The following is a 224,755-nucleotide window of genomic DNA, read 5'->3' as shown; positions in this document are numbered from 1 at the left end:
ACGGAACAGTGGAGATTTCAGGAGATTTCAGGACCCTCTGCTTTGGAGGCTGAAAAACATGCAGCTTTGTGCACTAAAATACTCTTTGGGATTTAGTTCCAAAGCACACCATTGTCACAGTAAGGCTAAACAAGTAAATAGCATTACACATATTTCATATGCTTAAGGAAAAAGTATTTATCTGTGAAATACTTGCACACTGTGTCCCACAGAGCCGTTCTAACTTTGCGTATATTAAAACTGTTAGAAAACAAGACCTTCTGGCCTTACTGTTTGCATGGGGCATGTTTCTCTGTCCCCTCCCTGAGAAGAGCAGGCATTAAGTATTAGAGTGTGTTCTAATACCTTGTTCCCTTTGCCCAAAAAAAGCAGCCTTTAGCAAAGGAAAAGGTTGAACAGACAGTACCAGACACAATGGATCAACAGTGATTATCTACTCCCCCGCCCATCCTGATCTTTGAGTAACAACAGATGCATCCATTCTGAAACGGGGTGACCAGGCAGTAACCTATGATGCTCACTACCACACATTGGTGGCTTTTGGAAGTCTGTGCTGGAGCAGCAATCCCAGCACTGCCCTGTTCCCAAACAACCCTGTATCCTCACTTACTGAGGAGGTGTGAGAAGTCTTCAGCAAGGCTGACATTCACATTCGTAACATACTGTAATGCAACCCATCTTCTAATATCTTTTCAATGGACATAAACGGTTTTATTAATGCTTTCAGAACCATTTCTGCCAGACAGTGGAACAAAACTGAACCAGAACACGAGGATCTTTTGACACATGGGAAGTACAGCTGAAATCTAGAACAGCTTTAAATCACTTGGTCTGTCAACTGAAGTGAAATCAGGATTTGGGAATTTGTGCTGACACTAAAGGAACATCCTTTCTGAGACAGACAGCAGGGGATGGTGTCTTTAAGGGGCCTTGACACTGCTCCTGGGAAGGGAAAGACAACCACAGAAACTGTCTGTCCAGGCAGGGTAACAGCATGCAAGTCCGACGTGTTGGAAGATTCCTCATAAGGAATCTGCTGTTTCGGGATTCACAGTGAGTTTTCCAGGTGGATGTGGGGATACTCTACTTACAGTGAGACAAAACACTGGAAAGCACACCAAAGGAACAGCTGGCAAACAGGACATCAGAGTTAAGTTATCAAGAGGGATGTGAACAGGCTGAGGAACAGGTGACACACTGGTACAATCTGTTCACAATGCCCAAGTTGGCATAAGCTCCTTTAAGCACATCTCGACAAGTGAAAACCCCAAATATGCACAAGTTGAAGTGAGTGCTATCACTCCAAGTTTTTAATAAGTCAACAGCACTGGAAATACTTCAGAGTCACAGTGCTCTCCTTCCTCCCTGCCCTGGGAAAGCAGGTATAGACAACACAGGTCAGAACTCAGGGACAATAATGGTACCCACAGCAGATCAAACCGACCCTTGGCAGAAGACATTAGAAAGGTTCAACTCAGTAAGATGTTAATAGATTCTAAGACTTTTAGGAAAACTATGCAGGCAGCTTCAGTAACAAACCTTGGCAAGGGACAAGAAATACATGACAAAATAGGACATGAATCTTAAGGTATCTAATCTATTCTTTTAACATAAAAAGAACCCCTGAGACCTCAGCCTTAAGCTTTCAGAACTAAGTCAGCTCGCAGGTACAATGAGAAGAAAACCTGCACGTCTGTCATTTGACAAGACTTGAAAGCAGGTTTTGTTTTGTTCTGTTGTAAATCTGAACAGTGATAGTTCGAGCTGCTTCTGTTGAAATTTTAATGAAAAAAAAAAGAGAATGTAAGGTGTTTTTTTCCTCTTTAAATATTTAGTGACACTATCAATATGAAGACAGTTTGAAAGGCTCTTTAGGTTCTCTATTATTCAACTATGTTTACAGTTACATGGTGAAAACCGGCAAGATTCCTTTCCCAACCTCAGCTTGAAATCTGCCAAAACGTAGCATGGAATGGAGGGAGCTTAAATAACATAAAATAACACACATCACACTAGGGAGGCATGGATAATTTAGATACTGCTTTATTTGAAGACAAATACAGTGCTAAAGAAATTGGGATAACAGGTTGGAAATAGCTACAAGAAATCTTCAAGTACCGCAAGGAGAGATGTTCATCTTCTTCTCCTGTCAGGAATGTTCAGTTGCGAGATGAGTTGTAGAAACTGAAAATTTTAGTCACACTTGCAACTAATTTTCCCCCTGGAAAAGGAAACTGAAACACTCTTGATCTTCCTGGGCTCCAGGCAGCTGAACAATTAACGAATTGCTCTTTCTGAGGCTGCCATTTCAGACCATTTTTCTCTCAGTAGGTCCGAGAGGACACAGACTGGGGGCCTGGGTGACACTCACAATGACCAGCCAGGTGTTTGCATCTCCTGTTAAGCAGTAAAACGAAGGGATTTTTGTAATAAGGCTTACAGATCATCATAAACACAACAGCAGTACTTTTCTTAAGAATAGCCAGTTATTTCATTATTTCAGATTAATGCACAGTGATATCTTTGCACTTAACATTCTTCAAAACATACAAATATTATAGTGAGAAAAGGACTCCAGAAAAAGCAAAAAGCCAAGGCTATCAGCTAACAAAGAGGCCTGCACTGCATCTCTTCACATTTCATAGAATATCCTGAGTTGGAAGGGACCCACAAAGATCATTGAAGTCCAACTCCTGGCCCTACACATGATCACCCCAAGAATCAGACCACATTCCCAAGAGTTCCTAACACCTCAGGTTTCAGTCTGTAAAGTTTGAAGACCCATGTTTTATAAATTCTTATCTTGTCCAGTTCAGAGTCACAGCTACACACTTACATTCAAAAAAGGTTTTCCAACCTAATCAGAATTCTTCTCCAACTGTCCTGTCAACCTCTGCAGCGTATTAAAGGATTATAAGGAAGTCATCACAAATCATTGAGATTACTACAAGAGGCAATAACCACCCATCTTGGATTTAAGGATTTATATGAATTTCCTCGACCAACTTTAAGAATTTAAATACTTACTTTTTCCTGATATTAAAATGAATTTTGCTGAGATTAAATCCAGATCTGTGGAGGTAGTATTAAAAGTTTAAACTACTTATTAAGAGATTAATAAAGGCCCTTCTCTCCAAAGTTATTAGTCTAATTCCAACCAGGACAGGATTATCAGGAATTACTGTCATCAGGAATCAATGCTTTTTAAACAACAGTGCCATGGCATTTCCTTTTGGAAGTAGATATATACCATCAGCAGAGGCCCAGAACAAAGTGGTGGGAGATGAGGAGAGTCCTCCTGCCAGGTCCTCCTGCTGCTCCTGCAGCTGGAACCTTGCCCTCCCTGTGGTACACTGAGCCAAAGAGCACGGCCTCCAGTTCTCCAGAACTGCTGTTTCCATAAACACTTACCATTTTTATTTAGGTTTCAGTTTTTTAAGATGTGAACTTCACTGATCCAAACATGGAATTGAGTCGTATGGGCTCCCTGGAGACATCTAGAAGTGTTTAAAATGTCCCATGATTATGACAAACTTCTCACAAGTAAATGCTAACCAGTTCCTTGTGCAGTATTCACTGTTGCTTACGATCTTTCTATAGGATGATCCTTTTACCCAGCTATTGCATGATCAACAGAAAGGTCATAACATTTTTTTTTTTCAAAAGAGAAGCTGAGCTACCAAAACAGTTGTGTTATCTCCAACCAATTGCATTTAATGAACATTCTCTTAATTTTTTTTGAACCAAAATGTAAATAGAGCATGTTATTCTGGATCACTGTGGTAGCTGTCTTTAAACAGACATAATATCTCGGCAGAGGAAGGCTAATTCCTCTCAAAACCAGAATTAATTTGGTTGGAGAATCTATAAACATTATCTCATGCTTCTTTTTAGTCATGTTCCCTACAGCTTTGGTAACAGCTTTGGTATCTTCAGTGCCCTTTCTGTAGATGTCAAAAGGAGCAAAACTTTGGATTTAAATATTAATTTTTCTTCAACCAAACATTTGTTAATTCTTTAGTCTGGTAGCTGAAACCAGGACATAGACAATTCAGAATTTTAAACAAAATATACAACCAGAAAAAAACATGAAACAACTGCAACCAAAGTTTAAAAAAGTGCTTATTTCTAGCTCTGATTGTTCCACATATATTTATACAATTATTTTGGAGACATCTAAGCATGTGAAGGTGATAAAAAAGTAAAACAAGGAAATACAAAGCAGGAGACACAGAAGTCAAGATTTTATAAGGAATGACAAGACAGTAGGGTTACTCTCGGGCATGGGGGGAGGGGGCAAGACACACTGATTCCTTTTATCAGCATCCAGCATTTATGCTGCAACACAGCACTCTAAAAGTAACAGCTCAGCCTATGAGGTTAATACTAAGTGACTTGGCATTTTCTTCTGCAGAACATTTATCCTGAGAACTGAAAAACCCGTAAAACATCCCAGAAGTCAGAATATATAGAGAGCTGAGCAGAGCCAGCTGTCCTCATTCCTGGAGTCCATTTGATTTTCTTTTTTCCTCCAGGAAAAAAAAGTTTATTTTATTCTGATATATTGCTTTACTGGTACAGCCAAGGCTCACTGTTCTCCCTTGGTGAAAATCCAAGAGATTGTTTGGATAAAGGCTATAAGAATAACTGTCCCATATTCGTCTGTACAAAATGAGCAAGATTTTAGAAAAATGGAGGCTCCAACATAATTTTCTGGAAATGAACAGGCCTCCAACTGAGGTATGAACACTTCTTTTTTTTTTAACCTCCCACCAGCCACCAACAGCATTATTTACTTTTCAGAAACAAGGAACCTGCTGTTCCTTGACCTCTCATTAAGAAAGTGGTCTCTGACCACAGCAGCATGGTCTTTAAACAAATCGCATTCCATTTTTGGAATTACACCATTTTATGATAATAGTCTCACTTATCACTTACAAGGCACAATTACTGTCCTACCCATACAGCCAGGTAGTAATGAAGTTGTTTGTTTTAACAAATACATGCAAATTGCAATCTACAGGCTCACTTAGTAAATTGTAATGATGAGACAGATAAGATACAAAACCATGTAATTCCGAATTCCTAAATGGTTTTAACAATTTGCAACAAAACCCAGATATTTAGCTCTAAAAGTTCACAAAACCTAACTTAAAAATAATGCAATTTACCACACAGAAATGGTTTTCTTCCTCAGAAGGTGAGTAGCAATGAAATGAAAGAAAGGCACAATTTCTGATCGACATAAGGAAACAAACATGTTCAACAGCACTGTTTCCTGCATTTCCCTGTATTCCATATCCAAATCTTTAATAAGAAACCAGTGCCATCTGAGCTTTTTCTCCTCCAGACACCCAGGGGACATGGACAGCTCAGCCTCTACTGCACTGCTGATTATCCAGTAAGACTAGAGTGGCCCCTCCTATAAAGTGCCCTATGACTACAGACACCACACACTGAGGTAACAGGTCATCTTGGAGTCAGAGGTCAGCACAGATAATACAGGTCTAATAATATCATCTTCTCACAGTGCCTCTGAATCAACAAAATTCAGACAGTTTCAAGAACAGAAATATGCAGCTGTTACCTTTTAAATAACAGACACACCACTACTTGGTGTTCTCATTCAGATTTCCCACAAGCATATGAGGGAAAAAATGGGTTCATGCTGCTTCAGCCTTTGAATTTAAATAGTTACAGTGAATCTCAAGACAGGCCAATATGGATCTTCGGAGAGTGCTGCCTGCATGCCCAGCTGAGGCACGTACATCACTCCCACAGAGCCACACACATGAGATTCAGAGGGAAGAAAGCACAGAAATCACGACCTCCTTGAAGTCATCTAATTCTGCTTACAGATAAACATATTGCATATATAAACAATGAACACAGGCACAAATGGTTAAGAAAGTAATTAAAAGGAAGCCTAAAGGAATAATGAAGTAATTTAACATTTAAAATTGCTTTAAATAGCTCACCTTGCTTCAGAACTAAAATGCTGGCAAAGTCTTTGTGAAGTAGATTTTATAAATTCTACCATTTCGACAAGAGACTTTGTCATTAATGCTTAGTACATACAAATAAATTATTCATTAGTAGAACTCAAATTTGCATTTTATTATACTCCGTAAAATATACAGGATTCTTGAAGTACTGAAAGAGTGCAGGTAAATACAGTATTCAAGCAGCCACTATTTCTATGTACATGCTCATTAATTCTTCAAAAACCCCACAAAATTATCAAATAGATCAAAATATTGTCCCGTGTTTCCACACTATGTTCAGAAAAGCAGCTGTAATTTACAAACGTTTCCAGTTTCACAATACAAAAAAAAAGGATAAAAATAAATGAAATTGGAATCGGTTTGTAGTAATTTATTTGTACTTTGCCAGGACATGCAAGGATTCCTTGCATGTACATAAACAAATTCACTTGAAAAGTAACAGTTATAGTTAAAGCAGAGCCAAATAAAGTAAATATTCATATTTAACAGACAAAACTTCAGCTTACTTATGTCAGTTTTTCATTCTTCAGGCAATTAAAAAAAAAACCAACAGAGTAGTCTGTTATAAATTAAAAAAAATATTTGGGCAAGTCTGAACTACGTTACAGGGACCTGTTTCTGCTGTTTATTTTCTAAATTGAGCACAACAAAGATACACAGCTCTTCCCACAGACCAGACACTGTACTTTTTTCTCTAATAGGGAAATATACTTTTAAATTCACCTCCCCCCCACTTTGTAACTCTGGGATTAAAAAAAAAAAAAAGGTGATAGGGATATACAATTTTAATCTTACATACAAATTTATGATGTAAGGAAGTGGATAAATTATTGAAAAGAACTCTCAGTCACAAGAGGGTTATCAAGACAGTTCAATTCATTTTACGCAGTTTCATAGTTTCCAAGTTACTTGTGTATTTTTAAATTAAGAAAAATCCCAATCCAAAACCCAAGTTAAAAAATCCCTAAAACTGTGCAACAATTACTGCTTCCCTCCCACATCTCCCACCCCTTCCCTTGTTTATTACACTGTACATTTTTCACCCTGACTTCACCTTGTTAGCTGGTTTAACTTCAGTATTATAAAAGTATGACAAGATCATTTTCATTTCATCTAAACGAAAAAGAAAATAAAACTTAAAAGTACATCTGCTTTCTTTCATGGTACATTTAATAGTGTCGGAAGGCTTTCAGAGAATTAAAAAAAATAAAATTCAACATTTAAACCCAAATCTAAGCTTCTTTTCCAGAAGTAATTAACGTTTGGTTGAAACAACTTCTCAAATAACCTATTCCAGTTTTCACAAAAATTTATTTAATTAAAAAAATCTTTAAGTTATTTGGTCCTTTGGCAATTTGCAGCACAAACAATGCCTACTGTACCAAACTCATTTATTGCCTTCAAAATGGTTTTAGTTTTATTGAGAATATTTAAATCTAGCATCCTTTGTGTTGAACAATAGTGTTGTTCATTTACATCAAGTCGGGTGCCCAGTCTGCAGGAATTACTCCCGGCACCAGAAACAGAATGGTATTAATACCGTTAAATAAAACAGTTTTGACATTCTTTTTTTTTTTTTTTTGCCATGGATTCCAAGTACTTATTCAAGAATTCATGCTTCTTCTGCAAAATATGCTCTTAAAAATCTTCCTAGAGTCTCACAGATTTTTTTTTTTTATGCAACCACAATAAAAACATCTTCTCAAAGGTCCTCTTTCTATATTCAAACACCACCAGCTTTCCAACAGCACAAGTCTGACCTTCCAGCGTGAGGGTTCACTCCTCAGACCTACAATATGTAGCTTCTAGTATGTCTCAGAATCTGAGTCATTGAGCTCGTCGTCTTCTGTATATGGATAGCCACCTTCCCTGCCAATGTTGTTGAAAGTACAGTAAGAGCTGTGGTCACTCCTCATGATTGGCAAGGAATCAAAGGTGACAGTTTTTGAGGTGTTGGTGTAATGATTAATGGCATTGAAGGTAAGGGCAGGTAATGTGCTGCTTGATGAAACAGGCATCATGGTGGCCAGAATGAGAGCCAGGCAATCGGCCACATCCTTATTGGGTGCGCAGGCCAAAGCCGGTGTGTAACCTAGGAATTCAAAAAAAAGCAAAACCTTCATTTAAAATAAAGACAATGCAAAAATTTCTCCAAGATCATATATCTTTCAGCTGCAAAAGTATTTTATATTGCTTAGTTCCACACTGTTTAAAAAGTAAAAAAAATTTAATGCATTATCAATTAGGATTTTTAAACTTCTGGTTACAAAAACAAGCTTGAAGTTAATGGGCTTTGCAACAAAGATATAATTGTTTTGTTAAGCACAGTTAGATACTTTAGGCCAGCGAGAAAAGCCTGGATCTGAAAATGGTGAGGGAGTCACCTGGCTGAGGAGAGACAAGTAATGGCAGCCAACAGTGGGTGAAGGCATTCACTAAAGAGCCACTGCAGAAACCAGAGCTCATCGTGTTAAATGTTTCTTCATCCAGAAGCTTCCACCACGGCTGCTCGTCACAGACAGTTAATTTAATAATGCTGCCTTATCTCAGCAACAAGCTGGCTAAAGCAGCAGGGACAGTTAATTGAAAAGGCAGAGTATACACTGTCAATTAACCTATACTTTATTACAATATACAGTAATGTAAACTATAAAGCCAAGGCCTAACTTTATTTTGCAAGATATCAATTAAGAAATCCACAGAAGTTTGAGGAAATGCCAGCTAGGTTAGCAGACTAGGACATGCAGAGACACCTCTTGGTTGCCCAACTGGTCCAGACAAACTACTGTGACAACCCCCAAATGCAAGAGGTCTCGGGACATGGAATGACCTGCAGTCAAGTCATATATAGCTGTGACATCTCTTCTGGGTAACCATGGCTCTAATAATCCTCAATACTGCTCCTTCTGCAGCTTCCCCCATTCCCTGTACTTGCCTCTATTCGTTCAGTGTCAAGAAAAACGCTTCAAATTCTCCTCAGTGGAGATCCGTGCATTGCTTCTGTTTCAAGCTTAACCATTCAGCACAGCACCTGAGGGTAAGTTCTGGCACAGGTCTCAGGTGTATCTACAACACGAGGCACCACACTTGGTGGTGACACTGGCAGCTCTAGAAGCAGGGCAGTCACGTATGTACAACCACAGACCACAGCTTATTCTCCTGATGAGTGTGGGACAGGTTCCCTCTCCCTGGCTCCACCCAGCAGCGTGTGCCCAGATCACCCTGCAGCACCTTCCACTGTGTGCGACAGACATTCCCACAATGAGCTCAATAGGAAGACGCATGTTCAGGTATGTGTGGGAGTCTGCAGTCCTGTGCATTACCCCCAGTCCACAACTTAATAGTGTACAACATCCAAGTAAAAAGCACACAAGTAATTTTAATTAACAGATGGCTTTAAAAGCAAAGAGTATGATGGACTTCTATCCAGACCTTAGGAAGGCATGGAAAACAAGGCAATGCCTGTTTTACCAACGAATGTTTCAACTACTAAGGAATCATCTTTATTGTAGAAGTAGATCCAGGTCAGGTTTTAAGATACAGCTCGGGAGCAGTTATTGTATTATACAATTGCACATAAGTTTTAAAGAAATAGGTACATTATGGAAAATAATTGTGGCTAGAAATTCAGAAAACAGCAAGTAGGGGACAGTCTTGCAGTTGAGCTATTATTTGCTCGGGACAGACCTTGTGCTTGATGCTTGGAACAGAGCAAGACAACAGTCCCTGCCCAAAGGAGCATACAATCCAAGGAAACACAGATAATTCAAGCACAAAACGCACCAGCTGACCATGCGATAGGGCCGTACAGAAGTGCAGCGCAGCAGATGTTTTCATTGTTAGTAAGGTACCACAGCACTTAAACAGCTCAGAGTTAACAGTGACAGTCTGCAGAAGAGATACATTTTGAGAGGATTCAGAAGCAAGGGCCAGAGCTTGCCACACTTGGATGATGACTGCATTTCAGGCATGTAAGGCAGAACAGAAGGCTCAGAATTGATACCCAGATGCACACCATTTAATATCTACAATTGCTGGAGGTTGTATGAAGGTAAGATGACACAAAAAGTAAGTTTATTCCAGTTGGTCATATTAAACACCATTTCTTTCCCTAATGTAATTTGATAATAGTTTAAAGAAAAACAAGCAGTCACCTGCTACCTTTTTAGTTTCTTTTTGCTTGGCTCCCTCCCCCCCTTTTAAAGACTGCTAAGATCTTGAGTATTCATACTTACGTTCCTTCTGGAACAGAGCATCCCAGTTCATCATAAAAAGGGCCAATGTAAAGATCAAACAGAATACTTGCTTTTGTTAAAAGTTCTTTGTTCTCTAAAAACTGTGTTTATATTAATATTCAATTATAGGTCTTAAGCTCCTGGCTTTCATAAGCAGGAATGAAATATCACAATTTTATTCTTGCCTTAGACATAGCTTGGCACCACGAAAGTCTGACATCTGTGTCCTCTACCACTTTATTTTGGCCTATATTAATTTAAATTTAAAAGAACGAATTATATTTTTATGTCACTTAACTGTAAAATGATTGTTCATATGTCAGGGCAACAATAGCTATAAATACTTTAAATTTTAAGAGTATGTTGGTAAACATATCAACTCCACTGAAATACTCCTACTCAATTCTGGTACAATGTTCCCCATATTCCATACTTGTTGTACCTGCATAAGCCTTCACAAAACAACAAAATTATTATCATCATTTGTAAATGGGACAACAGAAGCAGAGTGAGCTGAGGCAGCCTCCTTGCAGAACAGAAAAAGGAGCCTGTGTGATGGACACTGAATTAAGACTAGGGCTCCCCCTGCCCAAACACAGAGCTGCCCCCTACCTACAGGAAAATCAGAGGGTTACTAATGCAGCCAGTGCAACAAGAGTTCCCAAGATAAACTCAAGGAAGTGTTACACTGGAAAAGAGATGAGAGTCTGAGGAACGAGTCATCTTGTAAGCACTTGCAGAAAAATTCCTTCCAGAAAACTGGAACTCCAATATAAACTAGAATACAATGCTTGGAAAAGAACTAGACAAAAAAAGACAACAAAAACCTCAACACCCAGAAAACCCCAAAGCAGGCCCCCCCCCTTTTTTTTTAGAAAGCTTGAAAGGCCAACAATAACTGTAATGATGAATCTAGAAAGAGAAACCTCCATACTATGGAGTCTCCAGAGAATGCCTCCTCTCACTGCTGTGGTGCACGTGCATTTGACAAATAGAAGACAGACTATACCAGGAAATATAGCTAGCCTAGAAAGTTAAATAGACTACAGAACAAAAAAAAAAATTGAGAAGTTGGTTGAGTGACCAAAAGTAAAACTTCATATGGTGTCGAATGAAAGAAAAAGCTAGTCATTTCTTTTATGACAGGTAAACTTACATAAATAATGTCAAATTCAACAGTATTTTGCAAATGCAAGTGATCTAAATTTCATCATGATTGGTGTGGAAACATGGAAAAAGAACTGAAAGATGTGAATAAGAACTGATACAGAACTGAGAATGAACCCTCAACATGACTGCTTTTGGAAAGTATACCGGACACTTAATTTGCTTTTTCAGTTGCATTTACTCTTTTAAGAACCAAGAGGATTAATTTTTTCCTGACATTAATTCTTAAACCAAAGTGATCTCATCACACTAACAAAAGCAGTGTGACTTCAAATCTAGAGTTTTAAATATCTTATAAATTATTTATAAACTGAAATGCAGATAATTGAAGAGACATGGGGTTTTTTTCAAAGCTCATATTTTTCAACAATGATTATAGCTCAGATCCAGCAGCAGAGGACTCAATTTATACAGCTGTAGATACAAATAGAGACTGCTTGTAAAAAGTTAATGCAGCTTTTACAAAAAGGGACAATTTCAAAGACAAAAAGTGGATCATCATTCCATAGCAACAAAGGTCCTGCTGCTTACATGTTCCATATATCAAGACATTCTTCCATGCAAAACAAGGAAACTCTTTAAAATTAAAACTAAATTACCATTTAATCTAATTCTATCTGAAATACCAAACTTGTGTGGCAGATCTCTGAACTTATCTGGACTATGCTAAAGTAAGAGAATGTCAGTGTTGTGATCCAAAATACTCCAGTGCCTATTTCTTCAGTCAGAAAAAGAATTCCTGGTGAATATTCTCAAGGTTGCTTAAAATTTTATAAACAAAGCAATTGCTAACAGAAAGAAAAGAACCACAGTGAAAAACCCATAACATTCAGTTACTTTAAAATTTAAAATATGAACAGAATTAAAAAGAAGATTTTTAGATTCCCAGGCTGCCAGAGAACTTTGACACAAATGTTTTTCTTCTGTTATGTCAAAGATCCAAGGGATCTTTGTCTTACAAGGGACTGGCTGGTTGCACATCAGAAGCCCACAAAGATGCAAAGTTCTCCAGTCAGCATACATGTGATAAGAAACAGAAATAAAAAAAGATATATTTTCCAATCTTTTAATTTTAGGGAGTTTTGTTTAGCAGTTACTCCTGTCCCCTAATTTAGGCAAGGAATGATCTTCAAGTCACTCATGTGACTTATGCAGTGTAATCTGAGAAACACACAGAGAAAGTCACTATGAACATTAAGAGAGGAAAAACTTTTCAAAGTGGAAATATAATTATAACTATTAATTATTTTTTTTCTGGAAAAAACCCCCAAAGGAAACAAACAAAAAATCCAACAAAAAGCAATCCACTCCCCAGTCCCAGCTACGGCTTTCATTTAAGACACATTGGGGTATGGCATAAGAGATTGAGCTCCTACACTTTTAAAAGCACAGTTTCTGAGGACCACAGATGTCTTACATGAAAACACGCAAATTAGTCAGTAGATCTAGTTTTCTTTTGTTCTTACAAGGTGTATGATCTATTCTCATGATAAAACAGTTAATTTTTCTTACTTCTATGTGCAAAAGAACTCTGAAAAGCCAGAAGCTTGAGACCAGTAACTGAAAGCTGCTAATCATACTTGATATTTGCTTTTAAAAGCTAACCCTGATATACCTAGTGTGACAAAATGAATAGCAATTCAATCCAGCTTCTTAACAGCTGAGAGTTATATTTTACATCGAACACTATTTTATTTTGACCATTTTTGGTATGCCACAGCCAGTGCATTTCTAGGTGCATCATAAAACTACATTTATAGTGCATCATAAAACTACAAATGCAAACCAAACACTTTTAGGCCATGACCCGCATAGTTCTGAAAAGTTTTCACTATCCTTATACTTCTGCTGCTTTGCAAAAATGATCCATCACCAATGCATTTTCTTCTTTGGAGGACCTACTGCAAGGTTCATATAATAACTTCCACAGAGTTATTGCTTTTCAGGGAGTTGAGTTTAGAACCACAGTTCCTTACAGGGAAACAAAGTTAAATTTTTCTTACCATTTTCATCTACAGCAAGTACACTTGCTCCCTTCCCTAAAAGCTCTTGAACTACAACCGTTAGTCCATTTCGAGCAGCAACATGCAGAGGTCTGTGAAGACAAGCAAACTCATATATAAACCTTAGAACAAGTTATTAAGTAAAATAGGTAGCTTGCATCTAGTTAGATGCAGTACTTATACTCCTGTGTTATTCACACATTATATAAATATCGTAGATATAATAATTAAGATGGGAAAAGCAGCCGATCTCTTTTCTTATTGCAAAGAAACTACAATACCAATTGTGAATTTCTTCTTTTTATGGCAGCACACAGCGAGGAAGCAGCTGCTAGCAAAGACCTGCCTGCTTATGGACTTTATTATGTTAAAATGTCAGAAACGCCTCGTGCCTTACTGTTGATAAACCCTTCACTCGACTGTTGTAACAGATATTTTCACATCTGAGAGTTACTGCATATCACTGCATCAATCACTAGAACCCTAACAGCCGGATGGTAGTCATATTTTATTGCATGTAAATGCTTACAAGAGATACAAAAGCATTTAATCAATCTGTCTTTTAGAAACCACTATATTCCACTGAGATTAGAGATTAAAAAAACATTTCACAGTATAATGCATGAAGCAAGAAAAGCAGATTACTTTTCAAAACTTCAAACTATTAACCATAAATCAATTTTGTGTTGCCTTGATCTATGAAGGCTATATTTATCTCAAATATTCTATCTCTTTCAAATGCAATTTTTTCAGAATTGGTTCCCACTGGCTTAAATAAAACCCTACCACCACTCAGCAGGAAACAGGATAAACACTCTTCCCCTCTGCTCTATATTACTCTTCATTCATTCTAAGATTCTTAAAGTTGTTCAAGTTAACTGTGAACTATATTTTGAGTTGGAAACAAGCGCCTTACCTAGAGACCAGAAATGTAAAAGATACAAATAGGAGCAGCTTTATCTATGGTGCTTACATTAAAATATTAAAAATTCAAGAATTATCACACACCATGGGCATACTGAAAAATGTACTGTAAAATAATTTTAATATAGAGACCAACAATTTTAATTCGTATCTTGCCACAAAGGAGGACTTTGTTTAAGCTGTTCAGAAAGTCAATTTAGTTATTATACATTTGTTAAAGCAGTGATATTTTAAACATGTCCTATAACCTTGCATTTTATATAAACATTTCATGGAGGTGCAAATGTGTACCTGTTTTCCCCCATGACATCTCTTGATCAGAGTCAAGGCACATGGGTGGAATTACAGAGCCTGTGGTAGCGTACTTTCCCACTTCTGTTCCCATCTCATTTTTGTTTTCCTTCTCTCAAGACATCCTTGCTTCAAGCCAGAAAGAGGCAATCAATCCCTTTCCTGCTTTCTGGTTATTTCAAGCTGCCTGAAGTGCACCATGGTGAGCAGCAAAAGCAAAGGAAGGAGTCTTACTATTTTAACTCCTTAGTTCAAGCGAATCTCAAGCAGATCTCAGGGAATAGCTGGAAGAACTGCAGGAGTTTAAATAAGACAATATTCCAGAAGGGATGTAATGCCAGAACAATACTCGAGTTGCTTACAAGTTCCAGTGTTTTCTTTTTTTTTTTTTCTAAATGATCTGTGATAGCATTATTAAAGCAGTGTAACAATTCATGTGCCTAACTTGGCTACGCTTGAGATATCAAGTATTGTCTGTAACGCAAACATATTCTCTAAAAGGAAAAACACAGAAGAGTCATTTTAATAGCCCATCCTGATTGGTATGACATTTCTAAGCTTTCCTTATGATTTGGGTTAACAAAATAGGCTTAATTCTACTTGAGAGAAGATCTTTAGGAACATTTAGGAATAGCATATTCTCCATGATATTTAATAGTAGTGTTTCATCCTCAAAACGTGAAATAGAAAGCATGCTGAAGAACAAAAGCATAGTTCAGGTAGTTGGTGTTTTTTTGTTTTAAGTAGCTATCTTTGAAGATCAAATCTTAGTTTGCCTTGAATGAGTTGTTAACTGAAGCAAATTTTAACTGAAAATTTGGATAATTTTTAAAATAGAAAAATATTGGTTCAGAGGTAATCTCAGTGGATTGCAGTAATTCCACACAGGAATCACAACAATGTTTTATTTATCATCCCTTTCACCCATCTAAAATTGGAACTTCAGGTATGAGTCAAACACCATTTCAATTCCAAGTCAATTTAACTTTTGGTACCTGATAAACAATTAAAATTCAACCAGTTTAGGAAAAAAAAATCTGAAAAAGATGCCTCTTTATGAGCAAGATATGCACCAAGAACTCATCTTTAAAATACCCTCACTGCTGATACGTACGTTTGCAAGGCTGCATTGGTGGCATTGATGAGGTTTCTATCCGTAATCTTCTCCAGTATTAACAAGGCACTAGTTTCATGACCCTTAAACACAGAACAAACAGCTGTCATATAGCAAATACTCTTCACAAATTGCTTTGAATGCTTTTTCAAAGTCACAGTATTTTCAAACAGTGCTTGATAACACAAAGTGCAGCACTGGTAAGTCAGACCACACACACCTTGCTGCAAGCCAAATGGAGTGCTGTGTTCTTAGAACTGTCTTGCAAAGTCAGATCAGCCTTAGCACTGCTAACCAGCACCTCTGGGGAAATAAAGATTTGTATTAACTAAAAGCATATTCCTTAAAATCTAAATGGTTCACATTTATGCAAAATGAAAACAGAATTTTGACCAGATATGTTCACAAGAATGTTAACTAAAAGGCTACTTCACCCATAGTAAGATTAACAAAGCTAAGAGCAGAGATATATAAAGTTTTCTCTTTACCAACTGTATTCGTCTGTCCATTTTCTGCAGCCATCATTAAAGGTGTTTTCCCAGAAGAATCTACAGCATTTACTTGAGCACTGTGACCAAGCAGAAGCTGTAGACACTCAACATGATCTGTAAAAGCTGCTGCATGCAGAGGAGTTCTACAAGAGATCAAAAGAGAGTATGGCCATGTTCAGCCATGCTTTCTACTTTATTCAAACGAACATCCTGACAGATCCTACAAATACAAAGGTCTGGGCAGTCCCTCCCACTGATCCTTTGCAATCAGTATTGCTGGAGTTGTGACTGTTGCCTTTAGAAAGTCACCTTCTAGTTTCAAATAATTCCCCCCATGTAGTTTATAATAGAGATACAATTTGATTCAGAAAAATTAAAAGATGTATAAAATGATATCCACAAAGTGATACAATTTAAAACATGCTCTAACTTGCCTGTATAATGAAAAGCTAATCCAAGTTTATTAAATCAGAACAGGATTTTTAAAAATCCAAAATTTATTTCTAGCACAGAATAAAAAAAAAACCCTTCAGAGAATAAAACTGGGGAGTGAAGAATTAACAAAAGTAGCAAATACAAAAACCCCAAATGATTGAAGAATTAAGCACAGCCGGACTATGACATTACAAACATTCTTTTGTGCATTTATACTCTTACCTTCCTTTTGAATCTGTTGAATTTACAATACCAGCACCTAGCGTATCAATTAACATTTCTGCAGCACCTTCATTGTCATTTATCCTATAATGAATTAAACAGGCTGTTATTTACAGAATGATAAATCTTTTGTTATATACAGCAATGAAATATATGAAGAATAATTTTACACTTCCTTACACAGCACAATGCAAGGGACTGAAAGAATTTCCTTCCATTTTCTGAAAAATTTCCTGTTCCAGGAGCAGCTCTACACAACTGTCATGACCTAAAGCAAATGTAAGAGTTAGGTATCACAAAAAAGGGAAAAGGTATAATGATGGATTACAACAAAAAATATATATCTAAATTAGATTAAGTAGTATTTTATTTCAAAGTTTCTAAGAAAGACCGGTTATATTCAACAGGGTTACATTAAGGAACTAAGGTATTTTTACAATCCTGAAAATCAAACTGTAAATTTTATGAAATTTAGAACGTATCTCATGATGTCTGAAAAATATCCAGAACACTTAGTTTAATTCTTTACACCTTTGAATTTCAAACTCTTCTGCACATTCATCACTTTGTCTACATGAAAACATCTCCACCATTTGAGGTTTATTTTTGTTCCACTGACTTGCTAAACCCAAAGAAAAACGAAGTCAATAGTCGTAACAAAATCTTAAAAAGAACATGTTCAACCCATCATACTAATATTTTAAAAATTCTATACCCTGCTGCTGGACAGGCAGCTAACAATGGTAACTATTTGTTTGATCTTCAATGCCTATACGTAGAATACCTTAGCTCAACATTCACTGATTTCTAAAGATTTGAATTTTCATAAGTCCTGTCAAATTTTCATCCTACGAATCAAGCATTTCTCTCTGTTCTGTTTTATTCAGAGATTGTCGCTGCTGTGAAAATGGATCAAGCTGCAAGAGTTTAATTTTATGAATGTGATAGAGATGTTATTTTAGTTCAAATTATCGCCCAGCTGCATCAGCTCAGTAGTTATTAACTTAATAATAATTGAAATAAACCCTTACTTCTTCATTTTTCTCTATCATGTCACTCAGAGGTGAAATAAATGACAACCTCTACTACGTCAGAGATGAACATACAGAACAAAATCTTTAGCAAAGGAGCTGAATGAATTTCCTACCTTTTAAGGCCTCCCTCACTCTCAGATCCATGAAAAGTATCAGTGAAGAAAAAAATAAATTCTTCTTCAATCACTTTTCTACACTTTAGCTTCTTATGCCTATCATGGTTGATATGAAGCAAGTTTAAAACCAGATTTAATCTGAAAACATTCCTCCCAAGACTCCCTGTGAAGGTTATGTTTTTGGGATATGTGGCCCATTTCTATTCAGGGATACTATGCTGAATTTCTTGAAAAACTCCTTGAGGCATAAAACTAAGAAGATCATATATAACAAAAATATAGGACAAAAATAAACATCTCTTATTATGTATTAGATGTTAATATATTCCTCTTCAAGATACCACATCTGTCATATTCTCCCATTGACTAATACAAACAGAAGGAGGACAGACTTTATATGTTGCTTTTCTACGGAGTAGTAACTTCTACCTCAGTACAAACAAACACATTTAGAGCTGTATTTTAACTTGGCTGTATGTTACCATTATAGCAGGCCCAATGCAGTGATGTGTAGCCGTGATTGTCTGCTATTGCAGGTACTGCATCCACTGATGTAGCTGACTGCAGGAGAGCTCCCAGAACACCTATATGGCCACAGGCAGCTGACAAGTGTATAGGGGTTCGTCCCCTACAGTCTCGTAGTAAGGACTTAGCACCATGTTGAAGCAATGCTTCCACACATTCCTCATGCCCGGTAACTGCCTGTAAGAGGGAGAGGAAAGAGCGAGTTGGAAAATATTCATGTATATAAGCCAAGGTGTATAATAAAAGCAAGCAAGCCTCAGGCAAATCCTTGCATTTTTAATCAATAACAAAATAAGCAAAATAAGTTATTATTCTTAAACTCGAAAGCTGCCATTCTTTTGGAAAAATAGCAATGTCTTGTAATCTTGATGACAGAATATTTTCTTGGAATAACATGGAATGAACTGCTAATCTCTAGGGCTCATTCAATTGTCTTATCTGGCAGAAACTACAAACTATTTGGAATATGGCATGCATCACCCTTTTCTTCCTCCCATGAACACTAACTCCCCACCCTCAACAAAAAGCTGTACTCTAGGACCTCTCCAATCAACACTTCACAGCTAGATTAAGACACTCTAGAATTACAAAAGAATTCTGAGGGTAGGTTGCAAACAGGCAAAAACCAGCCTTTTGAATGCAACTAAAAAGACGGTTAAAACTAAGAATGGCAAGATGAGAATAATGGAAATTGAATACCACCACATACTAAGTCTGTTCTTGAAATAAGGACGTATAAAACTCTCAAGAAAAGAGAAGGAATATTATCTTACCCCTCTATGCAATGCTGTCCTTCCCCACTTATCTTTGGCATCTACATTTGCTCCTTTGTTAAGGAGTGAATAAACGCAGTCCGTGTGCCCGTTGAGAACTGACATCATCAGAGGAGTCCTAAGCAGAGAGCAAAATACAGTGTAATCTACTTGGAAATGTAATAGACTAGTGCTCAGTTGAACTACAACAACTACTATCCTTCTGGTTAAAATTGTTAAAATTCACATCATGAATGATCTCCTCTGGCACTACCTCCACTCTGGGAATGCCAGTCATTTGGTTTATAGATTCAAGAAAATAAATTAATATCCCCTAATTGCAAAGTCCTGATTCAGTTACTAGAATCCATTTTCTCAGCATCTAGACAATAAGACACATTTTAGTTTCCTCCCAGCTGAACATTTTTCACTATCAACATTATGTTTATTGCAATACACACAGTTGTATTTGTCCAAATTCAAATATAATCTCTCTTTAAAATAATAAGTTAAAAATCACCACTGTAAAATATTTAGTTTGTCCTTTTATAAAATGCAATAATTTGTGAAGAATGGAACGTCTATCATTCAAACTCACTGTCCATTTCCATCTTGAATGTCCACTGCATTCTGTGGTTCTGCATTTCCTATCAATAGCCGCAAACATTCTGAATGACCATTTGTAGCTGTAAAACATTATAAAAATAAGGGGTTTACGTTAATTGCCTTTGAGTATATAGCTCAAACAGAGCGCTACCCTGCTCAGACTAAAGCCCATTAGCTTGAAAACTCATTGTACAGCTTTACCATTGTTGTAACTTAAAATATGAACACTAGATAATAATTTCAGAAATCAGGTATTCTCAACTGTACAGTATTAAAAGTAATTGAGTCAAGCTGTCAACTGCCAACAATTTTTTTTTACATATAAATGAGGTTGCACACATTAACCATAATTAGAATATACGCTTATATGACATCCACAAGAAGGAATAATTAAATATAGTAATTAGCATAAGTTTTGCTTGTTTTAAGGCACAGATAACCACATACTTAGCAAATGATATACAGATTTTGTTAACAAGTGTAGCAAGAGCATAGTTATAAAATAATAACTGAAATCACACTTAGAAAGGGAAGGAAATGTAATGTATAGATATAATAAACCAAGCAGCTAAAAGACATGGGGAAAAAAAGAAACAAAAAATTGAGAAATCACATTTAAATGCAGCTCATGAAAGATAAATGATTGCTTCTTGGAACAGAAATTGTTTCTGACCTACAGCTGCAGTATTCAGTCCACATAAGAACAGCAACAATTCATGCTTCTGTAGCTGACAGAAATGCTAACACAAATTAAGAAAGCTAAATCAAATAGAAGAATACAGCTCGTGCTCATGGACAACAAATTAAATGGTTAGAATGATGATATTTTTGTATATAATGCTCTTTTAACAGCAACATTTCTCTAACAGCATTACTATAAATGTCAACTTTAATAAGCCTATTTTCAGAGAGAAAAAAATAAGAATAGAGTATGAATACTAGACTCTGAGAAAGGTAGGCTTAGACATATTTTCTAGGAAATTCAGTGAGAAAAGGACTGCTATTACTTTGAAAATGTTCAGGAGTCATTTAAATCCTTAGAAAAAAATCCAAGTAAATTTTCATGTCTCTTCTCAAACTGTCAAAATTCTCCAAGACTCCAGTCATTTCTAGAAGTATTTTACTGCCAAGACAGGCAACACAATTCACCTATCTAAGTTTGGGCTGTGTGCTGACACCCACCAGCACAGCTAGCTCAGCCAGCTGAATGGACAAGGACAATGTACCCTTCCAGAGGGAAGTGTGGAACAGCACTCCTTGGGCTGAACTGATTTACTAGATTAATAGTGCTTTCTACTCAAAACTGTTTTGTTATACTTTATCATCTATTCCTAAACATTGTTTCTTAGAACATTAATTAGACTTTGAAATACAAAGATGATCCACTTCAAAAGACAAAATTTTAGAAGTCAGAACATACCTGCAGCATGTATTGGAGTTCTCTTTACAACATAATCTTTCACCAAGATGGATGCTCCCTGATTAATGAGCACATCTACACATTCCACATGTCCCTTAAAGGCAGCAAGATCCAGTGGTGTCCTTCCATTGTTATTCCTCACATCAAGGTCCAGCAGTGACTGTACCAGCACTTCCAGAGCTTGATGGTGGCCATGATAGGCCTACAAGAATAAGAAAATTCTTCAGTTTTCCCATCCTTCACATTTTTTTTCTTTCTTACCAGGACTACGTGAATGAAACCATTAAGATAGTATTTTTGTTTTAATATTTAGAAGAGGTACTGATATAGCACATAAGTAGTTACAACAGTTATGACTAATTTAAAAAATCCCATAATTTCAGCAAAAAGGTTGGTGTTTTTTTCTCTATTTTATCTATCTATCTTTTTTTGTTTTATCCTCTCAGCAGCTGCAACTACTTTCACAAAATCATCTGTCTTCAATTTGTAAAACTAACAGTACTTTGAATACTGCATGTTTCATTGCTTTATGTCATAGTTACATCATACTGAGATTATTTCAAGTGAGGAACATAAGCAAACTTAAGTAATTCCTGTTAGCTTTTTACATAAAATATTTTAAAAATCCAGTAAAAAGAATACAGTACAAATAACTTTCATTTACCAGTATTAAGGATTATTTTTTCCTTTGGTGATATATATATAGATAGATACTGCATGAGATTTACTCTATTTTCATATAGTACAGTGTGGTTTTTCAACTGCCTGAAGTTCAGTGAAAAGATGAAAGCTACATATTCAGCTGCTTACTCTGTATTTTGAGTATATTTGTATAGACAGTTTCATCACTGTCCTACACTACTCTGTGAAAATCTTTCTTCAAGTATTAAGGAAAAATATTTCTCTTACTAAACAACAAGGAGAGTAAAACAATGTGTTCATTAAAAAAAAGTCATAATTATTTACAGAGCAAGTCTTATAAAAGTTTCATTAGTATAAATTATAATATAAATCTTAATTAGAAGATTCCACATGAAAGCTGTTCCATGAAGCAAGTTTCAAGTAAAATGCAAAAATCACCCTGTATACCTCATTCAGGAATATTAGTGCATATGTTTGCATTTTTATTGTTATTAAGCTATTTTGAAAAAATTCAGAATGGATAAACCTGTGCAACCACTGTGTGCCACTAGAAGAGCTGTCATCACCAAAGAACGAAACACTTACAGCTAAATGCAGTGGACTTATAGGTGCTCTGTTGTCTGAATCATTCAGCATGTCAGTACCTGATGTTTCCATTAGCTTAGAGAGAGAAAGTCAAAGTAAGTGCAAAACCTCTCATCTTTAAAAACACTCAGCAATAATTGCTACAGTTTCCAGTATACACAGTTTGAAAAGGAAAAAAACCAGGAAAAATAATATAAAATTACTATCTCCTCATCTTCTTCAACCTTTTACAGAGTTTGAATTACAGTGACTGCAACCCTTCCCCCATATTCAGCCCCTAAGCCCAGTTGGTTAATTTTGCATAACAAAGCAATAATTAAATCAGAAACTAAGCTAAAATCATTTTTTCTGAAGCAGCCATATGAAATAATATAGATGAAATGTATACAAAGGGAAGACAAGGACAGGTGATAGCAGCAGGAAAAAATAAAAACCCAAACAACCAAGTAAGCTTTTAGATTAGGTGAAACATCAGCACGAAAACAATATGAAAGGCCAGAAGGCAGGATTGATTTCTCAGAACAGAAAAACATTTCTGAGAGAGAAAAAATGGTCTCAAAAAAGGCAAAGGCAGTATAGCATTAAAATACCTATGTATATACATTTCTGTTACTTTCAGATGTATCCAAAAGTTTTCATTCTGGGACTTATTCAAGACCATTTAATTGAGTACACAAGTAGAATTAAAACATTCAAAGTGGTTGAAGAACACAACATACATTCAAATCATGTTTTCATTATCACACTTTTATAACATGGTCATACAATTGTTTAAATAAAAAAGTACATGGCTTGAAAAATAATTTCCTATTTTAAAATTCCAAAGTGCAATTAAATCTAAATTGTAGTTGAAATTAAATAATACATTTATGCATTGAAGAAATGGTTGAATAAGTCTAAAAATAAGCATTATTTTTAAAATTACATGTTCTCTTTTGCTGTATAGCAGTACTTTAACAGTGAGAAATAATACACTTACAACATCTAGAGGTGTTTCGCTTGCAATCTGCAATTAAAAACAGTCAGAATTCATGTTTGAACACATTTGAATATAAAACTACAATTGCAATAAAAATACTGAAGCTGTATAGCACAGTGTATGAGATAACATATATATTTGTGCAAAAAGGAGTAATAAAAAACTAACTAAGGCTTTATTATCTAAAATATCTGGCCAGTAGTTACTGTAACTACATGAATTAATTTTATAAGGCACCCTTTCTTTACAGGTTTTCCCTATATTTTCATTTGCTCCTTCTAATGACCTGCATGAAATGTCTTAGAAGTTCTTGATGGTTATTTTATTTCAGCCATCAGCAAAAAAAAAAATTAGAAGTGTAGTCTAAGTTAAGACAAAACAAAACTAATATTCCACATTCTCAACCAGAGGATGTCCTCTACTCATCTGAGAATGCATTATCTTTAAAGCCAGTATCCAGCATCTTAGCTCCTCATCTTCTTCTCTTTTAGGAATACCAAATGCTTAAATATTTATGCTTACAGAGGCTGAAAAACAATATTGACCCAGCTTACAGGTGAAGAACCAAGGTGGAAGAATCCCCTGGCCTCTCCATCACACTGTGTAAGAGCAGCTGTTACAGCTTTCATCTATGATACGTTTTCTTACCAATTCAAGACACAAGCGATGACCATAAGCCGCTGAATAATGAACTGCATTGTATCCTTGTTTGTCTCGGATCCCTGGATTGGCATCATTTCTTAGCAAGTATTCCAGGCACCTATTCAAATTGACATATGCAACCATGTATCTAAATGTTGAATTTCAACTTAATGCTAAGTGATAAATTGTTCCAATTCAACTGGAAAATAGAATACAGTACACAGGGACACTGATTTAATGTACAACATTGGCTAGGACTAGAAAACAGCTAACTCATTACATCAAAAGTTAAGGTCAATCACAAAACTTCCAAAATTTGAAAGACTCCTACTCTGCAGACATCCTCCTGCATCTTCTGAATTATCTGACTTGGTTAAAACTTGTGTTTCATGGCTATTTTTCTCCTAGATGACACAATTGCAGTTACCTTTCCTAATATCAATGATTACCATTTTGTATGTTTTTCTGCATCAGTACATTCTTTCATACTTATTACAAAAGGAAGACAACCATGGTGGTATCCTGGAGTCACACACACATACACTTCCACAACCAGACACTAGTTTTTTGATTTGTTTATACAGTAAACAGACTTAGTTGTTTACATACATATCCTACCATTCCTTACTTTCATTACGCAAAGTTATACGGCAGAAATGATCAGCACAGTTTCAACCACAGACAGCCAGAAGGATGAAAAATAGGGGATTCAAGTTAGCTCACTTTCTCCCTAGTTTTCTTTTTTTAAAAGACTCCATGTGTGCACACTAAATTATTCCAATCAATAACTCTAATAATTCATAATTTTACGTTGTCTATAATTTCAGCAACATTTTACAAAGTCACTATCACGACCTCGAACTTGTTGGTGAAGCCATTTGGTTTCCTGAAGTGTACAACAAGTCAACATCCCTTCTCTCTGGGATCACTAAATACTTCTTTATCAGTTAAACAAAATGCATATGAAGATAAAAAATATATTAACCTGTCAAATCCAGCTTGGAATATTTCTTTCTTGACACAGTTTACCTAAAGGTCTCACAGATTACCATTATCAGTAGTGACAAATGGATATACTGACAACATGAGGGTTCTAGTTCCCATTTATCTCATTGAAAATTGTTTGGTAGAAAGTTCCAAGGGAATTTCAACATATTTAGTTGTATGACATGGATATACTGTGATGTCATGTGGAAAACTTTCAGGAGGAGGTGGCAGATTTAGATTTGAGAGGCAGGAATCCTAACCTGCCCCCGATCAATGACATTAAGAGTGCAAACTTGATCATTCAAAACCCCAAGAAACCCCATTCAGCCCTTGGAGAAATACAGGCAGAAATCCTACAAAACCAGCCATCTCCTGAGGAAAGACAGCATGATGCTGTAACATCGGAATTCCGAGTTCCTTCAAGGAACAGCCTGGAGTCAGCAGATGGAACAGTGCAAGTTCATCAGCTGAATGAGAACCAGTACCAGCCACGATGAAATGGAAACACATTTCAGCACAAGTAAAACAGCTGTACCAGGTCAAGGGCCTGATAACCTCATGTGCAACAACAGCTATTTGCTGAAGTAAGACCTGACATTTGCTTTGCAAACAAAGGTTGAAAGTAACAAACCAGGTGAGTGAAGATTAAAGGGGCAAAAAGCTGCAGGAAAATCTATGAACAAGGAAGTGTCTCATTACAGAGGACTCTGCCTCATTAAAAAGTCGAGACAAGCAGAAGCAATGCCAAGGTGCAGTCTGACTTTCATCATTTTGTGCCCAGCATAAAGGAGAACAGGACTTAAGCAGGTAGTGAAAAAGGTAAAAATGCCGAGTTTTAGAGAGTAACATATGTAACGTAAGATGTAAGTAACTTTACAACAAGTTCAGCATATCTAATAAAAAGCTACCTGTAAAGCACATCTATGTTTTTAAACCAATTAACTCGGGTTTTATTTGCCCAGTAAACAAATGCCTGGATTTTCTTAATGGCAACCATGCTCACATGTTTCTATTTGAAATAAAATGGGATGAGATTTCTGAGAACTCAGACACGTCAATTTGTCTCATTAAGTAAAAATTACAGTTCTTACGTTTTATTTGTCCACTCATCTAACTTTCTTCATTAATTTTAATCAGTGATTCTGTGTTAAAATTCATGGTTCATTAATAAACATTACATGTCATTGGCCTTGGCTACCTAAATTTCTACACTTGTGTACCTTCCCTATGTGTGTGCTCACAAAACCCACAATACAGTAAATATGATGCAGGAAGCTAAGTCTACTAAAAATGCTCAAGTACCCATTCTTTCAGTGCAAACCAGATAATTACTTTTGATGTTTCTTTGCATCCAAGAAAGAGATTAACTTTGCATCTTCCGTATACTTAACTGTCCTCAACAGGTTTCTTAAAAAAAAGAGATTAATCAAACTTTCTGAAAGCCCAGGTAAGTTAAATTTATTTCCCATATGCTTATTGGTGAACTGTCCATTAGAAAATTCTAACATAGAAACAGCATGGTTTTTTTCTCCTCTAAGATTCTGCTTATTTTACCTCATTCTGAAACCATGTTTTCTCTCTAATCTTGTCAAAATCAGGCTTACTGGTGTTTGTTCCAGATCAGAAGTATTTGTTAAAGATACAGAAGAAATACTTCTAAACTGGAACAGAATATAATTTTCAACAAAAACATCCTCATCTCTAAACTCCGTCTTTAAAGATGTCTGAACAAAGAATGTAAAACCACACACAACTACATTTGGAATTTCTATATAGATGGCTTCCTGACATGTTTTTTCCCAGGCTTTATATTCCAACTGAATAATCATTTTAACTTAATTCCTGTTTTGAATATGAGTTGAGCAGCACTGGTTTTCCAGCTGTTACTAATCATCTTGCTGCATCAATATAAAAAGCTTCTCCTCAGGCCATTCTGCTTTGCAGCCTGTCTTCCAGAGACCCAAATGTTAATCAGAAGGGCAATACCACGTGGGTCCCACAGACAATCCTTTGAGTTACCTCACAAAGCTCTGCAGTATTGTCATCACCATTCTCGCTTGTGCCTTTTGTAAGACAGATGGCAAAACGATGTCATCTGAAGAACCATTATAGTTTGGAGGTTTTCAGAGCAACGGGGAAGCTAAAATTAACCCTAGCTCAACTTGTAAGAGTGCAAAATTATCTCAGGAAACTCCAGCAGGAATTGAAAGTATATCTAAAAAGCAACAGTTTTATTTTGAAATCTGGCTTTACATAAAAAAGGGATGTTCTTCAAATGTAAGTTCAATGGTCACGATAATATTCTTTATTTAGCCTTCAAAACCCAATCTGTGAGTTATGTGCCACCTCATTCCTGTTGCTACCTCACCTTTTAAAAGGTGCTGTATTAAAACAAGACACTATGGCACAAAGCAGCACTTCTCCAGTGAAGGAGTCACTGTATGCATGTGAAATGCACATCATGACCAGTACACACGAGTGTGTGCACAAGCAAGTGCTGCTCTTCTCCAGTCTTCTCAAGATATGCAAGATCTGGAGCCTAAGTAACCTCATCAATTTTATGCTTTCTATACACACTTTGCATGACAGCTTTTAGGGCATTAATAAGCACATAAAATATAACCATTAGTTACAAAATAAACATATGTAAGAGATTTCTGGATTTATGAAAGATTCTGGATGCATTCCATTAGTAAAAGTGTAACTATATCACAAAAATTTACGCTCTCAAGAGATAGAGTTGTAATGCCAAACGAGACTATTTTAATCAAGTAACAAACGGAAGAAGCATCTTACATTGAAATGATGAGTTCATATATATCCTGCTGTAGGCCTACTGTGACTCACAGTCTAGCTTCACAGTGCATTCCTGACTAATTATGCAGATTTTTGGGGCAATATTAAGAACACTCCATAAAACACCATTCTTCATCAGAATTTGTTTTTAAAGCAAAATGACTCTACTGCTCAGAGCTGTCTTAATAACCCCCACAAAAGATATTTACCCAACCACTATACAGCAGATGGGATTAAAACCTCTATTCCCAATGAATTCCTGAATTAAGACATCTCCATTATAGGACATAACAAAATTATTACAATACATTTTACTACTGTTCATTTCCCCCCCCCTCTGAAATATTTGTTACATAATGTACTTTATATACAATGAACAATACATTGTCAAGTTCCATCTCTAAAAATAAAAAAAATGCATTTGGCAAATCTGAAGGCAGAGCATACACGACATTCACAGCTCAAATGTTCCTAATGAGAAAGGCTTTAGTACAAAGTATGCCACTTACTTCCCATCTGTGTCTGATGCAGCTGCATAGTGCAGAGGTGTACAACCCCTCTCATCAAGGTCATTCACACTAGCTCCAGATCCCACAAGGGCAAACAGGCACTGATAATTACAATTGGCAGCAGCATAATGGAGTGGAGTTCTTTAGTACACATTTAAATAAAAAGTACAATGGTAAATAACAGCAAAATAATATTATAGAGACAGAAAAAGCAAAATAAAGTGAAACTTAAATCCTCCTTACATTTTTAAACAAGTATTTGTGGTGAAGAATGCAATATTAAAAAATGGAGCCATTTTCTAGGGACCATTTAATAATGCAGAACAGTATCTAGGGGATTTATTTGCCAGCCAAAATATGCATAAACTTTGTATTAAAGGAAGCTTTATATGATTTTTCTTTTGTAAACTTGCAGAGGGAAATCAAGTTTACATTAGAAATATTATTTTCTGTTAAGTAATTTCAAGCCACATGGAAAAATATGGACAAATCAAAGAACTGCACAGCAACTAAGTGAATTAAAAGTAAAATAAAACAATTAACAAACAGATGTTTTTGATAAACAGATTGGAATTTTGCCTAAGAGACAAAAGCATTATTTATTTATTTTTAGCTATACTAACATAGCAGAGTCATTGAAAGAAAAAATTTAAAATATACCTTGTCTTCTCACAACAAAACCATGAAATATTAATACTGATGTATAATCTCAGAGAAAACTTTTCGCAGCTTTAAATACATAAACAATTCTCTAAATAAACTAGTTCGGCTAAAATTTCAAAAGGATCAAGATGACTCAGAACTTCACTTTTATTTTTAAAAAGAGACTGCTGCTATAAATATCTCAATTTCGAGAAGACAGTCAGGCACTTTAAAGTGTCCCACCTCTTCCATCACTCTTAATATTACTTTTTCCCGTTTCTCTCCACTTTAAACTACTTGAATATTTTCCATCTCCTGAAATAATTGCTCTATATAACATGCACGTTAAACCAAAATCCAAATCAGGAAAGAAAAACAACTTTCAATTACATAAGTTGTGACGGATAGTTGTTCCTTTCTCAGGAAATAACGGAAGTGGAATTTAAAGCAAAATGCAACTTTGGATCCATAACATTGTCCTCAATTCCTACTTCTGCTGTTCACATCCTGGAAAATCATATTTTCCATGACGTGACACGATATTTAACACAAGTACTGATCATGCCATCTGAACTTAAATAATCCTGTACTAAGAATAGAAATTAATGTCATTCCAAAAGGGTTTAGAGCTTAAAAAGGGAAACAGAAAGAGATGGATATAATGAAAGGAAAAAGGGGAAGTACTTTTAATAAAATAATGAATATTTTAATAAAAAAGGTTAGAAATAGCAACAGATTTATAGATTTGACTAATATGTTATTTGGAAAACATTACTAATGTCCTCAGATGAGAGAAACTTAAACACACAAGATCCACATTATAAGCAAAAAAAGGCACATAAAAGTTACAGTTGAATATGAAACTCAGTCTTTAAAAACATGACAAAACATCTACTTAACAAAACACAATAAACAAACTATATTTGTGATTTCTGATGTCGAAGCACAGTTTATTAGAGACATTGTATCTTAAAAAAACATTTAACCTGGAACACACAGACTTGCCCACACAGCAATATGCTACTTCTGCGATACTTTTAACAGCCCTTTACAGTATACAAATCTAGAATGTCTTACCTTCCAAATCTGTCCTTTTTGTTGAAGTCTGCACCAGTATTTAGCAGAAGATTTAGGCACTCCAAATTCCTATTAAATTAATGCACTATTATTCATGATTGCAAATTTTACTTCTTAGTATTGGCCTCTATGAATATCAGAACTGCTACACATGTACATCTCATATGTTATTTCTAATGGAACTGAACTATAATACGAAATTTTTGATAAATACATTTCTGCATGTAAAACAGATTTCATAATTGCAGGACCAAATCAGTAAAGAATATAAATTACTTCAAGACCACATATATAAATTTTATGCACATAGCATGCATAAAGCACAAAAACATGAATGTAATTCAATAAAAAATTTCAATTCTTGTAAACAAACAAACAATAACACCTGCATGTCACATGCTTTTTGCTACCAGGATTCCAGCACAGAGGCAAGTTTTTACTGCATGTTTTTTAAGGCCAAGTACAAGTTACAACGTAAATATTTTACTTTTTCGCGTAATCAATTTTCAATAAAATATGATCATCATAATAGATGTACAACACTGTTTATTGTTTAAACACTACCTTGGTAACTTTCCTAAACTGAAGATGAATGAGAGAATGTATCACACCTTATGTGTTTTCATATGAAAAGATAGCATTTTAACCTTAATCACTTGCAAAAAGGATGTATCTATCAAGTATCTTTTGACTTGGAATGATTACTTAACACTATTACTTAAACAACATTCCAACAGAAAACTGAACATATCAATATCACAGAGTTCCTGTGTCCCACATAGTGTGTCAGGAAATTTATTACCCGATTCTTCCAGGCAATTTTGAGTAGGTGCTATAGAAAATCTACAATACAATAACAGTAATCAATATGGATCACAAGTGATGAGCAAGTAGTTCTGACTACTTCATCCACCCAAACTCTAGAATTTAATTATTGCTTTTAATTTAGTTAGATTAACTTTTGTTTATGGATTTGGTAAAAACAAATTTCCCAAAGTTGCTGTTATCCACCTCATGTTCTACAGTGATTTGAGGTGGGCATGCCATTTTTCAATGCTGTAAATTCTAAAAATGATATAATCATCCATGGAAATTAAAAAAAAAAAAGTAATTTCATCCCCAAACATAAACCTAAGGTAAGGCTGATGATACCTGGACACTGTACTCCAGCAATTACTTATTGAGCTGAATAGTTAATTTATTTGTATTGATTGCAGATAGAATCCATCTTGAAATTATTTTCATCTTTACATAAATTCCAAGGGGAGCACAGAGAGGAAATACTAAAAAAAGAGCAGGAATGATCAATTGAAAAAAATAACAATAAATATCAAAGCATGAATGCTTTGTTGCATACCCTCCAGCTGCAGCTGCATGAAGACAAGTCCTGCCAAAGTCATCTGGTGTGTCAATGTCAAAACCTACAAAACAAATATTTTGTAAAATCATTATGTAACATCACCTTTCACAAAACTGCTGTCATCTACTGCTAAGAGAAATGCTTGCTAAGCAAACTTAACACCTATTTGCAAAAAAGCACTCAAGCATTAAAAATTACTTCATTTGAAACATGTCCTTGCTATTTGCAAGGTTTTGAAAAACAGGCATTTAAATAAAACAAAGGGATCAAAAAATGTAACTGCAATTTCATATCTAACCATATATTTTAACACAGAGATTAATATTTAAATCAGGTTTCAAAGCTACATTTTTGGTTTGAAAGAACTGCTATACTCTCCTAAGAGTCTTGCTCTTGTGTAATGTAACTCACTCATTCAATCTCCAGTTTTTGTACCTGGGAATGCTGGCATTTTTTTTAGCTTTTTAAAAACTGTTCAACAACAATAAATAATGAACAACACAGGATATCTTATCCAAGAGTGCTATTATTTCAAGATTGTTTTCCTACTCCATGTCCCATAAAACAGGTTTTGTAGGCACCACTATGTTCTCCTCTCATTTCAATAGGCAATGCTATATGGCAAACAATTTAAGAGTTTACTAATTTGATTTGAAAAGTAGCCTTTGATGTTTTTTCACAGGTTGCCTGTCTGCACTACTAACTACTTAAATGTCATCCAGTACTGGAACAAGGAAGAATGGTATTTCGTTAAGGTCTGTACATGAATATTAATTAATTTTAAAATTAGAGATCCTTAATTTACATAAAGGAGACTTTTCCTCCGAAAACCAAGAGGGGCACATAGTCTGCAGATATCCATCTCCCCATCAACAGCACATGCTAACATGCTGTTAGCAGTATCCAGTCTTTCCAGCCTGAAGGTTGAACATATTCATATCTGCTCCAGGCTAGATTTACATCCAAGTTTGCTCAACTCATGTAAAACTCACAGAAATCACTTGCAAGTCTTCTGCAGGGTTTCCTTTGCCATACTGAATTTCTAGTAAGGGCACAACCAGCATAACATCATGTTTGAAAGAGCCAGAATATCCCAGATTTTGAACACATCCAATCGAAATATTGTCAATTATTGGACAGTCCTTTCCTGGGTGAATCCTTGCAAGCTTGCCCAGGACAGGACAGTAAATAAAAAGCCTTACCAGTAGGTAGTTTTAGTTATATTCCTTTAGTTCTTCTCCCAGGCTTTCCTAACAAACAATATAAAGCTGGGGAAGCAACTTGTTACTTTTCCTTTTCCCCAACTCTCTCCTCCCCACTTTTCTTTTTTCAAAAAACCTTAAGTGTCTTCAGATTAATACAGAACCATTTAGTTTATTCTTATTTTTCTTTTGTTCCTGAAGCTCCCTTTGGACAAATCTCCTTTCTCAGAATTGCAATGGTTCAAAGAGCTTAGAATTCACATCGGACTCTGGCCAACAAGGGAAGTAATGACCTTACAACCTCCACAACTTCAGAGAGGAGTCAAGCAATGAAGGAAAAGAGCAGTTTGCATTGCCTATGATTAACAACACACCACCAACGCAATAGTTTCTTAATGCAGCAGTCCACAGTCTTCAGAGCTATCAGGTGCCCACTACGGGAATAGGTAGGAATAGACTGATCTGTACAAAGCTAAAAACATCATGGAAGAGAAATAGGAGGATGCTCTATGAAGTCAGAACATCATTCTCCTTGAAGTTTCATTATAGTCTGAGCCAGTCATCCCACCTCTGTAGCCAACTCAAAATGCACAAACACAACATTAAAAAACTTACAAACACATTATTACAATTTGGATTATTTTTTTTTTTTAATTACTTCTGCAAACGTTTGCATTAACTTTAACTCTGGACTGTCCATTAAAAAACAAGCACCAGGTTACTAGTAAACTATAAAGATTTTTATGTATTACTAAACTAAGATTTATTTAAAAGCTACTCTATGAAATAAAGAACGAAGTGCAAAACACATATAAGAATTTAAAAGAGTGTCTTACCTGATGAGAGGAGCTTTCTGCAGCAGTCTGAAAATCCACTTAATGCTGCCAAATGGAGAGGAAACATCCCATGTATACCCCGCCTAAGATACACCATAATCAGGTATCACAGTTTCATTACAAGTAAAATAAAACAAACATGATTGTGTGCAAAGTGGACACGCATCGTGGATTCAGCAAACCGCCTAATTAGAACACTGAGCTAAATTCCCATATTAAAGGCTTTCTTACAAGCTATCAGAATGCACTAAATCAGTACAACAGCCTATTAAAACTTTCAAAGCTTTTACTTCAAATACATAAAAGGAAAACCTATTTCTCTTTTTCTTGGTACAAACTGTGATGTACTGAGTAGCTACTTCAAAGTACAGTACAGGATAATCCTATTTCAAGTTGAAGATGATATTAAAAATCATACTAGTCTTGTTACTATAATAACTACATTTCTAAATTCTCTCAGTTTACATTCATATCAGTAAAGTTACCTACTTTGCAGTGTCAGCACCACTCGTAATCAGTGTGTTGATTAATAGCTCATGGCCATATCTAGCTGCTATGTGCAAGGGGGTATTTCCATTCTTATCTTCACAGTCTATTTCAGCTCCTATAATAAAAAGTAATTACTAAGTAAGAATATATGTAGGCATACAGACACCTTTGTTAGAAAAATAGCACTGATGATAATTTGAGGGACATTAATAACAGTCAATGAATAACTACTTTGGATTTAAACCCTACACAGCTTTCAGCTGTATTAGGTAGTTATAACAAGAAAAATAGAGAAAAGCACTGTATTATGAAACCATATGGGACAAACTTTCTACAACCCAGGAAGAGAAATCTATATATTTTCCTGCATTCTGAAAGAAAAACAGTTCTTCAGTGTAACTTATCAAAATTCATAAGCAGGTATGCCAGACCCACCATTAACTGGTCTGTTACTGGACACTGCAACTGAAAAAAAATTCCGTACATTGCTACCCATACAAGAGGACAAAAATATCTGTAATACTGGAAAGCTGATGACAGAACTACTCCCTCCCCCTTTTTACCATTTTGAATGATGGTTTGGGATCTTGAAAATCTACCGTGGATGGCTGTCATGTGCAAAGGTGTTTTCCCATCTTTACTCTGGAAAAGAAAAAAACAACCCCTGTGTTTACTTATGGCCAATAAGAGTAATCCATCAGAACTGACCAAAAAAAAAAAAGATGTTGTTTTCATTCTTGTTTCCCCTCTATTCCATCCTTTAAATTTTTAAATTGTTTCTATGCACTTCTGTCAGACAGATGCTGGCAATGACAAGTCAGCACGACAGACATAGCAGGCTTTTCACAAGAGTTGCACTTAGTCACTCTTCCAGCTGTGAGTGACAACTCAGCGATGCCCACTCACTCACACTTATGTCTTTAAGATAACTCTCAAGAGGATGATGACAGCACACAACTTTAGCAAAAAGCCTATGTCCAACTCTTCCCCTGCCCAAGTCTAAAATAAAACAATGCTTTAAGTTTGTTTCTTGAAAGAAAGTAGCTGTATTTCCTACAGTGAATTACACAGAGTAAATTAAACATTATATTAGAAGATAAAAAGCTCATGTGTTTCTTGGCAATTTCTGTAAAGGGATGTTTGTAAGCAATTTATCATAAACCACAAGTTATCCCAGGGTAAAACTATTCAACCCTAATTGGTACTATACATTTGAAATGCACATCTTAAATGTGCACTTACTCATTCACCCAGTAAAGATGTCCTTTAAGTAGGCCAACAGTAATGCATAAGGAAATTTCAATTTTTAACAGCTCAATCTCAATGCACTTACAAACTCATTTTTTCTCTTATTATTACTTTAGGATGATTTTCCCCTTGTACTTTATCACAGGTAATGGGAAAGCTTTACTGCAGAAAAAGGTTCCTACAAATGCACACAAAAAATTGCAAACATGACAAGAAAATAAAAGGACTCTTAAAATGCACACGTGTACCGCATCTTTAAATTTTAAATGTTGGCTTTGAAGAGTGTGAAATGTTCATAAAACACAAAGTTAAAAAAGACAAAGATGGTAGGGGGAAGATAAAATATGAACATATGCATTGAAATATCACAAATTGCTGTCATGTGCAGAAGGGACTTCCCACCTTTACTCTCCCATTGAAATCAAATGACAAAGCTTCTACGGATGTGTTACTGAAAGTCTGCTGGAGACCCTTTTAGGGAAAGATGGACGTGGAATTTTCAGTTTTGTCACTGCACAGAGCAGCATACACCACCTACAACAATGCTATTATGGAAAACATTGTCTTCTCAGACCTAGACTGAAAGAAATAAAACTTGATAATGAAAGTCAAGCTATCTCCACATCTTTCAGCTAGCAGATTTCTTTGACCATAAATAATCCAAAAGACAACATCCACATATCATAGCAGATGCAAATAAACACAGAAAATGGGGTCAATTGTACAATCAGTTTTACTTCTGTCATTGGAGGCCTTAAGAAAAGGCCAAATACATCATAAGTGACATCTTCCCCAAGCAATCTCTGTGCTCTGATTTTCTTTCATCTTTCTCCCTATGGTTTAGTTCTCCTCTCTTTATCCAACTATTAACATTCTCTGTGTCCAATTACTTTCCTCCTTTATAACAACTGTTACACATCTGATGTCTCTTTCTCTTACTGTTCTTCTTTAACCTGGAGAATCTATTAATTTAAAGAAAAATTATCACATAAAATAAGCTTAGTGAAGCAACAGACAGAAGAACTTCAGGGCTCAGATAAAGTAGCCTGCAGTCTCACTGGCTCAGATGGAATAAATCTGTATCTCAAAGGAAAGCTAATGAAAAGAAAGAAGATGGAGTTGGAGCTGAAAAAAAAGTAGACTCAAGTCTCAGTGAGCACATTAATAAAGTACCTTACAAGGACATAAGAATAACTTAAGGTGACAGTATCAGAAACTAAAGAGCACGGTCATCAAGTGAGAACCCTCACAAGACAACTTCAGGGAGATCTTGCAAAGAACAGCAAAATAAGCTACTAAATCATTTTCCAGTTGTAAATGAAAAACCACAGTACCATCAATAACAGATTTATAGATTTACTCTGTTCAAATTTACTTAAAAATTCACTTAACATAGATTTCTAAGACAATGGATTGGATTGTCCACAGTGCCTCTCTCATGTATAACAGTCTCACGTTCCTTTCCAGCCCAGGAATAATATAACGCACAATTGTCTATCAACATATAAACATAGAACTGGTATAAAATTAAATGAAGACGATAATTCCCATGTTGAAGCCAAACTGCTAGGTATAGGATTGCATTCAGAATTCCCCTCTAAGACATTGTCACTAGGGAAGGATATACAGAGTCAGAACCAGTAGCCAACTATTTCTTCAAGCAATGAAACAGGAAAGCGCTATTTATTGAGCAAAGCACTATTTCCTGAGATGCCAGGAGGTTGGACTGCATAAGAAGATAGGTATCTTCAAAACTTTTGCTCCAATTTCCCTTTCTTTATGCCTTTAAGGCCTTCTATCTAAATATCAATCTAACTACAGCTGTGTGATTTTATGAGGTCAGCCAGGATCACAGCACACGACAGAACAGCTATGGGCTAATGCTAACTTTTGTTGTCTTCAGTGAACCTCAATTAAACATGGTAATAGGAAAGATATCACCCAAGTCTCCTCTATCACTACAGAAAACATATACACAAAATACTTTAGGTAACTTTTTTTTGCTAAGAACAATTTGCCAAGAACAGTAGTTGTTGTCAGAAATAACACACAGCATAATGTGTCCTATCGAGTGATTACTCAGATATTAAATGTACTCAAGACTTCTGAGCTCTGCTGAGGGTCAAGGGAAATGTGGGTCTATCGCGTCGCAGCATTCTTCCAAGTGAAATCTCACCCTAGCAACAGTTCTTCTGTTCTAGTACCACCAATGCAAGTAAAAAACTTTTTCTATTTAGGTCACCAAACTTTCAAGCAGCAAAGGGGCCCATAAAACAATTAATACTGTCCCATTACATACTCATTTCAATGTGTTCTTCCATGCATGGAAATCCTGAATAGTGAGGAGAGAGGGCTGCAGTAATGAGCAATACTTAACAAGATTCACTGTTCCACAGTGGACACTGCCAAGGCTACAAAAACAAGCAGGAAATTATGTCCTCTGCCTACAGAGGTGATAAAAAGCATATAACATATTTCTACTGTTCTATTATCTTCTGCCACATAATCTGTTCTCCAGATGAGGCCAGCACTCACAGACATGCACAAGAATTTACCCTCCATCTGCCATCAAGAATGTTTCCCTTTTGCTCTCCCCACTGCCACTCACAGCAGAAAGTGCTCTAATAGTACTGTCTAGTCTGCACCTAGATTGCCACCCATATCCCGTTACCTCTAACAACACAGAAACAGTTGCACATGGGATGAAATTATTGAACCAGCTTACCCAAGCAATATAATTATGATGAAGAATAGATCTCATAACCATTTTAAGAACTACTTTGAACTTAAACATCAGTATTTGGAAATAGAACAGAACACTGGTTTCACTAAAAACTTAGTAAGAAGGCCCTAATTCCATCTCATTTTAATTCCATAATTTATTCTTATCTACCCAACATACTGGGTTTTCTTTTAAGGACTGGTTAATCCAACATTTATCTTTATAGGCCTTTCCAGGGAAGTAGAAGTTGACTTAGAAATTATTTTCTTTTGCCTCAGTTCTTGCACTTTTCAACAGTGCAAGTGATAAATTTTCATATACCAAGTAAGGCTGTTCACACCTTCAGGTGTAAATTTACAGGCCAAATTCTGTCATACTGGTATAAATACACAGAAATGCTATTAAAAGAATTACAGTGGAAACACCTTGATTAGGAAACAGGATAACTGCTGTTTTCAAGCTTAAAATCCTTACACAGTCCTACTTGCTTAATTATGCACTTAACTGTTTTGATACGTACTAAACCGTCATGGGCAGGGACACCTTCCATTAGACTAAGTAGCTCAACTCCCCATCCAACCTGGCACTGAACACTTCCAGGAATGGGGCATTCACACCTTCCCTGGGCAACCTGTTTCAGTGAATCACCACCCTTGTAGTAAACAATTTCTTCCTAATATCTAATCTAACCCTACTCTCCTTAAATTTGAAGATATTCCCCCTTGTCCTGTCATGAATTGCCCTTGTACAAAGTCCATCTCCAGTTTTCTTGTAGGCCCTAGAAGGTGCTGTAAGGTTTCCTTTGTTCTTATTTGTCTAAGTAACGTATATATATAATCACTAGTATATTTAACATTGTGGGATTATTTTCATGGCAGACCACATGTTTCTGAGAAATGATGTTTCAAGAATGTAGGACAGAAGTCAGCCAATGCTGCAACACTGAACACTCAGTCTTATCCAGTCTGGGACATTATGCGGAGCAGAAAGCTGGCAACAAAAATTAACAGACTGTGACCTGGATATTTTAGGGCAAGTGAGAAATAAACCCTGTGACACAGTTCCTTACTTCTGTGGGGCACTTTGGTCATTAATTTTTCCAAAACTGTGTTATGTACATTTGCATTAAATGAGCCACACATCTAAATATATGTAACAGTGAGCAGGAACATACATCTAAGATTTTTCCACATCAAAAAGCTTATTTTCAAACTACTCCCAAATTTTCAGTTGACTATATCTATTGTTAGCACAAAACCCATAAAAATATATTTTAGCAATAGTTAGTTGAAAATCAGGGCAAATCACTGTGAAAATCACTGCTTCCATGAAGTGAACAACAAACATCAAGATTTTTAACAGAAATGTCAGCTATTCTAACATTCACCTCCTGACCAGATTGTGTTGAAATTCAAGCATAAATCTATTAAACTTTTAAGAAACAAGAGGACAGATAATTCTCTTCCTACCACATGTAGGTGATAGTTCAGGCAATTAGACATCCTGCATAAGGAACATTTGGACTCCTCATTCCATCATCCTAGCCTAAAACCTGTCAAGACATCAGATACTGCCACTAAATGTTTCTGAACAGAGTTTAAATTTTCTTTACCCGAATAAAAATCAATGTAATACAAAATCGGAGGTCTCACATCTCTCTCCCACATCTCAAGACTTCACACTACACAGTAGAGAGACAATAAAAGATATAGGTTATAGTTTGTTTTTATGCTTGTGTGTATCAGAAATTCTGTCTACAATACTAGATTATAAGGAACATTCTGCAACCAAGTACAGATGTAAAAGGTATACTGATTCTGCTTACCAAGTTTTGCTGGAGTAATTAAAACACCAGCTGTTAAACCTTTCCATTGGCCTGATCTACTTATATTTGTATTTTTATACACCCTTCCCAAATCTGCCTGACTAATTATTCTAAGATCTTACATTATCAGCCCTTCAACTGCTCCAGTAATTAGCCTGTTCATACACATTTCTCTGAAATACCTTTGGTTTCATTCATGTTACTTATTTACAAGGAAAACATATTCTTTTGCATTTTTTCAAATTATTTGCTTTTACTTACATGGCTAGACTAGGGAAAACAAATTATACAGAATTCTGACATTTAAGTGTAATCAAGATTGAGCAGACTATCATCATCCTTCTTCTTTATCCTTTTGGGCTATTTTATACATCCCATTGAGGTTCTGAGATTCTGATCAAGTTCTTTGAAGCAACATACTGGCTCATTTTTACAACAGTACTTTTCATACAAGTACTCCATCTATCAGTGAGAACCTCTAAAATGCTACCATAACAAATATTTTTGAAAAAACTATCTCTGATAAAGATGCACTTCATCTTTAGGCATGAATGGATGGCTTTGGATACACCTACCTTTATATTTACATCTGCTCCGTTGCAGACCAAAAGCTCTAAACACAGTGCTCCATGTGTTGATGCAGCGGCAAAGTGCAAAGGTGTAAACCCTTTCTCATTTACTTGATTTACATTAGCACCACAGTCTATGAGTTCATTCACTACAACATCTTGCCCATTGTAACAAGCTACATGGAGAGGAGTATTTCCATAGGCATTTGGTTCATTCATCTATGAGAGAAAAAAAAAACTCCCAAGATTAGTTAGTAGGCAGAAAACTGTATTTAATGCAGCATTTAATTCTAACAAGGAAAGATCTCATGTCGTGAGATTATGTTTTGGAACTCTCCAAAACCAGAAATTAAAAGCAAGTTCCGAGTGTAGCACTTTGATCAAGACCTGTGTCCTGGGGAAGGGCATGATTGCCTTACAAGTGAGCCAACCTCCTGCAATTGTCTCCACACCAGTTTCCTGTGTGCAATTTAAGACACAAATGCCAAAAATGTCAACAGTGGCATACTACAAAGCATAGCACGGACCTCTATAAAAAACCTTTTGCAAGTTTTCATCAAAAACATAGGTCATAGAGACTTTTCCCAAGGGGGGGGTTGCATAGGTGTGTATAGAAATTGAATTTGTTGTTGTACACAACATGATACTGAATTCTGATTTATTTCTCAATAAAGAACTTGAGCTGCAATCTCCAGCCTTGCAAGACTAAAATGTGATTCACAATGCAGATTTCTTACACAGTTTCAGAGTTTATTGTTAAGATGCTTTCTATGTGCAGGTACTGTAGAGCCTTTTAATTTATTTTGCATTTGAATATTAATATGGCCTTACTCTGGTTTTGGAAGTTTCTCATCATTTTTAATATTCTCCAAAATTTAAGTGACGTAAGAAAGTCAGTAACATCTATATTTTACAAACTGAAGCAAAAGCATTTAATTTCCTGCACTTCAAAAAGGATTGTGTGGCAGAGCTAGGATCGGAATTCCTATTTCCTGACTTCAAGTCCAACGAATTAAGACCAAGAAATATCAAACAAACAAAAAAACTCTACTAAATACACATTTATTTTCACATTATTGTGCAAAATCTACAAGGCTCTTAAGTTACCCGGGAGAATGTGCTTTTATAACAGAAAAAGTATTTCCAGAGATCTTCATTCACATGCTTTCACTATACCATAACCTGTCTCTAAATAAACAGTGTCCTATAGTACTAACAAAAGCATTTCAAACAATAAACAAATATGTCAGTTTTATTTTTCCTTACATCAACGCCAAGATCCAGAAGGTATTTGACTACACTGATCATCCCACTAGATGCTGCAGCATGTAAGGGTGTATATGATTTCTTGTCTTTGCATGTCACTTCAGCTGTATGGGTCACGAGTAATTTCACAACTTCAATATGACCTAAAATAAAAAAGACAAATAAAATAAAGCATCATTTTTTATTAACCAGTAGAGGGTTGCAAACTTAATAATTCTATGATTGTTATAACATGATCAAGACATTATTCATTTTGACCTAACCTGGAAAACAAAGAATTATTCTTGTTTTCTAATTCTATCATAACTTATAAAAGCAACATAATCACCTCCACATACCACATCCAACAGTCATAGCATTTATACTGCAAAAATAAATTTGTATATTCAAAACACAATCTTGTCTTCTGCTTACACAGCAGGATTCTTCTGAAGACTTGAGAACTAGAGAGGCAAAGTCACTTTGTAATTATTAAACATTTACTGCAAATTTATGTTACCAACTCAAGAGATAGTGTGACTGTCAGATTTCCACTCTCACCTCAATTGCAAACATGCCCGTTAAGGTTTCTGAGTCTTAAGCAGAAACTTTGAAAGAATTATGCAAACATGAAAAGAAAAAAATATTCTACTTTGACATAAAAACATATCCCTCCCAATCCAACTTCCTTTACTTGCAAAGCGTTTAAAATCTTGAACCAAATTATACAGGACTTAGCAAAGCCCTGTTTTCAAGACTGACTCAGACAATCCAAGAAGGAACTGTAGCCTTTTGAAAGCATTAACTGCTCTCCTAAGACAATGAGAGGAGGGTAAGAGTCGAGTTGGGATCATGAGGAAAGGATGACCAGGGGGAAGTCCCAGCTGGAAAAAGGGAGGGAAGGCAGGGAGCCCACCCTGAAGTGGTGGGCAGTAGCTCTCACTGCCAGCTTTGAGCCAGGGGCCCCAACACCACACCACTGCTGCAAAGGGCAGTGAGCTTTTCACTGGCTTGTAGGGAGTTGTGACACTGCCCACTAAGAAGCCATGAAAATGAGGTAACCAAAAAAATCTGTCATTCTTGCTCCGTTGTTAATTTAACTGCCAAAAATGTCATCACTGAAAACACATGGATAATCATGACAAAGTCTGCTGAATAAAGTAGTACATAACTTTAACAGATCACGATACACTTAGTGCTTTGCTTTTGTAACTGACCCATACAGACAGATGTGTGATTCTTTGTTTTGCCTTTCAAGTTACACCCTTACCTTAGTTAAAGAAGTGACGGGGGGGGCATACTGAATTCTTATACTTATTCAGTCAGACATCTAAGTAGAAAGTATCAAGTCCAGCTTTCAGCTTAAGCGCTTCATAAAAAGTGAGGGTCTTCACTTTTTAAGAGAATTTGCAAAAGTCTGAATAGGAAGTATCTACCCAATAGAATATAGACAAAGCTATTTTTATAAACATTCAGCCACTATGATACTTATTTTATGCTGCATGTCCGACAGCACACAAAACACCATTTTACCCAGTTATACTGATCACAACCATAAGAGTTTACCCATGCAATGTGAAGTGATGCAACAGTTCACTTAACTACTTCAGTATTGTAGGAAAGAAGGGAAAGAGAAATGCAAACATGATGATACTCATCTTCTGACCCAAATAAAATGGGGACAGGAATGAAAACAAGCCCTATATGAGAGACAGAAATACAGAAGATACTGAAAGGAGTGAAAGGAATAGAGAGACTGAGTAGAACAGTGGCAGAAAGAACTTTAAAGAGAAGATAAAAACAAAAAAAAAAACAAACCCGACCTGCACTGAAAACACAAGCAGCAATCAGTGGAAGACTCTCAAACAGAAGAGCAACGTACTTGAGGTGAGAAGTGCTGCAGAGACATCCCAATTTGTTAATGAGGGTAACAAGAATGTTAGTCCATTTCAGTCACAGCATTGCAGCTGGACAGCAACGGAGCCGGGTGAAAAGCAGGAAGGAAGGGAAACAATGGATACAACCCTAGGAAGTTATTTATAGTAGAATGACGAAAAGCATAACTTTTTTATTCTGTGGTCAGTTTTACACGGTTGAAAAGCTTGAAAGGTTTTCTTCAAACAACTGGAGCAAGGCACAATGGCTCTAAATTGTAAAAGAGAATGTCACAGGTTTTTTTTCTTTTATTGAAGACTTTCAAAGTTTTTTCTACTCTGTTGTCTACAAGGATATTTAGGTTGATCAACATCAGTTAAATTACATTTTTCCTGCCCAAACACTGTGCATTGACAGAGTTTCCTGATGGTAGCCTATGAAACAGCACTGACTAAAATTGGCATAAATGTAGCTTTTCTGAAAAACAGACGACTGTTTTTCTAGACTGTGCTTGCCTCATCTAGGCAAGCACAAACAAGAAAATGTCTCTGTCCTCTCACTGATACTTGTCAGGTTTCTGCCATTTCATGCACAGATTTCATTCAACAAAATTCTGCAAATAACCACCTTGAGTAAAGTGGTTGGACAGCCTGTCACAGATGTTGCTTTGCAGATATAAGTACATGAAAAATACTAATGCAAAATATTGCAAAGCATGTTGGATCAATAATGAGGAATGCTCTTTAACTTCAGGGGTTTCAAGAACTGGTATCTGAAGGCAAGAATTTGCAGTTTCAGGGATGAAATATTCTTTTGAAATCCAACCCTCCAGGGCTGGATTCAGGTGCTCCTTGTATTAACTGTTTACTTTTTGTTTAGTATTACTGCAAAATTTTTCACCTATGATTAGACTCTCTGATTGAATACACGGTTACTCCTTTTTAAAGAACAAAATTACCTACCTCACTTTTCTTACTCAAATTGATTTTTCTCAGCACAAAAAACACATTTACAAGGCAATTTGATCTATACTGTTAATGGTTTTCTGGCAGATGCACAATAACCTCAATGCTTACAATGCAAATTTTTCCTAGAAATATATAAAACCACTAAACATAAGGTGACTTTTTTTTTTTTACTAACAAAATAGTAATCAACTGAAATATGTACATACCCATATATGCTGCCCAATGTATAGCTCGTCTGTCTTTCTTGTCAAATGCATTAATATTGGCCCCTCTAGACAACAGTAAGCTGACCATCTAAAATAAAGAAGAGAAATCTTTTATTCATAACAGGAAACTCTGCTTAGAAAAAGAAAATCATAGAAGAAATGTGTTTCTAAATACATGTGTTTCTAAAGGATTTAAATATGCTGGGTTTTGAATATTCCATAAGTTTGAAAAAACTGGCTGCCACACCCTGGCAGCAATAATGAGGCGACTGTAAGGAACACAAAACGATGTCAACAAAAACATTTCTCAGTTTAATATAGCAAAGCTGTGAAATCTTTCGAATCTTCAGGTTATTACTAAGGGATTCACTAAAGCTAATCCCCAAAAGCAAGCCAATTTCCTATGTGTCTCCAATTACTTACATGCAATTAATGGGAATTTCTCAGCAGTCATTTTTCAAAGCTTCAATATTAGGCGAGTTAGAGGTTATTACATGTATTTTCTCCACATTTCAAATGACATCACTTTCCATATGTCCACTATTTACTGAATAGAAAAATATCCTGGTTTTTCCATTTTTAATTTACCCATTACTAGTTTAACTCTACTTATCTCAGCAAATTTCCTTCTGTCATAAGAAAAGTGAAATCTGTAATAACCTTCCAACTTGATGATGTAACATTTATTTTTCACAACTGTTCTGTACAGAGATGCAAACAAAAGACAAATCCAAATACAAAATAGGACTTGGGATGAGGGAGACATGATTTTAAACTGAGAAACTAAACATCAAAAATGTGAGGGACAGAATGATGAGTGGAAAACAAATTAAGAAAATTAACTTTTACCTCGACGTGTCCACTGAAGGCTGCATGATGCAATGCAGTTCTGCCTGCTCGATCAGACACATTTACATTGCTTAGGAGAGGCACCAAAGCTTCAGCACACTTCACAGCTTTATTTGCAGCTGCTATGTGTAGTGGTGTCTGCCAGTTTTTATCACGAGCATTGACATCTGCTGAATGCTTTAACAACACCTGAACAGCATCCTGAAAGCATTTACAAAAAAAAAAATAAGCCCCTTAGTAAAGATCTGAAATGCCAGCCTTAGATTTAAGGACAGTATAGGAATATAACTCTTTACAATTTGTTCATTTATAAACATAATCGTACACTTTGAGAGTTGGACTTTATTATAAATCCAAATTTTGGGATGTTTTCATGAATGTGAGCAATATACCCCCTACAGGATTCAACCAAATCAACCATTTCCAGGTCTTTTATTCAATTCCTTACACCACCTGGCAAATTGTTTTGTCATCACACAACTGATTTCCAAAGCTCAATTAACCAACTTAGGACTTCTTTCATTGCCAAGGTTAAATGAAGTGCTATGAACTTATAATGAATTTTCATCAATCTGCCAAGTAAAAGTTCTGAACTGCCAAAGTCTAGAAATGGCAAAAAGAACAGATTATTAAACGTACATCTAGAAACCGCAGATAAAACAGAGCATGGTCACAAAAAGTTTCATCATACATTGTTGCAAAACTCCTGAAAAACGTTTTAAAATATTGCACTGAATTCCATCTCTCAAAAAGATTATTCATTTCCTTTTGTTAAAATTACAAGCTGTGAAAAATTGACAAATTACATTGTAATTCTTACAGGAAGATAATAAAAACCTATTAAAATATGTGCACCCAATTGGAATGCATAAAAAATTAAATCTGTTGGCAATATCAACATGATGATGAGTATTGCATTTTACACCAACTGTGTGACCTTCCCACAATTCACTAATTGTTTTTGGTGACTGCCAACTTAGTCACTGAGCACACAAATAATTGATTACCACTTTGAACTTAAAACGTTACCACAAGTTGTTACTAGAAATTTTGAATTACAGTGGTACAACAGCTAGGTGTTATTCTCAGCTAGGAGCAGAATGCTAAGTACCTCTTGATTCTATTTATATTATAATAAACTATATTTAAAGTGTTCAAATTTCTTGTACTGTCAATAAAAAAAGAAAATAGGAACAAACATAAAAGTGAACATACTGCATCACAGGCTTATAATTTAAATGAAAAATGGAATAACTCTTCTGTGAGAAACTGAAGCAGATATAATACTTAAAAAAACTAATTATATTTTGAGTCTTGTCTTTTTAAAACCAAATATTAAGAAATACCATAATCAGAACAAGGAAATTTCAGAACAGCTATTACCCCTTTTGCAGAAGGAAGTACAATAATATTAGTATAAAAATAATGTATCTCATTTTTAAGTACATATGCAAGTAATGAATTTAATAGAATTAGTGAATCTACTTAGGGCTTCTTCTTTTTTTTTAATTTGCAATGCACACCAGGTGCACAAAAATATAAAGGCCTAGAATGTGACTGTCTTGACATGAAGTTGCCGTAACTTGCACAGTTGACAGCCAAATCCATAATTCCAGCAATTTTGTATGTTTCAATGTCCTTGTTTAACTGCAGCTGTCCTTACTTAACAAGTAAATCCAGATGTTTTACAGAAATCATTATCGAGCTTTTCCATTACAGCTTTTCATCTAAAGCCCCAAACCTATATATGTCTGTCAGCTGGAAAACGGTGCCTATATGTATCAACCACGTATATGGGCCCCTGTGACTCACTGTGTTTATAAATAGAGAATTCTGACAATGCCTATCATTGGCTTTTGGGGAAATAGTCTGATCGGTTTACGTGTGTTGGCTGCCTTTGGTTAGCATTTTGTTTCAAATCTTCCACATTTAAAAAAATATGACCACTGCTGCATTTGTTGAAGTTATCATTTAGGCCCAGTTTGTCTGCAGTACTCCTCTCTGCAAGCATTACTATTGTAAAGAGCTTTTATTGTTCCTCAGCTCTGAAGAATGCAGCATTTAGTGCTTCGGTCAGCTCCCAAAGGAGCAGCCTAAAAATATCTCAAGAACAAATAGCATTTGGGAATAAGGCACCCTTGAAGATTCATTTTCAAACGCTGTTTTTAATATCATGATCTCCATATAACTTAGCTATTAATGTTAGTGACAAAATACTGCCATTTATCCAGGGAATTCAAAAGCAAAAACTGAAACAAGGCTTGTTTAGATAGTTTGTGGATCAAATACTTCAAGTTCAATGCTTGTCAAAACCAAAATATTCAATTCTATCTTCTCAAACAAAAATTTACTAATAAAAAATCTTTACTTGAGTTGTACTGAAATGAGCATCATTTTGACTCAGGATCTCAAAGGAGAGAGTTTTGCATAAACTCTTCTACATAACAAGCTCAGCATTTCTCTGTTTGTTTTGATCTTCTACAGGCATTTAAATTTTTTATTAAGACAACCACAATAGAGAAACAATAACAAAGTAATTTCTTACATTACTATATTCTCACAACTATGTAACTGGTAGACTTCAAGAAACACGTATTTCACTTATAATTTTTAAAGTGATGTTCAATACTATTATTATTAATTAATCACTTTTTAAAAAAAACAACAGAGATTTGCAGGCCTTTATAGAATCATTTATTTCTTCAATGCCTGAACAGCCAAGCATGTAAGAAAACCAAAGAAATGCAAAGACGATGTTGTAAAAACTATTAAATCTTAATTTATGTCTAATTCCCTCATGCCAAACAGTTCTGGTTACCTTAGAAGTAAAGTGAACTTGAGAACACTGTGTGTAGCATCCTCTGCTAAGGAAATTGCAGAGAGCAAAGCTCAGAACCGTAAGTTTACAGTTTTTCCCCTTTCTTCCTGCTCAGGCAAGTGCTATACATATATACATACCCTCAATAGGGTAAATAAACTTACAAAAACGTTCTGCAATTCCAAACATTCGGAGTAGTTTCACTTTTTAAAAAACGAACATCAGACAGAAGGTAATTTGAGATGCCTTATTTTAAAACAAAGCAGTCACAAAAAGCAACATACCTCACTACAAGATGCTACAGCTCTGTGTAAAGGAGTCAACCATTTGCTGTCTTTGGCATTAACTCTAGCTCCTGTAACAAAAAATACAGTAACAGAAATTTAAAATGTATTTATAGGATGACTGAAACATTTTCAAAAACAGAGATAGACCTATTGGAAGTTATTTATTCTAGGCTCACTAATACAGTACGACGCAAAAAATGGAAAGGGATCTTTTCTCCAGCTGACGTCCAACACTTTGAGGAAAGTTCTTTTAACACTGTAACCGTAATACTCTTCCACATCAAAGGATACTCATATTTTTACATTTGGTCATCCTCTATATTCTCTTGCGCTTCCAAAGCCACATAAAAGGCTGTTGTGTAAGAAAAATTAACTCCTTGCCTTCATTCAGCAACAAAAATGTCATACTTTCACAGTTGAAACTCTCCACTAAAACAGAGAAAGAAGCTATGCTTACACCCCATGCCTCCAGTTTCCTTGTGGTTGGCGTGTCTGATGCAAAGGTATAAAGAATGAGGATGATTCTTCTACTGGGAATTTGGGAACAAGGCTTCACCACTTCATCTAGCCCACCCCAGGATGTCCTGGTCCTCCCTTCATGAGAGAGATATGGCCACACCTCTCTACTTCTAAAAGCATTCTAGAGAAAGAGCCATTCTTGTCCCCAGGAAACAAGGCTGCACAAACATTTGTAAGGGACACAAACCTGGGTTTGGATTTAAATTTTTTTCTTAATAATAAAAGGAAAGAAGAGCTTGAGAACTTTTTTCCCCTGAAGGAAAGCAGTTGAATTACATTTTAACTTCCAGTGAGCTCCACCAAACAAGAAAACTTAATGATTAAATTTAATAATTTGATTTCTTACTGATACACACACACATATATAAATAACCTTGTAGGTTTTTTATACCTTGAGTGGAAATTTATCCATCCTTATTTCAAAACTTCTGAGATTTTACAGGGATAGCTTAGACACAGTGTTACATTTTTGAAAAAACAGTTTGGAAATACTGTTGGAAAGAATCATCCAGTAACATTAATGCTACATGATCAGAGCTGATTGACTTCTCAGGCTAAATATATGTCAGTTATGTCAGAACCAACTGTAGTATTTCCTATGCAGGAACAGAAAAGGATGGAAGGTCAGTCAGACACCAAATGCCAAACAAGCTGCTGGTCAAGAGACAGGGTATTTTGCTCCAAGACCTGTACCAGCAAAGAAGTTGAACGACCTGACCAACAACCCCAGCAGTCTGTACAGAATCATGGTTGCATATAATAACCAAACCAAATACCTGAAGTCAATTCTCCTGAGTTTCTAGTCAATCCATCCCTTTTGGTCTTAAGAACAGAACACGGAAGCTGCTGTAGGATCCAAACTCCTAGTTAGATCCTAGGTCTTCCAAGCACTAGACAAAGCCTGAGGTTCTAATTGCTGGCTACAATTTCAGGGATTTCCATCTTTCCTTATCTAAATTTCAGAAGCTTTGGATGTCATTCTACTTTTCCAAGTGCAAAAGTTTTTGAAAAATAAGATCAATGAACAGAGAAGAAAGTCCAAGTCCATTTGAAGAAAACTCCCACAAATCTAACAAAAGTTTAAGAGACTTCATCATACCATAAATATCTGCTTCTGTCAAATGTCCTAAGGATCTAGTGGTGTACTTCATCACATCATGTGCCATAACAATGTACTGCATCAAGTTCTGCACGGAACTCAAGCAAAAAAAGAATTCAAGGATTCTAAAAGTCACCAGGAATGTCTTACGATTTTTGGCAGTAAGCGATGAATGAAATCACAAATACAATGAAGTAATGATCAGTGAGAATGTAATTAATGTATCTTGAAAGTATCTGTAATTCTTGATTGTCTTCCAGGTAATTGTTGGTCTCACCTTGTTTTTAGCAGAAGAGACAAAAATAAGAGCCAACTGACTTTACATCTAGCCAACAACCAAGGAATGAAGACTTTCAGCCTCATTTTTATATCTAATTTTAGGATACAAATGTCTTTAAAGCATTTTAAAGAACTTAAGGGAGTTACTAAGCCATTAATTACCATCCTGATTTTCCTCAGGAAAATGAATTTGCAAGACTTGAGGTCAGATGCATCCAGGTAATGAAGCCCAAGACAGGAGAAGCACCGTGCCCATCAGAAGGGAGAAATGCACGTTTCCACTCCAAAGTGACAGTTACCTAAGCTCTAGCTCTGAGTGAAACGTGCTTAGAGTCCAAGCAGCATTCGTGTGTTCAGATAAGGTGTTTATTGACATTTCTGCTACTTTTAACACGCAGCTTAAAAACTGCACCAGAAGAGAGAAGGAATAAATGCAAAAAGATACTGTACAAAAGGTTTTCCCAGTGGTAAGTTAATCACACTTGCTAAGATGAAAAGAAATTAATATATGAAAGGAAATCAGCATTAGCTAAAGAAATGTCTAAGTAAATTTTAAGTGATATATCTATAAGCAACATAGTCCTCTCATAAGAACAAAACACAGTAGTATCTGCTTCCCATCCCATATATGGTCTTTTACTCAAAGAAACAAGAAAGCCTAGGTCTACCACATCCCATAATTAACAGTGTAATATGTTATAGACATTTAAATAAGCTAACTTTTCAAATACAAAAAATTTTGTAGATTCTCTGACAAACAAAAAAAACAAAGTTGATTTTTGACAACAAATCTAAATCTCTGATGGACTTAAGAAAGACCACCAAGCTTGCTTTTTCCTCCACAAGAAAAACTCTTAAAGAAGTTGCAAAATTGTTATATTGAAAGATAAAGCTTTTAAGCAATAAACAGGACAAATGTACTAGGAAAAAACATATGTGCACTATTAATGTGGGAATTGGGAGATTACATCTCTAGATACATTAAATAAAATATTTTTCAATTAACATAGAGATTTCCTTGCCCTCAAATTTCTCTAAGAAGCCATGCTGCCAAAAATAATCTGAACTTCATAAAAGAGTTTCTCCAAACAGCCTTGCATTTGAGGACATAATCCCCCTCTAGGCTGTTCTTTACTCCCTAGCACATGATTTAGGGAAAATGTTACTGTTCCTCCCTCCCCCTTCAGACGCTCTCGAAGGGTCATAAAGCTCCCTCAAACCTCTCAGTCCTACCACAGAACAGTGAGGGAGTTTACAGCCTTGATTATCTGAGGTAATGTTCTAATCCAGACCATTGCAAACAAATGTTAGAAAAATATATTACACCTCTACCAAATAACTTTTGCTTTAAGGTGATTTGTTTCATGGTTTGCTTAAAGACAGTTCGAACACATGTATAACTCACTGCACAACACTGCCGATGCAATTTTATCTCCATGCAGCCCAACCCGCTGACGTGTTAACCAGGGCATTTCTCACATTTCAAATGCCAGTTATGCAGCAGTTTGCTCTTTCAAAGCACAGTACAGCGTATCTCGATCCCTAGTGCGCAAAACGGAAAAAAACCCCAACCCCAAACAACACCCCCACTTACCACACTTCCAGACTTCAGGGACCTGTCTTAAAAAGTTTATTAAAACTTCTCGAATATTTATTTGTTCACTGTAAAATTTTTTTATATTTCACTTCTTGTAATGCTATAGAGTTTGCAGGAAAAGGATTAGAGGGCTTGCCAGTGAGATCAAGCACAATACTGCAACACAGATACTCAACTTGAACTTAAGAGCCAATCACGTAAGTGACCCTCACCTAAAAGTGAACCCTCCAAACAAACCAAATTATTCTTCCACATTGGAGCACTAAACCAAAACATTCAAGATCACTCCTTTCACCACCAATTTGGCTAGTACAGTCTAGTAAGTTTACACATCTAGGCAAATATAAAAGCAGGACTTTTACTCTCTAAAAGGCGGGGGTAGGAGGAATTAGAGAGAGAGAAGTAAAATTCAGAGATGAGGGAAGAAAATTATGTAATACTTTTCATCTTGCCAAGTTGCATTGCCAAGACTGACAATTAGAAAGATGTTTATTTAATAAATATAGCACAGAAGCTATTGAAAACCTCAGTGATGTTTACATTTAGCAAGTTTATGCTTCAAGAGGCCCATTTTCCAACTGAATACATACGCTGATTTACAGACTGATCATGGAGGTTTTAATTCTATCAATCTGTATCTGACAGTTGCATATTTAAATGTGCTATTAGCCACCAACTCCTGGACATATGTTTCTGCACTCCGATTGCTACTCCTTGGTGTCCATGTCCTTATGTTCAAGTAAGAGCTAGCACTGCAACCACCCCCTGGAGAGACAGGCAAGGAATGACTGGGCAGAAAATGCTGCAAGGAGCAACTACACACCTCCTCCTTCACTCATCAAGTGCCATACAACTACATAGCCATGTCTCTCACTTCACCTCTGTGTCTCTCTGCTAAGAACTTTTTCTGTGACTCTCCTCCCGAGCTCCTCTGCACCAGAACTCTTCCTATTCGTAAATGTCCTCAGAAGACTAATGAATAGAGTGGCTGCATTATCTGCATGCCACTAGTTGGAAATAGATCCAGAAAAGAAATACAACAGAACTGACATGACATTTTCATCTTTGCTCACAGTACTGACTTAAGTACTGAATTGCCTTCCACTGTTCTGTTTGCAGTCTGTATTTTTAGACTGCCAAGAATGGTATTTTCCTTTGTTATTGTACAAGATGTGCTAGGACTGAACAATATAATATAAGCAAAGAAAGCAAAAGTGCTTTCATTCAATTATGCAATACAGACACCCAGTATTTGAAGCTCTGAAATGTTTATTTAGGAGTAAAATATGTAAATAAGATCTTCAGAGTGAATTTAAGAAAGTAACAAGTTTTGTCTTAACAACTAGTATACTGAAATAACCCTAGGAATTATCTTGGTAGAAATTAGGAAAATCTCAGATATAAATCACTGAGAGTAACCAGCAGTCCAACTGCAATTAGATGCTATTTAATTATTTTTTCCTAACAGCCAGTAATAGCTTCAGAAGTTTCTCCTTTTAAATGATCCTCTATTTTATCTAGAGACAATGACCTTGGAAGCACTTAAAGCTGGCAAGCAGAAATTCTCAGACTACACTGAGGAATAAATAGATAGAGAAGAATACTATTCCTTAGATAGAAAAATATGTGAACAGCCAGGAGGAGATACAGAAGAAGTTTTTAAAGTAAAAGAAGATTTGAGATATGAATTGGAACAATCAGTAATAGAAACTGAGGTTAATTTCCTATTGAAAACTTTGATACTTGCAAAATAATTGCTGCAAAAATAATGAATAAGACCTTATTGAGAGAAAGTTGTTTGCTATTTATAGGTTAAATGCACAGTAGGGGATCTAGAACAGTAACAAAAAATCTGCAAGGAACAGGACTGGAATCTTTTGACCAGTCACAATGATGGTTCTTCAACAACAGTTTTTCTTTTTATTGTTTAAGAAACAAACAAACAAAACTGCCCCAAAACAACCCCACAAAAACAAAAAACACATGAAGATACACAAAAGAGAGGAAACCCACAATCAAGTCAAAGCCATCCTTCCGGGACTTTATTGATTTTCAATATAGGAAGTTAATTTCCTTTCAGAACAGTTTCTGTCACATCTTCTCAGCCACCACCTCCTCGAGCTTCAGAGAGCAACAGGAGGACCTCTGACTCTCCGAGCTACTGAATGCTTCTACCTTTTCCTAACTCAGCTTAATTTTTTCTCTTAAAGAGCATCAGAGCTACTTTCTTCACAGCAACTGACTGTTACTGCTGCCAGGGGGAAGTTAGGACAGCTCGAAAAAGAAAATGTCAGACAGTATCACGGTCAAAAGAAGAGGAAGTGGCTGAAAGATACAGCCAGCTTAAAAGGAGCCCCTGTGAAACGCCTTCTGTGTGGGGGTACATCTGCAATCCAAACAAAGGGAGCTTCATGCAGCTGGGATTCTGCAGCAATAGCCTTCCAACAGCTGAGCTGTGTGACTGTCATTGCATGGATTTTTAATACTCGCATAGCTTCAGAATTAAAAAAACACAGGTAGAGTTCCGTAACAATGGAGGGCCTTTACTATCTTCCAAAATCTGTTATTACTATAATGATAGTTTTCCAGTATCAGGAAGATTCTTACATTTTCCAGCTGGCCCAGAGGAAACAAAAACTCATGGGCTGCCAAACCTTAATGAGATTGAGTTTGGCCACACTCATATAACACTGAGCTTCATGCAGAGAAAATTTTGGGTTAAACAAACAGAAATGTGTTGTGTTAGTATTAAAGTATCAATGCAATATAGTAACTAAATCTATTCAAAAGAAAACAACCAACAATTCAAATGTTAATTTTTATGAATTACGTTGATTTCAGTGAAAGCAATAATAGTTTGCGTGGTATTTTAAAGAAAACAAATGGAAAAAGTTAGCAATCACAAGAACACATTATGTGATCACATTAATCTGTTCTGCTTCTCACATGTCACTTCCCAGCAGAGTAGACTCTGATGGCATTAAACATTGTAGGACAAACAGAGAGAATAGAAGTTCATATGCAGGACTTAAAAAGGGTTTGATTTTTTTAGTCCCCACTTCTTGGAATGAACAAAAAGTTGGACATTCAGTTCATTAAAACTTAATTATTATATTTTTCTAATTGTCAGTAGTTTGCCATCATTTAAACAATTAAAGTCAGCACAATTATGCAAAGCAGACAGATGTATTTGTGTGCCAGAATGCAGAGCTGGACATAGGTCATAAAAATACAATTGTGATGAGTATTACAACCCTTCTCAGAGTAGTACAAAAAAGAAAATGCTTCTCAAATTATAATTCTCAAGTGACTAAAATACAAACTTCTGTTCCATCCTTCTGGGTGCTATAAAAAATGATTTTCATGCCTCTTCTTTATTTACTGGTCACCTCCCTACCTAACAAACTTAGGAATGTTAACTGCTTATCGAGCTACAATCTAACAATGAGAGATGATTTGAACATTTCGATTTCCACAGACCACAGTGGTATGACAATCTGTTGGTAAGACATTCACATCCTCAGGGGACAAGTTATTAGTGTTCAGTGAAACACTATCCCAAAATAAAAAACAAAAGGCAATCTAAATGTCCAGCACCAAACTGGAGTCACTGAAGCAATCTCTTTGATGTTTGGAGCCTGTAGCCAAATCATCACCTTCAGATCCCTTGCCCAGGTGAAAGACTACAACAAGAGAGGTCAGAAACCTTAAGGTTTGGTGGGAAAATATCTCAAGAATTCAAAGACTAACTAAGAATGCTCCTAAGACTGAAACCTTACTCCACAAAAGTCTGCAAAAAGGCTTCATCAGTATGTGCAATATGGGTTGCTTACCTCTGTAGCAAAGTAATATAAACACATTGTGACAGTAACATGTGATCCAAAATACACACTCGAAAGCAACGTGAACTCCCTGGAGCAGGATGCAAAAGACATTCCAACCAAATTAAAAAACTATATGTAGGTAAGATGGTAACACTTTAAGAATAGAGAAAAATGAGAAAGAATCAGGTAAGAGCCACAGAGTAGTGGAAAGAGTAATACTGACTTCAGTAGTTTTGAGGTTCAGTTTGAAGAAAGAATAAAACCAAAGCAAACAGTCTTTGTAGGATAGTTTGCATGCACAGCAGGAAAACTGTAAAGTGGTTCCTAGTAACATTCCAGCAAAGCTATGTTAGAGGACATTACAAGTTGTAAAGACAAGCTCTCACAAGGTGAGAAATGCTAGGATGAAAGTAGCCTACACTTAATTCAATCCCTGGTGCACATATGTTGCAATGGGTCAATTAAAGTCACAGACAATTTTTACATGCAAATTTACTGTACAGAGGAGATGGTTGTTCAGAAATGCTATGTATTCAACAAACTACTTTCCTCATTGTTCAAAAAGAGATCTTGCAACACAGCAAGTGTTCTTCAAACCTTGCTGTGGTAACACGTGTTCTTTATTTGCTCTGTAATGCTGATCTATTATGACAAAATGTAACATTACACATCTGTCTCAAAGGAGAGATTTCATTTCCAGCTGAAACACAACAGATGAATTTTCCCTATCTTTATGAAATGGAGAGGATAAATACACTTAACCTCTGTTCCCTGTCTTCCAATTAAGAGAGTTAAAAGACAAATCCTAGCTTGTGCATTTTGAGACACCTAGACCTGATTTCTCAGAGATAAAGTTAGTTAGCACTTCTGATACAGCTGAGTGCTCACACTTCACTAACCACAAAGATTTCAAATCCAGCATTCAGAAATGAAGACTAAATTAGTGACTACTTTTTAGAGCCTAGTTTAAGAGGCTTGCCTAAAACCACTGCTTGCAAGCAGGTAATACACAGATTCATACTCGAGTATAACACAGCCTTTGAAACTGAACAGTCTAAACACCAGACACCACTTTCATCCTGCAATTAATGCCCCTCTTCATTCACTTGCAAATGTGTCAACAACTCATACCTACCTGTGCATCTCTCACCATACCACCCTGGTTCACTCCCAGGGCAGCCTCTCCCTGTGCCTTTCAGGAGGCTGTGCCTCTACAGCAGGGCACAACGTGTTACCAAAGTCCATAGCACAGCGCACGAGCGCAGCAAGGTTGCACTGACACTGCCTATACAATCCACAGCTTTTGAAGCTTTTGATTTGCAACTTTCTAATGCATTGTTTTGCTGGAAGCAAATCTTGATTTTCATTAAATAAGTGCCATCTGAGAGGTATCAATGCCTCCCAGTCTTCCTGACCAATCTGCAGACACTGCAGCACCCCACAAGCTTGGCTCCATGCAACTGCTCAACTTTGGACTATTCGTACAGCCCTAATTCTTAGTGCTTCACCTCCCTTCTTTGTTCTCCATTTTTCCTTACGCTTAACCCTAGGCTATGTGCCCAAATAGCATTACTAACCTTTCTTCTCCCACTGCCATCCCCCAGTCAGGATCTTATTTCATTCCCATCTGAACTAGAATCTTGCTCCTTTCCATAAGCTCTTTGCCTGAGAGAGGCCTATTTTCTTCAATCACAGTTCTGGTAAATGGACTCTGTTCACCCAAACTAGAAAGAAAATTCACCCTCAGAAGTAGCTGACTGCAACTTTACAAAGTTTATAACATTCTTAGTTGTTGAAAGGGGTCACTGTACGTTTTCAATGGTCACCAGAACTTATTTTTCTTCTTGATAGGGAAAACCAGCACCTTTTCAGATTTTAAAATCTTTCACCTTTTCAAAAGTGATCTTTTCTGGACAAATTGTTACTATAAAGTATTTCCATAACATAGATATATAAATACAAATAATGTGATATTAATTAATTATATGTAAAGATAATTATATTAAGAGAGTACAAGTAATATATATAACAAAAATATTAAAACTTGCCTAAATTATAACAAATTAAATTATGCCTGGCAATTTCAACTGAAAGTCTGGAAGAGAACTCCTACAATTTTAAGTGACACTTCCTTAAACCCAAATTTTTTATTAAAGGTTGATGGGGGGGTGGAAATAGTCAGCTTTGCACAGGTAAGGCACGCAATTAGGCAGACTGAAGATTAAAGTAATTCTATGGGACTGCTACAAGTTTTAATCTTTCTATGCAAGCTTGAAGCTCCATATCAAGAATTCTGCCTCAAGTTACCTAACAGGTAGGTTTGTCCAAGATCAAAGAATCAATTCAGCACTTCAGTCATGAAGTTCTGCTTCAGGTTTTTAGCTTAGTTTCTTGGTTTTCTAAGTTGTTTAAAAAAGACAAAAAAACCCCCAAAACCAAGGTATACTGTTTTACAGGACTTGCAGTTACAAATAAATACAAATAGTATTTATTTTAGTACAAATAAATAGGGAAAAAAAAGATGAGATTTTAACATTTGCAGCTGATTCTAATTATATTCTGTGCATTTAAGCCAACAGGCAAAGATACTTAAAATGATACAACTAACTCTGGATGCCATCTTCTATGTTCAAATTTAATTGTTTTATGAAGGCCATTTCAGAACCAAAAGCAATGATGCTAACACCTACCTATAACATATACACTATAAATTCTTTAAACTAGAGTTAAACTATTAAAAGTTGATCAAGCTACAAATAAAAACAGCTATAACTGAGAAAGCTTTCTACAAAGAAATATTTTAAAGCAGAACTACACAGTATTATAAACACTCATAAGTCTGGAACCCAAAATTTCAGTACAAACATTTTTAATTTCTAGTACATTAAATATCTCAATAAAAGCTACACAGACTAAGATGTACATAAATACTCCCTTGGATGTGCATAGAGTTATTTTTTTTTCCATTAACAGGAACAGAACATACCAGATAAAATAAGTAGTTCAATAATTTCTGCATCTCCCAGATAGGCAGCAGCATGTAAAGGGGTCCTTTTCTCATTATCCTGTGGTAAGAGGGGGGAAAAAAGGTTTTATTTAAAATAAAAAAATATGTTTCAGCATTTTGTATGTTATGAAAAAACACTGCATAAAAGTGCATCTTCCAAATATTGTACATTTCATATTTTAAAAAACATAATTACTCTAAAGAGATTAGTCACATTTACTAAGACAAGCATGCTTCTCCCAGGGGAGCTCTTAACACCTTCATAGTCAACTGCTGTTTTTCTGACACACACAGATTGGTAGATGCTCATCACATCTTCAGATTAACCCACCAGTTATAAATCACCATTCATTTGTCTCCAGAGACAGGAACTTGAGTCTCTCCTACACTGGTAAAATGGTGTGTCATGTCATATGCAACAATTAGTAAAAAACATTTTCTTTGCAAAGTTTAAAGATAGTTTCGAAAGTTATTATTTTAATAGAAAACAGGCTGGAGTGCATAGGGGTAAAAATATTGAAACCCAATTTCAACTGTTTTGTTTACTGTAAACAAGCAAAGAGAAGATAGAGATGCAATTTATTTTGCAAAAAACACCCCGGAGGATGCAAGTAACACCCAGCACTCTTAATTAGTTCAGGTTGATCTAACATCCTTTGGAAGGTACAAGGATCTTACTTAGACATACACAATAAATACTGATGAAGATTCTCTTTTGAAAGATTAGTACAAAATATTCCTCAACTCTTTCAGGATCAGTGGCATTTCCCCTGCATCAGTTTATAGTTTAATCAGAAAAATAAGATCACATCACAGTGAGTGATAAAAATGAACAAGAACCAACCAGTTTGCTCTCTGAGGGAAGGCTGCTGAGAAATCAGAAAAGAGACAGATAATCAGTCAGCATTTGGGTTCTAGCCTAAGCCCTACTTAGATGTCTAGATCTTTTCTGTAGAGTTTCAAGGGGCAAGGGATCAAGATTATATGCAGCAAGAAATTTTAAGTCACATGACATTGATATTAATTCAACTATTGTGTCCGGACTATCACAAAATTAATACACATTTTTTATTGACATTTTATTTTGAAAAGCATTCCTCTCCCTTACTAAAATAACCTTATTCAGGGAATCCTTACTTGACAGCTAGCATCACACAAGAATAAAATTAAAGTACATGGCAGGAGAGACCCAAGAAGTTCTTCTAAAACATAAAAGACAACTTCAAAACTTAGAACATTCAATCCACCCCCCTTCAAGAAAACATCATTACACACACAACCCCTTCCCCCAAAACAACCTAGTCCTCCTGTTAGTCCCTGCTCAGAAAAAGTTAAAGCTACACAGTTCACCATCTTATCCACGTTTCCTAACAGAATTTTTTGAATCACACACAAGTCATTCCAAATTGAGCAGTGCAAACCTGACACTGATGCACCCTAAGGAATCAATACTACCTGCTTACCACTAGCACCACATAATGCCTCACCAATTTCTTGCCAGTATGTCTCAACTGCAGATTACACATGTAGGATAAAAAGAGACAGCCTCCTGGCAGCAAGGACTTGCTATCTATGCAAAAAAAAAAGAAAAAAAAGGAAAAGAAAAAAAAAGGAAAAGAAAAAAAAAAGGAAAAGAAAAAAAAAGGAAAAGAAAAAAAAGGAAAAGAAAAAAAAGGAAAAGAAAAAAAAGGAAAAGAAAAAAAAGGAAAAGGAAAAGAAAAAAAACCTGGAAGGACAAGGGAAAAAAAACCCCAATACTTATATTAAACTTGCTTTCTCAGCTCCAAGACCAGCCAGTAATGAAAATCAGTTTTCATTCCTCCAGTATGCAGAAGCAGAGATACTATAGGTAGCTAATATTGAAGCCTTTTAGATAATGTTAAATATCCTATAAACTACAGATTAAGGAACATAGAAAAATGAGTATGACAGTATATTGTCTGCAATTTCATCACAGTATTAGAGAAAGATGAGCCATGAGTACATTCTTCTGTAGACACAGCATTTACACAAGAACATGAACAAAAACTACACTCCCCCTCTAAAGGGCAAAACATTATGATTAAAATTTTCATCACACTTGTGTTGTTGGTTTCTTTGTTTTGGGTTTTTTCAGTTTTCAACATCTCAGTGCCAGAAGTAATACAAGTAACTAACGAGACAGAATGAATTGGAAATCTTCCAATAAAACACTGGACAGAAGGGAGTTGTTTGTCTAGAAATTCACTAATCACTAAGCTGAAATATATTTTCCTGAAACATTCAGGGTCTAAATTTCAGATAAATTTCAGACATGCTTCTCCAAAAAATCCAACCTCTATTAACAAAAACCATTGAGCATCCTGAAACCACCAAGATGCAAACAAGAAAGCAGCTTAAACACAAGCAACATTTCCACTCCGACGCTTCTGTTTCCAAGCTGTGAGTTTCTAGTCATGCAAATATTTCAGTTCTGCTGCTCTTAAGCTGACAACTTGAAAAGACTCAAAGCCCAACTCCCAGTTCTGCAGCAGGGAGTACAAACTGGAAGTTTACGTATGCAGGAAGTTGGTGGAGCTGCCCCTACTCTCTGCAGCGCTGGGATGCTCAGGGCTTGTCATCTTCTGGGTCACCTCCAGAGTTTGGTATTTCAACAATCTCAAGCCCCAGGGTATCTAATGACCACAAATATTCCACATGCTGAGGGTGCTTTGACAGAAGCCCTGACCTTTCTTTTCCTTCTAGTTTCACAGCTCACATTTTTTTGATGCTTCTAAACAATTTTTGTTTAATTTAACTTCTCTGTGTGAAAGTTTTAGGTTTAGTATTTAAAAACCTGGTTTTCAGAACTTGTCACAAAACCAGAAATGCTGCATTCAGCAACCTCTCATTCTTATTTTGTTCCATCTGAAGTCTTACACTTTGTTAGTGAATTTTAATAAATGAAATCTGACTAAACTGAAAGAGAATTCTGTATTTTAAATGCTACTAAAGTACTATATAGACAAACTACTTTTTATTAAGAAACAGTAATCATTTGATGATCAAATTTCATTGACAAATACAAACTAATGCATATGAAGGATTACAGTAAATAACACTGAGAAAGCTTTCAGCTTCAACAAGAAACCTTAGAAGCAGACATCTTGCAGTACGGACACATCATACTAATATAAAGCACTGAGATATCATATTAATATAAATTCTGACCCTAGTATTCTTCCCTTCATTTCATAAATTTAAACAATGTTAAAAGAAAAATTTCAACAGAGAAGGGGTTTTGTACATAAAAGTCACTGCTACACAACATGTAAAATCTAACACTCTTGGTACTGTTTAATCCCAAATATCACAGTGTTGTGGCAGTATTTGACAACTCAGAAAAGCAAGTGTTGTGCCATCTTCATCTTCCAATTCAAAAATCTGCAAGGCAAATAGGACTATTACAACCCTAAATCAGCTGCAATGGTAAGTAAGGAAACAGATTAAGTTGCATTAGGCGGGTTTTACATAGTTGAAAGAGAACTTTCAGCTTTTTCAAACTTGTTGTTTCCAGTAGAAACAACAAAGAACTTTATATTCCCAACAAGAAACTCCCAAGTTTAATTCCAGATACTGGTCAATGCTGTCAACAAACCAAAAAGCAATAAAAGGGCTCAGTCCTTAAGGACTGAGTTTTCAGAATGATAGTTCTGTGTCACAAAAAGCCAAACATCATATTTATATTTTCCTTTGGATTGCATTACATGAAAAATATATAATCCTTCCTCTAAGTTTCCCAAACATTTCCTCTACGCAGGAGTTTGTATAAGGATTACAATATGAGAAATTCATAGGAGAAGGCCTCATGACCCCATTAAACCCAAATCTGGAATAAGGTGACATGGATAATGGTACTTAATAAACTCTCCTAACCAAGAACCGGTAAGGCCACCTTTGTTTCATTTTACCTAAACTGGAAGCTTTAATTGCTTCACTGGTTATTTCATGGATCAAAACTTGTACAGTGGACAAATCTGTGCTAATTTAAAGACACAGGTTTCAAACCTACCTCTTTTCAAAGAAGTAAGTGTCCTCTGAGACACAACAATTTATTCCTGGTTTGTTTGGTTTTGTTTTTTTTTATTCTTGGTTTGCTATCTCAGCAATTGACTTAGAGTAACTACTTAAAAGTACAGAGAGATTTTTAAGCAGCTAGATGCTTTAAAGGCTGATTTCTTATCCTACGCATATCCAGCAAGATTGCAGTAACCAGTCCATGGCTTCCCCAAGAGCAAAATTCATTTTCCCCTTCAAATAGTTCAACATCTATCGATCTAAAATCTTTCAATTAAAATACTTTTTGGAAAACCCCTTCATAAAAACTCCTCTTTAGCCTACCTGCTCTTAAAAAAAAAATTCTGCAATAACACTTTAAAATACTCTCATTATTTCATGACTGCACTTACAAAATATCATTTAGTAGGTGTTCTGTGCTGTATGACTTGTCAGCTGTCTGCTTCCAGTGCCATCTGTTCCTGGTAGAAATCAACCCTAAATACACAATCATAAATCTTCAACGAGTTTCGATACCAACATACCCTGTAGTAGCTTTAATAAACACTCCTTTTAAGTGAAACGATTTTTAAATATAACACAGTACATTTTTCAGTTAAGTTAAAAACCGTGACTTTTCAAGCAGTAGGATGGGTAACTCCTAGGTTCACAGATAATGTTTAAGAATAGGATTACAAAGTATTTCTAATTCTCTGATAGCGCCCAGTACCACAGAGGTCTCTCCCTGTGTGAAGCCCCAGTGCTACACTTGGGAGTTACCAGAACAGCGAATCATAGTTGCAGATTTTGCTACAGTTTTTAGAATTATCATCTGGTAGAATAACTGTATACTCTAACTGAATTTCTTTGTTCCTCCACACAAAAAAAGAACACATTTAAATATTTGGCTTTTACATTTCAACTTTAAACTTCTCAAAAGTTTACTTTAGGTACTTAATTCTCTAAACCAGGTCACTAACCCTTTGGAAATATGTTCAATCACAGCAGTGTCTTAAAAACACATAACTAGAATCTGAAAATTAATGAACTTAAATAAGAAGAAAAAGATTAAGTACTAGGCTTTTGAAACTTGTAATTCTGTGACAAATTAATTTTGTATCCCTACGTTACCTTGAGTGTAATTCATCTGCTATTTCTTTGGATTTTCCCCCAATATTTCTTAAGTCAATTCACAGAACTTTTTATTGTCAAAATTTAACACATTTCTAACTAATTTTATTTAACATATTTTTTGGAAGCAGACCTCTATTTTTCCACCATATTTCAAATTTAAGATGTATACCCAATATAGAGAGCAAACTAACAAATTACACTAATGGTCTTCTGCATGCTTAAAAAGGGGAAGAAAGCATGCCAGTAAAAACAGCAATAACAGGTACTACATAGGTAACCACAATGTATCCTTCGAAGCCAAATAATAGATACATCATAGTTGAAAGGATTAGATTTGTCATGCTGACTTCATTAATTTCTTGAACTAATGCTCATGTGACTATTTGTATGAACACTTGTACTGCCTTTGAAAGAAACTTTTTTTGAAAGCCCAGTATTAAACTTTCACTAGTAAGACTTTATCATTACCCATTACATTTCAAGGCATATCTTCTTCAGGCCATCTCTTGGGGCAGAGCAAACCTAGACCTCCAAAAAAAATGGGGAGGAACCTTTGCCCTCTTGCTCATTAAGACAGCAGTGATCAACAACTCAATAGGCCTTTCTTGTAAAGAACAAGCAAAACAAAGTGGCTTCAGCAACAGGGGTCATGTCAGCTGTAATCTGCCAAACCTCAGTGTTGTCTCCAGTTAATATCTTCAGTACCAATTTAATAGTGCATGCTCTTTGACTTGATTCTACATAATAATAACAACAACAATAATAAAAAAAATCACACCGTGGACTAAACCACTAAATTTTGTGAGTGCCACTTGTGGCACTGTGAGCTTGCGGAGACCTTAAAAAAAGTGGATGGCAGAGGTAGGTATACAAACGAATATAAAATGTAAGTCAGAAGAGAACTACAAAGCACCTAGAAAAAGGTCATGAAAGTACTGCTTTGGGAAAGACCAAAAGTTTACCTGAACGTAAATCATTCTAAGCACACATGTTTCTCAAGAGCACAAACTCACAACTTTCTAAATTGCCACAAGGAACAAAAATAAAATCTCATAACAAGATCATTTTTAGTGGATCTACAATGACACATAAAGCAACCAGCAAGCACTGTACTTCTAGCATGTTAGAAGGAAAGACTATTAGCTGTATAATTGCAAAGGAGACACTAACTCTCCTCTCCAAAATCTGATTTTCCAAATATCAAAAATCAAACACTCAGCAACTGCAAATGGACAGATTTTGCATATGGGCATATTTCAGAAACTGGATAGAAGTTTAGCTTGTCTGGGTGAATGGGCAGAAGAGGGAAACTCATGCTGAGTGGTATTAAAAAATACAGAAATGAAAAAAATCTGATCTATTCTGATTTAATTACTTATGGCGGTGATAAAAGGCTAAGAAATTTGGCTACAAAAACTATCGAGCCATATTCACATTTCCACCATGAGAACTGAACAAATAAGAACAACAGAATGGACCTTGGTCAGTAAACCTCTTTCCCTGGGACAATAGGGTATCTGCCATGGTGAAAGTCTTAGGGGAAAAAAATAAGTATCACAGATACATGCCAAACTGGAGTTTTAGAGTCTATAACAACAGTGACCAATCATAAGGCATTTCATAACCGAACAACTGTTCTTTCCTTTTCTGACTTCTGGAACATCCCAGGAAATTGTATTTCTTCCCTAACAAAACTGGGGGAGTATTTAAGGTTTTACAGAAAAAAAGTAGGTCAAACATTTGAGTTTTACCTTTATCTAGAGGAGAGCAGAACAACACTATCTGTACAGCATTCCACATTACATGTCCACAAATGAGAATCCCCACCAAGGAGGAGGCAAGAAAGAATGGCCATTGCATGGCTTTGCTGTCTGGACATCCTTTGCAATTCCTCTTATATGCTGATGCCTTCAGGCACTTTTAAAATGGAATTTCTGTGACTGAATTTAAAGCTCAAGTTCACAGAACAGCACTAAAATCCATGGAAAATAATTTACCTCCCATTCAGCCAATGATTATTTGTTTCTATTCAAATAATAACACTAAAACTGATACAAACCTCTATCGCTACTGAACCATTACTTACAATTCATACACAATGTAAAAACTTATAAATAAAAGGCATATTAGAAGTTTGGTTCATTTCTAAAATGCCTGAACACTAAAAGCAATCTGGTGGGAATAATTTAAAATTAAGCTTTTGCAGAAAAAATATCATTCATATATATATGATAGTGACATATTATATTGGAATATTAACCTACATTCAACCACTTACTAAAAATTCCTTTTTAGAAACAGGATCTTTCTAGTATTTATAACTAACACTTGAAAACATCTTTTATAAAAAATGCATAAAGAATATCAAAAGTCCAAGTTACACGAGCAAACATCAGACATCAAACTGCCCTTGTCCGAAAGACGATCTAGTCTTTAATATTGGCATTCAGCAGAACAACTTGAGAGGAAGAGGACAGGAGAAAGTTTGCTGTTCTAACTCTTACTGAATCCCAAACTTTCATGTCCATAGCAACTCAAGGAAGTGCAATTTTAAATAAAATTTGACACTACGCTCCAAAAAAAGATTGGTAAAAAAGGAACCAGAAGTTAAGAACCATTCATGTTGTTAAATAACACTATTCCAGACATCTTCTAATAGAAGAGTTAACTTCAAATGCTAGCTGTCTTACATCACAAGAATTAAGCACAAAACATCATTCAAGTGTAACTGTTTGAAGCTCTGTCCTCCTAAAACAGTGGCCCCAAAGAAAAAACACACAAAAATGAAGAAAAGTGAGTCACATCTAGAGCAAGGAACAGCTATTGAGCTTCAAACTCCATGTAAGATTATGACTGCTAGGTCTCACAGCCAGCTAAACTCTTAATCAGAAAATGAGAGTAAAAATTTCTCATTTAAAATGTACACTTAAAAAAAATACCAGTTATTTTGAGATGTTTTGGTAGACATTTTATCCTTATTTCTCACAACTAGAGAGATACACAGCAAGAAGACTTTTTGACTTGTAGTCAAGTATTTCAAGAAGTAGATTTTGAAACAACTAAACATCTCTGTATTTTTCCACTTCCAAGTAATTCACCTCAAAAACATCTATCTTCAATTTTTCTTTTTTTGAAAATACTAAGTCAGGGTGCTTTTTGGAAATAGATGTCTTCTCACACCTTTTAACCTTTATGTTCCCTGCAGGTTTTGTAATGCTGCCATTAAAATTCTGCTGGCCAGGTTTTTGAACCCGTATACTGAACAAGCACAGCTCATAAGAAAAGCTGGACCTAGGTGCTTGTTCTATAAAGATGTCTACATAACATTTTTACATGCTATGTAGATGTTTTTACATAACATATAAATGTTTTTGGCTAAATTATAAAGGTTAGGATTCCTTGTGGGTGAATTCAAGCATTCATTTGGGTACTGGATAAGGATCTGAATAACTGAGCAGGTTTTGTGAGTTGCTCCTTTTCACTGAAAGTTCCAACATCAAGAATTTGGTCCCATTTATTACTACTAAAGGTTACTGAATTCTTGCCCAATACATGGAATGAATAAAGAGCTATTCTGTACTCTTTGGTAAGAGCAACTTGATCTCACAGTGCAGCTGAAACATTTTGGATGTATTTTCCTTACTTTAACTCAGGAATAAAAATAGAGCAATCTTTAGGACCAAGACTGTTCACTGATATATTAGATCACTGTGGGGAAGAGAACAAAAAAAATTAATCGAAATAAAAAATTACCCACCCATAAACCTCTACAATGTTCAGAACTCAGCTATATATAAAAATCCTCAAAAAAACCAACCAAACAAACAAACAAAAAACCACACAAAAAACAAACCCAAAAACATATAAACACCCCCAAAAAACCAAACCAATAATATATCATTAAAAATACTTTACCTTGGTTTTACCCTTCCCAAGTGCCAAGTATATGATTTGTAAACATTTACCTGGTATATATAGCAGAAGAAAACCCCAGCTTTAAATCAGAATGCAGTTGCTGGGAAGAAAAACGATTAACTGTGAAACTATTTCTAAAAAGAAATAAAGTAGTATGAAAAAACAATGGATTTTTCATAATGAGAGTACAGTGATGTGGAGCACATTACATAACCCAGTCTGTGCTTGCAGAGTGGGCTGCATGAGCGACACTGACTGCCTCGTCTTACAGTGTCATTTATCTGTAATGTTTGAGGACACAAATAAGAAAATATGCCAAGAGAGAAAACAGTACAATACAGGCTCTGTTTATGCTCCAGTGAAAGATCACACACCACACTAGGTAAGGTATGCACATCTCCAACACAGTTTAAATCCAGCACATTACGTTCAGGCCACTGACACTTTTGTTCAGAAAAGCTGGGGTTTCTGCCCTTTTCATTGCAAAGGCAAGTGTTTGAATGACATCGTCCCATGTAAAACAGATAATTGTCTCACTAACTGCATTGTCTTGCTGACAGGAAAAGATGTGGTTTTCAGGTCTATAGTCTTGGCACCTCTTCTTGCAGCAAGCAAAAACATTTTCTTGGTGTGTGTTACGTTAAACAGCTTCATAAAGTAAGGTCATCTAGTTGCCATACACAAAGTCCTTCTGTTAAGGAAGGAACTCAAAATAGCATATAACACAATCTGTGCTAATACAGAGGCAAGAAAAATCCTGCAGAATACATCTATTCTGAACAAGGAGAGTAAAATGAGAGTAAGAAAAACTTCCACCCAATAAGGGTCTACAACAGAAAATGAGAAGTCCCCACACTGATCACAAAAGAAACCCAACAGAAAGCCTCTGCTAGTGAGGATCAAAACTCCTCTAAAACTGCTGGCTACCTTCGGATCATAGTATCTTACCTGGACTATTTCTTAGGCTAAGTGGACACAGGATAAGCATAGAAGATCACTGTCATATAGGAAGAGCTTGCAGCGACTAAGGCAGGACATTTGCACTCCTTTGAGATAATAAGTCAGCATCATATAATTTATAAGTTACCATAATTACGTATACACATGTATATAACTCATATTTCATGCAAATAAAAACTGAAATTAAGTTAATGATCAGGAAGGATAATAACAAAGTAGGATTTTAAAAGATTGAAAAGAGAATAGAATATCACAGGTTTTGGAGACAGAAAGGCACAGGCTGACATCACAGGCCTGAGAAAATACCCCCTCAAATTTCATAATCCATACAGACATTGTATCTGAACTTTTGGGGTATACTCTTCAGCAAGATCTCATTGCAGTAACCTTCCAGTTCATTTCACCTCACACCAGTATGAGCCTTTTCAGGTCCTACCAACAGTGAACAAGAGTCCTCCTCCTCGGGCATTTATGGGATAGCCCTCCCTACATCACATAGAAACAAATGAGAAACACTTTCTTCTTTCTTTTCACCATTTTTGATATACATCCATCCTTTATTGAAGTAGATGTAAGGAACTTAAAATGCCTATCTACCTCATGTAGAGCCATGAAGGGCAAAACTGGACAAAGGAAATTATGTTTACTGATAGCATATTAGATATTCCACAGCAGATATGTAAGACAGATTCAACTGTTTGCGAAGTGGAGAAAATTGTCTTCTTCAAAGGTATGTTGCATACACGTAAAGAGTTCTCTCCCAGAAAATTACCACAAATAATCAGTAAATTCAAATCCTATCTTGCTTTTACCAGTAAGGCATTCTTTAATGACTGTGTCCATGTTGGAAGCTAATGCACATTAAGTCTATTGAACTTTTTTTCTTTTCTCTGCTCTTTCTGTGGGGATGTTCTGTTCTCAAATACCAATCCTTTGCATGTCAGGCACAGCAACTGGCAGGAGTAACTCCAGTAAGCTCTAACTATTCAAGACCTTGCCTCTAGCTTGTTTCGTAAAAGCAGCAGGAAATGCAGAACTTTAATTATGCTTTGAAGGTTACAATCTTAAGCAGTAATCGCTAAAAAGTAAAAATGGCAAATTAGAACATGATCTACAAAATCATTATCACTAATAATCATACTGGAGACTCAAACACAAAATTCTTGAAACACTTTTAAATTTTAACTAATTATTCATGGTGCTCTACATCAATGACAATTTTTCAATGTTGAAGAAATAACAGTGACTGAAACAAAACCTGTCTCTCAAATCCCCAATTACTGTAAAAGAAATTCAGTCTTCAGCCAATACAGTAAAACATTGCCATGCAGACATCCAAGCTCTTTTGCCCAGTTTAGCAAACAGTAAAACCACATTAGCATAGAACTAGGCAAGCTTACTAGACCTGATGAGAAGGATATGTTAGCCTGAGTAGCACACCACCCTAATATTAATTCATACTGAAGTCTCTAAAGAATAATTCTCATTACCTGCACAAGACAGCACCATGACATGTGTAAGCACAATATTCTTTTCAGAGAGTCCTACCCTTTGCAATGGTAACTTTTTGAGAGCTACTGTCCACAAAACCTGCTGTACTGAGTAGCGATTTGCTGATGTTAGTCAGATTATCCCATAGCTCTGTTGAAGGTTTGTCTGTATCACTCTAATAGGAGTGATCACTCAATACATCTGAAAATCTCATTTGCAGAGGCTAATTAGAGTGTTATTGACATGAAGCAAGGAATTATTCCTCTTGGAACTGGAAGGTTTCTCTCATTAAGCATTTCAATTCTGAAGAAAAATGCCTAATTATACATTTGTATTTAAAACATCTTGAATCTATTTCTACACCAGAAGAGGAACTCAACACCATTTGGATGCACTTTATATCGAGGCTGAAAAAGATGATTCAGTATAAACCACCAAAAAGAAAGTAAGATATCTGATTAATCATTACAGATGACAGGCTTAAAAAACATTCCACACTAATGAACAGGAAATCCACAACTTTAAAGTTAAGTTACAGTAAATAACTTCTATATTATGAATTTAAATCTGCTTTGAGTAGCTGGTGGATACTGTTTACAATATACAAGTGGCAGCAAGTTTCCACTACACTTGGAAGAATTAGCCTCCTAAGTTCTCCATTTCTGGAATCAGTCAGGTTTCAGATCAATGGATCAAACAGCCTAATATCCAATCCTTCAGAAGCAGAAGCAGCTTTCCTGTAGAAAAAGCTTCCCTACATTCCCTGCAGCAAAGTTTCTTCTTATCTCTTCAGATACATAACACGAATATTCATGTTATTAAGAACTCAATTCTTTACCAAAATAAACCCTGGACACTCCCATATGGTAGTCCAGGACTCCACCTCCTACTTTAAAAATACCTCATTAAAACTTGAGTATATTTAGCGGCAAGGTGTTTTACAAGCTTTGTGTCCTCTTAATAGAACACCACACACATTGGCCTGTGCTATTCACAAAATGCCCTTCTAAAATCAATTCCTAGACTTTCTTAAGTCTAAAACCAATTCCTTAGACATCCTAGACTCAATGGGGAGTTCAGCTCCACATTAAAACCTGATGCATGGCTGCAAGTTCTGAGCAGCCACAACCTGCTCCTGTCTGCACAAGGCCACAAACACTCTCTCTAAAACCAGAATTCTTCACAGAATCTTCCTTCTATTTTTCAGATACAAAGAAATTCCAATTAAGTGGACATGTTATAAAGCAGGAGAGTCTCATATGACTCATCATTTCGTCAGGCTGATCACAAAGGAAATGGGGGCTCCTGAGATTGTGGTGGAAACATTTAGAAAGTTTAGTACAGACTGTCTAGAAGCAGGAAGCATTGACATGGACGTTGGACAAAAGTCCAAGCAAAGGTTTAAGGAGAAAGAAATATCTTGCTTTTGCTCTAGAGTTTTATTTTATTAGAAGTCTGTGGGCAAGCAGGATAGAGAAGATGAGCACCACCATTAGTCTCTGAGATTATATATTATTTTCTTCTCTCCCATACATTCGTAAAATATATTTACATTTACCTCACCCAAAACGAAAACATATCAAATTAAATAAAGCCATCAACTATTTTAAATGCCTCTATCTAATTACAGATGCTCTCTCAGTTCTTAATAGAGATCTGTTCTGAGCAAGAGATAGGTATAATTATTGTTATTTAGATAATAATAAAAATCCTTCAGTAAGAAGTTAGCAGAAGGGTATGAAGGTACACAGAGCTTAGTTTGTGATTTATGCCCATCCTGAGTTCACCTGCTCTTTCTGAGGTCTCACAGGCCTCCCTTTGCCCAATATGAGAATTCTTGGCCTCTGCTCCAGCATCTGAAGTTGGGTTCCAGGCAGAGGCTGCCAGGCAGCAGCTGCTGCCCTGAGTAAAGGTCTGTGTTTCTCAGTAGTCTATTTTACTGGAGGAATTCTCTTTATTAGTGTTTGTTTATACAGGAATGTTTTATTTCCTCTCTGACCTCCTGCAGTTACTTCAAAGGACTGTTCTCTCTGTCCTTTCTTTATATGCCTTCTGTTGTTGACACTAGATAAGCAACCATACTTTAAAAAAAAAAATATAAGCTCACATTTTTTATATAATTGGTATGCACTTATATATAGGCATACACATGTATATATGTGTTCTTTCAATATACAGTTCTTATTTGCAAGTATATATGTCTTCTTTCAATACAGAGTTCTTATTTGCAGGAAAACTTACAGGGAATCCCTGTGTTTAGTAATCCAAAGGATGAAACTGAATTAAAATAACTAGTACCAAACTCTAAGTTATAACTCATCCTATGTTCTCATCACATTAAAAAGTCTTTCCAACTCACAAGTACCTATAATTTTATCCCCTAAATTCTGCTACACTCCAAATTGAAAATAAAAAGATTACAAATTATATTCATCCAAGCAGAAACCTTTCTAGTGGAAAAAGAAACAGCTTCAACGTTGAACAGAATTTCAAATAGATAAATAATATAGAAAATTAGCAAGCTGTTTAAAAATATTTTTTCTTCTAGATTTGATTGCTGAAATGTGAAGATATAAATATTAAGAATCGCATGAGCTATAACAAGCACTCTATAAAAGATGGGAAACTAAATTTGCCTTTATTCTAATTATCTCTGAGGAAAAAAAAGTGTTCTCAATATAGAAGAAAACTTACAAATATTTCTGTCAACTTTATTAATACCTCCAAACTCACCATTTTCCCCTAAATACTTCTTTGCTATGATTAGAGACTCAGGCTATTACAACATTTTTGGAAAGAAGACCTTAAATTTAAAATTCATTTTAATAGGTGTAAACTGTGCACTCCTCCAAAATTTTACTGCAGCTACACTTTCACAGTGTCAGTCTAGACAGTTCAGGTTACAATAACTACAGTGTCTCTTTATTAAATGCTTGCCTGCAATTAATTAAATTAGCAAAAGACTCAATTAAAAAAAGTAACCAATAGTTTTAGAAAAAAAAAAACATACCAGATCGAAACTCTAGCAATAGTCACAGTTAAGAAATTAAAAGTTCATAACCTGACCTATTAAAATAGGAACTAAAAAAAAATAAAAAACCCCTGGGTTTGTCAGAATATTTTACTATTTCCTGTGTGTCTTTTTAATTCTTCCCTCACATTCAAATAAGCAAACCAAACATTATGTCTGTCCTGCCAGGGAATACAATAAGATGCTGCTCCACAGTAACAAATATGTTAGTGCGAGCTCTTGTTGCCAACTTCAGTTGCCAATGACAAAGTCCTTGATGTAAATAGTCTACTTTGCCTGCAGGAACATGACAAAATAGTTACCAACACTAGATGTGAGGCATGTCTGGGACAAACAGACTGATTAGCAAACCCATAATCTCACCTCTTCAGAAACACAGCCTGAAGAGCTAAAAACTGTGCACAGTTCCTGCTTAGCTTTTGCTACATTACACTAGTTTTTAACTACTATTTATTCTCACCAGTTTAGGTACAAAAACCAGAGGGTAGCTTTATCGAGTAACAAGAGGTATGAATTGGCCTGGAAAATTATTTCCCTGCAAACACACTCTGAGAGGACCAAATCTCAAACCACTATGAATAAACCCTTCTCTGATCAATGGTCACAGCATTCCTGAAGTGGAAAGGAGTACCATTCAGACATGCCTGTCTTCCCATTGCCTTTATCTGGTCCATGCAGATCTCTGAGCAACACTGTCATTTTGCTCCCCTGTTCTCCAAACTATTTTCACTCCTTGTTTAAAACACCCCTCCTGAACCTTTCCCTCATCAAAAGCACAGAAACAAGGTACTGCAGATCAACTACCACTATTTGAAAAGCATCCTGTATTAAACTGCTTTGAGGGACTTCTTCCAGGTGTCCCAACCAGCAAATTCTTACACTTAACAATGAGGCACTGATAACAAAATGCATCGCTTGAACACTTTACACATGGCAATTAATGCAGAAAGAGGTTTTTAGAAGCATAGTTAAGTCAAACAGAATTGAATTTATACTTGCGGTTGTATGCATGTACACTTTTTATAAAAACAAACAAACAAAAAATCCACATTATTAATTGGTAAAATAACTGGTTACAGAAAGATAATGAACACAAAGGTAAGAAAATACCTAATGATTATTTTTACCTCGCTATGCATTATGGTTTTCAGTTTATCTGTTTTCAAGTAAGTTCATGATATTTATTTACATAAGGTTCTTTACACTGAGAGATATTTCAATATAATTGCTGAATTAGAGAGCAATTACAGTTTTCCACAGAAAGACATATAAGAAAATTCTTTTAATGTATCAAATAGGTATAGCATTTGTTTGTATGACCAGAACGTGGAACTGTATTAAATTCTGTAGAATGTTCTGTACTGTAGTCAGGTAATTCAGGCTTTCCTGTTCTACACTGCACTCTCAAGTATGCAGAAAAACACCTGTTACTCCAGTACTTCAACTGACAAGGTTAAGTATAAAGATGAAAGCCAGGTGACCATACATTTATTACCTATTTTTTCAATTTAACCTCTTTTAGGACTTTGGTGACCAATACTATCATCACGAAGAATCTTTACTGTTTTTTAAACTGTACTTTAATTTTCATTATTCATTTTAAAATTACTAGTATATTTGACACCCTCAATAATCTAATTCTCCTAGTACCCAGAACTGATGCTGGAACTATGAGGAGTCCTAGACTTGTCACTAGACTTAACAAACCCATTTTCTTACTCTTTCAGTATATGCAATGACCTGCAGAGTAAGATAAACTAAGGAAAAAAAAAAAAGAAGAAATCAAATAAGATGCATATTTTACCCTTACTGCTCAAAATACCAGTCAGACACATAAACTTAGCTCTCCTGTTTGTACCTAGCACTTTGGTGCTACAGCATCATACACCTTGTCAATCCCACCAACAAAACACAGGCTTTATGGGCAACACTTCATTGCTGTCTAATACAGGTGGGGGTTATGGAGGGCACACAAAAGATCATTTCATTCTATTGTGGGTTTTTTTCCCTTCTTCACAAAATAGTAACACGGGTGAATTTTTATTTACTTTGTGGTTACTTACTACAGGAAAGAGACATTAAATTAAGAGCTGTGCTGGATGGCCAATAGTTCAGAACAGAAATCATACAGATAACCCTGATGGCTCCAGAGTACCAATGGCTGTAACAGTACAATATGAGGAATTTCACTTTCCATTATTACATTTTATGTTGGACAAACCACACCAACTCACATATAAAGCAGCTTTAGAATGTGTCATAGTTTAAATCTATTTTAGTCTCACAAAGCACAATATATAGTAAGATACAGGTGTTTCATGTCTGAATCACTTGTCACATATATTACTATTTTAAATAGGAACAGTGAGCACTTTTGAACACTGAGAGAGATCAGCGTGATTTTGAGATTCCTTCAAAAAAAGTGCTTATTTGGCTTTAGCACGAGAAGAGCAAGGGACACACTGACAGCAGTCCCAGAGAGGAAGAGGATCAGATGTTTATCCCCTCAGCTAAGATCAAGTGCAATGGGGTTTTAAAAACTGCATACTGGATTACCCAAACTATCAATTTTCCTAGCAAAAAATAGTATCCTAATAGGTCTTAGGTCTAAGATAAGGAAAAATTGTTCTGATTTTGAACAATCACTTCAATAGTCAGATTTGCAACCCGTAAATCAGTTTTTGACAATGCACTGGTCTTCCCTCCACAGAATTATATTCTTAAATAATAGCTGAGAAGAAATATTCCATTTTCACATCTTTTAAACTGAACATACATCATAGGAGTTTTGACTACAAACAGAAATGGCACAGTTTACAACAGTAACAGGCCTCCAAATCTTTAAAAAACCAAAAAAGTCCAAACGAACACTGATTTATAAAATGCAATGCTGAAATAATTTAGTTAGCTAAAACTAACTGCTGAGAAGTACATAAAATTCAAACCAGCCCCACTAAATCTAATCAGCAAGAGCAGGAAACATTGAGGATCCCCATTAACTAATAGAAATATTAAATGTGTCCATTATAATGCAAGATTTTCCTTTTTGTCAAGGCTCAAAAGCTCAGGATGGTACCAAGAAATAATAACATTCTTTTTAAACATACATATATACACACACATATACATACAGACCATAGCAAAAGCCATGCATATAAAAGAAACTAACCAGTCTGACATATGGGATGTGTGTGATTTAAGCCCGATTCATGAAACAAGCAGCTAGAGTTACTCAAGCTTTCTTGGGGAAAGAGGAGGGAGAAGCAATCCCTTCCCTTCTGTTTTTTCCATTAATTAGAGCATCAGGAGAGTTCACCTTCCAAACAATCCATTTGAACAAAGTTCCTATAAATCAGTTTTGTCTATAATAAGCTACACATTTCCATCTTGCAGAGAGGGTAAGGCTTTTTGAACCACAGTTTAAGCAGACAGGGATACACTCAATTTGCTCTTTCTTCACAAAAGATTACAACAGCAGACAGAATACAATACATACTTTCTAAAACTAAACTGAGCCCGTGACTCAAGAGGCTGGTGTGGCATCAACAGAGAACAATCTTCTTCCTGAAATAGTCCATTTGCCATCTGTACATCAACTTACAGCTACACACAGCAACTCATGCTATGAGAGACCACCCATTTCAGAATGTCTCTAAATATAACACTATGGTAGAAGACATCATCTGTTTTAAGAGTAATGCTCTAATACAGTCCAAACTGGATGCAATATTTAGATACTACCATAACATCAAGCAGTTACCACAGCCTAGCTTTGGGAAGCCAAATACACAGATTCAATTCACTTAGCTTTAAAAGTGAATTAAGCCAATTGTGATTAATGTTAAAGATAAAATATCATAAAAGCAAGGAGGTAAATTAAGTTGGATGATAACAGAAGGGAAAAAATTACCCACATTTCATCACTAACAACTTTCCTAGATGTATGCCACTGTCACAACAAAAATGTACAACAGCTCTATCTTCAGTTCACTTCTGGGCAAAATTAATTCACAGAACACTGCTATGTCTCCAGTTACAGAGTCCAGCCCATGCACAGGGGAAGGGAGGATGGAAGGAATCTCAACTATTAGAATACAAACTGCAAAATAATTAGTTGCTCTTGAGAGGGGGAAATGACTCTTCAGAGGCATTGGAGGAAATGAGTCCGGAATTCAAACAACTGTACTGAAGCACTTGGATAGCAAATTGGAAAAAAATCCAACACATACACTGGTCTAATACAATCCACAATGGTCAAAATAGTTTATCATAATCCTTCTCTTTTTTAGGAAATACAAATAACTAGGAATAACTTCATTTTCTTCTCTTTTCCCCTCCTTCTGTCTACAGCAATTTGTAACACATAACTATGGGGAAAACTTTGGATCTAGACTATGCAGAGATATATTATCTCCAGCCAAGTACATATAGCCAACGAAAAACCCAAGGAAAAGAACAAAATACACACACAGACACAAAGAAAAATCCACTAGGCAGTCTACTTCATTTCTATCAGACAGTGGGACAATTCATATGCTTGTTTAGTCCCAACAAACAGCATTTAAGGGATAAATGTAAATATAATATTAAATACTGTAGTAGAGTAGGATTGCCATGGTGTGAACCAGGGCTCATGCATGATAAGCATCTGCCAATGCTGAAGAAGGTGGCTGTGAAAAAATGACATATTTGTCATGCATGGATTCTAACCACACCTTGAGTGTTACTACACTACAGTGCATGTATTTTGTTAAAGGAAGGTGTATAAACAGAATGGAATTAATAAAAAATAAGTATAACATAAAACCCTCCAGATTTTGACTATTCCACCTACAATATAACTACCTGGCAGCATGAAGTAACTCTCTTCAAAGGCAGCAAGCAATTACAAGCTTTCCTATTTAAGCACATCTGCTGACTTTCTATTTATTTGCAACTGTTTGACAAAATTTGAGAAAGAACAAAACCCAAAACCACTACCACATACATACTGAAATCCAGCAGAGGTTTTTGTAACAGATAATTAAAAAAAACACAGAAAGATACTAAACTTAACTTTGTTTACAAGCTCCATAGCTATGAATGCTAAACCTGACTTCAACACATGGATAATATAAAGAAACAATACTGACTAACCACCTTTTAAAAATAAAAGTGGCAGTGTGAGCAGAGCATACATATGTAGAAGGATACATAGCTAATGCTCTCATAACTAAAGAGAACATTAAGTATTTTCGTATTATATAATTCATCATACAATTTTGCTTAAGGACATACAAAAATACTGAAAGGGAAAAAAAAAGTCTAACCTTATCAAACAAAACTTTAGACTGGACAGTAAGTTTGTTTGCATAGGGTCCTACTCAAACTCTTCAAGACTCCCTTATACTGGGATTTTTGAGCTGGCATTTCTCAGCTACAAATTCTGCAGAATGCTTTTAAATGTCAAAATAGAGATAACAAACTAAATATTGGTTTTTGGTTTACATCTCTCCAGAAGAAAGTGTAAACAATTATCACAGTCTTAAATGGGCCACTAGGTAGCATCTAGATGTTAGCCTTTGTCTTTAAACATCACTCTTGTTCTGATGCACTTGGAATAGAAACATAAGGGTCATACAGAGTACATATATTCCTGTAGGTTAAGGCCTAAATGGTTTGTGTCAGTCTGCTATAATAATCAAAGCAATTTCTAATCCATGTAAAGAGTTCATGCTATATTATCTGGCATAGTGTCAAACATTAGAACTAGAATTTTAATAGCAATACAGTAACTGCATGCTGTTCAAATCTTGAATTTCACCCAATGGAACAAACTCAGTTTCATTTCAGTACAATTTTTACATCTGCAGTGCTTGAGTTTGCAGCACCACAAATAGGACATATAAATCCAATTTCTCATTTTTACTAATATAATCATTAGGCTTCCCTTTTTAAAATCCGTTATCAAACCAACCTAGTGAAACCACAAACTATTTTCTTATAATTGTCTAATGTATACTATATGCTGTATTCAATTTAAAGAGAAGTCTACATAGCATCACACTTAACCAGTCTAACTTTCTGTAAGTTAGGTTGATGCAACTCTATAAACAAACTTTTCAGTTACCTAAGCACCGCAGAACTAACGTTTACTAACATTTGAAAAGAATACAGAATTAGGTCTTTACTATCAACACAAACCCACAAAGCTATACTCCTGTTTCCAGTATTAAGGGTAAGTATAGGCTTTACTCAGTACATAAATTTACAGCTCAAGAATTAGCAGTTTAGAAGTGATTAGTACAGCTAAAAGCTATACCAAAACAAAATTAAAACATATTCAAAGATAATGATTTTTGGTTTTACCTGAAAATTAACATCTTCTTTCTTGAATATTAGTGCTCGAACTTCATCAGGATCTCCATTAAATATAGCTTGAACCAATGGTGGCTGAAACAAAGCAAAAACACAGAATAAACCCCCATTTTAGGTTTTAGTGATACACATACAGTTTTTTGATACATAACAGAAACACAAGATAATGATAAAACAACATCCCAGGCAGTGAAATAAAGAAACCAGCAACAGTATTCAAAATCAAAGAAATTCCAAGTTCTAAAAACCTCAAACACACAGGCATAATCTAAGTCACTGACATATATATAAAAGACAGAAAAAAAAAAAAAAAAGAGCCCAGAGGACAAGCTTATAACAGCTGAAAAAGCTGAAAAGAGAACACCTCATAATAACATTAGGGTTGTTCTTACGTGTTGCAAATTCTATATAGCATAAACAAACAATTCCTTTTTGCATTAGCAAGTGACTAAAGTTACTGGAAGTCTTTCACCTGTTTAGATAGAGTGGGAAAGCAAACTGCATCAGATAAGCATGGTAACAAATTCACATAGGTACATCTATTACTAAATATAGCAGGATTTCTTAGTAAGTAAGAAAAGCTGCTGAGGTATGCTAGCAAGATTTAAGTCAGTCAGTTGAAAAAATAAAATAATTTGAAGCAATAAAAGCATAATCCCAGTGTTGATCATTTCCAGAAAGTGGTACCTTGAATCTAACAGTTATATCAAGATTGTGACTTATGTTAATTTTTATTTTAGCTTAGAATTTCTCTTGCTTAACTATATACTCTATCAGTTCTCAAAATAAACACAGTATATTATTACAATACAGAGATCACATCTGTTCCTAAAGTGGTACTGCATAAATGTACCACTGAAGTGAGGAGTGGAGCAGGGAAAACCCATTTCTTTCAAATACATTTCTCCAAGCCTTCTAAAAACCCTTTGCTATTACACAAGAGTTGAGACCTGTTATTGCTGCACCACAGATAAGGTTGTATGAAAAAGAACAGACCCCTTGCAAATATAAAGTCTACCACTAAGTTTCAGCTTTTTCCATTCTTAGTAAGGCGGATTTTACCACCTTGTCTTATTTCAACACTGTATGTATCCATCCTAATCTTAGGAAAATAACTATTGGTATTTGCGACAGCATCATAAGCAGGAAATATGCCAACAAACAACATGCCTTACCAGCACATTTCCAGAGGGCGATGGATGTAAAGATAAATTTTCCTGAGGCAAATTGGAAACAAATGTGGGAGAATCATCTTCCTCCTCCTCCAAAACAACAATACAGACTCGACTCATTCGAACCGTTTGAGTAAGCAAAAGCAAACAAAAAAATGCTAGCAGTGGTATTTTTGGAACCAGACGGCAGGTATAGCAGTAGGGACCATAGAGGAAATACTTTCACCTGTTTCGCATGCCCTCACAAACTTGCGAGTGCTACCGCTGATGTATTTGCATTTAAAAAGGGACATTCCAATCCCCCCTCACACTTCATTTTTCAGGTTTAAGCACCCTGAGACGCTCAAGACACTGTTGAAAAAAAGTTGTTCTTTTTAAAATAAAAATTCCCTAGGCATCGAAACCACAATAACGAAACTGTGGAACAGCTGATAAAAATATCCCAAGATCCAATTCCATTCGAACAGCACTCACTGTCGCACACAGCTGTCCTTTCACGAGCAAATTTGTCTTTGTTAATGTCACAACTTCCACAGCGTCCTTCTACCCCCACAGTGAAATCATTGTTGCAGAAGACACGACTCGGTCCTACCGAGGACAGAACAAGGAACAATTGCCCCGAAAGAGGCGGCCGCAGCTCTTCCCCACTCCCGCAAGGTCAGTTTTAAACCAACCGTCGCAGCCTTTCTGGTGACTGAAAATAAACGCGCCCCCTGATCATCCTGCCGTTCTACAGCTTCCTCTCTCAGTGCCAGAAACAGCCCGGCCAGAAAAACGCATCTCGGTTCCAGCAGCTATTCAGGACCTGCTTAGAGGAAAATAATTCTTTCCCATGCAAGAGAAATAGCTGTAACGTGCAGCACGGCTGCAGCACATTTACATGCGATGAGTCAGACCACAGGGACAATGAACTCCTTGAATAATGTTGCCGGTGGAATCCAGCCTCCCCAAACGATAGCGACGCAGCCGGTCTTACTCCATCAGGGACACAAGCAATGCGGAGCGTTCATTTTTCCTTTACCGGGCAGTAGCTGTGGCTTCTCCATCGGGGAATTCGCAAGGCAGAAATACTGTTGAGGAGGAACGCTTCAACAAAACAAGCTAGCTACCGCACACAAAAGCTCAAATTACTGCCTTAGACGACTTCTGCAAAAGCAGTTCATCACTCAAGTGTTTCTTTTGATCACCATGTGAATGCAGTTCCCATGATAGTCTTCATTCAGATTGAGGGGGAGGAAAAAAAAAAAAATCAGACCCCGTACGTCTTCTCTGAGCCAACTTCTTTATTCGAACATCTGTCACTGCGCCAACCTGATTCTCCTCTTCAGCAAGAGCTTCTGCTTATCAGGTTTTTTCCTTGACAAACTGAATTATACAATCAGCAGATAGCCTTGCAAAGCTCAAAAAATAACCTGGTTGTCCGAGTCCGTAGGGGCAGAGCAGAAGCCAGTGGCACGGCAGCGTTCCCCCTGAGCAGCAGCCTGGAGAGCAGCGACTGCAGCCTGGCAGGGTGAAATGCCTAGTAATGCTCACATGTCACACTTACCAGAGAACCCAGCCACCGCTCCCAGTGCAACTTCCTCTGGCACGGAAAAAAAAAAAAAAAAGGCGCCTTTTTCTTTTTTTGGGGGCAGTCTTTGCAGTTATGGCTGTGCCAGTTTGGTGACTAATGCAGCTGAAAACGTAAAAATCTGAAGCAAAAAAAGATGAAGAAAGAGCGACTGTTTTAATATTTTCCACTGAAAGCCGCAAAGAAATGTGGTGTACTGGCTCTGCTGACTAACTACCGTTTAGGCAGTAAACAATTCCAGCACTTTAACTGCTTTCATATGGAACCGGTCAGAGCAGCAAAACAGTCCCCACTTAACTCATTCAAGACAAAAATCTCCCCACATAAATCCTCTGAAAATTAAATGAAACGTAAAATCTTAAAGCAATAGGTTGACTATTAAAAAGACAGATATTAATGACCAAACCCATGGTTTTTTGCAACTAGGACAAATATACCCTTGAAAAAAATTACATCAATTATCATTTGAATATAATAATATTATTAAAATATACCATAAAAATAAAGTAAAATATAAAGCCCTACAACTTGCTGAATAAATACTTCAGCTTGTATCTGCCTAAACGGTGCTGGCTTGTGGGTGTATTATGTAAATGGCTTCTGTCAAAAGTTGCTGGATAAGCTTCAGCGTTACAGGAACAGAGGGAGGGTTTTTGCTCCTGCTGTGCAGCATGAAGGCAATTCTGATGTCCTTCAGTGGCTGCTAGGATCAGAATTTGTCAATGGAGAGCAAGTTTATAGCTCTTCAATAAAGTATCTGCGCTCATGTTTCACATATGAAGCCAGGCAGAGAGAAAGACAGGTTTAAATGGTGTGTTAAATGGTTTGGATATAAATAGACATATTGAATTCCCACCTTTGGGGGTCACAGGCAGGAAAAGCTTACATTAGCTGTCTTCTGCAATAATGCTTTCAACAGCTTCACTGCAACATAACATATTTCTTAAATGCCTCCCTGGTCCCCCCAATACTTCATGCAGGTGAAGGTTTTTTAAGTTCAAAAGAGCACTTTGGCTAAGGGCTCCCTGAGCTCAAGACTCCTGGCCTGGTAGAATATAGCACCACTTTCTGATTCACCATGAAATTTCATATTAAAATTTCCCAAGTCTCACAAACATCTTTATAAAGATATTCTGTTCATTACATAGAGTCTAGTTGTTTTGAAATTTCATACTTCTGGTCTTCATTACAAAAAACCAATTATTTGTACTCTACACACTGCTTTGTTCTGGCATTCCAACCATTTATTAAAAAGAAATAACACAGATTCACATGAATACATATGACATGTTCTTCTTGGCCACAGTAGAACCAGTTTTAATAAAAACATGGACATCCTCAAGGCTCAGCTACTGCAACACCCTATTGTCTGCTACACAACACAGCAACCCCAACATAGAAGATAGTTTGCTTTCTCTTTGTGACAAATATCCTATGGAACAGACATGGTAGCTTATTTCCATAACTAAAGCTTCATTTAAAAAAAAAATTAAAAATCAGATTTTAAGTCTACAAGCAAAATACTGACAAAACCCATACTTGAGTTTCATACAATACACACATACTGGCTAGATAATGGTTTTCCAGCTAAGCCTGTATGTTTAGTGTAAATGAAGAGTCAGTACATTTATACAGTAAGCAAAGGCCAAGCGTTCCTTATCCTTTTGTTGGAATTACCAACTGGACATATTGCTAGGTAGAGATAATGCCCAATTTAGTTCAAATTAACTGAACATTGTCCATTTTTTACTTTTGCAATTAATGGTCCAAAGTCACCTAGAAATTCAATAGTTAACTTAAAAAAGGACAGGTCTTCACACTCAGTTAATTGCAAAAAACCAGAATATTTTAATACACTCTGATAAGTATTCTAGAGATCTTAAATATTATTAAAATAAAATTAATATAAACTATTTCCAAAAGCAAGTTAACATATTATATCCTGCCTAACATAATACATTTTTGAGTGGTGACATTACTACAGTCAAAGAGTTAAAAGCCAATACGTCACAGTTTGCATTACAAAGAGAACCAACACAACTGAGTCAATACTATATTGATGTCTACAGTAATTTAAACCATGTAAATAAGCAGACAAAAAAACCCCTTTTCATGCTAGGGCTGTATGTGTGCAATTACTTCCATAACCAAAGGAAAACCCAGTTCTAGAAACATTTAATTTTTGCTCACAATGAACTTGCATTTCCCCCTCCCATTCCCTTCAACCAGAAGTTGTGCCTTCACCTCAATGCAAACACCTTCCCTAATGATCTCTTCTTTCAACTTCAAAAAAACATCCAAGGTATCCTCTGGTGTGCAAAGTACAGTTTCTAATGCTACCTAACAGGTATTCTGAAAACTAAAAGCTGTTGACAATTCTACTGAAAGAAACTAAACCAAGGTTTCAATTTTTCAGCAGATTATATAGACTAACAACTTTTAGTGTGGGAGAAAAGGTAATAGTAACACAGAATGAAAGCAGAGTAGATTAAAGAGGATTAATTTAAGTCTCCTCTCCTCAAACTAATTTAGGAATCATAACAGATCTCTCCAAGTTATGAAGAATATTGCATCTGAAAAAAACCCTCTTCAGTTTATATTAATAAAATTTAAAATAACTGAGGACAGCAGGTCATCACCATCCATCTTCTCCAAATGTCATATATTTCCAATAAGAAAGCTTATTAAATTAGTAGTAGTAGGAAAGAAGACCCAAAAATGGCCTAACTTAAAAAAAGAATGCCATGTCTACTGGGGCTTGAGTGGTGATCTACCTGATAGCCTCCACAATATCTGTTTGCAAAGTAAGATCTCCATACTCTCAAATTTCAAAGAGTGCAATAAGGATATGCATTTTTTTAAAAAAAAAAAAAAAAGCTTTTGTGTTGACACGATAGCTGTATGCAAATAAAAAATAAAAGTGCTGCAATTTTCAAACTACACTTGCCCTTAAGTAAATCAAGTTCCAACAGTCTTTCATGGGTGCATATAAAGAAAACATATGAGAATGCAACCTACAGGTTAAAACACAGATGTCAGCCATGTCTACATCAGACAGAAAAAACATGAAGTCTGAATCAGCTAAAAATAGCAACCTTTTCTATAGATCTGTCCTCTTCTCTAGAAATGGATGAGCAGAAACTGTAGCAGCACTGCTGATGACACTGAAAACCTCGCTGAAGCATATTCAATATTAAAAAACCTACCCAAATGAAGATTTCTCCCTTGCCAATCAGCATTTATCAAGTTTTTTCTGGGCTGAGATTCATCCCACTGGTTTCATTTAATATTTTGTATAATTAAGGATCTAGGAAAGGAAGGAAATTGTTCTGTCAGGTTCTAGTAAAAATGAAAAAATTCAGAACCAAGTGAGTCTTAAGTATCAGCTCTGCAAGGCAAATACCTAATCTATGGATTTCTTCAGATGACAAAGATAGCTACAGCTTTAAGTAAATAGCCATGTCCTAGTATTAGCACATTTTTATCACATATAGACAGAGATGAGCGTTTAGCATCACCATGAATCTAAGTTACAATACTTCTAGAATACTTCATGAGTCACTCCCCTGAACTTCTCTGCTGTTTCCTTCCCACTCCTGAGGGAATGAGGTGGAGTCAGGAAAGAAAACAGTCTAAAGCAAGAAATTACTACCTTTCTTCCCAAATTTGCTGTGTTTATTCCAGAGCTTGTGCACAGCTGGGATGCAGGAAAAGGAAAATAGTTTTAACCCTTGGACTCCACATTTCTGCTTCCAAGGACAAGCAAAATAGCTCTGCTTGCACCTCCAGATACCATAGGCAGCTCCTATTTCTTTTTCTCATGCAAGTGTATAGCCTCTGTTAATATAGAGAACTATTTTATGTAGTCATATATTATCCTTGAATTAAGACTTTGCAATTAATAAAATCCAGTATCTGAATAGCCATCTCAGCAAAAACTGAGACACAAATACAACAAAGAAGAAAAATAATCCAGCATTCATTCTAACTTTTCTCAATTGGAGCGGCATAAGAAAAATTAATAATGTAAAATGTCTGTGATTCAGACAAACTTAATTTGCACACTTAAGCAAACTGTAACCTTTGAAAAATACTTCAGAAATATTATCTGATCAAGAAGCAATAAAATATCTTAAAAGTGATAAATGTCTGTAAGTAATTTTCTGTTTAAGGCTTCTTGTGCATTTTATATATCTGAACAATATACCTGCAGAGAAACTCTTGGCTGAAGAACCTTACAGCCACCATAGTACAAGATAAATTAATACCTTTAAAACAATTTATCTCTGATATCAAAAATATGAAGTCTGTCAATCTGAAAAAAAATTGAGAGCTGTGCACAAACCAAAAACCAGAAGAGCAAATACAAGTCCTATTTCTCTTTAAAGAAGGTGAAAATATGAGGGTACTGAATCTTCCGTCACTATTTTCTAGCTAGGATGTCATCCACAACACTTCCCTTTAAGGCCAGATTTAAATTCGCTGGCAGGAGGGGGTTTTTGTGCACTTTTAGTGTACAACCCTGTAATCAAAATCATCAGTGCGTTCTTACATTAACAAACAGCATATAAAAGATGTCCTCCAGTCTGTCTGACTTCAGAGTCTCAAGGTGTTTTGTAGAAAAAGCGCATGTGCTCTGGCTGGGGGCTCCTATTAATCAGATTATCAGCTGCATACAACAGGAGCCTCCTCCCTGTCTTCTGACTGAAACAGAAGACAGCTATTACACCCAATAGCTTTTCTAAATAACAACCATACAGGTCTGACATTGGTATTGTCAGTCTTGCAAAACTGACTAGAAGTCAAAACAATTCCTATTTCAGGGAAGAGAGACCACAAAAAGGTGTGCCTACCCAAATACATTGTTTATGAATAGTTAAGGTAAGTTTGCATCCATGAAGACAGACAAATAGATGTTGACAAATAAGGTAGTATGGTGTGGATTTTGGACAGGAGACAGGTTGTTTTTTAAAGCAATTTCTCTTTTTGGGAGAAGGTAAGTGACAGAAGATTACTTCTGTTACTTCTGGAAAATGGAGAAGATAGCTTAAAATATCAGTTCAGTCAAAGAGAGAAGCAGGCAAAACACTTCAGCATTTGTTAAACCCACACAAACACACAATTATTAGCTGTACACTTAAGGCTTTTTGCAAGTATGACAGATTTTAAAAAATGTGTTCATAATACAAAAAGCAAGGCCCACAGATTGGTTACAAGTATTTCCACCTGTTGGCAGAGCAAATGCAGGAAAGGCACTGATAGGAGCATTACTTCTGTCCTCCTTAGCACCTTCCAGCTCAGACCATGTCACCAGCCAGTTTTGTTTTCTGGCACTGAAAATGGCATCAGTTACAACAATAATCACAATATCCTTCCAGGAATAATTACTGAGGGCAGCAATTTCAGCTGTGCACACCAGCTCTAAAAGCAGAGTTGATGAAAACAAACAAAACAAAAATCAAAGGCTCAGTCTCAGCACTCCCTGTTTGCTCTTTCTCGTGTCAAGCGTCCTCTCCCAGCACACCCAGCCAGTTGCTGGGAGGTGAGACCAGACAGGAACGCAACAAGAGCAAAGCAAAAATAACAACCCAGACACACTGGAAGACATTAACCCACTGTCACAGCTGGCACTGACAGCCTGATGTTTCAGGAAGCAATGCTATTACATTTTCCCAAGGAGAAGAAACAGGTAGCTCAGCTGGAGTAAATGAATGACTGCAGAATTCCTAATCACAGTTTTATATCATCTATCACATTGCCTTTTAAGTGTTTATACCAATAGTGTATGCATTCTAATAAATTAACCAGAACATGATCCTACTAAATTATATTAGGGCAGCTGTTAAAACAACTTAGAGAATTCCCTTTGGGCATGTGGGCACACGCATATACTGAGAAGAATTGGTACATCTCCTTTGATCTACTTTTCTACTGATCTATAGTCACACTCTGAAGATGAACAGAGGAAGTGCTGATTTTACATATTTCCTCTTTGAAAATTTCTTCCTGCAATACTGCTTCTGCAGAGAAAAAAAAGAATCAAACTCGTAATTTATTACAAAAAAACCTAGCCCACATCACAAAAGGTCAACATAACACTGTCTTATTTTTCACTATACAATAGGCTTGCTTTTCCCTCTTCAGTAGGAATTAAGGGGCTTGCAAATGGCGCATGGTCTAGGCTTCAAGGACAGACACTATAATGCATGAGATCACCACAGGCCTCTCAGAAACTGCATTCTGGAATGCCAGAAACTCCTTGGGGTTTTCTAATGTATGGCATAGCAGGCTTAACATCTTCTTGTTCTGATGCACTGAAATCAATTCCCTATGTCTGCATCCCAAGGAAGAGAAGCAATTCTCACCTGCCAGCTGCTTACTCAAATAAAACCCTGAGTGTGATCTTTCACTGTTACATGGGAAAAGAACAAGTCCCAACTTCCCTGGATTCAGATGCTTTTCTGGTTTGGTTTTTAACAAATTGCTGTTTATCCAGCAGATGATTAGGAATTCGGTCTGTAGGGCCAGTCAGCTTCCCCACTGAGGTTCATTTAGCTGTATGGGCTAAATAACCTTTATCCTCACTTTGGTTCTTTAGCTGAAGGCTGGAAACCCCTTTAAAGTAAAGGCAGCACAATGCAACACACCCAGATTCAGCACTGGACAGTGCTGGTGTTGAAATTGAAAATGAGGAAGTTCTAGCTGGAGCCAAGAAACCTGGCATAAAGTTTATCATTTCCTCATTAAAACTCTGCTGGATTGCCATACTGCTGAGCTTCTGAAGAAGAAAATGTTAGGCAGATTTCTAGAAATGAGAATTGCTCTGCTGCCTATGGTGAATGACCACTGATTCAATCCCAACCTCCACTCTAACTGACGACATACAAAAGCTATCACTGCAGCACATTGGATGAGCTTGGGCTGACAGACAAATCAGTTGGTCCTCTCCAGGTCACATCAAGGTTATTCTTCCCAATTCTGTTCTATAACCCAGAGGAGCCCATTCTTTTCCTCTTCCCCTTCTCTTTCCCCTGTAAAATTCATTAGCTAACTCATTTTTTTTCCAGAACCATTTCAGTTACAATGGAGTATGCATCACTTTTGAGTTATGGTCCAAGTTACATAGAAAGAACGAGGAAACCTGAATTTGACTAAGAGGATACGAAACTACGGAGGAGATGCGGGTTCATAAAAGACATCTTCATTTTAGCAGATAAGGACAGTAGCAGGCAGCCACGTAAAAATGTAACACAAATCCTAGTGTTCTACAAGACATTCTACACACTTAAAAAGTGATTCTCATGACTGAATTTTTATCCTGTACCACTTCACACAATTTAGACAGAAAAGTCAAGTCCCTTATGCCAGTCAGTAGAGGGCTTTCCCAGTTTTATGTCACCAACCACATCAATCCTCGTGGGTAAGTTGCCATGGTTACAAAATGTTTGCTTTTATACATTTGTCTGAAACTGCTATGGAATTCCCACATGATCAAAACCAGCAGTGGTTGGGAGTGCTCCACCAACATTTAGGAACTTGAGTCAGAAACATATACTGCTTCTGCTCAGACTGTTATCTGGGAAACACTAAAAAAATGATTCATACCATTTTGAGCCATGGAAGGGAGGAAACAAACATTACATTCAACTATTTAAAACTTCCAGTGATGACTCACATCAGTTTAGGACATTTCCAGAATCAGCTGCTTTTCTCAAGTAACAAATTACAGTTGCCTATATAAAAAAATCAACAAGATCTACTCACTTTCAACAGAACCATTCAGCTATTAAAGAACAAATAAAAAAAGGAATATTTTTTTTGCCTCCCCTCTCCCTCCCACCTTCCCCAAACAAAGCACAAAACCCAAGAAGCTCTGTTAGCCAAGGTCAGAAACCACTGACTCCCAAACGATAATTATGCCTATTTCAGTTTGATTTTAGCTCTAGTTGCAAAAATGAGCTTGGAAATCCTGCTACAGCAAACAGTCTGTTACCTGTCTTATTTCAGTCACATTAGCAGCATTTCATCTTAGCCCATGTTTTGCTTGGACTCGCAGCTGTGTTATTTCAGCAGCAAATACTAACAAAACTTAATCCAGTCACAGGAGTAAAAACATATAACCAAATAAGAGTGAGGAATAATGAACAGCCTGTGAAAAGCTGAGAATAGAGCAGGGCAATGCATCCAAAGAAGTGTTATGCAGCACTCACTGGCCTCCAGTGATTAAATAACTATGTAGGGAAGTAACACAGGTTGGACTGAGGAAGGAAAATAAAGCGAAGTAGGAGCAACTATATAGTGCAGACTGCTTTTCCCCTACTAGAAGGGCACTGGAAAGAGAACATATCCCAAATCTGTCCACCTTAGGAAAGGAAAGTTAATTTAGCTTTGAATGTCTGTCTGCTATTTGCTCAGAACCATAGCAGTCTAATAAATAAAAGAACTAAAATGCATTATCAAGAGGAAACTCTACTCAGAATGACAGAGATTGTAGCATGTATTCTCTCAGAGGACCATACAATTTCTACTATTCAAAACAAAGCTCTGATTTTGTCAAAAAGAAAAGAATAACAAAATCTACTCCTTAAAAACACTGATTCTACATTTTTGTCATTAGTGATATTCTCATAGTATAAAATTTTGGAAGTCAGTAATACTGGGGTGAAGAAGTGGCTGAAATATTTCATATCTCCAAAATTCTCAACCAGAAGAAAGAAAACAACAAAAAAATGTGGTCTTTAAAAGTTTCTGTTCAGATTTTCCTTCCCATTAGTCATGTGACAGTACAATCTGTCTACAATCCAGTCTCCCCCTCCCTGTCCCACCCAGGAATGAGTGTTGCTGCAGGGAAAGAGGAGGGAAAAGCAGGGGGGTTCTGTGGTGAGGGCTTTTGTTCCAGAATGGGGTTTGGGAGGTGAGGGTCCTGAGCACATTGATTTTCCTTAAAAGATGTAGAAGTTTTCTTTTAAACAATTTTGAAATCAGTTTCTCTCTGAGAAGAGTTGAAACAAAATGATAAATATTTAACAACTATAATACTAAAAATGCATGTAACATTCCTACTAGTGCAATACTTTTAATTCAGTTTTGGGTAGATATGAATAGACTGCGACCACAGAAGCCACAGTTCAGCTGGCTTGCTCACATGAGGGACTTTTGTTTCCATACATACCAGGGATTCAAAATACTATATGCAAGTAAACAAAATTAATCTAGTTGCTATGGATACCACCACATTTTTCTTTTCTTTCTTCAGTATGTAAACAGGCAGTGTCACTGTATATGAATTATTCTAAAATAGTGTGAGTCAATTGCTGCCTCATATGTCAGGATTTGCTGCTTGGGGAAACCTAAATTTCCTAGAAGTTTTTAGGAACCCCTTACAACTCCCTCTTGTCCAAGAAAAGCTCCTTTCTGGTAAGTGGAAACAGTGTAGAAAACACAGCTGAATAAAATCCTCACAGTCATACACACGCACACAACTACGGGACGAGAGAGCTCATCTGAAACTTCCACAGCTGCCAAAATGGATGTGGCTTTTCCCAAAACTGAGAAAGGAGAAACAGCTGCAGATAAGAATCTTACCTGCCTGCTTCAAACCTTCCAAGGAATCCTCCCCTCAATGGCTACCAGGGAAGCAGCTCTCAGGAGCTCTTACACATTGCTACAGGTTAGGAGCAAGTACACAACATTCACTCAGAAGTTACTTTTCCTATCAATTTTTTCAATTCTGTATTTAGAAGATTAAAAAGCACTTTGCTTAAAAAGCTGAGCAGTCCATTACCAAATGAAATTTCATAAAATATAAGAGTATTACTTAAGAATGCTAATTAAATTTTTATCAGCCTAGAAATTTGTTTGTTTTTTATTTGTGGGTTGCTTCTTCTTTTTAAAGTGACAGCTGAGAAAGTGGATGAGTCTGATTTTAATTATTAGTCACCAGACAGACTCTTCCTCCCTTCCCCACATGATCCTTGCACATTCACATCCCTTTCCTGAGCCAGAACAGCCAACTTGTGTGATCCACTTGCCTCTATTCTTTTTTTTTTGCTGGTGAATTGTTTCAGCCAGCTCACTATGTGCCAGCAGCTGACACAGAAGCAGTGGGAGCATTCAAACTGCTCACTGCAACAGACAGTAATGCAATGGCTTTGCAAATCCACACCCATCACCTGAGCTCCCTTCATCAACCATGTATCTACTACTCCATTCTTGGTGTTTTCCTTAAAATGTCTCAAAACAGCTTTCATGACACCTGAACTATTCCAAACTTGGACACTATTACAAACAAGTATATCACTCCTTAAACTCTTTCCAATTACACAAAACCTTACTTATGTGAAGAACTCAAGTTTCTCCTCCCATAATTCAATATATAAATAGCTCCTAGTAAGTTTCCTCAAAAAAAAAGAAAATATTTTGCAACATAGAAATTTCACAGGTTATGTTAACCAAACTGTCCCTACAGTACTAACAGTATTTATAAAGCATATGACAATAAGAAAACACTAGAGAATTATAAGGTCTGGACACCAAAAAAAAAAAACCAAAACAAAAAAACAAAAAAAAAATCAGACAAAACCAATTATGTATCCAGAATCCACACATGAGCAATTTATGTACTAAATACAACCACAATAAGGAAGTTACAACTTTACACAATTATCCACACAAGATTTAAAAGCTAAAATGTGTGGGTTTGGGGTTTCTGTGGGCTTTTTTTTCTATTAGGTTTATTTTGGGCTTTATTTCTTCAAAAATGTTTCTAACACTGACTTCAATCAGTGATTTATTCAATTAAGACGACACCTAGAGGAGAACTTGAAAAGTAAATTTTGGTACTCCTAAAAGCCAACAAAATGCTTTATAAAGGAATACTTATAAAATAGAATCAGAAAAATGGTATCAAAACAATACATAAAGCACAATACATAAGCTGCATATTACTTACTTAAAACATTAATAATATTAAGTTCCATACACCCTTACCTCTAAAAATCCATAGAATTAGGTATCTAAGAATTTACAAATTATCCAAATCCCATTCAGGAAACAAGCGGTTGTGAAAAGGGAAAGTATTTGGTCAAGTTTTTGCAGAAATAAGCCCATGGGACATCTTGTATCCAATTGTCTTCTACCACTTCTTGGCAAGGCAACTTTTAATTTATAAAATCATTATGAAAAACAAAAAACAGGTTTCTAAAAAATATAATTATTTATTAATAGATAATTTTTATTTTTATTATTACTACTAATAATAACACTAACAATAATGAAGAATATGTTAGGAGCACTTTAACATTTGGTAACAAAAAGACAGTAATATGGTTTAGAATAGTCCTATTTGTTTATGCCTTACATATCAAGCTGTGGAGCGTCTTCCCCAGAAAACACCTCATGCAACCAGCCTACTCATAATGTATGGCAATGAAGAGAACAAACAAACAACTTAACTCATGAACTGGTTTGCAAACTAAACCAGAACCTAGAAATACATCAATAAACTTACCAATCCTGTTTAAAAAGAACCACAAAACTATGAAAATGGAACTTTTAAGTCATGCAGATAAAAATTTTTGGAGTCTTGACTCAGCTGTTGTAACCTTTTCTACTGGAAATTATTTCAGGCTCTAGAAAATAAAGGCAACCAACTATTTTTTCAGAAGGAAGTGTTGATCTCCCAAGTTTCTTCTTGGATGTACACTGACACCTCATGGCGATTTAAAAAAAATTAAGGTCTACTCTCTCTTAGTTCTGTGTTTCTTCTCTTCTTCAAAACCTCCAATTACTTTTTTTTTCTTTTAATGAATTGTTGTCCTCTTTAGAAATGTACAGGACATTATTTTGTCTATTGCTCATTTTCCATTAATAAGAAACTACTTAGCATTAATTTTTTATGAGCAGTGGGGGTCTCTGCCTCCCACAAACACTGACTCGTGGAACGCAGAAAGTACCTCTTCTCTTCAGCTTCAGTACCTCCAAATTGCAGAAAAGCAACCACAGACACTGTAACTCCTCATAGAGCAGAAACCAGGAAGATAAATAGGACTACTGTTGTATGAAGAATGAAACTGGAAATGTTCTTCCCCAAACATCAGAAACAAGTTCTGGATAATTTTCTGGTGCTACACAAAAGCCCTTTACTCTTGAAGTCCATGAAAACCTTCTTAGATACACAAGATTACCTGAGAACATTAACAAAATTCACCACTTCCAGTTCAATTTACAGCAGAGTAGCAACAAGCTTTATCTAGTAATGTTGTACCACAGAAAACAAATGCAAAAGGCAAGGTTCCTTCCAGATTCTCATTCTAGAGTAAAGTGTGTTACATTTCAGTTTTCCCAAATGGCTGTCTAATGTGTATGAAAAAAACTCAAACCTCTGCCATTTCTTCTTTCTTGATTGAGGCAGAAAACAAAAAAAACCAACATCACAGACCAAGGGAAAACTCTGTAACGTATCTGTATTAATAGTGAAGTCACACACTGCACATCCCTACATTGATAAGCTGACAAACTACTCCTTGCTAAATAAAATTATAAAGTCTTCAACAGCGAAAATTATAAGAGTAATATACATGTAATAGGCCTGTAATGTTATTTGCTACGGGTATTACCAGGTTCCTCTAAAATACCATAGAGCTAATTTGATTATCATTATCCAAGAAACATTAATACCTAGAGAAAAAAATACTCATTTTTTTGAAATATTTGTCCTTACCTAAATATCCAAGACAAAGCCATTTAGAGGCTATTGTTAGTTCCTAAAAATGAAAAGCAGCTCCATTATATCATTTCTTTAGAAAAATTTCTTGATCTTCTAAAAAATAACACTTGAATTTTGTTCTCTAAAGTATTTATAACATTCATGAATCCAATATTTAAACATTATGGCAAAGTCTGTGAAGCTTTCCATTTCAAAAAATAAAATTATTAAAAACAAATGTAAAAATAAACCTTTATCTCTTTCCCATTCCTAAGGGGAGAGAAGAAGATTCTCAAGCATTTACTCAATACAAGTTTTGTTTTATAACTTTTGAAGTGGCATTCCTGTAACATTGAAACCTAATCGAGAAGCACAAAAATATTTACTTTCCATTCCAGAGAAACATCCAATCAACTTTTTGTCCCACAGAACTCCTGGCTTTAACAGAGATGGAACAAGCAAACTGCTAGTCAGCATATTTTTACAACACATTCCTTTCCACTTGTGCCAAAAAGCAGCAGCTGATAAATTCCATTCATCACAGAAAAGAGCTAATTTTTCAGTCATTACTATCACCTATCACTTTCTGGTCAACAGCAAGGGAAATATCATACCTATTCACATTTATAGAAGATTAAAATGAGGTCATCTTGAAGTACACACTGGAGAAAGAATCTGAGGTAACACACTTAAAAATAAAACTTATTCTGCTCCACATATTTGTACTAAAGAGCTACTAGCACCATTTGCACACATGGCAGACCATACATACTAACTGCCACAGGCAGCCAGCTTTTTAACTCAGCCAAACTTCAAACTCATCTTTTCTGTATCAGGTGCCAGAATCAGTTAAAAAATACAGTGAAAAAATAAAATAAATAAGTGGAAAAAAAAAGCAAACAAAAAACCAAACCAAAATTCCACCCACCCAGTACTACTAAGATCAGGAGAAAAACAATTTTTAGCTTTCTCAGTTTAATCCACATTTATAGCAATTTAAATTATAACACCAGAACATTTTGTAGCTGCTACCTAAAATTTTAAAAGGTCAAAGAAAGCCACACACACCATTCTGGTACCCATTACACAAAGCAGTAGGGTGTACAGCAAGTTCACAACCCTGGACATCAGGAGAGCAGACTGGTCTCTTCAACGATCTTGCTGGCAGAGTACCATGGGATAGAGCCCTGGAGGGAGGAGGGGTCCAAGAGAGCTGCATGATATTCAAGAATTGTCTCCTCCAGGCTCAAGTGCAATGCATCCCTACAAAGTTCAGGAAATAAGGGAAGAATGCCAGGAGGCCTGCATGGATGAACAAGGAGCTCCTGAACAAACAAATACGAACAGGTACATTACAGAGGTTGGAAGCAAGGACACATAGCCTGGGAGGAATCGAGACAAATTGTCCAAACAGCCAGGGATCTAGCTAGGAAAGCTAAAGCACTGGTAGAGGTAAATCTGGCCAAGGACAACAAAGTAAAAAATAAAAGCTTCTTCAGGGGCATCAGCAATATAAGAAAGACTAGGGAAAATGTCAGTCCTCTCAGGAAGGATACAGGAGAGCTGGTTACTCAGGACATGGAGAAGACGGAGGTACTCAACAACTTTTTTGTCTTGGTCTTCACCAGCAAGTGCCGCAGCCACACTGCCCGAGTTGTAGAAGGTGAAAGTATGAACCGGGAGAACAAAGAACCTCCCATTGTAGGAGAAGACTGGGTTTGAGACCATCTAAGGAACCCGAAGGGGCACAAGTCCGTGGAACCTGTTATGTCCATGGGTCCTGGGGCAACTGCACAAGGAAGTGGCTAAGCTAATCCATCATATTTGAGAAGTCAAGGTTGTCTAGTAAAGTTCTTACTGATTGGAAAAGGGGAAACATAACCCCCATTTTCAAAAAGGGAAATAAGAAAGATCCAAGTAACTACAGGCCAGTCAGTCTCACCTCAGTCCCCACCAAGACAATGGAGCAGATCCTTTTGTAAATTACGCTAAAGCACATGGAAAATAAGGAGGTGATTAGTGACAGCCAACATGCTTCACTAAAGGCAAATCATGCCTGACAAATCTGCTGGCCTTCTATGAGGATACAGTGGTGGATGGGGGAAGGGCAACAGACATCATCTACCTGGACTCGTGCAAAGCCTTTGACACTGTCCCGCATGGCATCTCCAACCTGGAAAGACACAGATTTGATGAATGGACCATTCAGTGGGTAAAAAATTAGCCGATGGTTGCACGTAAAGAGTTGTGGTCGGTGGCTCAATGTCCAGGTAGAGACCAGTGACAAGTGGCATCCCTCGGCAGTTGGTATTGGGGCTGGCCCTTTTTACCATCTTTGTCAGTGACATGGACAGTGGGATGGAGTGCACCCTCAGCAAGTTTGCCAACAACACCACATGTGGTGTGGTTGACATACTAGAAGAAAGAAATGCCATCCAGAGGGATCTTCACAGGCTTGAGAGGTGGGCCTGTGTGAACCTCATGAAGCTGAACAAGGCCAAGTGCAAAGTCCTGCATGAGGGTTAGGGCAATCCCAAACAGAAGTACAGACTGGGCTGAGAATGGATTGAGAGTGGCCCTGGGGAGAAGGACTTGGGGGTATAGGCGGACAATAAGCTCAGTGTGACCCAGCAATGTGCTTGCAGCCCAGAAGGTCAACTGCATCCTGGGCTGCATTAAAAGAGGCACGACCAGAGGTCAAGGGAGATGATTCTCCCCCTCTACTCAGCTCTAGTGAGATCCCACCTGGAGTGCTGTATCCAGCTTTGGGGCCTGAGGAGAGCCGTTAAGTTGATCACAGTGCAGAAGCACCTCTCCTATGAAGACAGGCTGAGAGAGTTGAGGTTGTTCAGCCTGGAGAAGGCTTCAGGAAGACTTTAGAGCACCTTCCAGTACCTAAAGGGGGTCTGCAAGAAAGCTGGAGAGGAATTTTTTACAAAGGCATGGAGTGATAGAACAAAGAGGAACGTCCTTAAACTAAAGGAGGGTAGGGTTAGATTAGATATTAGGAAAAAATCCATTACGATAAGGGTGGTGAGGCACTGGAACATGTTTCCCAGAGAGGTTGTGGACTCCCCATCCTTGGAGGTTCAAAATCTGCCTGGCTGGGGCTCTGAGCAACCTGGTCTAGTGGGAGGTTCCCTGCCAATGGCAGTGGGGTTGGAACTAGATGATCTTTAAGGTCCCTTCCAACCCAAACCATTCTATCTATACATGGAAAGAGACGAGTGGAACTCCTTGGGGAAAATGAGACAAAGACAGGCTCTCTGAAGCACTGCAACAATGCTATGAACAGTTTTACTACTGGAAAACAGTGAAAATATATCCACCTTTCTCCCTGCAAGGACTAACTTAAAGCACACCTCTCTGAAAGGTACAGAATGTCACAGGCCCCTACTGGGCTTCACCCCACAGTACCAAATCAGTATGCAAAGGTTGACTGCACAGACTGATGGGAGCAGGCAGAGATTCTGCAAACCTCAACAAGTTCCCTACTAAGGGACACCTATTTTTAATCTAATTACACTCCCATATCAATAAACTGAAGCATCTTTGGGTTTTGGAGTTTTTGTTGGTTCTGGGGGGTTTTTGTGCGGTTTTTTATTGGTTGGTTGTTTTTTTTTAAGATTAGTACCAGTTGTGGGTTTTTATTAAGTATCAACAAAATGGTTCAGATTCGAAAAGAAAAAAACCCCCAAATTAATCAAGCTAACTGCAGATTAGGAACTTCACCTGTATTCAAGTATATATCAGTTGTAGCAGTTGCAGAGCTGCTCAGTGAAAATTAAGGGATATGGGGACAAGGCTGGGGGGAGGGCAGACAACAACAAAAAACAAAAAACCCCAGAACAACAAAACCCAGCACCAATGCAAATCCTGATGCTTCCTAATCATTAGGCTACTCAATGCAACTTTATATCAAAAGTTAGCAACTTTCTGGAGCAAGAAGATGCAAAAAGATACACCTTCTTGTGGTAGCAGAGAAAGTTATAACAAAAAATTCCTTGCAGAGGAGGCTTTTGAAAATACAAGTCACAGCCTGTAACAAATAGGTACACAAACTGCACAGTTTGGGGAGGTTTTTCAAATCAAGGTTTTTCTCTCCTGTTGCTGACCATGAGTTTGGCTATCTATTCAGATGAAATTCTGAACAAATTTACCTTGAAACCCTGGAAAGACATAATTACCCTAACCATAAGGTAACTATCAGAAACGGAACACCTCTGTGCAAATCATAGCAACTACAGAAACACTCAGACAAAACAAAAGGAGTATAGTAGAACTATCTAAAATCCCTACTAATCTCAACACACCTGTCTTGCAAAAGAAGTGTCTAATCAAATACTACCTGTTTTAACAATTTTTCTGCAAATGATGCAAGTATATAGTCAGGAATGCCCACAAGTAACACCACACAAAGACACTGTTAAGCTCTGTGACTGAAGGGTCTTGCTGAATACTACTCAACATGAAGATGGCTTCCAATGCACCCCAGCTAGGGACCCCCCAGCAGCCAAACCCAGGCCCTGTCCATGGTCCTGCACTATAAGTATCACAGACGCCAGAGGCATGGACGGCCGGGCTGTCCAAAGTCCCAACAGGGTGAGATCAACTCTGGATGGGTTGTGAAAAACAAATGACTACAGCTTGCTTCAATTTTATAAACAGACTTGCTCATATGGAGCTCCAAGCTTTTGTTTTTGATTTTGAAAGTCATGTGTTTAGGGGATGGAAATGCATGGAGAAAGATGGATTACAGTACAAGCATGAAAAGTCTTAATGAACCAAGGTTCACATCCCACACCATTGAAGCAAAGATTTCTAGCAACTGAAACTACCATTTCATGACAATCTTCCTCATCCAGTAAGAGGAAGTTATTGACTGGAAAGAGACTATCATAAAATTTTAGAATACAAAAATTCTACCAAAATTGTCCTATATTATTGTTACTGCTCCCAGAACCTGGTGGTTATACACATATATTATTCTGGTTATATTATTTCAAACAGAAATAATATAAGCAATGCATCTTTTTATTATTGGCAAGAAGTATTACTGCTCTTTGTTTCTATGTCACAGACTGAATTATGAAGGTATGAGGAACAGGGTGAGAGACCATGCTGAGTGAGAACAGACTCCAATTTTCTAACCTGGTGGTAGCAACACAGAAAAAAACCCCATGCAGGTGCTACTTCTTTCAAAGTAGAAGTCTACTTCAGTATGGAAACCGCACAATTAAGTAAAAAATAAGTAATTACAACTCATGAACATGCAGCCTGTTGATTAGAACAGGCCTTTTCAGCTTTTATTCAACGGTAATAGTTAAGAGCCTGAAGTGATGCACACTAGCTTCTCAGGCAAACTTACTCTTGAAGTCAAGCATCAGAAACTTCAACACTTTTCTAAAAATCAAGAATAGTATACATATAACCAGTTCTTCCTCAAAAAGTAGACATGGAAAAGATGAAATTTTTCCTCTAAGCTCTTACAATTTTTTTCACTCTGCCAGGTTTACATATCTTTCCCTTTACAAGGGTTTCAGCTTACTGAGAGGAAAAAAACAAAAAAGAGCACAACAGCTTAAAAGTGTTTTGCTCTCCTCAACAGCAAAGCAACTAGCTCTTTGACTGAGACCTATACTAAAAAGTTTCCAGAAAACCTGTGCAAGTTGGGAAGGACAGTGGCTTTATATCACTAAAGTAGTTACATAAGCAAATAAAGGAGGCTTTTGTCAACAGGGACTACTTTGTTCAGAGAAACCACACTAGTAATAGTAGCATGGGGTAATCTCCCCTAGGGGAGGACTTTACACTAATGCTCTTTTTGTAATCTTAGAACTACTTTCAAGTGCAAACAGTCTCAATCTATTTTCCAATGCTAGAAGGAAGAAAGGAAGTTGCAATTGTTTACTGAGGGAAACAAAACCATACCATGAGTAATTATTAATTTTTTCATTTGCAAAGTAAGAATCTCAACTGACATATTAATAGGCCAATATCTCCCGGGACAGAACTGGCAGGGTACTGAGCAACATGCGAGACATCCCGTGCCAGAAAGGAGATCTCTGGAAGTTTCAATGTATTTATGTAAACAGTTGCAGTCTTTACTGCTAGTGGGTTTTACTGACAGATTTCTTCTTTGTGGACCAAAAACAGCTGTGGTAAGCAGGTACAGAATCATCAAAAATAACTGTATGATTACAACATTGTTTAGATGAGTCTTAACTATAAATCAATTACTCAGGTCAAAAAACAATTCTCAGTCACCTTTTCAAGCTGAGCAGAGTAGCACATGGTGTATTCAGCCCCAGCATAGCCAAGGACAAAGAGGGACTACTGTTGTAGTTACATGTCCTCTGTGTTTTCTTTGTGCTGCCACTGCAGTTACCTTACTGTCCCATATGCTGACCTACAGAGACCAACTGCCAGAAAGCTAAAACTGTTTTTTGCTAATTTAGCCCCTAAACTGGCCTACTATAAGATCAGCTGAACCAGTGCAAGAGAACAGCGAGGAAACTCCCAAGGGAGGGATATGAAGGGAGACTACCTTCTCTAACAAGGGCTTGAAGCTTTTTAAACAGCACTTAAAGTAGTTTTGATAATCTGTGCAGATGCACCTTGGCTACTGGTTTCATCTACAAATCAGACCTTTAATCATATTTCCAAACAATGCAGTAACTAAAGTCTTAACTTTCTTAATCTTCTTAAAAGAAAGCATAATCACAGCTGAGCCACTTTTATAGATCTGAAGTGTATAAGAACCAGATGATAAATAGTGTAAACATGATCAGTGGCAATGCATCATCTTTTCTCTAACTTCTGCACACAACCCCCATCATTCCTGTCCAAGCACACACAGTGCACAGCAGAAGGTCAGGTAGACAGCACCCCTCAGATGTGTGAGCTGCACAGATGGGAGGTCACCCTCAGCATCCCATGACTACCCCACTCCACCTGCAACACTCTCCCCTTGGACAATCAATATCCTTCATCTCACCATACAATTTTTGCATAGATTAGCACAATGAGGTATTTTGAACACTTTGAATATTGCTCATTGGTTTAATATATAATTTTTATAATTTTCATCAAAAGATATCCTGAAATGTCTAAGTGTAGGATTCAAACACTGCTTCTAAATACATTCTTATCTGCCAAATATTGTTTTTTGATGTCAGCATTTTTATACTTGATCTTTATGTTCAGATTTGTGCCTACATTATTATTGTTTTGGATTGAAGATTATTTCCAGTCACAGAATGGGTGAGGTTGGAAGGGACCACAGTGGGTCATCTGGTCCAAAATGCTCAAGCAGGGTCATCCTAGAGCACAGTGCACAGCATTGCATCCAGACAGTTCTTGAATGTCTCCAGTGAGGGAGATTCCACAATAACTTAGAGAAATCCAGAATATCTAAACTGAAGAGTAGAATGATGAAAAAAAAACCCTTAATTTTGATGATTTTTCTATCCTAGAAATTTTCAGTCAGACTTTCCAAGAAGTCACATTACTCCAAATAATAATTTGGAATATTATATGTGAATGTACCAGCAGTGCAAAGTCATAGTCTAATTCAGTTTGAAAGAAGGAAAAGAAAGAATGATTACTGGAAATCACTCTAAAAAAAATATAAAAAAGGAGCAGCAATATCAAGTTCTGTCACTTGGTGGCAGCACACCAAAGAAAACCAAAACACTTGAGCAAGACCACAAAATTTCTTCCTAGCTCATATTCGTCTACATCTCTCCGAAAAGTGCCGAAATTCCTGGAAGGCTGTAGTTACTTCACAAATTTAAGATAGGCACCCAAATTTTTAAGACTACTGACTTCACATTCAAGGAGACGTTAAAGGTTTAAAACTAAAAGAACCTTCAACCTTTCCAACATGTTTACAGGTTCCCCTACTTCCACCAAAACTGCCAAATGCATACTAAATAGGATTCTCAAGCAGGTGCAAGGGTGAGCAAGCAAACAGAAACAATATTTGAAAGCCTGATGTCCCAACAGCACTAACTGTTCCTACAAACGGAACCAAATAGGGGACTGATTCAGATGAACCATGAATTTGGTGTTGTCAGAAAATGCCTGCCAACACACCAGAAAACTCATTAAAATATCTTAAACTTCTACCAACATCTCTTCTGCCACCTGAAACTCTTGCCAGCATTACATATGACAGGCAGCACTGCAGGCAGTAAGTACCTGACAGTGCTATTGTAGTCAGTGGCAATGAACCAGAACTGAGAGTCTTCACCCATTTAAATAATTGATGTTAAGTAAAGACTAGATTTAATTAAATTAGTAATAATTAATAATAGTTAAATAATTTAACAAACACATCCAGGAAATGTTTGAAACTACTACTACTGAAGCAGAAAGGAGATGCAATAAGAACAAAAAGATCTGCCAGTTTCCTTCTCCTCTGAGCAATGCTGTAGCAAAGGCTCATTTATCATCACATGGGGTAACAGGATCACTGTCTTTTCTCTCAAGCTGATATTTTACACACAGACATACAAACTATATAATGTCTTATTCTGTAACCACATGATAAACGGCTTTATTTTGCACTATTTGTAATCTACATGTCAAACTTAGGGTTTGACTAATAAAAGATTACTATATGCTATCACATTATTAACACACAAGTTGCAATGACAGTTCTTACATATCTGTTTTCTACGTATTAGATCTTGACTAGTATAATTTCTTAATAATGATCCCACACAAAAGCAACTTATAAAGTCTTCATAGTACTTTTTTTTTTTGTACCAAACACAAGCTGATATTATCCAAATACTTGAATTCTGGGACAAAGAATTTGAGTTTAAAAGAGAAAAGTACTTTTATTCAAGCTTTAGGGAGACTGAGTCATCAGTTTAAGCCAAGCACTAGGAAATATGTATCACTTGTATCACACAGGAATGACTATGATAGTTAAAAATGTTAAATAAATTCAAGTAGAGAAGATAAACTCCCCTTTTCCCCTATCTAATCAAATAGCTTATTGTTGTCTACTACATATGCAGCCTGGTAGGGCCCTTCAATTTTTATCAGCTTTATTAAAACTACGCTTTCAGTGGGACACACACACACACACACACACATGAAATGACTTAGCCTAATCCAGCATGGCAGCAAAAAGATAAAATGGAGACCAAGGGAGAGAGATGAAAGCAAACATAGAAAGCAAGAGAAACGCAGCAGTTTGCCATCAGAGGGAGTACGAGCCTTAAACAAGAGTGCTCAGCTTCCAGGTGGGAGCAGACTTGCAGCTCCAGAGCAGATTATAAACACCTACACAGGTTTAAGGGAGGGCTGGTCCTCCAAATTTTTGTTGAGAAACAGCATATATGGGAAACAGCTGCAAGAAAACAAAGTAAGTTTCTGTTGAAAAGCAGACCTACTACACTATTTTTATATGCAGACAGACATAGCCATGGTACAATGAAAAACAACTTTCAAGTTTTGCCCATTTAAATTACCAATATTAAATAAAAGTTTGGAAAAAGGTGCTCCTGATCATTTTTCTCAATAAACTTACTGCCTCTAAAAGGAAAAAGGGATTTTATATTGCAATATGGAGCTTGATTTGGGGTCTGACAAGTGAAAAGGGACAAGCTTAACAAGTAAGGCACTTGACTATACATCAGCCTTCTCACTGGTGCTGTTTAGTACCAAGTGGACCTTCAGCACACTGCATGCTCCTCAAAATTACCTGTAACAGCAGATCCTCAGCTGAGGCATGGATAAAATAGGGGAGAATTATCCTACTGGAAAAGAAAATAACATTATACCCCCACCAAACACACAAATTCCTAAGTCTTCTTTTCTATCCCTTCTCCTAAAGAGGGAGGAGAAACCATTTTTCAGCACATCCAAGACCTACCAGATGAGGTCTATTAGAGGCAGTCTGTTTCAGGAAGAAAAATGTTTGCCCATTTACTCGTGTTGCAGAACACACTAACTTCCTAATACACGTAGAAAAAAGAGGTATCTCTATTCCAAAGGTACTGAAAAAGTAGCAGAGTGGTCTATAGTACCTCAGGGTATTTTCTACATCCAAATGATGGTTATCTTCATTTTTCCTATTTAAAAGTGGCTTCAGCAAAATCAGCAGAAGTCTGGCATCTTTTAAAAATAAAGTCAATTGCGTTTCTGTCAAAAAAAAAGGTGATTGCTTGCCCAATTTTCAAAGGAAGGTGAACTAAAATCTGATTGAATCATAGCAAAAGAATTCTAGTTGGGATGGGGAGAGGAAAACACTCTTTTTCACAGGAATCAAAAGCTGGAGGCACATACTTGGTGTTAAGTACCTCGCCTGCTTAGGACAAGTGTAAATGAGTCATACCATCTGTACTCACATTCAGAGGATAGTCTGGCAAGATAGCAGGAGAACACAAAGCAAATATGATGTTCTGCTCTTATTGTTATGGAAGCAGTTAAGCTGGAATAGAGGAAGACTTAGCAGTTAAAATAAGAACTACCTACAGCAACAGACACTGAACACCTTATTCTCTGAATTTATAATTATTTGTAGAATTCTACATAGAAAGCTGTAGTACTTAAAGATACGTAGAGACTCATATAACAGTACTGCAGAGTACTGTTATTAATGCTGTATTTCACATGAATATTTCTCTCTCACAGAATAATGCACAGATGCTCACAGTAGAAAGTAAATAGATAGGAGAATGAAGTCATTGTGGAACATCAATAATTCAGAGAGAAGCTATTTAAGATAACCATTTGTTACAGAGACAAGACAAAATGCATTGACTAAGGAAAAAAAAAAAACAAAACAACAGAATCAACACAGGCGAGCAGCCTTCTGAACCAAGTTGTGCTAAGAAGAGTAAAAGCAATAACCACATTGGAAGAAACAACAAGTATCTCACAAAGACACAGTGTGAGACTAATCCCAGCAAAAGAGGGAGAAGTTCCATCCAAAAAGATGACTCCTGGCAGTATCTGAGCAAGGGCAAAGCCATCACAAGCATCTGGAGGAACATGCCACAGAAAGCTGCTATTCTCAACATAGCTGTGTGGGTGGGGCACCCAAATTCAGGGAAGTCAGAACCAAGGTGTAAAGGCTTATCATGAAACAAATTACTAATTGCAATTGAAAAATGTGCCAGAGTTCAGTTTTCTTCAGTTCTCTTTAAAAAGTCCTAGACAATCAAACTATGTGGAAGGCTGAGCTTACCAACATTATTTTAGTTGTAATAAAAGCAATATTTTTTAAAATACAAAACTAAGCTTACTTTGGATCCCAGGATATGTGAGTTAACATATGTAACACCTAACGCTTCATCTTTTACATCAGATGAGAGGTGGTAGTAGCACATCATGCTACAGACCGTTTCAATGTAACACAAACACAAAGCTTATTTATGATGGTTACATTTAAACTAGAGTACTATCAGGAAGGACAACAAGTTCTTCCAAAGATATTCCTGGGTACCTCGAGGGCTGGAAGGGGGAGAATAGACATCCATCTGCTGTTCCAAAATCCTTGTGATGATTTGTTTATATTTCATACCAAGCTTCAAGGAGCATCAAATGTACAGTTAATTTAAAATGGTATCTCACTTTCTCCTAGTTTTCATGCCTTCATCTTTTAGTTATGAGAGAAAACTGTTTATGGTCTTAAAATAAAAAGAAGCTTGATGCACTTGTGTTCGTTTACTTGATCCTTAAACTTTTTGGTTGGTTAAGATCAGATATATTATTTCAGAGCATTCTAAAGGTTATAGTTACAGCATTTACAATTCCCAGTAAGTTTAGCAGCAGCAGATATTCACAAGGATGTCTGCGCCCAATAATCACAGTTCACAAGTAGGTACACTAACATAAAATCAATATCATTAACATGTATGTCCAGCTGTGAGCCAAGCTGATTTGAGGGGAGGAGAGGACATAAAGGGGTAGGAAGATGCTATGCCATGCCATTTCCTCAGTGACTACTATTTACCGGGGCAACCACTCAGAGAAGCTTCACAGGCAAATGAAGCAGTAACTCAAGCTGTTTCATTATGAATCAGCAGAACTGTCAGAGATCATGTCAAAAGTATTAGACCATTTCTAAATAAAAGTAAATTCAAAAATAGATTGAAGAGCGCTCCTGCTGTTGAATCCTACTTATTGATTTGCTATTCAGAAAAAATCTTTGAGCTTGAACAGTTCCCCGGCTAATACAAGAGGTAAAATAATGAACTGACAAGCCTGGAGACTAGAGAATCTATGAAGCATCCTAAATGATATAAGTGAAAACATGTGTTGATCCTCTGATGTTCATACCACTATTAAAAATGAAAAACGACCAAGGCAGAAGAGGAGAAAGATCCTATAGTGATTCCAGAAACCTCTACCTACATGTTATTTCAGTGTGTTCACACATGTAACTTCAAATAATAACTACATATACAAAAAGCCATATCAACACTGAAAATTCTTAAGGTATACCTGGAGAATGACACACTCAAAAAAACCCCCACAAACTACTGCAGCTCAGATTCCACTTCCACAGTCTTCAGTTTTTATAATCCTTTTCATTAGCTACCTCAGAGGTAATTTTCATTTAAAAATTTGGGAAGAAAGCAAAGCAAGCAAAAGATGAATACTGATGGGACATAACATCAAAAGAACAGTCAAAATGCTACACAATAGCGTTGCACCTTAAGCTGAGGGCACAAATCTTTAAATGCTATTTCACACATCTTTTAGCAAGGTAATTATCTGGATAAAAATAAAGTAGTGTGCTGTGCTATGAGTCATAGACATTCATATCTAAATCAACCCATCAAGAAAGTTCACAACCAGGATAGTTTTTTAGAACTTACAGCTACTTCTCAAAAACACTTTAACAAAGACAGAAAAGAGTAATGCTTTCAATCTGAACAGATGCTTGTCACATTCAAAGAACAGACTACAAGAAGTGGTGTTCATACACATTAAAATCAAAGAAGAAAACACAGGTTCAGAGCTATTTGAGTCTATTTTGTCCATAGCAGGTTACCTCTCAAAGGCTACAGTTTGGTTTCACACAAACTTCAGTGCTTGAAAAACACAAGCGGACTGAAGAGTTAAAACCCCTCAGATTATTACTGTGGAACAGAGACTTTCTGGTACACAGCTGTGACATATTTCAGAACATCTGCAGGAAGACAACTGTTAAAAATGGATATTGGGTAGATGGAGGAAAGCATTGCATGCTTTATGTATCTGCCAAGGCACAGAGATTAGACTTGATCAATAGAATTTGTAGGATAGCAGGGTGGCTGTTGGTGAGGTAATCTTTTACCAGCACATCACTTTTAAGAAATTGTTTCTTAATTCATGAGTTTTAATCATCAAATTTAGTTTTCATGTGTCTGAATTTTAACATTTCCAGTCTACCTAATATGAGGGTAGAAAATATAGGAAGAAGGGTTTAGGAGCATTTTAGAAAACACTGAAAAACTACACATCCATCAAAGAGAATGGTAAAACAAATACTGTTTCAAACAAAAACGTGTGCATTTGTGAAATTAAGCGATAGGCATAAAAAAGAATGCCTACTGGAAACATTCAGCTCATGCACCAACAGGAACAAATCATCACAGGTAAGAACTTCCTTGGAGTTGTTTCTCCCTCCCCAAAAGGAAAGCAATACCTTTTAGAAGAATGTCTTTAGCGTAATTTTGAAAGCAAAAATAGAAGTACCTCAAAATGGCCTGACTGGATCTTTAAAGAGGAAGTGCCATAATTCATAGGGACCAACAATGCATGCAGTCATTTCTCTATTCCCAGGGCCAGCAATGCAATCAGCGGTTGTCTTCTTAATCCTACTGACTATGTGTTTAAAAAAAAAACAACCTGGAATACATAGCAAAAGATACGGAATAAGCAGCTCTTTGAATAGATTTAAGAGTCTGCAATTTCACATAAACATTTCCAGCACTGCTAATGCACATGGGTTTTTGTTGTCTTACCAGCCTTGAAGCTGTTGGTAGAGGACAAAAACATAGCTTTAAGACGGGACATGAGAAGAGTCAGAATTCACTTGGAACAGAGGTGTTCCACATAGGTGTGTCCATATAAGCTCAGTGACATAGAGCTTTTATTTCCCCAAAATGCAAACTCTAAAGGAGAACTGGCCAGCAGATTTAAGAGACACATTTTCAGTGTATGGATGTAGCAGCACTTCACCTTACAAGAGGCCCAAATCAAACAATGACAAGTCAAATATTTGAGTCAAAACATGATTTTTCATTTTTTCCAGTTCAGTGTAGTTCCATGGGAAACACAGAGGATACTACCACACACTTCAGGACTTACTTTCTCCAGGGAAGAACTCAGTTGCTTGGACAGGATACCTCCTCTACTGGCACTCTGCCAATTGCTTAAAGCTTAAATCATGACTGCCACTTTCACATAAACATATGAGGAAAACTGGCATTCCTACCTGCCATGCACAAGTGCCATAGCAGACTCCATTACATCAATACAGCCTGCAAAGGGAAGAAAATAGGATTCCTCTGACTGCCAGAAGTAAGTCACCTTCTCTATCTCATCTGAGGACTGCTGTGCATAAAAGCACAATCTTTAAGTTCGGCAGGATGTGGTCATTAATGGGAAAAAAGGAGTAAAAAATTTTTTTAAAAACTATTATTACATTTCACAGACAGTGTAACATTTAAAGGGATGAGAAAAAGAAAGATTAACTGCTACAGCTAAGTCCACTTGCATGGTGGACAAAGACATTCCCAGGAAAATTAATCCCAAGAAAGTAATGCTATCAATCTGAAGTAGATCACTTAAACCAAACTGAGGCCTTACTCATTTACAGTTAAATACCACTACACTGACTACACAGAATTCACTTCCAAAGTACATTTGGCTACCTCCAAGTATCTAGGTGCAATGCTCTTAAAAACAAATAAAACAAGTCAGATTTTTTTCTTGACAGACAGGAACCCAAGAAGAGTTGTGCCACAGGAAAATTTAAAGTTTTTCACTTCTTCAGGGGTAAGATAGGGGCCAGATGGGAGAAGACATCTCCTCTTATGAGGAGAGACTGTCAGAGCTGGGCCTGTTTAGTCTAGAGAAGAGAAGACTAAGAAGGGATCTCATTAATGCATACAAATATCTCAAAGGCAGGGGCCAAGAGAATGTTGTCAAACTCTTTTCAGTGGTGCCCCATGACAGGACGAGGAGCAGGGGCCATAAACTAAACCAAAAGAAGCTCCATCTCAACATGAGGAAGAACTTTACATTGAGAGTGGTAGAGCACTGGAACAGGCTGCCCAGGGAGGTCATGGAGCCTCCCTCTTTGGAGGCACTCAAAACCCACCTGGACATGTTCCCATGTAACCTGCCCTAAGTGACTCTGCCGTGGCAGGGGGGTTGGACTAGAAGATCTCCAGAGGTCCCTTCCAATCCTAATGATGTGAAGACAACCTTTCAAACACAGAGCAGTAAAGTGATGGGTACTAAACAGGGTGTGATCCAGCACAACCAAATCCAGAGACAAAAGAACTGCCCTAAAAAACGAACATTCCATCATCTCTCCACAACAGTAAAGCAGTGTTGCAGCAACTTCTCCTTCTCAGTCCTAGACTGTTTAAGTCCCTCCACAGGGAGATGACAAGCAAGCTACCACTAAATAAGCCTCACAGAAGAGACAGCTGATTGTTTTACTAACACTTTTTAAACTAATTTCTACCTATGTTTAGAAGAAGGGCACACTCAGTCAAATCAAAGTGAACTATCTTGGTTTCTGTTTTTGCTTTTTAGATGCATTTAAATAGCACATGACAACTTTTACAGTGGGTTAATTTCTTCACTTTTGTTACTTTAATGTGTTAATTACTTTGCTTTTATTACTTTTGCTGTATATTTTAATTTATGATTTTATCCGAGCATTTAATAAAACCAGAAAATAAAAAAATATTAAGGTGTTTTAATTACATGCCACTAATTAGAATCTTCCCAAAATGTCTCAAGTTAAGTAGTCCATAGTATTTCCTTCATACAACACTTAATAAACTGAATCAATGACTTGGAGGATTAGTCACTTCATAAGAGAAGCTTTTCTTTTCCCCACTGAACAGACCATCTAAGAGGAGTAATTTTAAAGAAAATACCATTTGTTCCAGAAGAGGCTACTGTTGTCTAATGCCGCTTTCAAACAGTGAACTTTCACAAACTTGTTCCAAGTGCTTAGCTCATGACTTCCGTCCATGAAGCAGCTTGAATTCAATCCTCTGGCAACAGATATACACTACTTAAGTGTTACTTTTTTATAATTCTTGGAATGAAAGAATGTAAGTAGATGGTATACTTAAATCTTAAAAAGTTAATATTCATATCTTTCCCTAATGTAATTTTTAAATTAAAAATTTCCCTGCCCTGTTCTCTATGTACTCAAGCTTGAACATTCCCTCAAAGTTCCCACAATCCATGCCAATAAACCACACTGAAAATAGATTAACCTTTTGTCTAGTCTTATCACTGAGAACCTTTGTACAACATAATACACAAAGCACAACAAAAAGTACTCCGTATCTGCTATAAGACAAGGAACATTAAGTACAGAATAGCGAGAATATCACCATAAATGCAATTTAATTCTCAACACTGACCCTGATTTTTAAACACTAACAGCTACATAATACAGGTATTCTCAAAAACTTTGCATACTTTTAATAACTTCATTTATTTCAGCATAACAAAGAAGATTCTGCTCTCCTCTCATATTCCCTCATGTTACGAAGCAAATCTAAAATCTGATATTGAGGTAAGCTTTCTTAAATATCAAGTACTTTCCTATTAACACTGTGCACTTTATTTAATGTTTGTCGTTCCTGTTCCAAACACCCTTCCCACATTCCAGTGTTCATTTATGTTTTACATTTTTATGTCACTCACGTGGGCTTTGACACCTACTAGAAGCAGAACTAATATCATCCTCTAGCCACAGCAGACAGCTGACCTACTCATAAAGCAGCCCCTGAATGACTGCCTCAGGTTTTTAAGCTAAAATGAAAAAAAATAAATTAAATGGTGATGAGCATTTTCAAGAACAAGTATGAAATAGAGGCTGTAACCTGACCTTCACTGGGTCCTCACAAATATCCAGGTGATATGTAGGTGATATGTATTTGTGTGGAGACTGTTAAGTGCGATTTTATTATACCCTTATTTGCCAAGGTAATTATTCCCAGTGCTTTCTTGCAGTCAAAAGACATGCCCAGTTCTGTTTTGTTTTGTTTTTTAAACCAAGCTTTGTAGTTTTATCATTGCTTATTCCAGAAAATAAAACCAGCAGATGCATGCATAACCTCATCCATAACCCACTGAATTAAACAGCTTTGCAGCACGATCAAACAGAGAAACAGAACAAAGTAAGGAACAGTCCACCTTGATAAGGCTTTCACTGATGGCGATTCAAAACGCTATCTTCTTTAGCTGATGATAAAAATATTTGCACAACCAATGTGCTTATATTGTGGTATCCATACAACGATACTACGTGATATGTGCAATATAAAACAGGAAGTTTAACTATTATTTTTTATTTCCATTTCCTATAGAGCTGAGATGAAAAAAATTCTGCTATTACAGAAGACCACAGTTTATTCTTAGACTGACATGCTTCGTTAATTACTATTTGTAGAGTTTATTTCACTTAGGCATTTTTCTACGACCATATTTTCTTACTAGATATTTCCCTACCCCAAGCATATATCTGTGCAGGGAGATAGAGGGATCACTAGTCACAACAGGCATGACTCCAAGCCGTCACTGGATGGTGTCCAAGAATTAAAACTGCACACACAAGAAGCATAAGAAGTTGAAAGGCCTTCTGTCCATACATAATTCTACGAGGAAAAAGGCTGCAGCAAATTCAAACTACTTTTAGCACATAGTTTTCAGGTAACTGGACTACCTGAACATGGTCTTATACCTTCACTGTAACCTCTCGAGAAGAGATGGAAGGCGAGAGAAAGTCTTTTGGATGTCATTTGCAGAGCTCCAGTTGTAAAACTGAGTAGTAGAGCATGTGATCAGCCTAAGAGGGGAAAAAAACAACTTTAAAATGCTGCAAGAAAACTGACATGTTACTGACATGTTACTGACATGTTGTATAGGAGACAGGGAAAAAGCTGAGAGTCCTGAAAGGCAGCACATGTGGTAAATAAGTACGACACAGAGGAACTTTTCTTCTTTCAGTGTTTTTGTAGTCAATATAAGTCAACAGGGTGTGCTATAAATAGAAGCAGACTCCTTAAGACCCTATGTTCTCTCACAATTAAAGAGCAATTCACAACCACACTCAAGCCCCAAAACAATCAGGAACCAGACAAGAAAATTAGGCCTGTTGCTGAGTTTCAAAACACATTGTAAGAACTTGCAGGTCCAACAACAATAAAGTTACTTTCTCAGAGAGAGAGGTCCAAGGCAGACCACACTCAAGTTTCTCCATTCATCAGCCCCCAAACCAAAGGACACTCACACAAGACACATCATCTTTGATTACAGGACTTCTGACACAAAGCAAGAGATTAGAGTAGGTTTATCTGAGCCAAAACACTCCTTTCTAATTCCTACTAAGGAAAACTTTCAAGGAACAACTTCACAGTCATATGCTAACCTAAATAATTTGCCTCTCCCCCTCCCATTTCACCACTTTGCAGAAGAACAAAATGAAAGACTGCTTAAGCTCAGCTACAACCTAATATCAAACCATGGCCTTTGCAGGAGATCAGAAGCCACTGAGTTTTAATCATTACTGTTAGAAACCTTGCAAATGAAAAAAAAAAAAAAAACAACTCCAGGAGAAGCACATCATCAAACTCCATCCTAAAATTATTGAACTTCTACCCTTTCATGAAAATTTACTTACTCTTCTGACTTTAAAGACCAGGGTTTATTCAAGCAATGTACTCCATTTCTTACATGCACAGTCCTACCCTACACCAGAAATATATTTGCATTCAGTAGTTCATGTATCTGTATTTCCTTCTCCTATCTGTCAGCTGAAAATGCTGGCATTCACTGTGGTAGATAATTTCCAAGTCATATAATTAGCATAGCTTTGGCTGTTAATTAATCTCTTAAAGGAAAAACAGAGTAACAAGAAAAACATATCCTACTGTTCCTGCCTGTATTTAACCTTGCTTGTTACAGGTCATTTTCATTGTTTCTTATCTAGTGAAAAAAATCAAGACAGTGCAAATACACCAAAGCTGCTGCCACCTCACTTCTGCAGCCATGCCATACAGCATGAAAAGTAAGAACTTGGCATTCTGAACAGGCATCCTGTGACAACACATCACAGCCAGGCTACATGTCCCCAGACTCCATACAAGAGCAGGTCATGAAACCATCAGGTCAAATGGCATCATTCCAACACTTCCTCCTCTTTTCTTCAACTATCTTTCCTACTTTTTACAGGTTACTTTTTCTGAAAACAAGGGGTGTCAGGCAACATTAAGGAAGCAATAATGGGCACTACAGTCATGAAATAATAAATAAGTTAAAAAAAAGCTTTTGAGGACACATGTAATGTATGCCAGTAGAGGTAATAAGAGCTCCCGTAACGTGGAAGGCTGAGCTCCAGCAGATGCACTCATTCTTTTCTGCAGGCACATTCATTCTGTCTTTGGATTCAGTTAACTCTGGCTGACTGCTGCCACCAGACTGAGCTTCAGGTCTACAAGGTTTATTTCTGCTTGTGGTCATTCAGAGCCAATTTTCTAAAGAACTCACTCCAGAATGACAGTTCCAAAACAACTTTGCAACATCTCCAATCGACACGGAAGAGAGCCCTGCTAATACCGGTATGTTAAGCTTCCAGGGAACGGGAGCTGGACTTCTCCTCTGACAGTCTCCACAGACACCCCTGGCATTGCTATTTCTCCTGCCATTCAAACAGATACTATTTCTTTGGCTTATGTAAGTTCCAGTAGGGAGCTTTATAGAAGGAAACACATCATGCTTCCCCATGTAAGGGATTGGAAGTCGAGACAGGAAATCAATGTGATACCCTAAATGCATAGCGTGTTTTCTATAGTCACTGCAAGAGCAAGAGAGAGCCTTCCAGGTGACAATTAGGTTGAAATACAAAGATGTAATCAGCAGCTTTTTAACAGTCATGCTAACTCTTCTACTACTTTTGGGCTTAGAGTCATGAACCACAGTACTTCTAGCAGTTATTCTAGACTTATCCATGCAATAAGTTTAATACTTTAATGATTACTAAAGCATTTTCAACACATATGCAGAGCATTACAGAAATTTTATCAACCTTCAGATGTGAAAACCTCACAACTAATTTGTTCAAATGCAAACTATGAAAAACATCCCATTTTTTAAACAATTAAGGCCTGTTAAATGTTGAGAGTTAAAAAAAAAACCAGGAAACCAATTCACAATGTGCAAAGCCCTTTCAAAAATAAAAAATGTGGCTGCATGCAGCTATATTTGCCCTTCCAAGATGATAAATTTGATATACTTGATCAAAAAACATTTTTTACATCTTTGGGTGTAGAAAAACAGCAGGAGACATCCTCTTCTGTATATTATTCACAATGTTAGCTTTAGATTAGAGATGCTGGGAGAGTCCCTTTCCTGTGCTGTAGAAAGGTGCAGCAGGCAGAAAAAGAAATCAATGTCTGGAAGTCATTGTAAACAAAGCTCCACAGGGTAGCTGGATACCTGTTGGGTTTTGGATGATCCTTGACTACAAAACCCTGAACAGCACTGCTATTCACGGACACTGACAATCTGTGATATCCTAACCATTTCTGTCCTTTTGGTTTTCACTCTAGTTTTACAAATCCTCTCTTCACTTTTCTTTTTTTACTCTCATTATGAAGACTTCCAAAGAACTCCTCTCTTGAGCTCTGTTTCTTATAGAGTAGATTAACTTGACTATTTACATCTCTGATTGCAGTAAGCATAATTTGCTAAACTTACAGTAAAAAGAATGAAGAAATGTCTATGGACAAGTCATAAAATGTTACTTATTCTTTACTTCAAAGGTTCTATTTTAATAGATTTCTCATTCTGTTATCTAGGTAGTGTTAGATATAAACAAACGGCTGTGTGCTGGTGGATGGAAGGAAACAGCAAACATCATGAGGTAGAGTGGAAGAAATAAATAATGAGCTGAATGATTACTATAGGATCAGTAATGATGCAGGTTAGTAATGGCATTTGCAATCTTGCAGGTGACAGAAACAAGAAGAGAAAGCGTTCTTCTACAAGTCCTCCTTAACACTGAAAGTTATCCCCTAGAATGAAAGCACTGTTAAAAAAGAAAAAAGCAATAGATACAGCAGAGCTATAAAGCAAAATACTGCTCCTGGAACTGAGACAGGAGCAGAGGAAATAAAGGCTATCAGGCAGAACCAGTAGGGCTCTAATTCAGCAGAGACAGCACAACAATACAGTATTAAGCATAAAACCTCTTTCTATCAATGCTCCTGTTTTACAAACATAGCAAGAACTGAACAAAACTCTGCAGTTACAAAGTGATGGAGGAGAGGGGTAAGGAATTCCATTAATATGTTATTTCTGAAGCACCTTTGTACTATGACTTGGGACATTTCACTAATTCAAAACAATAACTAATAACATAACCAGAAAAATAATGTTAGCATTTTGGTTTTCTTCATTTTCTGATTTCATGTCCTTCATTTTAATCTACCAACAACAGTTTTTAGGGAAACACTGGTGAGTGAATGAAGTGTCAGCAGACACTACATAGAGATCTGAGGCAGGAGAGAGACATCAAGTGCTCAGGATGGAAAGGACTTTGCATAGATTACCTGCCCAGTTCCGTGAGCAACTGACAAAAGAAGTAGATGACTTGAAGATAGGACAGGGAAGGAGAGAATATCAATTACCCCAACACTGTAGGAAACGCAGTCTGCAATAATAGATTTAAATGACTAGATTATGCATTAGTTATAGATTGTTAGTACATAAATGACTATAGAACTTTCTGAAAGTGTTTTTTTCTCCCTCCAGTTCGGGTGTCTATGACTCAAGTAGGTCCTCCAGCTATGAGCTAGGTAGATCCTTGGTCTCTTATGCTACCTGCTGCTCCATGACCAGGTTCCTGATGGAAGGCTCAACTTCCTCCATGTCAGGGGGACCAGCATAGATGGAGCTATCAAAATAAAATCAAAAAGGAGGACAAACAGCAAAATCTTGAAACATGAATTCTTCATGACTTCTAGAAATTCTGTAAGCTCTAAATAGGCTCATTTTGGTCTCGATGCTTTAACTACCTCAATTTTCTTCTCATTTTGCCATGCTGAAAGTCTTTGCTTGTGCTCCTTTCTCTTCCTTCTTCGTTAAGGCACTGTACTATCTTCACTTCATCAAAGTAAAAAAACACCAGCAAAAAATCCAGATGTATCCATGCTTTCTTCTCCACACCAGATGGAAGCGAGTACAGGATTTCAGCGCAAAGTGAGAGTGAACCTTAAGTATGATTGCATGACTGCAAAATGACCAAGAAGAACTTACAAGCCAATGCTCATCATCTGGAATTAGGAAGGCCATTAAGTGAAGTTCATTGTTTGAGAGTATGGAAACATTAAATATTAAGGATGACTACAACAGTTCAGGACACAGTCAGAATTAGCCTAACCCATGTAAACAGGCGAAGTTACGTATAAAACCTGGACATTCACTAAGTTCTAATATGAGTCAGTTACAATTACTCTGGGGCAGGAAAACTTTTTCACCCCCATTGCTGTAAATGTAGTTCTGAAGTTTAAGATAAGCTTAAGCAAAATGGCTTTGCTTTTTTCCTTTTATTTTTCCCCAAACCCACAGTGTTAGAATAGGCAGACCTTTGCTTTAAACATCTCAAATTTATATACAGTTTCAGTACTTACAGTGGGAAAAATACTTGTGCTCAGGCTGCCCTAAATAGGTAGATTTTAGTCACGTAAAAACTGTACTTACAGAGTACTGTTCACTCAGTTCACATACATAACATTACTGTAGAAATAAACAATGAAATTCTAGGTTTATATTAAATTCACAGTAAAGAGCATCTCATTAATTTAGGACAGAAGTCATCAGGTGCTTCAGCTAACAAGTAGTTTCTCAGTCTTCAGGGATGCTACACATCAACTATTTTGTCGCTCTTTTATTTGCATATTACTGCTGGTGCTTCCTCTAACTCTGTGCACCCACACAGTTGCCTACAAGTCTCATCTTCCCTTCTCTTCCAACTACTGAGTCCCACCACTCTTGCATTAGCTCTGTTTTTTGTGCTGAAATGGGTCAGTGCTGTATAATTCATCAACACCCGAATCACAACTGAATTAACATAGTTGAACTGGTATATTACCACCCCTTGGGGAGAGTGCCAGTGTCATTACTAAGCAGAGGAAGAATAACATTCCCTGATATTTCAGAGCTTAAATATTAAGATTCTCTCCTCATTTGCACAAAGGATAACACCAAGACACCTTATTTCAGATTAATCTTCAAATACTAGACTAGAATTTGTCCTCCACCCCCAACAATGAAGGAAAACAAAACCCCCAAGAATCAGTACTGTAAGCATGCTCCCAGCATTGAGTGATGAATGGCTTTATTTTTTTATTGATGTGAAATGTTCTGTGATTGGTATTATGATACAGGTTACTTAAACACAAACATTATAAATAACTTTGAAACAGTTAGTCACTGTAACTAAGGCAACGAGTCTCCCACTCAATTTCCAGAAATAGGAGTAGAGGAATAGAGGTAAGAACAAAATAAAAAGTTGGTAGGAGCAAAAAAAAACAAATGATCAGAAGATATTAGTTTGACCTCAGGAAGGCCCAGGTGAGTACAGAAAAATGCAGTACCTGAGAAACAAACCAGCTGATAAAAGAAGTGGAGGACATGAAGTATATAATACCAAATACACCTAATTTCAATGATCTTATTCCACAATTCATTTCAATGAACGGAAACAACCACAGAAATCTGGGAAAGTAATAATCCACATCAGACAGCATATTGCTAGTTCAGAGTCAACAGCTACTAGTTTCCTGCAGGAATCATCTTTGTGAGTGCTAAGGAAGTCACCTCTTCATAGACAAGTGTACATTGGCCTCATTTTTCCCCTGATATTTGCTCCAAGTAATGGTCAGAAACTTCGATGCTATCTACATGAATAGACCTTTATACCCTCACAGAAGGCTGCTGAGTTAACAGGATCTGCCATAAGGATCTGAGTGCAGAATCAAGGCTTGCTTTGTTTCTCCCCCACCTTTTTTTTTTCCCTTCTTCTTTTAAAAAGTGTATTTTCTTGACTGAGAAGAACTGCTTGTTCGCAAGTCAAAAGTTCCCGAGTTATCATCGGGCAATCTGATCCCCCCAAACGAACACGTGGTAGAACCAGGTTCTCTCAGCACATTCTAATGGAAAGGCTGGTAATTACTGCGTATAACAAGATAAATGGAGTTCAAGTTACTCCAAGTTGTCCATCAATTAAAGAAACTTATCTTTTCAATACATGTAAGTTCTTAGCCTGGGAGCAGGAGAACTAACAGTAAGACTTCAGGTGTCTTGGTAAGTATTACAGCTTCTTAATTTAATTATCTTGTATGCAGTTTAAAAAGATTAGGTGCAAATTTTAGGAAGAACACATGATGGAGAACAGAGCATAAAGAGTGGTTCTTAACTTCTACAAGATTCCCAAAAGAAACGTTTGGGTTTTTTAAAAGAACGGTAACTTTAAAGTAACTTCTACTAAAAAAGAATAAAAATGAAAACACACATCTCATTAGGCTACGTTTGAACAGAATTTGTAACTCACTCATTTGTAACACATAACTCACTCATTTGTAACACATAACTCCATTCCCACCATATCCCTCCTTCACTGAACAGCAGCAGTTCCTTTTCATCACCACAGGAGACCATTCCTCCTCTTAGAGTAACAAGGAACTAGTTGGGACATTTATTCTTGGCATGAATTCTAAAAGAATGAAGTCTAACGCTGGTAGTAATGAAAATAGCAACCATAGAGGCATTCAGAGTGTTCACTATGACACTGCAAACATTTGTTTAACTGCCAATTGAACAAGATCCATCTTAGCTAAGAGAAAGATATAAATGGGCAATAAAGAAGTCAGTGCTCTCACTGTTCAAGGACTTTAAAGATAAGTGGTCACTCTAATATCTTCATGCAGTTGTTCCTACTCAGACCCTTACCACCCACATCTGACTTCTGGAAATAAATGCATTGCCTCAAGCACAGTCTAGTAGTCATAATACAGAAAAATCCACACAAAATCCTTTCAAATGCTCATCATTATTAGCTCTAAGATATCTTCCTATTACACATTTAAGATTCAGAAAAAACAGAAAACATATAACTAAAACTATAATGCACTGAAAGAAAAAAATAAAGCTTTACCAACTATAATGACGTTGCATCCAACAAGTTTTGCCACAAGTACTTACATAGCTGCAAAACTGAAGAAAAAAAAATCATCCAGTTTAGACCAGTTTCATACATTTCAACAAAACTACTATGCAAGCCTAAAAGATGACCTGTAAGCACATACACAGGTAAGGCTTGTAACCGAAAAGCAACGAATCCCTGGGCTGTTAAACAATTCAAATTTGACCTGCACACTAAGAAAAACTAGGCTGTCAGTTACTCCTTAGGTGTACAAGAGACTACCTTGCAACCCTTTAAAGCAAGGATTTGCCTGTTCTAGGAAACAGTTAATGTACCTAGAAACTATGACTGAATAGCAAAAAAACGAAGATGACACTTAGCCTTTCACAGTTACCTATGGAGAGTTGAGGGCTTTGATACATGAGACCAAGGTATACCACTGTGGATGCCCACAAGCAAGTCACTCCTTTTTTCTTTCCCTACCCCATACCTCTCAGTTCCCTGCCTCTGCCCTCCCCTCCCAATAAATTCTGATAAGACATCAGTAACTCTTGACCTAAACTTGGTTTTCAGTGCAGTTTCCTGGAGCAGCTTCAGGAAGAAACAAACTTTTATAGGCTTCCTCTCACTTGGCATTTTAGTAGTTAAAGCAGCTTCTCATCTAGAAGAACCTGGTATACAAGCACCAATATATGAAGACAGTAGGAAGGCAAACTTAAGAACAAATACCTTAATCATAAGGTATGCTTACCATATTTTTCATTTCTACCTTGAATGGTTTAAGCCTCAGAAATTGCAGACTTGCCTCCTCTATTATTAAATATGTCTGTCCAACACTGCACAACAAACCAAGAGCAACGAGAACAATCTACAACTTCTGACTTGACACTTGAATGACTGCTTTTCTATACCTGAGTTAAAGTTTGCTATTGAGCATTACAGGTATCAACTTTGCTTAATATAGTTTGATTTAGCTTCAAATGTAATTTTTGCTAACATGCTTATGAGTTTTTTAGATACCTAATATACTTTGAAAGCAAACACACAAGTCACTTCCGAAAGTGTATTGTACACCCTCAATTATGTCAAAACTTTGAAATATATTCCTACCTCATAGGCTGGCAAAGCAATAAGCTCAAGTAGTAACACAAATTTATAGGTAATGCACCTGATGGCTGGTTGCTGAACCCGAGAAAAGGCCTACTCTTCTCAGTGCATCAAAAATCTTTATTCTGAAGGTTAAAGGTGTCAAATCAGCTTCCACAGACAAAAACAAATATTTGAGCTTCACAAACATATTAAGCATCTGTAGGATCAAAGTTTTGTTTATCAGGTACAAAGTAAATTAAATCAAGCAAGTGGAACTGGGATTTCACCCTCTGAACTCAACTAAGAGCCTCGGAGCAGAATTTCTCACCTCACTGTAGTTTCCGAGCACTGCATTTACACTAGCTTGCAGTAACTTGACAAACTCAACCAAAACAAGTGTAAGAAAATACCAAGTTTCTTGTATGCAGCAAGTCTGCCTCTTCCCAGCATAATTCTGACATACAGGTAACACAAAGCCCTTCTACATTATCAAAGAGCAAAATCAGTAAGTTTATTTTGAATTTGGAAAAATAATCTTGAGAATTAAAGTAATACTTTATTTAGTAGAATTTTTGTTTCAGAAAGTTATTAATCTGACTGTTGCAGAAGGAAACTAGCAAATCACTTCCCTCCCTTCATATTTGCTCAACAGTACAAAAACAGCCACCACTAAAGAAAGACAGACTCACTGCAGGGACCACAAACATACGTGACAATTTACTGTATTCTAAATGAACACACCACTATGAAGCAAAGTATATGGTTCAAGCAAACAAGAAGCATGTTTCACGAAACACTGAAGAGAAACACCTCATAGTACCACAGGCTGGTTTTTATAAAGAGCAGGTGGTGTTACAATATCAGCACAGCATCCTGTCCTCAAGTCAAGACTTCTTGCAGCATACTGCAGAAGAACACTGGCCTGGAGGAATTCTCTGTAGCTAGCAAAGCTGAGAGATTTCATGTTAATATGATTCCTCGTGACTTTTTGGCATTCTTAAAGAAAACAGTTTTTAACAGAATTTAGTTTGAAATAACTGATTTGTCAAGCAACTGACACTTAAGCAGCAGAAATGCAGCTGCTGCTAAAAATCACTCTCTCTACAAGAGACTTTTCAAAACCAGCACTCCCTTCCTTCCCTCCTTCCTTTCTCTGCTCCTTTGAAGTGACAGAATACTTCAGTTCCCAGTATATCAATTCACCTTTACAGATCCGTGAAACCTCTAAAAAAATCCACCTTGTACTCCTGGATTAAAACTTGCATCACAACAAAAGACAAAAACCTCACATGCATTACTCTGTCAAACCAACGGTCCCACATAGTCCAATATTTCACCTCAGCATCTGTCAATAACAGGATCCTTCCCAGAAGAAAAGTTCCGAAGTACACTACTTCCATGTTAACATATTGATAACGGGGCTTTTGAAAATCATTTCATAATGATTACTTGCAGAAGGGTTGTATTTCTTGGTTTTAACCAAAGGGCTTATTTAACAGAAGAGATGAGCAAGTGCTGATTTCTGTGGAGAGCCTCCCATGGAAGAACAGTAATGAAGCCTAAAAGGCAACCTTACTCATGAGACACTAAATGCATTTTGGGTCCACAACTGTTGCTCATTCATAGATGAGCTTTTAAAAAACCATGAGACTTCACAAAGTTTACATACAATACAGCAGGACACAGCCCCATATCACCAAACATTTTTTAGAACAAAATCCCAAGGGACCACGGCAACCACAGTGTGCAAACACACATGTATAGGTACCTGATGAAAGGACTCGAAGGTAAGGATGGGCTGATACTGATCAGCATAACACACACAGCATACCAGCTACCTAACCACTACCAAGTTTCTAGGTGTTTTTCTTTCTGTGGGGCTTCTCTTTTTGGGAGCGGGTGGTGTTACAGTCGGTTATCTTTAAGGAAGAGTAGTAAGGAGACCCACAGCAGGCTGTATGAGTTTTTACACGGAATATGGCCTCACACACATGAAAACAAGAGAAAAAACCATTCCTAGGAAGCATCTTTTCACGGGCGGCAAATTGGCAGCGCAGACCCTCCCACCTTTGTATCCTGATACCACACAGGAGACAATAGGTAGGACAGGGGAGACACCAGGAAAGGACAGAGCAGCCAAGACAAGTATTTTTCACCAGCTAGAATGGAAACAGAAGAGCCTGGCAGACAAAGAAGGGTGTGATACGACGAGAGCAACAAACCACTAAAGGCATGAAGAACCTCCTTTGCCTTCGGGAGGGGAGCGCGGGCTCGGGGAAGGTTTGTCAAGACCGCAGGAGGAGAAAGGCACGGCGGCCGAACAAAAGATTGTAAAGGCCTGGAAGGGAAAGGTGGAGGGACGGGCAGGCGGCTCCCGGGCACGTGAAACTGCGCAGGGCCGGCTCCGGGGGAGCGGCGCCAGCTCCTGCTCCCGGGCACGTCGCCCCCCGACGGGTGTCTCCAGGTCAATCCGTTTACACCGCGCAGTCCCTGAGGCCCAGGTACCCCGGTCCAGAAACCCTTCCCTCCCCAAAACAGGCACGGGACAGGGCTGGCCCAAGGGCAGCCCGCAGACCCACCCCCATCACCCTTCCCGGGCTTCCCGTGCGCTCCCGGGGCGTGGGCTCGGAGGCGAGCGGCCGGCGGGCAAGGGCTCCCGCGGCCACCTGTTCGGCCCGGTACCTGCCCGGGAGGGCGGGCCCGCCCGCAGCGGGAGCACATGGCGCCTCCCGCCCAGCCCGGTCCCCGGCGGCGGCACCGCAGCCATGCTGCCTCCCGCTGCCGCCCGCTGCCCGCCGCCTGTCACCCGCGCGCGCGCCAGCACACCACGGCGGGGGAGGGCGCGCCCGGCGGCCCTGGGAGGGGAGGAGGAGGAGAAGGAGAAGGGAAGGTCGGGAATGCCCACCTGCTCGCGGAGTTTCAGGAACACCATGGCGAGCGCGCGCCACCGCCTCCGCCCGCCACCAACGACTCCCGGCTCCGCGCGCCGCGCGGCCACGCCCCCCCCCGCCACCACGGCCAGAGCGCCGGCCACGCCCCCCGGCCACGCCCCCTCCTCTCGCCCGCCACCGCCCCGCGCAGGGACCGCGCGCGGCGCCCTCGGAGGCGGGGCCTGCTCACGCCCCGCCCCGCCCCGCGCTCGCCCTCCCGAGAGGTTTCCGGAACGAGCCCGCCCGCCCGCACCACCAAGGGCGGTGCTGATTGGCCCGCGGGAGGCGGGGCAGAGTAAGGGCAGCGCTGATTGGCGGCGCGGGTCCGGCGCGGGCGGACAGCGCGGGATGGGCACGTGGGGGCAGTGGCGGCGAGAGACACTGGGAGACACCGGGAATCGGCACGGCTGAGGGGCCGCCACTCTTCCCTTAGGAATCGTCGTGGTTTCCCAGGCGTGGTTTCGGCCACCTGGCGCGATAAGCCCCGAGCCGGGAATTACCGGCACAGGCGGCTTGGCCCGAGGCGAGATTCCTCCGGCAAAGGTGGCTCCCAACCCCTGCTCGCCCGGGAAGGGTCCCGTCACCCACCATCCAAGTGCTGGTGCGAGCCCCTGTCCTGTCCGGGAGAGAAGGCGTCGCCCCTCTCCCACCTGCTTTTGTCAGGAGTGTGTGCGACGTCCCACCCTGAAGGGGAAGCTAGCACCAGGGATTTGTACATGCTCGTGGTCAAAAGGGATGGCAAAAGTTGGAGAGTCCTCCAAAAAATCACTAAGGTTTATTAGTAAAATATGTGCTTGGCATCAAAATTGGTATTAGTCCTTGACCTACTATATTTGAGCACGACAGTGGGTTTTGTGTAGAGAGGGAGGCAGGAAGGTTGATCGATCACCAGTCCTGGTTCCAGCACTGGTCCAACCAAAGTGCTTCCCTGTGTCCCCATGGCTCCCACCTCCAGCCACATCTTGTTCTTTCCCACAGCCTGTTATTACAAACACTCCTCAGGGACTCTACAGTGTGTTTCAATCACTGTCTCCTCTGCTTGGAGCTCCACTAGTGGGGGGATGCCTCAAGCCCTGGGGCCACCCGTGCCCGGCTTGGGTGATGGTGCAGGTGTGGGGTTGCACTGAACCTCCCTTGTGTCTTGGATGCCCATCTCAGACCCTCAAGAGCCCATTGCCATGGGAGGAAGGAGGAACAGCAGCTGAACAGGCATCACGCTGGGTAGTGGCAAGAGGCCAAATCAAGGCACTAAGAAGTGCTCTGACGAATTACCAGATGGAGCAGACATGTACAGATAGATAGTTAATTCAAAAAAGAGAAAAAGAGAAAGATTGTTTTGCTATGTATTAAATGTTCATCATTTTTTGGCAGAAGATCAGTGGAGATGTTACCTGCATAACTCTTTTGCTATGTTTTGACACATAATTTACAGGCTTATTTGTAGGACTGTGTGCATCAAACGCAAATTACATCTTCATAGGTAGGATTTCAAAATCTTGTGAAAGGAACAAGTGGCATACTTAACACTGGCATAGGATTGTGTTGTTCTTCCACAAAATAATGCTGGGACCAGCCACCCCAGCATGGTAACTATGATTTGGAAGGGTTATTTTCTCCTGAATTTTGATTTCCTCTCAGAAAAAATAACAGGCTGAAGAGACTGAGGCTTTTTGGAGTTGCATACTGCTACAGACAATGCTGATATGAAGGTCACAAGTTTCTTGATTTTCTTGTACTTCGGAATAGACTGTGACTTCTTAACACTCCACGTACAGTTACATCTACTTAGACTTTAATTTTAACTTAAGAAAAATGAAAGTTTAATAAAGCAACTAAGTATATTTTGTGTGAAGACTTGTTTGTGTGTTGTTGCCCTTGCTCGTGCTTATTGTTTATTCCAGTAGGAGGGTGGGATGTGAACACATTAATTTGGTGACTTGGCAACATGAGAACAGAAGAGTTTTCTATAGGTGCTAGCTGAGGCAGATCTTTCATTAGCTTGGAATACCAGTGGTCCAGTGGGGTATGCTTGTCTGTGTTGTTTTATTTCGACTAGTTAAGACTGCAGTCCTATTTTACTAGGCAAAGGAAAAAAACCTCAACATTGTCACACTTTCTAAATCAATTTTGTTGACATCTAGATATGTCCAGAAATGCTGATTATGATGAGTAAACATTTTAATTAATTTCAAATAGCCCCCTAAATTATTATTTGTGTATCGTACCTGTTCTTTTTGTTTGTTTGTGAATAGATGTGTATTGTGTGAAAATACAAACCAGGTAGATTCTGACACTATGCAAACTGGTTGAGAACTGTGATAACAACGTGGTAAAGAGACCAATGGTTGTGAAAATTAGAGATAATTTTATCAATGCAGTCAGTGAAGGAGAAAATGACATCAGGAAACATTGCCTTTGTCTGTCTCCAAATTAGACTGCTCCTTTTCAAAGTGAAAAGAATGTCTGGCAGCTGATAAAGTTCTGCTTCCTCCTGTGAAGCTTATCAGTTTAAGGAGTTACTCAGAAAAACATCTACTTTCAGTTCACCCACTATTTAGAGTAACTTCTGTGTGTAGAAAAGTCATCCCACATGAAAACTTAGCACCTGGAAGCATTAGTATCTCTTGCAGCCTGGGGCCAGGTTCTGGTTCAGTGGGGGAAGGCACATCTTTATTTCATTCGTTTCTCAATTTTTTCTTGCTCCGATACTCAGGCTATGGCTAGGGACAGGCCTCTAGGTTTTACTGTATGCATTTAAATATGGCATCAACCAACTCAACTCTGACCACAGATATTCTTTTTTTCTGTGGATTATAAGACAATATAGCATGAAAAAGTTTAAGAGGCAAAGTATGGAAGTAACAATACGGATCCTGGAGATACCCGTCTGTTTCAATCTAGGCACAAGTGGCTTATATACCTGAAGGTGGATAACATGGAAGGAGGGAATTTTCTGAGCGTTGTTTCTCTGAAACCAATCAGTTGCATGTGGATATTTTTTCTCAAGTGACAGTATAAATTACTGTCCTATTCTTATGCTGCAACAAACAGTCCAAATGATTATTACAACTGGAACAAAAAGATGAGAATATTGCCAATAATATTGTCTGATTTGCTAGTGTTCCACAAATACAGTATTTGACTGCAGAGTGACAGAAGGAGAACAGAAATGAAAACTCAAAAGTTAAATGTAACAGTGCTGCAAAGAAATGAGCACTTGTTTGTTTATTAGCATATATTTGAGGGTAACTTCACATATATTGATTTTAAATCAAACATAGATGTGTTAAACAATTAAATGTTGTGTTAAAGGGTAAGTAAGTGCCCAAGCATCCCTTAGGAACATTCACAGAATGTTTCACAGAAGTCTGAGTATTGACATACAAACATACCTAAAGCCACAGCATTTCTGATAATGTTCAGAATATACATCTGCAGAAGTTAGAAATTTCCACAACACTTTTTAATTGGACAGTTTGTAAATTATTAGCAGCACAGCTCTCCTGAGGGCACACTTTCAGCAGAGAGCAACAGGCTTTAAATACACAGCTCCCATTAATGTTAATTTAAAGTCTTCACTCTGTAACTTATCCCACAGTGCGTAACACTACCCAGTGTTTTAAAGATAGGACCATATGTGCTGCACTGAAATACATAATGGGATCAAATTGAAGAAACTGTTGAAACTTCATACTGGAGATGTTTTTTGAACTCATCTGAAATGTCCTCATGATTTATTTATTTTGCCAAGAATGCCTGTATACTTAGCTCTTTCTAACCAAGGGTTTCAACCCTGGCCAAGTAGGTATTTATTCCTTTTTCATTCTTCAGCATGGGTAAACAGGCACAGAGGTCAACAGGCTTACACAAGGTCATGGCATGAGTCACTGCTGTGGCTAGGAATAGAATCTAGGAGTCCTCATTGCCACTACCCTCCTCCAAATGCTGTCCTGTACTCCTAAAGTAAAGCAGGGCTAATTTTATTTTTGCACAGAATACAGGGTGTCTGAAATCAATATAATGTTATAGTTTCCCACAGAGGAATGCATTTCTCTTTATGACCCTGAATCAGCATTACTGGGGAGCTACTTTTCCAATAGAAATCACACTCATTTTATAATGGTATGCTGAGAGCATCATCATAAAGATTTTTACACGTGCTGTGACACATTTTATCCATCAAAATCTAAAACAGTCAAGGTTTTTTAATTCTGTCCCAGAGATTATATTTTCAATTGTTGGCTGTTCACAGTTACTGATTGTAGTGGAAACATATTAAATATCATAATGGCATCATCAATCAAATATCATCGATTGGCATTTCTAAAGCTTATGGATGCTCATTTGACCAATTTTGTCCCTGTCTGGTGCAGACAGGAGGAGAGAGAACTACTGTGCCCTCCTTATTCAAAGAGCAAATTCAATATCTGGAGGAAGGTAGGGCAGATATAAATGTCCTTTGTGCAATCGGCAAGAGACAGGGGCCAGCCAAGCAGCTCTAAGTTCCTGTCAGTCATATATTCTAAGGAAAATTCAAGTAAAAGTGCAAGAAAAAAAGAAAATTAAGAATATATAAAGTAAGGCAACAGTGGTAAGAAATTACATCACTTGCATTTTGATGAGAAAAATGTTATGGGGAGTTTGCAAGATGTTTGGTATGTCCTTATGCTGCCTATTTGCCAGTAATACTGGTAAAAATATATATTAAACAATGGGCTTCTATAAAGTTAGCAATTTTGTCTTGAATTGCATATTAAAAATCTTGTTCACATTTCTTCTAGTTTGAATAACATGCAACTTTTTTTCCCCCTAAATTAAGTCTATCTTCTTCAGCGGGTTAGACTCTCAAAGAGGCCTAAGAAAGGTATAAAGGACCCTGGGATCTGGGCTGACACAGAGGAGAATTTTATCCAAAATCTTCTTGATTTCTTTTTTTAATCTCTCAAAATTGTCCAAACATTGGTGAAACAAATTTGTATGCCTTTGGAAATATGATCATAAAAGACTATTAATTCTGAGTAGCTGTAAACTCCAAATCAATCTATTAGAAATTAAAGAAATAAATTGTAGATTTAAACTTACCTGAAATGAGGAAAGAGAAACAAAAGACTCAGTTAGCATATTTCCTGGTATTAGCACATCCCAACATGACTCCTTCTTAAAACACTGTGAGTATTCACACCCTTATACATTCTCACATGAACTTACCTTGAATTAGTGTTTATAGATTAGACTGTTTTGTTACATATTTATTTATATAAACAAACCGGAGTATGTTACTTTTATTTATTTAACAAAATACTCTGTTTTGTTTATATAAATAACCAAATGCCTCAAAATGTCTTTTTTTCCAAGCTCGTTGTACCTCAGAATGGAGAGTATTGACTAACTGGAAACTCCAGTGGGATGTGATCTTGCAAATTATTTTTTCAGGCTTGACCAGTTCTTCAAAGAGTAACACCTAAAGTGAAGCACAAGAGGGAATGAGTTTTGGTCAGTCACCTTGTTGAGCCGAAAGCTTAATGCACCGTAAAAATCTTACTGAGAGGTTTTACTCAACCTGCTGCACAGGGATATTTTGTTAAAATGCATTTCGTCAGTGCTCTAGCAATGTATTAAGTGGAAGTAGTAAAAGTATTAAAGTGGAAATGCTGATTTTCATGTGAGAAGCAAAATAGGGGTTCTGACTTCTAAATCAGAAGTTTCTGAGCATCTGAAACCTACTTTTTGATGATGTATGATATAACTGTAATATCCCAGCCAGGTGCTCTAGAGAAGAGGGTTTCTGCATACATAAATTTCCTTTTCTGATGAGCTAGGGATCCCTTATTGACTGTGTCCTCTGTTTTTTTCTTTTCCAATGGCTTCGTTTCTATTGAGGGAAAGTGATTCCAGTGTAAATTTTACATATTTGGTTATAAAGCACTGAAGTGGTCACCAGGGCGAGGAAATGAGGGAAAAGGCATTTTTTCAACTAAACAAATTTCAGCTGAAATGAGACCTCTGAAAATTAGCTAAGTGTGACACAATGTGAACTCAGAAAGGAGGACAAATTGCTTTCAAAAGTTCACCTTTTCACACTCAATACTGCAGGAGTAGATGCCATTAAAATGGGGACAGTGTGTAATATAAGGAAAAGTGAAGATCAAGGAAAGCTTATTTTACCAATAACACAGTTGCTGCAGTAATGGCCAACTTTCTCCGGTCTTGTTCCCCTCAAGACTGCAATATAAACCAAAATGCAGTAGCTATACACATGTATTCTCACCTAGTAATAATGTGTCACCTGATGACATTTTGACATTTTATATACATGACTGTTACACATCCAAATGTAGTAGTGCAGCTGCACTGCCACACATTAAAAACCTCCGATTAAATTTTTAAATTTGTAAAATACACTTGCAGGCTCCTTAATTGCTACAACAGGGAGCATTTCACTGTCCAAACAGAGTGGGAGGAGATCATTGTGCCAGCCATTGTGGAATAAAGATTCTACCATAAAGAATATCTATCTTTAAACCTTTTTTTTTCCTGGGAAGTACGTTTTTTTTAAATACTTTGATGGCATACGTGAGCCTACAGCCACACAGATATGTATGTAAACTCTTCTCAGATAAATACTTTTATCATCTAAAGGAATAAAGTGCTTGAGGCAGAAGACAGGAATCTCTGGGAAATACACTACTGTGATGAATACATTTGTCAACCGAGTGGCACAGTGATGAATTTCAGGGAAGATGAAAAGCTTTTTCACGACAGCACGAAATTTGTAACTCAAAGAAGAGAAAATGAAGCAAACAGTTTGCATTTATCTTTGCATCTTAATAGACAACTTTATTCCTGTTTTCATGATGTTGTCTTCATTCTCATGCTAAAGGATTTACATTTGTATAAAATATTTAGAAGAAATGGAGTCGTACAGGTACAGGTTAATACTGTTGTCAGTCACAGCAGTTAGAGAAACTAATATATGGATATTTTAGTCTGAGGTTTTTCATTAGTACTGATTCTAGAGCTGCTTTGGACCTGACAGTTGACATGCACAGAGAAAATGCATTAAAATACCTACAACTTTATTAATTATTAGGATTTGATAACTTGCTCCCCCTGCCTCCCCTAGAACACATGCCATGATAAACGAAATCAAAAAGGTGTTTCAGTTCTTTAGTAGCTGGACCTGCCACTACAGCACTGAAATCAGTGTTTGTTTTCCTTTAGTAGGTGCAAAGATTGAGCCCTGAACTCCAGCAAGCTGCAGACTGTGTTTTCTGCTCAGGATCTGTACTAATGAACATGCTCTCCCTTCTCACTCACCACAGCCTGAGTTTCTTAACTTGTAGGACATGCTGCATCATCTGTATTTTCATTTTCTAAATAGCAAGGTGTTACACTTTCCGTGGATAAGTGGAGAGAATAACCTCCAGATCAGCCAGCACTGGGATGAAGGTAATTAAAGCTCTTTTGCTGAAGACATTAACACCAAATATTCCCTAAAGTACTGACTGTAGAGTTCTACATTGCCATGAGGTGAATTTGCTAAATTTAAATTTACATACACTGGAATAGCATAATTTAGCAGAAATGCTGGAAGAGTTCCATATAACATATTTGGCAATGGTTCAGTACAGGCAACTGGTCTGTGCAACATAGTGTTGAATTAGGGAAAGACTTTGCATTTGCACACATGCCATTAGTAAGTGAACCAGAATATGAACCTGTATTGAAAATGCTGTACACACCGTAGATTTTTGTTTCTAAGCTGCACATTTTCCAATTACATAAAATAATCCAAAATTTATTTATTATGTTTCCAAGAATTCTGTCCTGCAGTGTGGGATTTAAAACACCTTGTGTTATCACAGTTAGTTTTAAGTTGAACGCCCTCCAAAATACAAATCTTGGAAGAGAACCACCTTTAGACCTGCCATCGATCCAATGCTAAGTTGCACCCTTCTTGCATTTGAATTATGACTCAGACACACCCACCCACACATAACTATATGTTATACACATATAAATATATATATTTCCTTACTGCTGTCATGTACAGCAGACATTTGGCTGTATGTGGAAGTTTTCATTTTATTGGTGTTATTATTATTTGCATTAGCATTCCAGCTAAGATTTCCTGCCATTTGTTTCTTTTGCAAATTCCAGTAAGCATCAAAGCAACACCCTGTCAGCTGAAAAGAGTCCATTTCAGTAGAAGCCACTGTACCAGCACAGAAGAAAAAGGCTGTTTCTCTTGTGGAGATCATGCCCTGCAAGCCTAAGGCAGGCCGCAGCACTGCAGGATGTGGAGACAAGGCAGCAGTGGTTGCTGGTGTCAGCTAACAGGTAACCTGAGCAGCATCCAGCATTTGCAGGCAGGATCGGTGTTGGATTAGTTTTCGGTGGACTTGTGCCACGGGCAAGGCTGCACAACTGCCAACACCTGCAGCACAGGGCAGGAGTGCCTGAATGGTGGCAGAGGAAGCTTGTGAGGGACCCTCCTGCTGGGGGGTTGCATGGAGGAGGTTGCAGCTATGGCACTGCCCAGCCGAAGGTCAGAGCTGCTGACCACAGGGTTCTGAGACATTTGTGTTGGGGACAAACCGTGAGGTCGAGGTGCATGAATCTGGCCATGCTTTTAACATTGACAGAAAAATAATATGTCCGTCATAGGACAAAAAAAAACAAACACAAATCCACAGTTCCCTGGCAGTTTTTTGGTGAGGAAAAGAAGCCGGTTCACTGCATGGTGCCTCAGCCTGTGGTGCAACTTCCCTGGCCGCCCAGAACAGCGAGTGCCAGTCTTGCACTTCATCTAGTCAGAGCAATGGATCAGCCCTACTGCTTGATCTTATCTGGTGTTAGAGACTGTTAATAGTTTCACTTGTGGAGACCAGCTGGAGTTGGGCTTCTCCTTCTGCCAAACAAATTGAAATAAAATGTAGCTCAAAAGTCATTTTGGTGGCTGATACCCTTGCTTCTTCCCCATGGAGAAACCCAACACAAAGCCTTTCACCTCACATCTGGTAGACATTTACATCTTTGGGGCTGAGGACACTGCCCTCTCAGCATGGAAACCCAGCGATGCCCCCTGCATAGGCATGTCAGGATCCTGCATAAAAGGGGCTGTGGTTGCTTAGCCCATTGTTCATAGGTACATATAATTACTCATGAGGCAAAAGAAAAGTATTTGTGCGAGGCACAGTGATTTTGGCTGGGAACCACATATTCATCCACCTGAAATCAGTGTTTGTTTTCTTTTAGCAGGCTTTTTGACAGACCTGCATGAGGCTGAGTGCTGTGAGGACACACTGGGGAGGAGCGGATGGAAGAAAAAAGTTGGCACCTAAGTTATGGTAGTAAAAAACTACATATCTTAATGCAGAATATAGATCTGCATGTATATATTGGCAGGTCTGCATGTGCTGAGCTACAGATTCTCACCCAATGCAATAATTCTTGCAATTTCTCTTGGACCCTCAGCAATGCTGTCTCCTGACAGTGAATTTTCCGGCTCTGTCAAAACACTTCAACTGCATAATAAATAATGCATATGGGCATCCTCTGATCAACCATAAACCCAAGAGGAGATATACATAATCTGAAACTTTTATGGAAGGTTTTGATCTTTGGCGGATTTGCCAAATTAAAGCAGCAAAGTGGGGGGAAAAAGTATTTCCTGAGGATGACTGACTTGGCAGGCTCCAGAGCGTGACATGATCCAAAATCCTGTGTGGGGCACATCAGCAGATCAGTGGCCTGGGAGCAAACCTGCCAGCGCTGGGGGCCTGCAGGGGCCTGCAACTCAGGGACCTCGCTGCTTGCCTGGGGCTGGCAGCAAGGAATCATGGCCAGCCTCAAGCAGCAGGTGCCCACAACTGCAGCCTGGAAAGGTCTCATCGAGTTATGATGCCCAGATTCAGTTTTCTGATACACAAGTGTCAGGTGTGCTAGGTAGATAAATAGCCACCAAAATAAGGCTGGGTATATTTTCTGAACAGTATGAAAATCTCAGTTTATGGTTGTATCAAAGAAAGAATCTAGTCCCTGCATTTGAAAAGTGTAAGAAGATGTACATTCAGTATTTTATGTACCCTAAAGTTTAAGATTGCAGCAAGAATATAAAAGAATACCGCCTTTCTTATTTTTAAAGACTTCATGGCTTCTGCTGGCCTGACTCAGGATTTCTGAACGCTTAGGGCTGGCCCTACCCTCAATTCCATTATCACACAGCCCCTTTTTCCAGCTCCCCTGAGCCAGCATTGTGCTCTTCCATGTAAAGAAACACCAGGGTGGATAAAGTGAGCTATCAGCTCTCCCCTCACTCTTTCCCATTCCTCAGCAGAGGAGTCTTGCAGTGAGGTGTTTCACAGGAGCTGGTGCAAGCAGCCCCCACTGCTGCCACCCCTCACTGCTGGGGATGTGAGCATCCCCAGATGCACTGCCAAGCACCCACTTCTGCTACCTGGGCAGCCAGAATGAAAAATACCTTTTTTTTCCTATTATTTTTACGAGTGATCTTTAACTAAGACTTGTCCACTGAGCCAGCTCATTGCACAGCCACAGAAATAATCCTACCAGGCATGGTCAAGGACAGCACGGGGCTGGGAGAGAGGGGTGGGAGCCATGGGAACTACTTCCACTGGCTGCTGCCACATGTGCATGTGAAAGTACATCCTGTTAGCAAGGCTGGGATTTCTCTGGACACTCACAGCTTGACCTAGAGCCCTTCGGTCCTTGTTAAATATGCTTTTTAATGACTACTGTAGACAGACACTAATTTTTTTTCCTACTGAAACTCTCTAAAGAAGCTGTGAGATAGGTGGTGACTGTTAGCTTCAAAAAAGACACTTTTGTGCAGGACACAACCCATTCCCTTGAAATGTAGAGGAAAGTGATATTAATTACCTCATCAATTCCATATGTATATGGTTCCTCGTCTGTGATCTGCAGCTATCCTGCTTCTGTTTGACTCACTGATTTGAAACATCAGGCTTAAGAAAACTCTGGAGAATAAACAAGGAAATCCTCACTATCCCTTTTGTAATGTAAACCTAGATTTTCTTTCCTTTCTTCCAAAAAGAAAAAAAAAATTAAAAAAGTAAATACTTTTTCTTCTATCAGTTTATTTTAAAAATAACAGATATATTCTATTTTTATTCACACTGACATATTTAGTGCTGTCTTTAAAAACCTTTATTAAGTCTAATCATCCTTCCCAAAATAGATTTGCATTTAACAGTGTTTTAACTTAACCATACCCCACAGCTTACTCTCTATGATATATCAAAAGACATATGTGATGCTTTCTTTGCTGTCTCCCACAGTGGTCTAATAAAGAAAATGGGGAAACCACTTTCTCCTCTGATACGTGTCCCAAAGACAGTTTAAGGGACCCTGTGGTCTTTTCTGTGATTATATTGAATACACTCAGTGTTCTAGTTCCCTTTGGGTTAAGAAAAAACACAAAACAGTTAATTTGGAAACATGGATTATATTCAAATCATTTAATTGCATGATCAAGGTATGGGAAGGGGTAAATTATCTTGGAATGGCAAGGGACAAAGGACTAGCTAAAAACCTACTAGCTCTCCATTACTATCATATCTCTTTCTTCATTTGTAACACATGACAAATCTGGATGGGATACTGTAGCCACTAAGCCCTGTGACTTGGGGAGAAATCCCTGCAATGCTTGGCAGGGACCTGCTCTTGGACACCTTTCTGCAGGAGAATGTCATGGCTGCCCTCCAGAATGTGCACCTGGGTTTCTACCTATGGCAGCAAATGCCAGCAGTGGATTAGCTTCCATCCTTGTAAACTGCCAGCAGGTCTTCAGTGTCCCTATGTGGGCAGGGAACCTGGGCAGCCATCAGGTCTCACAGGTTGCGCACAACTGCATGTACACATATTGTAACACTAGCAAAACCATAATGTTTCATAATTTCACTATTCCTTATTGCATAATACACAAACATTTATTCTTGATCCCTTTCCCCACCCACGGCGTGGGGCGGCCCAGTTCTAGTTCCATTTCCATCTGAAGAACCATTCTGACGTCTTGAAGGACGGGGAAAGGGAACTCCAGGGGTTTTCTCAGGGGTCTCTTCTTCCCCTGAGGCTGGAGGGGAGAGGTGCCCTCCCCTCCCCCCACGCACGTGGTCCCATGGCAGGTACAGAGACAGCACACCGGCGTGGAGAGGAGGCAAGAGAGTGTTTATTGTTGGGGATGCTACATTTATAGGGTTTAGGAGGATTCACAGAGTAACCAATTAAAAGTCTCAAGAGGCTTACAGGAACACCCAATCACAGGAAGGGGTTAACAAAGGCCAATGGGAAACACCTCAGGACACCTTCCCAGGATATTCCTGAGATAACATTACCGTGGGGGGTGTTGGGAAGAAGAAGCATGTGTTTGCAGAGACCACCAAAAACCATTTTAAGACATGTTTAAACAACAGATTTCCCATATAATGCAGGTTTAGTGCTACAATTTATATGATGTTAAGTCTTCATAGCACATATATAAATATATATAATGAATATAGATAAATTTATATAGATTAAAAGAAGTTATATTTATCTAACAACTGAAATTGCTTCTAAAAAAATGGAAGTACAAGTCAGTTTTGCAACCCTCTACAGCATCCTTGCACTAGCCTTCCAGTGCAAAATTATCCTGAAGGAGTACACCAACTTTTTGATGCATATATGGGAAAGAAAAAGAAAGTATGGAGTCCTGATGACTTTGTTGAAGTGCAAGCCTGCTGGAGTAAGAGCTGCAAGAAAGCTTGAGCATCTTTGAAACTTCTTCAATATCCAAGTACAGGTTGGAGCTCTCAGTAGCCGTTGCCATTGTCAGAAACTATTTAACTGTTCTAGTCTATATTCTCAGATATGGGGACAAATAAGTGCATGACTCTGTAGACTGCTTGGTGGTTTTGCCGTGCTGGCTGTACAGTTGCATTTGGGCATTTGCTTCAAAAAGGAAGAGAAAAAATCTCCAAGCACTCTACTGCTAGCAGAACCATGTAGATCAGAGTGCTGCTATGCCTTATTTCCAAGATCTCAAACTGAGTGAGTACAATTTGCATGCAAGTAACAGAAAACACTGAAGTTCAGTTTCTAGGGAAAGAACAAACCTATTAGATGATCAAGGGAAGCTATAACAGAGAACTGATCAAGATAGATCTAAAAGAACAGTGTAAATCCATTAAGCTGGTAATTGCCTGTGTGTGATAAACTTATTTTAGTTACTACACTTTTCCTGTAGTAATACTGACACAGCACTATATAATTTAGGGCTTTTTTAAATGTCTGCTCCATCCCAGTGGGATTTCCGCCTGAAATACTGCTCCAAGGAATACAGCACATAATCAGTCCCCTTGAAACTGCTTCAGTAATGCTGAAACCATATAAGTGCGGATGCCAATTATGCTAATGAAACTGCAATGGGCTCATGGTTCTTACCATCCTCTAACAGTGCTGTGAAACTATTGTCATGCTTGGCAACTGAATTTTTGTAGCATATGACCCCACAGAGTAGTGAAATTAGCTGCATAGTGGAGGTGATGCCACATTGTTCCCCTAAAGTAATCCTGCTAAAAACAGGAAGCAAGCAACAGGTAACTGTAGAAAATCTGGGATTTCTTTTTTCTATGTTCAGTTTACTACTTGTCCTGTATTCACATTTCCAGAAGATGTAAGGCTAATGAAAAAAGTATTTGTATTGTCCTTCTTTCTTGCTCCTTGTTTCCCTCCAAGGCAATGCTCCATCCTGAGGAGAAGGCACTGGGAAACCACAGTAGGCAAGCAAAAGTTCAAGATGTCCCTGAGAAAAACCAAACATCCTTAACATCTTGTCTCCATTTCCTCTTTCGGGCTGATAAGATCTCATCCAGAAATACTCATTCATACCTTGGCTAGGCATTTCTTTGGGCTCAGGCAGGACCAGTCACGTGTTGTTTCTCTTTTCCTCACTTACCTTCTCTCACACAGCCCTGCTGTGGCACAGAGAACTCTTCTTCCCAGACAAAAAGTGGGACTTTCAGAGTCTACATGTTAAAATGTGTACACCCCCTCCCCCACCCTTAAAATGCCCTTTGACTAGAAGCTGCACATACTTCAAAATAAATGCCTCAATCAGGAGGCCAAGGCACTTAATTTGAAAACTTAAATTTCAACTGAGGGTAGTATTGTGTGGTCTCAGCGCATCACCTCTGGCTGTAATTTCAATACAGATTTGCATATTAAATGGACAGTATATGTTTTTGCATAAAAAACGTGCACACCTGTGCATGCTCAGAGTTCAGAGTTTCTCCATCAACCCTACAGAAATATCTTTACAGCCTGGCAATGTTATAATTACCTCTGCAATACAGTGTAGGCCAAGGCACCAATCAGCCTATGTGAAACACAGCAGTAAGGCTAATATAAAATACTACGGAGGACACTTATAGGGTGTGGTGGGAGTAGTTAATATAGATCATGAGAAGACACAGACAGGAATATGGATTCATCAGGAATAATAGCTTTCATGCATGATTAGTCAGGAGAGAAGACAATGGCAATGCAAGGTTGACTGGTCTACATTATTGGGCTATTACTTCTAGCATCAGTGGAAAGTCCTACCTTACTAGTTTTTTTTCACATTAAATCCTATCAGCACCCTTACAGTTTCAGGACTACTATATTTCGACAGTGCTTCATCCCTTCTTCATGCACACCTATTACAAATTCTACAGTCTCAGGGAAACAGCTTTGAAATCACTGTTGCTGCAAGTGCATCTGCCTTGAATTCTGTCATCACTTTGTAGACTGTGACAATTGCAGTCCACAATTTGTTTTGTAAAATCAGTGAAAACCTACAAATGTTGACCTTCTTCTTAGTTTATACAACAATAATGTGCTGTCATGTTTTCCCATCCTCTCAACTGCTCTTGAAGGGACATCTCACTAATGATGCTAATTCCATGATAGGCAATGATGGATGCTTGGAAATACTGCTGTAGTTAATGGCTGGCAGCTTTTCTGGGGATTGACTTCATTCTTTGTCATGCCTGCAAATCTCTGCTAATGTTCCTCCCTTACTTCACAGGGCACTGGTTGAAGAGCAAAGGTAGCCTATGCTTGGGAGTCCCCACGTCGCCTGTTCTGCCTGCTTTCCACAGAATGCAGAACAGTTCATGAAGTTCCTAAACCCTTGCCATTTACAGCCTGTCATTTGAAAATGTATCTTCACAAGTTCCAAAATGAAATAGAAATACTAATCTTGTCAGTTTCCTGATGTTTATTGTGCCTTTTCTTGAGTCGTAGCCCAGAGATGCGCTATCATATTTGATCATTAGACTGCTCAGATGTCCCAAACACAAAGTAATTTCCAAAATTAAATTTCCTGTCACTGACATTGCCACAAAGTGCTGACAATGTTCAGAAAACTAATATTTATTTTTTAAAAAAAATTTATGAAAATATTAAACGTATTGATTATTTTCTTAACTGGTTCTATATTATTATTTATTTCTGATGTACAGCTCTATTTTAACTTTAAAAAGGATTTGCTTAACAAAAAGAGCTGCGTTCTCTATCACAGGTAGCATTGCCTTTGTCCCCAGAGCAAAGAGACAAAGAGCTGTGAGTACCCAAGGGAGTGCTTAGAAGGAAATGTCTCCATTTGAAGAAGAGGAGCAAGGACATGATATCCCAGCATAGCAAGGCAGATGCTTCCCTCTGCATTTCAGTGTTGGCTTCAGTGTCACATCCTCAGCCCAGAACTGGCATTAGACCTTACATGAGAGGTTGCTGCAGCCTGGGCTTGAGAAGCATGCTGAGCAGCAAACAGCTGAGAAGTGTTACATTCTCCTGTGTTTCTGGGGATCATATTGTTCTGATCTTTGGCCTGAACTGCTTGTTAGAAACATTGAGATACACACAGTGGATAAATGCCCTCAGAAAAACCTCATATTCAGACCTGGAGTTGCAAAGACACATAAAAAGAATGCAGAAATATACAGATGGGCACATGAAAAACTCAGAAGTATGGAATTTGCCCATACCTTATGCTATTTGAAGCTTGAGTACCGATTTCATCATTCTTTCCTTACTACTCACTGCTGCCACCATGTGTTACCACAATTTTGGTTTTTTTCTGAAATAATAATGCCCCTTGAAATAGAAACGTGTGTACTCCTGTGGGTGAGGAGGACCCAAAAGAAAAAATGAGAAATTGGCAAGCCATTCCTTGCAATTCCTTGCTCAAACTTCAGAAAAGCCCCATATAAGCAAAATCTTCAAATTCTGAACTGAGGATTCATGGTATTTATTACCACTAGAGTTTATGGTAATAAGAGTTTGTGTTAGCAAGTGCCAGGCTAGTCCAAGAAAGTGCAAGTACATGCACTGGCAGTCTCTCTCTCTCCCACGCCTTCCTCTTGCACTTGAATCTTTTGTCATGCTTTTTGGGGATGACAAATGCATTAATAATGAACAAAAGGTGAATGCACTCAGGAAAGCAGAAATTTCTTCCTAATTCCCATGATCTGGTAGCATGCCTGTTCCCTCAGAAATGAAAGGCAGTCTTACAGTTTGGGCTTAATAAGAGTAATTGTGGATATTTTTACTGTCAGTACAAATGTCTAATTAAATCATTATTAACATTTGCTGTGTCTCCATGATACAAAATGTAGCTAAGTTTTACCCATGTCATTACACATTATATCAAAAACTGGCATGCCTCAGAGCTAGTAGGACAGCAAATTCCTACGAGCTGAACTTCCCCCAGTGCGTCTTGGTTCTCTGCTAAATTTATTTCATCTTAAATAACTCGCTAAGGATGACATTTAAGTGACAATCTGTTGATAGCTAATCACAAGCCTACAGCATATTATTTCAATGGAATGTCTTGATACGCAAGTTAAGGTTACTGTAACCATTTGCTGGTTTATGGTCTTATTGAGGGAAACAGGGAGCATATGCACGGCTTAGCTGTTCTCTCTTCCCTCTGTCTGGCAAGGTCTGAAAGCACATGTCTAGGTATAGATACAGTGTTACCAGTTCTCACTGTGGTTAATGTGCTACCAGCACATGCTCCCGGGCCAAGGAATGATTTCAGAATATCAGTTTGCATTTAAAACATAAATCCAAATTTATTTTCCAACTTTTGTGACTGAGAGATAATGGATGGATAATCCTAGCTCCAAACCAAGAATGATGCTGAAGGTATGTGTGAAATCATGTGATGTTGTAGCCACTCGTGTTTCTGAGAGACTGCTTATGCATATGACACTACTGGAAGTTTGTCTTAAGTCAGTGGTTCTTTACACGTCCTGGCTGCTGAACCTGTGTTTATGTACCTTGCTGGATCAGCATGCTGGGGAAGGACAGGGAGCTAATGCTCAGTCAGTACTTGATGAGAAGGAGAAGAAATAGAAAAGAAACCTATATGAAGATCTGATCTTGCTTTGGATGAATTGTAGGTTACTTAGGAATTACTTCTGCTTTTGCACATCATTTAATTCCAGTGCCTATAAGGAGGTTTTTGAGGAAACAGAACCAGGGTTTTCACAGAAATGCATGGCAAGGGCACGTGAGAAAACAGATGTAGCTTGGAAGAGGAGATGCTCTGACTGTATATACAGAAACATCATGGGAAAAATTGAGCATGGGAAGGCATTGCCCGGAGAGGTTGTACAGTGTGTATCCTTGGATTTTTTCAAGACCTGACTGTTTAAAGCTCTGAGGACACTGGTCTCATAGTTGACCCTGCCTTGTGAGGAGTTTGGACAGGAGCCTTCCTTTTCACTTGGGTTACCCCATGGTGCTCTGATGCTATGAACTTTAATGACAGCAAGAGCAGACTTCAGCAGTGTTGAAAAGTAATCACCATGCACTAAACATTAAAGCCTGTATTTTAATAAACAAGAGAGATTGAAGCAGTTAATCTGTGTTTTCAAGGAAACATTAAAAAATTAGGGAATCCAATTTATTCTATGGAGCAGGAGCACCTTTATTGATGGGAGAGAAAAGAAGGAAACTGAACTGATTTGGTGCCAGCATAATGCTGGTGTAGACATCACCTCTGTGATCACCCTGTGTCTTACTGAGATGTTTTCAAAAATACAGAAAGTACAGGGTCACTTCTGTAACCTAGGCTGAAGCTAATTATTTTGAGCCCCAGTGCTTTTTACTGCCAACCCTCCTGGACTTAGCATAAATGCCCCAGTTTTGGGCCTGATGGCATACACATAACAGTCTATTTCAAGCTGTCCATGATATTCTGAAATGAATATTCCATTTTCTTCTATTTTGTTCTGTTTCCACCTAGTCCTGAAGTGCTTTGTTACAATATACTTTCCTGTTGTTTACTGGCCCTTAGTGAAGCAAGAAAAGAAGTGAATGCAAACACCAAGAGTGTCCCATCATTAAAAATGGGATTGTATCTGATTTCATTTTCTAGAACAGTGACAGTAAACCACTCCTTCCAACTGATGGAGCCATGACATATTCTACTTGAGGGACAAGACAGAGAAGACTTAGGTCCTCAGTTTTTGCTATTGTCTCTGACTCCTGGTTAAGGTCACATCATTACAATGATGCTATGATGACATATATTCTTTTGTGTTTGGCAGAGAAATGTGGCTCCACTAATTTACTTCAAAGATGATGTGGCTGTCCTGAGTGCTCTATAATCTTGAAACAAACAGTGTTGCCTTGTTGGAGCTGTCACCACAGTGTTTGACATAAAACAGAAAAGAAAAAGAAAAGTGTGTATTTTGAAGGACATGAAGGGATTCAAATCAGTTTAGAAGGATAATGTTTCTTTAACAGGGTGATCCATATGAGGCTTTCCTACCAAGTACAAAAGGATCCGCATCAGGCACCTCTAGGGCAAGTCTAAAAAATATTGCAAATGATTTAGGCAGTCATTAAATATGACCTTTGTTCTTGGCAGCAGCACAAGGAAAGCAAGAAATAATTAAGCAAGCAACTGTTGAAAGCACTACTGACCGATTTCAACACTGAATTTGTTTTCTGCTGTGAGATGTTTTTGCCTCTCGTTGTTTCATTTTCCCTTGATGAAAGACAAAGATGTCATTTTAGCGTCTACAAATCTAGTTATGTTGATTAGCATTATACATTTAGAATTGGCATAAATTATTTTCATGCATACTACAGCATCTGGCATTACTGTTTATATTTTTATGTTTCTGGATGATGAATTTTTTAGTAATTCTCTGTAATCTGCCAAGTAAGGTACAGTGTATTGCTGAGTTCTGGAAAAAAGGCAGTACTGGGCCAAATGCTCCTTCAAGGCATAAGAAATGAATAAGAAAAATCTTTCAGTGCTTTGCCCTTTCATCTCACTGAGCAGAACCAAAACAGTGTAATTGCTCAAAGAATGGCATTGGACATCTGCCCTGACCACTGACAGGTGCTAAAAAGGCTTTCCAAAGTGCCTAAGTATTTAGCTACCAAACTCCCCTTGATTCTCATGAAATTAGGCATCTCGGCACTTGGAAAAATCCCACTGGGGTCCAGATTCTTTAACATATCTAAGCAATTGTAAAAAGACTCAGATTCTTTTAACATAAGAACCCAAACACATTTTATTTTTAGACATCTACTGAAAAAAATTACCTGCTTTTCTCTTACCCTAAATGATAGCAATAAGATACAATACAGCAAAACCAACACAAATGATTGATTCTGTGAGAATACACAGGGGGAATTCTTTGAAGCAAGTATATTACAGGCTAGTTTACTTTGAGTATTTTTTTTCTCATCTCAGTTTTTATGAATGAGACAGAATGTTGTTTGACATTAGAAGAATCATAAATTTGAATAGGTTTTGAATCTTCAGATCTTTTAGAGCAGACCTTCACTGTGATATTACACTCAGAAGATGATTGCACCCTGATAAGAGGACAGAAAACAAAAACTTACAGGTATTAGAAGCTCCAGGAAATCAAGTATTGAAGTAACAACAAATTCTTATTGTTTAAATGGTAAAAACTGGACAGCAAGGGGTAAGTCCTACTAGAAATTCAACCAAAACCAGAAGTCTATTGTGTACAATCCTATTCCATTGTTTACATATCATAATTTCATTCTAAACATTGCAATACACTAATTAACATGCACCATTTCTAATTTAAATATCTCATTCATTGAATAAAAATCAACAATGTCATAAAGTTATGGAAAGTCAAACTTACTCTTGAGTGGTGCAAGGCCAGGCCAAGGAGAGTACAGATCTGGTGGGGAAAGCTGGGATGAGGGGAACATATGATGCTACGTTATCAGACACTGTGTTTTACATACACAGGGTTAAAAGAACTGGAATTATCTTTTCAAGCAAGGAGAAGAACTGAAGGGGGAATGTGATACCTCTTGACTGATATGTGTAAGTGGTTAGAAAAGTGGTATGAAATACTATTTATTGGAATATCCCCTGTGAGGAGGATTAGACCTGGACGGCTACAAGTGCAGCAAGGAAGACTTAGGTTATATATTAGGAGGTAAAATGTTTAACTGTGAGGGCTAGTTGGAGACAGGACTAGGAGGCCTGGAGGAGCTGTGCACTTGCCACCAGAGCATGGTATCTGCCAGATGCAAGAAAGGTCTGACTGGCTCTGCCACAAGGCAAGAGGATGAACTAGATGAGCTCTTGGACTCCCTTCTGGCCCTCATTGCTGTGATTCTGAGATATATCATGCTAGAAAGCCTTTCTGTGATGATTTTGTCCAGCAACATGAGTTCCCCTATCAAAGCCATTTTATTCATAGGAGACATGAGCACATGGGGATAGAAGTTTTCTGAGGAGTGGAGCACTGCATCCACCATTGTATTGTAATTTGTTTCTGAATTATAACACAATGCTGAGGTCTAACAAGAAATTTAGGAGTTATCAAGAGCCCTGTTAGTAGGAAGCATCTGTTTTATTTCAATGTTTCAAGGTTTAGAGGCTAGATACTCAGCAGTAGTTTCATTTCTGTAACCTAAAGGGTCACAGAGAGGTTTGATTATGCAAAAAAAAAGAAAAAGAGTTTATTACATTAAGAGAGCTATTTTTTTATAAATCTTTAAATAATGTATGAACTTTTCTCCATAATTTCACAATGTGTACATGCCGTTATGCTAGTCACATCATAAAATTAAACCAAGTAGAAACAAATGACGTACCTGATATAGTTTAATTGTCCATGTAAGTAAAATACAAATGATAATCAAATAACTTTAATAGCAGTAAATAGGTCTAATACTGACATTGCACCATAATAAAGCTAATTTTTAGAAGCACAAATGATGATTTGCTTAAAGAAAAGCAGTTTAACCTTGACAGTGAATATAGCTTTCAAGCCATCCAGAGGAGATAGGAGCATGAAGTTTTATTTCCAGATATCTATGTTATTTTGGAAAATGGTGCCTTCTGTGCAAAGGAACGTTTCCTCAGCATCAAAGCACAGATATAAACCAGTGGCATCCAAAAGGGAATGTCTACACATGCACGTATTGATCTGGGGCTTTCTTTGGTCTCTCAGGTACAGTAAGACAAGAACCTGAGATGAAATCTTGTCCTAGGAAGAGCTGCTCTCCATGTTGCTGATATTGCCCTGAACTCCAAGAATAAGCTACTTTACTTGAATTCTCATCTTCATGTGTTTTCCTTGAAGAGAAGTACTCCGCCACTCTCAATGGGAGTTCAGTTTCTCTGCCTCACCTCCATGAATAGATGCCAGTTTAAATAAGAATACTACTGTGTGCATTTCCATGTAACTGAAAATAAATATCTCTCATCTTCCTTCCTACAGAGCACTTTAAATGCCACATCCCAGCCCATAATTTACTGACAGAAAGAAAGGCTGCTAACATAGTTTATCATCCTCCCTGCTGCTCCAGGGAAAGGCTGAAGATGCAACACAGCCAACTGAGCAGTTCCTTGCTGTTACTGCATGCCATCCCAATAGAGAACAGGCATTGGCAATGCTCAGACATCAGTGCACAAAGAGCCCTTCTCAATGTTCCCAAAAACTTCCCAGCCCTGTACTCCCATGCCTGGTGATACCTTCCTGGGTTGTCCTTCCCAAGAGGTCTGACCCTCTACTTTCATTCTGTCTCTTGGCATGAACCATATTTGGATACTGGTTGCCCCTCTCTTCTCCTATCTACCTGGGAGCTGGAATCATTATAGCCTGTCTTTCTGCATTTTTTTGATTCTGTGCCTTATCAATTGAATTACCTTTCGGTAAAGGGTTGGTATTTGCAGATTGCTTTTCCCTCAGCATGTTGAAAGAGCTGATAGACTGGTGGAAGAGACCAGCTCGGAACATAAGAACATCTGATAAAATGCATTATGAAGTCCATTAAACTTCCATCATGGGTTGTCCTCTATCATTAATAGAAACGTTACTGTATCTGCTGTTTGTCATCACGCCCTCCTCTTGAAAAACCTGTCTGAAAGCATTTAAAGGTTTTACAACTCATCTCTGAGACTTTTTTTACCTTTTTTCACCAGCTATTCATTTCTGTCATGCATTGTAGCACAACAAAAAGGTCTCAATCAAAATCTCCCAAAGAATGAGAGTAAGAATCAAAGTTACATGTCAAAGTGCATTCACTAATAGCTATTTAAGGGAGTAAGCAGAGTTTATTCAGCTACTAACCAGCATTTTCTGATTCTTGGGTTAATGACAAGTCCATCAGGTCCTGTTGCTCAGCAAAAGCGATAGCCAGAAACAAAATCTGGATGAAGCAATTTGTACTATTCTATAGTGTGTGAGTTTAATGTCCTGCACTTTGAAATAACTCTCATTTAATTTCTATAGGACTTTAATAGGGTAAAACATTATATTCACTGAATAGATTAGTAATTATGTTCTTACAGCTTAAAGAAGAATCATCCACTTCTCAGAAAAAAACAAAAACACCAAATCAAAGCTATGATAATGAATAAGAAAGGATAATTCAAGCTATGCTTTTTGTTTCTTACTACCCTGGTATCCCTTCTTCTACTCTTTTCTGTTCAGCTTAAGTGATTTGACTTCTTAAGCCAATTCTTTAGATAAACTAGTACTCTAATTTTAGGTTTATCCTTGTGGCCTACAAGACATTTCTTTGTGTGATTCAGCAGTGTCAGTTTCTGTACAGCATTGCTGTGTTGGAGTCAGAAGAAGAAAGAACATTTAGACTCTCTTTCCAATTAATCCTGTGTATATTTGCAAGGAATTTAGTTCCAAGAAAACTCTAAATAATAAAATGCATGGCCTCACAACATGCTGCAAAGTACTTATTATTTGGTAACCGAATATACTCTGACTGCTTTTGCAAACAGATGCTCCAAATACCGTTCTTAATTAAATATTAAGGGTTGCATTCAAATGTTGATCCATGCCAACAGAAGATAGCACAAATCCTGGCACTGGGCCCCAGTCCAACAACAGTATGATTTTGAATGCCTGAAACATTACAGGCTCCCCTCTCTTGTGGGCAGACATGCCAGACATAGAGATATGATGCAAAGAGACTGGATTTTGGGGTGTTTCTCAGGTGTCAGGGTGGTAGTGCAGTCCAGATGGCTGCTTGACATCATGACTTGTGTATGTGTTGGGCACGATGCTCTCCAGTCAGGCTGGAGGGAGCTGCTTAGTCATATTGTCAGCAACCACCACTACAAATTCCCTGAATCTTTTAATGAAGATACAGGAGCCAAAGTCACTGAAGAAAGAAAGAACTATGAGATGAGCTTTCACTTAAACAACACCTCTCTTTTTTTTACCACCTTAAGGGATTTTTTTCTGTTTAGTAATGGATGTGCAATAATTCATAGATAATGATGGAGGTGGTAAAAGATTTGTTTTGGGAATGGCAAGTGTCTCTTCATACTCAGGTTTTTAGTGTTTGATTTTGACAAGGAGAGGAGCTAAAACACTTAGAAGAGAGGCAAAGAAAAGGGAAGTGCAAGTTGCAAAAAGTTCTTTTCTTTGAGCTGATGAATTCTGAACCACATTATGACTCACTGTTATCTCTTCCAACCTGACCCATTCCTTGATTCTGACATTGCACAGGGTAACCTGTCTGAAGAAGCTTTTGAGGATACCCTAACTGTACAGCCTGACTGGTTTGCTACCAGAGATTGCAAATGTTTCCAAAGACAATATTTCAAGTTTTCAAAGATTTAGCATTTACCTGCAGTGAAATGCTCAAGAAAAGCAAAGACATAGCACCATCAGATGAACCCTTGCATAATATATACTAATCCAGATGAAGCAAAGATTTATATATTTTTTAGGTCATTTCTTCTCATGGGTTCACAGCCCTGTTGGAAAAAGATGTAATCTTGGATAGCAAGGCTAAACACTTCTATTAAGAAGTACATACAAAATGAGGAGAACAGAAAAGGAGCAGGAAGCAAAAGTAAAAATGGATGAAAAGGCAGAAACGTGATTTTGCCATCTGGGTTCCATCTTGATTCCCATCTCTAATAACTGGTCAAGTTATTTCTTTGGCTTAACTGGGTACCCTGGGCTCAGTCATGGGTATTCTGAGGTTGAGGAGCTAATAGAGCTCGAAAGCTTCCCAGGCTGTCTGTTCTCCCAGCCTCTGTGTCAGGCTATTAACCTCCCCAAAGGTCTATTACCTACTTTCCAACAAAGAAATTTCAGTCAATTGATTAATATCAAATACTCTTTCTTATTTAAAGCTATAATGTTACCACCATCCTTTGTGTAGTACAAACTAAAGTTTTATTTATTTTTAACTTTGCTGTCTTTTGTGCACAACTTCATAAAGCAAATTGATTGAAACTTTTATATGATTTATAGGTCTATAAACCCTTACCCAAAACTGAGGCACTTCAGTCTACTATCTGCCTTTCCTCACCATGTATAGACACAAGTTTTAGGCCAGAAAGGCCTGGTTTGTGTCTCTTCCCTCTTTACCATTTAGTCTCAGAAGAAAACTGCCAGGAGAAGCCAGCCTGAGACTCCAGCTGATGAGAAGAGCCAAAGCAAGGCTTTATGGATTCTTGGAAAATATTTTACTTTTGTATGACTCTTTCGCTTCTGTGTGCTGCCTCCGTTGTGATTGCTTTACCTCTATATCACTCATTCATTGATCTATTCTTTTCTCTTCTTTCACCTTTTCTATTCAGTCATCCTCATTTCACAATTTTCTTTATCTGATTTCCTTCTAATTCACAAAAGAGGGGAAGAACACCTGTGAAGCAAACATATTAATTTTTTGACATAATTCCAGTGAACCTCATTGCTTATGCTTTATACCTCTTTCCCTACCCCATTTATGTCTGATCTACCTCTATTTCAAGCTGTGTACGCAGTACAGATACTGCCTATGACCTTTTTTTTGTACAAGGATGCCTCATTCATACTTGGTTCCTTGCCAGCACTGGAGTAACTTGTTAATGCTTAACACTGATACAAACTGAGCAGAACCAGCACTCTTGGATTTCATGACAATGAAAAGAAAAACCACTTTTATTCTAAAACCAGTATTACTTTATTAGATCCTTAGTTTCAGGCACTGGGAAAAATCTTCAGGGGCTGCATCTTACTGTCTGGTGTTTGCTTCCATGCTCAAGTGTAGTTTAAAGCTTACAACCCTCATGCCCTTTCTTGGTGGAGAATTGGATGCTTAGCACAGCAGAAGCAATAAAATTCAGCAACTGGGAATGCACACTCATGTATTCTTGTAAAATTTGCATCTTTCCTGTCTCCTTGAATAGGAATGGTCACAAAAATGTTGCAGACAGTTTCTGCTTGAAGAAGATATCTCTGCCTTTTCCTCAACAGATCTGTTGTGTAGAAATCCCTGAAGATAATGAAAGGCACAGTGCTTTTTCCCCACATCCCCACTGGCATTTTAAAGCATTGTCTCAGGCTTTTTACCAAGCTTGTTTGTTCTACTTTATGCCACTTCTCTGCAATATAAGAGAACTGGAGGGCTTCTACTGGGAGGCAAAGCAGAGTACGATTATCCTCTTACAGTATCCTCACAATATCCTCCTCTGGGTGTAGGTTACTTCTTGGCAACCTAGTGGGGTTTCACCCTGGGTGTGTAGTCAGCAATCTTCAGGCTAACACACTGCCCCATTAATAACTCCTGCTCAGCAAACCACAACCATGATTAAGGAATGGAAGTGATCCATGCTTGGAAGGATTTTAGCAGCAAAGATACAAACACTTGTGTAGACCTGGCAGGTGGAGGTAACAGCTACAAGGCAGGCGAGCGGCAGTGCTGCCAGTGCGTGGGGATGCTGCAGGTAGGCTTGGACCCCCTGACTGAGAAGGCCTCTGGAGTCTGAAAGAGTCCAGCAGCCAGTGCCATGTGTGTCTTCACCAGTGTGCAAATGCTGAGGAAAGCAATATGAAGAGGGGCAAAAAGCGTGAGCACACCAATTTATGAAAACTCCAACGTATGATTATGCAAAATGCAAGGTGTGGCTGAATGTATTTTCTTTCTCATTAAGATGACTTTCGCATCATTAGAAGCAACCAATAAGAGATAAATCTGTCGTCATGCAATCAATTTGTCATGTGTTCTCCTGTTTTGGTTTATGTGTGTGTCTACCTGCAGGAAAATCAGGTGACAAAAAGGGAATATATAAAAAAATTATCTATTAAAACTGACTGTATGCCCTCTAACAAAATTTCCCTTAAAAAAAAATAGATTGAGAATTTAATGTTGACATGCAGCTTTTTTCTACCACAGCCAGGTAAGAAATCACATTCCTACCAAGTGTTATAAGACCTTCCCAGTCACTAAACTCCGTCCAGGTTTATGGTGTCTTATCAGGAATAAATTGCATTCCCAATGGGTCAATAAAGGGTTTACAATATGCCAGAATCACAAGTTCACTCACTGAATAAGCAAAACAAAGATATCCAGTGCAAGCTGCTTGGAAGAGTCAAGTATTTAGTGGGGAGTTTTAAAACTGTGAGGGGTTGTTGTACCCATCTCCACAGAGAAAGCTGTTACATTGTATGTCAGTTATTTCTGACTGTACTTTTCTCTTTCCACCCAATTGGTGTGCATGTTTGGCAGAGTACAACTAATTGCCTTTTTGAGCATAAGGAAGGTATAAAACATTTTTTTTCTTTCTATGCAGAAATGAAGGAAAATATTTATTATATCAATTTGGAGTTACAAGAACAAACAACAAAACTGGCAGAAAGTTTTAAAAGAATTGTGACTTTTATTTGGCACCAAAGAAGTAAAGCAATCACAGAAGCAGAGCATAGTGGAAGTGACCTAGCAACTTTAGAAAGACTCAGCCTTTTTGATTCATCCTTCCAGTGCATGTCCAGAAATGTTGAAACTCTGCTAAAAAGACTCCTGTTTATCTGAAAAAGTATATTACATAAGTGATGGTGACAGTATTGAGACAGTATTGCAGAGTTATGCACTATTTTCTGCAATTCTTTTTGTATAAGTGATTCATTTAGGGTGCCTCTTTCCCCATATATATATGGTGCCATTCAGCTGATTTTTTACAGTGCAACATACAGAAGACCAAATCCCAGTGAGGAAATTTCAGGAATTTATTACTTATGGCAACATCCCTGGTATGTTGTGGCAATTAGCAGTGTGCAAGAATAGAATCTCTCTCCTTCAGACCACCATGGTCGTGACAATGCATCAACTATATGGGAACATTACATACTTTTATAGGCACAATTAAGAGGATTGAATGAGTTTGCTGAGTATATTCTCCATATGGGGTAATGCTTAATAGTAATCATTGTATATTGCATGAAGCATGCAAGTTATCTCGTGTGACCTGATTAGTCAGAAATAGTGTTTCCACTCTCTGGAATGAGATTGTTATCAGTTGCAATAAAAACAAGCAAGACTATACTTGATGTGAATTGTGTGCTGCTAGCGTTGTTGAATCTTTGAACTTGTATATAAAACATTTGATAGACTAACTCAGAGAAAATTAATAGAGGTAGAGCAAACAGCTTCGGAACCTGATTATGACAGCAATGAAGGTGTGAGACAAGTCATTTTGGGAAAGCCACTAGCAAAACTGCTTCCCAAAGAAACAAGAAGTCTTGATTTTATCTGTATCCTAGAAGAGGCCAGTTTCAGCCTGATTTTTTTGTCCCCTGTCTAAACAGATCTCTGTAAGGTATACAGCAAGTTCTTCTGCCAGGAATTTGCTAGACTCATATTTGCTTGACCATTTGACTGTTTGTCACACATAGATGTTCCCCTGCCAACCTCTGATCTCAGCTTATGTCTTATTTTAATTCATCTATACAGGGCAGTTGCCAGAAGCTGGAACCTACCTCCTGCTTGAGTTGTGGTAGGCACTCTCCCCCAGCTCTCCCTGACCCATGCTCCCCCAACTCTCCCCCTCCTGCCTGGACCATGGTTCTTCCCATTTCCCCATTCTCTAATTCCTATTATCTAAGAGAAATGTATTTTGGGGGAAATGCATGTACTTCAAGGGTTGTTCCTTCTTCTTGCAGAGGAAGCTGGATGATAGCAACCACAACAGGGCACTTATTTTGACCCTTCACACCTGCCACTTCTGCCTTTATCCTTGTTTGAGGATCTTCTGCCAAACATCCAAGGAAGCACCTCATAATGCATTTGGTTCCTCTAAGATGAAACCTCTTTCCCAAAGTTGGTGTCCATTGTTTTGGCGCTGTGTCTCTGATTCTCAAGTACAAACACTTTCATACCACAGCTGCCTTATCCCCTTCTTTCTTTCTCAGTCACTCCTGATCCATGCTGTTCAAGTACCTTCTCATCTCAAAGGCTTTATCTAACATTAGCTGTTTCGCAGTTTCACAACTTTTTAGCCAGTACTGCTGGTTTTCCATCCAGCCTGTCCTCCTGCCACCTCCAAATATTTTTGGGATTGTCTCCTCCAAACAGAGTAGCCCAAAAACATACAGATATCCAGGTTCCTGGGTGTCACCTGTGTCATCATAACCAAAACCTTTCTTGTTCTTGATGCAAGGCAGTTTTTCAAACACATCAGTAAGTGCTTCCAGGCCACTTTACTTTGCTGTGACTTTATTCCTTGGTTTCTTCACCCCTGGAAAACCATACCATTACCTCTGTTACTCTATCTGCAGGCTAGACAGACACCACCACAGCTTCTCTGCTCTGTTTCCTCCTGCCATCTCTGTATTGCCACTTATGTCTTCATACATTTTCCTTCAGCAAGGCCAACTGCAATACCAGTATCGGGAGCTCTACATTGCAAGCAGTAGTGTATTATTCAAGTACAGTGGCCTCCGATAGTTCAATGTTTCAGTAAATCAACAGTTCAACAGTTCCAAGAAAGCAAATCCAGTTCCACCGCTACAAATTCATTTTATGCATCATCCCTCTTCTGCGGATTGCCAAATTTCTCACCGTGTCAGGTGAATGAGTGCCAAGATTTCACCTCGTGCCCATCTGTTTTTCTCACCTTTGTGTACCAAAGACCCAATATTCATTAAAAATCACTCCAGAAGTGTCTCAAGTTCTCTTTCTTGACTGGCTTTCAACTATTGCCTTACAACTTTTGACATCTGGTTGCCGTCAGGTGTTGATACACTAGTGCCTTCCTGAACCCCAAGTCACATACTCACATACTTTTTTACTTGTATCTAACTCCTCGTCACATGCTGCTTGGAGGCGGCACCACAGTCAGATGGCTACCTTTCAAGGATTCAGGTCTCCTATGCAGTCATTTTTGGTCCTGCTGTCAGTGTTAATAAACTGGAAGAGTCCTCTTTAAAGATATAACTAAATAAAAAAATTGCTTTCACAGATATATGCCACAAACAAGACTAAATTATCTGTCACATGACAATGAAACACTAACATATGTTCAGTAAATACACAGGGAATTGAATGAATGCAGAAAATATCCACGAAGAGCTAGTCTTTGCAAAGACACGGTCCGTCAGTCAAGAAATCCCTGTGCAGCACATTGCTGGTGCCTATGCAAGTATTTTGGGGAAGCATTGCTCTATGGTTTGCAGTCAGAAACAAGACACTGAGCCAGCTGGATCTCCGCCTGATCACCTTATGGTATTTTAATTTTCTGTGTTATAAGGCTGCATTTACAAGCATTAAATACTTCCAGGAAGTTCTCAGATGTGCCAAGAAAGCAAAGATGAAATTTCAAAGGTGTGTCTAACTTAAAAGCCTGTACAACAGAGCTGTTGATTACACATCAATGGCGACAAAAGAGAAAGGACCAGAGTTTAAAAGAAATACCTGTTAATTTTTGGTCGTTTTAAGCTGGAAGGTCATTCAGGGTCATTCACTAGAAGTAGTTTCTCTGGTTTTCAGTTTCTGTTTTCTGACCTTGAGATCTGAAAATTTTGAGAGTTGCTTCTAGTTAAACACCTGAGCTGATACAGAAATAAACCCAGCCATACAGACTTTGCAACAGCCCCTCAGTTGTTTGTATTACTGAGACAAATTCAGGCAGGAATACTAGAAACCTGTTTACTGAACAAGCAAAACTGTGGAGTTGAGCCCATCCTGAGCGCAAAGGAGCACTTTGTTCATTAACTGACTAAAGTCCAACAGTGTTGAGATGATCCCTTTGTTGGGAGGATCAGAAGACACAGTTTGTAAGAGCCTGACAGCCCAGTTTGCTCATCTTTGCCAGCTTAATTAACACATTTCTTCCTCTGGGGAGGAGGGAGCCTCCGCACCTATGGAAAGAGCCCCACACTGTTTCTAAAGCCACCCAAGTGCCACCAGTTCAGAGGCTTTCCCAGAGGGCTAGCTAGCAGGCAGCAGCTTTCCTTTTTTACTCCAGTGAGTACCTAGGAGGGGAAAGCAAATCTGTTTCCTGACAGAGCATGACTCATGCAGGCTGTTTGGCTTCCCCTTGCTATGTTGGTGATAGGGCATTTGGCTGTGTTTTCCAGTGTACCTTTTGTATACAAAATACTTAATATACATATGTGATGTGCCTTTGCTCTGCACAGATGTGTACAAGAGCAAACAGCAGGCTCAGGTGACTCATCGGGTGGTGCTAGAGCTAACTAAAAGAAGTAAGCTGGGCAATGATGTCTTCAGGTCTCAAGTTCATGCCTAAGTTTTTCTGAGGGAGAGCAGTTCAGGAGGAAAACTGTAACTCGACACTCACAGAACCCTGATCAGAGCAGTGGCAAGTGCCTGAGCTGTAGCAGAGCTCTGAGCAGAGAGCCTGGCCAGTCTCCTCTGCCCCCCTGGTCCACGTCAGCTCTCCTGCCAAGAGCCCTATGGTGCTTGGAAGGGAGCAAGTAACAGGTCTGGGACTGATCTACAAACTGGAGAAGGGACTGCTAATGCTGCTTTCTTCAGTACTGGCACAAGGTTTTGCTTTCAATTGGGATTGCTTGAATGAAAGGAATTTTAAAGAATTTGGGTCAGTTTGTTTTTCTGTCCAGAGGATGCAAGTGCTCAGTGCTTTACCTGGGGGTAATACAAAAAATACCTGTATCCCTCTGTGAGACAACTTGTTCTGAACAAACTTGCTTTATCGCTTCAGTGTGCTTGAGGCTGTTGTTTTGTTTTTAATTATTCTTATTTCAGCATCACCTCAAAGACACTACCACAACCAGGGCATAGCAACACAGAATATAAAACAGTGCCTTCTCCAAACAGGTGGTGATCTCAGTATGACTTGGAGGCTAAAGGGAGGATGCAATAGAGCAAAGGTTTGGTGCAGCAAGGCTCTTGCTCACAGGCATCCATCACTTTAATGGTCAAGTGGAGACTGGAGGCCGGGTTTTTTGCCACTGTGGCATGCACCCACTCTTCTAGGCACCCCAGTCATCACATCCACACCTTTGGATTAATGAGGAATTTGTCCTCTTGCCCACAGCAAACCTATGTGTCTAGGCAGGCTGCCCGAGTACTGCTTTTCTAAACACATCACATCAGCCCTTACTGTCAGGATATCACCTCACAAACATTCATATAAGAGCTAGTCCAGAACAACCATCAAAGAGATGGAGCAACTTTAAGCCAGGTTTGACTCCATAACCCTCCCCAGATAAAAAAGCCTTGATTTACAACCCCTACAAATCCCAGAGTTGAGTGAACAAAACTAAAAAAAAAAGACTGCTATACGTTCAGAAGAATTTGGGATAACTTTGCAGTGAAAACTTCCTTCTACAGCAAAACCAGTGGGAGAGAAGAAGAAATGTGTGGTGCAGACAACTATCACTAGCAATACTATGCCACTCTTTTCTGCAAAGTTTCAACCTCAAAAGGGAGAAGTGACAGATGCTTAGAAAATACTCCTTACATTGTTATTTTTAAAGGAAGTGCTCAAAATACCAGGGTGACATACAGCATTATAAGATACTCAAGGTTATATTATGAAATGAACTGCTTTAAAATGAGGAACCACCATGTGAACTAGCAATGACGTCTCAATCAGCATAATGCTATTTATCTATCACCAGAAGCACACATGATGGTTAGCAGACAAAGGAAAAAATAAAAACCCTACAGCATGATTTTGCTAATCATAATTAGACATAATCAGATCGGAAGATACTTTGTCAACTATTTTTGTTGTGTTCTGTTATATTTTTTGCAGAAGGCAAATTTATTAAAAGGGAAAGATTTGCAGAGAAAGATTTACATAAATCAATTCCCTGTACAACTTTGTTGAAAGAAAACGTTTGTACAAGGAAATGCTTTAGACATCTCAAAATGAAAACATCTGAATGCGAAATTAGTCTAAGCTTTGTGATAATTTCTCTTACTGTAAACTGTAAGGGTCTTTGTTTTTCACTCTGCTTTGGTGCACAGCATATTCTATAAACTGATTATTGCTAGAATTTTTTGATCACATGATGCAATGAAGGATGAAACTGTATCAAGAACGAGGGTCAGGATAGTGCTGGGCAGCAGAGGCTGACTGAAAAAGTCACACGGGTTTAGAAACACAGGCAGGTTACAGACTGTGTGGGCTGAGAGCAATCCAGGCAGAGCAGGAGCGTAAGAAACGCCGTAGATTTTCTCCTGGAAAGGGACCAAAGGAGTCTCAAGGGTGGCTGAATTGACAGGGCTTAGGGGAAGAGGGACAGCAGGGGAGCACGGTATGATACAGAGCTATTGCTAAGGAAATGACTGAGCCAGGAAAGGATGTGCTATAAGGAAATGTCAGCATGAATATTTCATATGTTGACCCTTTTTGTAGTTTCAATATCTTAAAAGACAGTGACTGTAATTGACGTTAGACATTGGCTAGAGAATGTAATTCTTGTCCCAGGAGATTGACATATATTAGCCCAAAAATGCAGCTCCAGGCTATGTTCTGCAAGGTGACATGCATTGTTACGTGTATTCACCGAAGGAGCATCATCATTATCTGCCTGAACCTTAATTTCCCATGGAATATCACCCCTGTGCTTTTTTCTTTCTAGCTAATGTTGCAGTTTCATATATAGGGGCACTTCTGGAACAGAAAGGTGTAATAAGACTCAGTGGATGCAGGTTGAATCCGATGAGTTCAGACTGTGAATTAGCTAAGGCATTTTTTCTTATTGGTGAACGTAAGTAAACATTAACGAGGGCTGTAGTGGATTTTCCACAATTGGAAAGCTTAACATTATAAGTAGTTGTTTTTCTAGCACCAAACACAGCTAATGAATTTTGCGTAGGAATTAAGAGAAGGGCATTCTTTGGTCTGTGTTATGTGCAAGACCAGACTAGTCCCTTCTGGCCTAAGCTGTTGATTACTCTAAAGCAAACTCTCCTGCCCTCAATAAGAAGAAATCTGTGAACTGAAAGCTAACTAGAAATGTCTCAGGTTCTAGCAAAACCCTTTTATATTGAAAGCTATTTCCATAGCTATAGTCTGTATAAAATAGCATCTATGTATGGAATGTGCATTGGAGCCCTTTAAGTTATATACCCTCTGGTAGTTGGTGCAGCATCTAATGGACATATCTAGTGTAGCAGTGAAAGCAATACATGCTGTTTATGCACTGACCCTAGTAATGGCTAGCGTAACTTCTTTTCCATGCTTTGACATCAGAGTTCCTGCTCTCCTTACCCTTGGAATCTTTCAAGAAGAGTTCCTGTCTGCTTGCACCCCAGACTCCGTGAAGGTGCCAGGACCTCTCATTTTTGGAGTGCAGGACTGGGGCTTTTGCTTCTCTCTGAGCTATCTGAGCTGTTTCTCTGTTGGAGAAGCCTTTCAGTCAGGTATTGTCACCAAGACCAGCCCTCTGCTCTGTACCAACAGAGCTTCACTACCAGATGTATTCCTTGTGCCACTCTCAGAGCATTCAAGAAGCACATACAGGAATGAGCTGGCTGATTGACCTCATGGACACACATCCACCACATAAACCTGCATCAATTGCCACGTTTGTCCAAACAATCCAAGTCATGAAGTTCACATGCCAGAGGCTCTTAAACTGAGCTCTGCATGCACTGTGAGTACAGAGCCCTCTTTGAAGGGCCTTGACAAAGAGCAGCTTCTAGGTGACCTAAGAGAGAGGGGTTTGCCAGGCAATCTCTGCCACGAAGGCTTGCCTTGTTGACCATGAGTGAGGTTATGTGCTCTTCTGATCCACCCAGCCACCCTGGGAGATGTAAATGCAGCACAGGCACAGAGCACTAAAGGACCTGGAGACTACTCTTGGTGCTGAAAGTTAGGTACTTACTGAAGTGCTTAGCTGGATCAAAGCCCTTGGATGAGAGACTTCTTCACCAAATAGTACAGTGCCATTGTCTCATGTGGCACTTTACACCAACCTGTACAGTCAGTTTCTCATTAGGAAATGTAATGAGAAAGTCATATGTATCAAGTAGAAGATGGAAGAATAAACCCCAAAGTTGGTCTCTACCTTCCTTTTATTTCATCAAAACTTCTTTGTTGTCATCAAAGGGAAGTTGTTTGTTCCAAGTCAATTTAAATATTAATATAAGCTAAAATGCAGGATAAACCAAAACAAGGAAAAAATTTACTAATCTATAAACTAGACAGAGAAAGCTGCCAGCTGGGAATAATGCTAAATGGGCACTTTAAGCTACTCCCTGGAATGTGAGTTTGATCAATTCAGTCCAAGCCACATTAGTCTCATAAAAGCTGAGAGGAGCATTTTCTCCCAAGGGCTTCCTTTGAGGGATATTCCTCTCAGAGCACAGTATCACAGAGACAATTAAGGATGATAATATTTTTTGCATATACTAAACAACTGATGAGTCAACATTGATCAAGACATACTTTCATAATTATTTTTTTAAATGCACTTCCAAGTTCACAATACAGTTGTTGTCACTGAGCTGACAGAAGCAGTAACGATCAGTGAAAATTATTGTACCATGACCCTGTGAAATACTTTTGACAAACAAATACTTTCCAGGAAGCTGGTAGGGAAAAAATAATGTTCTCATTAATACTCTGTGCTCTTATTCAGGTAGAAGGCAAGGCTGGGTATGTTATGAGACTTTCTGCTGTCATTGGCACATTCTTACTCTTCCCTCCCAGATTAATGGGCATTAATGTCCCCAGGTCTCAGTGATGGTTGCAGGCTCATTACAGGTGCTGCTTTGCTTGTATGTCATTCCTGTCCCACAAGCATATAATTTATTGCTTAGAAAGGATTTTTGGATACTTTCCCAGATGAAAAGTAACAAAGGCTTATACTTAGTGCTCCAGCTGACAACAACCCTATCTGCATACATTCTCTCTCTCTCTCTCTCTCACACACACACACACACGTACACTTGACTTTGAACTCTGACATTTATCTTATGTCATAAATTCATTCAATTAACCAACATAGTGCATTAGTATAATTGTTAGTCCTAGCCTGAATTCTCTTTTGGAATAGCTAAGTAGAATTGTAGTAAGGTTGTTGTAGTTCATATCACATATACAGTCTGCTAAAAGGCATTTAAGGAGTTGTTGGTAAAGCTCTTACTGTAGTAATGCTCTTGCTTCAAGGTTGGTTATATAAAAAGCTGTCTAGTCTTTGTAAAGAAAAACTCTGCATACCTCTGCGCTTCCCGCACAATAATATGATGCATTACTTTTCCCTCTGAAGTTATCATCCTGCCTTCTCTATATAAATTTTCAGCCCATTAGGAAAATTCAGGCAGGCCTTAAAACAAATGAAAAGATACATTCAAAGGTGTTCTTGAATATTCAGGGCCATGAAATGGGAACAGAAAAACCAGCATCATCAGAAGCAGTCCGGTTCTGGACTCATTTGCTTATGTCAAACTTTTCCATCCTTTGGAAAAGCAATGTGATCCAACGTTAAGTAAAGTTTGAGAAACTCATGGCATCACTCAGAAACACATAGTTCAGAGGAAAGTGAAACTCCCACCATGTTCCTAACTATCCAGTTCAACTTTGCAGAGAGAATTTTTTCCTTTGTGAAATATGAGGGGACATAGAAGGAGCTGGGAATGCTACCGAGCACCACTGGATCATCACAAGGAATTTCCGCCGATAACATTGCCTATCAGTTGGCCCTAAATGGTTTGCTTTAAATTCTGTGCTAACTCCCAGGTCCAAAGTATCCACATAGCTCGTGGATGATGGTAGGGATAAAGTGTTGCCTTTTGACAGTGAGCCAAGGAATCATTTTTCACAGTTGATGGAGTGAGGAATTTTGGAGGAGCAGAGTTCAAATGTCTCCTGTCCTAACACATTGCTAGAGGAGCCTAAGAGCTCTGCAGGACTACCCATCTTCATCATATTGATCCCTGCTGCAGTGAGCACAACAGGGAAACACCTTTAATTAAATAATCAACCACTCTCAATTCCATCAGTTATTGCTGAATCACAGCTTTTTGACCACTAAAATGATGTTTTGTCAGATGTTTTAAACTGTCTTTTCTAAAAAGTCCAGCATTGTTTTGCATGGAAAGAGCAGTGGACTTGCTTGTTGAGCGTGACTTATTACAGACATGGAGCATTCACACCCAGAGCAATAATTAACATACTTCCAAGATGGCATGGAAAGAGGAGGTGAGAGTGCTGTGAAACTTTCCATTGCTCTGGGATAATAGCCTTAGTCACACTTTACAGTACCATGCCATTTCCACAAATTTACCCATAGCGAATCATTTGTTTCTAGGGTGATTCATAGCCACGGCTGCTTCCCGTCTTCCTGGGGGCTTTCTGCAGCATGAGGCTTCTCACAGTCTCAGCAAGACCCATGCCTGAAGAGGGCTGTCACCAGCATCCAGCCTGGGCTTCTTTTCTGGAGAGAGCGGGTGATAAGGGCAGCAGACTGAACAATGGATGCTCCTCCACAGGCAGATTAGCCTGGCCCTGCAGAACATCATGTATCTTTTAAGGGATGCTGTCAAGAAGGAAACGGCAGGTCAAATCCTTGGTGAGAGCAAATTAGCCCAGCTGTGTCAGCTGCACTGCAGTTGGTGGAGCGGTGCCAGCTGATAGGAGCTGAGGATCTGACCCCGTCTGTCTAGGAAAAACAGTGTGTATCTGGGGTTTGAACAATGCTGGAGAAAGGATTACTGGAATCAAAAGAAGCGTAAGCTTTTTGCTCACTTTTCACCAGTTGTACTGTTTCTCATGCTGTCTGCTGGATGCTGATGCTGGGCAGGTCTGGCCTCCGTGAATGCATTTTTGGCTTTTGTGGGATTGCAAAATCACCCCTGTAATGAACGTTTCTCACTAAGATTAGAAAAAGCTGAAAAAGGTTCTCAAGAATACTGAATTTCTATTACATGGAAGGCTGCATCCCAACCCTTCTCTCTTCAAGTGAAGGGAACCTGATACTGAGGAATAGCAGCAGCAGAATTTGCCCCCTGTGCACCTGCCAGGGACCCTTGAAAGATGTGAATCTGCTGCAGCTCTGCTGCAGGGGCATCACAGAGAGAAGGGGATGGACCCTCCCATCCCCCTGCAAGGCACAAACATGATGTTCTCTGTGGGAATGTCAAGTGCATTTTGAGGACTGACAGAAATGTCATAGCGCATCACAAATGCTTTCATCCCCTCACCAGAAACAAAACACGTGTCAGGTCACAGAAGGCTGTTTTCACTCTTACCAACAGCGCCTGCTGTTGTCTGGCTGTGCAGGGTCTCCCAGCTCCTCCAAGGGCATTTTTATGCCAAGGGAACAGCATCAACCTAAATGATTGTATGATTTTATGAAAGTGCTTTCCTCTCTCCCCCTCTCAGTGGTTTGGTCTTTTTAGATCACTCAAGCCTGAAATAAAAAGTCCAGCTCACTGGAGCCTGTTGGTCCAGATTTATTTGCTGGGGTTCTGATATCAATCAAACCAGGATTTTCTAGCTTTCATGGATTGCGGCTAAACTTTTTGCACAGTTTGCCCCTCAGAAGTTCCCAGATGTCTCAGTTGACACTTCCCTGGCATATATTTTAGGGGAAGAAAGCTGTAAAAAAACCCCGTCACTCATCTGTCTGGATTTTTTTCTTACTGCAGTGCTATAATAGTGTTGATAAATACTGAGGAAAATTGGCATCAGCTCTACTTTTCTTTCTGTCTGCCAGAACATGTCCAGCTTTGGTTTGCTGGGTGATCTGCAAACTTTGTTGGCAGGTGGCCTGTATAGTATTGTCCACAGTTTTGGCCTGCTCTTTTCACACTCATTTTACATCCAGAATTTAGAGGGTTTCCCAGAAGTTATCTTTGATTCTCTGATGCTGTGCCGACAGCATACTAACAATCATGTTTAATGGTAGGTTTCCAATTAATGCATCTTATTCAGTGATCCAGTTGCCAAAGGCTGTTTGTTTTATTAATTCTGTGGAAAATATGCCCTGATCATTTGCTTGGATCTATTCAGTACCTAAACTGTGAAATCAATTTAATAGGCCTTCAGGGATGTGTATGTAACCCATCATATATCCCCAAGTATGTCTGATTCCCAAATGAGACAAATCACGCCCATTGGTTTGTGGCTAATATTTTGCTTGATAAAGTAGGCATCATGCATTTGTGAAACAGAAAGCAAAATGTCTTAAGTTTCTACAGGTTCAGTCAGAACACAAACTGTTAAGTTGAGCACTGAAACAGCCCCATGCTTTTGTCAGATCAGCTGGAGGCATCTGTATCACGCTGTTGCAGGTTTCTATCAGCCTTCTGACTCCAGGTGCATTTGAACCTAGAGGTATTGGAAGTTTTCTGCAGGAGTGTTTCTGCCTACCATCTTTCTGGGACAAGCAAAGTGACTTCTCTGAGTTGCCCCATTTAGAGGTGGTCGGGAGATGGCCCAGGGAACCAAGCATCTGATGCCTCTGAGCTCACTGAAGACTCTACAGAATTGTTTAGAGATGTGGAGGCTTTTTCCATTGCGTTTGGCCAAACATTCTTCTGTCTACTCTAAAGTATCCAAATACTGGGGCCTTTGGCTTGTGGGATTAGTGACCACCCTCTCCTCCACTTGCAACATTGCCCAGTACTTGCAACACTGCCCAGCACAACCAAGTCCAGGAATTCAGATGCAATGGTCTTCACAGGGAAAGGGCTATATTTCCTTTCTGCCTGGCTGAGAAGCTGAAGCTTCCCTTTAAGATAATTCAGGTAGGTAAGAGGTGGTGGCAAATTAAGATTGCACATATTACACAGCACAGCTGAGAGGGCTTAGTCAGAGGAAGGCACACAGCTGTAATGTAAACTATTTTCCTGTTATATCTGTAGTCTTTGTGTCTGCAGGCTCTCCTGGGTTCTACACAGGTACTGCAGTTCCTATATGTTTTCTTCTCACACATGGTCAGCAGTAACACATCTTTGTGTAACTGATACTCTGGTTACTGCAAGAAAGCAGGACGATGCATGTAGGTTTTCTTGTATTGGTAGCTTTCAGAGCAATCAGTCACAGATTTCTAAAGACTGCCTCAAGTGAGCATCAGTCTCGCTATTAGTAATGTGATTTCAAGGTGAGCTCATGGACATGGCAGGTCCCCAGCACAGTAATTACTTGGGGTGCTTAAGAGCAATGAGAGTTCCTGGAAAATTTGATAGAGTACTAATTATATCAGAAAGGTTTTTAATGATTACAAAAATGGAGGAACAAAATAAGGCATATTTTTTTTAAAATATCCTTCATTCTCTTTCTGTTATATAAAAAGGTCCGTTTCAGTCTCCTTGTATAGTGCTCTCTCATTCATGCTGGTAAATTAGGTAGGAGTGTGGAAGTGTTTCCAAGATCAAGGTCAGAATGGTCTTCCTGTTCCAGATGGGCATTTGTCAGACTGTTTTAAAATATAATATTTAAAATAATAAAATTATCCCCCAATGACATATAACCCAGAACTTTTCTGGGGCCCTTTTCACATTTTAGAAGCTGCTAGGTTTTACAAATTTTCCACAATTCAGTCCCTAAGTGCATAGGGATTTAACTAATATATCCAAATTCAGATTTTCATAATTTAAATGGACCAGTGGATATCATAGCATAATGTCAGGAAATGAGCCAGTCCTTCCATTTTAATTTTACATTGAAATAAATGTATTCCAATAATATTATTAAAGGTAAACTGCAGAGGTGCTGGGATGTGGTGGATAATCCATGTACTTCTTATATAAAAATATGTTTCGTAATCTGTGAAGTTTAACACATTCTTGTATTATAAACATAAATTATTTTTAAATAATTCCACTTACAGGTTTGACATTTCATAAAGTATAACTTCCAGAAAAACAAGCACTTTTGAGAAGATCTTCTCTTTGAGGAGTAGTGTAAATAGCCATATGCTGATATTACAAAACTGAGCCTTTCATTATAGTAGAATTATCCGGAATCCAAATGCAGCGGTCCTCAATTTGCTCTGTTCTTCAAAAGGATAAGGAATCTATCCCTTGCACAGCAAATAATTCAAAGTCCAATTTCTAAGCCCCTTTTTGTAGTTAATAGAGCTCTTCCCCAACCTAAGGACATTTGGTGATGAGTGGTAATATAACGCTTCAGATCTTCATTCCAAAAAATCTCCTAACCCCCCCCTAACTTTGATGTACTGGTTGTTATCTTTTCCATGGCATTTGGTAAACAGTAAGACTGGAGTGGCCCATGCTTGGTCTTTGGTAACCAGGCACCTCAGTCACTATGAGGTGCCTTGTCCACACAAAAGCTGAGCTTGTTCTCCTGCTGCCAAAGAAAACTGCAGCAGTTCCATTTACTTCAAGGGGAGCTGGAAATATGGAGGATCTTCTGCAAAATCAGGCTGTTCATATCCAATGCATATATATAGACTTGGAAATTTTGGTCAGAGTGATTGACTTTGTTTTATTCACCTGCACCTGATCGCACGCAACCAGTAAGACTGTGCCATGAGGAAGGGGTGTAATTGCACAAGCAGGCACACATTTGTGCAAGACCAACCATAGGAGGAAACACCTGCATTCCACCACTCTCAGAGAGCCATCTTAATACCATCTGTGGGCTTTTTTAGACTACCAATGGTCTATCATATTTAAGAGGGTTCCTTCCTCTCAGACAACAGTGTTTGAAACACTGTCCATAACAGCACCTGCTTGTCCACTGCTGTAGTTCAATACACTAACATGTCCCTTGGTTCCTCGAGCAATTTCATATGTATGGACATTTCTGCCCCAGAGTCTTTTAGCAAACTTATCCCTGGCAACTCTAGCACCCCTCCAAAAGTGAGAGAATTATGGGAGCTCCATGTCACCACCAGGTGAAGCCTGTTCACAGCAAAGTAGAGAGGTCTGGCACAGCAGGACAGAGCAGAACTTGACAAGGAGCCGATTCGGGAAATGGGGAGGAACAGCCACGCACAAATAGGAGGTGGCCTCCTTAAGGCCAGTAGAGTTGGGGCTATTCAAGTAGTTTGCTCAGGTAAAATATGTTTCTTTTCTTTTTTTTTAAGACAGTGTGACGTTATTCAGTGCTTAAGCACTATATCTGTTGTCTCTTTTTTTTGCTCACATTTAATTATCCTGCCTAAAACCCACAGTGTTGAAGACCACTTAGTCTCTTTTTTACCAACAAGTAAATCTAACATCCATTTTAATACTTTAGATACATTCTTACCCAAAAAATTAACTAAGAAAAGTCTCCAACGTCATCCTAGATGAAACCATGTTAGTCTCCATTATAAGCTTTAACAAATTCCCACAAAAATAAAATACTGGCTGTCATTTCTTACTGACTGTTTTTCCTGATTTAGGAACTAGATTATGTAGAACAGATGGGGCCAAATTTTGCTCACATTTGCATCAGCCTAAGTCAATTTATTTCAATGACAGCAGTTCCTAGCACAGTTATAAGAGACATCTCCTTCTGCAGCTCCTGGAACATCACAGCTCAATAGCAAAAAAAGGTAAATGAACATTTTCAAATGTCTTTGGTTAAACAACAAGTAAAATGGAACTATTTAGGAGGTGTATGGTGGTGTCACTCAAAACATGTTAGCACCAGCACACTGTGAAGATGGGATAATGTAAAAAACCCAGGGAAATGCAGTAAATAAATCAGAGGGTAATGGTAGTGCACATAAAAGCACCAATAAAAAAGAAAGGCTTCAGTGCAGCCCAGCTCTGCCAGACAGGACTTCCAATGTGTGTGTAACACAGATGGATACTGCCCGGAGGGATTTATCTGGGCACGTAGGGTAGGTGGCTTCCTAGGGTGCAAAACAAAACCACCAAAAAAAAGCAACCAGTTGCAGTGAAAATACCGGAAACGTTCCATGATGTCCGCAGGATCGGACTTCAACCTTCCACTATGGAAAGCTCTCACATTTTGCAGGATGGCCAACACCGTGTCCTGGGCACCTCATACTGGGAGCTTCAGCATGAAGGCTCACAGGATCATACCAAGGCAGTGCTGGTGGGAACTGTGTGTCCCTGCAGCGCGGTGGGAAGAACTAACCATCCTGAACAGAAAAAGCGTTCTCCATTTTCAGTGGAATGGAACTACTAGGAGAAAATGCTTCTGGGGAGAATACACTTCTGCCCAGGAAACATTCAGTGTGCACTGGATTTCACACACAGTTTACTAGCGGGTATCTTAATTCTGTCCTGCCAACACTGTCAGCATCTGCCTCACCTCCAGCCAGAAAACCCTCAGTGCCCTGCACTCACATGTCCCCTTTGGGACCTGCCTCACCAGCACAGGCAGGGGATATGCCACTTTCACTGGCATATCCTCCTCCACCCAGCCTTAGCTGAGATCAGATGACCTTGTCAGCGGGTGTGGGATGGGATTCAGCGGAAACAAGCTTCCCCCATTACTCTTGGTTCCCCTTTGCCAGCCACAGAGGTTTTGAGTTATTCCTGTCTATTGCCCCGGAGCACAGATTATTAGCGGATGTGTCAGCCTGTAATTTGTTTCACAATGTAAGCCCATATGCCTGAGTGGTTCTGTTCCCCTTTCTTTCAACAAAGCCAGTCCATCCTTTAATTCAATTACAGCCCTTTATAGCTGGCTTCCTCACAGATCCCCAGAAAACCGTCCTCTTTACTTTGTGGATGATAAAGATACTAGCACCCTGGATTCTTGAACTCTATCTTTATACAAGCTACAAAGATAAGGGATCAGTATTTTTTCAATGAGCACATCCTGATCCTCTGAGGTGCTGAGCTCATGTTCTGCTCCAAAAACTCCCCTTTGCTTTAGAGGAAACAAATGCTTTTCAGCATGTGCTCAGCATTTGCAAGACCCCACAATTAAGTAATTTCCTGAAGGCCACTAAGTGAATCAGAAACAGTGCCAAGAACTTAATTCGGCTTCCTGAGTCCATCCCATGCTAACCATGAGAACAAAACCATGTTCTGTTTACATAGAAGTTAAATGACACCGAAGTTTTACTATTGCATGATTGCATCCCATTTGTAATTAATTTTTCTCTCAACTCTCTTTTCCACACTTTCATCTGGAGCATTAACTGCCCTGTTGAACTGCATGTTTTCTAGAGGTTCCAATGGGAGAAATGCAGACAATGGCCAGATTTGGGCCTTGAAAGCCTCTCCGGGCCAGCATTCCCCTTTTCTCCAAAGGGCATATCACTTTCTCCTGTTTCTTCTGTCTTTCTCCCGTTTCTTCTGTCTTTCTCCTGTTTCTTCTGTCTTTCTCCCATTTCTTCTGTCTTTCTCTCAGACCCTGAACTGGATTTGTTCAAAGAGAGGAGACTGAAAAGGAAAGAGGACACCTTTCACCATCCATTTAGTTTGCCACCTAAACCCACATTGCTCGCATTTCACATGCTACCATTGCCACTCAAATGCTCATAATACAGTTTCACATCTAGCTGCATTTTCTTAAATTAAGTGGAAACTTTCACAATCTTCAAATGCTTTAGAAAAAACAATGGTCAGAAATTACACTAGTTTGACTTAACTATCTTTATTTTGGCACCCATTGCTTGCAGATACAGACTGAGTCATTCTTTAAACTCTCTCTGGTAGATCTCCATATTTCCAGAGGATTTCATCCCTGGAAGGCAGAAAGCTTTCATGCTTCCTTTCAGGGACTATTCTCACTTTCTTTCAATTTTTTTTTCCCTGTATTGCTCAGCAATTACTCCAAACCATGAAGTCTGGGCTCCCAGACTGCTTCCCTCTCAATTCTGGTTATAATCAGATGCAGCCTCAAGCCTGACCCCAGGGGAATCTCTTCACAGTGTGGGCATCAGCTCTAATTGACTCTTGCATGGACCTCTCGGGAGTGCAGTCCCCTCAAAAAGGCAAGTCTACAAAAAAAATCCTTGAAAATCAGAGATCAACACTGTTATCAGTCTCAAGGAAGGAACACGGGACCTTTCACACAGATTAAATATGTATCAGTGAGTAGAAACAAGTACATTCTGTACAAATAGTGATTTTCTGCTCTCCCGAGAGGGGAGAAAGAAGTAATTTCAAGGAGGTTATGTCAGTATTCACAATATCATCTCTGTTTCAAAGAAATCTTCCTAGGTGTCAATAAATGCATTGATAAGATGAAATTTAAACCCAAATGACAACCCCTAATCCATAGATAGTTCTCCCCTCCTCCCTTAGGAAAATAAAAAATAGTACACACTGTACATCAATCTGTTTCTTGGAAAACTGGCATATTGCAACACCCGGAGTTGGCTGAGATGCTTCCATAGCAGCCAGACTCTTGCAAGCTCAAGCACTGATTGCTGAGAATGGCACCAGGCTTTTCTCCATGGCAATGCAGACCACTTCTGCTCAGCCATCTGTCTTATCCATCACCTTTTAAATTTCACTGCTGTCCTTGTCCATGCAATTCTGACATTTCATATGCAAGTGTGCTGCATACCAATCCCCAGTGCAGGATTTCTCTGTAAAACTCCAGGTGCTGTTCAGAGATTTTATTTAAATGAACTAATACATGTATTATCATCACAGTGAAGATTATAAGAACTTGCAATTTTTTTTTTCCACTCACACTGACTAAGCCAGTTCAATTTTATTTAAGGTTACTTAAGAGATAAAAAATGACAGGCTTACTGAAATGTATTCTGGTTTTCTTATAGGCACCACTCAAACTGTTAATTCTGCTTCTGGATGCTAAGGAGTTACATAATGATGGTAATTACCTTGCATTTCTATAGTATTTTCATGTCATGAGTATGTTCTGTGAGCTGAACATGGAAATAAATGGAAATGCCACCATTTCTAGGGGCTTTACAGCTGCTGTCAGTGGTAGATAATAAGGAATGATAACCTATCTAAATTAAATCCTTTGGGCAGGCTTGTTTGGAATGCAGGCAGCTACTGAATTACCATTTTCACATTTTCAAATTTTGGGATTTACTTAAAGCTTCTGCTTTTGAGATCATTGGAATATCTCTCTTTTTATCTGCAATTCAGAAAAGCTTGAACATAGGAAACTCAGAAGCTCGAAAACAAATGAAAGCAACCCCTGCTATATTCACTTTAAGGCAGTGCTATGATTTGAGAAGGAAGGGGAGGCTGCACCCCCCATTTTCACTACGTGCAGTCAGCAGGCACAGTTTCTGACATCACGCTGACTGCAACTTGTCACAAAGACAAGATGCAGCCTATGTTAATTAACAGAGGTCTGGCAATCTCTATTCACACAGCTTCCAGCAATCTATATTTTCAAACAACAGATCAGAGTCTGATCTTTGCTCTGAGTAATGAATCATGGAATACCTGAAACCTGGGAGTATAAAATACATTACTCTGTTTCTTACAGCCTGTGGCCATATAGTTATTAATTCTCTGCTTTGCTGATTGTTCACATTAAACTTATCTTCTACTAAATGTATTGGAAAGTCTTTCTGGGCCCTCAAGAAGCAAAATGTACCCTAGATCTGCAATAGGGTTTTTGGATGTCAGACTATATGGGAAAATCCACCCAAATTTATCAAAGAGGTGAAACTGCAGATATTTCCTTTATAGAATCATAGAATCTTTTAGGTTGGGAAAGATCATCAAGTCCAGTTGTTAACTCAGCACTGCCAAGTCCACCAGAAAACCATGTCTTTAAGTGCCATATCTACACATAAATTTGGTTAAGGTTTAACCACATTAAACTCTCATAGGGATGCTCCTATCTGAAGTTAAACTAGTTCAACTTAACCAAGTTCACTCTCTTTTTGGAGGAGTTAAATAAAGTCATAGTGCAGCCACTTTAGTTTAGAATGGTAGTCTAATGCAGGGATTAGAGCAGGCTCAAGTCAATCTCTTTCTCTCTGTGAAGAGAGTGTGTGGCCTTCAGTGTGACAATCCACACAGAAATCCATGTCCTTCCACAGCTCTTTCCACAATTTCAGTGTACCTTTTTTCCCTCCATCTTAGCAAAAACAGTAAATGGACCAAGTGGCCACAAAAGACATAGCACTTGAACACAAAAAATTAATTAACATCTCGTCTGCCTGCACATTGCTGTCTGACTCAGCAGCCGAAGAAGGAGAGCTTTCATTTCACTGTATTTATTTGTTCAAGACTGGAATGTGCTGCTTTTCATGAAGGAATGTCAGACTGCCCAGGCCTTTTGTAACTCTCTCTGTCTTGGGTGTTTACAGGTGGGCAGAGTCCAAATGCCATCACACTATTTCCACCTCTCCTGAAGGGTGTTAATCAAGAGGATGCACCAACTTTTTACATTTGAGTCCCCTCGAGTTTATTGGTATCAGCACTGACAAAACAGGACAAAGTAAAAGGAGGAGTGGAAGTAGCCTGGAATTACAGAAATGTTGGCCCATTGTGAAGAACTTGAAAATGTCAGCTTTAGAAAAATGCAGTAAGTTATGGCTGATCCAGCAAAAAGAGAGAAAAAAAGAAGATAGCAAGCAATGTCTGTCTTCTCTCCAAGCTGTGTGTTTTGTTTACTCACATGAGGACCACAGAGCAAAATGGGTGGAGACTTTGTTTGTTTCTTTCTTTTTTACGCATAAAGAATGACTTGGCAGCAGGGTTTGATTTGAAGAAAGAAATGCAAGTCAATACAATCTAGATGATTAATTCTATTATAAGCAATGATTACTTAAACTGCCAGGCTTAAAAATTCTGGGGGTGTCATTTGTAATTTCTATCTAATGTTGCAGTGCCTTTCCCTTGACTCTGCTTGCCATTTGAATTAAACTGGAATCCAACATTTCAAAGCTAAATCATTTGAAAGGGATCTTTAGGAGGAGAGGGAAGAAGAGTTGCATCTGAATTTTTTTTTATTTACAGTCCAATCAATATGACAAAGGCTCCATTCCGAGATTCCCATTTAAAAGGAACTTACATCCTGAGAAAGTAAGACGTGTTAACGTGTTAATATTTTAAATCTGAACTTGAACCACAGCCTTCATTCGACCTTGACTCTAAACATTTAAAGCTTCTTTGCTTCAGCCCATTGCCATACACTGCACATTTAGCCAGTATCTCTCCTGCCACAATTCTGGTTCTATGTCTCATTTATTTTGCTTTTCCAGCAAAATATTTTTCTTCTTCCCTATCTACAAGAAAGGTCAGAAAGGAGAATTACAGTGTGTAGGAAATCAGCACTATTTCCTTTTGCATCTGCAGACAGCTGCCAGGCACAATAAACACATCCAGTGTCAGCTCGGTTCTCTTCCCCTCCCATGCCCCTCCCACACCTGGTCCAAGAAAGAGGAAAACCAGCTAAAGGGAAAATATTCTGGAGCCTGGGGGAGGATGCCCGGCTAGGAACGTGCTGTTTCCGCTCTGAACAGCAGAGGGGAGCAGCAGAACGGCGTCTGTCCGGCTGCACAAGGGCTGCCACGACCAGCACCGGAGACGGCCCCAGTACCACTGGCTTCCCAGTATTGAGGAGACCCTAAATCTTCTCATGCACCGAAATGTAGCATTAAATGTATCTCCCAAATGGCTCTGAGATGAATGAACCTCTTTGGCTACAGAGCACACGTCTTCAAGAGGGGGCTATAGGTATTTCTCACTATTAACGCTGTATTACACCCCTTAATGGTCCAGATCAGCAGAGATGTCTAGTGCCTAACTCTCACAGCTTTGGAGTGGTCTCCACAGCCCTTTGAACGTGTATCAGCTGGTATTTCCCTATAAAACGCATGTGCAAATGACACAGCCAGATATAATAAGTCAAATCCAAGTTGGAAATAAGTTCAGATTGAGAAAAAATATGTAGTAGCATTACCTAAGCGTTCACACTTTGCTGTTCCTATAGTATCTATCTATTTCATAGAGCTGGTGCCAGGAGATGTGGGAGCTGACTCACTAAAATAGAGCAGAAGCCATTGGAACTGGCTCATGTTGGGGTTGTGAGCTGTGCATGCAGGGCATTAGGAAGCACTAAGCCTGGAAAAAGCTCATGGCAAGGGCTTAAATTCGTGGAAGAAAGGACGGGGAGGCCTTTTAAGAAGGTTGAAGACTGCAAATATTAGCTGCCTCCTAGGTTATACGAAAAGCCTAGAAAAGAGGTTGCCTTGAAAGCCACCTGATCTTCATATGGACCAGCACACAGATCTTTTAGCTGCCTGACAAGTAGCTTTGGCATGATACCAAGCTATGTATGATTTGTAAGCAGATAGTCTGGCAGCCTTGCAGGCTACCCCAGAAGTGGGTGCACTATGACCAATGCAGGGTTTGCCATGTGATCACATCCACTGTGCATCATGGTACACCCAGATTTACAGTACAGCCTGTAAGTTCAGGGAGTCATGGCCACAGCCATGGTGCCAGCGCTGTCCCAGAGCATTGCTTCAAAGAAGTGGACTCCTCCAGACACAAGTATTGAGCAGGAATACAGGTGACACATGCCTAAAGAAAGCCATCCCTGCTCTGAATTTTGTGTGGGAAACTATTCAAAGACCCTGCAGATGTAAGAGCAGATATGCATTTGCAGAAGACCCTAAATCAAAAGCCTAAATTTAAACAGACAGAGCTGAGTACAGTTGGTGAATGGCTTTTCCAGGAACAACAGGGAAATCCAGGATCTCAGAGTTGTCCTTCTGAAGTTAAACCGTGTTCCTGAAAGTAGAGCATATTTGGAAGTCTACGGAACTTTTCAGTAGCTGAAAAGGCTGTTTTGAGTCTCCCAGAAAGACATAACCCACTAGGTGAACTGGTGTCAGGGATAGGCAAAGAGATGAGAGGGGTGAGTCACAGGCATTGGATCACATATTCCAGATGACATCTGCACACGTGCATGTGTGTGTGCATCTGCACACGTGTGTAGGTATTTGTTTATCTAGCTCAACTAGAAGCTGAGATGGTGACCTCAAAGTTTCTTTGGGTTATGAAACTGTAGAAGTTCTCATCTCTGCAGTGAGTCTGTGAATTCAAATGCAGACATTACAGGAAGGGTCATCTTACCCAAAATGACCGTTCAGTATTTCAATTTCTTCAAACATGCCATTCTGGCAACAATGGCACAACATTTTATTAAAAAATAAGGCAGATAAAAATAAAAATAAAAAACCAAACAAGCAAGTAATAGACAAATTGCACTGGTCTTCATTTTCTTACCAAACTGTGGGATAATTTGTATAACTGGGGCCTCTACACCAAAATTCCAGCCTGATTTCTTGCATTCAAGAGTTCCCACATTTCCTCTGCTGGCCTGACTTCCCGTACAATAACAATAATAATGTAGACTAAAAACTTTATATGCATGATTTCGAAATACGCTTGTGAACTTTGGAAGAAACAAATTCTTCTTAAAACAGTGAAGTGTCAAGTCAGCAAATACTAAAAGCATCAGACCTGCTAGTAGTTGCTATGAAATAAGGGCAGTGCAAACTGCCAGAGCACTAAGGATGTTGCTTTTGTTGTGGAAAGGGAGAGTCAAAGCGGATTGCATCAACCAGACAAATTGAACAGAGCAAAGAAATGATCCACTAAATTAATTGCTCTCTGCCTATTTTCCCCATAGTAACTATCTCCATTAATTTGTGTCAGAGGGATAAATGTGTAGAAGCTGCCAGGGGACATGGTCAGAACTAGGAAGAGGGAAGAAAGAAGAGGAAACACTGATGGTCAAACTGTGGTGGGCACAAACACCAGGCAAAAAGATGTCCAAAAGCACCTACAATAGTTACGACTTCTACAGGGAGTGATTCTTGTAGGGCTACTCCCCTACAGGTAGGGATTCAGTTGTGGAAATGGTTCTAAGACATCTGTCTTTGCTACCAGAGAAAGTAAGAAAATACAAAATCCCTGTGCCCTGTCCAGGACTCCAGTGGGGACCCCTCAGCCCAGGGAAAGTCAGGCACAGACCTGCAAGACGTGTTTCAGCCTTCCTGCAGAAGGAGAGGGAAGATGGTCCGCGTCTGCAGCACCCAACACCTACATGAAGGTCTTACAGGGGTGTGAGAAGACATCACTCAGTTCCTGAGGACAAAATCAGTTTGTCACAGCTGCATAAATCCAACTTATGCTCACAGAGAATTTATAGACTTGTGAGGCGGGGCACAGGTACTGAAGTGCCAGTCAACATGAAGGGATAAAAAACAGATCTGGAAGCAGACACAATACTGAAAGGGAGGCACCTAGCAAAAGCATGGTCCCAAAGCCCTTTTTGGAGCTGGGCTGTAGATGCAAATGGGAGGAAAAGTTCTTCATATGTGCCTGTTGCTGGCCACTACATCTACCTACAACAGAAGTACATTTGCTAGAGGGCTGCTAATGCAGACAAGGATGGCATAGCACTATTCTTTTAGCAGAAATATTTGATGTACTGGGTATTTTTCACCTGCCACTGCAATGTTGGCTTTCCTAAAGTCAAATGTAGCTTGTAACACTCTCATATTAGCCATATGCGATGATTTAAAATGAGATCCTGGAAAATAAGTATTGACATTTGATCAGGGTAGTGGGTCATGGTGAAAGATTTTTAAGAACCATAAATAGACACAGCCTCTGGTTTATAGCTTAGCTAAAAAATCCTTATGAAACCAAAGGGCTTATAATTAACTTTATAACAACACCTAGCAATGCATGCATGTTGTTAAGACTGCTCCCTGATTACTCCCAGCAGAGTGCCAGCTCTTTCAGTGAACAAAGCAAAATCACTTGCCTTCTTCCCAGATGGAAAATTAAATTAGCATGAAAGAGGTATAAAGATAAAAGGAAAAAGGAAAATTGCAAGGTTTAAGGAGAGAGGACAGACAGAAGGGGAGAGAAAAATGACTACTGAGGAATATTTGTCTCACTTTCTACTATTTTTGTGTGTTATGGCTCTATTTTGGGCTGCAATGTTACACAAGTTCCCTGGCCTTTTCCTACCAGCTATAACACTGATGGAGCCTGACGGATTTTGCCAAAAAGAGGGTCCCTGTTTTGACTTTTGCATTCATCAGTGGTACATAGTTGTTTTTTCCCTTAGCAGATCTGCGGAACGGGTACATTTTGGCGTCACTGATTCCAGCAAAGAGAACATCCAAAATCCATAACCACACAATAACATCAGGGTGAGACTTAGCCAGCCACAGACTTGGGAACTGATTTCAGACACAGGCAGTAGGTTTTCTCTTACATATAACTTTTCTATTTATTTTCACACTTTCAATTCTCAGAAACAGTTCAGCAGAAAGTTGTATAAATACAGCACAGTAAGCCTACATGGAGCCCAGCACATACGGCAAAGGGGCTGACATTTGTTAGAATTTTTAATGTATGAAAAACATTTTCATTACTCATATACGGGAAGTGGCTGCTTCTCTCAGCTGGGGTGGGTGGGGGAGCTTAGCTGGGCTCTACCTTGAGTGATACAGACGGAGCATTTACAGCAGCTTCCCTGCTGTGAGCATGATTTTCTCAGGAGAACGAAGCAGCGTGTAGGACTTCAGCATAAGATGCAGAGTATGACAATGCATATTCTCTACAGGTTAGCTTCATGCAAAGGCACTGCACACAACAGCCATGTTTGCTTGCAGTTACACAGCTCACAGCCCTTCAACACCTGAAACGACTCACCCAGCAGTGGGTATTTTGAAAGTAGGGCAGCTATTATGGCTCATAGCTTTTCTCTACACTGTCACTATAAAATACTGCCTGTACAGGTGGCACTGGAGCACAAACCAATAATTTCTATACTTCTGCAATATAGTCAAGGCTGACTAGCTCAAAAAATTTTGTTATGATAGAGTGTCCCACGTAACCATTCTTCCAGGTGCCTCCTTTGGCAGCTGTCAGTGACATGACTAAACAATCTCATGCCAGCCCTGTCTAATCAAGGTGCCATCCCACCGGGAAGTCACCAGCACCCTCCTGGCTGCCTCAGTGGACCGAACCTCTGGAAATGGGCTACAATCACTGGAAATGTCAGGCCAAGCTCAGGCATGCTATATGCAGGCAGAAATAGAGTTTTAGAGGGTGATGTTCACTTACACCAAGGCTGGTTTTGCCCTGTGGCCTGAAAACATATTAAATGAAGCGTTAAATGAAGCAATGTGTGACGGCAGATTGAACTGATATTGTGTGTGTGTGAGGGCTAAAAGGAAGACATTTAGGGCTGTCTAGTCTTTCCTTGGTAGCTGAACAAGTAAAGCTGAAAATTCAAACCAATTAAAAAAAACAGATCCTGTGATTAGAGGATTTTTGGAATGTCGTTTTGCTCAATATTGCTCTCCACAAAATAAGTCTTGCTAGTAGGATGGATACCATCAGAGCAGTGCCAAAAAGATAAGAAATACCAGCCTTTCCTGGTGCCTTCCTACATGGATGTGATACTGCAGGGATACTGCAATCACAATGCGGCATGAGAGCATGGAATGCAGGTTGCTTTGGGGACATGGCGAATTTGACTGACACGGAGAACACAGGAGGGTTTGGGCAACTTCAGGTAAGCACTAGCTGTGGTGTACTGTAACCAAGAAATCTCCTTGTGTTGGAAAAATATTTGATAGAATAACGTTTTTTGTTGAATCTGTCTTCCACTCCAGTATGGTTTGGGGATTTCTAGTACCAAGAAACACAGTATAGAGCTGCACCAGCCTCAAGGGGAAGTGCAGCCATCTAGTACTCTAATGAAAGTCCTCTGAATAGTTTGTTTACTGTGCCTTACCATGGGTGCAAAACAAACTCAGAATGGCTGTGTCCTGTGAATGCACAGGTAGCCACAGATAAATTCAGTGCAGAAACATGATGAGACGTATATCAAGACAGATGTATTTGTCTGTTGAGGCCTGTGAATTTTCAAGACACATTCCAGCAAGTCCTCTTTGAAAATCAAGTCAGAATTTGAAAATATTTCTCTTTTTTTCATTGGTTTCCAAGCAAAACCATCATGTCTTCCCCATGCTGCAAGTACTTAGGAAATCCACTCCACATCTGGACAATTAAACTGCCTGGAAATGCTCCAGCTCTGGGCTTTGAAGAAAACACTTTAAATGTTGAAAGAAAACATTGATAAGCCAAAAATAGGGAGATGGGTGGGTTCTATCAACTTTCATAAAGCCAAGATCATGAACATATGTATTTAATTGCAGAAACAGTTTCTGTTCTGCTTTGAATTGCATTAATCTGAAACATTTCTATTGCTCTTCCCATTTACACTTTGAGATTCTGCCCTGATGTGCCTTTTTTTTTTTTTAATTAATAGGATTTCAAATTGCTGAGATAATTTTCAAGTAAGATAATTGTTGGCCTGTACCACTACATACCATGTTCTATCAGTTTGTCTTTGAAAGACCTTAATAAATAACATGACATTTCATATTCCCTTCCTGTCCCCTTTTTAAATTGCTCTTTTGGCTTCTTGGATTTGCTGGAGGGTTTGTAGCCCAGTTGTGAGTGCTTGCTGTGGTGAGAACTGAGAATGTTTTTCCACTCTCTTTAGTGTGAAATTCCAGGTACAGTATTATGTCACATCAGATCTCTGTGAAAAAATGTATCTTGGGTCCAAAAGAAAAGATTAATGGAAAAATCATTCTCAACCTGCCAGGAAAATATTTTTTTCCCTTTCAACATGAAAACAAAATGTAGAGTCAGCTGAGAGATCTAAGGATTAAAGGGAAAGCAATGTTCCAAGCTTTTCTTAATCTCCATCTCCAAATTATCTAAAGGCTCTTGAAGGAAGTGGAACAAAATAAAGAAAACCAACTTTGCTTGTTTCTATATAACAAAGTGCCTTATTAGCAGTGTTTTACATTGGTATAAACATTAATGTTGCTTTTTCCAGCAGTGCTGTTTTCCGCAATTATTCCTAGTAAAAAGGTTTAAAAAATAACTGGATAATACAGAGTTATGTCTTTGGCTCTGGAGCTGCTCTGTCCTTTATCTGTCTAGCAGCCACAGGAAGTTTCTAGTACAAAGTAAAAGCAATAAGTTCTAGTGTAGACAAGCCTGGATCTTTACTGTCATATTTTATTAAACTGACTACAGTGCATTAAACTTCAGAAAAGACAAATAAATGTGGAGGAGGAAAAGGGGAAAAAAAAGGACTGACGTAGCAAATTCCACATTCTTGCACACGAATAGCAAGAACTTGGCTGGAAAGGTGCATTCAGCTGAGGGACATACAGAACAAATTTGAGTAACACCTACTCTATCCGTCAAACTTCTGATGGCCCTAAGGAGAGTCATGTTGTGCCCCAAGGTGAGCACTGCCCTGCAAGGCTATGAGCAGTGACCGAGTGCCCCAATTTGTCATAGAAGGGATGCTGTGCCCTCATCCCATAGTCAAGCTCTGATCTGCTTAGTGGAGAGCATGGTGTTCAGCTAGCACAGGTTGTAGAGAAAATTTCGTTAGCTTTCTCTGGTAATCTTGTTCACAGGGATCCTAAGGTAGCTGATCTCTCATAGCTGATCTCTCTTCTGGCCTGTTTGTGGCCAAGTTGCTGCTTCTTATAAGCAAGCAAAAATTTCCTGGTGCCTCCAGCAATTTCTCACCAAAGAGCTCAGTGGCCCTTGTGCCCCCCAGTCCCTTCTCTGCTACACAGCCAGACAGGCAGGGGAGCAAATGCCCCCTGTCACTGAGCAATGGTTTGGGTACATTTTTGAGCCCTTTCAGTGTCAAAGGAGCATGGGGAGGGAAGGGGAGAACAGGCCCCGAGAGAGAGGTAGGCATCTTTGAAAAGCCTTCAGAGACTGAAAAGTGCAAGGATCCAGACCAACCTGCCACCATTAAACAAATGGGGTAGTAGAACACAAAAATCTGCTCCAGTGCTTACTGAAATTAACAGGAACCTTAACACTGCTTTGAAGGGGAACTTGATAAATGCCCAATGGGAAGCTGACCAAGGAGAAATGAAGTGTGGCAGCCAGGTTTTTTTTCAGAGGAAATGAATGCTGCAAAGTGTTATGCAGAAGTAGAAGACAATAAAGCCTCAGAAGGCTGAATACACCAATAGCTTACAAGACAACTGCACCCTACTCTTCTCTTTTGAAAATGTCCTTACACTGAGTGGCAGCAATCTGGGAACAAGTAGGGGTCACAAACGAGAAACGTTATCCCAAACCTAGCAAAGATTCCCATCTTAGCACGCCTTATAATCTTGATCAATCCGGCACACATAGACATGAAAATCTTGGCAAAAGACCCAGCATTTCGACTGGATAAATTACTTCCACATTTAATCAGCCAAGACTGAGCTGTATTTATTAGAGAATGCAAAACTTCTGGCATTTTAAGGCAGCTGCCTATGTCATTGTCTTCTCTAATGCTATTAAAACACTGCTACGTTACCACTGTGGAGTCTGACAAACATTTGTTGTGTGGAACAAGATTCAAAAGACATGAATTTTAACTAAATTTGGACATAAGGAGGGCATTTTTCATAATTTAATATTTTCTGTGATCGGTGGGGCTGGTTCCACAAGTCAGCTTTTACCAAGGTCTCTTCTCAGAGGCCAGACTCCCAGAGGAGAGTAACACAAATAACAGGCACTTGGAGCTGATATGTAAACCCTCAAGTCAAAGGTGTTGTTTTAGACTAACCTGAAATGAAACACATGAAGTTTTGACACAGAAATGAATAGGAAAATGTTTTGTTGGTGGTCAAACCAACTGTTTTGGTCACTGTGATATGATATGTTTAATTTGGGAGTGCAGGAAGTCGTAGGCTCTTCAAAATTTTCTTCAAGTATAAAAGCTAAATTTTGTTTCAAAGGAACAAATTGATTTTAGGAGAAAAATACTGACACTAGACATCTAGATTTCTTTTTCTGTCAGCTTAAAAAGCAGGTTCTATAAATTGTCAAATTCAAAGCTAATTTCCTTTGCCTTGAATCTGCATTTTTGGCCAAAAAATACAAACTCATCACCAACCTTGAACAAGCTCCCAAATACAATTTAAGTCAAAAGAATCCATCCACGGTGAGTGTGGAAAAAAAAGAATCAGACTTCTTTCTCAATTCAGTAATTTGCTTCCATTTTATTTGAACTAATAACAGAGTACTTTAACAAATTTTCAAGCTAAATTAAATCTCAGTAATTCAGAAAATCTACTGTGTAGTGAAGCGATGCTGTAATTGACAGATCAGTCTCCATTTAAATTAGCTCTTGGGAGGATTAACTATGTGGGGATTAAATCTTTTCATATCTGACCCAAATCCCCCCCAAATCAATATTAACTCCCTAAATCAGCTGGTTAAAAATGTACTTTGATCACCTGGGAAACTTTTCTCTACTTCTTACTGATAGGATTGCTGTCTTAAAAACAAACCCATTGCTCTTCTGTTCAACCTGACCCTGAAAACATGACATGAGCCTCGTAACTCCATACAAACAGAGAGACTCTTGCTGCAAATCCATACAGGTATATATTCCATATCATCTACAAATAAATTCTTATAATCTTTCTTTTTTCTTAGCTTATTTGGAAGCCAAAATACAGTATTCTTGTTAAAAAATTAAAAAGGCAGAAATTCCAGGGTGGTCCTAATCTTCTCATCTTGAATTTATATTTTTATATGTCAGGGATGGAACATGTGGGCAGAGTGGAATGTCAGACAGGCGGAGTATTAGGAACAGACAGAGTAGCATAAAGTGATCAACCTTCACATAACTAATTTACTATGTGTTAAACTGGATCAAATTCCTACCAAAGTGATGTTAAACACTTACGTATGGCAGTATATTTTTATGGAACAAGATTAAGAAATGATGTAAATTTCCAAGCATGAAATTTTGGCTAATCAAAATCTTTTCACAAGTTAGCTGCTTTCATTTTGAATGAACCCTCCATAGTACCACTTTGTCTCCAGAAAAGACTGTATCTTCATATAGATCACTTGAAAATGTAATGGATAATTGGCTCAAAGAATTTCCCTGCACCATCACCATACCCATTTATTTCAATATATTTTATTATGTACAAATCAAGTAATTTTTTTGTAGGAACAGACCTTCTATGTGAAATACTAGCACTTAACCAAGTTTCCTTAACTTCTGACCTGTTAGCAGTAAAAACCTGTCAAAAAATCCTGTAGTTGAGGAACATTTCTGCTTAAAGAGGAACACCAGCTCCTGACAAGATGTTCAGACCTGAGAGTAGAAGTTGTACCAATGTATAGCAGATTATAGCAGTTTTTGAAGTTATAGAAGGAGACTACTTCATCATCTAAGTCTCTAATAATGTGTCTTCACATGAATCAACCCTCATCTGCAACACTGTGACTGGATTTATCCCTTTTGATCCCACCAGCTGAAATTCAGGATCTTGGCTATTCAAGGCAGAAGGAGAACTGGACTTGGACTGAGACTTCATCAGAGTAACCCCCTCTATGTAAAAACATATTCAAGACCTTATTTCTTACCCACAGGAAGCCCTGGACCAATCTACTCACAGATCTAAACATCTTTCAATCTGCTTTTGGACTGTAGGCTCCAGATCCAAGTAAGCCAAGTCAGGAGGGACACCTCTGGCCAGGCAGAGGTCCCCCCATCTTTTGGTGAGATTTTCCTCCTACCCAGCTATATAGAGCAGCATCCTTGGAGAAGTGCAAGGACAGCGCTGCCATCCTGCCCCACTCCCAGCTGCGCCAAAGGTTATGTAACCATCTGTGTGAGGCTGAGCCCAAGCACATCTATCCCACCTCTCAGGGCTTTCTGGGGGAAGGAGAAATTCTGGCTTTTTGCAAGCGGTGTTTATGTTCTGTTTTTCCACCTGTCCCTCCTTCTCTTACATGCACAGTTCCACTTCTACTTTTTAATTCTGGCCCATCTTTCTCATTGATTACAGGAGTGGAGTCCCCCAAGGGCTTTAGGTAACTGATATTAAATCCTCCATTTTTGAACAAATCTAATTTTGAGAAAAACATCAGCTGGGGAACCAACTCTGAACCACTGGGCCCATCTAAGATAATTAAGAGATATATTTGTCTGCTAGGATCTTCAGCAGTACTTTTGCCCTAAAAAACCCCAAATTATGTCAACTTTGTGTAGTGGGCAGAAAAAATCTTGATAATATCCCTATCAAGCACCGCTGAGATGGCAGGGTGGGCAAAGGAAGCGACTCAGAATGGGTACTACCACACTTGTAGCAAGATGCAAATAAAACCACTGGCTCTTTGAGGTACCCTGACCTGCTGTCACACCTCTTGGGGGCCTTGCAAAACCTGCTGGCAGCAGCAAGTACAAGGAATAACTCAAATACAGGTACTGAAAAAAATTTCTGCTTGAAAGGTCTCACCAAGCCAGTCCATCTCTTGAGTTGAAATATGGGAATAGAGAGGCAGTGCTTCTTTCTGGAAGCCAGCAATACTCCTGAAAAAGGTGTCATGAGCAAAATAAGGAATGTTTCTTTGTTTTGAGTGAAGAGGAGGAGGAGTAGAGATAGTGGAAAGGAGGTGGCTCTAAGGAGAACCACATGAATAAGAAGGAAAAACCAATTTATTTTTCTTTACCATCTAATTAAAAAAGCATGCTGCAGAACATTTAGGCTATGAAAAGGGCCATGTCTCTGAGACTGTCTATTTTGACTTGCAGTATGCTCTTGAGTGTGAAGGATGTATTACAGACAAAAGACTCAGTGACTTAGTGTCACACTGGCCATGTGACCTTCACTAAAATATCTGGGCACATAGGACACACAGAAGCTTTGTCAATAGAACCATACTGATGGGCAGAGACTGCCTGAAAGGGAGTTGCAGTGACAGCTCTCTCATATAAACCCAGCAACTGGGAAAATGGAGGCGGGTGGATGTGCAGGGGAAATCTTCTGTTGTATAACAGATGTTTTCAGCCTGCTTGAGTGGAGACTTCTTCCAGCTCACAATCAGGGAGGCCAAGCTGAGGGGACACAGATCAGTTCAGGAGTTCATAGTCCTGTTGACTGATTTTTCTATTGAGGAAATGTCAGGGTGTGTTTGCTTGCACTTCAGGATGTCTTAATTCCCTCCTCTGATGATGATTCCTGTCCTGTAAATGTTTTTACTGTTGCTGGTTAATGAATTCACTTAAGCTTGGCAACTTACCTGCTAAGGCAGCTTGAGCAGCAGATAGTTGATATTTACCAGGCTTGAGTTAAAAATAATTCATGCATTACATTTGAATGTTGAATCTGAGGCAACCAGTCAACACAAGAACATAATTCGTAAGTAAGAACAGATGCAAATTAATCAGATACATTTTTTCTGGTTCTTTCCCTATGACTTTTCTATTTTTTTGGTAAACTCTGACTCCTCCCATCTTTTCCCTGTTGCAGGGAATGAAACCTGCATGCCAAGCTCACAAACAAAACTGCCTTCAACTGTCTTTCTGCTGATAAACACAGAAAAGTGTCCATCCATTCTTGCAATCCCAGGAGTCACTGTGATGACAATGTTATGTGCAACCAAAGCAGTGCCAGGAGGTGCAGACTTGAGTGTGACTGGAACAGAACGTTCCTGAGCAGACGGTGGCCAGGAAGTTGGAAGCACATTCCACAAGAAATGCTACCACATGCCTCTCAGTATCTTTGCTTTGCTTGCAACAAAAGGACTTGCTTCTGACCTACCATGGCAGTTCCTATGGCTTGTTTGATGCTTTTATGTTTTCTTAATCACCTATTCACACAGCAATACTGTCTGTAAAGGGGGAAAGCCTCAGAGATTTATATGAGCTGGACTGGATTAAGAATTTCTTCAAGCATGATGCTGCCCAAATGCTCATGGCTGTGCTGCATTGGGAATGCAGCATACAAAGCAACTAAAAATGGTCCCAGAAACCCCTCATCCAAGTTCCCCAGCCTTGGTGATCTGGAGTGGCTGCTGACCAAGTGGCTCCAAGGACAGAGAGAAGAATCCTTATGGGCAGCATGGGTGAATAGGGTCCATCTTGCTCTCAAGAGGCTTCTCTTCCAAACAGGCCACCAGACTTGACACCACACTCTGATTTCTGCTGACTACGGATATGAGAGAAGCTGGACTTTACAACTCAGAGTCCGACAGCCTGTTGATGTTGTTCCTATACTCACTGCTTTTCTTGCCACATTGCCTCTGTTAACAAGGATTTAAAAGGTTTGAGGCTGAGGCTATTAATAGGCTCTATTTTTTGCCCTGTAGGGATATTGTAAAGGCAAGGGAGAGACATGCATTGTGGCAAGTTGACTGTGCTTATGTCTGTTTCCATTAGCATTCTGGGAGCAGGCCTGCCATTTTGACACCAGAAGACTAGGATTTCACAGTGGAAGGACACAAATTAACATTAGTTACCTTGGAGACTCTAAATGAACTGTAAAATACACAATGTGCTTGGCTACCAAAGACTACCAGCATGCCACCATCCTTGCCACATAAATTTTAACCAATTGAACATTGGTGGGCCATTACTAGTGGCTGTGGAGACAGAGAGCTTTGTAGGCCACCCTTAATTCTGGCAATCAGGAGCTGAGCTAGTGCCTGGGGCAGAAAACCGCAATAGTGATAATAAATGTCCATAACATCTGTGTAAATTGGTCTATTGGCCACCCTTGAGTAGGTACCAGGCACAGATTTCCTGGGAGGGCTCAGTGATCCCTTCAGAATGTTCCTTCAGTGACACCACTTGTCTTGTATAGTTGTTTCACCCCACTACCTCCTCTCTGTCTACTGCTGTCACTGAGCAGTGGGACAAGCGAGGAAAACACACTCTTGCAGGCTAGCCTTTCCCTCTGGTATTTGCAAGTAAACACCAAGAGCAACACCTAGCACATGTCCAAGGTCCCACAGAGAGGCTGTGCTCTGAAACACCTCAGAGCAGACCCTGCATGCTCATGGCTGTGCTGTGGTTGCTGCCACTCTTTTGTGGAACAGCTCCTTCCCTTCCTCAGGCTTCTCAGATTTGCCGAACATTTACAGCAAGCTTGTTGCTTTGCAGCTCAGTTCCTGCTCTGATGCGCTAGCTAGTTGTTTATTGAATATTGGATTTTTAAGAATTAGCTTAAAAGTTTCATCAATACAAAGGAAGGATGTAAGCAACAGAATTTATATGCTGTAATTCAGATTTTTAGAGGTTTTCCCCATAATTACAAACATTGCAACTCATCTCATTTGATTTCACAGCCCTGTCTCACTGCTTTTCCTGCTGTCCTCCCAGGAACCAAAAGCAGGGCAGCCCTGAGAAAGGTCTCTCTGAAAAAGACACCATGGGGCAGGAAGCTGAGTCTCACTGAGGGTTTGTACAGGCTGCATCTGAGGTTGCCTTTCCTAACACCAGGCATGATTTCTGATGACAACCCTGCAAACCTGGCCAGAACTGGGAGGGCCAAGCCAAGTGCCTCCCGCCATGTGCATCGCTGCTGCAGTGGTTCTCAGGGAAAGTGTTGCCCCCTCTTACAGCTCATCAACTCCAAGATAATTCACTTCTCTCGGTAATATGTAGGGGCAAAAGAGGACATATTTCTTTTTTGCCCTTTTTTGCCCCCTAGTTAAAACACCTTCCTAGCTCAAAATGACAAAAACGGAGGGCAGCTACCAGAAGACTTCTTAAGTGTATTGCTGCAGGTGTTTGCTTGTCCTGGGGTTGCAAAGGCTGCCATATCCTCATCCCTCACCAAAATGCAGGCTGAGAGAAAAGGGGGAGCTAGCAGGGACCCAAGGGTGATATAAAAGGATGCAGCTGGGAAGGTGGTGGGAGCTGTCTGCATCAGAGCTGCCTTGACCCTAAGTCACTTAGTAGGACTACAGTGGTGTCTGTCACAGCAAGGACAGGGTAACTTTCTAGGGGGAAACTTCTATCTCCCTTGCTGTACTGTCACTGCACCTGCAGTGGCCTTAGGGAACAGAGGACCATTCAGTTTGGCCCACCCACCAGTTTTGTACTCAGCTCTCTGTCCTCAGCTAGGTTTCTGAAGTCCAGAAGAGTGGCTTGACCTGCTTTTTCTGTCTGGCAATCTGGGCATCCAAGAGAGGCATTAAGTATCTCAGCTGGCTGTCTTAAAGGGTGTCTGCTGTCATTAAGGAGAGGGTAGAGATGGTGGCTCCATAATGTCCACAGAGAGTTTCAGCAACTGCTTGAAGGAATGTTTCCCTCATTTTCTAGGACATGAATCTGAAAAACACTCACTGGATATTAAAAACAATAAACATTTGTGAGATAATAAATCCCAGACTGTGTTTTCTTGATAAACTGGATGATTTTATGAGGACTCCTCAGTGACTGAAGGCAGATTCTTTCCCACTGTCGTAATTTGTTTTGAGCTTTGCTCTTTGTTACCTGGTTTTGCCTACACCCTTCTCTATGAATGAGGAAAACACCTCCAATTGCCCTTTCTATAATCTTTAGGGAGAAATTCAAGTAGCTGGTAAAGTAATAAATCCTTCCTACAGATCATCACTCATTTTTCTTATGAATATATATAAGACTTTTACCACTGGTTGGAGGGGTAGAAAGCAAAGGTTAGTGCAATTTCTCTCCTTTGTTACCACAACAGACTGCAAAAAAAATAATAAATCCCTCCCTCTATCCAGCTATTGCACTAGTCTAAGCCCATGCAGTGGGACCATGAGTCATGTCACCAACAGCTCTGCAAGTACAGAGCTATTTCTACATCCTAACAAAAGCAATTCTGTAGTTCAGGATGACAAATTCATGAAACATCTGTGAAAGGTCAAGAAACAACATGCTACTTAAGGACAAACTGACTTTTTTTCTGAGGTCCCACATTTCAGAGAAAATCTCTACTTCTCAGCACATGCTACCAGAATTTATATTAAAAATATCATATCATAAACATAGAAAAAATGTTAATATAGCACAGAGCTGTTTTATTTAGGTATTGTAGCAAACTCAGAAGGGCAGTTGTAATATTTTAAAAAAACAGCAAACCAGCAGCCAGGTACTAGCATTCTTCACACTGTGCAGATTCTTCCTTGCATCCAAGCCAAATCTGATTTTTACCCATCTCTGCTGCTCCTTTCCCTTTTCGTATAACCTGTGCAGCTCAGGTGCCAAAGGCTGCATAGTTTCCATCTCTCCCTTTCCATTCCAGAGACTGTTCCCAACAAACCATGACAGATACAATGGTGCCTCCAAAGAAAACAGAGTAACTGGGAGTAGGGGCGAGGTAAGCGTTAAAAAACGATCCTTGGGGCAGGACTTAAAACAAGATAGCTAAGGCATCTGTATGTCCAATTGGAAGGCAAAATCTGTGCCCTTTGGAGAGCAGAAAAGGAGATTCTGCCTCAGGGATGAGTTGGTCTGGGAGAGGTCTGCAGATCACCCTGTAGCAGTTTCCAAGCAGAAATCACCTCCTGTGGGAGGGGACAATCTAGCCCAGGTCTAAAAAAATTCTTTTAAATCCCTTGGACTGTAGTTTTCCTCTCTGTTTTATCACTTAAAATCATAATTATAGGTGTTGCTACTGCTCCATCCATTGTTACCCCAGTCTAATATTTTCCATCATATCCACTGTTTCCAGTTGCTTGTAACTTTGTCAGACCTTTAACTTTCAAGATCTAAAATCTGCCATGCTCTTTCTCTGACTGGAGGCAGCTAGGAAATATCCAAGTTCAGATGCTTTCCATAACAAAAACTAGTGACAAAGGCAGGTTTCCCCACCAACTCCTGAAAATCACTGTGAAGGTTTAGTAGAAAGATAACAGTGCAGTTAGAAAGCTGTGTGACACCATCTTGCTGATGGTTTTTTCTGTGATTTAATTGATGTGAACTTGATGAGCAAAGTACCAGTGCTGGCCCCTCCTTCATATACAGTTGAGTTTGATCTGTTCTCAGTTACTCTGTGGCTAAAGCAGAGTGTAGCTGGTTGAAGATCAAGCTCCTGCTAAACACATCTCAGACTGGTGCTGCTCAGAAAGGACTGCGTGGGCTTCTTATGCGATATGGGAGAGAGAGAAAAGGGTACACACTGTGCCGAAATCTCTTTTAGGCATATCATGATCAGTGCTGCAGTAGTGGAGCAGTGTTGTATTCCCAGGTCTCCAGGCAGACACGTGCCTGAACCATCTTACCTGTGTCATTGCCACAACCCTGTCCATAAAACTGGGGAGGAAGCACACCACAATAATCTTATCAACAGTTGCTATGGCCACAGCATGTTGGTATTTTAAACTGCATTTATACCAACTTAGCCCTGGTCTTCCCTGCTGCACTGTGGGAAAACAGGCCTTTCACACAGTGAGAATGTTTGTGACTAGCTCCTTCACACCTTTAGCATGATCTTCCAGGGCTGGCTCCCCTCCACAGAAAGCATGTTGCCACTGACCAGGTGCACTTTGCAGAGCAAGTCATGCAGCAGCAGGTTTTCATGCTCATTCCTGAGCAGGGTTTTCATGCTCTCTTTTCCCAAATGAACTTGGTTATTACCAGATTAAGGGACTCAGCACCCGTATTTTCTAAATCGTAAGGCTAACTTTTCTTATAGAAGTCAAGGATGGGATATGCCCTTCATACTTATTCAGTGAAAGTAAATGGAAACCACAAGCAGGGCATTGCACAGTTTGGAAAAGAAACAGAAAGTGCCAGGCATGCCTCCTGCACAGACTTGTTCTTTGAGGAGGTCTCAGCAAAGCCACCAGAGCAGAAACTAAGTCTGCCCCTCAGTCCCTCTAAAATACTTCCTTAGTCACTTTGACCTGACGAAGGGCAAAGTATGCCAGCAAAGGTATCACCATCACACAACTGCAGCATTTCCACCACATTCCAGGAGATCTGTGGCTCCCAGCATCTCATCTGCCTCGACCCTAAGGTATGGACCCAAGATCTCTGCTGTGTTCAGGTTGTTTTGTGCCACTGATACATGGAGGAGGCAGCAAGGCATTAAAAAATGCTCAGACGAAAGACGTTCTTAATGTTTCTTCTTCAAGTGTATTCATTTCTATACATAATTCATTTTTAAATAGCATTTAAACAAGCACAAATAAAAATTCTCTTTGCAAATGTGAATGCTTCAAAGATCCAGGACTATGTGCTCCATTAACTTTCAAGGAAATAAAGGCTCATGAGTGCCAATATTATTGTTGAAAACAAGATCTAAGTCACTTAGAAAGTCTTATGCACAGCTTTCAGTTACATACTTGAACTGTTAAAGCATGTACAAAATTAACATTATAAATGTGTATAAATATCTACTTAATGAACACACATGTTCACATGTATTTAATTTAATTGAATTTTATGGTGGCTTTTGAATACTATCTGCTTCCTTTATTTGTGGCTAGGACTGAGCTAAAACAATGATGAGGAATTTCCCTGTCTTCAGCTTCTTGTAACTTTCTTCTTAGGATAAATTCTCCTGTTTGCTCACACCTCAAAATTATAATAACACTTATTATAGATAGGAAAAACTATGCAGTGTCAGCTATTTTCTAACATTATCCGAACACTTTTAAAAAAACACTCTGATAAAATGTTATTCCAAAAGATTTTTTTTCAAAACTGGGATATTTTTTATCAGGAAGAGATCTGCTGAGAAAATTATGCTGCTTAACACCCAGATATGCTGACCTTTACCTATGAATTGCACTGACTTCAAAGGAATTGCCTGGAGTGATAGGCTTATACACAAGAGCTGGGACATTCTGTCGTATGTGATTTTCTTGCCTCTCAGCACTCACTACAGGTGCATTTCTGTTGTTTATTCACCACTTGCACTATACTTTATTAGACACCCTCCCCCCAGTAATTCATTATACTACTTTTAAAGAGACTAGATTTTAAAGTTTTTGAACCAAGAAGGCTTCTTGGTCTGTATTTGACCAGCACCAAAATCACTACAATCCAGCTCCAAGACTTGGCCTTTATGTTGCAGTTATGCTACAATTAGCAGTTATGCTACAATTAGCAAGAGCATAAACTAAGATATGCTTGAGATGCAGGTATTTGAACAACAAAGAAAAATTTGATTTTTTTCAAGAAAGATTTGGATCTTTACACATTTTAAGCCTCCACTTGAATCAATATCTAATAGGCCACACCACTGACTTATGCTCAAAATATTACACCTGCTTGTGTATTAGACAATTATCATGTCAAGGGAATTTTTCTTTGATTTTTACTCCTGGCCCTGTGCTTATTTCTGCAGATTGCATTAATTCAAAAGCCAGAGACCTTGGCTGATTTGTGAAGGACAATTAACACTCAAGCAAAAGTGTTTTAAAATCCAGCTACTGCTAACTTACCAAAAGAAAGGACAAAGTCATAAAATGCACATTAGGGATGAAAAAAGAAAAGAAAAAAAAATAGAAAAAAAAAAGAATTTACTTCAAATATGAGAAAGGAGAAAAGAATACCAAGAGAAACTGAAGTAGGTATAAAATACCCTGAATGCTTAAGCAGTGAACTGTTTTTTTGAATGCTTGGCAAACTGGTGTGGTAATCTGGGAACCAAAGAATGTAGGGAAACATAAAAGCTGTGTATTGTTGTTGCTTAAAAAATAAAAAAGGCCATGTATGCAACAAAAGAGATGTGATGAAATATGAAAAATACATTACTATTTATCACTATGAACAATGTATTTAAAGTATTGGTGGCATAAGTGTTTTTTCATGGTTTAAGCTGCAGCAAAACAACAAATGGATCTTCAAATAAAAAAGGGATCCCTCAAATCCACCTCTATTTCTTCTAGGACTTTACTAAGAGGAAGAATTATTCAACAGAACCATAGCCTAATCCCACTTTCCAACCACTTTTGGAAACCTAACTTTGAACTTTACCATCTTCACTTTTGCTAACATTATTCCACACACTGTTTTTGCCTGAACTACTCTATTAGAACTTGTTAGTGAAATTGAACTGCTTTATAAAGTACTTAATGTACTTGTATATCCTATCCTTGACAGGGGTCTTACAGACCAACTCGGTGGTGAACTCAAGTTTCAGCAGGGAATGGGTCAGGGAGGAAAGGGACAACAGAAATTCTTTGTGGCAAAGGACCATAATTTGAATCATGACTTAGAAGATAGTCATTTCAAGCATCACTCTCACAAACATATCTTCTTGGATGTCAAATCCATTCCATAAGTACATTATAACTAGTCAAAAGCACACCCACTTTGAGAGTATATAAATACTCTGAGACTGGTTAGAGCTACCCACATATTAACATCATATATTACAGTTGTTTCAAAAGCAGATTTTCAAATTACACCAGCAGGATCTTTTCTATAAGTAGCTGCAGTGTGCTGGAAGTAAACCTTGGAGAGCAGACACTTCAGTGGAGAAGGTTGCTGTGAAGTGTGACCTCCCTTTACCTGTCTTTCTTCTTTTCATTTTTTCTTAATAAGCAGAAGTATTTAAGACCACCACATTCCACAGTGCAAAGCAGAAAATCTGTTCATCCAGGGCTCTCATAGAGAAACCAATGTCTGTGGTTTTCAACACACCCCCAAAGGAAAATGGAGCCCAGCACTCCCATTTTGTAAGCAGTAAGAGGGCAGGGAAGAGAGTGAGGTGATTTCCCCAAAACCCTCATGATTGGAAGATTATGCTGTTCTCTCATAATCGTCCATTGAATTTGGTGCCCAGAAACACTTCAAGCACCACTCTCACAAACATATCTTCTTGGATGACAAATCCATTCCATAAGTACATTATAACTAGTCAAAAGCACACCCACTTTGGGAGTATATAAATACTCTGAGACTGGTTAGAGCTACCTTCTCTCTGAAGCTTTAAACTTTATCCATGGTTTTCTATGGAAAACTTCTCTATTTCAGTCTCTAGTGTTTGGGTTCCAAATAACTGAACAAGTTGCTAAAGTGTTTGCTCAAGCTAATAAACCAGTTGGCTGGCACAATTTAAGAACAAAGTCCTACATTCCTATACAGCATCTTTAAAACAGTAACTTGCTTGCAAGCTCAAGAGCAGTCACGACACAGTAACTTAGCCCAAAATAGGTATGCAAATGTTGGCTGTACTGGATCACTAAGCCACTTGCTAGAGGGTCATTTGCATCTACTTAAGCAGAACAGGGTCTACTGAGGCACAGACTGATTTCTTAAATATCTATTAGGATCTAGGCAGGGCAATTTTCATTTCCTAATGAAAAAGGTCAAATTCTGTAATCTACACACTGACAAGAACTTTGAAGAGCTAAGAATGGCAGCATTAAGAACGTCTGTGTTCATGTAATCAAATGAGTCTCCAAAATAAATGCCAAGATCACTTTAAAGGCAGATGAGTTATCTAATGTGCTTGTATGAGGGAACGCAGCTCTCCCTGCACTGACAAGTTTAACACCCAAGCATGCAGCAGTCAATCCAGGTGAACAAGCTACAGAATGTAAATCAGAAAGCTTTATCAAAGTAAACATTTCTTTCTTCCTGCAAAGACAATAGATGCCACCCTGAAGTGCCAAGCACGGCAGTTTCTATAATGCAACACATCTGCCTGCCTGTGATCACCACTCCAAGATCTGAAGTCTATGTGCTGCCAACAAACAGCCCTACCACAGAAAATGCTTGATTGAAGTATTTTCACTATACAGGATTGTGTCTGGCCCTGATTCTTTTCCAATGCTGGCAATAAATGGCAATAAAGCTGTTAAAAACAGTGGAGTTGCAGCAGCATAAGACTATAGTCTCTCTACCTTTGGAGGCTTTGGTGTCTTTGCTGATCTCTACGGAGGCCAAGAGAAATCTGTACCTGCCACTGAAATGGAGCCAATGTCATTACTGCTGAATCTGCAATCAGAAAATTACACGTGTGGCTAAGACAGCTACAGCAGAGACAGACCAGGTGTCAACAGCTTTGGAGCAAGTACCCCCTTATATAAAAGTTTTCCATAAAATTATCTTTCTTAAACTTTCCTTGTGGGTCTTGTGATGTGCCGTTCTGTAGAATGGTGCTGTCTGATGAGGTGGAAGGAGTATGGTGGAAGAGGGAGAACCTGGGCAAAACCAAAGCAACGTGAGACTTTGCTTTTCATTGTTGTCTGAAAACTGACCATGAGAACGCTACTACAGAATTTAGCATTGGTGTAGTAAAAGTGTACCTAAATAACCAAAGTGCTATGAAAGTGTAAAGTAAATCCTAGTGTACCTCAGTCTTAAACAGAGACATTTCAAAGAATGCTCATTAAGTGATTAAAGTTTTTACATAGCCTGTTTACATATCAGTATGTTTTTGCTTCCCTAACAGTATTTTTTTCTGCAGCAAATATGTATCTGTATGAAATATATTCAGCATATAAAACCTAAAGGTGGAACATGTATCTGATGAATAGCCTGTTACAAGCTGATTGTATTTCAGGATTGTTCCACTTCAGTTTGCAATTTTTTTATGTTCTTTTGAAACTGACTTGGTAAAACTGAGATCAATTTAATACGTATTTAATTAAATTGTTTGCAGTAGGGTTAGACAAAATTATGAAGTACGGCAGACATTGAAGCGCTGGGCTGCCTATAGTGTTTAGGACAACTAAAAATAAAGAATATCAAACTATGAATTCCACAAATTTCCTGATTTCCTGGCCCCAGTCACTCTGTCTCAGATCCGTGTTAGACTGAAAGGTCTTTTATACAATTCAGTCTTTCCTTAGACAATATGATAGGTATATCGTTAAATTATTTCCATACAGCCACTGTGTTCAAACAATAAAATTCTCAGTCAAGCTCATTTTGTAAATATGCTATAGCTGTTCAAGGGCTCTCTGAGCTCATGTGATTGGAGTGATGGCTCTCAATGGTCAAAAGAAGGGAAAAATCTCTGCTGGGATTTTCCCATCTGGTTTACATTGCAATCCAAATTCTATGGATCAAAGAAAAAGCATTTTCTCTTTCACTGTGTTATCTAACATGAGCCAAAGTATTTTTGGGTTTGTTCAGTGGAAAAGCAAGAGAGCACCACTTTATGGAAACTATCTCTATTTTTATTAGTTTCAAGTCACTTTTTAAAGTCATAATGTATAGTGATAGACATGGGCATCAGCCATGTGAATGCTGGTACAGAGAGCTGAACAATGAAATCTTTGCTCCATTTCTATTTGGTTCTTAAGAAAAGCTGTGACAGCCATTCCTAGAAAGATAATCACATGGCTGCAAGTTTAGAGACAAACACAAGCCAAATTTTAGCTTTTTGCCTCTGCAAATCAATAGCAGAGCTACCAGGTTATTTTAGAAGTTGTAAGGCTATCCAGCCTAATTTAAAGCTTGGGCTGAAATGCAGCGGTCTAGAAAGACAAGTTTAGTTAGTCATACAGAGCTTTGACTTGGACCCTTCGAAGGCAGACATGCTCTGCTTTCTTTCCATTTCAGGCACTTTCTTCTAATGCTTCTTAGTTGCATCAACAACCCCTCTAAGTCGTAAGTTCTGGTGCTCACTTCTCATTAACTGGCACCTAACCTTGGGAACATAAACTCCTCTGTGTCCTGAACTTTCCAGAAATGTAACAAATGAAATCATAGAAACATTTAGGTTGGAAAAGACCAAGCAATAGGACAAGAGGCAATAAGTAGAAACTGATGTTTCTGAAAGTTCCACCTGAATATCACAAAGAACTTCTTTACTGTGTGGGTGACCAAGCACTGGAATAGATTGCCCAGAGTTTCCGGAGTCTCCCTCACTGGAGATATTCAAGAACTGTCTGGATGCAATCCTGTGCCATGTGCTCTAGGATGACCCTGCTTGACCAGAGAGGTTGGACCAGATGACCACAGTGGCCCCTTCCGACCTAACCCATCCTGAGATTCTGTGATCGTTGAGTTCAACCATAAAGCCAACACTGCCAAGTCCACTGCTAACCCATGTCCCCAAGTGCCACATCTATATGTCTTTTAAATATCTCCAGGGATGGTGACTCCACTCGCTTCCCTGGGTAGTCCATTCCAACACTTGACAACTTTTTCAGTGAAGAATTTTTCCAAATATCCAATCTAAACATCCCCTGGTACAACATGAGGCCATTTCCTCTTGTCTTATCCCTGAGAAAAGAAACCAAACCCTACCTTGCTACAGCCTCCTTTCATGTAGTTGTAGAGAGTGATAAGGGCCCCCCGAGCCTCCTTTCCTTCATATGACTTCACCAGCTTTGTTGCCCTTCTCTGAACACACTCCAGCACCTCAATGTCTTTTGCGTAGTGACATAGTCTTTTCATGACAAGGTACAGAGTTCCAAAAAAAATCGACCCCAAAACAAAACACCCCAGAACCACACGCCAAAAAAAAGCATAAATTAACATAGTTTTGTATTTTTTCTGTCTCTTAGACATTAGAGAGACATTTAGTAGCTATAACTTTACAGAGAAAGCATGTCAGTTGTGCAGTCAAACACTTTCCTCTGGATTACTTACAAAGTCTTTTAGTCACACCACTGTTTTAAATGGGGGTCAGAAATCCAAAACTTTTAAAAAACTTGCTGGATTTAAACTTATAAGAAACATAGAGATTAATTAGATATATACATTGTACCTATCAGATCCCATCAGATCTTGGTGGGAAGACCCTCAGACAACAAGTAGCACAAGCAATTGAGTGTCCTTATTCTACAAAGTCTGTGAGCAGCCCAACCTTGCTGGAGGTAAGGAGCACACATGGGAGCAATGCAGAGTGTCCAGCTTTTGGGAAAAACTTCTCTGTCTGCAGGAAAAGCAGAAATTTTTACATCCGTCTGTGAAAAGGAAAAGACTGTACCCAAAACCAGTCCAACGTATATATATTCCATAGAAAAGAAATTTCAGCTAAGGAAAGGAAAAAATATCAGAATTCAAGAGCTTAGATAGTTCCACTGATTGGAATATTATGTTGGATCTAGATGAGATGATTATTACAAACAGGACATAACTACATTGATTAATGTGACATCAGAATCTAAACCAAAGATTTTGCAGAGAAAGTTGACTCATGTGGAATACAGATGGGTAAAACTTCAGGTATACTGCTTTTAAGGGGAAATAAAGTCTTGAGGAATAAAAAAGTTTGCAATTGCCTATAGAAATGGAATATCTGTTCTTAGGTTGAAAACATATTGGAGCATATATTCCATTTAAAGGCTTTATAGAGCAGAGGACGAGAAAACCTTGAAAATGGGAACCATTTCTATAGGAGGAAGAAAATAGAGCACAGCTGTGCATGAAAGTTGATGTGTTGTAATGGTGGGCAGCCACCGAGGGGAGAAGGCCAGCTCCTTCCCCAACCACCTTTGGGGCTGCAGCATCTCCTGTCCTCCCATACATCGGTCCAGCTCCGTCAATCCAACTTGCTCATTTCCCACAGAGACAGTTGCTGTTGTGGGGACTTAGTCTGATGTTGGATCTGTGCACTGAACCAATTCCTGCCTTGACCAGACATTTAGCAGCTGTTTACCGTAACCAGGCTGCGCACAACAGGAACTGGAGGGGAAGCAGGACTGCTTCTTCTGGTGGCAGCCTGCAGTTAGACCAAGTTCTGCGTGATGCAAAACTCGGTGTGAGCAAGAGAACATTGAATTGTCAACAAGTAAAGAAGTACCACAGACACTCCATTACTGTCTGCTTTTAATATTAGAAAACTTCCTTTAAAAAACCCATTGTTTAAAACTTCGTTTAAAAAAGAAAAAGCGTAGTGAAAACAGTCTGAAATTACACACACCAGTATATGCAAACAAATAAGTTTTGCTTGGGAGTCTTTGTTGATGTTGACTATAGATAGTGTTTCTACACTACTCTTGTCACTATCCAGATCTCTTTAAAGAACGATCTCATATGTAAACTCTGCATTTAATACCTACGACAAACCAGCAGAGCATAATGTCACACACACTGGATCACAATTTGATTGTTAAGTTTGTGACAACTGTGATTTGAAAGATATTACTTCATAACCAGGGAATTAGAATTAAACTGTTTTATGGAAAACAGTGTCAATATTGTTTAAATAACATTTAAAAAACCTGACAAGTTTGCATAGGTAAGGAGTATTAACCTGCAGGACAACACACCTGGGATTATCACCTGATGAAATACTGTATATTAAAGTCTTAGAAATATGCCACTAATACTAAGAATAAGAGTATTGTAAATTCTTGAAAATACAATGAGAAAAAGCGACACAAAGAAAAGCATCATCTGTCTTTTGTGAAGCTGCTTCTGTGAGTTGACTGTTATGTTCCTGGCTACAACACGGGCCTTTGTATTTCAGCTCCTTAATGGCACTGGGTTTTAGCTTTCAAAAGTATTGTGGGAATTGGAGCAGCTTTTCAAAGCAAACTGAACAGTGACTTGAGCCACAGAGATGTTGCAGGAAAAAAACCCTCACCTAAACCAGATGAGATTGAGGTGAAAGTCAGTATGGCACTGGAGGTTGCATGAGAGTAAAAGACATATAGCCAGCACTTAAATTCTGTGCATCTCTGACAGGAGCAGAGAAACTTACAGTGAGAGGCCTCAGGCTTTAGTGAGTCCCCAGGCATGCACATATTACCACATGGTAAAAAAAATAGCAAACCATGAATCTAGAGAGAAAGAGCATTTCTCTGGCAACTGCAGCATGGGCTAATTTCTAAAGGAACTCCCCAGTTCCCAGTGGAGAGGTAGTGTGAGCCAAAGGAGGAGAAAAATTATATCTGAGAATGGCAGTGAACGTAGGTGGAATTAAGCAAATCTAGCATACTCTTTTAGTACTGCTTCCCAGCGGAGCACAGTCATGATCACCTTGGGGTGTGGTGTTTTGTTCAGGTCTAGAAAGAGTGGGACATGGGAAGTAAAGGAAAATGGAGTTCTTCACTAACTCCAGGATTAGAGGCTTTAGAATAATTCATAATGTATTCAAAGTCAGCTCCTCTGCTGCTTATGGAACTGCAGAGGAGAGTTTAATGTATTCATTTGTTTAATGAAACTGCAGATTAAAGTTTAATGTATTCATTTGTCATGCATACAATTAAACCAAAATTTTTTTCACTGATTGTGAGTTATTTACAGAAACTAATAATTACCTGATATATCCATTTAAGACAGGCCAGCCACAGTCTGTTTGCTGGCTAGATATGTAAGAATAATCTACAGTCGGAAAGGATGTCTTAGGAAGTTTGATTCTCTTGGAGAAAGTTGGCAGTACGTGGGGAGGCAGAAGTTTAAAAAAGCATTAGACATTTCAGACATGTAAACTTTCCTTGTGAGGGCAGTTTACATTGCCTGATATGTCCTTTTATAAAATATTAGCCTTATTGGCCAGAAGCCCAATTCTCTGGTCACATTCACAGACAGCTCTTGTGTGAGCATGGACTAAGACACAGAGAATGTGAAACAGTTCTCGAAGTCTGTATCTTGGATGATACGAAGAGGAGTAAAAAAAATCTTGTTCTATGAAATAAATATTGTTGCCGGATTATTGCAAATACTTGTGGACAATATGCTCAGCAGATGTGAAAGTGTGTAGTGTTACTGACTTCAGTAGCACAAACACAAATTACTCTGTGCAGAGCAAAGCCTTGAGCCTTCGTAGTTTGCAAGTTTTACTTCTGTGGAGGTTTGCATGGGTAATGCTTAGATTGCTGAGCCATTTCCAGAAAGCAAAACATGGGGCTAAGCTAAATATTTTTAAAATAAATGAATGATTACCCTCCAAAAACAGACATCTTGCACAGAGTACAGGTTTGTCTCTTTTTTCAGCTAACAGAAACACCTCACAATCTTCACACCACAAGCCCTCCATGAGGCTGATAGAGTTCTGTGTATCTAGATGAATATCTGGTCTGCTGTAATAGGTTTCTGTTTTCTTCTGCTGAGGAATTTTATTTGGCATGTGAAGAGGCTGCTAGCAACCACATATGGCAACCCTACCCCATAAGAAGGGCTTTCTGCAGAGCTATGCTGTCCATCCTCAGGTGGCCCCAAGCCTGCAACAATGTGGGCAAGCTGCCCTGGTAGTGGCTGTCATGTTATCAGGCAGATGGGCTCTGGGCAACCATGTGGACTCACTGCAGGTGAGCAAACCAAGGAGCATCTGAGCCTGTGAGACTGTACTAAGGGGAGCCCAGAGGAGTGCTGAAGGGGTTCCTCCCTCTACCAGCCATGGAATCTGGCAGTGCAACCCGGCACCAACTATCAGGGATTTTATGCCTTGTAAGAGGTAAAGTGCACTGAAGCAATTTCAACCATTCAGGGCAGGACACAAAGCCATTTTTGCGAGTTGTTAAAAGCCTTATATGGGTTGAAGTTTGTAATTTTTGATGGTACCTGGCTGCCAGCACAGTGAGGTAATACATCTCCTCGCTAGGTCAGGCACAATCCCACAAACCGTAGAGCAGTCCTGGCAGCAGCTCTGCTCCACGTCTACCTATGCAGGCCAGATGTTTGTGTTTTACAGCTTACAATAGCAAAGACATGAGGCCAGCTGACTGCAGGCAACACTCCAGCATCCCAGGCCAGATTTGGGGTTTGTCTTCAGTAGACATTCAAGGTGCTTGTGACCGTTTTCTGTTGGCTCTTCAAGACAAAAGCTTTTCCCCAAAGGCTCGGTTGATCAAACTGAAATACCTGTTTTGTACTTGATGCTTAAGGTGACCTTCACAGCTTGCTGAAGAAAAAGGGATTTTTTTTTCCTTTGGAAAATTCAACAGAGGTACTCAACCTCAGCCATGTGTACCTACATTACAAATATATTTTTACTACATTATTGAAGCCTGATGGATTAGAAAGTCAGCTGCATAAATTACACTTTGCAATCCTTTGCCAGAAGCTCAGGGGGAGACTAATTTTAACAAATCATCATCCCATCTCCTTTTTATGGGCTGTACTATTTTTTTAAGGGATAAATTCACAGCACTCAGGGTTCTATTTTCTACCTTTTTTTTAAAGAAAAAACAACTAACATATGTAATTACATAATGCAGAAACACTTCCAATGCATGACTATACTGAAAAAGCAAATAAAAATCTAAAGTTTAATGTTCCCAGAGTTCTTGCTTTGGAAAATTGCTTGGTACAGGAGAAAGTGATGCAAGAAAAGCCCCTTTGGACTTTAGAGCATGACTCAGAAGCCATGAGATATTGCTCTCTCTGCAAACTGACACAGGCTGCACCTTCCCTTTATGCCGTGGATTCAGGTAAGACTGGCAGCAGGTTCAGGATCACTCCAATGAACAGAGCTAACCATAGAAACCACAGCAAGGAGAGAGTCCATCAAAAACCCTGGGGTTAATGAACCGTGTGGCAGCACCTTGAGACTTTAATTTCATTCCAGTGAATGGTTTTAATCGGGAATTAAAACCAACAGCAAAGCTAAAACCATGAAAGGAGGAAGAGATTTACACTCACCTGCATGAGGAGTTTTGGATCCCTCATTCCCTAAAGACATACCCAGCAGGAACTGTGGTTTGCCAGGATGCTTTGGCCATACAGATTTTCCACATGAACACCCACTACATATCATTTCTACTCCATGAGTTGTATGTGTTACCAGAGGTGGGATCTGCAGACAAAAAAAAAGCAAAGGTGAACCCATATTTAACTAGTTTTTATTGACTTCTACTTTTAACATGACCTTGGAGAGCATACTTAATTCTTTTTCCATATTATACATAGTCATGCACACTTGTGGGTTGGGAGTTTTTTGTTGGTTTTTTTGTTGGTTTTTTTTTTACTCTGAAGTGTGTTTTGTTATTTTTGTTTTAAGGTCTATGAGAAAAATTTCAGGAAGCTGCTTCTTTTTGAAGTTCTTTCTCAGGTCACAAAAACAAAAACAGAGTCAGCTTCCTCTTTTTTTTTTTTCTTTTATCTTTGAGAAAATGAAAAAAAAAAATCTAACAGGTAAGATGACTTAAATCATACATCTCTGGGTTTTTGAATTAAAGTGTTTGCTCTTTCTGCTTTTGGAGTCTTTGAGAGCTGCAGTTTGAAGCATTAGCTCCCATTTTACTCCAATGCATTTTGCCAGAAACTGTTGTCAAATCAATGCTGCCTTTCATGGGAATTTTGATCATAGCTTAGAACAAGAAATGCAGGTCAGTCGGAGAGCAATGCTATGCAGAATTGAAGCATGAGACTGTCAAACTGTAAATATCATGAGGTTCTGAAACAGGAGAGGGGAAAAGGTTCATTTTGCCCTGAGCTAGAAAGGAATACTCCTACTCTATACAACATACTATACCAAAATATTTTTATCAGCACCATAAAAACAAATCTGAATTAATGCTTTTCTTCACTTGCCATTCTGTGAACTATAATTTCAGGCTTTTCACCATACCTGGACATTTTGCTTTTGAAATAATCTTGGTTTTCCAACAGACAGCTAGTTCGCTTCTCCATGAGCTCTAAGAAGGCTAGCTTATCTCTCTTTCCTTGGCAGAGGTGGCAGGATGATGGACTCAGCTTTGCAGGTGGGAAGCTGCGCTCCAGAGCTGCTGGAGACCCCACTGCATGTAATTTGAATAGGCAAATAATGAGCCTTTCTTAATATATGTCTTTCAGAAAAACATACCCATGTTCCCCATGGTCATCACACAGTGAACACTAGCAACATGTCATTTAAAACCATATTTTAAGGAGCGGTGTAAAAAAGAAGCACAGCCAAGAGGTATAGAAACCAGTAACTGTAAATCACCTGCATCAGTAAAAGGTTGCATTCCCATGGCTGGGGGAAGGGGAGCTTCTACCAAAGCTAAAAACAAGTTCCTCATGGCAGCAGCTGGGAAGAAGATGACACTGCAAGGAATCATGGTTCCCATGCCCTCAGCATGGCTGAGCAGCCACCTAAGCAATGCGGCATCATACACCTCATTCCACAAGGAAAAAGCCCACAGAGTGGAGTTGTACAATAATCACTGAAGGGCAGCCTGGGAAAAAGCTCTGTTAATGCTGCAGCAGCATGATTTTGGCAGTTGTTACATCCCCAGTTATTTAGGCCCTTATGAACCAGGAGACTGAGTTTGGTCTCAGATCTCTCATGGTAGCAGCACAGAAACCAGAGCACTAACAGGCCTGACCATCTTGATACTACTGGCCTGCAAAGGGAATTTCCCTGTCTCAAGCTTCAAATCAGCTGAATGTCCAGGATTGTTCGGATCAGGAAGATGTTTCTTCCTCTCCTTTACTTCAATTTCAATATAAAGTAAATGCAGAAGCTTCTAGCCTGGAGAAATTTTAAGTGTAGCACATTTAAGTGTAGTACATTTAACATGTAGCAATCTGTCCAGGAGAACAGAATAATCAAACACAGGGATAAGAAAACAGATGGGCAACCTGAGCAGCCACAGAAGTCAGAAAGGGAGAAGGCATACTGAGAGAACATGAACAGGGACAACCCACAAAGATGTCTAGTCTGCTTTCTGATGAGCAGTAATAAAACCCCACAAACAAGTGTGATATAGCATTTCCTTATTAACTGAGAAGTCGAGGCAGAGGTGGATATTTATATGACCTAACTGCTGATACCTATGATAAATCTTTCAGGTTCTCTGTAGGTAATAGTGAGACAGATTCACTGCTTTCGGGTCAGTCGGTTTATCTAAATTACATTCCTGCTATAAATCCCCTTCTCAATATAGGAAACATCTCTCTCTCCACTAGTAATGTTAAGGAGTATATTTCCTGACTTAGGAGAGTAATCAGTGCCAGAAGTTTGATGCTGTTAGTACTATCAGGTTGTCTTTTCTCTTTGTAGTGTCACAGTTGTAGAGCTGTTCTCTGATCTTTCCTAATAGTTTCTGTCTGCTTGCAAACAAAAGAAAAGCACAGGTTGCATCTAGTTTGTGGTTAGATACCAACACACTGGTACCAGATATGCACACAGCAAACAGTAGTTTTACAATGAAAGACAAGCTAAATATTAATAAGCATGACAAAGTCTTCTTCATGGGGGCCTACTGAAAGAAAATATGGGAGTGTGCAAGCACAGAGCATCACTGTAAGTGGTCACTGATACTATCCCCTAGCTGGATAATGTGTAGCCACTAGGACACTAAAGAACTCAAAATAAAGATGGCAGGTTATATGTATATATATATACCTACACATAAAGCAAATAGAAACAACCCACCTTTTGCTGAAAGTTTATCACCAGGTTGTTTGGCTGGCTGGTAGTTCATCTTAAACAAGCAAGTTATCATATGAAAAGGTAAGGTGTAATAGTTTTTAAGATCAGTGTGCACATCTGATGCAGTTCTTGAGCTTTTTTTGGGTGCATGCCCCCTTCTCCAGGTCTGAAATAGAAACAGCAACTACCAGGCCAAATGTACACAGGAACAGCCAGCCTGAGTTGTGAGTATGTAACAAGTATACCTAGGCTGTCTTACTGTTTGCATGATGTTCCCCAGGGAATGTGTTCAGCTGAGAACGAATACTGAATTCAGGCTAGGGCGTTCACCCACCGCCACTAGCAGAGGTGCTGCCTCTGCCCCTGCCTGGGCAGCTGTTTTCAGAGAGGGACAGTTTCTGTACCAACAAAAACAGTAGAAAGCAGCAAGACAGCAAGTAATTTTCAAGCTTAAAACAAAGATAAAACCCAAGTGGAAGCATACTGCATAAAACTTTTGTCCTTTAAGCTGCCTTCCTCCTAAGGAGAAATGAATGTATTATCCTGACAAATGCAATAGTGAAAAGTACTGAAGTATTTTTATTGTTAGAGTTTCCTGTGTTACCAAAACAATTATTTTTTTCTCCTGGTTTTAGCCTACCTAACACAAAAATATTTAAATTTAGAGAAGAAAAAGGGGAAAGAAATGAAAAAGAAACAACTTCAAACTCTAGAAACATTTTTTCTGCAGTGAACTCAGAGTGACTGAAGTTTGTAATATAAGTTGAGCATGTAATATTTTCCACTGCTTACAGTTCCCTTCTGAACTTCCATTTTGTGGAAATACGCTTGGATCATTGCTGACCTGTCTTTGGAAAAGGCTCTCTGTGTATTTTGGCTTGGCTTCCTTCCATTTCTACTCCTCTAAGTCTGTTCCCCATTTCAACATCTCTTACTGCCACATTGCCAAACACGTTACACAACCCCAAAGAAGCAATTTATAGGAAGATTAGTAATTCAGCTGTGACAAAACAAGTACTTTTCCCTTTTAACAGATAATTCTCTCCTGGGAATCATAGTTATGTGGCTGTTTGCTCCCTTGTTTACAGCATTGCACTGGATGAGATATTTAAGCAGGCAAATGACCCAAAGCAGTATAAAACTGTGAAAGCCAGCGCTAGGCAGCAGCTTTCAAAGCAAAAACTGGGTGGAAATATTCTGTGAAGACTTTTCCAACAGAGCCTGGAAGAGTCTCATATGCGAGTGTGTAACCTTCCTATAATCAACCAAATCATACCGAATGTGTGTAACAGAGAGATCCTCCTTTGATGACCGTAGCCTGAGACAGCACCATCCTGATGAGAGTCCTGAGCACTCTAGGAATGTAACCCATCACAAGTACAGGGCAGTCTTACAATGCCAGCAAATACAAGGATATGGGGCTGGATAACTTATCGCAGGACTGGAGTTACTGATAAATAACAAAGAGCAGTCTCACCCAAAGTACTGAAATTCACAACTGTTGCCTAATCTTGCAAGCCCTATTTCCCTGAACACTGGTTCCCATGGGACACTCCTGCAGGCCATCAGTTTGCTAGGTCAAAGACCTCAGATTTCAGTATTTCATTGGAAAATTATATCAAGTTAAATGTCAGCTTCTCTGGAAAAATATGAACCCCTTTATGTGAACTTAAAACCTGAGACACATCAAGACCTTTTCATCCACCTCTTTTGCAAAACAAAAGCTTCTGAATCATAACATAAAGTGTGTTTTGCTGACCTTCAGTTGTTCTTTTTACCCTATTTCAAATATTGCCATCCCTGCAGAAGAGCTTGCCAGATGGAGTATCTACCTGCCAGAGTTTACAGACCAACACATTAACATGAAATAAAATTACTGACTTCAAATTTATGCACTGGTTACAAGCTGCAGCTCATGGTCACATTTATTTCTGCTTGGCACTGATAAAGACCTTTGAAAAAAGATTTGTGGTATGAATTAAGGGCAGTTAATTGCTCAAGCCCTCTCCATGACTTTCACCTTCAAGTCAACCCAAAGGAAGTCCTGTAGCTTGACTTCCATCTTCAAGTCAACCCAAAAGGAAGTCCTGTAGCTATACTCTGCTCTACCATCCATTATGCAATTGGTATAACCTAATAACAAAGTTCAGTGGACAACTGTGGTCAAGAGTTACTCAGCCTCTCAGAGGGATGAGAATGAAGTCTAGCAAGACCCCCTGAGCCAGGGAGCAGAGACAGGGCACACAGCCAGGGGCAGAGCTGCCTGACATACACCTGGCAATAAGCAAGTCTCCTAAAAGCAACACACCCACCCCTCAGCTGTGAGCACAAAAGGACATGGCTTCACAGAAACAAAATTACATTTTTCTATGTAAGACTACTCAAGCAATCCAACACAGTTTCAGTAACAAGCAGTTTTTATGTTTTCCTGCCACAAATTGGTGAGCTCCACAATTTGCCAAACACTGGCACCATATGTCACCATAGAGAGGTCTTCATCGGAAAGACTTACTCAGACACGGGTAAAAATTAGTCTCTGTCACTGGTGCCATACAGTAACCCACAATATCTTCAGCCTGAGAACATGCATACAGAATAACATTCACATACCTAGGCCCGAAGGGGCGGATATCATTCTCATCATACATTGTTTCCTTTTGAAATCCTAGCGATATCACTGATGTCTTTTCCGGCTTCAACTAGGGCCTTCCTGTAGGAAACCACCACCAACATCATTGCATGGGTAGTGGGACATCTCAGTCATGACCATCTCAGACATGCAATGAGTGGGTGCCCAACCAGCCTACCTGGCCATTTCACCCATTACCTTCTCATCTGAGAGCATGTTGTACCTGGTTATGTGCAGTTACTACATGCATTTTGATCCAGGATCAGCACGAATGTGTGTGTAGGGACAGGGTTTGGCACAATAGGCTCTGAATAGCTTGAGGGATCTAGTCCAGGCTGGAGAAGAGAAATCAGTTTGCTATTGCACCACTTGAGCTTGTTTGGCCTGGGAGGTACAAGCTGCTCTCTATCTGCCATCTCTTTCAGAAGTGAAGCATCAAGAAAAATTATTTTTTAGCAATCTTATTAGTAAAATTGAGGAAGGATGATGAAGCACAAGGCAGGGATGAGAGTGAAGGGCAGAGGGAAGCAGAAATGTCATAAGCTGCTCCCCACAAAGCTCTTGAATTGTGTAATACACCCCCAGCTTCTAAATGTCAGCACTAACGAGTAGGTTTTCTCATGCCTCTTTGAGTTTTCCATCTTTCCAGGGCAGAACTGAAGGCTACGTAGGCAGTAACAACGGAATGAGTAGGCAAACCAAGTGACAGATATTTGTCAAAAAAAAATGGACAGAAAATTCCCACATCCTCTTCAAGGACTTTAGTTGCCATAGAATCACAAAAATAGTAGTGGGTTATAAAGGCACTGTGAGCCAATAACTTTCTCTGTCCAATCTGGTGCAGGTGTAAACAGAATAAAAACACAAGACTAAGGTTAGAGCTGTAAGCTATTGGGAGCCTTCAGGACAGAAGGAAAATAGGTTTGAGCCCTCCTGTGTGAACTTTCTGGGAAATAATAAAGTTAATGAAAAACTGTCATATCCAGACCCAATACAGAGATTTACTGATGGCTGTGGCAGCACAGTGTGATCTGTCAATTTGCTGGCTACCCTCAACAACAAATACTTGGACATTTTTTATCAAGGACATTTTATGCACTTTCAGGATGAAATACAGTACATCCTAACAGGACTTTATTAGATGTGTCATTGAGATACCAGGGATGAGTTTGTGGACTTGTTACCTCTGTTTCCTCCCATGGTAATTTTAACTAGTCAGTACTAAAGTCAAGATCAGAGACAATGCTTTGCCCGTTGTTCTAAAGCACTTTGCAGAGAAAAGGACCTAAACCACAGTCTTAATAGGACCACTTGGACTGACTTTTACCTGCCCAAGGACAGGTCAGAGCATCCCAAGGCTGAATGTCCTGAGCCTAAAGATAGGACAAACCTGGTTTGGGACAAATAATGAGGCTGAGGTGTCCAGTGTGTTGTTTCCACCAAAATTGCAAGAGTAGGAAGGTAGAGATGTCCCTTGCCTTGGGCAAGCATAGAACAGAAGAAAATGGGAGAAAATTTAATGCTTTTGCTTAATCAGATGTAGCCACAATGGGACACAACTATGACAGAATGGTTCAGAATCCATATCTGCTTTCATCCCCACCTGGCTTTGGTGTCCACCTAGATCTTCTTGCCATTGCAGCATCCAGTCTCCTGGCCCAAAACCCTTGGCACATGCTACGGTGGGAGCTGGGGCCTCATGATCCCACAGGGCCCACAGCTGCTGTCATCACAGAGAAATATCCTTTAGGGGGGTGGTAGTGTGGTGAGACAGCACAAGATCAGCTCAGGGCTGCTCCCCATTTCTTTAACCACTGGGGCTCTTCTCTTAGCATGCCAGATGAACCCCTTCCTCTCTTCCAAATCACCTTTCTCTCTCAAAGAGAAGTTAACAAACCAGAATAAAGCCAGGCAGAGCATGGGAAACCTCCAGGGGGCTGGTTATGGTCAGTGATGCTCTGCTAGTGCCACCCAAGCCATGACAGTCCCAGCCCTTGTCTAGAACACAAAACCGCAGGAAGTGGTGCCTTCAGGTGTTCTTTTGTTATGTTGATTTCTGCTTTGATTTTCACCCCACATTTGAAACAAGAGCAACTTCTAATCGAGAAGAAGAAGAAATTATGAGAAACAGGAATGACTTTTGGTTTCATCTTTGGTGAAGGTTATGGCACAGCAAGGGTGTTTGCAGCATTTTGTTCTGCTCCAAGACACTTCCAGTGGCACTCTTGCCACTGTGAAACTATTCAATATATACTTTCCTAGAGCAGGGAAGAATATCCTGAGCCTAAGGAAACCATGTAACCACAGCACTGAAGTAGCAAATAACATTTTGATTGTCCATGCTTATATTTTCCATCTTCAGCAGAGGAGATATTTTATTTCCATTAGATTTTCCAGTCACACTTCCTTCATCCTTGACAAGTATAAAAGGGGACAGTTAACTCATACATTTCCTGAGGCCACCTCACTGCAAAGCCTATTAACTATATTCTAAAGAAACTTTGGCTGTTACTCTGCAAAGTGAAGGAGAAAAAGCATCAACTGAGCAATTCTATTTAGTGTGCCATCTATGAATTTGTGATAACAATAATGCAATTCTGTCCCCAAATCCTCAGTTGTTCTTGAGATGACTGACTTAAGAGTGAATACTCCTACTTAATGGTTTCTTTTCTTCCAAATAAATTCGTACTTTTTAGGTAGGTTTGTCTTTCTCAAGAACATTGCTGCTTTTCAAAGAAGCCAATCCTGTAAGACTTCACCTCTCTTCTCCTTTAAGTGCACTAATAGGAATAAAAGAAAGCCAGAAAATCCTCCCAAAACGTATGGAAAATACAAACCCACAATAACAGGCTCTGGCCCTCATCGTCCCAGGAACTGAATGCATCTCTTTACTTCTGCAGAGCTTTGAACTCAGGTGAGGATCACTGAGTTCACTCTACCATTAAATCTCTGCTCTATCACCCTTTCACTGTCAACGTCTGAGAAAAATTTTGTAGAAATGTGGAAAAAAAAGTATTTTAACTTGTTTTTGTACTTATTTGTGGCCTATGTGACAACCCACTTTAATCTGGATTTTAACTTCCTCTGAGAAAACATTTTTAACTCATTAAAATTACCCACACTCAGAAAAACCCAAAACATCCCAACCTTGGAAAAAATCTCCAAAAACCCCAACCCCCAAACTCCCCAAACAAAAAACAAACCAGGGAGAACAGTGTGGACTTGTTGTCATTTATGCCAATTGAAATTTGGTGGACATAGGGCCACTTCCTAACTGATTGCTTGGCATGTTTTCTGCATGCGGTAGAGAAAGGGAATCAGACAACACCAGTGAGTAGTTTGTTATCAATTTTTCCCAAGAACTTCTCCTGTTGGCTAGTCCAAGAAACTATGAAAAATGTATATGAAAAAATAAATTAGTTTCTTGATAATATCTTATCTACAACTTAGCAGTTATATATGACTTCAGCATTTAGAGTCTACAATATGTCTGCTGTTTGAAAAAGATTATGGGAACTATACAAACCTATGCAAGCCAGAATTATATTCTGAAGTGGATTAATAATTGCCAACTTGTTTTGTAGCAAGTCAAAAGTTGGAGAGTTCTGTGCCAACCCACAAAGGCACCATAAACTGAAGAACTGGGAGAGTCAGGAAACAGAAATGGAGAAAAAATATTTCAAAGTATAATGTCTGAAGGTAGTTGCTGACAGCAAGGTTAAAGCTATGAGGATTATAAACATTGCAGAAATGCCAAAACCGGTATTATTTCTATCCACCCTTGCCCTTTTGTAAAATGTATATAATAAGGGAGTATTTCTCTCAACTAGGTTAACAGAGCTCCAAATTATGTTTACAAGATATCCTTTAATTTTCTTCACTTCTGGATAAGGAGTTCACTTTTAAATCAAGCTAAAACACAAGTAGCTCAAGAGTTGTCTGAGGATCACTAGAGGATGGGAAGACTGGAGCTTTTTAGAAAAATGCAGCATTCAAAAAAGCTGCAAGGTATCAGTAGGTGACAATTAGCATCAACATCCTGTACTGCTTGTATTACTGGCTCACAGTCTCACAGCACTTTACACTATGGTCAGGTTTGCAGAAAGGAAAACTGGGACACCGCTGATTGAAGCCTAATTCACTTCCAGATGTAAGTTATTGTTTTTATCACCTGTATCTCAGGAGAGCTGTTGAATCAAATAGACACTTCTCTCACAGGGAAAAAAGACTCAGGTTAGAAAGGTAAGAATAGCTACACAGTAGGCCAGAGTGCTGCCTCCTCCAGCTCAGTATCCTTTCTTGCACAGAGACCAGTAAGAGATGCTGAAGACAGACTATCTGAACAGGTTAAGCATCCAGCGATGCTTTGCCAGAATGCACTCCCAGCAATCAACAGCTTCAGGACTTCCCAAACCAGAAGCATATGCTCATGTGTCCTAACTGCTAATGGACTTTGCACCTATGAGCTTGTCTAGTTGCTTTTGAACCTGGGTAGAGTTTTGGTCCCCACAATGCTCTGTAGTAAAGGCTGCCAGAGCTGAACTATGGATCACAGAAGAAAATTCCTCTGCCTATTCTGAACTTTTCAACCTGTTATTTCACTTGGCAGCATGTCATCAAAGTGGAGAAAATAGTGAATGACTTTTCTCTGTCTACCTTCTCCTCTATTCTTTATTTGATAGCCCTCTGTCATATTCCTCCCTCCTAATAATTTCTTTTTCATGCTGAAGACCTGTAACCTACTAAGTCATGCCTTGGAAAGAAGCCATTCTGGATCTCTGATCATTGCTGCCTTCCTTCTCTGTATGCTTTCTCTTTACTCATCCCTTTTGGGAATGGAGGATTCATGAGGTGGGCACACCACTGACTCTTACAGCAGCACCACTGTTTCTTCTGTTTTTCTACTCTATTCCTTTCTTAACACTGCCTAATGCTCTTTTTGCCTCTTTGACCCTCAGTGAGCACACAAAAGACATTTTGACAGAACTGTCCAAAATTACTCCGGGGTCTTTTGTGATTACTAATAGCTGCTTCACAGCCTATCACTGTATATGTGAAATTAAGGCTGCTCTCCCAGGTACTTGGCTTTTATCAACAGTGTCAGATGGCACTTTATCACCTTGTTATGAAATGTGATCTTTCCACACCATTCTGTAGTAAGCTTCGTTTCTTCCCTGAAACTTCCTTTCATCATTCTCTAACCCCCTTTGTCAGATTACCCACGAACAACTGGGGCTGCACTGGTTCTAGTATTGATCTCCAGGAGACTCCAATGATCTCCTTCCCTGTGAAAACCCATTGTCTATTCCTACAGCTTGAGCGAGATCCAGTGTACAAAGAAAAATACCTTATGTAATTTTTTGTATTGCACAGCCTGCATGGTACCAACAAGCACGTGTCCCTTAAATCCCAGGTCTTGTCTGTCAGCTTCGTGCAGATGTCTTGGATGCTACGGAGCATCCTACGTGGCACTAAGTGCTTATTTTTAGGCCACTGAATCCAGCTATTTGTTTCATGTTTCTTAATGAATTCCAGACTCATATAAGGACAATCAGGACAATCACATTGCTTAATAGTTTTGTTCCTTTTCAAGTGTTTGGCAAAAGCTGTTTCGGAAATTCAGACCTCCCATATCAACTTTTCACTATGCTAGTAATTACTCTAGAAAAACCTCTAATAAATTTACATGGGTTGAGATCCCTCTAGAAAAGCAATGATAATTTCTTCCTATTATACATTATTTGTTTATGTATCTCCTAGTACATCTACTTTTGACTACACTTCCTACAATTTTCCTGATACAGACATTAGATTGATTGGTCATTAATTCCCAAATCCTCCTGAAAATCTATTTTATATATTGGAGTCACGTTCGCCAGTTTTTAGTCATCAGGTACCAAGGCAGTTTTATGTGCTGTATTACAAACTGAAGCAAACTCCAAACTAAATGCTGATGTAAAGATGCTGAAGTAATCTGAGTTCTATCTTAGCAAAAATTCATCCATGAATTAATCTGTAACCTACCCACATGCCATGATCATGACAAAATGAGACAGGACATGCTTCTAATTCCTGGTCTATGGCCCTTTTGCATTTAAAAGCTACAGCCATGCCAGCAACTCCTCCTAGGGTAAGCATAATTAGGAGCTGGCCAAAAAAAAGTTCTTTCCCACGACTTGTATCTAGTCCTTAAGCAGAACATACTATGGTAGCAAATGGTTTTTCGGACAGCATTTGCACTGGGGCTGTGCTGCTATTGCCACATCAGCAAAAGGTTCTCACTCCCCACTGACATGTCTAGGCCAGCAAAACTTCTATAGTATAGGCTGGACCTATGTTTTGGTTCTTTCCCATGGCTGCCCAAAGGGCCGCAGCAACATCTCAGCTCCCTATAGCTCTGTGGCTCTGCCCCCAGTTTCAGTACTCTTTCTTCATCTTTCCCTTACCTGTACTTTCAAAGAAAACCAGCCCCAGCTGCTCAAATATCTGTTTGCCGCTGTGCTCACACTGGGCTTATGCCACCACTGAAGAGGGGAAAGGCAGTGGGGTATGGATCATATATCTGGATTTTCACTGATGAGACACAAGTGAAAGCTTTCCAGGGATGTTTAATTCATGAGTCATCACCATCATTAAGAATTCAAATCTTCTTGTAAATTCAAAATGTGAGTAACTGTTTGAATTAATTAAACAATGTCTCCTTTTGTGTAAGAAAAAAAAAATCATATGTAAGTAGTGAGTACTATCATGTAAAAGTCTTTTAGAGGAATCATTGCTCTTGTCCACGAAGGAATCTATCTCCAGATGGAATTTACTCCTTTATAGAGATCTCATTTCTCTGAAACATCCCATGCAAAATGTCTCTGTTCTGTGCTTCTGAAAAGATTTATTCATAGCTACTCTTCTGGTAAGATACTTGAATCTTGTGGTAATATTTAGACGAGGTCAGCTTCTGGCTAAAACTAATGTGTTGCTATACATTATTCCTATCCTTAGCCAGTATCATATCATATAAATGCATTAGGACATTTTCCTGGACTACAATGTCTTTATACATATTGGAACAACTACAGAATAAACAAACGGAAAGGCATTCCCTGTGGCTGACCTGTAATTTGGAGTTCTCTCTCAGTTCCTTGACCTTCATTTTCAGTGTATAAAAACAAACCCAAGCATCAAAACCATACGCCTGTCACTTCCTCTAACATTCTGCTTTCATGAAAGGAACAGAGTGTGTAATGCGCCTTCACAAATGCCCCGGTATCAATACCTTCATCTCTGTATTTCACAGCTATGTTGCACAGATCTCCGTCAGGTCTCACACTATTTTCAGCTTCCAGCCTTTGCTCCTTACCTTCCTCCTTCTTTACCTTCCCCAGAAGAAGGAAAATCTAAGATGAAAGTCAAGCTATGCTGACTATTCAGTAGACTGCTGTGGTTCACCTCTGCCTGCAATATCCCTGTGCATAGGGATGAATTCTGGATACTGCACAGTAGATCACAACAGTGTGAGAGAAACAGTGATACCAAAACACCACACCACTTAATGCAATGGCCTACTTTTCGCCTTCAGATACTGGAATTAGGGTTAATTCTGTGCTATGCAAAGTGTCAAGGAGCAGGGAGGTTTGGAAGATTAAAAGAGACCAGACTGAATTTTGACTACAAAGTGCAGAAGACTTCAGAGCCAGATTGATGAGGAGCTGCAAGTTTACAAGACCATTTGTGTCTTACTCCACTCCTGCAGCACATTTTCAGGGGCACACACAGCTGCCAAGGGTGCATCCAGAGAGCAAGACATAGAGCAGGTGGCCAATGCCAAGTGAGTAGACAGCAGCTCTGTAGAGGGCTGTGCAGCTGCTTCCCAAGCACACAGCACTGTGGGATGTGCTTGGGGCTGCTATGGTGAATCCAGGTGCCCAACAGCAAACCAGCTCGCATGACAAACACTAATTTGGACAGGAGCATATGTTTCAGGTATTACCCACACAGGTGGTACAACTCTCATTTTCCCCTCGGGATTTCGGAAGTCTATAAGAGCATAATTTTCACCTTGGGAACACTGTAGAAATACTGGGCTATAGTAGCTGGAATAAGGCATTAGTTTAACAGCATCAAAGCAGAGATATTAAGAGCGAATATGGTCGAGGGTATGCTATGGGAGGTTAAAAACCCCAAACAGCCATGATAAGTAAATTTGTCTGGGTGAAGGGTTGAGGGTTGAGGTGGGAGATTCCAGCTAGGTGGATGCTTTAGCCTAAACATTAATAGAAAACCAGCAGATGTTTCAGGGTCTATGTCAATATGCAGAGTTAAGCTATGTGTCTATATAAGAGATGGCAGTTTCTGAGTCACTAAACACTATTATTTGGCAACAAACTTATGCTGTCTCAATCACTTCTCAAGGGATTCTTGCCACAAACTGCTGTGAAAGTGATATGTATTCTGTAACATTCAGTTGCAGGGAGTTTGTAAACCATCAGCCAGAGCTCCATATAACTATAGACACAGATACATAAATAGAAGATCTGAAGTAAACTTGGCATATATGAGCCTGAGTTAGAGAAACCAACACTGGAGTCTAGAGGCCCACCATTTTGTGTGTATTTCTGAATTATTTATACTTGCTCTTCACTATATCCTAACAGATCAAATCATTATTTTGGGGGGAAGATTTTTAGGAAATTTTAGTAAATATAACAGGGGAATAGACACCAAAGTCTAGCACTGAAAGCAGCTTTCTCTTTAAGATTTTTTCAAAAATAACAACCACACCATATTTATAGATTGATTCCAACAATGTTACTATGAGTTTTATATGTCCTATTCAACAAGTAGATAAAGGTTCAGAAGGCCAGATACAGAAAAGTATTCAGGTATCTAAATGCTTCCTGATTTCATTTAGTTCAAGTTTGGTGGGATTTAGGTACCAAAACACTTTACACAATTTGGTCCTTTGTATCTTTGCAAAGCTATTGGAGCTATAACTCTCACAGGCAGGATCAAAAAGTCCCAGCTCCAGTCTCATTCTCAGTTTATTAGTCTACAGCTTTTTCTCAATTGCCTCAAAAGAGTTAACAGAAATAGCACATGACCTTTCTATAATAAGGCTTTTTATCACAGTAGCCTCCTCAAGAGTTCGTGTCTACTTTGCAGAGCTAATAATAGACAGCATTCCTACAGGGACATAATTCATGGGGCTGCATGCACAAGGCATGCACCAAAACCTCACAAAGCACCGAATGAATCACGCTCTGAATCAGAACAAACAGGCTACACGTCCTGCACACTGAAATGTTCAATACAAGCTATCTGTCTAACAGCTACGTGCTGAAACCCTAAAGGGGAGAGAAGTGGTAGAGGGTAGGCAATAGCCAAATGATTGTATATCACATTTTGGGCTATGAGGTTGCTATTTTTGCCTCTTGTAACATCCTTCTGCCTGTTATATATTTTGTTTCTATCCTGTAAGGATTGTTGATTAGGAAGAGAAGGAAAACTATGAACGACAAGAGCAGAGACTATTCAGAAGAGATCAGTATGTTGTACTTAAATCTATAAAGAGGAAATACAGAAAAGGGGAAAGGATGGCTTCACTTAAAGCAAAACAAACCCTCAGAGTTAAAGCAACTTTCAGAAGGAACATCCTCTTTCCTCACTCTCCTATACCGTACCATGCAGTTTGTTGAGTGAAGGTCTGCTGGATGAAATGCTTCTTTCTCAGCAATATGACAGTGATATCTTGAGCTGCTCATAATAGAATGCAAACATTTTTTGTAAACAAAGTCATTGCTTATAGGCATGTATGTATCTAGAAAGTGATGGCTCCTTTCAGTACTGCCATTTAAGTTGCCAGTTTTGGCACAAACCTGCATTTTTGAAAAACAGAACCAAGGAATCCTGTTATATAGAAAAAGGGCATTATGTTCCAAGCTGGAAAAACAGTCTCCCTTCCCCCCTGGTTTTGTCTATCAAAACAGGGAAACATAGTTTTGCAACCTTGATATTGTACACCACTGGCAAGGTGACTCCTATTATATCCTGCTCACTGTCATAGGTATGGAAAGGGACCTACTCCATCAGTACAGAGGGTTGTAATAGTTTAGGAAAGGAAACAGTTAAAAAACATTGATCTAAACTACAGTCATAAAAAAGAGACAGTGATCCTTATGGATAATTCACATGTAGAAAACTTTTGGATTTTGTTTTTAAAGTTCATGCTTTTCCTTACTATTTGCTTTATGCATACAGCATTTTCATTTTGGTCTGGTGATAATTCATGGACAAAAAAAAATTCTGGTTGATTGAAAGAACAACAAATCTGTTATATAGGGAGCACCACAGCCTTTGCAAAAGTATATGGAATGAAACCCTGTCCTTTCTGAAATGCACAGGAGTCCACCATTAAGTTCAATAGGGGCAGGATTTCGGCCATCAGCTGAAGGTATTTCTAAACTGAAAGGTGAGGCAGCCAGCACAAAACCTTACAAGTTAAACATCATAGGGTGCTTAGACAAACGAATTTTATGTTCACATAATTTTGCTGTTTGAGGGGCTTGCAAATGCATTGGTGAAAATACATTAAATGCATTTCCAAAGTCCAGCTTCATGAGCACTCCTTCTTTAACCATGTATATGTGCACAATTAGATGTTATTAGAGCCAGCCCTTTGTGATCTTTTTTTCCTCCTGTAATGTTTATAATGTGTCCCTCGTTAGCAAAGTGTCCAACAACTCTAGAGTCATCAAATGTTTCCTGATTTGATTTTGTAGAGAGACAGACAGTAACAGTAATGAGATACTCCCTAAGGATTTTTTCTTCCCAAGCTTTCTCCTCTTCCACATTTTGCACTCAAGTAGTGATGTCCATTCATCTCTACTGGTATCTCACCTTGCAGCTGAGCTGTGGCTAGAAGGAGTATTAGCAATACTTCTTGTAGACACCCCACTTCTTACTTTTTTTTTTAACCCCAGTAATTATGAAGCAAAACAGAATATTGATGCACAGCCTAAAATAGATTACTGAACCTTTGAAAGGGATGGGCATTTTCCTCCCATAAGGCAGACTATGTAATCCGTAGCACATTCTTTTGCCAAGTAACATGCTCCATTTCACTTTAAGAGAGAAGTAGTGTAAAACCACCTCACCCTTTTTCATCACTACACATTTTTACAGTTGTTCTGTTGCTGCTTCAGATGTTGTAAAATGTACCAGTTCAGTCAAGTCCTAATTCAGTCTGCATGAAAACAGGCATGAGAAATTCAATACCCTTCTAGGTTTTTTTCCTTCCAAACTTCCATCAGCCATCATTTCACTTCTTCACAAACAGCATCCAGATGTTAATAAACATACTGTTTTTCAATGGCACAACCTCTTCCTATTCAGCTTTTTCTATCATTTATTTTGTCCACCCTGTAGCCTTTGTTCATTGCTCATATTTCCAGCTTACCACAAAATATGTTGCATGAGTGTCAACAGAAGAATTCCTCTAATATGAACCAAAACAACATTATTAACTTCAAATCCAGGGAAGTAGAACTCGCATTTATATTTATGTTCATTGGAACTTCCACAAATATTTTTCTGGATGGAAATTTAATGTGGAGCATCACTGAGTGTTCCAGTTGGATTCCAAAAGTGAACATCTATTTTCAGAGTTCCAAACAACAAAGAGATTGAAGATCTTTTAAATATTTTTAAATTGTGCTTTATTTGTTAGAAAATAACTCCCCATGTCATGAACTATGGATTTTAAGATCAATACAGACCTGATAAGGTTGACAAGTAACCAAAGTAGAATATGCTGCACCTTGCACAGGCTTTGCAGCATCACTGAACACATTAATGCTTCTACATTTTAAAAAATCTTCTGAGTTAAATTTATGGGCATGCTGATCTACTAGGTAAAGGGGTTTAATAGCTATATGGGAAATGTGAAAATATTTTGTCACAATTCCCATAATTGTGCATATAGTGATAAACAGTTGTTTTCAGCCTGAGTTCAGTGGACTCTGGACATTTGTAGGCTACTTCTAAGAGGACTGTATAAAGTAATGACTAGAAGCAAGGGCATCTTTTCTGGGGTTAATTCTGCTACATATTCACCCCCATCTCTACTGATCAAAAGTGCTTGAAATGACTGGTACAACCTAAAGGAGAATTAATTAGGTTATTTCCTCCATGGACCTGACAACAACAAAAATCGGCAAAAAATATTTCTAGAAAGTAGTGGCCTATTTCCAGAGTCCTGGAACTGAGGATGAAACAAGGAAGGGCTCCCCCCGCAATGTATTACCTTCTCAGGAAGGTTCCTGCAGGGAACCTTCTCCATGTTCTTTAAAAATGCTGACAGCAAGTCTGAGGAACCACGGAGTTTCTCAGGGTATCTGAAAACTGCAGACACCAGAGATACCACACCTTTGAAAACCAGCTCAGGAACTGAGGTGTGGTGCAAGTCTGAGATGGACTTTTGCTGACTGAATCATGGCTCTCCTGCTGTGTATCCTCCTGCCAGGCTTGCCAGTCAAAGCTGAAGAGCTTAGAAGAGCCAAGGGCTTACCGTATTTCAAAGCCAGGACAAGGGCTGGGAGCATCAAGGTGATCAAAGAAACATGGAGCAGACAGATCGTGGACAGCCAAGACTCTCCTGGCACGTGAAACCATGACAAGAAACAAACTGTGTCCTCAGACCTGATGTTCAGACCTTTGCTCAGAGGAATTTGCTGCCAGAGCATGTGCTATTTGCTAACACCCAGGATCAGAAAGCAGTCTCTATGTCTCCCTTGCAAAACTGCAAAATAGGTTTGAATCAGACTTAATCCTAATCAAAATGCATTCGAACCAATGTTTCTAAGGTCTTTTTAAACTCACACCAGCTTTGCAATTTCTGCTAATCAGAAACAATAACAGCAAAGCTATCACTGCTGTCTCCAGATAGGCACCTGCCAGGCACCAGGACTGTCTGCATCTGGGCAAGTCTGCAATGCTGTGTTATATCCTATACCTTTCTAGCCTATGTCCTCAGCATCCATAGAGCTTCCAATAGGTACAACTCCAGCCTCTGTGCTGCCCACAGGAATGCTTGGTGCTGCTCAAGGTCCCACCTGGCATCTGCTCCCTACAAGGACTCTCATGCTATGTGCTGTCAATGTCTGTTTTCCATTTTGAGATGGTCCATTTTCCAACTTAAATGGGTTTAAACTGGTTATGAGCCCACCAGCAGAATCAAAACAAATTCAGCCAAAGTCCAAAAAGAAAAAGTCATGGCTCAGCTTTCCGGTTTTATTTCTCTAAGGACTTTATTAATGGAAGTGAGAAAAATTTAAAGAAAATGCAATTATTTGGATAATGAAAATTATCATTACAGCCAGCCTCTAGAGTTGCCTGTAAAGTCTCAGACCTGTGGGCTAGATTTTGCATCAACAGAGTCCTTGGGCCAAACAAGCTTCATTACAAATATGTAAGAGAGGAAGAGAAGAAAGAAAAACAGATGGAAGAAAGTTAAAGAAGAGTCATGACAGTGCTGTCTTTGAGTACAAGTCCTGTGCTCTGCTGCAGAGCAGAAAGGTGGGAGAAGAAAAATCCACAGCAAATGTCTTGGTTACATTCCCCTGCTCATGTCACAGTTTCAGTGTTGCTGTTTGTCTACCTGTGAGAGCATCTCACTTTCCCCAGAAAATTATTCCCCCTGCCTCTCACACAATTAAGTCAGCAAACCTATCAGGAACATGGAATGAGATTGCAACTCATATGCAGTAGATGTTCTGCTATGAAAGCCTAAATAAAAGTCAGTTGTGACACAAGTGTGATTACGGGAAAGGCCCCCATTATTTTGGTTTGGTTTTAAACAATCTGTGCTCTGCAGCTGTATATTTTTTTAAGGACATAATGGGTATGAGGTGATCACTGACTGTATGTAGAAAAGGACCAGACGCTTTTGGGTTACACTTCTCTGGACAGGCAGCACTAAAAGTTTGAACAATATTCCCTCAATAAAAATGCAAACAGTTAAAAAAGCCTCCAGGTTGTAACAGTGAAGTCACTGCTTCTATTCCTACCCCCATTTATGTAACAGTGTTTACTACTTTTTCTCCCCAGGAGTAAGATTTCAAATAATTGACTACTCTTCTCACTTTCAGTCTTAAAGCTCTGTTCTTTTCAAGTCTTTATAGAAAGACTTCATAAAGTCTGATTCTGTTCAATTCCTTTCCAATTACAAGGTCTTCTGCAAAACAGTTCATTTATACCCAAGGAACAGCTCCAAAAGAACTGCTATGAGGAAAACTGTTTAGTGATGATCAGCTATGTCTATAAAGGTATTCAGGGGCAAACTCCAGGTTTAACTTCTGCTAAGAAGAGACATTGAGCTTTTGTTGTCAAATTAGAATCAGAAATATGGAGAACCAACAGACAAACCCAGTAACATTCACATAGAATCATGGCTACAAACAGAGAAATCTCAGGACTTCTCAGCAAGGTAGGCAAAATTGGATTTTGCCTCCTGGAAGAAGGGATTTGAACTGGAAGTTGAGCTGTTCCTACCACAGGAAGAACAAAAGAAAAAGCGGGCACAAGTGGGATGCAGAGACAAAGACTTGGGAACCTTTGGCTATCTGCTGTCCTAAGAAAAGAAAAGTTGTTGGTCCATATGTCTGAGTCATACCTCAGGTAACCTATTGTATTTCCCCTTAGCACAAACACCTTGGCTTTTGAGGGTTTCAAAGCAAGCAAAATAGGATTATGGCACTTTTGTTTGTTTGCTTTAGCTTGCAGGTTTTTTCCTACCCAGGGCAATTTGACATCTGAAGGAAAGGTTCTGGCTACTTACTGTATTGGGTTTGTGTGGCAAGGTTTTGGTAGCAGGAGGGGCTACAGGTGTGGCTTCTATATGAAGCTACTAGAAGCTTTCCCTATATCCAATGGAGTCAGTGACAGCTGGCTCTGGGATGGACCCATCACTGGCCAAGGCTGAGCCTGTCAGCAATGATGGTAGTGCCCATGGGATAACAGATATAAGAAGGGGGAAAAACCCCTGCAACTGCAAGCAGAGAGAGGAGTGAGAACATGTGAGAGGAAGAACTTTAAAGGTGACACTTGGTATAGCCCCTTCAGCTGTGTTGCCTTTTTGGTGCTTGCTGGGCACTGGGTGAATCTTGTTTATTGCAGAAGCAGTATTCTACACCAGCAGAAAAAGTTGCTTTTCAATAAATCAATAGTTGGCCTGCTGTGTTCTGCATATGAAATGGCTAAGCCAGTTCCTTCCTCATTCTGTATTATCTACTTTATATAAATGATTTGTGAGTGTTGATTTGTTGGTTGTTGGTTTGTTTGTTGTTTTTTTTTTAAGAATATGCAGTTATTCCACAAAGGATTATATAAAATATTCATGAGGTTCAGATAAAATACACCTGCTGTGTGGTTGCACTACCTACCAAGTCTTACCTCAGTTGGACTGATTTATATATTTTGGCTCTGTTTTCATAACATTTTACTCTTTTGAGCCACATAACATCTTAATCAAGGAAGATAAGAAACTAAAGTCAATTAAGTCTGTTCAAAGTTTTCACTTTTACTGGTTTTACTCCTCCAGATATTCACAGATCACAAATCCTGATCTGATCAGAGCCAGATGGCATGAGTATGCCTAATCCATTATACTACAGGTTTTGAAGGGGATTACTCAGACAGTAAGGAGTACATATCAAAGAAGAAAATAAGAAAGGAAGAAAAGTGGGGTTTTTTGCTTGCACTGAAAGAAACAAACTAGCACTGAAAATGCACCAAAAAATAATAATTAAACATCTTTTCTTTGTAAGAAGGCCAATGTTGAATAAACAAACTACGTCATGAGATGATGACATAAATGAATGAGTTTCGCCAGACCCAAGTTTCATCTTTGCTTATCACTGCTCCCAAAGGGGTCCAACTGTGCAATTATCATTCCATTACACTGATGCATTGCTTTTGTTCCTTCTAGAAAGTGAAAAACTAGAAGTTTCACCAACTGAAAAGAGTTTTGTTCATAAAAAGGGATCATTTGGTTTGTGTACTTCATATTAGAATGAAGAATTTCCATTAGCTAAGTGCTTATCAGTACTTCTTAATGAACTGATCTGCTAGGATGGATGTCTTTGGTATCCTTATCATCTAAAACAGTGAACAACTTTTAATCTCTGATACTTCATATAGAAAACCCTTAAATGCATCATTGCATTATAATGACCACTTAAGTGTCCTCAAAGCACGGTGTTAAGTGTGATTATTATCTTTTTCATCTAACACTTGGTGGTTTAGCTATTTTAAAAAATTACCTTTCTATGACTAACAAAATAATTACATAATGATGCTAAATAATACCACATCAAAATAAATAAAAACATTCTAACAATGTTTTTGGAATAACACCTGAAAAGGCTGTTATAGTGACCTGCAGTTACGAGGATCATAACAGACTCATAATAGCTGGAAATAGAAGGATAAGAGAAACAAAAGGCAGCTTTGAACAATCAATGCATCACTACTGATGGCTGCACAGAACCACAAATACACCGATTCCACCGATAACAGAAGGAAGAAGATGGAAACACTGCTGAGCAAGTTGTACCCACCAACGCCCAGCCCTCTGCAGCCTGGCAGGCTATGTGGCTTATTCTGGTTGTGGGCAAGGCTGTACAGTGAAATCAGTCTTCAAATACACTCCACAGCCATTTCCCGCATACACACCAGTGAACCCAAAGCCACAAAGAAAGAGAGAATGACTTCATTCAGTTTACAGTTTACAATCTTCATGGACCATTCATAGACTATTTGATCTGAGTGGCCACCCTTTTTATGGATTATACATGAGTAAGATGAAAAAACAAAACTCTCTGTGCACTAGCTGCCTGCTTTCGAGTTTTAAACTAATAAGCAGACTTCAACTTATAACCACTCTCCATACAGTAATTAGGGGAAGGATTTTTGGAACACCAGTCTGCAGTTGGGGTAGAAGTAGTACAGATGGGTAACACTTTTTATTGGTTACATAAACTTTAATTTTCATTAAACTGTTTTCTGAACATGCATTTCTTTTTTTTTTCCCCTACTTGCTGATATTGATTGGGCATTGGTTTTGTTTACACCAGAATAACAGTGGTTGCTACTTTTGCGATAAGTTTTGTTTTCACAATTTTGGTAATAACAACAACAAAAATACTATTTTCCCAGCACTAATCAGCCCTATTTATCATGACTTCAGAGCTGACAATTTGTGACTTCTCTATGGGTACAGTTAAGTGTATGCTTTTCAGTTAAGCGTAATATTCATCCTGTCTGTCAGCTGGATTTCACTTACCATATATACCACCTAAATCCAGAACAGTTTATTGTAATCACAACCAGAATCTAGCCCAGACAGTTAATTCGGGAAAGGAACATAAAAATACCACAATAGTATTCAATGTGTCAGGGACAACATTGTTATAATAAACTAAAATATGGTGGAAGAGAACCTGCAAGTAGGTAAAGACTTTCCACTTCGTACTGCTTTGATGGGGCTTGACATATACAAGTAGGGAGATATGGAACACAAAGGGTGTGGTTAGAAGTTCAGCCTCCATATGTGGCTAGGCCCATTCAATAAGACCGAATGCCCTCACAGAGACACAGCCTAGAACATACATGCAGGGACGGT

General features: G+C 38.6%; 1 protein-coding gene across 3 annotated transcripts; it reads right to left on the bottom strand.

Annotated features, from left to right (window-relative positions):
- Window positions 1-6,096: 6,096 nt before the first annotated feature.
- On the bottom strand, window positions 6,097-124,859 carry ANKRD28 (ankyrin repeat domain 28). Of its 3 annotated transcripts, none has more exons than XM_032678693.1 (28): window positions 81,101-82,597; window positions 79,917-80,000; window positions 59,003-59,081; window positions 48,696-48,766; window positions 45,594-45,794; window positions 44,745-44,832; window positions 41,717-41,859; window positions 40,457-40,669; window positions 34,650-34,728; window positions 34,087-34,201; window positions 33,598-33,680; window positions 31,557-31,620; window positions 30,200-30,268; window positions 28,481-28,621; window positions 24,195-24,306; window positions 23,547-23,573; window positions 22,568-22,642; window positions 21,341-21,542; window positions 19,913-20,000; window positions 19,336-19,453; window positions 18,520-18,739; window positions 17,068-17,155; window positions 16,888-16,971; window positions 16,228-16,373; window positions 15,960-16,042; window positions 15,740-15,822; window positions 13,411-13,502; window positions 6,097-8,097 (listed from the first exon to the last, which is right to left on the bottom strand). In XM_032678693.1, exons 1-28 carry the CDS (start codon window positions 81,215-81,217, stop codon window positions 7,811-7,813), a joined length of 3,252 nt encoding a protein of 1,083 aa, XP_032534584.1. In that variant the 5' UTR covers window positions 81,218-82,597; the 3' UTR covers window positions 6,097-7,810. The 3 variants fall into 3 exon arrangements, with proteins under 3 accessions (XP_032534584.1, XP_032534594.1, XP_032534603.1); XM_032678703.1 differs by lacking the exon at window positions 81,101-82,597 and adding an exon at window positions 124,779-124,859 and having other exon boundaries at window positions 7,588-8,097; XM_032678712.1 differs by lacking the exon at window positions 6,097-8,097 and adding an exon at window positions 8,107-9,893.
- Between the last annotated feature and the right edge of the window lie 99,896 nt (window positions 124,860-224,755).

Source organism: Chiroxiphia lanceolata, chromosome 1 (genome assembly GCF_009829145.1).
Source record: "Chiroxiphia lanceolata isolate bChiLan1 chromosome 1, bChiLan1.pri, whole genome shotgun sequence".
Classification (NCBI taxonomy): domain Eukaryota; kingdom Metazoa; phylum Chordata; class Aves; order Passeriformes; family Pipridae; genus Chiroxiphia; species Chiroxiphia lanceolata.
This window is presented reverse-complemented; position numbering and strand designations above follow the sequence as displayed.

What these genes read in the sequence shown, in the direction of transcription:
- ANKRD28 (XM_032678693.1), bottom strand. Translation starts at nt 81,217, where the DNA reads ATGAGTCGAGTCTGTATTGTTGTTTTGGAGGAGGAGGAAGATGATTCT. An exon ending in GCGAAACACCTCTAGATGTT is followed by an intron (nt 22,643 to 23,546) that starts GTAAGTGTATTA and finishes TCTCTCTCTAAG; the next exon opens with CTAATGGAAACATCAGGTAC. An exon ending in TCCATTTGGCTTGCAGCAAG is followed by an intron (nt 15,823 to 15,959) that starts GTGTGTGTGGTC and finishes TCTGTGTTTAAG; the next exon opens with GGTCATGAAACTAGTGCCTT.